Genomic DNA, 288358 nt, shown 5'->3' with positions numbered 1-288358 from the left:
TTTTGTTTTCTCCTCTTATCTTCCCCTTTCTCTTTCTCCTTCAACTGCCTTTTTCTTTCAACTCTCTTCTTTCCTTCCTTCTCTAACTCTCTCCTTCCTCCATTCCCCTTCTCTCCATTTCTTTCCACCCCTTATAGATTTTCAATAAAGAAATCCTGGCCTTCTTGCGGGTGTCAGATGTGATTATCAGCAGCTATAAAGTATTTCCACCTAAATTTATAGAGCTTATTTCAGTATAAGAAAAAAAATGAAGGTTAAAATCAGCCCTGGGTAAGTCCTAATTGTGAACAACCAGAGTAAAACCAAAGTCTTTTTTAGAAAGTAGAACTGCTGATGGATATGGCTTTTAAAGGTTAGGATACTGAAAATCTCCTCTTTTGGTCCTTTAGGCAATGTCCATAATCTTATTTTATGACAACCTCAGCCATGGTATGGGTTGTAGCTACATGACAATAGATATCTGTATGTAAGGCAAAAGCCTCCACATATGGGTTTGGGTAGAATCTCTTCAGATGTTTAGTGTCTATACAAAGCTGATCATATCCATCTAAGTGTCAGATTGCAATGTACTGAAGAGGTCATATAATTTTGAAATTTCTCAATTGTATGAAATTGTGTGTGTGTGAAAAAGAGACAGACAGAAACAGAGAAATAGTCAAAGAGAGACAGAATCAGAGACAGAGACACAGAGAAACAGATATAAAGACAGATACAGAAAGAGAAAGAATGAATGAAGCATATTTTTTCTGTTTAAGATTTTAAAAATTCTTCTCATACTATTTATGCTAAACAGTTTCTTCTCTAGTAAGACATTACAATGAAGTGAAATAACACAGGACTGATTCTGAAGACATTTGCCTCTTACTAATTTGCTAGTCATGTGATGATAAGAGGTCACTCAACATCTATGACTCTTGATTTCTTCATCTCTATATTATGGATAATCAAATATGAATAGGGGTTCTTGATGTATATAAACCATCCTGAGATTTTTTTGGGGGGGTACATTTTTATTTTCACCAACCTCTAACTGAAATTTAGCATATTCTCCAGTTGTTTAAAAATATTATCCTAAGAAAAGGTTTACGGGTTTCAGAATATTGTCAAAGGGTTCTATGACTTCCAAGAAGTCCAAAAATCCTTGAATTAGAAAATCCCAGAATTTAAAGGAAATTGAAAGTCAGTTCACACATAGCTTTCCTTAGTATAGGAATTCACCCTAGACCATTTCTGACACATGATTATCCATCCTCTCCTTAAAGACTTCCAGGGGGTAAGAAACCCACTACTTCCTGAGCATGTCTAATACAGCAATGCTTGAATTATGTGTCCCAAAAGGCTATTGTGAGGAAAGTGCCATATTAGATGAGTTCCTTGTAATTCAACAACTAATAAATTCAACATTTATTGGACACTAGCTATGTACAAGGCATTCTATTTAGTGCTGGATATATAAAGAAGAAATTAAAAAATTTAAAAGCAACTCTGCTCTCAAAGAGCTTATGTTCTTTTGCACATAAATAAATGTAGTTCAGGGAAAATTGAAGCACGATGGAGTGAAGAAGGGTTTTACAGTGGAGGCCATATTCTAGCTGACACCTGAAGAAAGAAAAAAGGTTCTGGGGAAAAATTGATGAGGAGAGATTACATTTGTTACAGAATGCAGCTTGTACAAATCCTTGGAGGTGAGACATGGAGTGTTGAATTCTGGGAACAAGTTAGTAGTTCAGTTTGACTGGAGCACAGAATTAATGAAGGAAGCAATAGGAAATGATACTGAAAATGTAGGTGGTATCTTTGAATACCAAGCTGAGGAGTTTGTGTCTAGGGAGAACCTAAAAGATTCTGAGTGGGGGAATAATGTAAAGCACTAAAGAAATGAGTGAGTATCACTATTATTATCATCCTTTTTATTGGTCTGACTGGTAGAGAACTCATGTACTTAAGCAGGACTGAAATGGCAGCCCTTATTGCCAATGACCATGTGAGTTGCTCATCCGTTGACGAGTCTCACGTGACAGTCTCAATAATACTTAGTGGTAGGGAATTTGACAGGTTAATGTATACTGTATGAGAACATTTTCTACTCAATATATTCCAAAAAGGCAATATCAGCAGTCTCCTAGTTCTTGAGAAAAAGTTGAGAAGAAAAGGAAAATTCCACCTGGAGGACTTTACTACCTAATGTTATTTGATTTGGGCCCAGGGATATGAGTTACTCACTTGCCAAGCACTGACTGTGTTTTTTATTATGCCTTGAAAGGTAGCAAGTTATTATTGGACATAGAGTCAGAAGAACTGTGTTCAAATCCCTTCTCATTCATTAGTTCCTGGTTCACCAAACCCCTTAGAGTCTCAGTTACCTTATCTGCAAAATGGAGATGATTATGTTGTACTATCTGCAGTATTATTATGAGAAAATCCCTTTGCATCCCTTAAAGCATAGGGTTATTCATGCCAGTGATTAGCATCTCGGGCTAACACCAGACTTTGATCAACTTCCTCGGAATCACTTCTTCAATTCTTCAAGTGACTTACTCTTTGTGGATGTTACTTTCATCAACCAGATCAATACCTTTCTAATGTCTTAGTTGCAATCCTCCAAGAATTGTTTTTTCATAAAAATTCATCCTTTCTGGGGTAGCCTATAAAGAAGCATTTCCACAATGAACTGTGCTATGCTAGTCCTTGAAGGAAAGATAAATTCTGTACCCCAAACTTCCTCAGCTTCATAGAACCTTATAAAGTATGTACTCCATCATCATAGTCTTTGAGTACTGTAAGGTTGCTATCTGTAAGGGGCTAAAATTCTAGCTATACTGTCTAAAAATCTATTGAGTGGTCACCATAAATTAGAGGCTTTAGCAAGAGTTCAGACTTTTAAGGATTTATTAAAGAGCAATCAGAAGTAGGTAAGGAGAGAGAGAGAGGTAACAGATCAAACTATTTCTAAGAGACCCCATCATCTGATTTCTTCAGATGAGGTTGGGAACTCCAAAAGCCCCAGTGCTTCCTTCTTCCTCCCAGAAGCCTCCTCTCTAACAGGAAATAGGGCCAACCACACACACACAGCTCCAAGCTAATTGGCTGGTAGCTTTGATCAACAGTACCCATGAGCAAACATCACATCCTATAGCCAAGGCCACATGGCTTGTCCTCTGGCCAGAGCTCCCAAAATGTTCCTCCTAGCAGAGGGCGTCACTGCAACCCTCACAGTACCTATGGTTACCTCCACATCATGCCTGTAAGATAGCATGCAGGCATCCTTTCTACATCACTAGGGTGAGTGATATAGTGCCTCTGTAATCTGGAAAATCTGTGTAATAATTTTTGGCCAGAGAAAATTTGTACCAGAGAAGTCTGAATTACTGTGGTATTAAAAGATAAAATATGTTGGTTTTACACAATAGTATACATATATTTTGTGCATTTCTGAGCTTCTAAAGTTTTTTTTTCTGTGTTGTCTGCAGCTTCTGCAAAACTCCCCCCAAATTTCCATTTAATTTCTTAAGCCAAGGTGTGATATATGGAAACTGAGATGGGGAAAGTCATAATGTGTAAGGGATAACTGTATAAATCCCTTAGTTTGGTATTGAAAGCTCTTCACAATCTGCCTCTAGCCCATGTTTCCAGACATTACATATTATAGCCAGGTCCAGATTAGTCCAAATAATAAATCTCCTGAAGTGATTAATTGCACTGGTTTAAATTTGCACTACTCAAAATAGGGCAAATATAGTAAAATACAATAATTGTTTCCACACCAATGGAAATATACAATACAGATTAAAATAACACTGCCACTTTAGGGGATTCCTTCTTTTAATAAATTGGGATTTAGTCGTGCTCTTTTTCATGTGCATTATTGTCCAAACAAACTACTTCACTTTCTGTTCCTTGTAGATGGCATTGTATCTTCTTCCTTTACTGTTGGGCTCCTATATTTCATGTAGGGATGGCTCTCTATCCTCACCTTGACTTTCTGGAATCAGTCCCAAGCTTCCTTCAGTGCTGATCTGCTACCTCCCATACTGGGCTATTTCTGCTCTGATGCCTTCCTACATACATCCCAAGAAAATGACTTTATATTGAATTATCAGTGCACATATTATGTCTCCACCATCCTATCATGTACCCTTGTACAATGGGCTAGAATGTTAGCTCCTTAAGGGAAAGAGGCTTTTCATTTTTGTTTTTGTGACCTTAATGCCTATCCCAGTGTATTGCATATAGTGGATGCTTAATAAATTGCTTTTCCTCTTCATCTCTTCCCCCTCGCCCCTTATTTTCCAGCTCCCTTTTTTGTTCTGTCTTCCCTCATTAAAATATAATCTCCTTGAGGGTAAGTACTGATTTTTTTTTCTTTTTTTGAATTCATAATTCCAGCACAGTCCCTAGCACATAGTAAGTGCATTAATTTCTCTTCTCTTCTCTTCTCTTCTCTTCTCTTCTCTTCTCTTCTCTTCTCTTCTCTTCTCTTGCTTCTCTTCTCTTCTCTTCTCTTACTTCTCTTCTCTTCTCCTCTCCTCTCTTCTCTTTTCCCCTTCTATTCCCTTTCCTCCTCTCCCTTTCCCTCCCCTCCCCCTTCTGTAAATGCTTATTAAATTGAATAAAACAATAGGTATGGGACAGCTAGATGACACAGTGGATAGAGCACTGACCCTGGATTCAGGAGGACCTGAGTTAAAATCTGACCTCAGCTGTGTGACCCTGGGCAAGTCACTTAATCCCAATTGCCCCGCAAAAAAAAAAAAAAGAAAGGAAGGAAGGAAGGAAGGAAGGAAGGAAGGAAGGAAGGAAGGAAGGAAGGAAGGAAGAAATATTAGGGGCAGCTAGGTGGCACAGTGGATAGAGCACCAGCCCTGGAGTCAGGAGTACCTGAGTTCAATATCCAGCTTCAGACACTTAACACTTACTAGCTGTGTGACCCTGGGCAAGTCACTTAACCCCAATTACCTCACTAAAAATAAAAAAAAAACAACAATAGGTTAAATTTTTTGTGAAATATGATCCCAAACTGCACATATATCTAGGAAGTGACAGACACAGGATTTGAAGCCATTCACAATACAACCAGTTAAGAGTTTCTTATCCTCTACTATGTTCTTTCTATGTTCACTGCCTGGTGGTTCCATTGGATTTCCTTAATTCCCAAAGTCCAGGTGGTCCTTTAGGACCTATACCTTACTTCTCAGAGAATCACAAAATCTCAGATTTGGAAGAAACCTTTAGGGTCATCTGGCTTAATGTCTATGACTGAGCAGCTGTCACTTTGAAAACATCACTGACAAATGGTCATCTGAGCTATTCTGGAAGACCAACAGATATAGAGAACTCACCACCTCACATTCCACTTCTGGATACTTCTCATGACTAGGAAAAGTTTATTTACATTAAATCTAAAGCTGTTTGTTCTGTCCTCTGAAGCACAGCAAAACAAGTCAAAACCTATTTCTATGACAGCCTTTCAGATACATGAAAACAGGTATCACACTTCCCATGCCCACCTTCTCCTTCCCAGTTCCTTCAATCAATCTTCATTTGAGAGGAGGGGTGAAGGCAGTTGTGGACTACAGCCTTAGGGTGGGTTGATGGTAGCTAAAAAATGCAATGTTAGGCTGCACTGAGAGGTTATTATGTCAAGAACAAGGGATGAGATAGTTCTGCTGTACTTTGACCTGGTGTCATTTTATTATTGACCATGGAGAGTCAGTCATTTATCCAGTAAACATTTTCTGTTACTATTTCTTGTTGTTCAGTTGTTCAGTAGTGTCCATCTCTTCATGACCCCATTTGGGATTCTCTTGTCAGAGATACCAGAGAATTTTCTCCTTCCTTCTTCTTCCTTCTCTAGCTCATGTTATTGATGAGGAAACTGAGGCAAATAGGGTTAAGTGACTTTCCCAGGGTCACACAGCTGGGAAATGTCTGAAGTTTGATTTCAACTGAAGTCTTCCTGATTACAGGCCCAGTGGAAAGAGCACTCTATCCACAGTGCCTCTTAGCCGCCCAATAAAGATTTATCAAGTGTTAGTTATGTGCCAGGCACTGTCTTACACACCAAGGATATAAAAAGAGGCAAAAGACAGTCACAACCCTCAAGGAATTTACAATATAATGGGGAGAAATGAGTATGATAATAAGGATCCTTCAGACCACATTTTATAAAAGTGAACTGTCATAGTGGGAGATATTTAGACTAGAGAAGATTAATAGGGGAGTCTGATAGTGGTCATCAAGAATGTGAATGGGCTTGTGATGTGGAAGAGGGATGTTTAGACTTGTTCTGCTTGACCCTGGAGGACAAAAGTATGAGTAGAAGAGGCAGAGAAGCAGATTTTGGGTGGGCATCGTGAAAAACTGCCTAACAACGCAACCTAGTCAAAAGTGGCATAGGTTGCCTTGGAAGATGATTACACTGAAGGTCTATATGAAAAGCAGGATGGTTGAGTTTCATTGGAGATATTGTTGAAGTCAGTCTTAGTAATGTATATGTTAAGCTAGATAGATAGCTTCTTTCTATACATTTGAGATTCTGTGAATTTCCTCAACACCCTGGTAACTTTCTTTTACACTTGCTTCTAATAATTGCACCCATAACTGAACATAGTACTCCAAAGTGGTTGGACTAGAGCAGAACACAGCAAGTTTATCATCTCCCTCATTTAGGGCACTGTGCCTTCCCAAAACTTCTTTTTCCACCATGCCATGGTTTTGACATTTATTAAGTGTGCAGTCCACTAAAACTCCCAAATCTCATGCACAAGAATTATTGTCAAATCTATCCTTTATCCATCCTTTATTTGGACAGCTGATTTTTTTAACTGAAGCATTGGACATTTTTTTTCCTGTTAGAATTCATCTTATCCAGCTCAGTGCATTGTTCTAGCAAGGTAAGATCTGTCAGAAACCCAGTTCTGTCATCTAATGTGTTAGCTACCCCTCCTGGAATTTTTGTTTGTGAATTGGATAAGCATTCCATCTATACTTTCATCCAAGTTGTGATAAAAATATTAAACAGAGCAAGACAAAGAATAGATAACTCATACATTCTACTAAAAATATCTAGTTTGGCAATGATTTATTTAATACTTTTATAAAAGGATTGTGGGACCACAAATTTAAACCTGGACGAGATCTAAGAGGTCAGTACAATTCTATCCTTTCACTTTACTTATGAGGATAATTGAAATCTTGCTGTCCAACTGGCTTGAAACCCACCCAGCTACACTATCATATAACTCATACCTGTCCACATTGTCTGCAAGAACATAATAGGAGACTTTTATCAAATGCCTTGCAGAAATTCTAGTATACTGTGTTTATAGCAATAGACTAATTACTCAGTCACCTAATCCTGTGGGGTTGAGGAGCAAAGGGAAAGAAATATTGTTAGTCTGACAAGATCCATTTCTGATTAAGCTGTTTAGTGGCTCTCTTTCTAAGTGTTAAAAAATTGTCCTTTATTAATGCAGTTGATTTCTTCCAAGAATTGAACTGCTTGTCACTCTAAGGTTAAAGACAATAAGAATTTATTAAACACTTACTATCTTCCAGGCACTATTCTAAATGCTAGGTGTGATAAAATAATGGGATTTGGAAGATACCCACAGGCCCCACCTGAAGATTGATTTGGAATTGATTGAATTGGGTGGGACTGAGAAACTGAGAACCTACTTAAGATTGATAAAATTGAGACCATGCCTGGCCAGCCCTGAGTGTTGTTCTCAGAGGCTGTGGACTATGACCTCAACAGGAGACCACCCTCAACCAATCAGCTTGAAGGACCTCCCCTTTTGGGGAGGGAGACAGGAAGTAGGAAAGTGAGGGTGGCTCGCTGGATCACTCTCTTTTTCATGAGGGACTTCAGTATGGTAGCAGAACTTCATGTGGGCTGCTAGGGAAAGGCAAGGTTTTCTCTCTGGCTATCCCGCATAGATCTAAGCTAGGGTTTTCCATTCTATAAGAGATCTGCTCTCACCCTCTCTCTATTCACTAACTTCTAATATACTTTAATAAATACTTAAAAGCCTAAACTCTTTCTGATTTTATCAGTAAATATTAGCTAGTTTTCCCCAAAAAACTGGGGTGGGGGGAACAGGTAAGGGATAAAAATACAAACAAAAACCTTTCCCCCAAGATGGCTCTGAAGGTGAAGAAGGAAGTGGTTGTTTCACCCAAGATGGAAGTCAGGTCCAAGGCCTTGAAGGCCAAGAAGGCAGTATTGAAGGGTGTCCATAGACACAAAAAGAAGATCCAAACATCCCCCACCTTCCAGTGACCTAAGACTCTAAGACTCCGAAGGCAGCCCAAATACCCTCAGAAAAATGTCCCAAGGAGAAGCAAGCTTTATCACTATGCCATCCTTAAATTTCCCTTGACCACTGAGTTTGCTATGAAGAAGATAGAAAACAACAATACCCTTGTCTTCACTGTGGATGTCAAGGCCAACAAGCATCAGATCAAGCAAGCCATAAAGAAGCTTTATGACATTGCTGTGACCAAGGTCAACACACTGATCCAGCCTGATGGAGAGAAGGCCTATGTCTGACTGGCTCCAGACTATGATGCTTTGTATGTTGCCAATAAAATTGGAATCATCTAAACTGTGTCCAGCATCCTACTTCACTATAATAAAAAAATTTCCAGTATATAAAAAAGAATACAAACAAAAAGAAAGATAGTCCATCCCTTCAGTTAGTTAGTCAACATACATTTATATGTATGTTGACATATACATTTATATGTATTATATGACAGACACAGTGCTAAACACCAAGGATGCAAAGAAAGGTATAAGATAGTCCTTGCTCTGAAGGAGCTCACAATTTAATGGGGGAGATAGCAAGGAAATGACATGTACAACCAAGCTATATATAGGATAAATAGGAAATAATCAACAGAGGAAAGGGATAGGAAAAGAGGGATTGCAAAAAGCTTCCCGTAGAAGGTGGAATTTTATCTGAGGCTTGAAGAAAACCAGGGAAGTCATAAGGTAGAAATGAAGAGGGAGAGCATTCCAGGTCTGGAGGACAGCTACAGAAAATGTCTAGAACCAAGAGACTGAGTGTCCTATTCATAGAACAAGAAGGGGACTAGTGTCAGTGGAAAGAGAAAGGAAGAATGAGCATTTATATAGCATCTAGTATATGGCAGGTGCTGTGCTAAATGCTTTCAAGAATGGGGTAGGGAATAAGGTATGAGACAACTAGAAAGATGGGGGTTATAAAGAGATTTGAATATGGGGGCAGCTAGGTGGCACAATGGATAAAACACTGGCCCTGGATTCAGGAAGACCTAAGTTCAAATCCGGCCTCAAACACTTGACACTTACCAGGTGTGTGACCTTGGGCAAGTCACTTAACCCTCATTGCCCTGCAAAATAAAATAAAATAAAAAAGATCTGAATGCTAAACAGGAATTTTTATTAAATTCAGGATGTGATAGGGAACCACTGGAGTTTATTGAGTAGGAGGTTGACATGATTAGACTTGGGCTTTAGAAAAAGAAATAGGGCAGCTGAATGGACATTGAATTTGTGTTGTTTAAAATCTAAATTGTGGGTTCTAATCTGCCCTCCCCAGATTTTGGGGGGGAAGCTGGTTAAAATCACTGATAAATTCAGCAAGAGTTTAGGCTTTTAAGGATTTATTAAAATATATTATGTTACTGAAGAAAGAGAGAGATTGAGAACAGATTCCTCTTAGCATGGAAAATCCTAGCTTGGATCTATTTGGTATAGCCATAGAGAAAAAGGTGAACTTCCTTTCCTAGCAGCCTGTGTGAAATCCCTCACCACGCCAAAAGTCCTGGACAACCAGGGGGACTCTCCTTTGTCTCCCGTCTGCCGCCATACCAGTTCTTCCACGATATTCCTAAACTGATGAGCATCCTTTCAATTTTCAATTCTTTGCCACCACAGAAAAGCTGTTTTAAATTATCTTGGGGGGCAGCTAGGTGGTGCAGTAGATAAAGCACTTGCTCTGGATTCAGGAGGACGTGAGTTCAAATCCAGCCTCAGACACTTGACGCTTACTAGCTGTGTGACCTTGGGCAAGTCACTTAACCCTCATTGCCCTGCAAATAGATAGATAGATAGATAGATAGATAGATAGATAGATAGATAGATAGATAGATAGATAGATGAATAAATAAATGAAGGAAGGAAGGAATAAATAAATAGATGAGTGAGCAAACAAATAAATATATGAATAAGCAAACGAATGAATAAAAAATGAATGAATGAATAAATTATCTTGTACTTGTTATTGTTCAGTCATTACAGTCATATTTGACCCTTCATGACCCCATGGACCATAGCACACCAAGCCCTTACTTCATCCACTATCTCTTGAAATCTGTACAAATTTATGTTTGTTGTTTCCATAATACTATGTATTCATCTTATCCTCTACTTTTCTATTTTTTTCCTTCATCTTTATCAGTATTAGGGGCTTTTCCAAAGAGTTCCATCTTCCCATTACATAGCCAAAGTTTTTAAGTTTCAGTTCAGGTACTTGGCCTTCTAGTTAATAGCCTGAATTGTTGAACATATACATTCTTTTTCTTTGATCTCTTTGGGGTACAGACCTAGTAGTGACACTGATGGATCAAAAGGTATGGCACAGTTTTGTTGTACTTTCAGCATAGTTCCATATTTCTCATTTCAGATTGAATGGTTGGGCCACTTCACAACTCCATCAATAATTCATTAAAGTAACTATTTTCCTTCATCCCCTCCACCATTTGTCACTTCTGATAGATGTGAGTGAAATGGTAGCTCGGAGTTTTCTTAATTTGCCTTTCTCTAATTTACAGTGATTTAGAGCATTTTATGACCATATATAGCTTTGATTTCTTCTTATGAAAACTGTCTGTTCATATCCTTTGACCATTTCGCAACTGAAGAATAGCTCTTATTTTTTATAAATTTGACTCAGTTCCTTATATATTTAAGAAAAGAATCCCTTATCAGAGAAGTTCCATAATTATTTCTTTGTTTGTTTGTTTTTGCAGGGCAATGAGGGTTAAGTGACTTGCCCAGAGTCACACAGCTAGTAAGTGTCAAGTGTCTGAGGCCAGATCTGAACTCAGGTACTCCTGAATCCAGGGCCGGTACATTACCACTCTGCCATCTAGCTGCCCCCTAATTATTTCTTTTAATTATGACCATTTTGCTTTTGCTTTGTTTAAGATCATGATGCTACCTCAACCTTTTTTATTTCAGCTGAAGCATAATAGATTCTTCCCAGGCCCTTTATTTACATACTCTGTGTGTCTCTCTATTTCAAATATGTCTCTTGAATACAATGTGTTGGATTTTGGTTTCTAATCCATTCTGCTATCCATTTCCATTTTATGAGTTAGCTCATCACATGCACATTCACAGTTATTTTTACTTATTAACTGTGTATTTGCCTCCTGCCTATTTTCCTCTGTCCTTCTCTCTCTCTTTTTATCCTGCCCTTCCTCAGTCTGTTTTGCTTCTGTCCATTGTCTTCCTTAATCTATCTTCCCTTTTATTTTCTCCTCTACTTTTTCTCTTATCCCCTTTGCCTCCCATTTCCCAATTGGGTAAGAGAGATTTTCTATACCCAACTGAGTTTATTTGTGTCCATGCAGTCCCTTTTTTTGCTTTTTTATTTTTTATTAAAGTATTTTATTATTTCCTAGCTACATGTAGAGATAGTTTTCAACATTTGTTTTTATACGACTTCTAGTTTCAAATTTTTCTCCCTCCCTCCCCTCCCTCACCCCTCCCCTGAAGTCCCTTTTTTAATGAATTCTGATGAGAGTGAGGTTCAGGCATTTACCATTAATTCACCCATTTTCCCCTTTACTATAAAAGCTCTTCCTTGCATGCCTCTTTTATGTGAGACATTTTCCCCTGATATACTGTTCCCTTCCCTTTTCTCCCAGTGCATCCCTCTTTCTCAGCCCTTCATTTTTTGAGATCATCCTAACATAATCAACTCACACTCATGCCTTCTGTCTGTGAAGAATGCTTCTTTCTTATGTAGACGTCTATGTACACTGCCCAAATAATGACAAAGTTCTCAGGAATTACATGTATCATATTTCTTACAGAAATATAAATCATTTAATTTTATTGAGTCTTTTATGTTTTCTCTCCCTTGTGTGCCTTTTTATGCTTCTCTAGAGTCTTATGTTTGAATGTCAAACTGCATTTGATCTTCAAAATAACCCTGGAAGGTAAATGCTATTATTTATTCACATTTTACAGCTGAGAAAACTGAGGCAGATGGCAGTTAAGTGACTTGACCAGAAGCAGAAGCCTGATTTGAACTCTAATCTTTCCTGACTCCAGGTTCAACACTCTATCTCAGATTACTAAGATAAACTTTGCCAGTATTAAAGTGCTATGATAAATGGTAGCTATTATCAGAATTATCAAAATGACCTTAAGCATTAGTCCAATCCTTCCCTTTATTTTCCTTATGTTTAGCAGTTCTTGGTATTAATGGCAACTTTCAGTTTGGGGTTTTATGACTCTTGACATTTTTATGAGAACTCTCCATTCTTCTGTATTTCTTCTGTTATTTATTTCCATTTCTATCTTCTGTGTCTTTCATTTTAAAGTTAGTCATTAATTACTTGTTCTTCTATCAATAGTTCCCCCTTTTCCTCCTAAATGGATGAAAAGTTTGTCTGTGTTACCCAGAATTATTATTTTTTTCCTCAAGAGTTTTCCATTAATCTTAAACTTGCTTCTCATTTAGAACATTTGGCTGTGGCCTCTTACTTATCCTTTCTCTGAACCTTGAAATCTTTTCTTCCAATATTTTAGAAGCAGATAAAACTATGTTAAGCTTTCTATTTTGGTATTTCTCTGGACCACGTCCACTAGCTACTGAAGAGCAGCCATAAGTGAAATTGTTAGATAAGAAAATAATCTCTTCCATGGCCCTAGCCTCATCTATCAGCAGTCTTCTCCACCCTGGGTATTCTTTCATGTGTCTTGATGTAGATTCACTTTCTATGACCTACTACTCCATATTTAACCTCTAAACCTCCTTTTAACAAACAAGCTCCTATTAGTCATTTATAACTTAGTGATAATTTAAATTAAAATCATTTAAATAATTTAAACCTTTAATTTTTTGTTTAGATTTTTTTTTCATCACAGTAACTTTTCACAAAGAAACAGATAGGGGGCAGCTTGGTAGTGCAGTGGATAGAACACTGGTCCTGGATTCAGGAGGACCTGAGTTCAAACCTGGACCTAGAGACTTGACACTAGCTGTGTGAACCTGGGCAAGTCACTTAACCCCAATTGCCTCACAAAAAGAAAAAAGAAAGAAAAGAAAAGAAACAGATAGACCAGTAATGCATAAGGTATCATCTTTACTATAGGACATTTAAATAGGAAGCATTAAGCCCAAAATGAAACAATTGAGCTTAGGGAAATGGAAGAACAGAAGCAAAGGGAAAAAAATAGAGGAAAGGGTGGTACTAAATCTTAGTCATTGAATTCACCTAGAAGCTTGAAGCTATTGAAGAAGTCAAAGTGTTAGCTAAGAGCAGCTATTTAACTCCTTATCTCTATAAAAATCATCACCATGAGAGAGGGATGAACTTTCTTTATGTAAAGGTGAAATGAACCCAGATATCCTACAGGTATAGCACAGAAGTGAAGGAAAGCTTGGTGGAAATAGATAAGTTTATTCAAGGGACAATTGTCTTTGCACAAAGAAAGTTTATTCCTCCATCATGGTCATGGTTTTTTTGTTAGTTTGTTTTTTGTTGTTTTGTTGTTTTTTTGTTTTGTTTTGTTTTTGTTTATGTAGTTTAATGAGGGTTAAGTGACTTGCCCAGCTAGTGTCAAGTGTCTGAGGCTGGATTTGAACTCAGGTCCTCCTGAATCCAGGACCAGTGCTCTATCCACTGCACCACCAAGCTGCTCCCTATCTGTTTCTTTGTGAAAAGTTACTGTGATGAAAAAAAAAATCTAAAGAAAAAATTAAAGGTTTAAATTATTTAAATGATCTTTAATTTAACACCACCTAGCCGCAACCCATCATGGTTTTTTAAGAGACAAGAAGTTAAATCTTGGCTCTTAGCTAGCATTCAGATACTGCTTTCAAATATGTAAAGTGCTTCACATAGAAAATTTTATTTTATCCTCACAACATCCCTCTGAGTTAGGTGCTAAAATCTTATCCCCATTTTACAAGATGAGGAAACAGAGGCTGAAAGAGGTCATATTAACTAGTGAAAGTGTCAGAGAAAAATTTTAAACTCACCCTTCATAATTCTAAGCCCTGTACTGTATTCACTACACTGTATTCACTACTAGCTTCCCCTAAAATATTCTTGATACAGATGTTACAAGTAGTAGGAATTAAGAAGCATCCAGTGAGTGTCTGGTCCACTTTCTAATCAGAAAAGAGTTTCCAACAAATTAATACAAATTGCTGATAAAAGTAGCTACAGAAAATGGTGACTTGTGTGATATACACATCTTCTGAGGGCAAAATATTGTGTAGGAGGAGGGGGATTTAGTGAGGAAGCTTCACCTCTGGACACTGTGTTCAACATCCTATCACTAGATGATGTGGATTTCATCATCTTTCTTATTTTAGAATGAAGATCTTGTTCTCTGTTAAGGAATTTCAGTTGTTGGAAGTCAGAGAACAATAGATGGAAGTACTCCAGGGGCACAACCAAAAAAATAAGCATATGTGTGGGGTTTTTTGTTTGGTTTTTTGTTTTTTGTCTTTTCTGTCTCTGTATAACACTGGCCTTATAGGAACTATACACCCCCCAACCCTGTGCTAACATAAATGAATTTTCTTTTTACTGTCCTACTTCTTGGACCTCAGACCATAGTGGTCCTGCCTCCTAATTTGAAAGTGCCATGTGTCCCAAAAATCAGGACAGTGTTAAGCTATTAAAGCTTAAACTAGTAAAGTTGAAAACTGCATGTGCCTCATACTTCATCATTTCATCCACACTGCTTTTCTAGCCTCTCCCTCTATTTTGTTTGTTCAGACCTGTGTCATTTGAAATATTGGGGACTAGAACATTTCTGCCCAAATTATTGGGGAACTTGGCTGGGGTTTCTAAGATATTGCTACTTATAAATTAATGGCTATTGAACCCATTTAGATAAACATTTATTAAATCATATTAAATGTTAGGAGAGCACATTTAACACAAGCCAAAAATCCCCCAGCACCATATTGTCTAAGAGAGAGCACATGTCTCCAAGCGGAGTTCAGAGGCCTTACATTACCTAAAGAGAGAGAGCTTAGCTACCACAACAGCTTTCCTCACCTACCGTGTCCCCCAGAATGGCATTCACCTCTAGATCTCAGTCTCTTTTCCTCTTCTGATAGAGGTGGGTCTTATGCTGATCAAAGCTAATTGGATAGAATCATTCAATTCCACTGGACGACCTGACCAGAGGGTGGTCAATATTAAAATGAGCTGTACCCTGCAGAGGTAAGAGTCTAGTGAAAGACAGACCCCCTGAGGGCAATGGCACTTTCAGATAAGTGTGGTTTTAATCTCTACCAAGTTAGTCTGATTTCATTTCTATTGATCCACCAATGGTCTCCTGGGCTGGTCCCAAAAGAGATTAGCTAAAGTTTCTGACCTAAACCTGAGAGTGGAAGGGTCCCTGTGTCCCCAAAAAGTCCATCATTAATAATTATTTTCTCACAGACCTAACATCAAACAAAATATTGTACTTGTCACACACATAACCCTTGCAGGTGAAGATGAAGCATGGCATGGTGGAAAGAGCGTCGTGTATAGAGCACACATGGTTGAAGAATAGCTCTACTTTTTGCTATGCTTGTACAAGGCACTTTCCTATTTTCAGTCTCTCCTGTGGCCCTCAAACTGACCATCTGTCATCTTCCTGCCTTCGTATTGGCCATTCTCCATGCCTCAGATGCACTCGCTCTTCACCTCCTCTTCATAGAACACTTCACATTCTTCAAGATACAGATCAAGCACCACCTCATTCATGAAGTCTCACATGATTTTTTCATGTGGCCCTTCTTCCTAAACCACCTGATATTTATTGATTCTGCACATATGTGCACATGTGTATACAGTGTATATCTGTTTTCATAACTTAAATGACTGAACAACAACCATAGACAATGAAGTAATGTTGAAAAATTACAGCACATTTCTCAGACAGAGGCCTCATTTCTCAAATATGGAAAGAACTGAATCAAATTTATAAAAATAAGATCCATTCCCCAATTGAAAAATGTTCTTCCCTAATGCCTATCTCCTTGATGCCACCTCTCAAAATTTTTATCTTCTTTCAAATATTAGCTCACTTGCTGCCTACCCCAGGAAGACTTCTCTGATTCCCTGTGCTGTTTGGATTTTCTTATTTGTCAATTTTCCTTGCACTATTGTGATATGTGATTATATCGTATCCTCCCAATAGAACATAAGTTCCTTTGGGGCAGTTTGTTTGCATTTCTCTCTTGATATCTTTGTGCCTATTGCATAGTAGGCATTTAAAAAATATTTTTGAATTGAATTTACTCAATTGTTCTTTAAAACTCCCAAATCCCCCTTCTTCCTAACTTTCCTATTACTTTTAAGCATGCTACTATTCTCCCTATCTTCTAGACCCACAACTATGATGTGATCCCTGACTTCTCATTTGCCTCCAGAATAAAAATCTAAAATGCTCTGTTTGGCATGTAAAGTCCTCCACAAATCTGGCCTCTTCTGACCTTTCACATTTTCTTACACCTTTCTTCCTTCCACATAATCTATGATCTAGGTACATTGGCTTATTTGCTATTCCTCACCCATGACATTACATCTCATGATTTTATGCCTTTTTAGTTTCTCTCCTTCATGCCTGGAGTTTTCTGTCCTCCCACTACTAGTACCTTCCCTCTGAGATTACTTTTTATTTATGCTGCATGTATGTGTGTGTGTGTGTGTGCATAAAACATAGTTATTTGTATGTTGTCTCTCCCATTACATGCTGAGGTCCTTGAGGACAGGGACTATATTTTTACCTTTCTTTGTCACCCTAGAACTTAGAACTGTGCCTAAAGTATTCAATAAATGATTGTTGACTGACTGACTGAGGTTCATGGTAGATACATTGTTATCATTGTCTGACAAATAAGGGAAAAGTTCTATTATGCCATGATCTGAAACTTCCTCTAACAGCCATGCCAGGAAGGTCTGTGAATAATCCCATTGGCCCAAAAGTTAAATTAAGCCAAGAAAAGTAAAGTGACTTACTCAGGATCATACAGTGAATGACAACACTAAGATTTTAACCCAAAAATTTCAATTTTGAGTTCAATGCTCTTTTCACTGCACCTGAGCTAATAAATACCACAGGCATAATTTTCATATATCCCTGTACCAGCTCTTTTCCTTCTACTTGTTCCTTTTATATTCTCTAGAAGAGATGAGGGGCTTATGTCCTGTGATGTAGTAGTTAAAAAGAATCAGTCTTAGGGTGAGAAAAATGGTTCTATCACTAGAACCAATTCTTTGCCAAAGAAGGGAAATCTCAACATTGGAAGAGATCTCAATGTGCTTCTATCTTGCTCTTTACCTAAACAGCAATTCTCTCTATAACACTGCCAAGCAATCATCCAGATTTAAAAAAAAAAATAATTCTACTTAAAAGACACTCTACCTCTCCGTGCAGGCACTGAGACAGCTCTAAATATTAGGAATTTTTCCCTTTTATTGAACTAAAATTTTGCTTTCCCATAACTTCTACCCATTGCTCCTACTTCTGCTCTCTAAGGCCAAGTGGTATGAGTCTGATTAATAACTCTTCTGTTTGACAGACCTTCAAATATTTGATTACAGCTGTTATATTACTCTTATGTCTTATAAGCTGTTTGACCCTAGGTAAATTGCCTATTCTCTCAAAGCTTCAGTTCCCTGACTGACCTGTAAAATGGTAATAATAATATTTGTATTACTTGGCATCTTGGAAAAATAGATTGAGTATTGGACCTGGAGTCAAGGAGACTTGAATTCATGTCCAGTCTTTTTTTTTGTGGGGCAATGGGGGTTAAGTGACTTGCCCAGAGTCACACAGCCAGTAGGTGTCAAGTGTCTGAGGCCAGATTCGAACTCAGGAACTCCTGAATCCAGGGCCAGTGCTTTATCCACTGCGCCACCTAGCCGACCCCCATGTCCAGTCTTAATAAGTGACTTGGGCAAGTCACTTAATCTCTCTGTGACTCAGTTTCCTCATCTACAAAATAATAATGGCACCCACCTTCCAGGGTTGTTCTAAGGTTAAAATGAGATATGTGTAAAGTGCTTTGAAAATACTGTGTTCATTACCTATATAACAAGGTTATTATGGAATGAAGAAGGTATGTTATAAACCTAAAAGTGTTATATTAATGAGAGGTATTTTTATTATGTACTCCCAGGTGTTGTCAATACTTCAGAAGGGATTTCCATCTTTACTCTGATTTCTTCATTAAGAGTTGCTGTTGCCAACTCCCCATTATACACATAGTTAATACTTAGTACTCATGTATCTCCACATTATCTCACAACATATCTGTTCATCTGCCTCCTTCTAAAACACAGATGGGTCTTAAAATAGGTTGGCCCCTTTTCAAGATGTTAATGTGGAGTCGTTTTTGTTCAGAGTTGCTAACCACTTAGACTGTCTGTTAGGAAATCCAATGGAGAAACTGAAGAAAGTCAATGGTAGGGGTGAAGTATAGTATTCAGGTAAAATTCTGCCCATTCACTAAATCCTCAGAATGATTAAATGAGTCAGTGGAAAGTCTGGTTGTCTCCAATTCCCTGTGAATTCATTTAATAATGATAGCTATCCACTAGGCTCTCTCACGCTAGCAAATTTATTAGCCCATTATTTTCCTGAAGTGTTTTTGACAGATCATTTTAATCTATGTTGGGAAGGGTGCAGTTCAAATAAATACAAAGGACTCTTAATTAGTTTTATTTAACCCCGTATTCTTTGGGATTAACTGGGATCTGGGACATAGTGAAACAATCCATTGAAGAATGTATGCCCCTTGAGGACAGGGACTGTTTTTGTTTTTTTACTTTTTTCCCCAGTACCTAGCAGTGTATCTTACATAAATAAATGCCCCAAACATTTTTCTCCCTATCTTTTTCCATTCACACAACTTCTGCTTTGATTCGGCCATTATCTCTTCTCATCTGGACTCCTCAAACAGCCTTCTTTGCCTTTGAATTGACTGTCTCCATCTCCCACTTTTATACCAGGAACACTACCCTTCCTTACTTCTATTGTCTCTTGGAATACCAGCTCTCTTGGAGTCTCAACTCAAAAGTCATCTCCTCCATCAGACCTTTCTTGATTATCCAACTGTATCGGATATCTGCACCCCCTGAATGACTTGGTACTCAGTTTATGAATACATTGCATACTTATCTGTGTATAATTGAGAGTTCTTTTATCCCCTGTATAATAGAAGATAAGTGCCATGAAGGTAAGTACTGTTCCATTTTTATCTTTGTATGCCCCACATATAAAACAGTGGCTTACACATATTAGCCATTTACTAAATACTTGTTGAAAGGAATTGAAATGACATAATTAGTAGGAGCCATGTAATGTGCTTTCATTGCCATGGGCACTATCATCAGTACTTTTAAAGTATCTAGGAATGCATCCAGTGTGGAAGCAACTAAAGAAAATGTTCTATTAAATATTGCATATGTAATAGCTAAACTTCCAATTATGAGTCTCCCTAAACTTACCTAGGCTAGTACTCAGATGTTAGTCATAGTCTTTTAAAAATATTTTATTTTAATTTATTATAAATTAATAACATTAAATCATAGTCTTTTCTTAGCTGATGCTTGAAGTCTTAACTTACTTTTTATCCCTATCTCCCAAGCAAAATTGGGGGGAAAATTTTATATGTCATTTATACTGTGATATGATAAACCTGTATCAACATGGTACTCTGGCAGGTTTTAGTGCATTAAACCCTTTCCTTTGAAGTCTTCTAAAGATGTTCATAGAATCCTAGGATTATATTTGAGAGAGAAAATCATCTATCCTAATTTAATTTCCCAGATGAGGAAACCATGACCTCAAGAAGTTGTGACAAGCTCAGCCAAGGATAAATTGGTAATTAGCTAAGATTTGAACCCAACAATCTTTATGCTTTTTTATAGTCAGTCAGGTTGGTCAGTGGATAGAAATCTAGAGTCAAGAAGACCTGAGTTCAAATTCAGTCTCAAATGCTTTTAATTTGTGTGACCTGAGCAAGTAATTTAACTTCGGTTTTCCTCAGCTTCCTCAGTTGTGAAATGGGAATAATAATAGCTTCCACCTCCCAGAGCTGTCAACATGTACTTGAAGAGAAACACCCTCTACAAAATCCATAACAGTTGGTTGTCCAATCTCTTCCTGGAGAACTCTAGTCTAAGAGATTCATTAAATCTTGATTGCAGCACATTTCTTCTTTTGGAAAGCTTCTTTGGTTAGGTAGATGTTTTCTTTCTTTTTTTTTAAAATCTTAGATTGTTTGTTTTCATTTACTTTCAGCCTATATCTGCCTCTTTGAAATGTATATATTATTCCTAATCTTTCTCTTTGACAAGGACAACTTCATTGTATAGTGGAAAGAGGATCCCTTGTGGAGTGTATCATTTCTCTAGTCTTTATTTTTCCCAATTATAAAGTGAGGGCAATAATTCCTGGCTGTCTATGTGGCAGGATTATTGTAGTAGTAAGGTTCAATTCTGTTAGTGAATGTGGAAATATTTTATAAACTGTGATTTGACTGTAAGGCACCTGCCTAGCAGAGAATTGCATATATAAAGTAATTTAAAGGGATCTATTAAATCGAGTGGTATATATTCTCAAGCAGTAGTTATAATTTATGGTCATACTTTAAAATGAATTTTTACATAAAAAAGAGGTGGATACATGAAGGAATTTTATGCCAAGTACAAGGGTCATTCTTTCTTGATCATGTAGAGCTGGGATTCTTAATCTGGTATAATCTGTGGAGATACCTCAAGGGTGGGTGGCTAGGTTTCAGGGGGTTCATAAACTTAGATGGTAAAATAATTCACTAACCTCTGATTGAAATTTAGCATTTCCTTCAATTATGAATTTCAAAAAAATTGAAAATTCTTTATAAGTTCCAGTAGACTGCCAGAAGCATACATCACAAACATACACACACACACACACACACACACACACTCACACTCACACACACACACACAGAATTCTTGAGCTAAAAGAATTTTGCCTCAGTTCTACAAAACTTTGGGGAGAATGGGGAAACTTATGCCCATGTCTTTTGATACATCTTAATCAGGAGACATCTGGATTGTGTACATTTTCCACAGACCTTGAAGACAGGCCAGAGTTCTTTCTGCCATTCTGGCATCATCAGTTGTATTATTAGTGTGGATAGCATTGTTAACATCATGCTGAACAATCTTGCCTTTTGAAAGGGGCATTACAACTCTTTGGAGCTGGTGCTGCCAGGGCCACCAGTTCTTTCCAGGAGTTGCCATCTGTCAAAGATACTTTTCCCATAAAATGGATCTTGAAATGTATGGCTGGGCACTGTCAACAAAGAATGTGGATGCTGTCAAACACTTCATTGCATTCCAGGTGTGTGTTAGTATCGGGCCAAAGGATTTGTGTCCCTCTGGATTTGGGCTTAACAAAAAAACTAGCAAGTTTTAAGGGAAATGCTTGACTTCCAAATAAAGGGGAAAACTTTCCATTTTCTGGGAATGGAGGAGAAAGGGCCAAATTTATTCCCTCCCCTACTTTGACCAAAGAGAAGGCCCTTTTGCTTCTGCTCATACACCTTATACCCCCAATTCCAAATCCATCAGTCTCCCTTTATAATGTTTTCGTATGGCTCTACTCACCTTTCCTTTGATGCCCCAGGCCACAACTCCCTTCCCTGCCTCTCAATCTTGTTATTGCTGTTGATGATGATGAATAACATTTGAGTCTTCATGACCCTAAATTGGATTTCCTTGTCAAAGACACTTGAGTGGTTTGTCATTTCTTTCTCTGGCTTATTCCACAGATGAGGAAACTTAGGCAAATAGGGTTAAGTGACTTGTCTAGGGTCACATAGCTAGTTGGATTTGAGCTCTGGTCCTCCTGACTCCAGGCCCAGCACTCTATGTACTGGACCATTTAGCCACCCTATATATACGAACACACATGCATATGTATACATATGTATATGTATGTACATGTGCATATTTGTGTGCATATTCATATAATATTAGTATAGTATAGTATAGTAAAAGGTAGTGTACTATAGGAGAGTATCATAGTAGAGTAGAGAAGAGCTGAGTAGAGTAGAATAGAGTAATTAGTTTTTCATTTGCATGTCCAGCACTTTGGACAGTGTCTGACAAATTGTAAATTCTTAACTGCTTTTACTTTCTTTCATTCATTCTCCTGGATTGCATTTTTTTTCTATAATAGTCCCAGATAAATGTTTATTTACTTCTGACTGCAGTTCATTTCCTTGTATTTATGCAAAGTGGAATAAATCTAATGAGGATCTGGCATTTTACAGAGCTATTGAAATTGTTGCCCTCAAGAATCTCCAGGCCCTAAAATCTCCTGGAGAGTCAAATACACAATGTTAGTAAAAGTGTATGTGGGGGGAGGGAGAAGGGGTGGGATTGTATTTAATGTAAATATAGGGAGAGGAGCAAGAGGTAAGGGAAGGAAGCTGATGCTGGAGAGAAGGGACCAAGTATGTGTGCTAGTGGGCTTGAGGAGGCACATGGTGGAAAAAAGTATCTGTGTGGGTGGGATGAGCATCACTCTGACACTTTTAGAAAAAATGCAGGGGGCAGCTAGGTGGCACAGTGGATAAAGCACGGGCCTGGATTCAGGAGGACCTGAGTTCAAAGCCGGCCTCAGACACTTGACACTTACTAGCTGTGTGACCCTGGGCAAGTCACTTAACCCTCATTGCCTACAAAAAAAAAATGCAGTCAGTAAACCTGGCTTCTAATTACAGCTCAAGAAGTAATGAATTGGGGGCAGCTAGGTGGCGCAGTGGATAGAGCACCAGCCCTGGAGTCAGGAGTACCTGAGTTCAAATCCATCCTCAGACACTTAACACTTACCAGCTGTGTGACCCTGGGCAAGTCACTTAACCCCCATTGCCTCACTAAAAAAAAAAAAAAAGTAATGAATTGTCTGACCTTCGGTAAATACTTTCTCTTCTCTAGGGCTCAACAGAATGTGGTTTTGTTTTATATTCCCAATGCCCAAAACAGTCATTTGAACATGGTAGATCCTTAGTAAATATTTGTTCGATTGTATTTTTTCACCTATGTAATGAGGAAGTTGGACTAGATAGTCCCTAGGCCTCTCCAGGTCAAAGACTCTATGAATCTTCCTATTGATTTATTTGACTTAATTGTATCTTTTATCACTAGGATGACTTCTGTCTTCCTGAATTATTTCCTATCTTTGTCTGCCTTTATGTGTGGATGAAAACATTCCCTGTTTTAAAGTATGATGATTCTATTTCTATAATATCTCCTTAATCACTTCCTTACCATCTTTTTTTTCAGGGCAATGGGAGTTACGTGACTTGCCCAGGGTCACACAGCTAATAAGTGTCAAGTGTCTGAGGCCAGATTTGAACTCAGGTTCTCCTGAATCCAGGGCTGGGGCTTTATCCACTGTGCCACCTAGCTGCGCTAATCCCTCACCATGTTAAGGCAATATTTCATTACTGCTATCTTGGACTGTCTCATAATAACCTTCTAAAAAGGCTGTCTCCCTTCCCACCCCAATTCGATTCATTCTCCATACCAGTACCAATTTCTTTATTCAGAAAGTTGAACATGTCAATTTTCTGCTCAAAATCCTTTCGATGGTTCCTGTCACAGAAAACTGAAACTCCTTAATCAGGGATTGAAGTCCCATAACAGCTTCTATATATCTTTCCAATGGTATCTGAAATGCATTCTATGAGATACTCTAGTTAAACTAGAATACTCAATATTCTCTGCTTTTTCTCTACACTTCCCCATTTCCATGCCTTTGGTGACTATAACAATTTGTTTGGATTTAAGGAAGTGAGAAACAACTCATATTCCAATTTATCTTGCATGTACCTTAATTATACATGGTTGTTTGCATAGTCTTTCTTATTAGACTATGAACTCTGAGATCAGGGACTTTATTTTCCATTTCTTTGTATACAAATTGCCGGTGCCTAGTACATAGTAGATATTTAACAAATGCTTATTAACTTGATACAGAGACAACTTACGTGGTCAATCAGTCAAACAAGCATTTATTGTTTATTGTATATGAGACACTGTGCTTAATATAATATATTCATGATAAATAAAAGATGATTGGCTCAAGAACACCTGGTTTCGATTCCTGTTTCTGACACATACTTAGGTAGATCACAATGAACTAGTGACTTTAACTATTGATGCCCCAGGAAACTCTTTAAGAGTGAAAGTTCAAAAACAATAGCATGTCTGCATTCGGAGAGGAACACAACTATAAGAACATATTTCAATCTATAATATTTTCCCCAGGTCCCATTTTTCCCTGATTCAGACATGCTATAAACATATGAAATCTATTCAGGAAATGGTCAGCTCTTCCAGATGTACTGACTGACCTGATTACTTACATTGTGTCTATACTCAGGAGGACGATGGGAATTGGTTGCCTTTAACCTGCACCAATCACAAGCAAGCAGGCAACTCTCACCTTTAAATAATGAGTTTTCTATTCAAGATACACAGAAGGGTTACTAAAATAATAATCACAATATCATTTATTGAGTACCTAATATGTGCTAGGCACTGTGTTCAGCACCTTTATCTTATTTGAGAAATAGTTACTATCATTATCCTAATTTTATAGTTGAAGAAATTGAGGCAAACAGAAGCTAAGTGATTTCCTCAGGATCACATAGTAAGTATCTGAGGCCAGATTTTGAACTCAGGTCTTCCTCAGTCCAGTACCAATATTCTATCCACTGTACCATGAGCTCGGCTGCCTCTCAAGAGACTTCCCCAAGGTCACATAGCTAGAAAATGTCTGAGGCTGAATTTGATACTTTGGTCCCCTTGATTCCATGCCCAGTACTTGAGCTACCACTGTGTTACCTAACCCAGTGATTACATCTGAAATCATTAATCATTAAAGCTGACATATCTATTTGAGTGATTGGAAGGATATCGGGAACCTTCAGAGAAGTGAATGAATTTGGAAAAAGTATGGGTTTAGAGGGAAAGATAATTTTGCTTTAGAAAACTTGAGTTTGAGATGTCTGTGGTTCATCCAACCCAAAAGGGTCAATATGTACACTGAAGTGAATAAAGATGACTGGATAAAGGATAAGGAAGGAAAAGAGAAGAGATCTTTGGCATATATCCAGGGATGTGCTGGAGCCAGCTTGTGCCATCTGAAGAGAAACAATTGATATAATGTCAATGTGAATATTTATATCTTGAAAATCTTCCAAGGCTACAAAGCAGGGATTGATTTATTGTTTTTTTGACTGTCTATACTTAAAGTGATGGAAACAATGTTAATAGTACAGATTAAACTTAAAAGCATGTTATGCATACATTTTAAGATGTTATTAATCATTTACCAACACACCCTAGACACACTTATACTGACAGAGCATGATATGGATGATGATCTAGCAAAATATATTTTAAGAATAGGAAGATCATTTTTCTAAGCTTCAAATCCATCCTCATAAATGACCAAGGACCCTGGAAACAATAACAGCTTAATAAGTGCTTGTTATAATCATAGGGATGGGCAGTGCTTGATCTTCATTAGTAAGGAGGTAGCATGATAAGTATAAAGAGCATTTGTTCTGGAGTCAGAAGACTTGAGTCAAATCTGGCCTGAGACACTTGACACTTACTAGCTATGTGATCCTGGGCAAGTCACTTAACCATCATTGCCCTGACAAAAAAAAAGAAGGAAAGTTGAGTTCAAATTCTGGTTCTCATGTGTAACATACTTATGTGAAGTTGGGTAAGTTAGTTTTCCTACATGGATCTCCGTTTCCTCATTTGAAAAAGAGGGGGATTATACTAATTGGCCTATGAGGTCCTAAATAGGTGGTATATATTAGCTCCTTTGACAATGGTACATGCATCAAATCAAGGCACAGTTGCCATGTGAAAACCCAACACTAACATAATTGGGGCATCAAGCACAGTTTTAGGGCATTTTCCAGATATACTGTGTTTCTTCCTTGGCTCCATATAACATAGGCAGCTGCCAGGCTATGTTTTATATATGTGTTCTACATTAATGAGGATCACCCAATTAAATTATGGCTCAGCCCCCAGCCTGCTGAAATATCTTTCTTTTTTACATCATTAACTGAAACCTTTCCTTTCCCTCCAGAACCCAATCAGTTGCCAAATTTTGCTTCCTCCCCACCCCCAATCCCACATTTGATTCTTTCTCTCTATTCACACAATTCAGGCCCTCAGAAGTAAGAGAATATTTGTAAAGTGCTTTGCATACTTCCTGGAATACAGTAAATACTTAAGATATATGTGTTTCCTTCCTTCCTTCCCCTCCTCACATTCAGCTCAATCTGCCCCTTTAGCCCTCTAGAGGTCTATAAAAAAGCTCCAAGCAATGTGCATATACTGGAAGCTAGAAAGTCACAAATCCACCACCTTGGACAGGGAAACTGCTGTGACTAGGATGCTTTTATTGCCCATTTCTCCTTGGGTCATTTATGTTCATTATTTTTGTCAGTGTATGGTTTTTTGTGTTTGTTTGTTTGTGGTTTTTTGTTTTGTTTTGGCTTGGTTTGGTTTTTTTGGTGAGGCAGTTGGGGTTAAGTGACTTGCCCAGAGTCACACAGCTAGTAAGTGTCAAGTCTCTGAGGTCGTATTTGAACTCAGGTCCTCCTGAATCCAAGGTCAGTGTTCTATCCATTGCGCCACCTAGCTGCCCCAGTGTTTGGTCTTTTGGGGCAAGATGGTTCAGGACCTCAGTAGCATCTGCTGGTCACTTTGGAGGCACTGATTTTTTTCTCCTTGAAAAGCTGCTGGGGCTAGGAATATCTCCAGTACAAGCCCTGCTCACTAGGAGGGGGAGATTCTTTATCATTGCTTTTAAATTCTAAGCTCTGGGGTGGGGGTGGTGGTGGTGGTGAAGACAATGGGGTAATTACCTACTAATTGGTGTTGTCTTCTGAAATGGAGAGGAACATGTTACCAGCACCTAGAAACAAACTCAATCAATACTCATTTACCCAAAATTCAACCGCTACTCCACCACACTGATAATTGATATCAATAATGGTGAATTGATTAGCTTGCAAGACTCTGAAGGAATCATACAGCCAGGCCCTGGAAGTTGTCTCATCTAATTAAGGTCATAGCAACTTTTTTTCTTTCACCAGCAACAGGTAAGATTGGGGATTTTGTTGGGTGAAAGGTAGTATAGAGAATAGTCCTATAGTCCCATATGTTTAGGAGTGAAAAGCATGGATAGTACAAAGGATAGTTTAGCTTATGAATGAGGCAGCTATGTGGTACAATGGTTAGAACCTTGCAGAAAGATCTGAGCCTTTAGGCTGATAATACAGATTACTCAAGGCTTCTCACTCCTTCTCTGTTCCAGCACTTTAAGTCCAGTTAAATCCAGTAGATATTTATTCACAGCAATATTATTTATAAGAAGCAAAATGGTAGTTGCTATAGCCCTTTATTACATGTTCCTATCATGGTCTTTCTCTAATTACTGTCATAATGGGTTGAGGGTGAAGGGTAATGCAGAAATTGAGACTTCTATTGTTTGTCTTAAAAAATTTAATTACCCAAATGAGTTTAGCAAAGGGGAGGGGAATAGACTGATAGAGTAAAACCAAACTGGTCAAAGGTCTGACAAGGTTATTTTTAAACCTTCTATCATTCCCTCTCCTTCAAATCCTCCTTTAATCACTATTGATCAGAGAAATGCAAATTAAAACAACTCTGAGGTATCAAACCTATAAGAGTAGCGAATATAACAAAAATGGAAAATATCGGATATTTGAGGGGCTGTGGGAAGTCTGGGAGGCTAATACACTGTTGGTGGAGTTATAAAAAGATCTAACCATTCTGGGGAGCCAATTGGAATATGCCCAAAGGCCATAGAACTGTGCACACCCTTTGATCCAACACTGCTAGGTGAATATCCCAAAGACATCCCCCAAAAGAGAAAAAGACCTATTTGTGGGGACAGCTAGGCGGCACAGTGGATAAAGCACTGGCCCTGGATTCAAAAGGACCTGAGTTCAAACCCAGCCTCAGACAATTGACACTTACTAGCTGTGTGACCCTGGGCAAGTCACTTAATCCTAATTGCCCTACAAAAGAAAGAAAGAAAGAAAGAAAGAAAGAAAGAAAGAAAGAAAGAAAGAAAGAAAGAAAGAAAGAAAGGAAGGAAGGAAGGAAGGTAGGAAGGAAGGAAGGAAGGAAGGAAGGAAGAAAGAAAGAAAGAAAGAAAGAAAGAAAGAAAGAAAGAAAGAAAGAAAGAAAGAAAGAAAGATCTATTTTTATAGCAGCTCTTTTGTGGTGCCTAAGAATTGGAAATCAAAGGAATGCCCATCAATTGGGGAATGGCTAAACAAGATGTGGTATATGATGGAGATGGAATATTATTGTGCTTTAAGAAATGACAAGCAGGATGATTTCAGAAAAGTCTGGAAAAACTTGTGTGAACCAATGTTTAGTGAAGAAAGCAGAACCAATAAAACGTGCACAGAGAAAGCAATTTTATTTGATGAAGAATTGTAAAAGACTTAAATATTCTCAACAATACAATGATCCAAGACAATCCCAAAAGACTATTGATGAAACATACTATCTACCTCTAAAGACTGATATTGATGGAATACAGACTGAAGCATGTTATTTTTCACTTTCATTTTTTTCTTTTATTCAAGTTTTCATATACAAAAATGACTAATATGGTAGTTTTACATAATCATACATGTATAACCTATATCTGATTGCCTCAGGGAGGGGGAAGGGGAGAGAGGGAAGTAAGGATAAAAATTGGAATCCAAAACTATAACGAAAAATGTTTATTACTTAGAAAAAATCCTCCCTTAGAAATACTTCTTTCCACCCCTCACAACCCCCTCCTCATAATTGCAGATTTTAATTGATGTTCCTATCCATAAAAACAGACTTTTTCATCATTTCTTTAGGGAGATGCCAGAATGGTTGATGGAATGAATCTGCACACATACAACCTTGGCCTCCAAAAACATATTTTCTTTTGGATCTTTTTAAACCTTTAAGTGATAACCATTTGGGTAACAGTCAATTAATACTTAGAATTCTATACATAATTAGAATAGCATTAAATACTGTCAGTACTAAAATTACACTTATTCAGGGAAAGATATAGATATGAATAAATGGTTAGAGATATAGACAGACATACGGAAGTACATAGATACATGCATATAAATGTAAATACACTTCTGAGTCAATGGCTTGCAAAATTTAATTGATGAAACACTAAATATGCCATTGCATCTTGAAGGTGAGGCTTAAAATGTATGCAGTCCAATCCATAACCAATTATTTAAGCCTGTCAATTGTCAAAAAGTGACAACCCAAACTTTACTTATATTCCCTAGTGATGAGAAATTCATCAATTAATGAAAACCTAGCTTATTGTTGAAGAAGTCCAATTGCTCTGAAATTTTGCATTATATCAAGTCAAAATCTTCTTCTGTGTAACTTCCACCCATCGAACCAAGCTCTCCCTTACAGAAATATATATATATATATATATATATATATATATATATATATATATATATATATATATATATATATATATATATATTGCAGGCAATGGGGGTTAAGTGACTTGCCCAGGGTCACACAGCTACTAAGTGTCAAGTGTCTGAGGCCAGATTTGAACTCAGGTACTCCTGAATCCAGGGCTGGTGCTTTAACCACTGCGCCATCTAGCCGCCCCTAGAAATATATCTTTAAAAATAAAGTGTTAAACTGTTTGGTGTCAGTCAGCCTCAGTGTATTCATTTATAAAATAAAGGTGAGGCAGTATGATGATACAATAGTTGGAGCACCTGCTCTGGGGTCGAAGGGCCTAGGTTTAAATTTTGCCCTTGATACTTATTAACTGTGTGATATTAGGTAAAATGACATAAGCTTACCTGGGTCTCAGTTTGCTCATCTGTAAAATGAGGACCTTGAACATGATGGTCTGTCAGGTCCCTTTTAACCTTAGAGCAATGATCATATCCCCCTGGATAAATCAAATTTCACTGTACCTAGAAGTATTAATAGTACTATACTTATAAAAGTACACAATTGCACAGACGAAAACACAGGAATGGTAGGAAAATGCTCTTGATTCCACTGTAGCCAAGTTACTGATGGGTACATCAGTCACCTGTGGAAATAAAAGGAAAAACTGGGATCATTCAAAATAGAAACAAAGTTTGCATTGAGAGTGTAGATGGTAGCCAAACATGGCACCTTTAAGAAACAGTTTCTTTCATGAAAAAGAGATGGTGCTATTATAAAATATATAGAAAAAATAAAAATAAATATATAGGACATAGATGTCTACCTTTTAAAGTAGAGATTCTCCAAATTCATCCAAATTTAATTTCTGGGTTTATATCTTAGTGGAAAATAAACAGGTATCAGAAATACCCAGTGATCAGTTTAATTACATAAATCTAATGTGTGGTCACCTTAAATTAGAAGCTTATAGCACCAGTCTTTGGGCATTAAGCATTTATTAAAGTATATGAAAACTTAGCAAAAGAGAGAGGAAGAACACATTGAGTTCAGAAAGAAAAAGCCTCGCTACCCTGGTCCTTCCACCGCTACCAAGACCTCCAAATGAAAGAAACCTCCCCCATTCTCCTAGAGCAGAAGCTCCCTGAGGGAAGTAAGAGGAGCTTTCTCCTCACACAGCTCCAAGCTAGATAGAGAGCCCCAGCAAAATACTGGTACCCTTGAGAGAAGGGCTTCTGGCTGGTAAAGAATGGACAAGAGTCCCACCAGATGAGATGTTGTGTAAACTACATCAGTGGAGAGAATACATAGATGAAACCACAAATTCCACAAAATTACATATACCATGGAAAATCCAATAATTGAAATTGTCATCAAACTAAGTCTTGCCCCTTAGGCCATAACCATTTCTCTCAAAATCTGAAAAAGAAAGATTTGACCTTTCAAAGGTCTGCTATTCTTTTCCTAAGTGTTTAAACTATATTGTGAGAATCAGGGTGCCAACCCCCCTGCTAAGAAAGACATTGTGAGAACCAGGGCAGTGCCACCCTGAGGAGAAAGCATGTAACTGGCGTCCGGAAGTTACATCTATTCACAGAACTGCTTGTAAGTCATGTCAATCAGTGCTACCAGTCAATTAGCTTGGAGCTGTGTGAGGAGAAAGCTCCTCTTACTTCCCTCAGGGAGCTTCTGCTCTAGGAGAATGGGGGAGGTTTCTTTCGTTTGGAGGTCTTGGTAGCGGTGGCAGGACCAGGGTAGCGAGGCTTTTTCTTTCTGAACTCATTGTGTTCTTCCTATCTCTTTTGCTAAGTTTTCATATACTTTAATAAATGCTTAATGCCCAAAGACTGGTGCTATAAGCTTCTAATTTAAGGGTCCTATTCATAAACCAATTTAATGAGTCTTTCTAACAGTGATCAGACTCACCTGGCACAATTTTCGGTTCTTAGTCCTCAAATATCCATTCCTAATTATTCCATTATCCTCCAGATGACTTATTTTAATATTTATTCAATTACTAGGCTAACAATTGAAATGGAACTTGGTGAAAAAGTTAATTTAATTGTCTTTTTTTCTCTTGCCAGTTCTGAAGATAGGTATATCTTTTGTTTCTTTGTTTTCTTGGCTTCCTTTAGTCTAGACCATGGTGAAGGGTCAATATAAAATGTGCTGCTAGTCACTTCTGTCTCTTCTGTGAACTGCATTGGCTCATATAGGACTTTTCTTTCATCCAAACACAGAAATCTAACAGTTATTGCTGGACTACAACACTTTGACAGTGTGATGGAGTTCCCCTGTTATTGTACTTCCACTTCCCATCTGTGCCTTTTAAAATTTTTAAGGAACCTTCATGACCCACCTCTAATGCCACTTTTCCCATAAACCTTTGTGTATCCATACAAAAGCCAGAGGATTTTGCTTTCCTCTGGGAACTTAACTTGGGCCTTTCAATCATAGTCTGACTTGTACTGATGTTATTTGCCTACTTATTTTATCTTATTTGCTAGATTGTTAGCTTCTTTAAGGCAAGGATTTTGTCTTGTGCATAATTACATCCTCCCAAGTACATAAAAAAGGGCCTTGAAGATAGTAGGTGCTCAATGTTGCTGAACTGATTTCTTTCAAACACTAAAAGAAGGTGTGTTTCTTCTCAATCTATAAGATATATGAGATAAAATACCTAGCACAGAGTCTGGCATATTGTAGATTTTTATTTCTTTATTTTTGCAGGGCAATGAGGGTTAAGTGACTTGCCCAGGGTCAAACAGCAAGTGTCAAGTTTCTGAGGTTGGATTTAAACTCAGGTCCTCCAGAATCCAGGACCAGTGCTTTATCCACTGCACCACCTAGCTGCCCCACATTGTATATTCTTAATGCAAGTTTGTTGATTGAAGGTCTATTATACAAAGCTTACTTATGATCTCTATTTACTTAATGAGGAACCTGAAGCTCAGAGATGTTAAATGATTTGCCCATGGCCATTCAGCTAATAAATCTCCCTAGCAGGATTGGAGTTCAGGATTCTCTTGATTTGGCTAGTACTCTATTAATGTTACAATGTCTCTTACATCTTTCAACACTTTCTATTTCTGAAACCACCCGTTCCTATTAGCTTGTTCTCCTCCTTTTCAACAAATAGCCAGATAATACCTTCATGTTGCTTATGCAGCTGGTTACCCATTCTCTTTTTCCATAGTTGTCTTTCCTACTCATTCTAACATTTCATGTTAGAGATCTTTTCCTCACTCTTTAAAAACTTTTTATGTCCCCTATTTAATAAATAGATAAGTTGACATAAAGGTGGAGATAGATGGAAGTGATAGATGAGAGAGTGAGAATGAGAGAGCAAGAGCAAGATTGAGAGAGATAGCACATTTAGTAAAGCTTACTACATACCAGGCACTGTGCTAAGTGCTGGAGATATAAATAAAAACATGGAGGACAATCTCTACCCTCAAGGATTTACATTCTAATAGTGGAAGACAACATATAAATGGGGGGAGGGGTTGGAAAAGGGGAGGAGGATACCTATAAGGGGGAAAGACAATTGGTGAGAAGGATGAGGAGAAATAGAATTTTAAAAGTCCAAATAGTTGAATCATAAATGAAGGGAAGTATGGCTGATGCCCTTTCTGAAATAGTGGTCCTGGCAGACAATTACCAGCCAAGAGAAGAGGGTCCCGGTTTAAAGGGTTTTCCGGGGTGTGTGGGGGGAGGCAATGGTGATAGTGGTGGTGATGGTGATAGAGAAGATGAAGGAAGAGGAGAAAGAGGAAGAGAAGATCCTGTTTTACTGTAAAGCAATTTAAAGAAACAATCCATTCTCATAGTAATGCCTAGAAAAGGTAGAATGTATTAGACCTCTAGGCATATTTACATTTGAACCGGAAATTACTAGTGGGGCAAAGCTTGACCCTTAAGGAAAGAATTACTCACTATTAATATAGTTTCAGACACTAATTTTTTTTCTTTTTTCTTTCTTTCTTTTTTTTTTTTGGTGAGGCAATTGGGGTTAAGTGACTTACCCAGGGTCATACAGCTAGTAAGTGTTAAGTGTCTGAGGCTGGACTTGAACTCAGGTCCTCCTGACTCCAGGGCTGGTGCTCTATCCACTGCACCACTTAGCTGGCCCCTGTTTTTTTTTTTCAGACACTAATTCTTAATAAACCTTATACATACATATGTAGGACCCTCTAGAATTGCATGCCCAGAGGAGGAGGGAAGAGAAAGCTTTCTGGTCCTCTCAAATTTGATCATGTAGGGAGCCACTTATGATACTTTCTCAGCATGTGACCATGGGCAAGTCACATACTTTATCTGAACCTCACTTTCCACAACTATAAAAATGGAGTAGTACTACTTACAGTGCCCACCTTATAGGTTTGGAAGGGGGAGTTTATATGGAAACCATACCTTTTGTCACATACCTTAAAGTACCATGTAAAGGCAAATTGTCTTGGGTGTTAGTAGGTCACCTACACACCAGCCTAGCCTTGTTTATATCCATATAGGTCTATACATTCTCACATTTCCAGATTAATTCAAAATAATTTAAAAAATTTATTTTAAATAGACATGTGTAGATATACATATATCTACACATATGTATACATATTTACATATATAATTTTCCAACTATTTTCTTTGTCAAATAGATTTTTTAAATGTATGCAGGATATCAACCATTTTTGGAGTCATCATTAATCTCATCTAAAAGAGTGTCTTATCAGCCTCAAACATTCTCTTTCTCTTATTGCACTTAGAAATACTTTTATTTTTATTTTTACAATTCTTTCAGGGCAGATTTGGCTCATTCTTGGCACTCTGAGCTTTGCTCTTTATTAAGCTCAAATCCTCCAGTGTTGAATGTCTCCCTTCAATTTAGGGATGACTTCCTGAAATCTAGAATCTCAGAGCAATAGGGAACCATATAATAGTGTATTGATTAAGATTTTATCTATGTGGTACTAAAAGTTCAGATCAAACCCAGTAAGGGTAGATCAGTAAATTGTCCACTTTCTTTTATTTTAAAATTTTTTATTATACCATATTGCCATGTAGTGCTATAAGAAACAAAATATTAACAGCATGAGAGGAAGCGTGACAACATAATGGATGCAGAGCTGGTCTCAGAGAGATGGGTTCAAGTCCTACCTCTGACACATGGTGGGTATGTGACAGGGGCAAGTCACTTAAACTTTCAGTGTCCCCAGACAACTCTCTAAAAGTATAAATTGTAGGGAAGGTGCTAATGTGCTTTGGTAAAGGGAATTGCTCACTCAGAGCTCCCTTATATCATTAAAATCTTATCTGGCAAAAAAAATGACAAAGAAACAGTTACATGGCAAGAGAGATAAAAAATGAGCAGTCTAAGTATTGCACCATAATCCATGAACTATTAAATAACCAGAAGCAAGCCTGAAGCTTATAGCACTCCTTTTTTTGGAGTATTTATGGAATTTTGTGTTCAAGAATCACTTGGGAAGACATGAAAAGGTTGGAATCTTATCAAGTAGAAAGAGTATCTACATAGATGACATCATGAATTTGATGGAATATATTTAAATTAAATAATAAGTATTTACTTTCACCACCCCCATTAAACAAATTATGTTTTAAAGAAATTAAAACAAAGAAAGAAAAAAAACTCACAACAAATACATATGATCAAGCTATTTTGAATCCATCACCTCTCTGACATGAGGGAATTAGTGTGCTTCATCATTAGTCCTCTGGAATCATGGTGTGTTATTTCACTGATCAGAGTTCTCGAGTCATTAAAAGTGTTTTTTCTACACAATGCTGTTATCTCAGTATAATATATATACAAATGTGTACGTAAATGCATATATAAAAACACAAATATATTCATTTTAAGCAATAAGTAACATCATGATCTTCCATTTGAAATAATGAGCTCCCAACTACTAGGGTTATTTGAGCAGAAGTGAGATCACACCCTATTAGGGTTGTTAAAAAGTATGTTCCTATATTTGGTAACATTTGGCTGGGTGATATTTAAGGTCCTTTCCTAATATTAGCTCTTATTCTGTAAGTCTATGCATGTTTGCTCATGTGGAGAAAGACTCTATGTTCATAATATTGTAGATTTAGACCTGGAAATGTCTTTAGAAATTAACTGGTTCAAGCTCCTTACTTTGCCATTGAAGAAACTGAGGCCTAGAATGGTTATGTGGCATAACAGAAGTCACACAGCTACCAAGAAATAGAAACAGATTTAAACCCAACTTCCAGGACTGCAAAGGTAGCTCTTAGTCTACTGTGCCACAACAGAAGAAGCATGCCTCAAATTTGTTTATTTTTCATCCAGATGTTTTACACCATGTAGACCCCATATTAGAATATACTAGAGGAAAACTGATGAAACATACTTCCCTCCTTAGATAGATATGTGGAGGACAATGAATGAGAAGTCAGTTTCCTAACATGAAATTACTTAACTGCTTAACTGCATCTTTTTCTACGGTTGTTTTTAAGCTGGAATTTTATGCATTATGAGGGTAGATTTGTAGACTAACCCTTCTTATTTTACTCTGATTGGAGCACTAAATTTGAAGCATTGAACTCATGTCACCTCAATTTAAATTTTAACACTTGCCATTTAGTATTTCTGTGACCTTGGGCAAACCATAACTTCCCTGGGCCTCAGTTACCTAATACATGAAATGAAGGGAATTGTACTAGATGACTTTCAAAGTCTCTTCTGGCTCTAGATCTGTTATTAAGTTTACATGCCATCTTTTCAATAACACTTTACAAATGTATTGCCATATATATGTGTGTGTGTGTGTGTGTGTGTGTGTATATATATATATATATACACACATATATATCTATAAAACGCTAGGTAAGTCACTTAACCCCAATTGCCTCACACACACACACACACACACACACACACACACACACAATGTTGCCTCAACTCCATCACACGGATTCCACCCCCCAAATCCTCCAACCTTTAAAATTATCTGAATTCTCCCAGGAGCAAGTCCAGAAGCTCAGTGTTCTTCACTTCGGATTGTGCCTCCAGTGCCCTTATGTGTCATACTTATCTATGTATATGTTAACTCTCCCTGGTCAACTATTATTTCTATGAGGCAGGCATTCTGCCTTAACTAAAATTGATCTCTTCTACTACCTAGCCTAGCACTTTCTCCAGAGTTAGCATATAATGCGTGCTTATTAACTTGAAGACACCTCATTTTAACTGAGTAGAGTCAAAATTCCCGTGGTTAATTCCTCAATTAGAATCAACAAATCATAGATTTTGAGTTGAAAGGGACTTTAGAGGTCTATGAGTCTATTGTTAGCATTAATATTTGAGATAATCAATGATTATAGAAGTAAAGTGACTTGCTGGTGGTCACACATCTAGTACATGTAAGACGTGACACTTGAACCCAGGTCTTTATGACCCCAAGTATAGTATTCTAGACACTGTTACTCCCCTCCCCCACTCATCATTAATAAGGGACATATTTTGGACTACTCGTACTATAGATGGAATTTTATACCAACCCAGGATCTTAGCTAATCCCCTTTATGGCCAAAGGCACACATCTAAGAGATGAATTCAGAGATTTAGTGTATATCAGAACCAAGTGGCTCTTGTGGACATCAAACCCATAACTTTTACTTCCTTGGTAGTGTGGTGGGTGAACAATAAAATGAATGAGGAAAAAAAGGTTCAAGCTTCTGAGTATATCAATTTATTAAGGAATGCATGCTTGATTGCCTAACAGATTGGAACCAGATCTCCTCAGCTTAGGGCTGGCTCTCAAATATAGTGGGAGACAGATTTTTATGCACTAAAATCAATTAATTAAATAAGATCAATTAAATAAAAGAAAACAATTAACCAGAATACAAAATTAGGTAACCTGATTTCTAATTTGAAGAAAGATAAGGTACTTCCCAAGTTGAGGGTCAGGGGTAGAACAAATAGGTACAATTCCCTGAGATCAGAAAAAGAGATGTCCCAATCATCCCAAGTGACTATATTTAATCAAAGGAACCCAGAAACAATAACTGATTGATTACTATGGGGCCAGTTTCAGAAAAGACATATGGATTGCTTGAGATGTAAATTGTGAGAAAACTCCTTGCTTTAAGCTTTTCGTATGACTTGGTTTCTGGTTAGGATAACCTGGGTCCTTACTTAAGGGTCTCTAAGCAACAAGTAGAGGTGGTCCAGCTTCTTAGCCACACAGGGCTACGTTCAGGCAATACAACAAAATTTTCTCATAATTCCCTCAATTGGATAAAGGTTCCTCCCAAGACAGAAATTGGACTAGACTCATAATGGAATAGAAAGCAAATTGAGCTAGCTCCAGAATCGATTCACAAGATGGAGTCAGTGTGGTTCACCCAATTCTCACAATAACTTGCTGTTCTATTCCTCTCAATTCCCTCAGCACTAGACACCAAACAACAACAACAACAAAGCTCTATTTAGGCAAACAATAAGGAAATATTTTCATGTAGATAATGAAACTTCAGTCTAAATTTTTTTTTTTGAGGCAAATGGGGTTAAGTGACTTGCCCAGGGTCATACAGCTAGTAAGTATCAAGGGTTTGAGTCCAGATTTGAACTCAGGTCCTCCTGAATCCAGGGTCAGTACTCTATCCACTGCGCCACCTAGCTGCCCCTAAACTTTTTAAGGCAAAGAAGTTAAACTAAATAAGATCTAAAAAGTCATTAATGTCTAAAACTGAATGTTGGCTGTCAATGTTACTAGACATAGGAGGTTATTGAGCAAATATTAATAAGGGTTGATTAAAAAAACTTGAGATAATTTCATGAAAACCACCGAGGCTTAATAATAATCTAAAATAAAGGCCAAGTTGTTTAGTCCAATTTCATATTTCAGTACATATTCATTCTGGAATGCCAAAGTTATCCACATTCCTCAAGGATTCTGTGATCTGTTAGGGCTAAAAGAAGGGCATTTCTTAGGTGGTGTAAACATACACACACACACACACACACACACACACACACACACACACACACACACACATGAAGTTATTGGGAGAGGTGGCAGTTCCAGACTGTGACATGTGAAAAGTCCCTTTCTCCTGGGGATGCAACAAGTAAACTTTAAAAAAAATTTTTTTAAGTGGGGCAATTGGGGTCAAGTGACTTGCCCAGGGTCACTCAGCTAGTAAGTGTTAAGTGTCTGAGGCCAGATTTGAACTCAGGTCCTCCTGACTCCAGGGCCGGTGCTCTATCCTCTGTGCCACCTAGCTGCCCCCAAGTAAACTTTTAATACTTTAGAAAAGCCTGCACACTTCCCCTCCTCTCTTTACCCTTGCTTTTTTACTCATGCCCAAAATCAATTGGAATAAAGATTTCCTGGCCATAGGATTTCAAAGTGTAATAAGCACCTCTGATCTTCTTCTCCATCATTGCTTGACCTCAAATCATCCCTATTACTGCATCATTAAGAGCTTCTCTCTAAGTTTTTACAGTCTTGTAGGTTTTCTATACAAAATAGAGTAACCAAATTTCAAGTAAACTGCAAGGAAGCAAATAGTAACACAGATCCTTGGACACATTTTGGTATGAGCTATTCAGTAAATCTCACTATTGCCTTTTATCTATCATTTTCTTCATTACTGGAGAGTAGCTGTCAAATTTATTCCTATCTTAGGAAAGGACTATGGAGGAGACATAACCTAACATAGATAAATGTGTATAAGTTCTTTTAAATTAAAAGTGCCCAGGACATCTTGGTAGTTATTCCTTCAATTCAACAAACATGCATTAAACTATTTTTTGTATCTGAGAAGGAGGCATAGAGTAATGGATAGAAAGATGGACTTGGAGCCAGGGGGATCTGTGTTCAAGTCCTGCTTTTGATTCATACTGAATGTATAGCTTTAGTCAAATCACTTAACTTCTTTCTTAATGCTCTATATAATTCTCTAAGACTAAAATCTAGTTAGCACAGTGGATAGAGTTCTGGGCCTGAATCATGAAGACCTGACTTCAAATCTAGCCTCAGACACTAATTAGCTATGTGACTCTTAGTAAGAAACTTTAACCCTGTCAGATTCTCTTTCCTTATCTGAAAAATAGAAATAACAGTGGCACCTACTCCCCAGGGTTGTGGTGACAAAATGAAATATTTGTGAAATAGTTTATAAACCTTTCAATGCTATGTAAATGGTAGCTATTAGCTATTATTAAAAGATGTTAACCTGCATCAGTCAAGGGTGCTTCCTTATCTAGAAGTTCCAGGTACTAATGCACTCAAAGTTCATTTCCAAAACTTGGTAGCTGACAGATTACTTATCAATGTTTTACTAATGTTCAAGCTCTTTAAAGGCAGAGATAGGGGCCTTAATTCATTTTGTTGTTGTTGTGGTTTTTTGGGGTTTTTTGGCGGGGCAATGGGGGTTAAGTGACTTACCCAGGGTCACACAACTAGTCAGTGTCAAGTGTCTGAGGCTGGATTTGAACTCAGGTACTCCTGAATCCAGGGCCAGCGCTTTAACCACTGCACCATCTAGCTGCCCCCTTTAATTCATTTTTAATCTCTCCTATGCCTAGCACTGGGCATAATAATCATGTAAAAACATGTTTACTTTTTGAAGCAAATAAAAAAATAGTATACTTATTTTTTATTTTTATTTTTATTTTTTTAGTGAGGCAATTAGGGTTAAGTGACTTTCCCAGGGTCACACAGCTAGTAAGTGTTAAGTGTCTGAGGCCGGATTTGAACTCAAATACTCCTAACTCCAGGGTCGGTGCTCTATCCACTGTACCATCTAGCTGCCCCAAAAAGTATACTTATAAAAGCATGATACTTTAAGATTTAAATGTAGTCATATATTAAGCACCTGCTGTGTGCAGAACACTATTCTAGGCACTGGTAGAGAAAGAAAGTTTAAAGAGGACACAATATCTGTCTTTATGGAGTTTACAATATGAGATGAAGACCATAGTTTATACATTTTAGAGCTGGAAAAGAAAATAAAGGTTATGCAATCCATTTCCTTCATTTTCCAGATGAATTAGCTGAATTCTAAAGAGATGACATGATTCACCGAAGGTCACATCCCTATGTGAGTAGTAAAATAGGGATCTGCAACCAAGTCATCTGGGTCCAAATGCAGCAGGTTTTTGTTTGTTTCTCCTAAGGTACAGACACAGATAAGTAGAGTACAAAATAATATTCGATTAAAAAGGCTGAAAGCTTGAAAAGGCTTTATGTTTTGCTGGCCACATATGCAAACAAAGGAAGCAATGTGATGGGAAGATATAATTACTCTGATCCTGGAGCTTGGCTCTGTTTCTATGCCTGCCAACTCCCAAACCCTCATAGATACTACTCTCCTGCTTTTGATAGAAAAGTAGAAGGAGTTTTGGAATTGGGAAAATGGGGTACCAATCCCCAGAACCTTGGCAGTTTGTTAGGAGGGCAGCCACAAGGTCTTACAGAGTCCGGTTTGAATAGTCTAGCCATCAGAGACAAATAGGAAAATATAGGGAATGTCCCTTTAAAAGATAAACGTGAATCTTGGCACAATCCTTATCTGTGTTCTAGAAAGCCAGGTGCCCAGAAGAAATAATCTCCTACAGGATATGAAAAACCTATTCTAGTCCAGACTTTGAAAGGAAGATCCTGACTTCTCCTTGAGGAATAAAAAGCTATCAACCTTATTTACTAGTACCTTCCACGCACCCCCACAACCCCCCTCAAATGATTTGATAGAAAATTAAGATAAAGCCAATTAAAAGTGGAATCCTTAGGGTATTGAACTCAAAGAGCATGGCAGAGTCCACTCTCCTAATAAGAAGAGAGCACTCAACTTAATGTCTCCAATTGAAACCAAAAATTGGAAGAAGGAATAAATTGTACAAATATATATTCCATAGCACTAGACCTAGAAACAGCTGCCAATGACCATAGGACTGGTGGGAAAGCTACTGTCAGAGATAATGTATTCAGTAGAGACCACAAATATCAATAGCCTATATAACCTGGTGAAGGTCAAATGAGAAAAGGTCTGACAGGAGAAGCCTGATGACATTCCCAGGAGACCTGCTGCAGTAGAAAAATGAATTTGCCCCTCCATTTATAGGTGCCCCTTATAACAATTGGAATGATGCCACCTGCTGGAGGCTTACTGTAGGAAAACCCTGCCATGAGGAGAAGGCAACTGAGGGCTTACAAGACATGTGGCTTTTCTTTGATGTCAGGAAGTGACTTTTGCTTGTGGGAGGAAGAGGGGGTGAGGTGGTGCTCTCACTCTCATTCATCAGGACTCTGGTTGAGAGTGGAACGAAAAATGCTCTCTCCCTTTAATAGATAGATGAATCTAGGCCTTTCTCTTTCTTTTTACCAAATTCTTATTCTCCTTAATAAATGCTTAAAAGTCTGACTCTTGCTAAAGCTTATAATTTATTGGTGACCACTCATTAGATATTTTGGACAGACTGGCTAGATTTTAGCCCCTTACACCCTCCGTATACATACCTGAGGTACATATGTTCCCTGCTTTTGTAGCTCTCTTACACTTGTTTCCTTTGTATGATCATTATTCCTATTATTAGTGGGCATATTTGTAAGAGTGTTCTCCAGGTTTGTGTGGAAAATATATTATTTTTTATTTTTTCTTACTATATTATTTTGGTAATGACTTTGCCTTGAACTAATTGTATTTCTATCTGACTATTAAAGGTAAAAGGGTAGCTAGGAGGCACAGTAGATAGAGTGCTGGTCTTGGAGTCAGGAAGACTCATCTTCCTAAATTCAAATCTGGCCTCAAACACTTTCCAGCTGTGTAACCCTAGGCAGATCGCTTAACCTGTTTGCCTCAGTTTCTTCATTTTTAAAATGAGCTGGAGAAGTATCTTTGCCAAGAAAATCCCAAATGGCACCAGGAAGAGTCAGGCATGATTGAAAAACAACTGAACACATTAAAGATAAACATTTTGTTGTGGGATCAAGAGCTGTGTTTTTGAGTAGGTATGGCCCTACATAACTCATCAAATCTATAGTAGTCCCTTGTTGGGGGTCTTCCCTGCAAATGGTGAAGGGAAATGTGCTCCTGAATGATATACTAGAAAAATATATGGAAAAAATAGAGGCAAAACTGTGTTTAGTGAGGTAATATGGAGGAAGGTAAGATCAGGTAAGCTTCACAGAGCAGCCATCTTTTGAGTTGGAATTTAAAGGACGGGTGGATCCTTTAAAAGGGAGGGGGATAACATTATAACCCTAGAGAATATCCGAGAACATCAGTTATGAGGCTGAAAAACAAACAGTAGCATAATTTGACTGTAATGTAGACTATGTTTGTAGAGTGAAGGTATAAGACATACGGCTTGAAAAGTATCGTGGAGAACCTTGAATGCCTTGCAAAAGAAAGTGAACTTTACATAGTATACAAAAAGAAGCCACTGGCTATTTTTGACTGGGTATATATTACTAGATCTATGAACAAAGATTAGTCTTCAAACTATATTAGGGACAGATTAAAAGGAGAGGAGAGGTGGGAAGACCTATTTGATGATTAATATAACTGAGCCCTTACTGTGTATAAGGGATTATACTAGATGTGGTGATGGATATGAGGAAGTACAACGCATAATTTCTTCCACTAAGAACTTGTGATAGCACTGAAATGAAAAGATATATATATATATGACTCAAAAGTAAGGAGAATCAGTGGAAATACAAAGAAAGAGGACTGGACTTGGCTGAGCACAAGTAGTGGCCAGGTCACTAATTAACTGCTTTTTCTCTCTTAATTTCACTTATATTATCTCTAAAATGAGGGACTTGGGTTAAACGTAGGTAATACAAGATCTTTTTTATCCATGTTGGGGGAAAGAAGAGAATCAAAGAAGGAAGAAGAGAAGGGAATGACGATGCCAGATAAGAAAGAAAAAAGACAAAAGAGATGATCTTTTATTTCTCTCCTATTTTTTTTTCTGCCTTTCTCTTCAGAATGCAGAGGATGAAATGAAAATGGTTAATGGGAAGTTTAACACCAACGTAAGTGGGCAGAAGGGTGATAAGAGAGATATTAGCTGACCTCAATGAATTCAGGCCACTAGACCCACACAAACTATACTTCCCAAGTTACTGGGTAGATATGATTATTGAGCTGTCTTCAGTGATCTTTGAAAAACTGTGGAGAATATATATTGGAAAAAATGGCCAATTCTTCAGTTTTCAAAAAAGGGAAAGAGTAGAATTTGAACAATTAAATTAAAAAGTTTAAACATCTACTCTGTTCAGAGCATTGTGTTAGGTACTGGGGGAGATGAAAAACTTTTTGTAAGATAGCTGTTTCTGCCACAGCAAGCTCCTGATTTACTGATGGTTGACCAGTTATGACATATACATAAATTACTGTAATACAAAATAACATGGGTCCATATAAAAGGTACAAAGTCTTATGTGATTTGAGGGGTAATGTGCAGGAATTGGGGTAGAGGAGAAGTCATTGTTAAAGAAGTAAATTTGTGAAATTTTCCTGGAGGAAGAAATGTTTGATTTAGGTTAAAATAGATAGGTAGCTATTTAAGGGGATCATGTCAAGGCACAGAGAAGTGTAGACATATAGGGAACAATCAGGAATCAGCAAAGAAAGGGCCACTGACTTGCCCACAATTTTGGATAAACTATATTATTAAACTGATGGCTTGTGAGTGTAGCTCTTACTAAGATTTTTTATAAAATGCTTTTTGGAGGTTTGTTTTCCTTGAATATGTACCTTGGTTTCAAGGATTTTCCTTTTACAGATGGCAGGGGATTGGTGGCAGGGATACAATAAATGCTCATTCACTGAAAAAAAAATAAAAGATAATAAAATATTTTTAAAAGAGAAGCATTGATCTTTTTAACATATGTCTCTGTTTTCTGACCATGCTTGATCATTTTGAGGAAGAGTATAGGATTGAAACTGATGGAAATGCCAGAGAATTGCCATGCTGAACAATGATAACTCCTTAAAAAGACATTTTGGATTGTCGAGAGGTAGCATGCCAGAGTTATATTAGGCCATCATACATGTCCAGACAACTAGGAGACAGAGACCACCACATGGTTGGTCATATTGCCTGGATGAGGACTTCTTGTTTCTCACGCATCTGGGAGTCACGGGCTTCAGCCTCTCAGGATACAGAAATGAGACCTAAAAGATTCTAGACAAAGGAGAAGCTGAGATGTCATGTTGAAACAATATATTTCCACCACTGTATGGGACTGGAGGGAAGTGAATGATAGCTCTCCTCTTCCAACAGCTTCAGAAGTTCCCTTGGGGGGAATAAATGTGTGATCTCAGTCATTAAGGAAGCATGAGTGCTGCTGAACATGAAGATGCCTGATCCTTCTAACTGAGTCTTGAGTAGCCCTTTGGGGAGTCTCAAGACTATGTTTTATTATTATTCTATTGCATGTAGTAAATGTATTTAAAAACCATAATGTGAGTGTGTTTTCTTTTGGGTCACAAAGAGTCAGGTCAGAAGTCTCAGTGGGAATTGAGACACAAACCATACCTAAGCGATATTTGGAATATTTTCTTGAGCAAATTCCAGGTGTAAGCAAAGATTGTAATGTTTATGACATAATACAGTGTGTGTGTGTGTGTGTGTGTGTGTGTGTGTGTGTGTTCTTACCCCTGTTTTAAAGGTGAGAAAACCAAATGTCAGAGAGGTAATATAATTTTGACTCTATAGGAGGAAGCAGGAGGGGGCAAGTCAAACAAAGAAAAATAATATGTAAATGTAATGATCAAGCTTGTCCTTCAACAAGAGAAGACAAAATGACCTTCCCACTCTTCTTTACAGAGTTGAGGAAAAATGCATATAGAACATAGATACATAGATACATACATACATATATGCACATACATACATATATACATATAGAACGTACATACATACATATATATATGTATATACTGATAGACTTAGTTGGTAAGTTGGTTAGTTTTATTGAGCTGCTTCTCTGTCTCTTTGTTTCTGTCTTTAGGGAAGGAAGGAAGGGGAAAAATATATTTCCCCTTCATTCCACTGCCATAGCCAGAACCATAGTTCATGCCCTTATCACCTTTCGCCTGAACAATTGCAATAGCCTGCTGTTCGATCTCCTTGCCTTAAATCTCTCCTCACTCTAATCTGTCCTCTACTCAGCTACCTAAGTGATCTTCACAAAGTGTAGATCTGACAGTATCACTCCCTACTTAATAAACTCCATTGTCTCCCCAGCACCTCTGGAATCAATTAAAAAGACCCTTGGCACTTAAAGTTCATCATAACACAGCTCCTTCCTACTGTTCCATTCTTCTTATAGTGTACTTTCCTCTACACATTCTATGATTGAAGTACAATATTCTACTTACTGTTCCTCACACAGCACACTCCATCCCCTAACTCTGTGTCTTTTCACTGGTTGTTCCTCATTCCTGAAATACTCTCTCTCCTCACCTATTACCATAGTTTCCCTGCCTTTATTTGAGCCTCAGCTCAAATCCTTCCTGCTACAGTAGTCTTCGCCTTTGAGATTTCCTCCCATCTCCTTTGTATAAATCTCCCTTGTACTTAGTAATTTACATGTTGTCTCCTTAATTAGAATGTAAACTTCTGAGAGGCAAAGCCAAGATGGTAAAGTTGAGGAAGCAATACACCCCAGCTCTTCCAACATTCCTCTCCAAACAATTTTAAAATAATACCTCAAATCAAATTCTGGAGTGCCACACCCAATAAAAAGTGGAGTTGAGACATTTTTTCCAGCCAGTGATAACTTGGGAGGTTGGAATGAGAGGTCTATAACATGGGGATAGAGGCTGGCCCTGAATGCAAGTGACAACACCAGCTGTTAGCCTTGGAGGCAGCTGTGATAGCAGTAGCAGAACTTGGAGAGTTCTCAGCCCGATGACAGTAAGGGAATTGGACAACTGATTAGAATGAGGTTAAATAAGAGCCCTATATAGATACTGGGCACAGGACAGGGTACTGTTTGGCAACTCCGTTTCCCACATGCAGTTCCAGGTCATAGTTCTAGGACAAAGAACACTTGCAATTTCAAGGGAGCAGGGACCCTGGAAGCAGTTCTGGGGCAGAAAGAACTAATAGTGGCTGTAGCTGCAAGGTAGCAGGGGTTCTTCCTGGAAAAGAACCAGAGAGCAAATTTGGAGAGCACCCCTCTCTCCAGATCATACAACCTTGAACAAACCAAAAATTTATAGATTCTCAGAACTAGACATGAAAACATATATGTGAAAAAACCTAGAACTTTGAATAGTACCCCGCCAACCCCAGATAAGCAGAACACAAATTTAACATAAAGTTAAAAGTCAAAAAATGGGCTAGAAAAGTGAGCAAAGAACAACAAAAAAGAACCTAACAATAAAAAGCTACTATGGTGACAGGAGAGATCAAGATGCAAATTCAAAAGATAATAATGTCAAAACATCTGTAAGCAAAGCCTCAAAGAGAAATGCAGATTGGATACAAGCCCCAAAAGTATTCCTGGAAGAGCTAAAGAGAAAACAAAAAATGATTTCAAAAACCAAATAAGGGTGGTAGAGGAAAAATTGAAAACAAGAAAATTAGAATGATACAAGAAAATTATGAAAAGAGAATTAATACCTTGATAAAAGAGGCAAAAAGTACTAAAGAAAATAACATTACAAAAAATATGGACCTAATAGCACAAACAATTATTGATGAAAATAACTCCTTAAAAAACAGAATTGGCCAAATGGAAAAAGAGATACAAATTTTCACTGAAAAAAAGTCCCTAAATTAGAATTGGACAAATGGAAGTAAATAACACCCTGAGACTTCAAGAAACAATAAAACAAATTCAAAAGAATGAAAAAATAGAAGAAAATATGAAATATCTCATCAGAAAAGCAACTGACTTAGAAAAAAGATTGAGGAGAGATAATTTTAAATTATTGGGATACCTGAAAGCTACATTAGATATCATATTTCACCTAAAACAGCCTTGAAATACTGTTTCTAATGCCCTGCATTCTTACAAGATTTTAGTTACATATCCAATGCATGCAATAAGCTGGAATGTATTATTCTCTAATGTATATTTTATGTAAGTCCAGGAGAGGTTGTCTTTTAGACTAGGTCCCTCCCTCCCCACCCCCCTTCCTTTCAAATCTCATTTGACCTCCAAATGCCTGACTAGTTGATACTGAAAAAAATGGGTTTCTGTGAAAGACTGAGTACAGACATTGTGAGAATTGGAATGACACCCCTTGCTGGGAGGGATATTGTGAGTTCTGGCCATGAAAAGAAAGCATGTGACTTTAGTGTCCGGAAGTGATGTCTGCCATTCTGTAAGGGCCTAAAACTCTAGCTATGATGTCTAAAATCTAATGAGTGGTCACCTTAAATTAGAAGCTTTACCAAGAGTTTAGACTTTTAAGTATTTATTAAAGTGCATTAGAAGTTAGTGAATAGAGAGGTCAAAAGCAAATGTCATCTATCTCTAATAGAGCCCAGCATCTCTCCTCCTGCCAAGCCCGAGTCAGGAACTGAAAAGGCTGTTCCTCTGCGGCTTCTCCCAGAACCTCTTGTGAAACAGGAAACAGGGCCATACACACACACGCAGCTCTAAGCTAATTGGCTGGTAACTTTGATTGACAGGTCCCATGGGTGGCAGACATCACTTCTGGACGTTAAAGTCACATGCTTTCTTTTCATGGCCAGAACTCACAATGTCCCTCCCAGCAGGGGGTGGCATTGCAATTCTTACAACATTAACAGCCCAGTCATACCACCTCAAAATTTTGGTGAGAATTTCTCACAATGTCTCATTCTCCCTTTTATTCTTCATTTTCCTCATTGTGGGGCAACAGCTGTCTAACTTGTTCCAATTCTGTGGAAAGCCTCTCAAATAATGAGGGAGGGTGTGAAACTAGCCCAATATAGATGCATTCCCATGTATTATTTGGCTTTTAAGTGCATTACATATCCCAGATATTGTCATTTCTCTTTTCACTTCCCTTGTGTCTGAATCTATTTTCTCTCTCCAGCTTTCCCTGTTGTTCCTACCTGTGATTTATATTGGCTCATCAAGCTGACTTAGTCTGAGCTTACAGCCCAACTGTATAGTTGATGATGAAGGACATGAGTGCTAGGAGATGGTTTTCTTTTGAGCTAGCTACCCACTTAGTTTCACAATGTGAGATGTTTGAGATGAACTTGACCCATTTGTGGTGCATTTATTTGTACTTTCATCTGACATTAGTGTGAAACTACAGGCAAATCATGAAACCACTCTGAGGTTCATTTTCCTATAAAAAAGAAAAAAAACCTCTATAGTGCCTTATGATGGGTGAGATGTTATAAAGGAAGGAGGGTTAGCTGGCCTTAAAGTCAAGAAGACCTGGGTTTAAATCCTACCTCTGACATATTGATTATGTGACCATGGACACATCACTTAACCTTTCTGTGTCCAAGGTAACTCGTTTTTTTCTTTTTCTTTTTTTTTCAGGGCAATGAGGGTTAAGTGACTTGCCCAGGGTCACACAGCTAGTCCATGTCAAGTGTCTGAGGCCAGATTTGAACTCAGGTCCTCCTGAATCCAGAGCCAGTGCTTTATCCACTGTGCCACCTAACTGCACTGAGGCAACTCTTTAAGATTAAAAATAACATATGAGATATGAACTACAGTAGTAGGAAGTTCCTTCCCTGGATGAAATCATAGTCTCCTTTCCCTGCTTTCCCCCCAAATATATACCATATAGAATCATTATTATGTTGAAATAAGTTAATTTATGTAAAATATGTTGTAAATTTGAAAACTTTTATGAATATCAATTATTAGTATAACTACTTCCCAATACTAAAAGAAAGAAAGAAAGAGGGAAGGAAGGAAGGAAGAAAGAAAGGAAAGAAGGAAAGGAAAGAAAGAAAGAATACTCCTTCTTTTCTTAAAATCATGAAGATGAGAACCTGCATAGTCTAGTAGAAGAAGCAGTGAGCAGAAAGTCCAGAGTTCTTGAAAATCTAGTCCTGGCTTTGGTTCACACTAGTTATATCACTTTGGACAAGTTAATCCACCTCTTGAAGCTTCAGAATCCTTGTCTGGAGAGAATTTGGAATTCAAAATTTAAAAAGAAAAAGTAATTAAAAAAAGAAAAATGCTTTCTGTAAGTGATAAGTAGGAGAAAGAAAAGAAGCAGGGTAGATATAAGTAGGCAATGAATTAGTCAATGGATCAAAAGGCTTGTATGACATTTACTCTGGGGACATCAGGGGGTAGTTGGCATGGGGACATCTTGTTCTATGGAATTAAAGAGCAAAGAGAGCAACAGATACAAAGTGGAGGGGGCTGTGATTCAATTTCTGTCCTCTATAAAGAAACGTGTTGGAAAGAGTTTGGTACTAAAACCTCTAGCTCTTCACTCAGAGGGGAGAGGAGGTTGATCGTTACCTAGAAAAGAATGTCTTCTATGATATCCCCATCAAGTGATCGTCCAACTCCTGCTGAAACATGTCCCAGATTACCTATTCCAATTTTGAATAATTATGACCATGCCAATTCACAAGAATAAAGACTTTTTAAAAACTTATTGCACTACCAAAAGAAAAATATTCCATAGAGTAATATATGTCTTTCAAAAACACACAGAAAGACTCCCATGTTAGTTAGATAATCTATAGAGGATTTACAGAAAGGTATGAACAAAAGAGGCATGGGATGAGAAGGTATTTTGGGGTCGTGATATGTATCTGTGGAGAAAATAGCCATGGATCATAAGTCCATCTAAGATGAGGAGCACAGGAATTACATTTTAAAAGTGTTTTATTACCTTGTCTTTCATCAGTCATTTCTGGAAGAAGACCCTACCCCACATCCCATTGAAACCTTCCTTGTAACAAAGAAAAAAATTAAACAATATGCAATGCAGTGACTCCATATGACAGAGTATATAGCATTTTATTCTAGCATTCCCCTGGCTTACTGTGAGGAGAGGAGAGGAATGTTTTCTTATTTGTTCTCTGGGGTGATCATTAATGGCTCACAGTTCAGCTTTCATAAATAATATTTTCATTCACATTGTTGTTGTCATCCTGTATACTGTTCATTTGGTTCCTCCTACTGTATTCTGCATCAGTTAAAATAATATCAGTAAGATAGTCAACATACATTTATTATGTGCTTACTACATGCCAAGGAAGATGCTGGGAATATAAATACAAAAGTGAAGACAGCTCTCAATCTTAGGGAGTAATAGGGGGAGATAACATTTGTAGAGGAGTAGTGATCAGGAAGGGGGTGTTTTGATATAGGAAATTGTAGGGTTGGTGAATAGGGAGATAGGGGAATTTCCCATAGGGGAATATATTGGCATACCCTTTTTTATAGCAATAGAAACATTAATTTGATTGCAGTTTGAGAACTAGAAGGGAAGTGGAGGTTGGAGAAAAGGATAGACATTCACCTCAGAAGAGCTGGTGAAATACAATTTCAAAGAACCCATAATGAAAATGCTCTCCACCTCCAGAAAGAGAACTGATAAACTCTGAGAATACAAATTGAAATATATTTTCACTTTCTTTATTTTTCTTGCTCTTTATTACAGTTTTGTAATGTGACTAATAAGAAAATATGCTTTGTATGACTTCACATGTATAATTGATATATTGCTTGCCTTCTCAATGGGTGAGGACCTCCAATTGCGAGAGAAAATCAGTCCTCTTCTCAATAATTCTCAAGAGCTCATCAATGATGTAACAAAGGCTCTTTTAGTTCCTTCTTGTGAGGAGGCACCCTAGTGTGCAGCTAGTGGGTGCAAAGAAAGGGGGCTCACAGACCCTGTTTTATACCCTAGTCCCTAACGCAAATGGACCCTCCCCTTTTTCATCATTGGTCTGATTACTCAAGGGTTACAATCTACATGCAAAACTAGCTAATTGGAACGCAGTATTCCCACCCCTCTTCCTTGTATGGGCATAACTCAGGAGTGGACCTTATACTTCCTTATAGGGACACAACTCCAGAGCAAAACTTATTGAGACCAGGGCTCCTTGAACCATGTGATTTTGTTAGCCTGAGGGGGAGGAAGGGATCTGAGACCTTTGGCCTACAAACAGGTCAGGAGGAGTATAGTCACTGAGAGGAGACAACTATCCATTTTCTCATACTTAGAGTGGGTAAAAGTAGTGCAGATGTTCATGCTCATATCTAAGGAACAATTACCAAAAAATATCTTGCTCCAGATTTCAGATTAAGGCATTTTGCTGTGCCAACTCTGGATGGAGGCAACTTCCTGAGTCTTCTGTGCTGAGCACATTGTCAATCAATCAATAAGCCTTTATGAAGTACCTACCATATAACAGGTCTCATCCTAGGTTCTAGGAATACAAAGTCAGAAGGAAAAAGTCCTTGCTCCAAGGAGATTACCTTCTATTGATGTAAATTCAAAACTTTCCAGAAATTAGGATCTCACTGAGATCCATCATTTGCAGCGACTCACTAGGCCCCTAAATTTTTCCCCTCCCTGAGTTTTAGTTTTCTCATCTGTCAATGAGGATAATGGAACCTGCTCTACATACCCTTAACCAGTTGTGAGAATAATATTGCAAGATTCAAGAAAGTGCTATGAGAATTCTTTTATTCTATACAAAAATTTAACATTAAAAGTAGTTCAAAGTAGAAGTCCTACTGACAATGGATAAGGAGAATCATCTTTGTCAAGCCAGAATAATGTGTTGTGCTCCAGTTCTTACTGTTTGAAACAGCTGGAATCACAGTGGATAGAACACTGGGCTTGGAGTAAGGAAGACAGTTCAAATCCAGCCTTAGGCATTTAATAGTAGTATGGCCCTGAGAAAGTCACTTATACTGCATTTGCCTCAATCTCCTCATCTATAAAATTTGGATAATGATAGAAACTACCTTGAAGGGTTTCAAATAACAAATAAGATAATGAATGGTGCCTAACACATGGTAGGTGCTATATAAATATTTATTCTTTCCTTTCTCACAGTCTCTGTCTTCCTATATCAGATCAGAGAGTAGTTTAGAGAGAGGTAAGAGTATCAGTGGATTTGGAGTGAGGACACTGATTAAAATCTTGATTTTTGCCACTTACTAGCTGCATAACATTGGACTAGTCACTTCTCTTGGTGTTAATATCCACATGTGAAAAATGAGGCAGTTGAACTAGATCAGTGGTTCCCAAACATTTTGTTCTATATGCTTAAAACTTATTGAGAACTCCAAAAATGGGTTTGTATAGGTTATATCCAGGGGAGTACTGTTGAATATTTAACAACTGGATCTCCAGAAAAATAAACAAGTAGGCAGGACACACTTTTAAGATTAATCTACATTAAATATTTTCTCCTTCACTTTCTTAAGTCCAGACAATCAACAAAACAATAAATCAAACCCTGATTTGTAGGCTTTGATAATTTCTGAGATATAAATATGCAGACTCAAAATTTAATGATTGACTAGAGCTGGTACAAGCTGGCTCTAGCACACTTCTGGTTATCCACCATTATTTACCATATTAAAAATGATATGGTGGGAAAATGGGGTATGGGTTGGGGTTCTTAGGAATTCCTCTTTAAAGAATTACACCCTCTTGCACACAAAATGTAGTTAGAATAAGGTGATAGTTTATTGAGGAGCAAGGGAAGGGAAGGGTGGGGGGAGGGAAACCATGAAAGAAATCCTTGGACTTTTCATGGGGAGATTTGGCATAAAGCACATGGCTCAGAGGTACCAAATCTCCTCGAACAGGAGACTGGAAGGTACTTTTATAGAGGACTGATGGGGGTGGACCATCTGCCCCTGAAAAGTTCCTTTAGTGAGAGAGGACCATCCCCCACTGGTGGTAGCTGGGGGAATTGGGTGAGGAGTGGAGGACCATCCCCCACTGGTAGTGACTAAAGGAATTGGGTGAGGGGTGGCTACAGATCCCTCTTCAGAACACAAAGGCCGAAGCCACACCCAAACTTATCTCCCCAGGATAAGGGAGACCAGAATGAAGGGTAGGAATCCCAAGCTAGCTCAGTCCGATTTGGTTCAGCTTATCTCTAGGCGTTATCTGTCCTCTGGTTTAGTTTCTCAAGAAGAAGATTCCTCGGTGTGCCCCAGAGAAGTTCTGGGGTGCTCTGCGCCCCATGACAAAAATGAATAAAATTTAATCTTTACATATTCATTCATTTAGGATAATAACAGTTCTATTACATGTTAACATAAATAATTTATTTTTATGAAAAATAACTGAATTTTCAAAAAACGATACTTAAAAGGACAGTATTGCTTTTATGCATTTTTGCAAATCTCTTTAATATCTGGCTTAGTAGAAGGCAGCCATATCTTCGTTTCTGCTTTTGTTTTGAATCTGTTGGAATATGTTGTTTTGGTTGAAGTATATGAAGAAAATCTGTCCTGATAACCACAAATTTACTGAGAACTGACTGATCCCTCACTTATTCTCCATTCCCAGGCCATTAGATTGCCTAGGGCTAATCAATCTTTGTCAATTCCAGACTCTTGTCTTTTGGATCTCCCCCAAACAAACTATCCCCTCCCAAAGATTCCCCACCTTATTCTCTGGGTTTTGGGTTATTATGTAAAAGGTTCCATTTACATTAAGTAGTTTCTATTTAGGGTTAAGTAGCTTCTATACTTAAGGGTAGTGTCATAGCTCCCTTTATTAAAGATTCATTTACATTAAGTTCTCTTTGTTTTGTTACCCCATATAAACCCTGTCCTCAGTCCCCCATCTTTGGGTATTCCTAGCATCTTGCTTTGGGATACCAGTAGCTATAGTTCTTCTCTGCCCGGATTAAAGACCTTATTTCTCCTATATTGATTGTTTCCTTAATTTTCAGGTTAACAGTTCTTACATAAATATGTATTTAGAAAAAAGAGGAGCACAAATAGGTAAATTATATCTTATTGTTATTATAAAAATAGTTTTGACCTTGTAGACTCCTAAAAGGGTCTCAGGGAATCCCAGGGGCCTAAGGGCCACTGTGAGAAACTGGAGTAGATAATCTCTAAAGCCCTTTTCATCTCTAAATCCTACAACTCCCCTAAGGAATAGATTTGATTGTTTTTGTACCATAAACAGCAATGAAGGCATTGCAACATTCCCTCCTTTAGAATTCTGAATTTACTCTGTGAAGGATAATAGTGCCTGATGCATTTTACAATGCCCCTCCCTTACTGTACAACACACAGCTATATTGCCTATCATTGACTCATTCAGATGTCATTTTCAAGCCAAATGATACTGACTGAATTTGAAACAAACCTTTCTTCCCACATTGCATTACACATTTGGGAGAAATATATACTATCCAGGAGTAGCCTTCTAAAATTGTATTTTCTAATGTTAGTATCTTAAATCCAATTGAGGGAGAATTTCCTTGGTGTGCAGGATCTAATCCCTGTAGAGATGATCTCTCCCAGAAATCCTTGCCCAATTGCTGTAATGCTGTCAGTTTTAAGTGATATTCTATTTCCTGAGGCTTGCAAATGAATTGTGTACAGGGCTGTTTATTGACCTTGCAAAGACATCTGATGGAGCTCCTTCTAGCCCAGGGTAGGGAGAGCCTGACTTCCTCAAAACCAGAACCTGGCATGCTCAATTTATTTATGTTCAAGTAAAAGTTGGTTACAGCAAATCCTGTCTACTGGGGTTTTAAATAAATTGAAAGGGAATGCAATTGTGTCCCCAATCTTTGTTGTTTACTGTGCATATTAAATCCTGCAGAATGAAATCAGAACTTTGATTCTGAGCTCTTTTTTAAGACAATCCAATTCTCTATCAAAACCATAACCTACGGAGCCAGCAAAATCCACTGGCCTTCACTCATCCTAAATGTAACTACATTAATCGTAGCCCAAGACCACATCTGAATACAAAGCTGATGTCATCTCCTAACCAGCCCACCAGTGTACTGTTTTAACAACTTATTCTTCTCAGCTTGACAAATATAAACATTTAGATTCCAAGGTAATTTAAATTTAAAATCCCATGCCAGCAGCTGATAAGGGAAGATGGAATATTGAGTTTCAGCACATAAATAAGCTTTTCCTGAAGAACAAAGAGTATTCTGGTAATGGCTTTCATTTAGATAGCATATTTCACCCATAGGGAATCTGCACTAGTGTGCTGCACAAAGGAAATTTGAAAAATATGTATTCTTTATAAATAAAAAATTATAGATGTGCACTCCTTTGTACCATATACCCTAGTGATTTCACACTGTTCAGCCAGACAGAGACAATTAGTTGACCCACATTCTGAGTTCTTGTTTCAGGAGGTACAGGGCGGGGGATGGGGATTCGTATAAGTAGATTTTGCATATAAGTTTATGGAGCATACAGTAATAGAATGTTAGAGCTGGAAGGCACCATAGCAATCATTTACTCCAACTACCTCATTATGCAGATGAGGAAATTGAAGCCCAAAGAGCTTGTGACTTGCCTAAGGTCATACAAGTAGAAAGTGGCAGAACCAGGGCTAGAACCCAGGTCTCCTGACATGAAATTTAGTGCTCTTTCAATTATACTACTATATCAATACTACACACATACTCCAGTGGTCCAGGAGATCTCTGATCTCATCCATGTTAGTATTCCCTCCAAGGATGAAGGCATATTGCAACCCATCTATGCCTTCCAAACAGGGCAACTTTGGATCATGTCTTCTCCTAAATTCAACATAGTAGGTCTACCCAAGGTACTAGAAAGAATTCCTCAAGTTCTCTTAACGTTGTGTAGATACCTATCATCAGATGATCAAACCTTCTCCCCCCTCTCCCCACCGCCGACACATTTTTTTAAAGGAGATCCTTTATACCACTTCTATCTTCTATCTATGTTTTTAGTGGGTGGGGGTATCTACTCCAAGCATGTGGAAACTTCCCCTGCAAGAATGGGTGGATAAGAACGATTTATTCCAAGGCCATGAGGGTGGCAGAAGCAGTTAGAGTGGAGAACTTAGACCTTGATCAGCTATCAAAGACACCAAGGCCATCCACTGTGTCCTGGGCTATTGCCAGTTATCTTAACTTTGTTCTTGCCACTGGACTTTGATAACTCTGGAAGAGAGAGTGAAACTGATGACTCTGTGCAATGAGTCAAGACCATTCAGGATGTCATTGATCCTCTTCAAAAATGAAGGACAAACAATAACAGCATCTCTCCACTAGTTTGTAACAACTTATTGGATGTTCATAACTAACTTGTCTCTCTCCAGTGCTCTTTGGGTAATACTTGATTTCAATTCTCTAGTGACTGTAGTATCACAGGACTTGCAATCATAAACCACCCTTTCTACATGTGTGCGCATGCACGCACACACACACCATTTATCAAGTACTTGCTCTGTGCAAACACTTGTATTAGGTGCCAGTAGGCTGAGCTCACTAATTCATGGGGCTTATATTCTGATGGAGCAGGGGGAGGAAGAGAAATAGGCATAATAAATAAGATAAATCCATCAGAGGCTTCCAAAACCAAAGCTTTTTGTGACATATGAAGCTTTTACTGACCGAACTACTCAGGAAAGATTTTATGTAGGATGTAATGTATGAAGTAGATTATAACAGACAAATAAGAAAAAGAAGGAATTTCAGGTATAGAGAACAAAGACAAGAGAAGGTACTCTGGAAGGTGCCAAGAGAAGTCTAATTTGGCTACAGCATAGAGTCTGTGGAGGGGAATATAGGAGAGAAGGCTGAAGAGGTGAGGTGACAAAAGATGAAAATCCCTGAGATGCCATTTCATTATATGCCACAGCCCTAGGTTGGCTTCTTCCTTCTTTCAGGGAACCTTTCCTGACCACAGAGGATCGGAATAGTTGAACTTAGCAGGGATATTTTACAAGCATTTTAAGTAGAGAAGTAATATTACCAGACCTGTGTATGAGAAAAATTACTTTGGCTCTGTTATTTCATAACAGAGGAATTAGATAAAGGAGTTGTGGTGCCTCTTTTAGGAGGCCTCTTTTAAGAGGCTGTTCAAAAATCTAAGTAGGTGATAAAGAAGGCCTAGAATAGGTGGGGGCAGTGGACATGAAGTAGAAGGGAGAGTTATTATAGATCATGTGAAGGAGCAGTCAGTAGGATTTAGAAATCAACTGAATATGTGAGGTGAGGAAAAAGAGAAAGGAGAATCACAAATTCCCAAACTTGGAAAGTAGAGAAATAGCCATGTCAAGAATGAGGGGAAAGATAATTATCCTCATATTAGACATGTTCAAGTAGGAAAGCTGGTGCAACATCCAGGTAAAGATCCTAGGCAGCTAGAGATCACAGAATCTCAGATTTAAAGCTGGAAATGACCTCAGAAATCATTTTACTCCAACCTCCTCATTTTATTGATGAGATTCTGAAGCCTAGAAAGATGAAGTGACTGGAGGATAAAAGTGTTTTGCCCAAGGGCACACAGGTAGTAATTACAGGTAGTAAATGACAAAGTCAAGACTTTGACCAGTCTTTGGATTTCAGGCCCATCATTCTTTCTGCTTTACCATACTACTCTATGGCTCTTTAAATTATTCTACTGCATACATACACTGTCAATCAGTCAGTCAGTTAACAATTATTAATTGTGTCAAATGGTTGGGATACAAAAAAGATGCACAAGATAATCCATGTCCTCAAGAAGTTTACAATCTAATGGTTTGTGGTACTTCAGTGCTTTAATAGTTGGTAGAACTATAATCTCATCCATGTGAACTTTCCTTGAAATAATGAAGGTGTATCCTAATCATTCCTGCCTGTTCATTTGTACAAATCTAAACCAGTGATGTCAAACTCAAATAAAGGCTGGGGGCCACTAAACTATATATAAGTATCCCTATAAGCCACATATTGACTAAGAAAATGACATACTAAAATCATCTATGTCCTATTTTATTTTTCTTTATTTTTATCAAATATTTTCCAAATATACTTTAATCTGGTTTGGCTGCAATGTCAGGTAGCCTGCCTCTTAACGATATCTTTTCACAAGTTTGATACAGTGAGTCCACCTAAGGCTGAATTTAGGGTCCAAAGTGAAAAATAGTCTCTTTGAAATTTAGTCAATCAAACCTGTTCAAAAAGAGACACATTATTGGTAGGTAGCTTATTTAAAATGAATGAAAAATCAACTCACTTTGAAAGAAGAGTATTAAGCAACACAAATGGGAAATTACCTGACAAAGCTTCATCTAAGTACTAGAAAATGTTAAGCATCTATGTACAAGGTACTGTATTGGGTATGAGGGCTACAAATCAAAAGTCCTTCCCCTGAAGGAACTTTTGTACTGTTTGGGGAAGCATCAGGGAAAGACAATTGATACACGGGGAAGTGGAACATAACAAAAACTGAAGAGGGAAAAGAGCATTAACAACCAGGCAAGGCTTCATTCACGTAGGTTGTGGCAACTGAACTGATGAAGGAAGTTTGCTCTTCTGAAAGGTTGAGGGGAGAAGGCATGAGGACCAACCTTTGCAAGGAAAAGGAAGAGGGAGATGGAATGCCAAGTTAAAGAAAGGCAAGTAGTCCAGTTTGGCTAACTGTAGAGTGCTTGAAGAAGAAGAAAGTTAAATAAGTGTGGAAACTACATTGGAGCCAGAGTACGGAAGACTTTAAATGCCAAGCTAAAGAATTGGTATGTCATGATGTTTTAAGGAAGAGAGTGATATATATGGCTGCACCTGTGCAAACCAAACAGTTAATAAGGGAACATAGTGATCATCAGGTATATCAACCCATTTTAAAGATGATGAATGAAAGTGTAGGGAGGCTAAGTAACTTTCCACAGTCACAGAGGCTGTGACAAATCCAGGATTTATATAGAAGTGCTAAATCTTAAATCCACCATTCTTCCTACCAATATTTCTATTAACCTTATACCTCTCAGAAAGTGCTTTAAAGAAAGACATGGAGGATTGAAAAAGTTCACTTTGCTTATTTACAAAACCAGGGAAATATTTTCCAATTGGACAGGAGGTGATTTGTCCCATGAAATCAAAGCCAGAACCAGCAATCCCAGTAAAGTTTAGTACCCCCCAAAAATCAGATCCTATGTACATGCTATACAATAAGCATGATATAAATGCTGATGCCACCACAGGAATAGAACAAGAATGCAATTTGACTGGGATGAGGAATTCTGGAATGAAGGAATTTCTTCCCATTGCATTTTTGTAGGTTCTATGCTTTCTTATCATCCCAAGAGTTGCCTGGTGACACTGAGAGGTCCAGGGACATGCTCAGGGTCACATAACCAGTATGTTTCAGAGGAACTTTCACTCATTTTCCTTATTAACCACCCACACAACCACCCATTAACCACCACACAACATTGTACCTCAAAAATACCTGTAATATCAAGCTCGCAAAGTTGTTGTAAGTATCAAATGAGAAAATGCATGCAAAGAGCTCTGTCAAGCTCAAGGCACTGTATAAATATCATGTTATTATTATTAGGTATAAAACCATGAATAATAACTAAGAGTAATGTTTTGCAAAATTCTTTGCATTTGATCTTTTACAACTTTGTGAGAATAGAGGAAGAGAATTAAGCATTTATTAAGTACCTACTATGTGCCAGGTAGCTTGCTAAGTGCTTTACAAATATATCAGCCATTACAGGTATTAATAAGGGCTACTAAGTAGTGCAATGGATAGAGTGGACCTAGAGTCAGGAAGAGTAATCTCTGAGTTCAAATCCAATCTCAGACACTTATTAGCTGTGTAATCCTAGGCAAGTCACTTAACTCTATTTGCCTCAGTTTCCCAATCTATAAAATGAGCTGGAGAAGGAAATGGCAAATCACTCCAGTATCTTTGCCAAGAAAACTGTAAATGGAATCATGAAGAATCAGATATGACTGAAATGACTGAAAAATAACAACACAGGTATCTGCATTCTACAGATAAGAAAACTGAGGTTCAGAGGGATTAAGTGTCTCACAGCTGAGACTCAACCCCATTACTTCCTGACTCCAAGTCTAGTGTTCTATACAATACAATGTATTTCCTCTATCCTGCACAGAAATGATATGATAAATGCTAATTAAGTATTGTGTCATGCCACACAGCTTTTAAGTGGAATATGTTGTCTATGGGATAAATCTTCCTTTCCATTTGTACTCATATATGTATTTAATGACTAAAGCCCAGTCCAGGGCTGATGTCTGTAAACAGAGAACAATTAGTTGTTATTCATTAATGTGCTGCCAGTGATGGATAATCATTCATTGGCTAAACTATCCTCATGGGCAGGATTACAGCTGTCATGTACAGGTGCACCAGAGAAAGGGGCTGGGATGCTGGTTGGAGGAAAAAAGGAAATTGCTGTTCATGGTTCATTCCAGCAGTTATCATTTTTATGATCCTGCAGGATCTTTCTATACTATGCAGGATTTTATTTCATTGTTTGTTTTTGGTTTAGACCTGTGTTTTGATCAATGGAGGGCTTCCAGTATAGAAACTCCCTTCACCAAAGTAGATTGTCAACTCCTCTGTAACTCATGGTTTTGGGGCTACCTTGGGCATTCAGGGGTTAAGTAATTTTCTCAGGAACAGACAACTAAAATATATGAGAATTTCTAGGTTTTCTTTACCCTAAGGCCCAGGCCTCTATCTAATACCTGGAAATAGAGTCAGAGGACCAGAGTTTAAATCCTTTCTGTACCACTTCCTCTATGTCCTTGGACAAACACCTCACTTGGACTAGATCATTTCTAACCAGTTGATTTGTGAAGAGAAAGATGGGCTATGGGTAGGTCCAGTGGATAAAATGAGCAGAAGTTTCATGTTCTTTTGAAACATTCCCCAGAACAAGATAACGACAAGATGCAGCACCTGCTCCATGACATTCCATTAGTCTTGAATGTTCCCCTCTAGGAAGTGGTTTGGATGAAATCTTTCATTATCAACCACATGCTCCCAGAATGGGGTCTCAGGTTTTAAACTATAAATAAATTGTAAGAATGCTTACTTTGAAAATACCCATTATTACCAAGTTACTGTTGACATGGTAATTCATGGAGCAAATTGCCATGCTTAGGTTTGACCATATGTATAATGGGACTCAATGCCTTTGGTGAAGTGGTTGATAGTATTAATAGCTCACATTTCTATAGCACTTTACAATTTTCAAAGCAACAACCTCACAAAAAAAGTCAATCTGATGTCATGAATAGAGAAATGTCCCTAGGGCCAAGAAGACCTGGGTTTAAGTCTTACCTGATGCATACTGTCTGACCTTGTGCAAGTCACATCTCTCAGTTCACTAGGCAACTCTCAAGAATCGGAACTTTCATATAATAAGTTTCATCATCGGGGAGTTTTCTACATTAGTGAAATTTCAGGTTTCGTCCTTAATCCTTATCTTCACATCTCAGTGAGGTAAGTCATGCAAATAATGTCATCCCTATATATAGACGACAAGACTGAGGCCTATAAAGATGTAATGAGGGGCAGCTAGGTGGTGCAGTAGATAGAGCACTGGCTCTGGATTCAGGAGAACCTGAGTTCAAATCCAGCCTCAGACACTTGAAACTTATTAGCTGTGTGAACCTGGACAAGTCACTTAACCCCAATTGCCTCACCAAAAAAAACAAAAAAACAAACAAAAAAAAGATGTAATGAGTTGCCTATCATCACATAGCTAATAGGTAGAAGATATGATAGTCAAATCCAAGCCTCCAGATGCAGGGACAGCAATATTTCTACTATAACACTCTGTTGATGAGTTCACAAATTTATCAGCACAAGAAGTGACCTTGAAAACTACCTACTCCAACACTTTCATTTAAAATGTGAACAAATGGGGGCAGCTAGGTGGTGCAGTGGATAGAGCACCAGCCTTGGAGTCAGGAGGATCTGAGTTCAAATCCAGACTCAGACACTTAACACTTACTAGCTGTGTGACCCTAGGCAAGTCACTTAACTCCAATTGCCTCGCAAAAAGAAAAAAAAATGTGAACTAACCACCTGACAAGCAAAGGGACTTACCCAAGGTGACACAGATAACATGAGGCTCTACTGTAACTAAAAGCCAGGACTTCTGGTTCCTAGAGCTTGGCTCTTTTTTCTTTAACATCCCACTTCTGAGCTGGGTAGTGCACAGGTGAACCCGATCATCAGTGTTATTATCATTACCCAGACATTGACTAATTTTCCTTCTAATTACAGTCAAATCAAATGCAATTTGGGAACAGATAGTCCTTAACCATCGCCATTTTGATTTTATGTGCAAATAGACAATTTTAACATATTTTATTTTTGTTTTGTCCCCCCCACACACACACACATACTCACTGTCATTATCCTGAAATGGATGAAAGTCCTTTTCACCACTGCAGCATAATTTGGGGCTTTATCCTCATAATAACTTCAAAACATTAATCTGTGTTTCTTCCACATTACCCATTCACATGCTTTTTTGTTGTTGGATATAATTGCAGAAAATACAGAAATCAGATGTGCCCTTATTTCCAGGCCCCAACTTTCTCCCTTTCCTGCTGCCTAATCAACTTGGTATAGGTTTCTTTTGTGTGTGTGTGTATTTTAATTGTATTATTCTTTTTTCATTGCTCTCAAATGCTCATGGTCCAGACCAAACAGACAACAGCCAAGACTGAACACTTTTCTCTACCATGCTAATTATGTGTCACTCATCAACAAGGCAGCTAATGTTCATTTCTGGTGCCAACTGGAGCCCAGTCAATGCTAAAAAGAGAGTTTAGTTTGATTCTCTTATCTGATACTTTTATAATTCTCTAGCAAGCTGTTTGGCTGAAAATGGAGACAAACTCTGAGAAAGCTTTATGCGGTCTTTTTTTTTTTTTTTTGGAGTCCCACCTCCCTTTCCCCCAAATGCAGAAAATGAATAAAATCCCTTAACCCTGGAATGCTTCTTTTCCAATCAATTAATCAGTCAACAAACATATATGAAAGAGCTACCACATGTCAAGTCTTAGGTTGTAGGTACTGGAAATTGACAAAGGAGAAATGGTCCCTGCATTAAGAGCTTACATTCTATTGGAAGAGACAGCGTGTATGTATATATTTATGCATACACATATGTATGCACAGATAGAGATTTTTACATTCATATGTGTGTATAAAACATGTAAAATATAAGGTAATTTCATAGGGGATACATTAAGAGCAGGATGAATCAAGAAAGACCTATTGTAAGACATGGTGGTTAAACTGATATTTAAAGGAGGCTAATGTTAAAGCTAAAATTCTAGCTATACTGTCTAAAATATCTAATGAGTGGTCGCCAATAAATTATAAGCTTTATCAAGAGTTAGCCTTTTAAGCATTTATTAAGGAGATTAAGAATTTGGTAAAGAGAGAGAGAAAGGCCTACATTCATCTATCTATTAAAGGGAGAGCGCATTTCTAGCTCTGCTCTCCGTCAGAGTCCACAGGAAAGAGCGTGAGTCAGAGCGCCAGGCTCCCCCTTCTTCCTCCCACCAGCAAACGTCACTTCCTGATGCCAAAGAAAAGACTCATGGTCTGGCCCTCAGAGAGCTTCACCTCATGGCAGAGCTTTTCTACAGTAAATCTCCAGAAGGTGGCGTCATTCCAATCGTTACTGGTTTATGGTTTGTTTTAGTATGAGAGTGGGATCTAAACAGTAGAATAAATTTTTTGTTTGTTTGGTTGTGGGGTTTCTTATTTGTTTTTAGTGATTACAGCTCTTTTTAAAAATACAACTTGGTGGGCGAGTCGGAAAAGTGGACTGAGTGAAAGTGAAGACAATCTGGTGATCAGGGAGCTTACTGGTCAGGGATGCAGAGGAGATAGAGGAGAGGGGAGGATTTTCTGGAAGATGGGATGGATTAGGCTTAAAGGACTTAAGTGGGGCTGATATGAGTGTAACCTCCTGAAAACTTTTTATACTAGGTCGCTGGGTAGAGCTCTTAGACCTGGATGAAAGCTTATGGTGGGAATTTGGAAACCCATAAATATTTTCACCTCATCAAGGCTTAGATAAGTTTGGGGTAGCCTACCACTTCTATGAGAGGTCACCCCATAAATAAAAGAGATTCAGGTAAGGAGATGGGACCACTCTTTAGAGGGATCTATCTCTGTCTTAAGGAACAAGAGTGAGGAGAGAGCTGAAATCCTAGAATGGGGAACAATCTGTATGAAAATACTTGAACATTTGCCACTTTTCCCAGTGGCTAGAGCTTTGAACCTGAAGCCAGGAAGACCTGAGTTCAAATCCAATTTCAGACGCTATCTGGTGAATCTGGATATTTAATTCCCCAAACATTTATCGAATGTACTAACTGCAGTAGGTTAAATTAAGTACCAAGTTACATATATCATTTAGACAAGAAATAGTCACAACCCTCACAGAACTTACATTCTAGGTGAGAAATGTATCATACACACAAATAATCATACTATAAATAATGTCCAATAAATGTATGAGAGGCAGCCAGAGCACTAGTCTTAGAATCAAGAAGACATGACCAAGGGCTACCTTTGACATTAATTAGCTGGATGGCACTGAGCAACTCACTCAACTTCTTTATGATTTAGGGGTTCTCTTTGACTTAACTATTAAGTCATAGAAGGGCTAGAATCTGTGCTTCTCTGAAGAATGACTACACGGAGACTCACTAAAACTGAGGAAGCTATAAACCTTTTAGAGGATTACATTAATCAGATAGGTACCAGCAAAGGTTACTACTGATTATGGGGTGGAGGATGAGGGAGGGTAGTGAATTAAAGAGGCTGAAAACTGGTGAGATTTTAGTTAGGGTTTAAAGAATGAGCAGGAACTGGATAGGCTGAAAGAGGTGGGGAGGGAATTTATAGGCATATGAAATAGCATGTGCCATGGCATTCACATTTGAAGCAAGCTCCCAGTCTTAATATACATTGATTCTTCTAATCACATTATATTTCTCACAAATAACAACTAGAAGTAAAATAATAACAGACATATATGTATATATACACACACATGTGAACTTCTAACTCTGTATATATACACATACATATGTACATATTTACACATATATATACATACATATATATGAGACCTAGATACAAAGGACATACTATCTTTTCTGAAATTCAGTTTTCTCATCTATAAAATGGTAATTAAAAACAGCTATTGTATTTTACTTCACAGGGAGTTTTGAGGATCCAGTGAGATTATATATTATGAATATATCATACATAATTATAATATATTATATATATTAAATCTATTATATATAAATAAACATATTCTTCTTTGTTATATGAGTTAAATATGTATAGTATATATAACATATCTATTATATAATATTCTATATCTATATCTACATATTATATAGCTATGATATACATATTTAACTTATATATTATATATAACACATTGATTTATATAATTATATATGATATGCATATAATATATTATCTCACTGGATCCTCAAAACACTCTGTGAGGTAAAATACAATGGTTGTTTTTAGTTCCCATTTTATCGATGAGAAACTGAATATAAGAAAGGTTGTGACTTGTCCATGGTCACACAGCCAGGAAGTGAAGAGTATATGCTTTGAATCTAGATCTCTCCTGATACCAGGTTCTTTGTTTTCTACATATACATGCTGTACTTCTTCTCAAAGTTCACAGAACTGTAAATTATAGATTCACAGCTAGAAAGAACCTTAGGGGCCAATGAATGCAAACTTTCCACTTTATGAATAAGGAGAGACCTTAAGGACTGAAATAACTTTAAACAGCTAGTAAGAAACAGAGGTGAAATTTAAACCCGTTCTTTCTAACTCCAAGATCAGAATTATTATGTACTATACCCTGCTAGCTCTTGGTCCCTTATATTCCCTTGAATGAAAAATAGGGTTTCAACTTACTCCCTTTCTCTACTTGAAGGAGAAATATGTTCCCCCTCCTCCGAACTCAACTTTTTACTCATTGCTTCCTCTTGCTAACTCATTTTCCCTGAACATCATAATAGAATGAAATGTCTTTCACACCCGTGTCTAGTTTCTTAAACAACACTTAATATCATTGTTAAAGTTAAGTGGGGATTCTTCTTAAATAGGCCTGGAAAATAGTTGGCAGCTTTGAAAAACTATGTGTGCCACCTAATAGAAGGCATCTTGCCATGGTGGGTGTGAAGAATCGTCTGATCCTGGAAGCTTTTGTCCTACAATTTCCTTTCTTTCACCTCAGAAGGATAAAATTTTATTTTGGTGGCAGGTTTGGTGGCCTAGTCATCTGATTCTTCCATTACCTCCTTTATTCCCATCTGGGGGACTTGTAAGTTTCCCCCTTTTCTTCTGTCTTTCTCAAGGCTTACTCAATTCCTCATCAAGCAATCCATTTCTCAAGTATAAATCCCATGATCATTAACCCTTTGACTCCTTTCACACACCCTTTTCTCCACTCCTTAGAAGTGTCTCTCCTGTATTCCCCTTCTTCTTTCTTCATCCTTTCTTCATTATATGTGTGAAACAAAAATATCTTTAATCAAGGCCAAAAAGTTTTAAAAACAGTGCCAGTCATAAAATTGCATCATGGGGGTGGGAAACCCAACATTTGTGTTGAAGTAAACTTTGACATGGTACAGAACCATGAGTCTCTAAAGCTTTGGAAAGTATACACAAGTCCCCTGAAGCATCTCCACAGGGGGCTGCAACTACAACCCCATCGTTCTCCAAGCAAACATTTTTTTCTTAATTATATTTCAAGATAAAAAAATAACAACAAAAAAGAAACAAAAATACCCCACTGCCTATTTCTTATCCTATATTACTATTTCATTGCTAGTGTTACAACAGCACTATTTTAATTGCTGTTGTTCAGTCATTCAGTCATATCTGACTCATCATGACTCTGTGGACCATAGGATGACAATACTGCCCATGGGGTTTTCTTGATAAAGATATTGGACTGGTTTGCCATTTCCTTCTCCAGTGGATTAAGGCAAACAGAGGTTAAGTAACTTGCCCAGCTAGCAAGTATCTGAGGCCAGATTTGTACTCAGGTCTTCCTGACTCTATCCATTCACCTAACTAGTTGTCTCTTGTTTTCAAACACAGCACACATATGTATAAAATATTATATATTTTATAAAGGAAGAGATATATGCATATACATGCACATATACATACGTATATATGTGTGTATATGCATACACATATGTGAATGTATAGTATATATACATACCTGGTTGTGAATATATAAGATTACAGCTCCATTATTATCTACATTTTGTGGGCCAATCTGGAAACCTAACCAATATTTATAATGCCGTTTCCATGGGAAGTTTCATTCTGAGTTCTAAACAACCAACTTACAAACAAACTTCTGGAATAGAAACTGCTCATTGGTTGGGGACTGCTTATGTCCTAGAGGATTAACACATTGATTATAAATGATTAATAACATAAGCAGGGATTAGAATATTAGGTTACTTTCTAGTGGCACAGCTAGCTTAGAGGAAATAGGGCACAGTACAATTTTATTTTGAAGGAGTTCAGGATGAGGGAAGTTTTTGAGAAGACATAAAAAGATCAGAAGTTTTTACAAAGAAAAAAACAAACATTTGTTAAAGGGCTGCTATGTGCCACGTCCTGTGGTAAGTACTTTACAAATATTCTCTCATTAGAGATTCATAAAATCCCTGGGATGTAGGTGTTATTATTATCTTCATTTTAAATTGAGGAAACTGAGGTAGACAGAAGCTAAGTAACTGACTGAGGGTGAGGCAGCTAATGCATGTCTGACATTATATTTTAACTCAAGTCTTGCAGCTAGGTGGTGCAGTGGATAAAGCACTGGCCCTGGGTTCAGGAGCACCTGAGTTAAAATTTCACCTCAGACACAAAACTTACTAGCTGTGTGACTCTGGGCAAGTCATTTAGCCCTCATTGCACCACAAAACAAATAAACAAACATACAAACAAAACCTTAAGTCTTCCTTATTCTGGGGGAAGCTAGGTAGCATAGTGAATAGAATGCTGAGCCTGAAGTCAGAAAGACTCATCTCCCTGGGTTCAAGTCTTGTCTCAGACACTTACTAGCTATGTGACTCTAAGTTAAGTACTTAGTCCTATTTACCTCATTTTTTTCATTTGTAAAAATGAGCTGGAAGAGGAAATAGCGACTACTTCAGTATCTTTTCCAAGAAAACTCTAAATGGGGTCATGAAAGTAACACATTACTGAAATGACTAACACCATAAATATTTTTCCCCTCATCAAAGTTTGGATGAGCTTGGGGTAGCAGACGACTTCTATGAGGTCACCCCAGAAGTGGAAGAGATTCAGGGAGGTAGATGGGACCACTCTTTAGAGGGACCTATCTTTGTCTTAAGGTACAGCTGAACTGGGCTACCTATATAACTTGAAGAGACCTGAGACATCACCTACTCCAAATCCCTGGTTCCATGAAAGTTAATCATGAAAGCACAGATTTAGAGCTGAGAATGTTAATTGTCTTGGACAAATTCATTCTTCTTTCTCAGTAACCTCATCTGATGATTAGAAAGCAAACTCTTTGAGGATAGGGAATGTGTTTTTGCCTCTCTTTGTAATCCCAGTTTAGTGTGTGTGTGTGTGTGTGTGTGTGTGTGTGTGTGTGTGTATCACATGGTAAATCTTTAATAAATGCTCACTAATTCATCGACTAACTGACTGGCTAAATAGGGCTACAGAGTTAAAGACTCTGATAAGCTGGGGAACTTGGAAGACAGAAAAGCTGGGAGAGATACTCCTGAAAATGGAGGCAAAGATAAAATTTACGCAGAGATAACCCTGTATAGAGGAACGTGAAAATTAATGCCAAATGTCACAATAGTTCATTTCCATTATTGGATCATTGGTTATCATCATTATTTTTATTCTTGTTTCTGTGTATAATATTAATATAGTGAATTAAAGTTTTTGGTTTTATACACAATAATCTCATTTTATAAATGGAGAAACTGAGGCTAAGTAAAGTGACTTATTTATCATGCAATTAATCACCAAACAAATGCATTGAATTATAGGATCTGTGTTGGAAGACCATCAAATTTAATCTCTCTCTAAAATATGTGTATAAAGCACTGACCCTGGATTCAGGAGGACCTGAATTTAAATCCAGCCTCAGACACTTGACACACACTAGTTGTGTGACCCTGGGCAAGTCACTTAACCCTCATTCCTCCACAAAAAAGTAAATTAATAAAATAAAAAAAATAAAATATGTCCTACAGTCCCCTCTTCACCCAACCTTAGCTAATAAATGCTTGAGGCAGGATTTGAACTCAGGTCTTCCTGATTCCAACTCCAAAATTCTATCTACTGCATCATGTAGCTCCCTTTCCTAAGCCTTTTATTCTATATTGAGTTTGTATCTCCTTTCCTATATATTTCCACCTGTTAATCCTAGTTGTACACTCAGAATGCATACTGAAAAAGGCTGCACTCTTTTCCATGTGATACTTCAAATATTTTTTTAAAGAGCTTACAATTCTCCCAACCCAATCTCCTCCTCAATGGGTTAATTGTTCTAAATGATACTCAAATGAGGTATTATTTCTTTAACCTAACCTAAAATAGTATCATGCACAATTCAATGCTTAGTAAATGATTTCTTTCCAATGAAGACCATAGTCTAGTTAATCAAGTGCCTTGGGCTTTTGGCAGAAAGCTGCTAATTACCAATTAAAGACAATTTAACAATCTCTCTTCATCTCCAGAGAAAAGGCAGGAAGAATGCTATAAATAAATAAAGATTTGCTTAGGATCCACCAATGACTAGGCTTTCAGTGATGTAAATAGGTTTGGTCAACAGGTAGTTTGTTGTAGCAATTCCTCAGAAGAGTTATCAATAAGAATCAAATGGAACCCAAAAAGGTTTCCTCTTGTGTCATTCTCATCATCAATTTTAATATCATTATTTTAGCTATTATTATTAAAACTAGAAATGTCAGCCGATTGTGAGAGCTGCCTGGTGAAGTAATGAGTTCCTTAGTCACTGGGCATATTGAAGTGGAAACTGATTGACCACTAGAAAGGTACATAAAAAGCAATTCTTGCATAGGTTATAAAGGAAGCTTTCATGATCTCTAAGTAAGGTACTTTCCAATCAATGTCAGTCACAGAGAAAAGATAATGAAACATAGTTAGACACATTGTCAGCTGTAGCCACTCTTTTGAGAGATTTCATTTAATTGGTTTTTTGTTTGTTTGTTTTTTGTGAGGCAAGTGGGGTTGACTTGCCCAGGGTCACACAGCTAGTAAGTGTCAAAGGTCTGAGGGCAGATTTGAACTCAGGTCCTCCTGAATCCAGGGCCAGTGCTCTATCCACTGAGCCATCTAGCTGCCCCAGTTGTTTTTCTTTTTATGGAAAAAAGGGGTTCAACCTAGAAGAGTTTCTTTTTTCCATAAATAGTAGTAACATGAAGACAACTCAATAGGAACTATGTTAAATAAATGAGTGAATGTGCTAATTAATGAGATGATGGATTTGTGAAAAATTCTTTTCAATTCTAAGATTTTATGAATGGATGGCCTTATTAGGTAATGTTTCTATCACCAGAAATGTTCAAACAGAATCTAATCATCTAGTCAGAATGTTACAAATTTCTTTATTTCAAGAGATATGGGAGAATATTATTTTTAAGGTCTCTTTCAGATCTAAGATCCTATAATTCTGAGATTCTAAATGTAGGTACTTGGTCTCTTTCCTCTGGATAGACATGCATAGTAGGTTCAGATAATTCTTATTTTTTCAGGTTTTGTGATTTAACCTTAAACATTTTCCATTTTGTTGATTTTATTTTTGCATCTTATTTTTAATCAGATTGGCTAAATGTTTATTAATTTTATAGTTTGTGGTGTTTTTTTTTTTTGCTTCCAGTTCGTCTATTTCTCCTCTAACATTTGGGGGGGGGGCAATGAGGGTTAAGTGACTTGCTCAGGGTCACACAATTAATAAGTGTCAAGAGTCTGAGGTCACTTTTGAACTCAGGTCCTCCTGAATCCAGGGCCACCACCCTTCTCCTCTGACTTTTAATATTTCCTCTTATTTTCTCATTTTAGGTTTGTTTATTTGTTGACTTTCTAATTTTTTAAATATATATTCAGTTTGTTAACCCTTTATTTTTTCTATTTTATTATAATATTTTATCTTCCCCAATTACATGTAAAAATAATTTTTATCATTCATTTGAAAACAATTCAGTTTTAAATTCCCTCTTTTCCTCCCTTCTCCACCTCATTGAGAAGGTAAGCAATTTTACATAAGTTATACATGTGCAGTCATGCAAAATATATTTTCATATTTGTCATATTGTTAAAGAAAACACAGAAAAAATAATGTAAAGAAAAATATGCTTCAATCTGCATTCAGACTCCATCACTTCTTTCTCTGGAGATATATAACAATTTTCATCATAAGTCTTTCAGAATTATCTTGGATAATACAATTGCTGAGAATAGCTAAGTCATTCACAGTTGAACATCATTCAATATTGTTGTTACTGTAAACATTGTTCTTCCGGTTCTGTTCATTTCACTTTATATCAGTTCATGAAAGTCTTTCCAGGTTTTTCTGGGAGCATCTTGTTCATCATTTATTATAGCAAAATAGTATTCCATCACGATTATGTACACCGTATTCAGCCATTTTCCAACTGATGGACATCTCAATTTCTAATTCTTTGCTACCAGTAAAAGAGTTACTATAAATATTTTTGTACATATGGGTTCTTTCCCTTTTTTATCTCTTCAGGACACAGACCTAGTTGTGGCATTGCTTGGTAAAAGGTTTTTATAGCGCTTTGGGCATAGTTCCAAATTACTTTACAGAATGCTTATATCACTATACTAGTTCACCAACAGTGCATTACTGTCTCAGTTTTCCCACATCGCTTCCACCATTTGTCATTTTCCTTTTCTGTCATATTAGCCAATCTTATAGGTATGCGGTGGTACCTCAGAGTTGTTTTAATTTACATTTCCATAATCAATAGTAATTTAGAGCATTTTTCATATGATTATAGCTGGATTTGATTACTTTGAAAACTGCCTATTCATATCCTTTGACCATTTATCAATTGATCAGTGTCTTATTTCTATAAATTTGACTTAGTTCTTTATATATTTGGGAAAGAGGTCTTTATCAGAGAACTTGCTACATTTTTTTTGTAATTATGATTACTATGTATTTCTCACTATTCCCCCCCATCTCTGTCTCTGTCTCTGTCTCTGTCTCTCTTGTCCATGTCCATTCTCAAAAGTATGTTGTTTCTGACTTTTACCTCCCCCAATCTTCTCTCCCTTTTTTCAGCCCCACCCCCTTTCTTTTATCCCCTTCCCTCCTACTTTCCTGTATGGTGAGATAGATTTCTATACTCAAATGAGTATGTATTTTATTCTCTCTTTGAGCCAATTCTGATGAGAGTAAAGTCCATGTGCTCTCCCCCTTTTTCCATCTGCCCCTCCATTGTAAAAGTTCTTTAGTGCCTCCTTCACATCAGAAAATTTACCCCCATTCTGTCTTTCTACTTTGCCTTCTCCCAGTGCACTCTTCTTTTGTACCTCTTAATTTAATTTTTAGATAATCATCCCATCATATTAAACTCACAATCATGCCCTTTGTCCATGTGTACTCCTTCTGACTGCCTTAATAATGAGGAAGTTTTTAGGAGTTATAAGGATCATTTTCCCATGTACACATGTAAATAGTTTAACCTTATTGGATTCCTTATGATTTCTTTTTCCTGTTTTTCTTTTTATGCTTCTCTTGAGTCTTGTATTTGAAAGTTTCTATTTAGCTCTGGTCATTTCATCAGGAATACTTGAAAGTTCTCTATTTCATTGAAATATCCATTTCCCTGGAATACTATTGTGCTGTAAGAAATGATGAGCAGGAGGAGTTCAGAGAAACCTGGAGGGTCTTACGTGAGCTGATGATGAGTGAGATGAGCAGAACCAGAAGAACATTGTACACAGTATCATCAACATTGAGTGTTGACCTACTGTGATGGACTATATTCTTCTCACCAATGTAAGGGTACAGAAGAGTTCCAGGGAACTCATGATAGAAGAGGAACTCCAAATCCAAGAAAAAAAAAAGAAAGAAAGAACTGTGGAGTATAGATGCTGATTGAACCATACTATTTCTTTTGTTTTGGGTGCTGTTGTTTTTTTTTTTCTATTTTGAGGTTTTGCATTACTGCCCTGATTTTTTCTCTTATAACAGGATTAATGCAGAAATAGGATTAATGTTATTATGGATATATATATGTGTGTGTATATATATGTATATATGTATATGTATATTGATATATAGATATAACCTATATCAGATTACCTGCTGTCTAGGGGAGGGGGGAGGGAGGAGAGGTAGGGAGAAAAATCTGAAATTGTAAAGCTTGTATAAACAAAAGTTGAGAACTATCTTTACATGTAACGAAAAAAATAAAATACCTTATATGTAAAAAAAAAAAAAAAAAGAAAAGAAATATCCATTTCCCCCCTGAAGGATTATACTCAGTGTTTCTGGGTAATTGATTCTTGGTTAGAATCCTAGTCCCTTTTCACTTGAGAATATTATATTCCAAGCTCTCCAACCTTTAAAGTTAGAAACTGATAAACCTTGTGCTTTCCTGTGGCTTCAGGATACTTGAATTGTTTCTTTTTGGCTGCTTGCAATATTTTCACCTTCACCATGAAGCACTGAAATATTCTAGAATATTCTGGCTATAATATTTTTGGGAGTTTTCATTTTGAGATACCTTTTAGGAGGTGACAAGTAGATTCTTTCATTTTCTATTTTACCCTTTGGCTCTAGAGTATCAGGGCAGTTTTTTTTTTTCTTGAAAGATTTTTTTTTTCTTGAAAGATGTCAAGGCTCTTTTTTTCATCATGACTTTCAGGTAGTCCAATAATTCTTTATCTGTTCTGGATTAATTTCCAGGTCAATTGTTTTTCCAATGAAATAGTTCACATTTTTTCTATTTTTCATTATTTTGATTCTGTTTTATTTTTTCTTGATGTTTTATAAAGTTAATAGCTTCCACTTGCCCAAATCTAATTTTTAAGAAATTATTTTCTTCAGTGAGCTTTTGTTACTCCTTTTCAATTTGGCCAATTTACTTTCTAAGGATTTCTTTTCTTCAGGAAATTTTTGTATTCTTCTTTTCTTTTTTGGAGGAGTCATTTGGGGTTAAGTGACTTGCCCAAGGTCACACAGATAGTGTCAAGTGTCTGAGGCTGGATTTGAACTCAGGTCCTCCTGAATCCAGGGCTGGTGCTCTATCCACTGTGCCACCTAGCTGCCCCATTGTATTCTTATTTTCGAAGCAATAGTCTCTTCATGAGATTTTTGTATCTCTTTTACCATCTGGCTTATTCTGCTGCCACAGATTCAGTCGCCTGCAAGGCCTACTGCTGGTTTGCTGAGGTGTGGCCTGCACTGGACTGTGCTTCATTCTCACCCCAGTGCAGCTGACCTTTCCTGTTGACCTTCCAAGTTGTTTTGTGCTAGAAAATTATTTCACCTCATCCTTTTGTGGGTTTGATCCCTCCAGAATTTATTTTGAGTTATTATTTTAAGGTTTTTTGCAGGGATTTCAGAGAAAGTTCAGGCAAGTCTCTGACTTTTCTTCACCATATCGGCTCCCTAGTTTTCTATTTTATTAATGTATATCTCTAGGGATTTGTTTTCACCAAAGAGCTGTCAGCTAGTGGTGCAGTAGATAGAGTACTGAACCTTAAATCACGAAAACCCAAATTCAAATCTAATCTCAGACATTTATTAGTTGTCTGCCTTAATTTCTTCAACTGTAAAATGGAGATAATTACAGCACCTACCTCACAGGTTTGTTGTGAGGATAGGATGAAATAGTATCATAGAGCTCTTAGCACAGTGTTTAGCACAATATAGGAACTTAATGTGTTTATTCCCTCCCCTTCTCCTGCCCCATAGCCACCCAGAAATTTTGCTCTTTTGTCTCATAATTATGTTTTACATATTTATTATTTCTCTCATTTATAATTTGACTCAATTATTCAGAGTCTTATTATTAACCTTAATTTGGGCATGCAACTTTTGTTTGTACTTCCTGAACTGATTAGTATTTTTATTCCATTATAGTCTATAAAGGATGTGTCTGCCATTTCTCTTTTTATATTTTTTTTGCAATAATTCTGTGCCCTAAAACATGGTTAATTTTTGTAAAAGCTCTATGTGATGTTGAGAAATGTGTTTGTATGTGTGTTCTTGATCAGTACTATTAAGAAGAAACCACAAAATTTTTTTATCTAGTAACTCCAATAATTTGTTCAATTTTATATTTTCCCATTTGCTTATCTTTATATCAAATTTATCCAAACTATACAGATAGATATTGAAATTTCCTGCCACTATTTTACCTATATCTTCTGGTAATTCAGTTATTTTTTTTCCTTTTTGAAATTACAATGCTAAAGCACTTGGAATATATAAGTTAAATATTGAAATTGTTTGGTTCCTTTCAACATAATGTGTTTTTCTTGTTTATCTCATGTTATTTCATTGTATGCTGTAATTGTGGGGTTTTTTTTTTACTTTTTCTGATAGCATGATTGCAACTCTGACTTTTTTTTATTCAGCTGAAGCATAGTAAATTTTGTTCTGGCCTCTGATTTTTTTTTCCCTATGTATGTTTTCATTGTTTACATTTATTTCTTATAAGGAAACAATTGTAGAATTTTGTTTTCTTATCCAGTCTGTCACTGTTGTTTATTTTACTGGATTAAAACACCCACATTTAAGCTTTAATAATTCATATTTTAAAGTTTTGAGTTAGATTTTTATTTTTCTCCACTTGTCTCTGGCATTGGAGTTTTTTATTGTGATTTATTTCTCTCTCCCTCTGAAAAGACAGCATTTTTGTCCCTTAATTTATTTTAGCTACTTTAAGGCAAACCTATTCCCACTGGCTTTTTTTCCTAAATCCCTCCCTACTCCTAACCTTTGTTAAGAGGAAGGGGAGAGAACAAACACTTGGTAATGTGGCAGGGACTTTGCTCAGCATTTTACTATCTTAATTCATTTGATCCTGACAACAACCCTGTGAGGTAGATGCTGTTTTACATTTTACAGCTGAAGAAACTGAGGCAGAGAGCTAATAACTGATTGAGACCAGATATGAACTCAGGTTTTCCTGACTCCAGGCCCAGTACTCTATCTGCTGCACCACCAGCTGCCAACTCTTAGGGGAAACAGGTTCAGATATTTCTTCTTACTTTTATAAGAAAAACACTTTTCTCTAATGTTCATTTTCTACACCCATTTCTGAAAAGAATTTGTTCTGTTCTCTTTCTTTACTATCTATTCCAGATATTTTCTTCAATTCACAGTCCATATACTTATTTAATCCTTCTTTAGTTACTCTATTCCTGATGGACTAAAAGTACCTATTTTGGGTTCCCTCTTCTTAAAAAAAAAAAAAGTTTCTATACTATTGCATTGGAAATCTTGTGCCTGGCCCTTTTTTTCTGAGGGATACCCATTCCTGTAGGTTATAGAAAGAATCACTCCATGGCATAAAATTTCCCATGTTCTTGCTTGTACAATCCACTTTCTTTTTCTCTTGACATGATCATTTTTCTCATTTACCATGGCATCATCCCACTGGTTCCATACTCTCCCACACTTGTGTGTGTCAGTTGTCCCCAGCATCTCTGATAGCCCCCTTGTCCAGAGGTGGTATGAATGGTCTAAGAACCAAATCCCTGTAGATTATACCTATTGTAAAGGTCCCATCTCCATTTATAGTATAATTCTCTTCTCCCACAGGAGGATTCCTCAGGTGGACCACCTCCCACCACTGAAACAAGATTTCCCCCTTTCTTTTCTCTTATTTATATCCCTCCTTTTCCCTCTTTTCCTGTAAACCTGCTTCTTTCTGAGAGACTATGGGAGTTTTTTCCCCCCTTTTCATTGTTAATTTTTTATTTGATAATAGTACATCACAAATTTCCCTCTATTATTTTCCTTTCCTCTCCCTGTTTATGCATCTCCCATTCTGCAATTTAGTCCCACAAAAATATTGATTAACTTTTTGGCATGGTGTTTTCAGGTATACTTAATGTTTCTGTTTCTTTGCCATCAATTCTATTTGACTTCTGCTTTCATCTAGCTTCCCTGTCTTTAGAAAGACATTTCTTAATGGTTTCTCTGTTAGTTTTTTATTGTTATTATCTTTGGCTATATTTATTTACTTTCTATGTATTTCTGTTGTCTGGAGTGTTGGAACAGCAAATTGTTTGCTCAGGTCTGCTTTTCTTTGGAGTAATTCTTCAAATTGAATGCTGCTTTTGTATAAAATGCACATCATTTTTCATTAATGGTTAGGTTCAATTTGGCAGAGTATATGACCTCGTGTTGCATCTTGAGCTTCTTCCTTGACTCTTTGGAACACACTATTCTATTCCCTCCTGCAGAACAGTTATGCAGAACAATCTTATGTTATTTGAATTTCCTTTTCATTGTATTTGAAGTTCTTTCCCCTACTCTCTCTCTGTAGTTAAAGGTCTCTCTCACTTATAGAATTTGTTGCTTGTCATTGGAATTGTTCACTCGTATAACTTCTTTTGAATTGCATGAGTTCTTGTGGGTGGGGTTGGAAAGGGAGGGAGAAAGAGATGTTGGAACACAAAGTTTTAAAAAATTGATGTTAAAATTTGTGTTTACATGTATTTTGGAAAATAAAATTCAATTTAAAAAATATTTTGGAGATTGTATTATAGGTTTATTGTTGTTTTGTTTTCCTAGAGTGATTGGATGATTTTTTTCAATTAGTATTTTATTTTCTGTGTTCAGAAATCCTGGGCAGTTTTATTATATTGTTTCTTGCATTATGGAGTTGAGTTTTTTGTTTTTGTTTTTTTTTTTCTCATGTTTTCAAGAAGACCTATTATCCTTAAGCACCTCTATGTACCTCTTTTCTTTAGGATTAATATGTTTTGCTTGTATGGAGTTAATGTTTTCTTTCAATTTTTTTTTTTGTGGGGCAATGAGGGTTAAGTGACTTTGTAACGATTGGAATAACGCCACCTGCTGGATACTTACTGTAGAGGAGTTCTGCCCATGAAGGGAAGGTCTTTGAGGGCAAGACCAGGAGTCAGGAAGTGACGCGGGCTAGTGGGAGGAGGAAGGAAGAGACTGGCGCTCAGTCTCGCTCTCTTTCCTGGGGACGCTGGCGGAGAAGGGAGCTAGAAATGTGCTCTCCCTTTAATAGATAGGAATCTAGGCCTTTCTCTCTCTTTACCAAATTCTTATTCTCCTTAATAAATGCTTAAAAGTCTAACTCTTGCTAAAGCTTATAATTTATTGGCGACCACTCATTAGATATTTTAGACAGACTAGCTAGAATTTTAGCCCTTAACAACTTGCTCAGGGTCATTTAGCTAGTAACTATCAAGTGTCTGAGGTCAAATTTGAACTCAGGTTCTCCTGAATCCAGGACCAGTGTTTTATCCGCTGTGCCATCTAGCTGCCCCCAATAATATTTTCTTTCAATGTCATTACCTTTTACTTCTCTTCTTCCAGCATTCCCAAACAGCTGTTTTCTCTTTTGTATCTTTAGTGAGGTTTCAGGTTTTTCTATTCTGCCATTTATTTCTGATGTTCAGAGCATAATTCTTTCAAAACTCTTTTTTTCTCCTTCTTCTGTTATGAATATCTTCAAAGTTAATTTATTTGTTCATGCTCAAAGTCTTTAAGTCTTCATCTATCTGATATCTTTAGTAGTTTTAGTCTTTTTTCCCTTGAATTTCCCTGCTGCTTACTTTTTGACACCTCTCCCTTTGACTGAGGCTTCCCTGGGGCTAGACCCCAAAGCTGTGTCAGTCAGTCACTTGCTCCACTGGAGAATTTCACTTTCCTTGGCTTCTGTCTCAGAACCAAGTTATTTGTTATTCTTTGGGGTAGGGGTGAAGAAGAAAATTGGCCCCAATCAGATGCAAATTGCCCTAATACTTGATTCTCTTGATCTTCATTTCTCTAGCTGAGTACTGCTGAACCACAAAGGACTGACAAAGTGTAGTCCCAACCAAAGAAGATTCTGTCCTTTGACTTTCTGTGTAATTAGGGTGAGGAGGATGGAGGAAGAGGTTGTGTGTGAATGGCATTTGAATACCCCTTTCCAGATCTGTCCTAGTTCTTCTGACCCATCCATATTGAGCCACTGGGGCTGCTGAATGAGTGAATTAGGATTGAGGGATTAGTTTTCTCTGCTTTCAGTACAGAACGTTTTCGTTTTCATTTTTTGGCATTCTTGGTGTCCTAGAACCAAGGAGATAACTGAAATGTCTCTATTTGTTGTACCTAATTCCTATTTTGGAGCGGTTTGTGAGGATCAAAGAAAATGTCTATTCCTGCATTTTGTTGATCACATAAACAACGGGATCAATTAATCGATATACATTTGTTAAGTGACTACTATGTGCCAGGCACCCGGAGGATAAAATAAGAGGTAAAAGATAGCCAGGGCACTCCAGGAGTTTATCATCTAATGGGGGAGGCAACACATGAAAGGGAAATGGACATGGTGGGATCATGGAGGGGCAAGATGGACAAGTCTGAAAAGTCAGAAGTAGAGCCAGGAAGTAAATGAAAGTTGACCAGCCTGGCCCCCTCTCCAAAGGCCCCAGGAGGAACTCACCCAGGGGAGAAAGGGGCCAGCATGGTGAAGAGGTGTCCTAGAATGTTCTGACCTGCATTGATGGAGGGAGTTTCTTCATTTGGGAACTCTTCATATCAATGAAATCACAGTTCCATTGACAGATCTATAGCTTCAAAGAATTTTACAAATGAAAAAGTGATTTTACAGTTCTTGTCATCAATCTCCTCAGTTTAATGGTTCAGAAACTCAGATGTAGAAAAGGAAAATGATTTAGCGAAATTACAAAAGTAGTTAGCATCAGTTAGGATTAGGAAGACTCAGAGGTTTTGTTTTGGGTTTTTTTGTTGTTTTTGTTTGTTTTTTCTAAACTCATTCTAGCAGAATTAAGTGGAAAGCACTGATTTTAAATTTAAAAATTTGAGTTAAATCCAAGATCTTTTACTAGTTATGTGACTTTGGTCAAGTCATTTAATATCTTTTGGCTTCATCTGATCATCTGTCCAATGAGCGGTTAAGACTATATAACTTGGTAGATCCTTTCTACCTCTCAATCTATTGAACCCCTCATTTTATAGAAGAGGGAACTGTGGTTTACACAAATGACTTAGCAAGGATCACATGGGGAATAAATAGCAGAGGAACCAAATCCACCAATTCCAAATCTAATGCCTTTTCCACTAGCTAAATACACTACTTTTGGCTTTCTGGGGACTCCTCCCAAGTTTTATGAATCCTATCTTATGCTCTTTTCCCAACGTCACAACTCTGATTTTCATCAGGGGTCATACATAAGAGCCATAAGGGATCTTGTAGAACAGAGATATTAAATGCCTCCTGTAACATTCCTTAGTGCTGTCCCAATCAGATTAAATTGGAACATTTAAAAAAAATAAAAATACAATACAACATATATAACATCAATTTGTAGTTTTCTAACTCAATATACAGGCTACAGGTATCGTGATAGAAAGTTTTGTGGTCCAACCAATGTAAATAATTTTGTCCTATTTGTCTTCCTCTATCCCTTTTATCCTCAACCTCTCAAACCAAGGAATAGAGAGGTAAAAGGGCTTGCTCACAGTCACAGAGTTTGCTGGTGGTTCAGTCAGAACTAGAAGTATTCTCTGCTATCCAGTATCCTTTCCACTGTACCAAATTGCCCATCTAAGTTTTATTGTTGGTTTTTTCCCATTAGCATCTATTTGTCTCCTCTACTACAGCATAAGCTTCTTGAGGGCAGAAATCTTATTTTCTGTTCCCTTTGATCTTATCACTAGTATATAGGACACACATATGTTTATAGCTGGAAGGGACCATAGATATTATCTAATCTAGAAGTTCTGCACACAGTGGGTGCCCAACGAATGTTTCTAGCTTGATAATTTCTTTTCTAAAGAAAGAAAAATGGCACCCACATTGTGAGGAGATCAGCTTATGTTCATGTTGTTTGGGGAGCAAGGAAACTTTTAAAATGTTTCACAGAGAAATTGCCACTCTGGGCCATATTCCTTGTTTCTAGAATTGTGAAACCTGTCTGTTTGACAAGCTAGAAGATATATAAGGAATAAAGTCACACAAAGTAATTTTAGGAAGGCAGAGAGAGCTGTTCCTATCAAACCTGTTTCTGGGAGTAGATACAGAGACACACTTTTTTTTTTTACATCCCTTCAAAAGGTTAGAAGGAGGTGGAAAGGATGAGAGAGAAGAGGAAGCTCATTTAAATTGTTTTCCTTTTCAAAAGCTTGTTTGTCAGCAGAATAAGGGCCCCTTATCTACAGCAAACTGACTCACACAACATCTATTTTCATAATTTACAGTTGTTCCAATAATATTTGCATATCACATAGCTAGAGCTTCCTTACAGAGAAGCCAAAAAGTGAGGGGCCAAGGTATATGATCTCCGAAGACTCTGTTCAACTATCACTTTATATTTAAAGTCTTTCCTTAGTTCAATAGATGTTGATGCTTTCCTCCTCTCACAATTACCTTGTATTTATTTAATATGGAGCAGGGTGATACAATCCTCCATATGGAAGAGGCTGGGGAGACTGCTTCTTCTGAAAAAGCATGGTAATATGTAAAAGAAGCACATGACTTCCTTATTTGGAACATGAGCAGATATTTTGTAACTGGTTCTGGTCGTCTAACCAAGTGATGAGAAAATAGACTGTTGATTTGCTGTGTAGCTGGATCTAGAGTCAATTCACGAGGCACTAGTCAGCCAGGGACTCATTTTGCTCATTCATTTTCCTCCATAGCTTCTGTTCAGGAAGGAAAGAAAATTATGTAATGGGAAAGGCCTTGTGTCCTCTCCATTCAAAGCCAACATGGATATGGGCTACTGTTCTTTTCCTCTTCATATTTATTATTTCTGTTTTAGATGACAAAGGTTGGAGGTAACCTTGAACTTGTAAGTGGTGAAAGGTCAGAAGAGGAAGCCACCAGGAGGACCTGAGTTCAAATCTGGCCTCAGATGCTTGACACTAGCTGTGTGACCCTGGGAAATCACTTAACCCTCATTGCTTAGCAAAAAAAAAAAAAATTAACTTGATGAAATGTATGGTACTTACTTTTCTGGGCAATTATGAAGAAAATTCTTTGTCAGGTATAAGGTACTATATAAATGCTAATTATTACTGTTGTTGCAATAATCAACCTCATGGACTTATTGTAAGGAAATCTCACTTTAAAGTACTATATAAATGTAGTTTACTATTAAAAAATGATGAGCAGGATGCTATCAGAAAGACCTGGAAGGACCTGCATGAGCTGATGCAAAGGGGAATGTACTGTATACAAAAGAACAGCAATATTGTGAGATGATTTGCTGTGGATGACTTGGTTATTTTCAGCAATGCAATGATCCAAGACAACTCTGAAGGTCTTATGAAAAATGCAATCCATATACAGAGAGAGAACTGATGGTATCTGAATACAGATTGAAGCATAATTGTTTTTGTTAGATCCTTTATTTGAAGTTTTGTTTTTGTCTGTTTTCTTTCACAACTGGGCTAATGTGGAAATGTTTTGCATAACTACTCATGTATAGCTTATATTGAATTGCTTGAGTTCTTGGGGAGGGGGGAAGGAAGGAGGAAGAAAATTTGGAACACAAAGTTTTTTTAAATTGATGTCAAAATTTGTATTTTATATGTAATTTGGGAAAATAAAATTCTAAATAGAAAATTTAAAATAGAAAGAAAATGAACTTGATGGGGCAAACGATATGTAGAAATTGTGTCAAGTATGAGTACATTCTCCCCTTAGTAGAGGTGGTATAGGATTGAGTTCCCCCCCCCCTCAGATGTTGGGAAGTTTCTATTTCTGTTGTTCCTATATCTGTGAAGTAAATATTGCATTGTAAAAGCTAATCAATATTGGCTGGTTAAATGGAACTTGAACTCTAACTGGAGACTAACAGTAGGGGAAACACACTGGCATTGGGACTGAGCCCAATAACATTAAAGAAACATAAGAGTAACCTATAATGCTGAGGAAGAAGCATATCCAGCCTTGTTCTGAGGGATTGAGGTAATCACTACTTATATTAGGTTGATATATGTGTGTATACTTGTGTATACCTTTATATAACTATATATATACACACACGTACATGTATGTTTGTATGTATGTAAATATTTGTTTTTGGTCCCCCCACCCCAGTAGAATATAAGCTTCATAAGACCAGGGTCTATTTCACTTTTGTTTTTGGATCTCTAAGACATAGCACAGTATCTAGCATAAAATACAGCTGAATTTACTTTAAGTAGCTTCAAGAGCTTTCCTTGTTTAATATCCTTCTGTACTATGACCAAGCTGCACCCCAGTCTTCCCCTACCATGCTCCAGAATACCCTTCATCTTAGAATCTTAGAATCCATCCTGGGATTCACATATTAGAAGTAGCCTCCTCTCCAGAAGGCTCTCCCTTTGATTGAATGACTCCATCATGTACTTCTTTTAGTATGAGAACCAGGTCAACTGTGTCTCATTTTTCACTGGGCTGCACCCTTGACTGTTTCTCTATTATGCCTCCTCAGTGGTACTTCTGGTTCCCTGCCTCCTCCCCTTTAGTTTCCTTTTATGTGCTGCCCCCCCCCAATTAGAATGTAAGCTTCTTGAGAGAGCAGACTGTCTTTCTGCTTATATTTGTACTTCCAGCTCTTAACATGAAGCTTGGCACATATTAAGTGCTTGTTGACTAACAGATTGATTTTTTTTATTGATTCATTTCAGAGGTTCCCATGACTATGAATGACCTCCCAAGCAATGCCTAGGATTCCATAGTTTCATTAAGACTTTGAATGGTTCCATCCATTCATTCAGCAGACATTTCTTGGCACCTGCTATGTGCCAGATAATGTGTTAGACACTGGGGATACAAAGCCAAGAGTGACACATCCTCTTTCCTTAAAGAGGTGTCCTTCCTGGGTAAAGACTAGAGCATATTCTCCTGGAAAAAATACAACAGGTAAACAAATAAGTGAATACAAAATAAATACAAGGTAAATCCAAGGTATTTCAAGATATAGGGACCACTAGAAATACAGCATTGAGTAGCATAGAGAGAGTCAGCATCAGAATGCAGAGGTTCTTGTTCCACCTCTGATTCAGAGGCTACATAACCCACAATTCACTGAATTTTTCAGCAGCCCAGGAAACTCTCCTAGACTGGCAAATGTGGAGAACTACCCCAGCAAAAGAAGTTTCCTCATGGGCAGTTCCTGCATAATGAAAGATAGATAGACAGAGACAGACAGAGACACAGAGACGGAGAGGCAGAAACAGATAAGACAGAGACAGAGAAAAGAGACAGAGAGAGACAGAGAAAGACAAAGAAACAGATTCAGAGAGAGACAGAGTGGCAGAGAAACAGAAACAGAAGAGAGAAACAGAGTAGAGAGACAAGTAGGAGGGGGGGAAGACAAGACAAGAGGAGGGGAAGGGAGGGGAGATGAGGAAAGGGAGGGAAGTGAAGGGAGGGGAGGAGCCTAGAGGAGAGAAAGAGACAGAGACAGACAGGAAGAGAGAGAGAGAGAGAGAGAGAGAGAGAGAGAGAGAGAGAGAGAGAGAGAGAGAGAGAGAAGGGGGGCAGAAGGAGAGAGAAACAGAGACAGAGTCTGAGAAAGAGACAGTGATAGATGACAGAAACGAGAAAAGAGGGGAAGAGAAGACAGGAGGGGAGAGGAGAGGAGAGCAAGAGAACCAGGCATGATGCTTCATGGAGGCAAGGCACACTGCTGCTGGCCCTTGTCATTGCCTTTGCACCCAATCTTATGAATCAGTTTCAACCATGGTGAAAAACTGAGGGAGAGATGAGTACAGCCTAACAGAGTGACTACAACAGAATGGTCACAATGGGAAGAGACTTCAAATGTTCCAGTTCACCTAGAACAACAATGAAAGTGACACATTGTTTGGCAAAATGACAATATAACTTTGTGACATAGATGTCAGAATGACACTGATGAACCTCTTAGCTCTCCATCTCTTACTTTGCTCTGGATCTCTCACTAAGACTATATCCCATTCCTTATTTCTTTTTCTTTTTTTTTAAACCTTCACTTTCTGTATTGGCCATGTATTCTGGAAAGAAACAGACTTCTCTAAGAGGTGGTTCATTGACTATATGTGTTCTGGGGGAGGAGGGGATTTTGAGAAGCAGGGAATTAAGAGGCTATGGCCCCATTGGGAACACAGAGAGAGTTTTTTTTCCCCTAATTGCTGTAGTTTTTACCAACTAGAGGCTCAGGAAAAAAAGAGATTTTTATTGATATCTATTATTATAGCTCTCTCAAAGTAGGGAAAAGATCAAAGGAATCCAGACTTTTATTTAGACCCAAAACGAGCCATTAGTGCTATGGTAGGATGGGGCATGGTGAGTAGAGAACAGGAAATGCCCCTCACTGGGAGTCACTTCAGTCCACTCTCCTTCCAGTTTTTCTCTTTAGAAGCAGGTGAAAGAGCCCCATTGCCTCCTTTCCCCTATACATATCCATCAACTGAGTTGGGAGAAGCAGTGACTAAGGGAAAATTTATGCCCAGGAACAACTTCAATAGAGAACCTGGGAAAGATGGCTCTTCCCACATGGGGTGAGGAACTGGAGACAGGAATGGCTAGTGTTCTTCCTTAGCCAAACAACTCCACTCACCAGCTCTATTTGATATTAAATAAGACCAGAAAAGAGAGGGCCAATCTCCTCAGGAATGGATGGAAGAGGAAAGGAGGACAAAGAGCCGGGGGAAATGAGAAGCAAACCACTGGGGGCCTGGAAGTATTAAGAAAGAGTATCCAAAGAGGGAGAAAGTGTTCTAAGTGAGGATGTTAGAGTCCCAAAGACAGCCACTGCAGATTGTGCATTGGCACAGTGGAAAGAGGGCCTGGCATCAAGAAGACCTGAATTCAAAGGAAAAAAATTTTAATTAATTTTAATTAATTAATTAAATTAATTAATTAATTAAGAAACAACAACATGAAGAAGACCTGAGTTCAAATCTGGCCCTTGACACCAGTTGTATGACCCTGGGTAAGTCACCTGCTTGTTTGCCTCAGTCTCAATTGTAAAATGGGATTAATAATAGCAGCTACCTCCCAAGGTTGTCATGAGAATCAAATGAGGTGTAGAGCTCTTAGTACTATGGCTGCCACATAGTATTTCAATATTTCATGCCATTATTTCAGCACTTTGGAAACTCAGTGCTAGCTGGGGGAGTCACATAGGAAGGTCAAATTTGTATTCATTCTTTCTATATAGGAGAGAAAATCTAATGGGCTCTTGGTTCCTTGAGGAGTCTAAAAATAATTCCACAGCGAGTAAGAAGCATGTGAATCTTAAGAGTCATTCACTGAAGGAGAAGAAGAAAAATGACTTTGGAAAACCAGAACTCTAATTCTGTGGTGCTAATGAGTGCCTACAGCTCTCAATGCCTGGTGCATATTCTTCCTTTTCTTCTACCATCCCACCTCAGGATTTGGTTCTCTGACTCCTCTGATAATCACAGTCTACTATTAATTCTTTTTTTCACTTTTTTTTGCAGGGCAATGGGGGTTAAGTAACTTGACCAGGGTCACACAGCTAGCAAGTGTCAAGCGTCTGAGTCCAGATTTGAACTCAGGTCCTCCTGAATCCAGGGCCAATGCTCTATCCACTGCACCACCTAGCTGCCCCTATTAATTCTTTTTTATGATTATGTAAAGTACTATCATATTTGTCATTTTGCACAAGAAAACTTGATTAAAAGAAAGTGAAAAATAGCATGCTTCATTCTGTTCCATCAATATCAGTTCTTTCTTTGGAGGTGGATAGTATGCTTCATCAATAGTCCTTTGGGGTTGTCTTGGATCATTGTGCTGTTGAGAAAAGTCAAGTCATTCACAGTTCATCAGACAATATTGCTGTCTCTGTGCACAATGTTCTCTTGGTTCTGCTCACTTCACTATACATGATCCCTCTGTCTCAGCAGCCTAGAATATGATTCACTCTACACTCCGGTACTGGTGTAGGGTTTTGGGATGAGCCTTTTTATACATAGACTATCCAGATCAGTCTCTTCTCTCACCCTTAGACTCAATGGCCAGAGGTGTAAAGAATTCTCCCCTTTACCCTTACTTTGTGTCCAGGTGAGGAAAGCCTCCTTAGTCTTCTAAGATCTTTTCTCTACCACCCTGTCCCCAGCCTCAAGCTGTCTATACCTGGAACATGTTAAACATTTAACAAATGTTATTAAGTCATTGATTGATTGATTCTGTGACAGCTACATGTTGGTCAGCCAAGAAGATATGGAATACAACTATAGCATCCCTTCTGGGCTCACTTCCCCCTCCTCCAACTCACACTGGCCCTGGTAGGTTGGATTCCCCAGAAGGCTTTGGGTTACTGAGGTAACCATGTGGGTGGCTAGCCTACTAATAATGGAGCTCATGAGTCTTTGCCAGTATGATTCCCAATAATTAGTCAATAGACTCACTTTTTAGAAAAGGCATTTATTCGAGTGGCATAGTGAGAATAGCAATTACAAAGCATTTTTTTTAAAAGCCTGAGGTGTGCTTTCCCACAAGTATACACAAAGTATGTGGGGAGAAGAGTAGGCACACACACATCACACACCACACACCACACACACACACACACACACACACACACACACAAAGTACAATGTTGGGGAAGTACATTTGTACGGAATATATGTGACCGAAGCAACTCACAGCATTGGAGTGTTCTCATGAAGAGTTCACTAAGGAGTGGGGTGATGGTGTTGTTGAGAGACAATGTATAATGACATACATCACTGAGCTAGCCCCCAGCAGAGCATAAGTTATATGTATCTCTTGGATGAACGGCTCAGCTGAGCTTGTGCCATCTTTGTTGGGTGGATCAGTCCTCTGCTGGGAAGGGTAAGCAGATCACTATGCTGCTGAGCTAGTGGTGTTTTACTGGGCTTGGTTGCAGATGGGCTACACTGGTAAGGGTTTTTCAATCCTTTAGTTGTTGCCTAAACTGGGGCAGATAAATTATTCAGCCCCTGGACTCTCCACAGAGTGAAGTATCTCTGTTGGATTCAGTTTTTAATGGGTAACCACAATCTTCACCACCTCCAGCTTCAAGCTTTATTGGGTATTTCAGTGTTATTTTGAACCAGGGTATCCCAATGCTCTTTTTAGCAAGATCAATAACACTCAGACTAGGCCTGGAAGAAGACTCTCCTCTAGGACCCTTCAGAGCTTTGGCTATGAAGTTCTTTACCTTCAAAGAGGTGAGAATGACCTAGCATCTCCTGTGGCAATCTCAGTATAGAGATCCTAAGGGCAGACACTTTGCTCCTTTTAAAGACCCTGAAGTTTTTTTTTCTTCTATAATAATTTCTGACTCATAGTAAGCACTTAATAAATGTCTTTTGATTGTTTGATTGAAAAGCATTATCCCTTGATCAGAAGTGAGGATCCCAGTTCCATAACTTTAACTGGAGTTGTGGGCTTACCTTCAGAATCCCAGAGAAAGAAATCTATCTCATCTTTCATTTATAAGCTTGGAAAGTCTGTTGTTAATGGAGTGAAATTTCATATTTTTTCTTATCTTAGAAGACAGTCATGCATCTGAAAATTCTGATGTTCACTAATAAAAAAGTACTTCTCTTCTGTATAGAAATCAATTCACTTTTTCTGTCACATTTCTTAATGAATTAAGCAATCCATTAAATACAGATAAATAGTAGAGGCAATTGAGAGCCATTGAAGGACACAAATATTTATATATACATATGTTCAATTATATCATTATATTATATTACATTATGCTGTATTGTATCATGTCATACTATATCATGTGTTATATGCTATTGCATATTATATAGTCAATATATACATATATATACATATAAAAATATACACATAAGAGAGAAATAGCTATAGATAGACAGATAGATAGAAGGATAAATAGATATCCTATAGTATCTTGAATTATCCAGAGATATAAAAGAATTATAGGACAGTCATTGCTGTCAAGTAACAATTGAATATAATTGAGATAATAAGAATAAATTTCAATAATATGTGACAATATACAGAACCATAGATCTGGAGGGTAGCAAAGGAGTATAGAAATTAGCATTAGAAAGGAACTTATAGGCTATCTAGTTCAAATCCCTCACTTTCCAAATGCGGGAAATGCAGGGTGAGAGTGGTTAGATGATTGGCCCATGTCCCACAGATAAGTGGCATAACCAGAAATTGAACCCAGGTCCTCTGACTGCCACTTTAGGACCCTTTCCATATAAGAGTATTAATTATGTAACATAAAGTCCCACTAAGAAGTAGTGAGAAAAGAGTAATGAAAAGAGTGCTAGATTAGGAGCCAGCAGGCCTATCTTCTAATTTTGGGTCTGCTACTAATTAATTTTGTGGCTGCCTTGGGTGATTTCCTTCCCTGTTTTGTGCTTCTATTTCTTCCTCTATAAAACAAATGAGTTGAAGTATATGATCTCTAAGGTTCCTTGCATTTTAAATGTTTTTTTGAATGTCCCTTTCTATTATTAACATCATCTACATTTCTGAATATATTCCTTCCTATACTCAAAGCCATTCCTTGTATCAAAGAATAAAAAAGAAAGGAAAAATGATTCAGTAAAACTATATGTCAACATAGTTTGATGTACCTATAATGCCCTAACTCTGCAAGGAGGGGAGGTAAGTAATTTTTCTCATCACTTCTTCATGTCACCCAGAATCTAAGAATAAAAATGTCTATCACCTAGAACAGTGGCTTGTATATATTGGCAATTTTTTTTAAATGAACCAATAATCAAATGAATGAAAAATATTCTATAGTTTTAATCAGGCATACCCTAAGGATATAAAAGAGAAAATATTTAGTGAAGTCTTCATAGAAGAGCTGAGACTTGTATTAGGTCTTGAAAATTTCATAAGAATTCAATAGGCAGAGAGAAAAGGAGTGGCTTTTTTAGGAGAGATAAACTATGTGAATGAAAGCCAAGAAGCTGAAATAAGCATCTCACCTTCAATACAATTAACAGACATCTATTAATGGCAGCAAGATGATGGAGGTAGATAAAGTGCTGGGCCTGGAATTAGGAAGATCTAATCTCAAATGTGATTTCAAGTACTTTCTAGTTGTGTGACCCTGGGCGAGTCACTTAACTTCTGCCTTCCTCAGTTGTAAAATGAGGATTACAATAGCACCTAATTCCAAAGGTGGTTGTGAGGATCAAATGATATAATATTTCAAAAATGTGACAGTGTCTAGTGTCTAGTAGATTCTTTTCTTTCCTTTCTTTCTTTCTTTCTTTCATTCATTTTTTGTGAGGCAATTGGGATTAAGTGACTTCCCTAGGGTCACACAGCTAGTAAGTGTTAAGTGTCTGAGTTCAGATTTGAACTCAGGTCCTCCTGATTCCAGGGCTGGTGCTCTATCCACTGCGCCACCTAGCTGCCCCTAGTAGATTCTTAATGTGTTTTTCTTTCTTTTCCCCTATGTATCAGGCAAAATGTACAAGAAGTCCCTTGTGAGGCTCTGCCTTCCCCACCCCTTCCCTAACACTTCAGAAAAAATATCCCCTTATCTTTAAAACTAATTTGAGAATAAATATTGAGAGTCTATATTAAGACTCCATCCTTAGAGAAACACCAGAAGGTATGGATCAATTCTTTGCAGATATGATTGGAGAGGTAAACTTGGGAGTATTTTGGCTTAAATTAATTAGCATTCAGATCACTGATGGTAATGTCTATTTGTCAAGTAATGTGTGTAGCTCAGCTTAATAGGCTGTGACAAATCAACTGGAATAGAAGAAATCGTTTAATATTATTTAGATATATTTAGGATAATAACCCACCCACACAAAGATTTGATGGGCTTTCATATGGCCCAGGGTAGATCAGATAACAAGGGGAAAAGCTAATTAGATGAACTTTATTCAAGGAACTTTCCACTGGTTCTGCTTAAAAGATCTCTCCTGTCCTATTTGCTTCCCCAAAACCCAGCAATCCAGAATATTCCTCCATACAATCTCAAACTAGATTCTGAGGCAGCACTGCAATGTCCAGAACTTGTAGGACTTCTGAGGAATCATAGGTTCTAACCTTTTATATGCTGCCCTTGTTAGATCACATTCTCACAGAGTAGAAATCAGTAAATATAACGGTGTTTATTTTTCTTATTGTTGGAATTGTAGGTAGAGAGGTTGCTGATAAAAATGTATATACTTTATTATATAAGAACAGGAGATCAGTGGGAGGCCTCCTTTACTTTTTGGCCAGGAAGGGCCAAATTTGAGACAGAAGTCTGTGACCATAGGCCAAAAAACATAAAATGCTGGACCCCCAGTGCAGATCCCCTCCCCAATCTAGTTCTATCATAACCTTCCAATCTTGTTTTATTCCTCTTCAGAAATATATGTCTTAGCCGATAAGAACTACCACCCTCTCCACTGGCTCATCCTGTCTCCTGGTGTGATAGCATAGGCTATCTTCCATCTTTTGGATACGTTCCCTTATTCTAACTTTCCCCTTACCTCTCTACTCCCTTGACCAGCAGGAGTTTTCTCTTTCCTTCATCTTTTGAACATCTCTTCTATATCTTGTATTATACTTTTTACTCTATATCTTGTATTATAAGTATTCATAGACATATCATATCTCTTCAGTCCAAAAGAGTGTTAAGTCCTTGGTAGTAGGGACTCACTATATCTTAGCTTTGAAATCTCAGAGATTTCACAAGGAAAAGGAATTATTCTGCTCATTCTTGTTCCCAGGAAGAAGCACTAAGAGCAATGAGTACAAATTAGTGAGAGATAAGTATGAATAGTATAAAACAAGAAGAAAAGCAAAACAAAAAAATATTCAACAACACTAGAAGTTTCTAAAAATGGTATGTGTCTCTTCAGGAGGTAGAAGATTCACTGAAGTCTTTGAGCAGAGGTTGAGTGACCACTTATCAGGATATTACACAAAGACTTCCTACTCAGGGATGCCTTGGGCTGTATGATCAAATGGTCCAAGCTAACATTTAAATTTCTTTTGCTTAGGGATATTCCCAGTCAAGAGTCAAGGGAAGGAATAACTTCAACACAAGAAACTTCAAGATAGATGTATATGTTTTGGGCAAAGTTTCAAAGTATCAAAAATGTAGAACATATATATTATGAGAGTATTTCTGTCTCTGTGTATTATACCACTAATGAAACATTGGAACAAGCGAAAGAACAAATAATGACTATGCTCATTACTTATGGTGGATGAGATTATGATAATGGAAAATCAAGACGAGGAAGAGTCGCTTAAGTCTTATTTTTCTTTTATTGTGTCTTCCAAGCAAAATGATCTTCCAAATGAAGATAGAACAAAAATGTTAAATAGAAAGTCTAAATCTAAATTAACTCAGAAAATGTCAAGATTATCTAGATGACATCGATGAGTTTAGGTGTGAATTTGGGATCAGAAGAATTATATCTCACAGTTCTAGAATCTTAGATGTGATTGGTAACCTATTGTCAGTGATCTTTAAAAGAGGGTAAAGAATGGGAGAAGTGATTGTAACGATTGGAATGACGCCACCTGCTGGATACTTACTGTAGAAGAGTTCTGCCCATGAAGGGAAGGTCTTTGAGGGCAAGACCAGGAGTCAGGAAGTGACGTGGGCTACTGAACTGTCACATGAGGGGAGACATGCATGAAGTCAAGGTATGGCCGAGGGAACAGCTTTTGACAAATGTTGAGGTTGGATTCTCTTGGTTTAATATTTTATTCTCTTTTTCCCCACAATATTGTACAGATGGCTGGAAGTATTCATCCCACCCATCTCACTTCTACACCTGGCTTCTATGCTCCCTCCTATATGCCTGATGCCATGGACATCTCAATCCCATGCATCTGATTAAGTCTGACTCAGTTTCTTCCAATATGTTCGGTGGCATGGACATATATTCCATCCACCTATTTTAAGCCTGGCATACTGTATGGGCAGTACATATTGCTCAAGTGTGGGAATGCTCATATCCCATCATTTCTCTGTTCTTTTATGGTAACCCCCATAATTATCTCAGGTGTCATGATAAATAACAGTGTTGAATTTGGCCTTGACACCTGTTACCAATTATATTAGATTTTCTAATTTCTCATAATGGCATGAGGATAATTAGGCAGATGATGCAAAAAGTGATGAAACAAAGATAAAAATTATTTTTAAAAATTAATATCGCAGCAATTGTCTTCTCAAATACCCTCCATAAGGGGGGACTATAGTAATATTATAATTTTAAAGAATGGTTCAATTTTTGTTTTATTATATGTTTCATGTGTAACAACTAAGATTCTGAATTCCCTTAGACATGTTTTTGAGAACTTTCATTGTTTGATTTGATTATTGACAAAGCTATTTTAAAGTTGTGTTAAGCTCAATTTTGTAGGAAATTTCCTGGCTGATTACCAGTATCCACACATCAACCCCTGAAAAGACTTCCATTCCACGACTACACCTAGAGGACATCTGAGAAAAGACTTTCAGAGACTTTAAATGAACAGTTTTGATTTGTTCTTTTTGTTGGTTTTTTTCTCTTTCTGTTATAATATACACCATCTGTAACATGTATTCTCTGCAGAGGCCCTCCCTTTGCAAGACTAATGTCAAAGCGTCGGTTCATGAGGACAAAAAAAATCGCCCCTCTGGACAAAACTTTCCTCTCTTCCTTTTCTATATTGTTGTTCACATATTATTAGTTAGCAATAGTTATTATATTGTTTTTACTGTTCCGTCAAGGAAACATTTTGTTTCTTGAGGAACAACAGGGGAGACTGTAACGATTGGAATGACGCCACCTGCTGGATACTTACTGTAGAAGAGTTCTGCCCATGAAGGGAAGGTCTTTGAGGGCAAGACCAGGAGTCAGGAAGTGACGTGGGCTAGTGGGAGGAGGAAGGAAGAGACTGGCGCTCAGTCTCGCGCTCTCTTTCCTCTGGACTCTGGTGGAGAGCGGAGCTAGAAATGTGCTCTCCCTTTAATAGATAGGAATATAGGCCTTTCTCTCTCTCTTTACCAAATTCTTATTCTCCTTAATAAATGCTTAAAAGTCTAACTCTTGCTAAAGCTTATAATTTATTGGCGACCACTCATTGGCTATTTTAGACAGACTAGCTAGAATTTTACCCCTTAACATGATATAAGAATGTAAGTAAGCAGGTGCTGCCCTACTTTTCAAAAAAGGGAATAGTGTGAAGTTTTCAAAGTATAGGCCGAAGATTTTAACTTCCTAGAAAACTTTTAGAATGTGTTATTTATTTATTTATTTATTTATTTTTAGTGAGGCAATTGGGGTTAAGTGACTTGCCCAGGGTCACACAACTAGTAAGTGTTAAGTGTCTGAGGCTGGATTTGAATTCAGATACTCCTGACTCCAGGGCCAGTGCTCTATCCACTGTACCACCTAGCTGTCCCTAGAATGTGTTATTAAAGAGAGGATTCATGAGCCCTTAGGAAGTAGTGATCGTCTAGAATAGGTCATGTCAGGTTAAACATGTTTCCATATTTGAAAGTTACTACACTGGTAGATAATAGGAATGCCATAGATCATTGTTACTACCATTTCCCCACATGGTTATAGTTGTATTATTAGTATTTAAACAAAATACATAATTGTACATGGGATGTCTTATAAGAATTTCATAACTACCATGTGTCTGCAGTCAATAGTTTGGGATAGCTGTCACCAATATGGAATATCTGGATTTTAACAAAACATTTAATAAAGTCTCTTGTTTTATCTTGGTGGACAAAAAGAATTTAGAAGTTAGGAACTTAGGAAGTCAGTTCCATTGTTGTACATAATGAGCAGTCATTAATGGATAACCTGAATTCCTTCCTGTTGTTCCTTTCTTGTTGAACACGGCAGTATTGGGAACTTGGCTTTGTATCATTTAATCCATGACTTGGGTAGAGACATAGATGGCATGGTTTTTACATTTTCAGATGTAGGAGAGACATACGCATTGGGTGACATAAGATCCAAAAATGTTTTAGTTGCTTAAAATGGTTGACTGAATCTAGTAAGATGAAGTTTAATGGGGATAAACGTAAAAAATCCTAGTAACATAAACTGTGTAAATATAGGGTGAGTGTAACATATCTAGGCAATTCATGGAGACTAAACTGGATAACATCGAATCTCTTCTATTTCAGAATCATAATCCTTACTGTTTTCATGACATACCAATTCCCACCTTTTTGTCGTGTATGCCCTCTTTTACTTTTCATTATATTACCCAAATCCTTGAAAGTGAATTTAAATTTTTGCCTCCTGCATGAAGCCTTCCCTTAGCCTAGTGGATAACATGAGTCAGGAAGAATTTAGTTTGTCTTTCTGTGATACTCACCAGCTGTGTAACCCTGGGAAAGTTATTTAAATTCTCTCAAGCTCAGTCTCTTAATCTGCAAAATGGGGTTAACAATAGCATCTGTGTCAGAGGGCTTGTTATGAGGATCAAGTAAAATAATACCTGTAAAATGATTTGCTTTAGATAATTGAATGCTTTATGTAAATGTTAGCTTTTAGTTTTTAGCTTACGTTGACCTCTCCCTTTTCCTTACCTCTGAAACTCCTGACAGACAATGCCAGATGACAAGGTATTTAATAATTTGCTTTCTTATATTGGCCTCTGTTTCAAATATCAAGCATCATCTTCCCAACACAATTTATCAGTATCTAGCATAGTACATAGTAGGTAATTGATAAATGCTTATTGATTGACCAATAGATGAATAGATTAAAAGCTCCTTTGATGTCAGTCAGTCTCTTCCTTGACACAACTATAGTTCTGGACACAATACTGGGCATAGTAGATGGTTCATAAATTCTCATTTACGTGACAACCCAGTGTTCAAAATGCTCCAAGATCCTTAAACCAAAATGCCTCAGTGTCTGACAAAGGGAAACTACTGAGTTCAGTGCAGAGTTACTTTAGTGCCTGAAAGATGAAGATGGATTGAAGAGTGTCTACAGAACAAGATATAGAAAAATGAGTTAGGGAAGGTAGGCTCTAAATTCTGTGGAATATCAAATGTGTCTTGGGTTAAGTGGTGACTAATGGAGATTGAGAGGGGACTGGGCAGAGGAAAGAAAGAGAGAGTGGAAAAAATGAGACACAGTGAAATACTGGTTAAATGGAAGACAAGTGACTGAAAACATTAAATACATGGATTTCTTCTCCACCTCTCATTCTCCCCATAATCCTCTGATAAACAAATAGACAATCATAGAAAAGCATGTTGATATCAAGGATTTATTTCTTTTATCTCCAGAGGCAAGAATAGCGTCTTCCTCATTTAGGTGGTGGGAAGAAGAAAGGCCCAGAACCAGGATTTTATAGTAATAGGGAACTCTCTGTGTGGAAAATCCCACCACTGTTGCTGATTGGCAACTCATGACTTATACAAGTTGGCTAGAGCTCTGAATGGGTAAGTAATTGGTCTGTAGCCACACAGCTCATTAGTATCAGAGGCAGATCTTGCAGCTAAGTCTCCTGGACTGACTTTACATGCACTTTACCATGCTGTCTCTCTTTTTGCACATGGTAGATGCTCAATAAACACTTGTTGAGTTTAATCGAATAAACCTGACAAAAGCCATACAAGCACTTTCTTGGTTAATGCATACTCAGTATTCTTAGAACATTAAGATCACAAAATACTAGAATTGGTAGGACTCTCAAGTTATCTAGTCTAATCTTAACCGAACAAGATTACAGACTAGAAGAACAAAGGAAAATAGGACCATAGATCCTCTCGAGTCTTGTGTCATCATGATCTCCTCTACATACTCAACACTAACCAAATTCACAACTTTCTTCCTTCTCAAATGCTTTGCATTCTCATACATTGGGAGAAAGAAGGACTGAAGGAAGGAAGGAAGGAAGGAAGGAAGGAAGGAAGGAAGGAAGGAAGGAAGGAAGGAAGGAAGGAAGGAAGGAAGGAAGGAAGGAAGGAAGGAAGGAAGGAAGGAAAGAGGGAGGGAGGGATGGAGAGAAGGAGGAAGGGAGGGATAGAAGTTGAAAGGAAGTATTTATTATTTTCTATGTGCCAGACAATGTGTTAGGCACTGAGGATACAAATGCAGGCAAAAAGAAAAGCTTACACTCTAATTGGATATAATATAACACACAAAATGGGGCTAAAGGGGCATGGGGAGTGAAGGTACCATTTCAAGGGGCATGAGGCATGGGGCATGGTTTTTGAAGTACAGAGGAAGTCAGGCACAGAGCAGGGAAAAGGATGAAGACAGGCCAGCCTGATCCCCCCAGAGAATGGAAGCTTGAGGAGGAACTGACCAACTGGAGAAGGTGGGTGGGGCTTGCTGAGGGATGTTTCATAGTGAGTGGGAGCTTTTGAAGAATACAGTACTAAATGGTAAGAACTACACACAATAGACTCTTTTTTTTTGGCAGGGCAATGAGAGTTAAGTGACCTGTCCAGGGTCACACAGCTAGTAAGCGTCAAGTGTCTGAGGCCTGATTTGAATTCAGGTCCTCCTGAATCCAGGGCTGGTGCTTTATCCACTGCATCACCCAGCTGCCCCCAACAATAGACTTTTTTTTTTTTTTGGTTTTGGTTTTTGTGAGGCAATTGGGGTTAAATATTAAGTATTAAGTGTCTGAGGCCGGATTTGAATTCAGGTCTCCTGACTCCAAGGCCGGTGCTCTATCTGCTGTGCCACCTAGCTGCCCAACAATAGACTCTTTTTTTTTTTTTTACATATAAGGTATTTTATTTTTTCTGTTACATGTAAAGCTAGTTCTCAACTTTTGTTTATACAAGCTTTACAATTTCAGATTTTTCTCTCTCCCTCCCCTCCCTCCCCCCCTCCCCTAGACAGCAGGTAATCTGATATAGGTTATATCTATATATCTATATATCTATATACATATACATACATATATATATATATACCCACATATATATATACACATAATAACATTAATCCTATTTCTGCATTAATCCTGCTACAAGAGAAGAAATCAGAGCAGTAATGCAAAACCTCAAAATAGAAAAAAAAAAAAACAACAGCACCCAAAACAAAAGAAATAGTATGGTTCAATCAGCATCTATACTCCACAGTTCTTTTTTTTTTCTTGGATTTGGAGATTTTCTTCTATCATGAATTCCCCGGAACTCTTCTGTACCATTGCATTGGTGAGAAGAATATAGTCCATCACAGTAGGTCAACACTCAATGTTGATGATACTGTGTACAATGTTCTTCTGGTTCTGCTCATCTCACTCATCATCAGCTCACGTAAGACCCTCCAGGTTTCTCTGAACTCCTCCTGCTCATCATTTCTTACAGAACAATAGTATTCCATTGTATTCATATACCACAACTTGTCCAGCCATTCCCCAATTGATGGGCACCCCCTCAACTTCCAATTCCTTGCTACCACGTAAAGAGCAGCTATAAATATTTTTGTACATGTGGGTCCCTTTCCCCCCTTCCATGATTTCTTTGGGCAAAAGACCTAAAAGTGGAATTGCTGGGTCAAAGGGTATGCACAGCTTTATCGCCCTTTGGGCATAATTCCAAATTGCTCTCCAGAATGGTTGGATCAGTTCACAGCTCCACCAACAATGCATTAGTGTTCCAATTTTCCCACAGCTTCTCCAACATTTATTATCTTCCTTTTTTGTCATTTTAGCCAATCTGATAGGTGTCAGGTGGTACCTCAGAGTTGTTTTAATTTGCATCTCTCTAATCATTAGAGATTTAGAACATTTTTTCATATGGGAATAGATAGCTTTGGTTTCTTCATCAGAAAACTGCCTGTTCATATCCTTTGACCATTTCTCAATTGGGGAATGACAACAATAGACTCTTAATAAATTCTTGTTTGTATAATTCAAACCATAGCTCAGAATGATAATCCTTGGGGGGGGGGATATTCCATTTTAGGAAGTTTTGATTGTGTTTACTAGTCTCTATTTACTAATGCAGAAAAATATATTCCAATTTTGGAGAGATTTTTCATAAAACTGGTTGAAATATAATGATTTTTTTCTTTCCTTTAGATTCTAGCTTCTTAAACTGTGGGTCATGACCCCATATGGAGTCACATAGCTGAATGTGGGGGTCACAAAAATTTTGGCAACAATAAAAGATTATGTATACTTATTTCATATACCTATATACTTGGGGCCTTGTAAAAAATTTATCAGGTGAAAAGGGGTCGCAAGTGGAAGAAGTTTAAGAAGTCCTGCTTTAGATAAACATAAAGTTATTAGTGTAAATTCCCCTTTCCTCCAAGCATTCTTATTTTTTTGTTTGTTTTCTTTTCTTTCTTTCTTTCTTTCTTTCTTTCTTTTTTTTTTTGGTGGGGCAATGAGGGTTAAGTGACTTGCCCTAGGTCACACAGCTAGTAAGTGTCAAGTGTCTGAATCTGGATTTGAATTCAGGTCCCCCTGAATCCAGGGCCAGTGCTTTATCCACTGTGCCACCTAGCTGCCCCCCAAGCATTCTTATTAATCAAGATACACACGCATTCAAGATATGTACAATCATCCATGCTCCCTGTGTGAACTTTGTCAAATCACTTAACCATAATTTCCTCCCCCCTTTGTCTCTCTCTGTCTCTCACTCTCTGTCTCTCTGTCCCTCTCTCTTTCTGTGTCTCTTATTGTTTCTATCTCTATCTGTCTCCATCTCTCCCTCCATATCATACATGCACACACACACACACACATATAGACGTATAAGTGTTGTGTATATATGTATGTATATGTATTTGTGTTTATGTCAATCTTCCCAACACAGCATTTAAAATAACTATGAAATACTCTCCCAAGGAAATCTCTCCATGGGGTACCTTCAGTTTAGAGTAAACACTAAAAGGTGAAAAAGAAAAGACAGTCCAACCCAGAGAAGGTAATAATCTGTTTGACCTATTCAGTCATTTTTATCTCAAGCTCACTTATTCCTCTGATTAGAAATCCCTGGCAAAAGGAAGAATGAAAGATCAGTCTAGGCTGTAATAGTTCATTCTCACAGGCCCCTTAGCATTCTGTCCTTACCTCCTCTCTCTGGTCATTCCAGCCAGCCCTGGCACACTCCATCACAATCAGTTAGTTCTGTTGTAGCCTCAATCCCTTGGAAAGCAGAAGAAAAGAGGAAAATACAGACGGTTGGGCTCAGTGAAAAACAATCCAAGAAAACAGACAAGCAAATAAAAAAAGGAAATAGAGAAAGAGACACATAAAAATAGACATGAAAGAGGGACATCAGTAGCATCTTTTATGGACTGAGGGCTTTATTAGGTTGTAGAGGAGTCATGTAATTGGATAGGTGAACTCTCCACCCCCTAAAGTGGAGACAGTCCCACCTGGTTGAGGAAAAAAGTAGTGGGTGAAATATAGGAAGCTGTCAGAAGCTGGCAAAGACTAAAGGCCCAATGACCCCTTGATGTCTTGCTCACTTCAGTTTCCCCAGTGTGAGGAGTTTTATGTTGCATCCTGACTAGAAGCCCCAAATAAATCAAAGACTCTGGAGCAGCAATTCCAGAAAGTATATTTGCATTTTAATGGGATGGACCCAAGACAGAGGGATAGTCACCATCCTGAGGCTTGGGCAGTCCATGTAAGTTGATTTGTGTGATGGCTCTGGCTGAGCCTGCCTCTCCTGTTATTTTATTAAAACTGGGCATTTCCAAACTGGAATACAATTTTCAAAAATGCAAAAGCTCCCACCTCCCTATCTCCAGGATGTCACACAGACCATTATACAGTGTATGCTATTTGATATCATTATACTATTGTTGACAACCTTGGTCTGGTTGAGTATGGTGGACTGAGGTGGCAGTAGGCATCATTGTAAAAGGAAGAACGGTAGTATAGCATAATACAGTGGTTTCCATAAAAGTGATTTTCAATCCTTTTCCGAGTTTGGGGGTTTGAGAACATTCCAGGAGTCCACACAAAAGTTATTGAATGGCACCCTAAGCAATAAATAATTATAGAATATTATCAGTAGTATATTAAATTAACACATTTACAACACCTTTTTTGTTGTTATTGAAAGGGGTTCATAGAAAAAAGAAAACAGTGAGGACCCCTGGAGAAATGCATCAAGTTATGGTCTCTGATCTAAGAAACCCTAGGTTCAAGTCCTGCCCTTGATAAATAAGAACTATTTTCTCTAAGACCAGAAGTTGCCAAGCAGATGCCAAACTCCATTGACACGAGTTCCCTACATTGATAATCACATACCCAATCTAAAATAAAAGTGAATGAAAGGCACATGCATATAATTTAATAAGAAATTAGGGACATGACTGAGGGAAGCACTCTTCTACTCTACCCCAAAGAGCAGAATGAGAACCAATGGATAGCAAGAGGAAGCTATGAGAGGAACAGAACTGTATTTGAATTTAATATTAGGGGTGGAGTCAAACTGCAAACAACAACAACCCAGTCGAACTCTTCCAATATTTTCCTTCAAAGAACTTCAAAATAATGCCTCAAATCAAACTTTGGAATGACAGAGACCACAAAAGGTCATCGTGAGACATTTTTCCAGCCTAAGAGGAGAAGACAGCAGGAGAAGTCTGTCCACTGTGCCCCCTAACTCTGTAGGTGAATATATGACAATGGAGTACTAAATTGAGTAATATAGATTAAAAGGTATTTATAATAAGGTAGTCCTGCTGTGAGCTGAAGGAAAGGGCACTTGAGTTGGGCCTTAAAAGAGGGTAGAGATGATGGCAAGGAAAATTTTGGGCAGGAAGAACAAAAAAAGAGTAGCATAGCATAGATCTTTAGTGAAAGGCCAGGAAATGGAATACCAGCCTGTCTGCCTCTAAAAAGAGGCAGATACAGGATTTGAATCAAGAGCTCTAGACTCCAAGTCCCATGATCTTTCTCCTGTACTATACTGGATCATTTTAGTGTAAGATGATATCTATCAAAATTCTTATATGTGGGAAATTTTAGTATAAAAATTGGCTTAATTTGACTCCCAAATTCCACACCCCTCCTTTTATCCAGGAATTTACCAATACATGTCAGGATCCAAAGTATTTTCTAGCCAAAAAAAAAAAAGCACCATTGCCCCATATATCTCTTGAGGGAATTATTTGGATATTATGCTAAATACCATTCTGTACAAACTTCAGTAAGGGAATCAAAAATACCCACAAAGAGAATGTCTCATGTCTTCTTACATAATTGGGTCTGTTTTCCTTCAGCCAGGTGTTTAGCTCTCTTTACCATCTAGGCAATTTAAGTAAGTTTTAGAGCAAGCTTAATCGGAGCCACCTGGAAACATTTACTACCTGAGAGAAGTATAATAGGCCCATTAGTGCTCTGGAAAGGCAGCATGGAGGAGTGACAGAGGCTCTCTCTACAACTGAACAACTATATTCAAGTCCAAATTCTATGACCCTGGATAAGTCATTTGTCTCTCTAGGTCTCAGTTTCCATATTGGCACAAAAATAGGAATTGATCTGCACATAACCCCAAAGGTCCTTTTAGTCATAATGTTATGATTCCCTGCCCTGGGCATTCCCCCCCCCGCCCCGAACTATAAAAATAAGAGTTTGGGGAATGGATTTCTTCTAGTATAATGTATCACTTAAGAGAGTCATTAGGATGGGTGTGAATAGGGGCTTCCCCTTTTGCACTTATCATTTTTTTTCTATCATGGACATAATCAGTCTTCCCTGATGTTATCATCAGAATCTCTAATGCCCAATAAACAAGTACCCCAATTTGATATCCACAGTAACATGAAATGGAATTTCTTCTGCAAAATACATTTGTCTTAGGGAAAATCAGGCCTAAATAAGAGACATTCCTCTGACGTCTTTATGTTTATACAGAAATGTCATAAATGATGATAAAACCACATATATTTAATGAGATGAGGAGGAAGGATTCAGGAACTGATGAGTAATAAATGGTAGCAAATGTTTTGTAGAAAACTGTGTCTTCAGTGATCAATGGTTATACAAGTCTAAGAGAGAAGGCAAGGCAGACCAGATGAAGACAGGATAGGATGAGCAGCATAGGGACTGAATTAGAGCAGGGCTTCTTTAAACTTTTTCCAATCAAGACCCCTTCTCATCTGAGAAATTTTACATGACCCTGGGTATATAGATATATAAGATAGGCATCTATAACCTTTTACTGTTGCCAAATTTTTGTGATCCCCACATTCAGTTACATGACCCCATATGGGGTCATCACCCACAATTTAAGAAGCTAGGAATTAAATGACCTCTAATTTGTTGTCCCACTCAGAGGTCTGAAACTCTGTGGTACTGTTTAGACAGATAGGAGAGAAGTGGCAATGACCCTGGGTCCAGCTCCATTCTACAAAGGTAGAATGATGAAGAATGGCATCTGATCCTTGGAAAACAGGACCATAAATTGAGAACTCCAAGGAGGAAGGCAACATTAATCCCCAGTTAGTCTGTACCCAACCACTTTAAGGCTTGACTTTTTTTTAAGGTTTGACTTTTTAAAAGCCTCAGAGATTATCACACTCCTTGATGAGCTCCTTATACAGCCTAGAATACATGACTTCAACATCCAGTATAGATGCTGAACGATCCTGGATGAGAGAGAAACTCTTTTCCTTCCAAAACCAGAGCAGATCTCATAAGAATAAAACAACTGCTACTTAAACTACTATGGCTTCAGAATATCAAAGTTAGACTTCAGAAGCTATGTAGTCTAACCCATGCCTGGACAGAAAAGCCCTTTATGGCATATCCAATGGGCCTTTTAACCCTCCCTTGAAAACTTCCATTGAAGTGATATCAAGCAAGGAAGTCTATTCAACTTTTAGAACCCACTAATTGTGAAGAAGTTATTGCTTAACTCATGATTGAAAATGTTCTCCACATCCAGAAAAAAGAACTGTGGATTCTGAATCTGCCATCCTGTACTAGTATGTTAGTGAAACTTAATTCAGCTCCACAATTATTCAGAATGCATGTATATAGCTGGATTATTTGGACAAGTGGAGATATTTCAAAAAGTAAATTTGTTATATGGATATAATTGCCTTATTGTGGTTAGCTACACCTTCCTACAAAGAGTCAACAATTATTTTACTACCATGTGATCTAAAAATAACCCTTATTTTTAAAAGAGGCTCCTTGAGAGTTATTTTTCATGATTAGTCCAAGGAAAAGAGGCAACATGGAACAGTGGGTAGAACTCTGGATTTGAAGTTAGGAAGACCTGAATTCATGTTTTACCTGACTCATACTGGCTATGTGAACCTGAGCAAATCACTTAACCTCTTGATGCCCTGGGTAATTCTCTAAGACAATAAATTGCAGAGAATATGCCAATCTGCTTTGGCAGGAGCATTTCCCTTACTGGGGAACTCCCTGTAACAATGAACTTTCCTTACTAGTCTATGGAATGGCCTTCCACTACAAATTTAAAAGTATTTTGGGGGCAGCTAGGTGGTGCAGTGGATAGAGCATCAGCCCTGGATTCAGGAGGACCTGAGTTCAAATCTGGTCTCAAACACTTGACACTTACTAGCTGTGTGATCCTGGGCAAGTCACTTAACCCCAATTGCCTCACCAAAAAATAAAAAGAATAAGTTAAAAGTATAATGCTCCAATAATCCCTCACTGTTTTGTGTAAGATGGGATGGTAGAATCATTTTCCTAACTGGAATCCTGACAGCCTTCACACTGGTTTTCCCTTAATTGCTCCAGAACCCAAGATACACTTTTCAGGTACATGAGATGCCTTTGGGCATGATAGGGCAAATTAAATTTTGCACCAATCAGCCTGAGCAATTAGCATTTGATACAAGTGCTGGGAATTTCTAGTGTCAAAGGAGAAATGAGCGTGCCCTTGAGGAAGCCAGCTAAGCTCCAAAGGTGGTGATGTTTGAAGTCTCTTTGCTCAAATGGACCATTCAGGGTATACAGTTTTGCTTGAGCTCTTTTGAACAAATGAAAGAACTAACTCCACTGTAATCAATCAATAAGTAAACTATCAAGTACCTTCTATGCGCTAGACACAGGGGATGCAAAGACAAAAGTGAAGAATGTTGTTTCTTAATGAACTTAAACCTTCTAAGGAGAGATACCATGTCAGTATACAGACAGAAAAAGAATAAATATAAAATAAATACAAGGTATATTGGGAAAGGAGAACAAAACAGTGTAGAGTGGTGGAGACCAGGAAAGGCTTCATGTAGAAGGTGATTCTTAAGCTGGGTCTTGACAGTAGAAAATCAGAGTGAAGACTGAATGGATTCCTGGCATGGGAGAGAGCCAGTGTAAAATCATGGAGATGGAAGCTGGAATTGTCATATTTGTGGAATAGCAAAAACACCAGTTCGGCTAGACCATAGAGAATAGGAAGGAGAGCATTGTATAACAAGGCTAAAAAAGGCAGGTTTGGGCGAGATTGTAAAGGGCTTTAAAAGACAAACAGAGGAGTATATATTTTATCCTAGAGGCAAGAGCAATCCACTGGCATTTATTGAGTAGGGAAATTACATGATCAGACTTTGCCACTTTGTGTGGAGATTGGATTAGAGTAGAGATAGATGAAACATTGGAACTAATTAGAAGGTCATTATAATAGTTCAGGTGAGAAGTGATAAAGATCTAAACTAAAGCAATAGCTTTTTGAGTAATGATAGGGGAATATGTTAATGATACATGGAGGTACAAATGGCAAAATTTGGCAACTGAAGTGATATATGGGGTGAGGGAGAGTAAAATATAGATGATGATAATGAGATTATGAACTTGGGATACCAGAAGGATAATGATGCCCTCACACAGAGAGGGAGTAATCAATAAGTCCAATTATTGGATTGAATGTAAATTCCTAAGGTAGAGGACAAGGTTTCATTTAATCTTTGTATCCTCAATGTCTAGCAGTCACACAATTAGTACATGTTTTGTTTTTTCATTTTATTTATTTTACCTGAATTGATTATCTTTCCTTCCTATTACCCATTGAATAATAAAAAGAGACAAATGAAATTTTTATGAACAAGTATGCCTAGTCAAACAACACCACCCCACTTTGCCCTTGCCCTCAAATGCTTGTCTCATTCTCTCTGCCAGGAGGTAGATGGCATTTTTCAGCCTTGGTCCACTGACATAATAGTTTATTGTTGGGTTGATCAGAATTCAGTAGGCATTTAAACAACATTAGATGCTACTGAAAGTTTCAGGTCCTTATGTCCCATGGAGCAGGAGCAGGAGAATTCACTCAATTAAACAAAATTGAATTTAAATAAATAAGACAATGAGACAAATGAGACAAAAAAATAAAAATGATACAGTCCTCCAAGGATAGGTAGGAGAACAAACATTTGATGCAGTCAGGAGGAGGGATAAAACTGCATCAGTTCAATATGTCAGAATTTACTAAATAGTTACAATGCACATATTAGGTGCTAAACCACACTGAATCAACCTATCTGCCTTTTCTCCTCCAATATTTTAGCTCCTGAACACTGCATGGAGGAAGTCACCCCTCCTCCCTCTAATTATTTGGTCTTCACATTCATTTTATTTAACCTCAAATGAACCTTCAGTGTTACATGATAATCCTTTTATTATTCCCAGGATACCCTGTCCTACTCTTCTTGGTATATCATGTAACTTTCTTTTTTCCTCCACTTTTTTCTTCCCTCCCCTCTACCCCCCCCCTTTGGGATGGCTACCATTAGACAGAAATGTGTGGGTATGTAAAATCATTCTATGCATACTTCTATTTATCTATTCTTTCTCTGAATGAAGATAATATTTTTATTGATATATCCTTTGTATTTAATTTGGGTATTTCTAATAGTCAGCAAAGTTTCTTCTCAAATCTCCACATCTCCTACTCCCTTTTCTCTAAGTAGATTTTCTCACCTCTGACCTTGCTGAAAGAGTGAGAGCTTTGTGCCATAAGGTTCATTATCTCCCCTACTACACATCTAATAATCCTTCAATAGCATCTCCAATCCACTACAACTTAACTTTTATCTTCCAAGAGGAGGTTTTCCTTCTCCTTACTTAGGCCAACACCTATCCTTGAAGCCTTGATCCTATTACTACCCCCTCTTTCCTAGGAGCTTGTCCCATCAAAACATTTCTTCTTTGCTCACCATTGCCAATTCTCACTTGATCTTCATCTTAAGTATTTTCATGTTTGTGTGTGTCTGTGCTTCCTTGCCCTGCTGATTTCTTAGAAAAAAAAATACCTATACTTTCTGCCTCAGTTTTCTCACTGTCTACTCATTTCTCAACCCCTTAAAATAATTCTGAATGGCTTAATTAAGTAGATCAACTAAATGATCATCCATGATTCCAAAGGACTGATAAAGAAAAAATGATTTCTACTCCATGACAGAGAGATGATGGCCTAATAGGCAGAATCAGATTTTGGGACGTGACTGATGTGGGGTTTTGTTTTGTTTAACTATGCTTATATAATATAGGAATTTTGTCTTCCTTGCTTTCTTCCTCCTTTTCTTCCCTACATCATTTCTATTTATTTGTTTCTTTGCTTATTTATTGATTGATTGATCCATCTATTTATTCATTCAATTATTTAGCCATTCATTTGTTTATTTCTTTTTACATGTTTCGTCCTGCCAATAGAAGATCAGCTCTCTAAGGGAGAAATGTTTGTTTGTTTGATCATAAAATCACAGATATACAGCTGACAGGGTCTTTAGAGATCACCTAGCCCATTTATTTCATTTTTTGAGTGTTAAGGTGGGTGGTAGAAAAAAAGCAAATGTTTTTCATTTAAATAAAAAAGTTTTTATTTTAAAAATGACTTATTTTACCATTGCTCAACCAAAACTATTTTTCCATCTATTTTATTTTCAGTTCCAAGTTCTCTCCCTTCAATATCTCCCTTCCTCACCAAATGAGGGGGAAAGGAAAAAATAGTGTTACAAATTCCTGTATTAACCATATCCAAGAAAATGAAAGAAATAAAAGAAAGTATGCATCAATTTGCACTCTGAATCTATCAACTCTCAGTTTAGAGATGGATAACATATTTTATCATTAGTTCTTTGCATTTGTGTTTGGTCATTGTGTTGATCAGAATTCCTCCATTTTCCAAAGTTGTTTATCTTTACAATGTTGTTATTATGTAAATTGTTCTCCTGGTTCTGCTTACTTCACTTTTCATCGGATCACAGAAATCTTCCCATATTTTCTGAAACCATCTGCTGCCTCATCCCTACAGTACAATAGTATTCTATCACATTTATATATCATAAGCTATTCACTGGAAGGCCAAATACTGAAGTTGAAGTTGTAGTATTTTGGGCACATAATGAGAAGACAGGATTCACTGAAAAAGGCTCTGATGTTGGGAACAAATTTAATGCAAAAGAAAAAGGAGATGGCAGAGAATGAGATGCAGAGATAGTGTCATAGAAACAATGAATATGAACTTAAACTGCCTTTGAGAGATAGTGCAAGATAGAAGGGCATGGAGTGCTGTGGGCCATAGGGTCCTGAAGAGTTGGCTATAATTGAAAGATTGAAAAATGAGTTCTTGTTCCAATAGCTCTGATGATTGTTTCTATCAAACACTCGCATTCTCTGTTTGCTTGCTTCTGTATGTTTTTTACACAGTCTGTTCCACTGATCAGACTCTCTATTTCTTACCCAGTACCAAATTATTTTGATGACTACATCTTTGTAGGAAGGTTAAGATTTCATTTTGCCAAAGAAACAAAAAACAAACAAACAAAAAAAGATTTTATTTTTCTAGGCTTTCTTCCCACTTTTTTCATTAATTACCTTGATATTTTTATTCTTTTGTTACTATGAATAAATTTTGCTATACCTCTTTTTAGCTCTATGGAGTAATCTCTTGGTAGTTTGGTATGACAATGAATAAGTAAATAAATTTATGTAATATTGTCATTTTGTTATATTAGCTTGGCCTATCCATAAGGAATTAATATTTCTCTAATCATTTTGATGTGTCTTTTTTTGTATAAAGCATTTTTTGTCATTTTATCTATATAGTTCTTTGTATATCATGGCAAGTAGTTTCCAAGTATTTTGTACTATCTTTAGTTATTTTAAATGGAAGTTTTCTTTCTTCTTTTCTTTTCTTCTTTTTTCTTTCTTTGTTTCTTTGTTTCTTTCTTCCTTCCTTCCTTCCTTCCTTCCTTCCTTCCTTCCTTCCTTTCTTTCTTGCTCTTCTCCAAATAATTTCTTAATTACTAAATTCAGTGACCTCTAATGAGTTCTCATTATCCTTTATTTCTATAACTTTTGATATTGTTGCTCAGTACATTCTGATGGGCATTCTCATATACTGACCTGGCATACATATCTTCTCTTTGAGGCAGCTAAGTGGCACAGTGAGTAGAGCCCCAGGTACTCATTATATGATCCTGTATGATCCTTAATCTCTTCCCCAGTCTCCTCAAATATAAAAGGGGAATAATAATATATCTATTTCATAGAGTTGTTGCAAGAATTAAATGAAATATTTGGAAAGGGATTAGCTCAGTTCTTGGTGCATAGTAGGAATTTAATAAATGCTTATTCCTTTTTCCCTTTCCTTCTTTACAGATAAATAAAAAATCCTTATGTCCTGCCCTAATTTCTATAACAAACTATATAGACCAACACTATCAGCTTCCTGCCAGACATCTCCTTCTTAATTTTCTGGAGGTAGTTTAGACTCAATATTTACAAAACAAAACTATTTTTCCTTCTAACCCCAACCCTTTTTCAGCATCCATTCTGAGTACTACAACCTCCCCAGAAACCCAGGTTTATAACCTCAGAATGATTCTTGATTTGTCCCTCTTCCTCAACATGCATATCCAATCACTTGTCACATCTGTTTATTCATATGGCCACTGCTCTAATTCAAGTAACCATGGCCTTTCATTTACATTGCTGTAATTGCCTCCTAATTATTTCATGTTTCCAATCACTCTCTTCTTATTTATTATCCACACAGTTTCCAAAATAATTTTCCCAAGACACAAACCTGACCATTTCACTCCCTGCTCAAAAACCATCAATAACTATCACCCACTGATTTTAGAATACAATACAAACTCAATAGTACAGTATTTAAGGTCCTCCACAAACTTAATATGCTGAACTTTTCCAGGTTTATCTCACATTGGACTTCTTTGCGAATTCAACATTCCTGCCAAATTGGACTGCTAGCTATACATAGAAGCTAATAAATACTCTATCTCTGTGTTCTCACATAACTCACATTAGATAGCTGTAATGAGCTTCACCAACATCTCAGAACCCTTTGTTTTCTTCAAGACTCACTTCAAGTCTTCTCCAATTCCTTCCCCAGTTGTAACTACTCTTATATTCCTCAGTTTTTTCTTATTTTATACTTATTTGTGTGCCCATTGGATACCCTTGGTAGAATGTACGCTCCTTAAAGACAGGGACTGATTTATTTTATCTTAGTGCATCTATCCCTTAGAACAGTGCCTTGAACATAGCAGGTACTTATCTGAAAGTTTGTTTAACTGAACAACAAACCTGTGGTAGCAATGTAGATGGAACATACGCATATGAAAAACAACTCAAATTGGAATGCAGGAATGATAACTCCTAAATATGTGTAACATTTTAAATTTTATAGGAGTTGAGAAGATGAGGAAATCACTGTCAAAATCTTCTCTATTCTCCCTAAATTTGAGACAAAAAATATGGTGCAAGAAATTCACATAGTTATCTATTAGTGATGCAAATGAGATGCAATGGGTAGAGGGCAAGATGAATGTGAAGTCTGTTCTTTGGAAGGATGATCAACAGATGGAGGCATACATAGTTAATAGATCTGCATCCTGGATCAAAAGTAAAGTATCTTGCCAGAACTTTGGGGATTATTCATTATTCCATTGCTCTAAGAAAAAAAAGAAAAGGATCCCAGGTCTCTAGGTGAAACTGTTCTTTTGGGTTCAGACTCAGCCAAACATCTCTATTTAAATACATGTTGGTATCACCTTGTGGAAAAACAGAATATTCAGGAAGAAGGGTCAAATGAGGGAAAAAGAAAGGGGGATGGATACAAAGAGTGATTAGAAATATTAGATTTTCAAAAACAGAATGGACAAGGGAACACTGAAAAAAAAAGATAATTAGAGTGGATTTACAGATCTATAATCTCAGAAAAATGGCAGAAAGACTAGGGTAGTGGAAAAATAAATGATCTTAGAGTCAGAATATCTTGTTTCTAGGCCTTGCTCTACTATTTTATTGAGGTATGACCTTGGGAAAGTAATTTCACACACTGAATCTAAAATTACAGTAGCCACATAGAATAAATTCACATAGGGTTCATCACAGTTCTAGCATTCTGTGATTGAAAATACTGACAACTCATTAGCACTAAGATGACTCAAATGGTTTACTATGTACCTAAACTGAGAAGTGGTCTCCCTAAAAAAAAAAATGTTCATGTCAGTTTAGGCCCTGCTTTAGAAATATTTCCTAGGTAATCATCTATTGTTATGGGATATTGATGCGTAATGGGCATCACTAGATGTAAAGTATACTAGGCTACTTCCATGAGACTGGATGGGAGAAATGTTCATAGGACTAGGACATTAGGCAGATCATCCAGAGGAAACTACTGTTGCTTCTTTCCAAAATCTTTCTAGAAAAGGGAAATTTACTTCAGAGCACCTGAAAAATGCATTCTTTCTCTTTTGATTATTAAGATACTCAAATTAAGGGGCAGCTAGGTGGCACAGTGGATAGAGCACCAGTCCTGGAGTCAGGAAGACCTGAGTTCAAATCCAGTCTCAGACAGTTAATACTTACTAGCTGTGTGACCCTAGGCAAGTCACTTAACCCCAATTGCCTCACAAAAAAAAAAAAAAAAACCGATACTCAAATTACTCCCAGTAGAAGAACATTCCTATTGACCCCTCTGAGGTCAAATTTGGAAGACTTTCAAAGGGAGGAAGACTCCAACTCTTAAAGTCATCATTTTTATGTGGTAAGTATTGCTACTGCTATTCCCCTAGATGATTCCCTCTATGGGTGAATAGATGTATGTTAGTATGGAGATTTCAGGAAAAGATGGAATAGGAAAGGCTCCAGCCAAAACCATATTCTTTGAAAAGCACCTCAAAAAATCAAAAGAAACTCCATCGCACTAATGTACCATAGGTGAGCCTATGAATCTATTTAACTATTCTGAAAATCAATTTGGAATTATACAAAGGATGTGATAAAACAAAACATACTATTTGACCCAGAAAGCCCACTGCTAGGTATCTATCCAAAGGAGGTTAAAGACAAAATGAAAGGCCCCATATAGTCCAAAATATCTGAAGCATTACATTTTGTAGTAGCAAAGAATTGTAAATAAAATAGATGTCCATGGATTAAAATGGCTAAATAAATTATGATAGATAAATAAGATGGTATATTATGTTAAAATAAATGATAAAGATAAAAATGAAAAAAACTTACATGAACTGATATAAATGAAGTCATAATATGAAACAATATACACAAAAACTAACATAATATAAATGGAAAGAACAACAGAACCATCAAAACTGAAAAATTATAGTAACTAAGTTTGGCCCCAAAGAAGAAATATGAGAAGATACCTTGAGCACTTAGCACAGTGCCTGAACATAGTGGGTACTTAATAAATGTTTATTTTTTAAGTTTCCTATTTATTGACTTTAAACATTCTTTTTTAAATGAGTTCCAAATTATTTTCTCCCCTTCAGCCCCTCCCTCAACCACTGAGAAGGCAAGCAATATGATATCCAAATAAACCTTGATTAATTGATAGTTTCTTCATTGCAGAGGTCAAGAAATATCTATGAGTATGGTACAGTGCATAAAATCCTATGATTTGTTTATATGCTGGTTATTTTTGATGAGCTTCCAACACATACAAAGAGGAGGTTGGTGTGTTAGGAAGTTTAGGTGATGTAAAAACAATAGAGCAACAGAAAGATAAAGAAATGCATGTGTGTGCATATTAATATATAAATTTCCGGTGTCTAAGTCTTTATAGTGACATTATCTATGGACATTTATGTCCACATGTGTCTGAGGTATGTGTACATACATATACACATACATACAGAGACAGAGAGACAGAGAGAGAGAGATGCAAATGCCAGATTTGTAGACTGACCAGACAGCTTCCTATAATAATCTTGACCATATGTATTCTTAATTCACTTTTTGTCCAGTGTGGATGGGATGAGCAAACTCTTTTGAGTTGTTTCCAATATCATCCAAGAGGTTCTGTAATTTTCCAGGGCTTAACAAAACCAACACAATATCAAACACAAACAATGAGATCTCATTATCCATATAAAAAATCTCTTTAATCAAGGACCTTGGAGTCACCATTCATGAAACTCCAAGATCACAGATCCAGATGTATTTATAGAAGAAATAGTCATTGTAGTGAAGAAAAGAAGAGGAAAGAAAAGGAAGCTGGGTTAGATTAAGTATATCTAGAAGAAAATACATAATATAATAAAGGAGAGGGGAATATTCCAGGGATTGAATGTGTAGAGTGAGGTAGAAACTTGCCACTTTTCATAATTGCCAGAAAAGGAAAGTATACAATCATAGAGATATAGGATAGTAGGGGAGGATATCATGAAACTCCTATATTTTTTAAAATAAGCTAGAGACAGAAAACAGAGAGCAAATTGTGGAAATTAAATAAATAGGCAACTGGATTGGGACTGGGTAAGGGAGGAGGGGATATTGACGAGAGTAGAGAGAGTTATTGAAACAATAGAAACTTTAACTAGGTACAGTTAATTCCAAAAGGCAATGAAGCCAAAAAGGTGAGAACCAGTGATCTGGGTCTGGATTGAAGGAGGAACAGAATGGGAGAGGATTGAAATCAAACTGTTCTAATTATAAATAACTACTGTTGATTTCATCCCCTTATTTCCTTTTCTTTTTTTCACTTTAAAGATGTATCTTGAGTAAAAGAAATAAAACACAATAATACAATATGATGAAGGGAATATAAACCTTGTAATCGTAATCATAAATGTGATGGGAATAAACTGACAAGGAAGGTGGCATTATCTATCAGAAGTCAAAATCAAATATGTGTTGTTTACAAGAAGCACACAGAAAACATGAAGATACATACAGTTCTAAAATGAGTTTTTGAAGAATACATTACTCTTGGACTAAATCTCCAAAATTCAGAGAAGGGCAATCATGATCTTAAAGAGAAAAAAAAATAGGAGAAAAATTGATCAAACCAGAGGAAGAACTAGGCAGAAAAATAAAAACTGTTTGGGGATTTAAACATGCTTTTTTCATACTTAGTCAAATCTAACAGAAAAGTAAAGAAGAAACAAGTAAAACTGAACTACATATTAGAAAAATTTACTATTATAATACAGATGTTATGATGACCAAGTGAGAATCAATAAATGTCATTTTTTGGCTTTTCATGGCACCTTAACAAAAATGCTATATGTCCTTAGGAAAAATGAACTTACAAGCATGGACAGAAAGGCAGGAATATCAAACACATCCTTTACAGATGATAATGCAATAACAATGTTATCAATAAGGAACATTTGAAGAAGAAATTCAAACTTAAAATGAAGTTAAATAATATAATCCCAAAGAATGATTGGGTCAAAGAAGAAATCATAGAAATACTTGTAGGGTAAATTGATCAGGGAGTTCTTGGTGAACTCAATGAATTCCTCAATTTGATACTATTAAAGGGCATAGAACTTTGTCTGAAGTCATATGAAGGGCAGCTGCCTTGGAGGTAAGTATGTACATTAGCATTTTGTTGAGAGGACAAACGGGTTCCCAGTGATTGGGAATATGTTCAAGATAATTTACAAATGAAAGTCAAGAACAGACAATCATAATAATAACTAACATTTATATAGCACTGACTACTATCCTGAGAACTTTTCCAGTATCATCCTCACAACCACTGTAAGAAGGAGGTCTTATTATTATCCTCATTTTATGGAAGAACAAACTGACTTGCCTAGGGTCACATGCCTACGGTCTGAGGCTGGATTTGAACTTGTCTGATTCCAATCCTGGTGCCCTGTACCTGGTACCCTGTACCACCTAGTTTTCTTCTGTTAGCAGAAGAGCTGTTCTTCTCTTAAGGTTTTAGAAGTATCTAGTTTCAATTTTCTTTCTCTCCTCTCCATCTGTGTCTATCTCTCTGTCTCTCTCTTACCTTTTATCTACTTCTCCCTTCTCTCTTTTTGTCTCTCTGTCTCTGTATGTCTATCTTTCTATGTATTTCTGTCTCTCTGTCTCCCTGTATCTCTCTGTCTCTGTCTCTCTCTTTCTGTCTTTCTCTCCATTCTAGAGTATAGTGAGGATGAGGGTAGATTTCTCCCTTACCATCATCTCTTTCAGAAGCATGAGACAGCAGTGTACAACAGAAGTACATAGCAGTGTTGTACACGAACTAGGCTAAAGAGAAATGTTCAAGGACATTATTCATGAACTACAACTTCTTTAATCTATATAGTAGAAAGATTATTTTAAACTCCTTGCACAGCATGATAATCCCAGAATTTTATTTTCTTATCTTAGAAGAGAAATTCTACTGAGCAGTGCCATTGAAAGTGATACCAAGTTTGAGAGTTCTCAAATTAAAGAGTTCATGTACTTGACTCCTAGAGGGAAACAATTTTAGGAAACAAAATAGTATCACTAATGGGGCCACTGGAGCTTGAGGACTTTACCAACTCTTCCTATCATTTCTGTAAGTTGTTTAAACAATGAAAGCCAGAGGTGAAGGGAATGTTTATTCATCCTCCTCTAAATTACTTTCATTGGAGTTGTGCTGGGGGTAGGTTGGGCAGAAGACGGAATTGTTTGAATGCATTATGGATTTCGGTGTCTTTTCATGAGCTCCTGTCCTTTGTGTCTTATGCTTTTTATGTATGAGTGAATTAAGTGCTGTTTCATACTTGACATGCATTGAATTCATTGAGTGTCTTTATGGGAGTTGACAACCCAGGTGCTCATATTAAAGGAAAGAAAGTCAAGCACTATGCTGTGATTATCATCAGATGTGTTCCAATAACACTCATGTTAGGAAAATAAGCCAAAGAAAGAAAATATCCTTCTTTGATCAGGTCCCATAATCAGACCCATTCCATAGGCATCCAGATTCATTTGTGGGAGGATCAATGGTCCATGGGCAACATAATAAATAATGTTAAAAATTATAACAGAAGAAATGTCATAATTTATCAAGACCAGCCAAAGCAGTCCTTAGGAAGAAACATATATCTTTAAATACTTAAATCAAAAAAGTGACAGGAGAGTTCAACAAATTATGTATGATAATAAAAAACTAATCAAGAAACAGATGAGAAATATCTCAAACAACACAAAAAAATGAAAATTCTTGAAATTGAAAAGACAAACACAGTTAAAAATACTAGTTGTATGAAGTACTTTAAAAAGAACCAATAAAGGGGCAGTTAGGTGGCACAGTGGATAGAGCATTGGCCCTGGAGTCAGGAGGACCTGAGTTCAAATCCAGCCTCAGACACTTAACACTTACTAGCTGTGTGACCCTAGGCAAGTCACTTAAGCCCAATTGCCTCACCAAAAAAAAAAAAGACTGGCCTCTGACATATACTGATTGTGTGACCTTGGGCAAGTGACCTAACAAGACCAATAAAGCTGACAAATTATTGGGTAATTTGACAAAAAATATAGCAGAAATTTTTTTGACAAAATAAAAAATGAGAAGGGATAATTCAAAATAAGTAGAGGAGAAATAAAATAAATAATTTAAAATTAAAATTCCCAAAAAAGAGAGGCAAAATATCAAAGTGGTTAGCATATGGAACTTGGAATGTGGCAGAAATGAGTTCAAACCCTATGTGTGTAATTTATTGGATAAATGACCAATGGCAAAGCACTTATCCTCTCTGAAGTTTGATATCCTGATCTATAAAGTGGAAATAATAGCAGGAATGCTTGTAGCTTTTGCCTCAGAAGATTGTAATGAGGCTTTAATAGTGTAATATTTATATGCATTACAAATATCAATAATTATTATTATATTTGTTGATAGTAGGGAAAGAGTCAACATATAGGGAAAGATTAAATGTAAGAGAAAAATGGAATTATTTATAGGGTCAACATGCCAAAGAAATATGGGACAGGGTAAAGGGTACAAGTGGGGCACTTAACTTTTATAAGGAAAGAAGGAAGAAAAGAACAAGGGAAAGAAAGAGAAGAAAAGGAAGAAGGGAACTGACAATGGAAAGAAGGAAGGGAGGATGGGAGGGAGGAAGGAAGGAAGGGAGAGAGGAAGGAAGAAAGGAAGGGAGGGAGGAAGGAAGGAAGGAAAGAAGGAAGGAAAGAAGGAAGGAAGGAAGGAAGGAAGGAAGGAAGGAAGGAAGGAAGGAAGGAAGGAAGGAAGGAAGGAAGGAAGGAAGGAAGGAAGGAAGGAAGGAAAGAAGGAAGGAAGGAAGGAAGGAAGGAAGGAAGGAAGGAAGGAAGGAAGGAAGGAAGGAAGGAAGGAAGGAAGGAAGGAAGGAAGGAAGGAAGGAAGGAAGGAAGGAAGGAAGGAAGGAAGGAAAAGAGGGAAGGAAAAAGTAAGGGAAGAAGGGACAGGGGAAGGTAGAAGCCATTGAGAGAAAAGGGCACTTCATCCTCAGATTAGAATATGAGGAGTGACTAAATGAGGATGTATAGTGAGTTATGATGTAGGGTAGGAGAGATGAAGGAGCTAATTATGGATGGCCTCAATTTTAAGTTTACTAGATTAAAGAATAAGCCTTCTATTGTTTACAAGGCAAGACTGATTCTAAAACATATTTGTCCCTTGAGGAAAACATATTTGACCTATGTCCTCTGTGATCTGTCCTAAAGCTTGTAATTCAATTAGCCTCAATAAACATTTCTAAAATTCCCACTATGAATAAGGCACAATTTGAGGTGCTCTGGGAAATAAGGTTAAAAAAAAAAAAGAATCTCAGCCCTCACGGTCCAAGATTAGTGTAATAGTGTCTCTAATGCCCACAGAAGGGCTTGAGTCAGCCTAAAACCCAGCCAGAAGGAGGGTAGAAATGACAGGTAGGAGTGAAGATTTAAGGATATGTTTTTGGGGGGAAAGAAGAGAAAAATTCCTCAAATTGTAAAATTAGCAGTTTCTAGAAAATGTCACACACTTCCCTGATCCTAACAATTTTCCTTCAGTATTTGTGTTTTCTCCCCACAGGCAAATCTCTCAAATCTGTTCTATGTATAAATCAGGTATTTGGGGACAAGACAGAACACATATCACCACCACCACCACCACCATGTTTCTTATAAAACAAACAAACAAAAAAGACAAAAGAAATAATAATCAAAGAATTCAAAAACATTTAAATAGATACCATGGGGTTGGTGCTCTTGGTCTACTTCACTCACTTTTTATTTCAACTGAATAAAAACAAAAGGATATTATTCTGACTTTGCATTTCTACTAGAATTCAAAAAGGCTAACACTTTTGTATTAACTTTTGTCCTTGAGGGTTCTTTCTCAGAAGATACTCATTGTGGGGGGAGGAGGGGAGGAGGACATCACACACTGAATACCCAGTTATTGGACTGTATTTATTCAATGATATTGTTCTTAAAGTCAATAAAACCACTTTCTGAAATTCTCTCGACCCCAACTCTCCAATGGTATCAAACCTGAGGCAAACAGCCTAAGAGCTTCCCTTGAATTCCAAGTAATTAGAGAATTCTCCTTTAAAGCCCTAACAGGGATTACAGAAGTGGTATCTGAAGGGAAAGAGAACACAGAGAGACCACTCACTCTAAAAGAGAAAGATGAAGCTCCCAGGGAATCAGTGATTCAACTAATAAAGGGAGAGGGGATTTGTATGTGTGTGTCTTGTTTTGTCTTTTAGCCCTTAGTGACAGAAGAATTTAGAGACAGCCTAACATTCCCAATAGTCCAACATAACTTTAATGGGGCATATAAATTAGGAGCTTCTTTTAAGAATTGAGAACTGATGAGAAATTTAAAGGGTATGCAAGACCCAATTCATATCACAGATAACACCAACTACTAACATAGTCTAGATAATAATATCTAATCATAACAGCTAGTATTTACATAGTGATTCAATATTTACAAGTGCTTTAAAAATGTTAACTCATTTTATCCTCAAAAATTACCTTGGAGGGTAAATACTATTATTGCCCCCATTTTACAGATGAGAAAACTGAGGCCAACAGAGGTTAAGTGCCTCGTTCAGGATAACACAGTAAGGTTTTGAGTCTGGATGTGAATTCAAGTCTTCCTTACTCTATGTCTAGTGCTCTACACTGTGGTACCTCAGGTTAGAAGATATTGCATTAATTTGGGAGCATCTGCGGGCCCTTAGTTCAGTTCATTATCAAGTGTAGGTCTGTTTCTATCCCTGTTTTGGTGGACTAGGTTCAGTCTTCCTGTTTTCCACATGGTATTATTTCATCTAACTCTAATTTCTCCCACCCAAAGACAAGGAGAAGGAGAGGTGAAAGCGAAGAAAGCTCAGCATTTGGGAAAATAACTCGCAGGATATACTTGGCACTGCAAGCCTCAGGATATCACTTCCTTATTCAATTGAATTCAGCAAATATTTATAGAGCACTTATTATGTGTGAGGCACTGTGCTTGGTCCTGAGAATGATAAAAGATAAATAAAGCAGAACTCCTATTCTCAGAGAGCTAACAATTTGGGAAGAAAGATAAGACCATCTGGTTTATATTCCCACAACTCTATGAAGTCAAAAATGCCCTATTAATTGCAAAAAGCCAATGGTCTTTTCTCAACCCAAATCCTTGACCTTTCTGCAGATTTCAATACTGTTGATCATATGCTTCTGGATACTCTTTTTCTGTTTTCTGTTCCCCTTTCACTCTTCTGGTTCTCCTCTCTGTCTTCAGGAAGTCTCATTCTCCACATCTTTCCCTGTTTCTTCTTCATCTCACCTTCTGTATGGGAATTAACTGCTTAGTTTACCACATAATGACAAATCTAAATATGGTGTGGGGTTGTTTAGGGGCAAAATGAGAAAGAAAACAAGAGTAGGCATGGGGACAATACAATTATTAGATTATTTTCTGAGTATCTTCAGCAATCATTTTTAATAAGGGAGGATGCAATTATGCATAAAATATCCATGGCATCAACTGGCAAACATTCTGGAGTGGAATATTTCTCCAACAGTTAAGTCCTTGATCAAGAGTGTGTGAAATGAGCTGCACAAATACTATATGGAAGGGATGAGGCTAGTGTGTTTAGAAGACTAAAAGCTTCATATGTGTCAACAATATTGCATGTCATATGATGGACTAATGCTACGTAAGAATGAATTAAAAGGGATATTGTATCAAAAAGGAGGAAATTAAATGTTCCTCTCTACTTTGTCCTGGTCAGACCGCATCTTGAGTGCTCTGTTCAATTCTGAATGATGACTTTAAGAATAGCCCTGAAAACTCCACTGTTTGGGTTTTAAAGCCACTTAAAATTTGACCTCAACCTGAATCCTCCCAGGCTTATTGGACCATACTCTACCTCTGGCCCTCTGAGATCTAGTCAACCTGACCTCTCTGCTTCACACCCAACACTCCATCAATGGTCTCCTTGACTACGTCAGAGAGTTAATCTCTTCCTTTATTACATGGTTCAAGCACCACCTTGCACATCAAATCTTTTATGATTCTCCTTAGGAGCTACTTCCCTTCTTCCTAAACCATCTTGCCTTTAACTACTTTGTATATGTTTATTTTATATTTGGATTGTATGTTTTTATGTACACATATATGTATGATTTATAATATACATTGATACACATATGTATGTATATATATATATATACAGATACATACACACGTGCATATATACATATGCTTGGTTTCTATCTCCATGAGAATGAAAGCATCATGAGTATAGAGATAAATTCATTCTTGGTATTTGTATTTACTGTACCTAGCAGAGTGACTGGCACATAGTAGATACTTAATAAATACTTGGTGATTGATTGATATATTGAGTCCAGAAAAGGGCAACCCACAAGGTGAAGTTCCTTTAAACTCTGTTTTAGAAGAACAGATTGACAAAACTGGGAAAGTTTAGCCTCGAGCAGAGAAAAAATGGAAGGAGCACATGATAGCTATCTTCTAGTATTTGAAAGGCTGTGAAGTAGAACAAGGATTTGGTTACTTTACTTGGTGCCTAGAGGAGCTAAGAAGTAGGTGTAATGGATTAAAAGTCTAGAAGTATATTTAGGCTCAGTAGAAGGAAGTTTGCTAACAATTTTGTTTTTATTTAGGTTTTTTTAGCTGTGTCAAACTTTTTGTGACCCCATTGGGGTTCTCTTGGCAAACCACTCCTTCAACTCATTTTACAGATGAGGAAACTGAGGCAAAAAGGGTTAAGTGACTTACCCAGGGTCCCGCAGCTAGTAAGTGTCTGAGGCTAGATTAGTCTAGGCCTAGAGTTCTATCCACTGCACAACCTACTTGACCTCTTACTAAGAATTAGACTGGACCAAAAAGGAAATGTAATCTCAGGAGGTTTGAAATTATCCATCCCTGGAGGTCTTCATTTGAAAACTGGACATCATTTCTTCTAAAAGAGATTCTTTTTCAAGTAGAGTGGAACTAGATGTTCCTTCCAACTCTGACAATCTGTGGCTCTGAGAAATGTATTACTATTACTAACACCTCAATCTTCTCCTGTTTTTTGATGATTTCAAACAGAAAAGGTAATAGGACAAGTCGTTGTCATACTATTATTTTTTAAAACTCATGTTTCGATAGATAATATAATGGTCACATCGTTTATTTATGATTTTTTAATTCTTATTCATATTATTGAATCTTTCAATATATTTTAAGGTTGGGATTGGTGAGATTTTTATGTGTTGAAAGATAGTGTGGCACAATGAATGGAACTGATCTCAAAACAAGAAAGACTCTGGTTCAAGTCGAGTATCTGATACATCTTGACTATGTGACCCTGGACAAATGACTTAGCTTCTAGGAAGTTCTCTAGCTGTGGGGATTATTCAGAGTTGCATTAGCAAAGTCCATCTCAGAGTTCCCTATGTCAATAAAATCATAGGCCCAAGTCCTATCTTATTATTTTTACCTATCTTGTATTATTCTTCAAATTAGATCATTTTGTGATTCTGTATTGTCTTTAATCTTCCTGTAGCTTGTCTTTATTTCTTTTTTTGTCTTTATTTCTAATCTTTCTTCTCTCCAATTAATTTTCCACATAGCTGTCAAAAGAATCTTGCCAAGGTATAGATCTAGGCACTTTATTCCTTCCCTCCTTTAACATCCAGCCCAAATGTCACTTCCTCCAAGAAGTCTTCCCTGATTTCTGAGCTGATTCCTGATTCCTAAAGCATTTTGTCGTAATCTCTCCTGTGTGTGAATCACTGCCTACTTCATACAGTAATTATTTGTACATTTGTATTCCCAACCTCTATTAAATCCTTAGTGGTTCTTAAGGGCAGGGAATATGCAACTGTTTGTTTTTCAATTCCCAAAACCTAAAGTAAGCTCCAGATATGAAACTTAATTACTCTCTGATGTATTTCTTTAAATGGATAGATTCTTAAGTGAAGTACCCAACAAACTATATTTGATAAGCCAGGATTGAGTCATAGGTGGAGTGCAAGATGGCATGTGAGTTCAAAGGAGGGAGAGACCACTTTGTGTAAAGTTTACTTGCGAAAGCCAGCATTTGAGGAGATGACAGCAGAAATGGATGAGAGAAAGATTATAAAGGAGATAAGCACATTTATGTTTGGGGGCTGCTTTTATAAGTGTTTTAGAGATGCCTCCCTCCCTGCCATACCCTGCTCCAACCCAATAAGGTTAGGTGAGAGAGGGCTGACCACACCTCTACAACAGCACTACCAGAATCAGGAATCTGGGGGAACCATGAGAAAGATGCTCCTACATATATGCAAGAAGGACAGAGGGAATCTTGACTTATTTCTCCTACAAACAATAAACTCGCTGCTCTGCTCCAGAAAGGAAAGAAAAAAAAAATCAGCGTTCTCTTTTTCTGGTCTAGTCAACTTATTACTAGAATTCACCCCCTCCTTCACTTCAATTTCAAAGCTCAGCTGAAGCACTACCTTCTATGTGAGGTCTTTCCAGATTCTCCTAGCTGAGAGTGATTCCTCATCTCAGTTCCTTTCCATTAAAACTGTACTTATTTACTTTGTATGTAATATTCATTCAGGCAAAGCCTAAGCTTGTTTGTGTGTATCTGTGTGTGTATGTATGTATGTATGTGTGTGTGTTAAATCACTAAAAACCTTGAGAGTTTTATTTCTTCCCAGTTCAGACAGGATAGTAGAATTGAACTTGGAGGGTAGAGTTTTCTTCTACAGCAGCAGTTTTTTAAATGTCTTCAGGGAATTTGTATTCAATTTGTATTCAAATTAGGGGATAGAACACATAAAGTGGTATTGGAAATCAAGAATAGGGTTCATAAGGAAGAGGGGTGAAAAGGCTACCTGCTTAGGAGGTTGGTGAGAACACAGCCAGGCAAGTGGCATGGGGGCTTGGGCCCTGACAATCTAAGGCTAACAATCAAATCGCAGAATTATGGGATCCATGAGTATGATCCACATTTTTGGCAAAGTGTACATGGTCAGAGAATAGGGCCATAATGTGCTGACCATAAACAGCATAGAGGTTTGAAACCTTGTCCTTAGATAAGGACAAATTTCACTTTTTTGTAGAGAAAGGAAGATAGTAGAAGTAGCATCATTCATAAGCCAATCACATTATCTCCAAGAAGACAGGTTTCTGCCGCAGTATAATTTAAGTATTCTTCACCCCCAGAAGTCCCAGATGTTGAGATAAGATCATAACCTGAACCAGCCACTGGAGGGTAAAGTTAGACATGGGAAAGTTGAATCAATTCTTCCCAATCTTCTGGAGAGAGGGAAATGAAAAATGCTCCCCTCCAAACTGTCCTCTGCGGTAACATCTATAAAACATCTTGCATACTATACATACATATACATACATATATATGTATATATGTATACACACAGATAGATAAACAGACACACACACATTTCTTCCTTTGGTCAAATGTAAGCTCTGTGAGGACAGAAGTTTGCTTTTGCTTTATTTTTGTCTTAGCATCTATAGTGCTCAGGATATAGTAGATGTTAACAAATTTTTGTTGATTGATTCACATGTTCTATATTCGAAGTGACCTGCTGTATCATAAAATTAATTTAGAACCAAAAGGAACCTCAGAAGACATCTCTTCCCACTTTCTCATTTTACAAATGAAGAAATTGAAGAGTAGGAAGCTTAGTGGTGTGATAAAATAATGAGATTTAGCAGATACTCAAAGACCCACCTGGAGATTAATCTAAACTGATTGTATCAAGTGAGAGTGATTGACTGCTGATTAGTCTACTTCAAAGTTAACTAGATTGTAATCATACCTGGCTAGCCCTTAAGTAGGTATGGTTCTCAGAAGTTAGACTGTGAACTTAACTTGAGAACACCTTCAAGCTCAGTGAACCAATGGATTTGGAAGACACCAACCAATCAGCTTGAAGCAGTGTGTAAGGACTGCCTCTGTTCAAGACCTATAAAAAGCTTCCACAATCAGTTTGTGAGAGAGTTCCTGATTAAAGCAGGCTTATGGAGGAGGACTTGAGGAAGAACCCAACCAGGCTGGAACTCTAGGCTAGATAGACCTTTTCTTAACTTTCTGAACTCCATGTTAATACCTGTATGCTTTAATAAATGTTTAATGCCCAAAGACTGGTGCTGAAGCTTCTAATTTAAGGTGATCACACAATATAGATTTTAACCACCACAGTGGCTTGCTGAAGATCACATGGACTGTATCATTAGAATTTGAAATTAGGTTCTCCAACTTGAGAGCCAGCAGAATTTACATATCACAATTCTGCTACTATAAGGTCTTAGATCATTTCACTTTAGATGAAAATAGTGTAAATGTTACTGTCTTCATTTTACAGATGATGATATTGAGGTTCAGGGAAGATACATGACTTATATGTTCAAATGTATTTTAATAAATGTATTATAATATACTATATATATACATATACTAAATGTACTATAATAAATACTATAAATGACTTACATGGTCAAATGTCCTATAAGTACTATGAGTACATAGTTGGTACCTGGTATTAAATGATTAGAACTTGTATTCAGACTCAGGTCTCCTGAATTTATACTGTTTTTCCTAAAAGGAACCATGGGAACCTAAGGGCTGGTGCCAGATGAAGATAGAGAATGAGATACAGAGAGTTGATGAAAGAAAAATGATCTATAGCTTCACTGAGAGACGGTTGGAAAAAGTCATGTCTAGTATCATTTGGATGTAGAGAAAGACCCACAGACTGCAAAATCAAAATAAACATTGGTATAGCAGAGGAGATGTGCAAGATGAAGCACCCTAGACCTATTAGTTCATTATTGTTTTGAAGCAATATGTATTGTATGTGTACAAAAGAAAGATGTAATTCAACAGAGGGAAGGATTGCTTCATACCCTGTATAAGATGACATGAGATTTGTCTTAACTATTGACTCAGTTATATTAGTTGCCAGTATGCCCTTTTTCAGGTTAAATAAGACCTTTTCTATAACTGATATCCTGATATCCTTCAGACTTGCATGAAAGCTGAGAGCTTTATAAGAAAAATCTCTTTACAAGACAAAAAGTGGTATAAAAATATGAGCTAACCTTATCTACCTTGTGAGTCCCAGTTTCATCACTTATAAATTGGCGATACATATTATATACTTCAATTCATTTCAGCTAAACAAATATTCATTTAATTTTCAATGTATATGAAGTATTGAAATAGATGATAGGGATACAAAACCAAATGAACAATTCCTACCCTCTAGGAACTTGTAAACTACTTTTTAGTATTGTATAGATTAAATGAGATGATGCATGTAAAGAAATTTTTTAAAATATCTTAAAACATTCTATAAGTTAGCTCTTATTATTATTGATTCTCCAAAGTATAAAAGTAATTCTGACACCAGATAAGCCCAACCCAAACTATTACTAAGACATCTGGGCCAATATGAGATGTCATATGTCACAGATTACAGGGAACCAATAAAATTTCTATTAGGTTTCTATTTCTTTATAGTAATTTATCTGTTAACCTGTGTGGAAATTTGACCCTTATATGAATTGGATTTAAATTGATGAAGTAAATAGCATGTAAACCAAAGAAATTAACATAAATAGCTCATTTGGTATGTGGGTATAGGTATTTGAAGATTTTATGCTATAATTTTATTTACTCATTGTCTAGAGTTCATAGGACACAATGACTTTTTCTCCCCTGCACTTCATTAACACTGGGACTTTTCTGAAATGAATTGATTTAAATGAGCTCTTGTTGTTGTGCATTTTCAATTGTGTCCAAATCTTTCTGATTCAATTTGGGACTTTCTTGGCAGAGATTCTGCACTCATTTGTGATTTCCTTCTCCAGCTCATTTTACAGATGAGGAGTAACCAATTCAAAGGGTTTAAAAAAACTAGATAATTTAAAAATCAAATAATTTCCCACATTATTTAAATTTTTGTATATTCCTTGATTTGATTATATAATTAGCTGCTATATTTATAGTGACAGAATGTCCATACTGAATTGTTTTAGACTAGAGTCTGATAGGAAATTATAAGGAAAGAGAGTGACAACCTGCTTGTAGTCCTGAAATATTCAGGCAAGGAAACCATTGTCCATATTTGGAATATTGGTATTCAAAGTTGTTCAACCATTGAGTTCCAGCATATTAAATGGAATACTATGGCCCTGCCCATCAATTAATGGCCCCATGGTAGCAAGTATAGTAGAAGGGTTAAAGTTAAACTTGGAATCAGGAAAGCTATGTTTCAAATCCTGCCTTTAAAACTTAGTAGTGGTGAGCAACTCATTTAGCATTTCTAAACCTTTTCCCCCTTTCCCCCCATAAAACAGAGATATCTCTAGCACCCACCTGACTGCATTGTTATGAGGCTCAAGGGAGACAATGTTTGTGGAGTGATTTATAAATTTTATAAAAATGTCAATTATTACTAGAGATCTCAAATCTTAGAGTATCATGCACTGACCACTTAATCATTGAAATTATTTTATCAGAGTATTGAATTTCTGGAAAAAAAGTAGGTCTCCAAGGATTCATACTTCAGAGAAGCACTATATCTCTATTATCTTCTGACTTCTTTTCTACTTGTCTCTTCTCCCTTTAGTGAGTTATTTTCCCCACAGAACCTCCATTTGGGAGAAGGGCTCAGATCAATAACACCCCATTTTCTGGTCTTTACTTCTATAACTTAGTTACCTCCTCCCTCTTCCCTTAAAGGCCCATTCTCCTGGGGCAGCTAGGTGGCTCAGTGGATAGAGCACTCACCCTGGAGTCAGGAGGACCTGAGTTCAAATCTGGCCTCAGACACTTGATACTTACTAGCTGTGTGACCATAGGCAAGTCACTTAACCCCAGTGACCTCAAAAAAATAAAAGGTCCATTGTCCCAGTGGTGAGTTCTTCCCTGATTTTCCACTTTGGGGATGCATCAAGGCAAGCCATTCCCCACTCTCCAGACTAAGTCTATGGGGTGACCCTTTTTCTTCCTCCCTACTTTTAAGTATCCCTTGTATGTGTTGTCTTCTCTCCCCCATTAGAATTAGATACTTGAGGGTAGGGACTGTCTTTCTTTATGCTTATATTTGAAGCCCAAGCACTTAGAACATCACCTGGATTACAGTGCTTTACAAATGTTCATTGAATAACTCCTGAAGAATCATGACTCTGTTCCATTGTAAAGAAATTGCCTTCTTGCTTAAGATGCCATTATTTGTATTCTGTTCCCTTGTGTCCTGGACAAGGTACAAATGCTCTGACCAAAGAGAATTCACATCTTTTCTTGTTTTATTCATATAGCAGCAGGGAGGATCACTAAATTGGCACCACATTAATAATTGGGTTCTCACATGCTTAGCCTTTAAAAAGAGACTGGTGAGAGAGAGAGAGAGAGAGAGAGAGAGAGAGAGAGAGAGAGAGAGAGAGAGAGAGAGAGAGAGACTGAGACTGGTACACATCAGACACATAGACCCAGAAGGCAAATATAGACACACATTTACCCAAGAGATAGTCATAGAAGACACAGATACATAAACTAAGAAATGCACCTTAAGATAGGAACAGCAGCACACATGGGGATCCAGAGAGAGACTTGGATGTCCATGGAACCTTGATGAGAAAAAGGAAAGGAATGCAGAGCTTCGATGAAAGTAAGCAGAAAAGGAAAAAAAAAAAAAATATATATATATATATATATATAAAGATTACTGTAAAGGTTAATAGAGGCTTATAGGGTATACTTTGAGGTTCTGTGTGACCCCAAAGTAGAAAGATTAGCACAGCAGGGAGTCATATGCAATGGAAAAACAACTGAAGTTATCACTTCACTTCATCATTATTGTGAATAATGTACATTGTATCCATCTAGAGGGAACGAAAGAACCACTAGAGGTGAGGACTGCTTAAATGTCCCCCAGAAAATTAGAGAATAACTTTTCCAACTGTTGAGGGCATCACTTGCAAGTACATTCTAAATTTTTTGTCAAGTTAAAAATAACAGGGGCCATGAAACTTGTGCAAAGCTTCTCTGCCCAGAAGTCAAGTACATAGTTTCTTTGGACATAATGAAGGAATCTGCTTATTGGCTACTGAACTGGAAGAGCCTCTGGCTCATTGTGGTTCAAAAGAAAATAACAGACTAAGCTTTAGTTTTTCTCTTATCTTCCTAGTCCTCCATCTGATACTCTATTCTCTTCCTGTCTTCAGAATGTACCAGGAGTATTCTAGTTTATTCCTGAAGGGATGAGGAGGAGAGAACTGGAGCTCTTTCCTCCACTCTAATAGAAATACTGAAATTGGAGCCCCACTGAAGTACATGGGTGGGATTAGGTGAGGCTAAACCTAGGCTCTGAATCTCTGCCTAATGCTTTATTTCTTTCCTGAGTATATATAATCAGACAATGATCCTGAGATGGATGTTGAGCTCTGGACATAACCTTATGAATTCAAGAGTTGTAGAAATCCTGAGTCTGTCAGAGCTAACTGGTGGCAAAGGGAATTTCTGCTTTTGGAAGACTTAACAACTGGGTAGAGGATAAACTCAATTCCAGGCCTGGACTGCAAGAAGACATCTTCCTTAATGGGGACAGTTCAAAGCAAGATGAAATGTAAAATGTTTATTCAGCAATCCTGCAAACCATTTCATGTTCTAAAGTCTCAGCCTCAAGGGACAATATAAGAGTAAGTTTTACTGTCAACAAGCACTAGTGATAGCCTTTTGTGTTAAGCATTTCTTTTGTATAAAGGAAATAAATAATTGTCTAAACATTGATTTACATTGTACATTAAGTATTTTTTTCTCCTACCTTTAGGGAGACCATAGACATGAACCAAGGCTAAGCTCTAACAATTTTCCTACGGTTTCAAGCCTAGCCATTTTTAAGGTGGTCAGGCTTTCCCAGGATGGGTCACCAATTTTATGGATTCAATGAGAGGCAACCCCTTAGGGGAAATTAAAAGAGAAATACTGAAGTTTCCTGGGCCCAGGAGTGGTTCAACTTTTGAAATAAATAAAATTTTATTTTAGATATTCTATAAATCTGAAACTTGCATGAGAGTTAAAGGTTGTTTAGAGAGGAAAAAGTCAAAATCAAATGTTCTTATGTAAAATAATGAATGGGAAGCAAGATGATCCCAGATTATTAGTGAGTTTGGTCCACTATGTCAAGGTCTGGGCCCCAAATGACACATGGATTACACTAAATCCCTACAGCAACAAAGAACAATGAACAAATTTATAGCTTACTTTTGTTTACATATCTATTATCAATGCTATTTATTGGTTTCTTCCAATTAAAGTCCTTTACCTTGATCAGAGAGAGATTAGGATATGAAACATACCTGATAACCCTTTCTTACTACAAAGAAATGCAAACTTTGTGAATTTAAAATATATTTACAGAAATGAAAACACTTTGATTTGTAATCTTAATCACAGCAGAACTCTTTTTCTTATAAGCAATTAGTTTTGGAATAGACCTCTAAATGAAACCACAATTTATTAAATCATCAATTGTTCCTCCTTGCTATAAATAAGCTGCCTCACATTCAGTCTTTAGCCATAGCTTATCCACAAAAAAAAAAAAATGGGACAAGATTCTGTTAGAAACTCTTAGGTGATTCACTATTACAAATAGGAGGAAGCATTGATGAGACAAATGGGGGATAGAGAATCAAAGAAACTCTTTTCTCTTTCACAGAATCTCAGAGTTGTAAGGAACTTCAATGGTCGTTTTATCCAACCAATAATTCCCAAGAGAATTCTCTCTACAGTACTCTCCATCCAACCTCTTCCTTGGAAATTTACAGTGAGAGAGACCACGCCCCCACATACACCTCTGTAATAATACACTCCACTTTGAGATGCCTCTAATTATTAGGACATTTTCTTTCTGAAATCTGCCTCTCTATAATTTCCTCCCCTCCCCCTCCCATTGCTCTTGCTTGTACCTTCTGGTTCCAAGTCTAATGCCTCCACAACATAACAGCTTTTAGGCAATTTAAGATATTTATCATGTCTTTCATAATTTGTCTATTTTTGAGACGGAATTCACCCCTAGCATCTCTGATTGTTTATCTCATTGCATGATTTCGATTCCACTCATAACCTTAGTCACTTTCCTCTGGATATTCAACAGCTGGTCAACCTACTTTCTCAAATGCTATAATGAGAAGCTGAGCCTCAAATTTCTTGAACAAGAAGAGGAAAATTAAGCTTAATTATTCCTAGGAAACAAAGCCAAGTCATAAGCCTTAAATTTTAATTAAAAGATGGCTGGCTTTTCATCCAATTTAAGGTGGGACAAGATGCATCATTCATGAAACAATATCCAGATTCCTATTTGTAAAATGGGAATGAAATTGTGGGTTCCACCTATATACTTCAATGATCAATTCTCAAACCCTTATGATATGCAAAATACTATACTAAGGAATCAAGATATAATATAATGTTAGAATAAAACATAGTCTCTGCCCTCATGGACATCATAATCAACTGAAGTGCATGCTATAATCACAAATAAATGCAATTTGAAATCTTACCTGATAAGTACATAAGAGGTAGGGGAGCATGGTGTAGTAGGTATATGATAGTCCTTGAAGTCAGGAAGTCAATTGTGTTGAAGTCCTTCCTCTGCGGCACATTGGCTATATGATGAGGGACAAATTTCTTAACTTTTCAATGCTCCAGGTATCTGAATATTACAATTGCAGTTGATATGCATTAATAAAGAGATTTACCAAACAGTAATATTCTTCGCTAATGAAATCACAGTTCTGAAACAAAGAACAAAGAGGGAGGGATTTGCATCAGAGAGATGCAAGGTACAAGCCAAGCGGAATATTAAATCCAAACAAGGAATAGTGAACGCCAAATTTGGAAAGAAAGGAGTCAAACAGTGCTCAATCATTCATCATTTTTGAGTGGCTTTTATGTGCCAGGTCATGAACTGATTGCTAGGAATATAAAAACAAAAATAAGTTCCTGCCCTCAAAGAGTTTACACTCTACTTTGCATACAACATATTCACCAAAAAAAGGCTATAAGTTATGTACAAAATACATATAACATTGGGGAAATTGAAGGACAAGATGAATGAGGAGAGATCTCCTAAAGGTGCATTTAAACTGATGCTTAAAGGGAGTGAGGTATTCTGAAAACCAGAGAATTTCAGGTACGGGAGAGCCTGTGTAAAGGTACACATATGGAGGGTGGAGTGCTATGTACAGGGAGTGGCAAGTAGTCCAATTGGCTAGAATTAAGTGTATATGTGGGGCAGGGGATGGGAAATCAGTCTGCAAAGACAGACTGGAGTTGGATCTTGAAGGTTTTTTAATTACAGGCAAAAAAGATTGTGCTTTCTACTGGAGCAAGAGGGGGGAGGGGACCATTGAAGCTGCTTGAGAATGAAAGTGAAGTGATACAAATTGTTTGATCAGTGTCAGGAAGGAGTTGGAGGAGGAGAGTACAGGAGGAAATGGGTATTTTTTAGTGAAAGGAGCTGGCACTGGACAATCTGCCTACCCTCTCTGTTCAGGATTCCTGATTCCTTCCTGTAGGCCAATTGATAAAAATGATAGGGAGGAAAGGCAGTGAGCTCTTGAACTCATGACACGATATCTCCAAAAAACATCCAAATAATGCCATAGGACAATGCCTGGAGCAGTAAAACCCACAGAAGAATGTGCTGAAATCATTTTCTAACCAAAAACAGCTTGAAAGGTCAGAAGGAGGGAGCTGTTGTGCTGAGACAGGAGTGTAGCCCAACCCCACAGTCACCCTGACAGAGATCCAGAGGAAGGCCTTGCCAGAGAAGGAGACCCCCAGAGCCTCTGAATCAGCTGAAGCACCAGTGTCATCTGGAACTAAGCTCACAGTCTGGTGAGAGGGCTGAGCCTTTGGCAGAGGGGAGACTACAGGGGTCTATGCTGGTGCTGAGGCAGAACTTGGGTTTTTCACCCCTGGGAACCAGGAGGTAGGCTTGAGTAGCAGTGGCCCAGGTTGGGGAGGGGCACAGGCTGGTTCGAGCTGACAATCACAACACACAAAACTGGTTGATTAGCAAGTTGGTCTGGGGTCATCCACAGACCAGGGAACAGGCCAGGTGAGTGAAGAACCTGATCCTCCTTAAATCATACCACCTGGGACTTCTGATAAAAATGATAAAAGACAAGGCAACCCCCCAAACCCTATGAAATGTTCCAGTCTCTAAAATCTGCTTTCCTCACTGCTAAGCCTTCATGGACCCCAAACCTTCATTTAGACAGCTGCCCACAGTCTCCAGATCACTTAGATAAATCAGCCAGGCTGGGAGCTTCTGCATACCCATATCCATCCACATGGGGCTAAACTGGTTACTCCTTATAGTACTTAAATGAATTGCACCATTGAGAATCAATGTCATATAGTGAAAAGAATCTTGGTTTAAAGTCAAAGAATGGTATTGGACTATCAGATCAACCACTTATTAGCCACGTGAGCTTGGACAAATCCATTAAACCTTTTGAAGCCCAGTTTCCTCATTGGTAAAATGGAAATTGGGATATTTGCTTGACTCACAAAGTGTTGTGAAGAAACAGTTTTGTAAAATGCTATGCAGAGAAGCAAATAAGATATTTGTAAAGTGGTTAGCACAGTGCCTGGCATATAATAAGAGTCTAATAAATGTTTCTTTCATTTCCTCCATATAAGCATAAGTTATTATTGTCATTATTATATTTCTTCCTTTCAGCTGCATCTTTAAAATTCTAACTTTGAAGGAATGAATAGTAATTGGTGAAGATTAAAAAGTGCTAAGCAAGTAGTTACATAGAAATGTAAAAGTGGAACCTTGTATGAATTTAATTTAATGTTTTTTTAAATAATTCTTTTTATTTTCATGTTGTTCCAGCAATATTTTAAAATAGAAAACATATGAAGACAAATTAGATAACTTATGTGCAACATTTTGAGGCCCTATGAGGGAATGTGCCCTATAAATTCAAGGTATTATTATGTTATTATTATAATCACCTATTTATAATTGAAAATTAGATGCACACCAAATATATTCTATCAATTTTTTATGCTGCTGGCTGCCATATTACCAAGGTACCTGGATAAAGACATGCTGAGTTAAGAGCAGAAGTATAGAAAAAGGCTCATCCTTTGTCTCTCTTCCCTGGGAGAGTGTATTACATTACAATTTCCCTGGTGTGTTAGAATGATTTAATTTATGAATTTCTATGAAAGTATCATCTTTCCTCCACTGATTTTAATATGCATTTCATACTGTCATTCAAAAGTCGGTGACCTGGAGTTGGGTGATCAGGTTTTTTTTTTTTTATTATTATTAAGGCACTTGCTGATCTGGCAACCTTGGAAAGTCAGTTACTGGAAACCACTCTTTCTAGAGGGCTAAAGTCTCAGGGGCAGTGACAATGGCATCATAAAACTAGTGCCTTAGTTTAGGGGTGGGAGAGCAGAGAATGTTGAAACTGTACAAGTTCCACTACAATGATTATTTCCCATTGGAAAATGTAGGATAATGATTTTACCTAGAGAGTGACAAAAAGGAGAACATGAATTATGGGAACATTGAATCATAGCACTGGGAGGTACTTGTGTCTTTCAGATAAACCCAGCAAGCCAGATATTCCCTAGGGTCCAAGTCACTTCTAGGTAGTAAGTTAGGTATTTCAGGAGGGACACTAACTCTTCCAGTCCACCAAGATGATGCATTTACTACTGTAGGGCACTAACAGGCCTCTATAATTGCCTGAAAGTACCTAATTTATTACCAGGACCAACTCCTTCCCAGGAATAATAGGATCCCATGAGAGAAATCACCTCCACTCCTCTAACATTCTCCTAATTTAGACATAGAGGGGGACTAATACAGTTATCTTCCTATGCACATATTCTTTATGACCTATTCTAGGGCCTCTGCCATATTCTTTGACCCTTCTAGGTCCATACCTTGGAGCAGGTCTTATTAAGCATGCTGGATTAGAGGGAATAATGTTACGCAATGCAAAAGTCTTCTTTTGCAATAATTGTGACCAGTCTACTACAGATGAATATTAGCATCTCTAATAGATAAATCAAGTTTAACCAGAGAAAAACTTTGCATGGCATCATGGAAAGGGATCTGGACCAGGAGTCAGTAAGTGGGGTTCCAGGATTAGCTCTATTACTAAATAAACTTAAATAAACTTGTAATATTTGACAAATCACTTTAGTTCTCTGAATTCTTAATTTATTCATCTGCAAAAGGGGTATAATGTTAATAACATTATAATTTGCCATTTATGTGATAATTTGTGGTTTTAAAGGCAATTTTATTTTTCAATTATTCTGTATAACCCTTGGAAGTAGAAAAAGGTATTATTATACCATATATTCATTTACATATATGTAGACAAATAATTGTACACACACATTTGTGCATGTGTGTATAACCATTTTGTGGGAGACGAACAGACCAGATATTATTCCAATGAGGAAACTAAGCCTAAATTTCCTTATTCATTAAATATAAAAATATTACTGTTATTTTTTATCTCTATTTCTCCCCCTCCCAGAAAATTTAGTGATTTCTGGTATGTGTGCATGTATATATACACATAAACACATGTATACATACATACATACATACATCTATATGTATATGTATTGTGTATACAGGAATCAGATTGGATATATATCCCATTTTTTAAGGATAAAGAGAACAGAGTCTACAAACTATAAAGCAGTGGGCTTCATTTTGAATACTGCAATAATTATAGAATAAATCATTAAAGAGAGGAATGTTGAACATCTTGCAAGGAAAGCGGTGACTACAAAGAAGTAGCATGGCTTCACTAAGAACAAGGTGTTCCAGTACTCTCCTTTCTCTCTTCTTCTGTGGGCTTATTAAACTAGTAAATGAGAAGAATTCTGTGCATGTGGTTTATGTAGAGTTTTGTCCAAGCTTTTGACAAATAATCTCATATAATTCTTATGGAGAAGGTAGAGCAATACGGACCAGATAATAATAGAACCAGATGGATTCTGTGACAGTTGGATGTCTAAACTCAAAGAGTAGTTATTAATGGTTCGATCGCAACACAGTGAGAGGTTTCCAGGGGGTCAGTATTTGATGCTGTGCTCTCTTATAATTTTTATCATCGACTTAGATAAAGGCAGAGAGAAGGCTTTGAGTAGGGCAATCATAAGGCTTTGAGTCTATGCCAGAGGAGTCGCAGTTGAAGCAATGAGAACAATGCAGAGGTGTGCTAGTAAATGTTTAATCACCAGGTCAAGAGGGTGAGGATGGGTAGTGCAGGAAAATGTATTAACACACACTTCGAATGTTAATCTGCACTATTTATACTTCTTCAGTCTAGACAATCAACAAAGTAATAAATCAAGCCCAGGTCTGTAGTGATTGCCCATGTGTGAGGTATAAATGTTCCTACTATCTCTGCTTATTATGGCAATCCTAGTTATTCTGCTAGTTACTTTGATTTGGCTAATCTTACCTGTAGCAGAGCAGCCCAATCACCTACCTATCTTCTTGCCTGAAATGGGCACTGAGGCACCAAAACCAATACAATGGCTACTTGGGAAGTCTGGTTGATTAAACTGTTACCATTTACTAACACCTTAGCTGGAATTAATTTGTACAATTAAACAAGTAACAGAAATGTCAGTGTGTTTTCAGATAGTTAAATAAACACCAACCCTGGAAAATTTTGTATCCTAAACTACTATCTCTTTTCAACTCAACATGGTTTTCTTCTCAACTTAAGTGACATTTTTATAGCTAATATTTATAGAGCACTTTAGGGAGGATCTTAGGTTGAGGAATTTCCCAAAAACATAAATGATCTCACTTAAGCCTCACAACAACCCAGATAGGGAGGTACAACAGGTATTATTATCCCATTTTACAGTTGAGGAAACTGAAGCCCAGAGAGGTTAAGTGACAAAGTCACATAGTTACCAAGAGTCAGAGGTGGGATTTGAATTAAGGACTTTTGGAATCAAAGCAAAGAACTTGCTGACTCAAAGCTGTATTTATTATGCATTCTAAATCAGTTTTAATATTAGCCAAACACTACAAAGAGGATAAGGCTTTTCAGAAAAATAGTCATCATACACACTACAAAGTAAAGACATACAATTTTTCTTTTGAATGTTGACTTCCCCAATTGTATAATAAACAATTTGAGAGCAGGGACTATCTGTTTTTATTTGTATTTGTATCCCCAGTGCTTGCATAGCTCGTAGTAGGAACTTAATTGTTGTTGTTTGTCCTTCATTCTTGAAAAGGACCATGACTTGGAACGATTTAGATTTAAATGAGCTTAATAAATATTTATTAACTGACTATTGGCATAATCTCTCTGACATATTCCTTTTAAAATTAGAACCAGAAATAAAAAATGGATATAGTATTGAACTTGAAGTCTGGAAAAGACAATCTCAATTTCCACTTCAGTCATGAGGTTAGTCACTGGATATATTTCTATGGCAGTTTACAAAGTGGTTTCCTTAAAACAGTTTCTATCATAGCTAGTGCTATTGTTATAGAGTCATAGATGGAGAATAGAAGTAGGCCTTATTACAGGTCATTTAGGCCAATCTTCTCATTTTACAGATGAGAAAACTGAGATCCAGAGATGTAACTTGACTTGCCAAAAGCTAGTTTGCAAATGAGAAATCTGAAGCTCAGGGACATCAAAAGACTTTCTCCAAATCACCCAGCTAGTGATGGAGGATGGAATGATGGCACTGGAACTCCAACCCAGGTCTTTGGACTTTAAGTCCAGTGAACTCTTCCACTGTACTCTACTGCTGACATTCATTTTTAAGATAAGAAAATTGAAGAGCATCGAGGAAAAGAGGTTTGCCCAAAGTCACACAACAATACTCTTTGAAAAATAATAATAAAAGTAATGATAATAATTTCATAAATGGCCTGCAATTATTTCTAGGGCTCATTTGACTTCAATGTTATAAAATGGCTAGCATAATCAAGGATAATAATAGGTCACTTAGTCCCTAACTAATAGGAAGCTATTTTCTCAGAGAAAGAGAATGAGCAAAGTCATTTACCATGACGATTCTGTTAAGTACTGTGGAGCTATCATTGAAGGGCCTAAGAACTCTGGTCATTAAATATATGGAAACTCCATCTTGTCTAGACTGCTCTCTCTCTCTCTCTCTCTCTCTCTCTCTCTCTCTCTCTCTCTCTCTCTCTCTCTGTCTGTCTTTGTCTCTGTCTCTGTCTCTGTCTTTGTACTTTCTGTCTATCTCTCTCTGTTTCTCTGCCTCTGTCTCTCTGTGTCTTTGGACTTTCTGTCTCTCTCTGTCTCTGTCTCTTTCTCTCTCTCTCGTTCCGGAGTAAAAAAATAATCTCTTGTGAAGTATATATTTCCTTCAAACTAATCTAGCTAAAATACCAGAGATTGTTGTTATTGATTTCAAAAGAATCCAATTTTTTTCATTATGTTTAGAACTAATTTTGTTTCATTTCAATACTCTCCACCACCCCAGGATTTCAGCAGTAGGTTCATAAGAGATTAGAGACATAAGCCATTTGAATAATATCCTGGGTCTTACTGTATCTGTCAATTGCACTAAACATGTATATCCACTTTTAAATGTATATTCCCTCTATTTTCCCCCAGAAAACTGTACCCTGGGACAACTTTGAGCTATATTACACAGCTGCCCTCTTGAATTGTGCTCTTAGTTGTTTAAAATCTATTTAGATGGCATTCTTTTATGTAAATGAAACTTTCCAATTAGATTCAGTCAGATACAGGTTCTTTGTTCTGCCAGAGAAACATAGCAAAGGCCTGGCCATCTTGAGTTTCAATCTCAAATTTACCACTGATTTATATTAAATACTGATGGTTAGCCAATGCTGTGATGTTTGGAAATTAATGCTCAGATGTTTGGAATTCTTAGCAGAGATGCCAGGAAGTCCAGAGATTTCTAGTCATACTACTTGGCAAATTTGTCAAGAAACTGGAAGGCTTGAGTATCCCCACTATCATAATGAGCTGTCTGGTATCCTTGATGTCCATGGGATGATAGAATCACAGAGTAAGAAGGAACGTGAGATGACATCCAGTCAACCCACATCTGTGCAGAAAGCCTCTTGATAGTTTCATAAAGTGGCTATCCAAACTCTATAGAAAGAATTCCAGTGAGGGAAAACTCACTTCCTCCTGAAGTAGCCCATTCCACTAAAGCATATCTCTGATTATTGGAAATGATTGTTTAGGTATTTTGTAAAAATAGCAGAAAGAGATGGTTGACTTGCAAACCCTAATTCCTAATACCTAGCTCTCAGTCCCCAAATAACAAAACTTCTATTACTGGCTTTATAATTTAATCCTCTCTTTCTTTGCATGTAAGACTTAACTAAAAATGCAAATGAAGTAAAGTTAATAAGCATTTATTAAGTAGCTATATTCATTGTGGTGAGCACTGAGGATAAAAAGAAAGGCAAAAACAGTCCTTGCCCTCAAGTAGTTCACAATCCAATGGAGGAGACAACATACAAATAACCACATACAATAAAGGTGTCCTACAGTATAAATTAAAGATAATCACATTGTAAGTCACTAGCAGTAAGGAGGAGTTGATAAAGACTTCTTGGAGAAGATGAGATTTTTAGCTAGTACTTTAAGGAAGTCTGGAAAGACAGGAGGCAGAGATGAGAAGGGAGAACATTCCAGGCATGAGCAGCAGCCAGATAAAATGCCCAGTCAGAAATTTTAATGTCTAGTTTGAGGAATAGCAAGGAGGTCAGTGTCAGTGAATCACTGAGTATGTGGGGTGACTAAGGTATAAGGAGACCAGAAATGTAGGAGTGGTTCAGGTTATGAAGAAGTTTAAAAACCAAACCAAAGACTGTATATTTGATCCTGGAGGTAATGGGGATACATTGGAGATTATTCAGTAAAGGAGGTTGTATGATCACCCTAAATTTTGGTACTTTGGTAGCTGAGTGTAGGATGGATTGGAGTGGTGAGAGATTCGAGGCAGAGAGACCAATCAGAAAGTTATTATAATAGTCTACGAATGAGGTTATGAGTAGGGACTCATAACCAGGGTGATGGCAGTGTCAGAGGAGAGAGGGAATTTATAAGAAATATGTTACAAAGATAAAAGCAATGGGAATTGGTAATCACTTGTGTATGGTGGGGGGGGGAGGCAGGGAGGTAGGTTGAGAGAGAATGAGTTAATGTTGACTGCATAGTTCTGAACCTCAATGACTAGGAGGATAATAATTACTCCAACAGTAATCAAAAGGAACTAATAAATTGGCCATTACTTTTTACCTTATTCTATATCTATAGAATACTATCTTTCCCTGTCTGCTGAAAAGGATGAGTCATGCTTCAGTGTCAATCATCTGGAGTCAAGATTGGTCACTCCAGTGATCAGAAGTCTAAAGTAATTCAGTGTTGTTCTACTTCCATTGTTGTAGTAATTGTATAGATTGTTTTCCTAGCTCTGCTTACTTTAATATGGATCAGTTCATAGTAGTCTTTTCATGTTTCTCTGAATTTTTCATTTCATTGTTTTTTTAGGTTTAAAAGTTTTAAATCCTTCCTGCCAATGATCCTTTCAGCAAGATATTTGCACTTCACAGTGAGACCTGCATGTGTGAAGAGACTCTGACTTTTGCTATCTAGATCAACATCTTAATTCTGTCAAATGAGGGAGTTAAAACTATTAAGATTCACATTAGCAAACACTTCAAAAACACTGGCTGTTTTGCTGTGTTTGTAGCATGCTTTTGTCCAATAGTAACCCAAAAACCATTTCTAAGGGAAAGAAAAGGTTGTGAAGATGGATGTGCTTCTGCAATGAAAATGTTTTTAAATAGTTTTTTCCCACTGAACTCTGAGAAAACCATAGTCTCTTGCAGCAGCCAAGAACACCACTGGCTAATCCCTAAGTGCTCAGGCTAATTGTTCTTGAATCCTCAATGACCTTTGCACAGTTGTCCTCATTCCACCCACTGTACCTACATGGGGTCTGTCTCCACTGCCCACCATTTCAGGTCACTGGAAAACCAAGTTGTTGTTGCTTGTCCTTCATTCTCAAAGAGGACCATGAAAGATGTCATGACTTGCAATGAATTGGATTTAAGTGAGAAAGGGCTATACAAAGTCACCAGCCTCACCCTTTCCTCCAAAGCCATCTGGGTCCAGTGGCAAGATATACATCAGGATGATCAGGATTTTTGAGGCAGTTGGAGTTAGGTGACTTGCCCAAGGTCACACAGCTAGTAAGTGTGAACTGTTTGAGACTGGATTTGAATTCATATTCTCCTGACTCCTGGGCCAGTGCTCTATGCACTGAGCCACCTCACTGCCCTAGAGAACCAAGTAATGAACACCAAAGCCTGGACTGGGATGACCAGTGCAGGGAGGAGAGAAGGAGTCAAAGCACATTGACTTAATTAACATAAAAGATTAAAAATCCTAGCAGAAATTTTGACCAAAGCAATGATGTTGGGGTTTTTTTGGTATGGGGAACTCCCAAAGAAGAAATATTCTCTATCATGGAGGTCATCACTTGCTCTTCAACACATAGTCCTAAAGAGTTGCTTGTGACATTGAGTGGTTGAGTGACTTAACCAGAATCACACAGCAATTATGTATTCAGAATTGCACCTTAATCAGCAGTATCTACATCTTTTTTTCAGTTTATTTGAAATTAGATTCAACATTTTTGTGCCTTTCATATGAGGTAGGTGACAGAGTACTAGACTTGCAATCAAGAGAGAAATGACTTTGAATCCTGTGAATGTTGGAAAGTTATTTATCCTCTTAGAGCTAATTTTCTTCACCTGTAAAATGGGGATAATAACATTTGTTGTACCTATTGGGTTGTTGTGAGGATCAAAAGCAAAGTGCTTTGTAGACCTAAATGGGATCACCCTGTCTAGTCAATTATCCCTGCTATTTAGAGTTTGGATTTTACATTTGCATGTTATACAAATTTAATAGAAAGTTAACAAGTGAATGATCCCATGTTAGATCTTTCATTGTGCTTTTAAGAGGGATAGTCAATTGCTAACACCTCTACTATAATCATTATCTTCATCATATCCTCATCACAATCCAAAGTAGCAGCACCACAAATCATCATCACAAGAAACAACACAATCAACTGTAATTTTTCCAGTGTCTGGTTATGTAAGACACTGTGCTGGATTTCATACAAAGTAAAATAAATAAATATATTTCACTGGCTACATCATAATTTAGCATAAGCATGTAGAAGGATAAAGAAACATATGAGGGCCTGTTCAATCAACAAGCAACTCAGTATTATGAGCAAAGAAAAACAAATCTGTTTTCTTAAAACCATAAGCAGGGGCGGCTAGGTGGCGCAGTGGATAAAGCACCGGCCCTGGATTCAGGAGTACCTGAGTTCAAATCCGGCCTCAGACACTTGACACTTACTAGCTGTGTGACCCTGGGCAAGTCACTTAACCCCCATTGCCCCGCAAAAAACAAAAACAAAAACAAAAAAAAAATGAAAAAAAACCATAAGCAGCATTTATAGTTAAATGTAGAAATTTTCTAAATCAGTTTTGATTAGAGAAATGCAAATTAAAACAACTCTGAGGTACCACCTCATACCTATCAGGTTTGCTAACATGATAGAAAAAGAAAATTATAAATGTTGGAAAGGATGTGGGAAAATTGGGATACTAAGGCATTGTTGGTGGAGTCATGAACTGATGCAACCATTGTGGAGAACAGTTTGGAACTATGCCCAAAGGACGATCAAAATGTCCATACCCTTTGATCTAGCAATACCTCTGCTAGGTCTATATCTTAAAGAGATTTTTTAAAGGGGAGAAGGACTCATTTTTACAAAAAATATTCATAACAGCTCTTTGTGGTGGCAAAAATTTGGAAATTGAGATGTCCATCAATGGGGGAATGGCTGAACAAGTTCTCATATATTAATATAATAGAATATTATTGTGCTATACAATATGATATGCAGGGGCAGCTAGGTGGTACAGTGGATAGAGCACTGGCCCTGGAGTCAGGAGTACCTGAGTTCAAATCCGGCTTCTGACGCTTAACACTTACTAGCTGTGTGACCCTGGGAAAGTCACTTAATCCCAATTGCCTCATTTTTAAAAAATGATATGCAGGCAGATTTCAGAAAAACCTGGAAAGAATTACATGAACTGATGCAAAGTGAAATGAGCAGAACCAGAAGAACATTCTACACAGTAACAGCAACATTTTGTGATGATCAACTATAAATGATTTAACTCCTCTGAGCAATACAATCATCCAAAACAATTCCAAAGGACTCATGATGGAAAATTCTATCCATATCCAGAAAAATAATTGATGGATTCTGAACGCAGATTGAAGTATACTATTTTCACTTTCTTTTATTTCTGTGGATTTCTTTTTTTGGTCTATTTCTTCTTTTACAACATGACTAATATGGAAATGTGTTTTACATGATTGCAAACATATAAGCTTTATCAAATTGCTTACCATTTTAGGAAGAGGGGAGGAAGACAGAAAAATATGCAACTCAAAATTTTTCAAAAATGAGTGTTAAAATTGTTTTTACATATAATTGCAAAAATAAAATACCATAAAAGATGTAAGCATCATTTTAAAGAGATTTATAAGGTTGTAAGGATCAACCTCTTGAAGAAAGTAGGGAAGATTTTATCATCCCCTTTTCTAAAAAATGAAGAACATTATGTAAATGTTTGTTTTATTTCTTAAGTTCAGAATAAAATAAAGATTTTTTTTAAATGAACAACATAAGACTTAGGGGTAGATGACTTTGTTCAAATTTACACAGGAATTAAGTTGCCAAATTAAGTTGTTCAAATACTTATCTCCTGATTCCAAATCTGAGGTAGATTCCAGGTTGGAAGTGTTTTTTCCACTGCACTAAACTACGTTTCTCTATTTAAAGATAGATATTTCTAAAGTTCATTTGAAAATCAGTCATTTAGAACTAGAAACTCATTTTTACATTCAAAATATACATGGAAGTTAGGTTCTCAGGATAGCTCACCTGAAGTGAGTCATGTCATAGTCTATATTCCTGATAAGATCAATAGAAAACAATACTGTCAGTAATGGTAATGAAGCAAAACAGGAAAAAAATAATTAAAACTAGTGTGGCTTTTATCTTGAATTTTGTTGCTTACAGAAGAATTTATTTAGAAGAGGAAGTTGGTGGAAATATTCTTGGCAATTGAGAATAGGATTTATGAGTCCTTTCAAGAGATTAGATTCTTAAATTATATCTAATTTTACTTAAGTGATTTGCCCAGGGTCACACAGCTTTTAAGTGTCAAGTGTCTGAGGCTGCATTTGAACTCAGGTCTTCCTGAATCCAGGGCCGGCACTTTATCCACTGCGCCCTAATTGACCACTCTTTCCAGTAACAATGGCAATATTGATTTGGTGGAATTTTCAGAGATGGAAAGTGTATGTAATATATTTATGAGAAAGAAATTGATGAAGATATAAATATTTGAACTGTGAGCACCAAGGGATAGAGAAACATGGCATATACTACATGGTTTACCATCATGGGATGCAATGAAGTGATTGGGAAGAAATATTATGCTAGACACTTCCATATGCAGGCCAGCAGGAGGCATCACTGGTGTGGTAAGATTATTGGAAATTGGCTGACTGATTGGGATGAGCCACATCTGTCCTGTCCTGAGTGATGTATGCTGCTGATGTCAGCAGGAGAAACCACTCTCCATGGGCAGTTTTTGTTTGTTTGTTTGATTGATTCAGGGCATTTATTTTAACACACAGTTGACTCCTCAAGATGAACTAGATGCTGCAACAGCTGCTCTCTTGGGTTTAGGTGTTGTTCCTTCACGGAATCCATTCCTGAATCGGTGGTAGACAATTTTTAGGTGCCTCATTCGACCAGTACCATTAGTGTTGCATCGCTTAGCCTTTGCACTCCAATTATACTTTCTCTTGCGTTTGGTAGGATACCCACATTTACTGCAGGTTGACTTCTGAAGATGGTACGCATTAGAGCCACAGTGACGGCACAAAGTGTGCATCTTATTCCGGCGCTTACCAAATGAAGACGTTACCTTCATCATCTTCCTCCTGCCACCGGGACCAAAGAGCCACAGGCAGTTTTGAAGGACCTCCCCTTTTGGGGGAAGGAGAGTAAACACTTGCTGAGGGGAGCTCAGTCTCTTCTGGAGTGACTTTCCTTCCGTTGGTGCGAACAGCAGGAACAGATGAGTCCTGTGGGCCCTGGCTGAAAAGCTGGTTTTCCATTGAAGCTACAGCCCCAAGGTGGTGAGTTAACATATGAGCCCTGCTCTTTTGAATTAGCTGAACTGGAAGCGAGTTTGGGGATTGTATAGATTTAGGTTAGAGTTAGGAGGATTATCCATATTTCTTTTTCCCTATTCCCTTGTCTTTGATTTTATTAATTTCACCTTTGCTGTTTATTTCATTCCCATTAACAAAACCTGATTTGTTTGTGGAAAAGAGGCTGTTAGGCTCCTTTCTTATTGGCCTGGGAGTAATATCTAAAAAGGCAATTCGGAGGGGAGGGAGCTTTGGACCTAGAGCTCCCTCATTATTTCCAGGACCCCAATATTACGGTGAGCCACTCAATTAACTTTCCATATATTAAATTTGGCCCTCGCACTGGCAAAAGACAGCTTGGTTCTTTGCTCAATGAAATATAGCATGTTTAAACTTCCAGCAATTGGTAATTTGGCCAAAATTCAGAAGCCGTGTGCTGGTAACTTTGGAATTGATTTTTTAACAAAATGTTTATGGATATGTAGTTTAAAAACAAAGGAATGAGTTTCTAAAATTGGCAATTTCAGGAAGGGTAACAGACAAATGGAGAGATGATTTTAAGTAAGAATCTTATTAAATACTCTTTAAATCAACCACTTAAGCAGCTATCTGCTATTCTGCATCTAATAATGGACCTTAACTTCATCATATATGGTCCTGTTGCAAAATAAAGACAAAGGACGCTTTTATCTCCTAATGGATCTCTGATGAATTATCTTGATGCAACCAAGCTTAAGAAAAGGGGCCATTTTCCCATCATGGTCTTTGCCCTGAATGTAGCTCTTTCCCCATAGGGCTTTCCCCCCCTGGTGTTGCTCCCTTTCTCCCCTGCTGTCAAATACTGTTCAGTGAACACAACTACTTCTAGTATAGGCCTAAACCCTATTCCAAATGTGAGGTCTTTTTCAGGCTACGATCTCTATATAAATGAAGGATGTAATGCCTCTCATGTTACTCACTTCTCTGGCTCACTCTTAAAAATCTAAAAATCCTTTTAAGGCACTTCTATTATCATTCTCTTTTTAGTACAAAAACTCTTCCCATTGGTGGTTCAGTATTGCCATAGAGTTTGACCTACTGTTATAATCCAATCTTTGGTAGAGTCCCTCTTTGGGTCTCTAGTGTAAATACCAATAATGATAATAACAGCTGGCATTTATAAAGCATTTTATAGCTCTAAAGTAAACCTGATCCTGTGAGGTTGTTAATGAAAGTATCAACATTCTCCATTTTATATCTGAAGAAACTACGGCTCAAGAAAGCTAAACAATTTACTCAAAGATATCAGCTTTATCAGACTCAGGGCCCTCATCTTCTGGACCATTTTCATTCTTATTCAGGCACTAGGCTCATACTTATTAGCACTGATTTTGTGGCCACCTCCCCTACTAATGTTGCTGGAGTTTTTCTGGTACTCACTAAAGAGCTGACATTTGCAAGGTTTATACAGAAACCATTAGTTGGGGGTCAGCTCCCATTTCACCTTCGTTTTGAGGGGAATTAAGGAAAGGTTATAACTGAATAATATATTTTCACTCAGTTTATGGAAATTTCAGGGAGGAGAAATGCAGAGACAAGTCATCCATAGCATTCTCCTCTTGTTATTTTACAGAGAGATTAGAGGTTCAAAATTGATTTCTCAGTATACATAGGCAGCTTGCCTACTTAAAGAAAAGAACAACTCATCTAGTTTGACTACAGAGGATTCAAATATATTAATGGATTGGAGAGAGGAGGAGGAGGATGGAAGATTGATATAGCCCTTTGTATTCTATTACCCAAGATTCTTCAGAATATCACTGACCCAGGGCATGTGAGAGTAGCACCTCAGGCCAGAAGGCCAAATGGGAGGCCCTATTCTGTTAGTACACCTGGTTCTTGGCAGCCAGTTTCATTTTGAAACAGGAGGATTCACAACAAAACAAAGACTCAGCAACACAGCTGCAGTCAGAGTCTATGCTTGTCTGTGGGGCAGCTTCCAAGTTAGGACTGATCAATGGATTTCAGGAGAGAGAAGGCAAAACCACACCAACTGCTCTCCTCCTCCCCAGTTAGCATTACTCAAGCCTTGTATATGTCTCAAACACCATTTGTACTGTTTATAAATAGCTCCAGACCCAATAATGCCAAACAAACCTTTTGCACCTGCCAGGGCTTAAACGCCTCTTTAGATGAGGCAGGTTTCTAGGTAACCAAATCCTGTTCAAACCAAGGCCTGGGTTGGGGCAACAAGCTATTTCTCTGGCACTTTTCCCTGGGAATTCTTTTGAATGGTGGCATCAGAGTCATCGATAGGATATTCTCATCAAATCCTTGGAAAATCCAAAGTAAAAACATTTGACAGCAACCTATCCTGGCTTATATGGACAGAAGAATATCACTCAGCTGGGTAAGGGAGATGAACATAAGGTAGAGTGCCAGCCTATGGGACAATTAGAAAATAGTATACTCATTATAAGGTCATGAATGGGGGCAGCTCGGTGGTGCAGTGGATAGAGCACCGGCCCTGGATTCAGGAGGACCTGAGTTCAAATCCGACCTCAGACACATAATACTTACCAGCTGTGTGACCCTGGGCAAGTCACTTAACCCCAATTGCCTCACTAAAAAAAAAAAAGTCATGAATGTCAGAGCTAAAGAGGTCATCTAATTCCCCTCCCCCTTTTCTTTTAGAGATGAAGCACCTGAGACTTAGAGTGGAGAAGTATCTTGGCCCAGTTCACAAAAATACTGAAGGATCTGTGATCTTTGTCAGCATCAGGAACCCCAACTGTGGGCACTCCCTGCACCAAATATAGATCCTATTCACTGGAGGTAGTATAGTAGAAAGAGTAAGTATTGATATGGTCCTTTAAGTTCTATAAATTTCCTGCTGTGTGTTAGGTCATTTGATCTTTAAAATAGCCTCCTGAGTAAGGCAAATATCAAATTCAGTTCAATTCCACCCAAGGAATATTTATTATATATTATATATCTAGTATGTATAAGAGAATGTGAGAAACCTTGGAAATACAAAGAAGGAAGGAAGGAAGGAAGGAAGGAAGGAAGGAAGGAAGGAAGGAAGGAAGGAAGGAAGGAAGGAAGGAAGGAAGGAAGGAAGAAAGAAAGAAAGAAAGAAAGAAAGAAAGAAAGAAAGAAAGAAAGAAAGAAAGAAAGAAAGAAAGAAAGAAAGAAAGAAAGAAAGAAAAACTCCTGCCATAAAGAAGCTTACATTGAATAGGAGATATAACTTGTATGCACAAATAAAAGCAATATTTATAGAAACTAATACAAAGAAATTTGAGGAGGGAGAGATGGGGGTGGGGTAGGTAGGAGAAAAGACTTCTGGTAGGAGGTGTAATATTTGAAAGAAACAAGGGATTCTATAAGAGGTGAGGAGGGATTATATCCCAGGCAACAGCAACTATTTTTGCAAAAGTGGAAAGAGGTGAGATGGAATCCCAGGCATTTAAGAAACCTGAAGACCAATTTGACTGAAATGAAGTATATAAAGTGACACAATTTCATAAAAGCCTAGAAAGTTTGGTGGGAGCGAGATAGTAGAAAGCTTTAAAGACTTAAGACTTTGTTTTATCATAGAAATAATAGAGAGCCATTTCATGTTTTAGGGTGGCGGGAGCAGAAGGCAATATGGGAGATGATCCATCATTTTAAGAATATCAGTCTGACTGTTGTGCAGAAGATGCACTGGATGCACTGGAGAGATTAGTGGTAGAAGAGTATTTAGGAAGTTACTGTAATAGCCCTGGTAAGAGGCAGTGAAGGCCTAAGTAGAAGATGTATAAGTGGAAAAAAGATAATAGCAATATTGTAGAGATGACATCACCTCCCTGATGGCATGGTCCTTTTACAGAAGGAAGGACAAACAACAGAGGCAAGATAGACAAGACTTGGCAGTTGGTTGGATATGGAAAGTGAGGCAGGGTAAGGAGTCAAGAATGACTCAAATATTGAGAACATTGGTGACAGGAAAGATGGCAACATCTATTTTACTGAAGAGGAAACTGAATTCCAGAGAATTTCAGTGACTTATCCAAGGTTATGCCACTTCTAAATGGCCCTGGAACTAAAACGTAGGACTACAGACTTCAAATGCACTTCTCCTGCCACCAGACTATGTCATCTTTCTAAGTACTGGTTTGTTATTGAATGAATGATGACTTTGACAGTTTGAAACAAAAATACTGTTATTCTCCTAAAAAAGAAAACAAAAAATGGAGCATACCTATAAATAAACACACTGAAAATTCAGAGAGCAAGTGAATATACACTTACTCACCCTATTGATGTCTTTTCAAGGTTTACTGCAGTGGCTTGTCCTGAGGCATATCTGGCTGCTCCCCAAGCCAGGAGATGTTCATTACATTCAAGCCACTGATGTAGAAACGGAGATATTATCCAATCCCTGGAGCCTGCATGCAGTGGTTAAGAACTATCTATGAATGGCAGGTGGAGAAACTGCATTATTTAAATTCTGCAAATGAGACTTTTCCCCATCAGAGTTTAGATTATCCAGGAATGGTTTCTTCAATAAACACATTTCCTTATCATGGTTTTCAGCCTACCACAGCTCAATAAATTTTGCAGGCTTAGACCCATCAACTAATGACATCATCAGCTCATCTGCCCCCTCAGACTATTCAAGTTGGGCCTTTGTATTTCCAGAAAAGGTGTGGTTACTGAGTTGGAAGAGGTGGGATGGAAAATGTAGAGGTCTGTCACCGGACTAACCAATCACCAATCACAATGACACTTCCAGAGCTCCCACTGTGCACTGAGCCTGGGAAATACAAAGATATAGAACCACAGGATCTTAGAGTTGGAAGGAACATCAGAGTCCCTTCTAATTCAATCTATAAATGATAAATCACCATTTAGTTTTTGCTTGAAGATCCCAAGTGAGAATTAATTCTCAGTGATTCTCAAGGCATTCCCTTCTACTTTGACACAATTATGTCTATTAGGAAGGATATTCCTCTTATGAAACTAAAATTTCCCTCTGCATCTTTTGCCTTTGCTCCTAGTTCTTCTCTTTAGGGCTAAGTAGAACAAATTTATTTCCTCTTCTACTTGAAAGTCCTTCAAATGCTGTGATTCTATACTGGGGATGGAAACACAGCTGGCAGAATCAAGTTACTTATATCCTGGGGATCAAAAAAAGACCCCAAAGAACAAAAATAATTATCTGCCCTCAAGGTATTTACTTTCCATGGGAGGAAGGGTTACACAACATTGACAAAAATAAGGAAATACAATATAAATTGAGGAAGCTTAGTGCTTAGCATGGTGTCCAGCCCATAGTGTGTGCTTAATAAATGCTAGATTCTTTGACTTGAGGAAGAAGACACTGACCCCTATGGGAACCAGGAAAAAACTTCCAGTAGGAAGTAACACCTAAAATGAGCTTGGGATTGGACTTCCTATGGTTGGCCCAGAAGTAAGAATTAGAGGCAAAGGATAAAAATCTCATGTAATGCAAAGCCTCACATAATGGAAAGAGTGCTGGGTTTGGAGTCAAATTTGGGTCTGAATCATAATTCTCCTACTTAAAACCTGTGTAACCTTGGGAAAATAATTTTGCCTTTCTGCCTTAATTTCCTCGTCTACAAAATCAAAGTCCCTCACCTTTGAGGTACTTTCCAACTCTATGTCTGTTAAAATCATCCATCCATCCATGCATCAATACTAGCTGTGTGACCCTGGGCAAGTCACTTAAATCTCATTGCCCCACAAAAAAAAAGAAAGAAAGAAAGGTCATGGAGAACAGGAGAGATACTGTCATACAGGTGAAGGGTAAATGTCCCAATTTTTTTAATGGAAAAGAAATAGAGTCAAGAAACTATAGTCCAGTCATATTTGATTTCATTCTTAAGCATCCTAGAGTGGATAATTAAAAAGATGGCAAATTAGAATTAAAAAAAAGTAGGATTGCAAAAATCCAGGAAGGCCTAAACAAAAAGAAGTTATGCCAGAGTAATGTTATCCCTTTTTTGTTTGTTTGTTTTTTAGTGAGGCAATTGGGGTTAAGTGACTTGCCCAGGGTCACACAGCTAATAAGTGTTAAGTGTCTGAGGCCAGATTTGAACTCAGGTCCTCCTGACTCCAGGGCCGGTGCTCTATCCACTGCGCCATCTAGCTGCCCCATGTTATCCCTTTTTTTTGACAGGGTTGCTAAAATAGAAGGGGATAAAAATGATGTGGACATAGTTTACTGAGATGTTAATAAAGTATTTAATACAGTTTCTCAGACTAGACTTGTAGAAAAGGTGGAGAGATATGGGCTAAATTGGAGGTGTCAAACATAGCAGCAAAAATGGTTTAAAATGTAATTGGGAAATATTTCTCAAAATAAATAAAAATACAATGGAACATAGATACTGTTGATATGTGGTTTTCTGAATCAATATATAGCCTGTAGGGATCTTTGACCTTGGTGTATATTTGATTTTGACACCACTGGACTAAGTGATAGTATAGTTAGGTGAATTCAGAACTGGTTGAATGGCCATACTCAAAGAATAGTTGCTAAATGGTTCCAATCTCTATTGAAATTCCCTAGGAATTTATGTTTTCCCAATTTTGTATAACATTTTTACTAGTTATTTGGATATAGAAATACATGGCATCCTTGTCATATTTGCAGATGACAGAAAGATAGAAGGGATAGTTCACATTCTATAAGATTAAGTATCACAAAAGATCTTTAAATGGGTTGTAAGGGTTGCCCTTCTATGAGCAGGCATAGTCAAGTAGGCTGCCAGGACAGCAGCAGGAGGGAGGGAGGGAGGGAGGGAGGGAGGGAGGGAGGGGCCAAAGAAGATGCACAGACCAGTTTAAATACTCTTTTGCCGGATAGGTGATTCTTGGTTGTAATCCCAATTCCTTTGCCCTCTGTAATATATTCCATGACTTCTCATACTTTAATGTAGAAACTGCTAGATCTTGTTTTATCTTTACTATAGCTCCACAGTATTTTAATTCCTTTTTTCTATCTGCTTGCAATATTTTCTACTTGACCTGGGATCTCTGGAATTTGGCTATAATATTCCTGGAGGTTTTCCTTTTGGAATTTCTTTCAGGAGGTGATCAGTAGATTCTTTCAATTTCTATTTTACCTTTTGCTTCTACAATATCAAAGCAATTTTCCCTGACAATTTCCTGGAAGATGATGTCTAAGTTCTTTCCTTGATCATGGTTTTCAGGTAGCAAAATAATTTTCAAATTATCTCTCCTGAATCTATTCTCCAGGTCAGCTATTTTCCAAGGAGATATTTCACAATGCCCTTTTTTTTATTCATTTGGATTTGCTTTATTGTGTCTTGGTTTCTCATAAAGTCACTAGCTTCCATTTGTTGAATTCTAATTCTTAGGCAATTATTTTCATAAAAGAGCTTTTGTATCTCCTTTTCCACTTGACTTTTCAAGCTGCTGACTTTTTTTTCTTGTGACTTTCCTGCATCACTCTCATTTCTCTTTCCATTTTTTCCTCTACCTCTCTTACTTTGTCTTCAAAGTCCTTTTGGAGTGCCTCTATGGCCTGACCTTTAGAGGGTCCCAGGTGTTTTGGTTTAAGGAAGGGTGGATTCTTCACTCTCCTGGCCTGTTGCCTGGTCTGTAGATAACTCCAGACCAACTTGCTAATTAACGAGACAGCAAAACTTTGTGTTCTGTGGTTGTTAGCTCCAGTGAGGCTGTGCCCCTCCCCAACCTGAACCACTGCTACTCAAGCCTACTTCCTGGTTCCCAGCAGGGTGAAACACTCAAATTTTGCCTCAGCAGCAGCAGAGACCTCTGTAATCGCCCATCTGCCAACCACTCAGCCCTCACCAGACCATGAGCTTAGTTCCAGATGACACTGGCTCTGCAACTAATTCAGAGGCTCTGAGGGGTCTCTTCTCCTGGCTCAGCCTGCCTGGGACTGGATCTGTGTCAGCATGACTGTGGGGTTGGGATCCACTCCTGCCCTGGCACAGCAGCCCCCTCCTTCCTACTTTCTAAGCTGTCTTTGGCTGGAAAATGATCTCAGTTCATTCTTTTGTGGGTTTTGCTGCTCCAGGCATTGTCCTATGGCATTATTTGGAGGTTTTTTGGAGTGATGATGTCATGAGTTCTATGAACTTGAGGCACAGACCCAAAGATCCCTTCTCGAGACCCCCTAGGGAATGCCTCTTTACATGAACCCTCTTTTTTGCCTGTTCTACCAGCCCCTCACAGGGCATGGCCTGAGAAAAGCCTGGCTCCCCATTTCCCAGAACTCCAGGAGGGAAATGAATAGAAAGCATAGCTTCCAGGGCAGCAGCAACACCCACTAATACCCCTTGGAGTGTGTCATTTATGGAATGGACTTGGCATCTGGCAAGAGAAGGACCAGAGGAGGAAATCACAACCCCTGGGCCATAGGCACAGCCCAGTCATCTTCTCAACTAGAAATTCACAATTGATGGTATTGACATTTGCCCATACAGAACAATGGCTACTGCCCAGCTAGATACTGAGCTATTTGTGGACATCCCCATGATGTCTGCTTCAAAGCACATAATGCTAAACTATTTCTCACTATCCTCTAACCCTGGGAACCTGAAGTGACTGTTGGTATCCAGGAGATGTGTGCCAGACCCAACCTAGGCTGACTTTCTTGACTGAACCCTGATAAATTCCAAGAAAAGAGACTTTGACCAGGGCCTTTCCTGACTAGCCCTCCCAGATGCGGTCTTCAGGATGGCTGTTTGAACCACCACTACCACTAGCACCAGGTGAAGACAGAAGAAGCTCTGCCTCATACATCCCATTCTTTGGTTAATATCAGATAAAGACTTTTTGACTAGATCCAATCTTGGTTGCCAGGGTAGCTGATGGATAGAGCAATGGGCCTGGAGTCAGGAAGATTCATTTTACCGAGTTCAAAACTGAACTCAGACACTTACTACTATGTGACACTGGACATGTCACCTAACTCTATTTGCCTCAGTGCCTTATATGTAAATTGAGCTGGAGAAGGAAATGGCAAACCACTCCATTATCTTTATCAAGAAAACTCCAAATGGGGTCACAAAGAATCAAACATGACTGAAATGACTAGATGACAGCCTTGGTTGCCACTCTCAGATTACATTCATCCCCAGGCTTTCTCCTTTCAAGAAGGAAATGTGTGAAAGGTGGTAAAGTCAATAACTTCTTAGATCCCTGCCTGTTATGAGAACAACACATAGAGGAGAACTTAGGACCACCCTTTGTGGCTCTTATTCTGTATTCCTGCCTTGCCCTTGATAACTGCTTTACCCTACCTGCTCTTTGGTTCGATGTTCACTGCCTCCCTAGACCTACCCCGAATTGTTGGTTCTGAATTAGGATGGAGAGAGCCTGACTTACTGAACATTTTCTCTTGTTGAAAAGGGGAGGCCCAGCGCCTGCTGAAATGCCTTGAGAAGCCTCTTTGAGGTGGGGTACTGCCACCACAAGAACTGACCTAGAGATAGGCGTCAAGGCCCTCCCTTCCTACTCAACAGGCATATTTACCCTGGGCTCTATTGATGATCAAAGAGGTGGCAAGCTCCCAGTAGAGAGAAGAGGAATTGTGATGATGGGCATAATTAAAGGCCCTGGTTTTGACAAGGAAAGCAGCCGCTATTTCCTCTGAATCTGGTGCAAAGAAGAAATGATGATGTTCAAGTAGCAAAATTGTAGAATTGGGGACAACAGAGAGCTAATGAAAAATGGACTTAAGTTTCCTTCTTTTTGTTTTTTTAAAGTGATTCAATGTAGTCTGTTGGGAGTACCTCCCAATCCTTTACAATCTGTTTTCTTTCCCTACCCCTTTACCAAAAATGCTCTCAATGCTATCAACATTTTCTTTCTTTTTTTTTAAAGGTGTTTGGGCTTTTTTCCACCTCTAATTAGCAAACATTTGTTTTTTCTCTATCCCATCACCTTCCCATTGGGACAAAAGTAAGGAAAACAAAACTCATATAACAAATATTCACAGTCAAATAAAACATTCACACATACACAAGGTGTGGTAGGAGGGATTGTGCTTTCCATCTGGAGAAAAATGGAACCTTGATAAGATCACAGTGCTTTAATTAGGTCAGCAGTTTTATGTGGGCCCACATAGATTTCCAAGACATGCTTTATAACTTCCGATAAAAGTAGATAGCACTATTATCTGTTAAAGTCTGGGGAACTCCTTGATAGTCAGGTAACACTGCCCTAAATACTCCCAGAAAGTTCCTCTCCTCCATGTGACTACTCTGTCAAGAATCCATGCCTGAACTCCACACCAGATCATTCACCTGGGAGTAGATCCTCACAATGGTCTAATTCTAGCCTCTACAACAAAAGACTAGAGGCAATGTGCTACAATGACAGCTAGGTAGTTAGAGCTGGGTCTAGAGTCAGGAAGACAAGTTCAAATCCAACCTCAGACACTAAGTAACTGTGTGACCCTGAGCATGTCACAACCTCTGTTTCCTCAACTGTAAAATAAGGTTAACAATAGCATTTACCTCCCAGGATTATTGTGAGGATCAAATGAAATATTATTTGTAGAGTGTTTGGCACATAGTAGGTGCTATATAAATGCTTATTCCCTGCTCTTCCTTCCTCCTTTATTTATTGTTGTTTGTTCTTTGTCCTTCTTTCTTGGAGAGGGCCAAAGACATCAGGAGGGTAATGTCATGACTTGCAAGTAAATTGGATTTAAGTAAGGCAGAGCTGTGCAAAGTAATCAGTCTTACTTGCTCCTCTGAAGCTATCAGAATCCAGTGGCAATACATAGATCAGGACAACTGGCTGATGGATCCACATGTAGTGGGAGACCCTCCCATTTATCTCTAACCAAAAGAATGCTTAACTTAACCCCCATTGCCCTACAAAGAAAAATAGAATGAAAGAAATAGGGTTGCTTATGGAGAAGATAAGGCTGAGACATGGAGATCCTGGAGAAAATCACTCAACAGAATTGATATAGTCTAGAGAAGAAAAGATTCACTTACTGTTGATATGCTAGCTGTCTTCAAGTATTTGAAATCCTGTCACATGGAAGAAAGAACAGATTTCTTCTTTTTGGCCCCCAAGGAGAAGACCAGGAGCTACTTGTTGAAGTTGCAAAGAGACAAATTTAAACTTGATGTTGTGGGAGGGAACTGGAGGGAAGCTAGAACAAACCTTCCTTACAATTGAGCTATGTATAAATGGAATAAGCTGCCGCAAGGGATGCTGAGTTCCCCCTCATTGAAGGTATTCAAGCAGAGGATAGATGAACAGTTTTCTAGTGGGGATTCCTTTTGGGAATAGGTTGGATTAGATTTCTTCTGTTGTCACTTCCAACTCCAAAATTCTGTGATGTGAGAACAAAGTGAGAGGGGAAAAAATGAATTTACAATTAGAGAGGCTCAAGACTGCTTTTGTAGTTAATTTCAGGAAGGGAAACATAGCTGCAAAAATATCCCCTTCTCCAATTCACCAATGCATGAAATTATTTCCTTAGACTTTCTTTCCTCTGGAATGAGGTAAATAGAGTGTTGGCCCAATGTAAACACTCCCGCAAAAAGTCATACCTTGCTTTACTAGTTGTTGAAGTTTAATCATGAATTAATTTTAGGTTTTTTTTACAGTCAGAGAATCTCATGATTGGAAGGAATCTCAAAGGCTAGACTGTTAATACCCTAACCAATGCAGAAATCATGAGCACAACATCTTTATCACCCAGCCTCTGCATAGACACTTCCATAGGTGTAAATCAGGACCTTAAAAATGTTTCCACCCACTGTGTTTGCAAACTCTAGTTCTTAAGTGATTCTTTATTTTAAGTAATTCTATCTTAATTCTATCCTCTGAAGCCAAGTAGAACAAGTCTAATTACTTTTACACACAGAAAACCTTCCAATACTTAAAGACAATGATAATGTCCCCCATTAAGTCATCTCTTCTTCAGGTAAAATATTCCAATTCTATCAAGTGATCCTCACACAGCATTGTTTACAATCCTCTCACCCTCATTTGGACCTGATCTGTTGTTATGTTTTGTTTTGTTTTTCTAATTCTCTTACCAAGCAATCATGCCTAACTGCAATGGAAAGCAAGGCTTCAGCTATTTTCTGAATAGGGCAGCATACAATGGAAGTATCAACTTCCTAATATTAAATATGTGTCTCTATTTTTTGAAAATTATTTTATTTTTAATTTATGGATTAAAACAATCATTTCCATAATATAGCATAATAAAAATGTGGTGGCATATGAAACTGCAAATCTATTATACCTATTTGTATCTAGTATGTGTCTCTAATAAAGCAGTCAGACTCTACTAAGCTCTTTTGGCTACCACTTCATATGATTTACTCATGTTAAATTTATAGTGCACTATAACCATTGTTGTTTAAGTTCTTCATAAGGAGTGGGTTTTCATAAGATGATGGTATTAAGAACTTGGCAAGTTGAGTTGGGAATTGTGGTGATGGGAGGGGATAGAGAAAGTACACCACTGAGGAGGAAGAAAGTTCAGAAAAAGAAATTTGAGGAATAATGGGTAGCAAATGGTGATGATAGGTAGACAGGAGGCATTTGAAATGTCAATTCGATTAAATTGACTTCACCATTTTATAATAGGCTAACTTTCTGAACTACTAACTACTGGTAAATGTGGGGCAAGCCATTCAAATTCAGAAGGGAGTAGAATTTTGGCATCTTAATGAAGTAGGAACAAATATTTAACATGCTGATTCCAATTGTTCCTAGCCTCTTTTAGAATTATGGAATGTCAGAGCTGGAAAGGATCTCATAGATGATGTATTCCTGGGGTTTTAACCTTTTGGGATCATGGATACAACCTTTGGCAGTCTGGTACACCATCAGAATGATGTTTTAAAATGTATAAAATGAAATATAGAGTAGTACAAAGAAACCAATTTTGTTTAAATATGATTAATAAAATATCTTTTATAAAATAAAAACAAGTTCATGGACCCTAGGTTAAGAACCCCTCATCTAGTTCAACTTATATCTGAATGAGAATCCCCTATGCTACCCCCTGGCAAGTCTCTGCTTAAAGACCTATGGTAATAGACAACTAATATTAAATCAATTTGGTCAATTTTTGTTCCTGGGGAATAGCCTTTTCACCTGTATAAAATCCTAATTATTCAAAGGTGGTTGGCCTTTCTGAATCTCATACCCAAGGTTTTCATTTGTCTTGGGATACTAATTAGAACCTGTTCTTGCCATTGTAGAGATAGTTATGGATATAAATTCCCTGGAGATGTTCAGATTATACAGTTTAAATATATCAGCTAACAGAGGCCAGTCTTCCATCCATACTTACTGACTTTTAGCTGGAAATTGAGTGGCAAGTTACTAAATTTTGTCACTATCATTATGACAATAATAACTCCCATTTATATAGCATTTGATAGTAGCAAAATGCTTAATGTGTATTATCTCATTAGATCCTACAATAATCCACTTAGGAAAATAATTAAAGTTGAACTATAATATTTTAAAGATGAGGAAACTGAGGAGACTCAGGGAAACTATATATATATATATGTATATATATATATATGTGTGTGTGTGTGTGTGTGTGTGTGTGTATATGTATATACATATACATATATGTGTGTGTGTATCTATAGTCACATGATTAATAACTGGCAGAGTCAAGACCTAAAGTCATAGGATGATTGGATCTTGTACTTTAGAGCTGCAAGCCCAATGCTCTTTAAGCTACACTATCAAGTAACCCTTTTAGTTTTGTAATCCATTCTCCTGTCTCCAGCATGATTATTGTTGCTATTCAATTGTTTAGTCATGTCTGATTCTTTGTGACCTCATAGACCATAGCTTGCTAGCCCCTTTTATCTCCAACTGTCTCTCAAAGTCTGTTCAAATTTGTGTTCATTGTTTCCATGATAGTATCTATCTTTTTGCCTAATATCTTTCCCAACATCATAGTCTTTTCCAATTAGTCCCATCTTCTCATTATGTGGCCAAAGTATTTAAGCTTCAGCTTTAGTATTTGACCTGGCAGTGGCTATCCTGAATTTATTTCTTTAAGTATTGACTGATTTGATCTCCTTGCTAAATCTCCAAATAAATGAGAATATGCTCTATTTTAATAGTATTCCAAGAGAGGCATGACCAACTTCTTTGGAATTTTTTTCCAACGTTTGCCAACTAATTCTGATGGCCAGTGTTTCTGCAAAGTCCTAATCACTTATTACTATTTTCAGAGTGAAGATGAAAAACAGCTAGTTAATAATCTCCTTGTTGTTTACATATTTAGACCTTTTAAAGGCATTCATTACCTGACAAAGAATTGGAAATTGGGGGTTGCCCATCAGTTGGGGAATGGCTGAACAAGTTATGGCATATGAATGTAATGGAATACTATTGTGCTATAAGAAATGATGAGCAGGCAGATTTCAGAAAAAAAAAGTGGACTTACATGAATTGATGCTGAGTGAAGTGAGTATAACCAAGAGAACATTGGTGTGATGATCAACTTCGATCGACTTAGCTCTTCTCAGCAGTAAAATGATCTAAGACAATTCCAAAAGACTCATGATGGAAAACACTCTCCACCTTCAGAAAAAGAATTATGGGGTTTTAATGAGATTGAAGCATACTAATTTCATTTTTTGTTGTTTTTTTGTTTTTTCTTGTGTTTTTCCCCTTTGTTCTGTTTCTTCTCTCACAACATGACTAATGTAGAAATATGCTGAAAGTGATTGTGCTATATAACCTAAATCAGATTGCTTGCTGTCTTGGGGAGGGGGTAGGGAAGGGAGGGAAAGAGAAAAATTTGGAACTCAAAATCTTACAAAAATAAATGTTGAAAATTATCTTTACATGTAATTGGAAAAAACACTATTTAACAAAAAATAGAAATAAAAGCATTATTATCCAGATAATTTGTGTTCATTTTAATCTAATTCAATTCAATAAACATTTATTAAACAAGGTGCTATGCCTTGCCTCAAAAGGAAATATAACATATCCTCTCATCTAGTTGCCTATAATCTATAGGGAAAGAAAAATTACCTATAACACACATACTTATAAACATATACATACATGTTTATATATGTTGTGTGAGTATATATTTGTGTATATATCAATAAATGTATGTATGTGTGTATGTACATGGGTGTTTATATGTGTGTGTGTGTGTGTGTGTGTGTTTATCAGCAACTGTACTACAAAGTGTAAAATTCTATGCAGGTAGAACAGTGTCTTGGAAAGTACACTGAGCTTTGATAAAATAGTAAGTTTAGAGTTGAAAGAAACTTCAATAGTCCCTTCCCTGGTCCCCTCCTTTCCTCCCCATTTAAGGAAGATAAAAGTGAGCCTCTGAGTGGTTAAAGAGATGTGTCCATGGCCATAGTAAATAACACAACCAGGATATGCAAAGTCCTACAACTCCAAAATAGCCCATGTTCTTTTCACTGTCATACCTCTCTTAGCTAGAAAACCTAAGTTTTTGCTCCCCCTCTTATGAGCTTTAGAATTTGAGTCAAATAGCTTTATCTCTCAGACTCAGTTTCCTTAACTCTAAACTGGGAGATTTAAAGACTTGTACTGTCTATCTAATAATGCTACTGAGATCCAAATGAAATGCTGTATTGGACAAACCATAGATTACCCCCTGAATATAAGCTGGATTCCTTAATTAAGAACTTCCTGAAAGGGAAATACACAAGTTAAGAATATAAAATTACCTCATTAATAAAAACATATTTAGTCTAAAAGTGCTTTTATAATCTCTAATTCAAGTAAAGATATTTTATTCATTTTTATTAACACTTCTGTCTTTGCCTCTATCACCTTCATTGTTGTTTTCTTCTTTCCACTATATTTATTCCACCTTTACTATCATCCATCATGTCTGAAAGATGGCACTTATTTATTCTAAGCCATGGACAATAGTGTCAGAAAATATTCTTTCCCACTCAGTTAAAATCCAGTCATACAGCAGATCTACTTATGACTTCTTAATTTTTTCACTCATTGTGCAGAAATTAACCTGACAAAAGGCAATCGGGATGTATGATTAATTAGAAGCAATAACCCAGGTAATATAAAAGGAAGATTTAAGGAGAAAGGGTGCCCTATATTTGAAGCAAAATATTAATGCTTGTGAAAGTCCTCTCTAGTCATAAAGTGCTCTGTAAGTATGTTTTTTTATTAAGAAAGGTAAAACTATGATGAGTGTTCAAAGGTTAGAAAGATGCTTTTGTCTGTGAGAATCATGAGATCATAGGTCAAAAGAAAGTCAGAGATTGAAGGGACCTCATGTGCTCTGCAGTTCAACCCTTTACTAACATACATAAATATGCAACATAACATCATCAACCAGTGACCCCCAACCTCAACCCTCCACGTGAAGACAATAGTGAGGGAGTACATGGTGTGTTCATTGAAAGTCTATCCCATTTTTGTGGGGTAGCTAGGTGGCACAGTGTATAGAGGGAGAGACTTGGAAATAGGAAGACCTGAGTTTAGATCCAGGCTCAGAAGTTTACTAGCTGTGTGATCTTGGCCAAGTCACCTAACCCTGTTTGCCTCAGTTCCTAATCTGTAAAATGAGCTGGAGAAGGAAAAGGCAAACGACTCTAGTATCAATGCCAAGGAAACCCCCAAATAGAGTCACAAAGAGTCACAACCATCACAACAACAATATATTTTTTGAATGGCTCGATTTTCAAAATATATATTTTAATTGAGTAAAACTTTACCTCCTTGTAGCATCTATCTATTGGTCTTAGTTCTGTCTTCAATTCCAGTAAATCAATCAACATTTATTAAGCAGTAATGATGTGCCAGGTATAATGATAAGCACTTAGGATACAAAAAGGAAGAGGCAATATAAAAATATATGTATATAGATATTATTTCCCCACTAAAATGTAAGTTCCTTGAGAGCAGGTATTGTGCCAACTTTTGTACTTGTGTACTCAGCACCTAGCACAGTGCTTGGTGCATAGTAGGTACTTGATAAATGTTTGATGGTTGGTTGAATCAGTTGGCAACAGTGATGAAAACGATGATTAATTTCTTTAATTTAACATTTCATTTCTTCTCACTAATAAACCAAAGAGTAGTGAAGTATTCCTCTAGGACTTTCAACTTCTCCTTAATAAGGTAACTAATACATATCAGATCTAGGGCAGCCATTATTTTATTCAACAGAAAATGCAGAACATGCAAAGGACTTTCAGGAGAATAACAAAGAAGGAACACATGTAAAGCACCCACTCTAATTCTCAAAGAAAAATTTTAACTCAGGGATACTATTGGGGCAATATAACCATTCCAGTGAATCCCTTAGTTCTTCCAGAAGAGAATACCAACCCTCCCAAACTCATAATGTTTCCTGTGGTTTGGACCCCTCAAGAAGGCAATGCCTTTTGGAGTTTTAACATAGACAACTCCTTTCCATTCAGACCTATTGTAATAGCAGGAAATACTCCTATCTCTTATCTACATCCTTACCTTACATATATCCACATCTCTCACCCTGTTGTGTCATGGCTTTGCTTTCTGTCTGCACAAGTCATTCCTTCCTTGAAGAGAAATATTACTCAGGAAAATCTTCTGCCTCTAGAAGTCTGATTTCTCAAAATTTGAGGTATTCTTGAGGGAGTTCCCCCAAAATGGCACTGCATGAGAAATAAGAAAATGAATGAATAAATAAATGAATGAAAAAAGTATTTACAATGTTCAAAGTCCTGGGATTACAAATAAAAAAGTGAGAGACTCCGTGCTCTCAAAGAGTTCACATTCTAAAGGGATTTAAGACAGATAGCTGCCAAAATGCAGTTGGAAAAGGGCAGCTAGGTGGCGCAGTGGATAGAGCACTGGTCCTGGAGTCAGGAGTACCTGAGTTCAAATCCGGCCTCAGACACATAACACTTACTAGCTGTGTGACCCTGGGCAAGTCACTTAACCCCAATTGCCTCACTAAAAAAAAAAATGCAGTTGGAAATCCCAGTATTCCAGATATCAAGTAATCTAGTTTGGCTAGAATGTAGAGAAAAGATAAGGATGAAATACAAACATATTCTTTCATGTTATTTTGATTAATACAACCATATCTGTTTCTGAAATTGAACCACTTGAGAATACCAAGGAATTTGGTGGTGAGAATTTTCTTTTCTGGGTTTGTAGCAACCATGACTGCTGAAAAGGTAGAGAATATAGCAGCTGCATAGACAGTGATCAACCTAATTCATAACTGCTATTCTTTGGACTCAGGCTAGCCTTGTAGGTTTGTCTGAGACAGTTTTCCTTCTCTACAGTGTTGGTCCTTCAGTTCTTGACATTGTTGTTGGTATGGTTTTGGTGGTAATGGTAACAGTGGTGATGGTAATGATGATGACAGGGCCCTGGCTCCACTTGGATTGCTTTCCTGAACAAAAGTGGAAGAAGCCAGGTTGCAGGCAGGGCTAGTGTCCTTGAAGGTTCTCCTACCTCCTGCGTAGGACCACCTTCAGTAGGGCATGAGAGGAAGTCATGGTCGTTGTGGTGGCTTCATGTACCTAGAAAATACTGCCTACTACTGTTGATCAAATTAATTAATTGAATAATACTAAAGATTGTTAGGAAGCTAGTGAGTAGCTCAGTGGATAGAGCACTGGGCCTAAAGTCAGGAAGACCTAGGTTCAAATTTAGCTTTAGACACTTACTAGCTGTGTGACCCTGTGTAAGTCACTTAATCTCTGCCTGCTTTAACCCCCTGAAGCAAATAGCAAACTATTCCAGTATCTTTGCCAAGAAAACCCCATTGGCAGTATTGGCCACAGGGTCATGAAGAGTTGGCTATGTCAGGATGACTGAAAAAATATTGTTCATTTCTGAAATTTAGAAAGGTACTATGTTACAGTTGGAATTTAAAGTAAGAAAAGTAGGCCTCAGGACAGTCTTCCAGGGGTGAACAAGGTAGTTGGTGGGAAGGTGTTGAAATCCCAGGAGTTACATGAGCTGTGAGATTAAGTAGTAAATAACAACACTACAATTCCAAACTATGTTCTCTGGCTCAAAATTCAAAGTTCTTTCCATTAAAAAAAAAATTCCCTAATTTTACTATGAGAAAATTAAGGTTCAGTAAGAAGTGACTTTTCCAAGGTCAAAGTGAAATGGTAATAGAATGGCACTGGAATCCAGGTGGCCTGACTCATTGTTAAGTATTCTATCCAGTATACCATGGTGTTTCCTGTTACCTCAAAGCATGACTCCTTGTGTATCTGCATTGGCCTGTCTATATTCACATAATTCCCCCTTTGCAAAGGAATCTTTGTATAAGTTAGGCTGTTTAGGTGGTGGAGATGTAAAAGGGTACTGACAAAGTCAAGCTGCCTTTCTGAGATAAGGGATTACTGTTTACAGGGAAAATCTTTGGCAGAAAATTTGTTATTTTTCAATTTAAATATTTGCTGTAAATAAATTTATCACCCTGTCTGGTGTGTATATGTATATGAAGGACTAGCTGGCTATGCATATGGCTATTGTCAGCTTTCTCATACAGTCCAGAATGTCGATGGAGGACATGATGATAAATATCCAAAATTGTGGGACCTTACATTCAGTAGGCATTCACAAAATAGTTGACAAAAGAATGAATGAATGAATGAATGAATGAATGAATGAATGAATGAATGAACGAATGATTAAATGAATGAGAACTGAGAGGACACATTTAATTCACTTGTTAATTTTGGTGGTCCAGTTATTGTGGTGCTGAGAGAAAGAATGTTCCAATGGCAATAAGATGAGTAAGAATTTCCTTTCTCTTCAATATTGCATATAGCTACAAAATGACAAACTTTGAAAGCTAGAAGCAACCTTATTGGTCATCCATAGCTGAAAACAAATCTCCTTTATAATATACCTGACAAGTGATCATTTTTCCTTTGCTTAAAGAGCTTCACAAAGGAAGAATACACTGTTTACCTAGACAGTCCAATTCACTTTTGAATATCTGTAATTATGTAACAGGCTTTTTTCTTCTTCTTATATCCAGGTCAAATTTGACTCTTTGTTACTTTACCTGTTGCTCCCAATTGTGCCCTTAGCAACCAAAGAGAAAAGCCTAATCACTCTCCCATGTGAAAAACCTTCAGAGAGGGGCAGCTAGATGGCACAGTGGATAGAGCACTGGCCCTGGATTCAGGAGTACCTGAGTTTCAGGTCCTGCCTCAGACACTTAACACTTACTAGCTGTGTGAGCTTGGGCAAGTCACTTAACCCCAATTGCCTCACCAAAAAAAAAAAAAAACCTTCAGAGACTTAAAGACAACTATCATGTCTCCCCTAAGGCTTCTCTTCTCTAGGATAAATGTTTCCAGTTGTAGGCAGAGAAGGAGGAAGGTAAGGAAGGAAGACAAAAAGGGAGGGAGGGAGGGAGGAAAGGAGGAAGGAAGGGAAGAAGGAAGGGAGGGAGGAAGGGAAGAAGGAAGGCAAGGAGGAAAGGAGGGAGGGAAAAGAGGGAAAGAGGAAAGGAGGGAGGAAGAAAAGGAGGGAGGAAGGGAGAGAAAGAGAGAGGGAGAAAGGGAAAATGGAAGGAGGGAGAGAGGAAAAGAAAGAAGGGGAAGGAAAAAAGAAAATATTAATTAAACACTTATCATATGCAAAGCACTGGGTGCTAGGGGATACAAACAGAAAAGCAGAGAAAACCTGATCTCAAAGATCTTCCATAGAAATGGGAAGAAACACCATATAGAAGAGGCTTCATTTAAAGTCAGACAAAGAGCTTCATGGTACAACCCCAAAGCAAAAGCAGGTGCCAGGAACCAAATAAGACAGACCCAGAATGTGATGTTAAGAGACAGAAATTAATAATAGCTAAAAGAATAAGGCTAGGGATTGGATCTGTGATCCAGTTGTTGTATTCATTGTTACAGGGAACTTCCAAATGAGGAAATTGCTTTGGCCAATTCAGTTTGGTGCCTTTTCCGCAACTTCTGGATTGAAAACATTGCCTAGAACAGTTAATGGTTAGGTCCAAGATCATGAATTCAGTATGTGTCAAAGGCAGGATCTGAACTTAGGTATTCCTAGCTCCATCATAAATATAACTTGTACTTGTCTTAGAAGCTGAGAACACTAGTGTTATAAAGAACCTAAGAGGCTATCAAGTCCAAGTCATGGCTGCAATGGGAGCATCCTTCACATCTATAAGTGCTCATTCAGTCTTTGCTCAGAGACCTCCAGTGATGGTGAATCCATTATTCACTGCCTCCCACATCAGCCTATAACATTTTTGGACAGTACTAATGACTAGAAAGTTTGGAAGGGAGGGTTCACTATATATCCAGCCAAAATCTGCTTCTCTATAAATTGCTAATAAGATTGGGATGTTTCCCAAATTGCAACCAGTGGCCCAGAGAATTTTCTAAAATCTCTCAGGAAAACTACAATGTAAAATGTTTTATAAGCTAATTGCACATATGATAACTCATAATGCCAGAAAGTATAACCAACCTTGTCCATTAAATAGAGACAGTAACATTTGCACTCTCTACCTCATCAGGTTGTTGTGAAGAAGGTGCTTTGCAAACCTTAAAGTGATGTATACATTGGAAATCAGGAGAGAAAGAGGTTCAAATCCCACCTTTAATATTAACTAGCTGAATGAGAGGAGCAAATATTTCATTTCAGAGTCTCAGTTTCCTCATATGTAAAGTAGTATAATAATAGTACCTTCCTCATGTGATTATTGGGAGGTCAAATGAATTCTTGTCTGCAAAATGCACTATGAACTTTAAAGCATTCTATCAATGTCAGGCATTATTATTATAAAGAAAATCAAGTTCCATTCCTTCTGATTCTATACTCACTAATTTTTTGTAAGGTGATCTACTCATCGAATGCCCACCAGGAAGGAGTGTCTTGGGCTGATGATAAGAACCATTCTTCAGACCATTATAGATTGATAAGCCAGTGTGCTCTTCTATTAATCAGTCTCTTCCAAGTTTGGTTAGCTATGTTCTTGGTAATTTCATTAGCTCTCAATATTTCAGCTTCCATTTCTATGCATCTCACTAGCAAATCTATGTGTCCAGTGGTAATATATCACCTGGGTTCTAATCCTGTGTTACTAGTTGCCTACTAGACATCTCTACATGGACTTTCCATAAACATCTCAAATTCAACATGTCCAAAATAGAATTCATTCTCTCCCTCTCCCCAAACCTTCCTCTGTTGCTAACATACCTATTTCTGTTCATGGTCTTATTATCCTCCATTCATAGTTAGCATCTTAGCTCAGACCATGATCTCTTTTCATAATCTGGACTACTAAAATAGCTTCCTCATAGGTTCCCTTTATTCCATTCTCTGTCTTCTTCAATCCATTCAGACACAGCTATATATTCATACAATAAATTGATATTCCTGAATTATTACTCCCATTCAGTGGCTCCCTATTGCCTCTAGGACAAAATATAAATTTTATTATTTGGTATTTAAAGCTCTTCACAATCTGCCTCTAGCCTATCTTGCCACACTGCTCTTCCATTACTCCCCCTCACACATTCTACTTGGTTTCCCCCCAGTCACAATATTTTAGTACAGGCTGTCTCTTGTCCCTGAAATTTTCCCTTTTCTCATCTTCCCCTCTGAGATTGTCTAGTTCCTCAAGTGTTAACTACTTTAAGAGGTCTTTCATGATCCTTGCTGTTGTTAGAGTTCCATGCTAATCGTTACAGTGGATAGAGCACAGGACTTGGAGTTAGGGGTTCAATTCTGGTCACCTATCTTTATGGAGTTACCTTGGACAAGTCACTTAACCTCTGTCTGCCACAGTTTTCTCAACTGTAAAGTGGCATCTACCTCATAAGGTGGTTAAGAGGATCACATGTGATAGTATTTGTAAAGTACTTAGAATAGTGCCTGGCACATAGTAGGCATTGAATAAATGTTTATTCCCTTCCATTTTTCCTTAAGAATCACTTTTTATTTATGTTGTGTATATGGGTCCTCAGTCTTAATACTTCCTCCCACAGAAAGCTATAGAAACTCATTATAAATTTAAAAGAAAATAGAATCTTGGGAAAGAATTAAAGTTGAATCTTCTGGAGAGAAAGACTACATTAGATACATAGAACAGACTAAGAAAAACTTCTTTCCTGAGAAAGTTAACTATCATCTTTGAGAGAAACTAAGAGATAATTTGTATGAGAACTGAGTTTAACTCTTATGCTATAGAGAATGAATCCTAAAAAAGATTCTTGAGAGACTCTGCCATCCTGAGAGAACTAAATGATGGAACCATGTTTCCAAAGTTGAGAAGTCAATAGTTACAATTGATGATCATTGATGGCTCTACCTATAATCTTTCTCAACACAATACAGTGTTTAAATATTTAAATGTATTTGTGTCATTTGTTGCCCTGTTAGCAAATTTCATATCTAGCAACACAGATCATTATGTAAGTCTATGAGAAAGAAAAAGAGAGGAGAGAAAGCTTATGAGGAAAGAGGTTTGGGTTTTTTTCTGACTTTATTTTATAAACTGGGGTGGGGCCTAATTAAAAATATTGCCCATTTTTATTAATTCATGAGAAAATATCCAAATACACCCCTTAATTGCATAAGAATCCAGAATAAATAAGAATAAATCATTAATAAGTAGGAGGATGAAGTTTGTGGCTTTGTTAACGTTGTCAACTAGTATAGTGTACTACATGGTCCACTTGACCCAACCTAGGCTACATCAATTTTGTATTTACTTATTTGAGAACATGGTGTTAGTCTCCAGTAGAATATAAGCTATTTGATGGCAAGTTTTAATTCCAATTTTAACTCAACATTGCTTAGCATAGTGTCTGGCTATTAAGGAGATGCTTAATAAATGTCCATTGATTTGATTTAAATTCAACTCACTGTTTGGTCCCCAGAACCTGATCAGATATTTTAACTAGTTTTATAATATGTTTACAATGAGTCTTATGATATGTAAATCTAAGTATTAAGACTCTAGACCTTTGGTTACCCTACCAATATTCAGATACCCTGTGAGTCCTTATTTGAAACAGTCACTTAATCTTTCTCCTAACCATCTTGACCTTAACATCATTGTAAGATATCATGTAAGATGCAATAACTTCTTATAATACTCAATGTCAAACAATTTCTATTCTGTCCTCCAGCACAGTTTAGGATCAGAATACTATAATGGGCATTAATTTTCAAATATATACTCAATATTACAATAAGAGAATGGATAAGGCACATCCTATGTGGTCAACCTATAAAATTCAATAGCAATGAAATTCAGTAATGACTTCCCTAATTGGTATTGAGTTTGGAGTAAGCTCCTTTCCACCCACATGCTGTCCCTTTAAAGGAACATTTTAACACTTTGCAAAATTCTGAATATTTTATGAAATGTGAAATATGCAAAATTCTGAAGCAGATGTCTCAAAATGTTTGTAGACTAATACAAGTAAAAAGTCATCTCTTCTCAGCAGTGGAACAAGATAGAGAATCAGGTAAAGATGTGATACTAGCTGATGTGTAAAGGTGAAAAGAATAGTTGGCAAATTAATTAAAATCAGTCCCTGCTTGACACCTTTATGTTTAAGGGTATTTTTTCTTTGATTTAAGTAAGATGTTCTCCCAAAGTGAAACCCACCTATTTATTCCAAATATATAGCACAGTGGCCTGCATATAGTATATAAAGGTGATTGATTAAGTCTTGTTGGTTGTTGATAATGATGAAAATGTATTTTAGTCTCAACTAGTATGTTTGTATTCAAATCTTGAAGTTTGCATAGGAACTCAAGCTCATTCAACACTTTTATTTTCTAAAATATAAAAATGATGATTCTCACAATAGAAATATAACCAGAACACAGATTTGTCATTTTACACATTATTGTTTTTGATTGAACAAAGAATTTTGGGGGTGGGGGCGGGTAGGAAGAAAGCTGCTATAGTAAATAGCCTCAAGGAACTTATGCTTAAGATAAGTAATGAACTAGTTAAAGAGTGAGTACCTGACTTCTCTTGATGAGTTCAAGTTACCAGGGTCGGATAAGCTATATCCCAGAGTATTGAAAGAATTAGTTATGTAATTTTTCAATCATTTTTAATGATCCTTTAAAAAATTATGGAGATTTTAAAAATTATCCATAGTAAGGAAAAAACCCACAGGATTAGAAAAGGGTAATGCTGACTTAATTTAAAAAAAAAGGAAAGAAAAGAAATAGAGTCACTTCTGGGGCTAGAGCCAAGAGGGTGGGGTAAAGGAAGAAGCCAAGCTCTCCAAAACAATTTAAAAATAATATTTCATATCAAATTCTGTAGCAGCAGAGCCAACAAATAGTTAGGATGGAGCATTTTTCTAGCCCAAGACAACTTAGGAGGTCAGAAGGAGAGGTCTATGACACTGGAATAGGAGCTGGCACAGAGCTTATCAGGCAGCAGTAGCAGCTGTGGCCCTTACAGGCAGAGACGACAGCAGCAGTGGCTTTGGGAGCTCTCAAGCCAGAGATAGTAAGGGAATTTGACAGCTAGTAAGAAAGAGACTATAGGGTATCGCAGTGCTAGCACTGAATACAAGACAAGGCACTATTTGGCAATTCCATTTCCTATACACAATTCTGGGTCACAGTTGCAGGGTGAAGAGGAGTGCTTGCTGTCCCAAGGGAGCAGGGGCCTTGAGGAGCAGCACTACTTTCTGCCCCAAAGGTTTAGGGGCCTTCAGGAGTAGTATCACTTTTGTTCACAAGGGAGTAGGGGTTGTATGGCACAGTAGCACTTTCAATCTGAAGGGAACAGGGGTCCTGAGGAGCAGTATCAATTGTAGCTGCAAGGGAGGAGGGGCCCTTCCTGAGTAAGGATCAGAGTATAGACCAGCAAAACAATGACCATACCTCTCCCTGCGATCACACCACCTTAGAAGCACCTAAAACTTCTAAACCCCTAGAACTAACTCTGAAAACATCAGTGGGGGGGTAGGGGGAGGGACAGGCGGGGGAGGGCAGGGACCAACAACTTAAAGCTCTGGAACTTAAACATTAATAACAGAACCCAACTTTAATATATAATTCAAAGTCAAGAAATAGACTGGAAAAATTAGCAAATAACAAAAGAAGAACTTGGTGATAGAAAGTTATTATGGTGACAGAGAAAATGAAAATACAGGCTAGAAGACAATGATGTCAAAAATAGCTAGAAGCAAAGTCTCAAAGGAAATTTAAAAAAGAGTTGAGCACATGTCCAAAGATAATTCCTGAAAGATCTAAAAAATGATTTTAAAAATCAAATAAAAGTGGTAGAGGAAATACTGGGGAAAGAAATTAGAATGATGAAAGAAAATTATGAAAACACAATTAACAGCTTGGCAAAACACACACACACACCACACACCACACACACACACACACACCTGAAGAAAATAACCCTTTAAAAAACCAGAATTGGCCAAATTGAAAAATAGGTACAAAACCTCAGTGCTGAAAATAACTCCTTAAAAAGAATAATTGGCCAAATGGGGGGAAAAGTGCAAAAGCTTAGTGAAGAAAATAATACATTAAAAAATTTAAATTGGCCAAATGAAAGTTAACAATTCTATGAGACATCAAGAAATAATAAAATAAAGTAAAAATAATGAAAAGAGAGAAGAAAATGCAATATATCTCATTGGAAAAATGACCAACTTAGAAAAAAGATTGAGAAGAAATAAATTAAGGATTATTGGATGCCTGAAAACCATGATCAAAGAAGCCTAGAAAACATATTTTAAGAAAGTATAAAAGAAAACTATCCAGATAACCTAGAACTAGAGAAAAACATAGAAATGGAAAGAATCCACTGATCACCTCCTCAAAGAGATACCAAAATAAAATTACTAGGAATATTATAACCAAATTTTAGAGTTCCAAAATCAAAGTGAAAATACTTTACGCAACCAGAAAGAAACCATCCAAATATCACAGAGCCATAATCAGGAACACACAAGTTAGCAGCTATCACCTTAAAGACATGGAGGACTAGGAATATAATATTCTGGAAGGTAAAGGAATTAGAAATACAACCAAGAATAACCTATCCATCAAAAGTGGTGTAATTCTTCAAGAAAAAAATGGATATTTAATGAAATAGAGCACTTTGAATCATTCATGATGAAAATACTAGACACAAATAGAAAATTTGACTTTCAGGCATAAGACTTAAGAGAAGGTAATCATGAAAGGGAAATCATAAGGAATTAAAGAAGTTTAAACTGTTTATATTCCTTTATAGAAAGCTGAATCATGTAATTCCTAGAACGTTATCATTAATAGGGTAGTAGAAAGACTCTACACAGAAAACATGGGAATAAGTTAGTAATTTTGGGATGATCTCAAAAAAATAATAGATGAGAAAGAAAGATGCACTGGGAGAAAGGAGAGGGGAGAAAAAGAATGGGGGGAAATTACATCAAACACAGAAATTTTTTAAAAATTGCTTTTATAGTTCAGAGGACAATGGGAGGGGCAGGCAATGCTTAAACATCACTTTCATCTGAATTGGTTAAAAAAGAGAATAATATATATATATATATATATATATACATATATATATACACACACACACACACACACTCAATTGGGTATAGAAAACTGTCTTCTTCCAACAGAGAAGTATGAGAAGGGGATAAAAGAAAGGAAAGGAATTATAAAAAAGGGAGAGCAGATTTAGGGAGGCAGTGGTCAGAAGCAAAACATACTTTGGGAGAGGGATAGGTGGAAAAGAAAAAGAAATAAAAATAGAAGAAAATAGTATGGAAGGAAATATATAGTCAGTGTTTATGATTGTGAGGTACCATGGATAATTCTTTTTAAAAAATGTATTTATTTTTTGGTGGGGCAATGAGGGTTAAGTGACTTGCCCAAGGTCACACAACTAGTAAATATCAAGTGTCTGAACCTGGGTTTGAACTCAGGTCCTCTTGAATCTAGGGCCAGTGCTCTATCTACTGTGCCACCTAGCTCCCCCCCCCCACCCCGCCATGGATAATTTAAGTAATAACAATGCTGAACATATAGGCATCAAATAGTATAGCATTCAAATTCTTGAAGGAAAAGTTAAATGAAGGAACATAGGAGAAAAATAAACAGTATAACTATACTAGTAGGAGACTCAAATGTCCTCTCTTCGAGTTAGATAAATCTAACCACAAAATAAACAAGAAAGAAATTAAGGAGATGAAAACAATAGCAGTTTTTGAATTGACCAAACATTAAATGAACTTCCTAAGGAAAAGAAATCTCCAGGACCAGATGGATTTACAAACAAATTCTACCAAACATTTAAGGAACAATTAATTCTAATACTATATAAATTACTTGAAAGAATAGGTATAAAAGGAGTCCTACCAAATTCTTCTTATGACACAAATATTGTTTTGATATAGAAACCAGGGAGAACAAAAATGGAATAAGTATAAGCCAATTTCCCTAAAGAATATTGTTGCAAAAATATTAACTAAAATGCTAGAGATTACAGCAATATATCATAAAGATCATATACTATGACTGTTGAGATTTACACTAGGAATACAAGGCTGGTTCAATATTAGGAAAACTATGAGCATCATTGACCACATCAATAACAAAAATAATAAAAATCATATAATGATTTTAATAGATATAGAAAAAAAGGCTTTTGACAAAATACAACACCCATTCCTATTTTTAAAAAAACACACATTAGAAAGCATAGTAATTAATGGAATCTTTCTTAAAATGATAATCAGTAGTTATGTAAAAACATCAGGAAGCATTATCTATAATGGGGATAAGCTAGAAGTCTTTCCAATAAGATCAGAAGTGAAGCAAGGATGTCCATTATTACCACTATTATTCAATGTTGTACTGGAAATGCTACCTATAACAATAAGGTAAGAAAAAGAAATTGAAGGAATAAAAATAGACAAAGAGGAAGCAAAACTAGGACTCTTTACAGATGATATAACAGTATACTTAGAGAACCCCAGAGAATCAACTAAAAAACTAATTGAAATAATTAACAACTTTATCAAAGTTGCAGAATAGAAAATAAACCCACATAAATCATCAGCATTTCTATATATCACCAACAAAACCAAACAGGAAGAGATAGAAAGAGAAATTCCATTTATCATGACTGCAGACATAATAAAATCCTTAGGAGTCTTCCTACCAAGACAAATCCAGGGACTATATGAACACAATTACAAAACACTTTTCACACAAAGACAGATTTAAACATTGGAGAAATGTTAATTGCTCATGGGTAGGCCAAGCCAATATAATAAAAATGACAATTCTGCCTAAATTAATTTACCTATTCAATGCCATACAAATCAAACTACCAAAGAGTTATTTTATACAGCTAAAAAAAATTGCAAAATTTATCTGGAAGAACAAATTGTCAAGAATATCAAGAGAATCAAAAATGTGAAGGAAGGTAGATTAGCAGTACTAGATTCCAAACCATATTACAAAGTGGTAATCATCAATCTGGTCTTGGTGAAGAAATAGAGTGGTGTATCAATGGACTAGATTGGGTATGCCATACTCCAAAGTAAATCACCATAATAAAATAAAAGGAAGCAATAATCACAAAGAGTAAACACGATATTATCTACAACAGTTCATGGCAAACTAATCTTTTTTTCTTCTGTGTTTCTTTTCCTTTCTTTCTTTCTTTTTTTGACATGTTTACTAGAATAAGACAGTCATTTTGTTATGGATAGAGATCCAGAAGACCTGGATTCAATCCCTGACTGTTACATCCTGACTGTTTTGCTCTACACAAGAAATTTAAACTCAAAGTGTTTTAGACAGTTCCCTAAGACTATAAGTTATGGAGAAGACAATGCCATGAATTAATAGGAAATGTTTTCAAAACTTAAAGTTCTCTAATCCATTTAAATCACAAGTCAGTCAGTTAATAAGCATTTATTACATGTTTACAATATGCCAGGCATTGTGCTTACTGATGGGTATACAGATAGAAGCAAGAAAAAAGACAGTTCTTGCTCTCAAAGAGCTTATATTCTAAAGGGGAAAGACAGCATATAAAAGGGAGCTGCAGAGTATGTGAAGGGAAGGGGGGAGGTATCAGCACTGAGACATAGTAGCTAAAGTCCCGTGATGATGTTTGTAGTGTGACCTAGAATATGATGAAAATGTCTTTGACCTGGACTTTCTCCTTAAATTGGAGGTTCTGTTCATAGGTCCAGTTTCTGTCCTCATCTCTCCTAGACCAGTTGATTAAGAGAATGTTATCAAAAGAGTTTGCCTGGATTTTAGTGGAATTTAACAAATACTGGCATGCTATTATGGCATTTGCATGTGTGTGGAAAAGATGAAGAGATATGAAATAGATGATAGTACAATTAGAAAGATTCAGAACTGTTCAAATGGCCAGATCCAAATAATAGTCATTAATAGTTCAATGTCAACTTAGAAGGAAGACTCTTATATTAGAGTGGTCCAGGGATCTCTTTTTGTCTCTGCGCTGTTTAACATTTTTATCAATGAGTTGAATAAAGGTATAAATATTCAATATACAAGGTAGATCAAGTACAGAATAATTATATAGTTCCTCCACACAAAACAAATGTTTAAAACACATGCTATTGATAAAAACGTAAAACATGATATAATTACATATAAAATCTAATTAGACTCTCCATGGAAGTTGATATTTAAATATTAAAAGTTTTGTGGGACTTTTGAACAACTGGCATTTTATCTTCACCTTGGCTCTTTGTCATCTGAACAACTTCCTCAAGATCCATTGATTGATCTTCTGGCAAGCCGAGCCATGACTCATCATTCATTTGGTAGTCTGTCCTCTCCTTTGAGAAGCACTGTGATAATTGCAGGAAGTATCTCACACTGCCAGTCTCCCAGACCCATTGATGACTCTGAACATCTAGCTTCCAAGAGGTTGTCACCAATTAGGATAGCTGTTTGGTCACCTGTGTTCCAGGGGAAAAATGCAAGTCAGGAGAGAAATTCAGTGCCTGAAGATGAAGTCTCAGGATCACCAAGTTATATATATAATTGTACTGTTACATGCGAGCAGTCACCACATTGAGGGAGGTTTCCTCCCTCTCCTCCTCTGCCCAAAGTTTTAAGAAGCTAGTATGAGTTCTAAGATATACATTTGGAAGACAGTGAGAGCAGAAATTTACTCTTTTTTAAATAAAATCTACTTAATGGGTAGGTGTTGATGGTCAGTGGCCAATTCTCTTTGGTTCAATGTCCTCCCTCAAAATGTAAGGAGAACTAAAGGACAAATAAAGAAATTGCTTAATCAATCCAAAAGTGCAAATTCTTCAGGAATGAACCATGTGTGTCACAGCAATTAATCAGGAGAGATTAGCTTAACTCCATGCATGTTCCATGGACCCAAACCATGCATGCTCCATAAAGATGAGCTGTAGAAGATTTGAAGGGGTTTCCCACCACTTCCAATTTTCCAAATCACAAAAGTACTAGCTGAATTACATTGCCACTGAGGTCTTTTCCAATTCTGAGATTAGGTAATTCTAAGTAATCCAGCCTCTTTCCATTTCTGGGGTTACCTATAGTCAGAACATATAAACAGAGAAAATTTGGGCTTCTGTTGTTGGTATTTTGATAGCAGCCCTTACCACATGCCTCTGTAGATTCTTACAGTGCTTGGAGGAAAACAAGGGTAGAAAAAAAGTTGATTGTTCTCATGTAATCACAGCATGTCAACAGGGGTCAGGTGTTCCTTGGTGTCTTTCCCCTTGTAACTATGAATGGCTCTTCCTGTGATGTGCATGCTTTGGGGATAGGAGAAAGTGGTGTTTTGGGAAGAAGTATCCTGCCTGGGCTCTTGAGGTCTTGCACACAGAAAAACACTGGAAAGATCTGGCAATGATTGGTTTGCTTCATAAAGTCACTAAAAGTTCCATCCTTGAAAATACATTTACACTCTTGCTGCTTCCTATGTCAAAGGTCAAGAGACCCTGCCAATCTGGCAGAATTAAGCTAATGTTTAGTACTTAGCCAAGACAGCTGTACAGACATAGATGAGTAGGACTTACAGGCAGATGGAATACAATGGGGTGAGATGAAATGATGTGAGGAAAGGGAAGGGAGGAACTAGGAAGGGAAAGAAAAGAAAAGGGAATAGAGAAAGGCAAGGGGAAAAAATGAAAAGAAGAAGAGGAAAGGGAAAAGAAAAGGGGAAGGGGGTGGAGAAAGGGAAAGAGAAAGGGAAGATGCTAATAATAAACATGGCCCCTACATTTCAATATATCAACATGAACATGACTGAAAATCAAATCCCTAAAATTACGTTTTCCCCCTCAGTAATGTTTTTACTTAAAAATAAAATGATTTTCAGAAACATACCCTAAGTATGTTTAAAGATTGTTGGTATGCTCTCTCTTGCTCTTATTCCTTCTCTCAGTCTTCTCCATGTCCAGGAACATAGAGCATCCGATAAATAACATGCCTCATTTAATGACTGGTTCTACATGGGTAGAACTAACATTATGAGGATGCACCTTGCTTGCCATCAGAGTTTGGTTCAGTCTCAATAATTAATAATAATAATAATAATAATAATAATAATAATAGCTTAAATTTCTGTAACACTTTAAGGTTTGATAAAGTGAATACCCACAATAACATTATGAGGTAGGAAGTATTCTTACTAGTATCGCCATTTTACAGATGAAGCAACTGACAAGGAAATTATTTCCTCATGATTATGTAAATCATATAGAGTATGCCATTTAATCTTAGGTTTCCTACTGATCCTCTGACTCCAAGCCCACTGTACTCTGTAGACTTTCTGGATACCCAGAAGTCCTTAGTGGTAGGAGGGTTCACACTTACTATGATTTCTAAGAAAACATTTAGCTCAAAGCTTCTTAACAAGAGGAAATAAGTGGGGAGTATAAGTGCTAGCACCCTCTTCACTTTTTCATTAATATAAAAACAATGAGCACCCATGAAATAGTGCATGTGTATTATTTATAGAAAATGCAAATTCTTCTGCATCCTCTATTGAAGGAACTGCCTCTCCCATGATTTCTCACTGTGCTGGCAAGCTGGGGGATGTGAATTAGGAAAATAAAATTTAGAGCAAAATAATGATCCTTTCTCTAAAAGCATGAAAAATTCCACAGTGTCCCCATTTTTCATCGGCATCTCTCATCTTATGACGTATCCTATAATTTTTCTCTGTATAAATAGGAAACAGTCCTAAGAAAAGAAGTTCATTCAAATACCAAGCATGGTCACTCAGCACTCACTAACATAATAAGAACTCACATTTCTTTAGGGCTTAAAGTCCTGAAGTGTTTGCAGAACACTTTTCACGTTCATTTTAGGTAAACTGAGTGTCATCACACCTGTTTTTCAGATTAGGAAACTGTGGCTCAGATAAATTGAGGGATTTGCACACAGTCATGTGGCTAATAAGTACTGGAGATGAGATGAACTAAGGTTTCCGTATTAGGAGGCCAGCAATTTTTTCACTATGACTACCCACCACCCCCTCAAGTCCCTAAAATGAAGAACAATAGAAGTACAATAAAAACTCTGTAAGGGGTCAGAGGAGGCCGATTTTATGTCTGAGATGAATAGATAACAATAATAATATCAGAAGCAGCTAGAGTGCTGGACCTTGAATCAGACAAACCTGAGAACAATTCTGACCTCAGACTACTATTTGCCTTAGTTTCCTCAGTTATAAAATGAGAATAATAATAGCACTTACCTCTCAGGGTTGTTGTGAGGATCAAATGAAATAATATTGTAAACTACTTTACAAACCTTAAAGTGTTATATAAATGTCAGCTTTTATCCTTTAATTTTGATTATTATGTACTCATATAGTGCTTTGTTGTCTGCAGAGCACTGAGGAAATAATAGAATTTGGGGGACCTATTGATTTTCCTGACACTCCCAAGGCATAGTAAATATACAAAGTAAATACACTATATAGTTTTCATATTTGCTACAGTTTATTATTATTGTTATTATTAAGAAAAAACTGGGGTTCAGAAAAATTAAGTGACTTGTACATGAGGACATAGCAACACATTTCCTCTGAAAGATGAATAAAAATGGTGATATTTAACTTGAATTTTGGAAGATAATAAATAAATATTCAGATGTTGCTTTGAATTTTCTAAAGTGCTTTCCTCCTATAAATCTATAAACCAAGAAATGAACATATTATTGCCCCATTTTACAGATGAAGCAATTGAGGAACAGTTTAAGTGAATAACCCAGGATAACAAAGTGACTAAACAATTATTACTGAGGCCAAAACTTGAAATCTTCAAACACAAAGACTTTCCCTTGCAGCGTGCTCTTTTCCTAGTCCTTTTGAGACAGCCAGACCTTGAGAGGTTATTTCAAGCAGCAAAATTAGGATAAATAAAGGATAAGAAAAGATAAAATAAAATGCAGGATATTTTTGGATAATGGTGAGTAATACAACTTGAATTATAACAATAATAGCTAGCATTTATATAGAGCTTTATGCTTTGCAAAGTACTTTACATATGTATTGGGGGAAGGGAGATCTGACACATGATGTACAGACATCATCAGTTTGCTAAGATGATATATCATCCCCATGGAAGACACTAGAGTCCTGCTTCTGGGAGACAGTAGGACTGGCATATGCATAGGCATTCTACATGGTTGGGAGGAGCTTTTTTTTCCATTGCCTATGGATTATTTATATTTATTCATTCAATCAATGAATGTGCCAGACACTGTGCTAAGTCCTGGGGAAACAAAAAGAGGCAAAAGATAGTCCCTACCCTCAAGGAGCTTAGAATCTAATAGGAGAGACTGCATACAAATAAATTCATACAAGGCAAGCTATATAAAGGATAAATAGGAAAAAAAACTGAAAGAGGAAAAGCAATGGAATTAAGAGAGTCTAGAGAAGGCTACCTGTAGAAAGTGGGATTTTGTTTGAGACTTATAGGAAGCCAGGGAAGACAGTAGTTGAAGCAGAGGAGGGAGAGATTCCAAGACCCAGGGGACAGCTAGAGAAAATGCCCAGAGTTGAGAGATGGAGTGTTTTGTTCATGGAAAAGCCAGGAAGCCAGTGTCGTTGGATCAAAGAGTATGTGTTAGGTAATAAAATCTAAGAAGACTGGAAAGGTAGGAGGGGGCTAGGTTATGAAGGGCTTTGCCAAACTGCATTTTATATTTGTTCCTGGAGGCAATAGGAAGCCACTAGAGTTTATCAAGTATTGGGGTGACATGTTTAGACCTGCATTTTAGAAAAAAAAATCACTTTAGAGGCTGAATGGAGAATGAATAACAACAGATTTATTGCCTCTCTCCCTGCTCACTGAATTGAATTGAAACAAATTGAATCAAATTGAATTGAATTGTTGCTACACAGAAAAGCACCCAACTCTAGAATCAAAGGACCTGGTCAAATCCTGCCTTTGATCCTTGCTACCTGTATGTGACCTTGAGCAGCAAATTGAACTTCCTTGATCCTCAATTCCCTCATCTTTAAAATTAGACAGAACAAACTGTCTCTCAGATCCCTTCAGACTCTAGATTTAGTTTTCCTCTTGCTCGTAGAGAGGGAGATATTTTTGAACAAGCACATATTCTTTGTTTCCCTGAAATCCTACTATGTCAGATACTGCTTATGCTTATGGCCAGGATTGGTTATAATAAAGAAAGAGGAGACCTTATCCCTGCCCTCAAACAATTTGCAGATTACTTTGTGAGATGCTTCAGGTGTCCATAACAAAGCCATTTCAGATGGTTTTCCCAAATTGTGCCATGGTAAACTGAGAATTTTCATCTAGCAGAAGGCTAATAGTGAGGACCCAGAGGAAGGAGTTTCTTGACAGTCAAAAAAACAGAAAAACAAAAAAGCCCTTAACAAATTAAGGGACTCCCTTTGTGTAGGGATGGGCCTAGGTAAAGAGGACAACTATTTGGGGCAAGATGTATGTTCCCCACTTAGACCCACCCTCCATTCCCTGAACATATGAACTCATCTTCCCCTCCTCTCATGTCCCCTTCTCTCTCAAATATATATATATATATATATATATATATATATATGTATATATATATATACACACCATTGTTTTCATCAGAGTATATCAGAGTCCTAATACTGAACCTCTTCTTACACATTCACTATACCATTTCACACTGAACTTGACACAGTCCACCATCGCACTAGTACTTTGTGTCTACACCTTGTATCTCTCACACCATTGACCCACTTCATACTTTATCTGATGGATAACTCATTACTTTGGGTCTGAGCACTGGATTTTGAACCAGAGGACTTGTATTTGAACTTCAACACTGAGACTAATGAGCCTAAGTTCCTCTTCCTTAAAATAAGGGGAATAGAAGGTGACCTCTAAGGACTCTTCCAATCCTTAATCTACAATTCTATCATTTTGTAAAATACCATATGGACACGGGGCTTAGGATAAATCAGAAGTTTCTCCTGTGAGAAGCAAAACCAAAGATGACCAGATAACAGGACATACATATCAAGGAATCAGGGGACTAATAAAGTTAGATTGCCCAAATAGATATCAGGACAGACATACCTAAGAAGGGGAGAGAAAATTCTATAGCAGGAAAGTCAATTAGGCATGGCTACTACCTGAACAGAACTAGCAGGCACCAGAGATAACACCAGAGATAACACCAAAGCAGAGATAGCACCAAAGGTCAGGACCATCATTTCAAAAAAAAAAATCCCCCTTGACTCTCAGGAATATGATAAGCATCCAAGCTTTCCCCACCCCACCCCAAAAATGGAACTTTCCCGTTTTCAAGTGGACACCCCATCTATCCTCTATAAAAGCTGTTGTCTTTCTTCTGTTCAAGGAAGGGGATGTTGCTCAGCCCTCCTCTCCAGGGGTGAAGTCTTTAACTTACACTGTGGTCACTTTCTATATTGCCAAATAAAAGACCACTTTAATTCTAATTGGACTGCATATGAGACTGTATTCTTTTTGCTGAGGAATACCTAAGGATCCCCACCTTTTTCCCTGGTGACAATATCACTTCAAAGTGTTTCCCATCATCTGCATTGTTCCCCTTCACTTCAGGCTTTTTCCATATCCTTAGACTCACCTGATCAGCATTCATGAATTGTGTCAATTTGCTTTAACAAGTGATATAAGAATTATCTATTTGACAAGAATCACTAGGAAAACTGGTGTGCCTTCTGGTATAAATTAAGTTTAAATCCACATTTTATGCCGTATATCATAATAAACTATAATAGAGACTTACCTAAATATAAAAGGTCATACCATATAACACAGAAAAGGTAATTTCCTTCAAGTCTCATGTTATTTTCTGAATAAATCAGTTTGGAAAACTCTGAATGAAGAATTATTACAAAACAACCCCATCCTCAGATGTTCCCTGTGTGATGAAATTGACCTACAGTTCTGTGCATAGGGTACAAATCCTGTGAATGTGAACTCAATAGCAGAGTGTATGTCTGTCCTCTCATTGGCTATATAGTTAACCTCAAAGAGATTCACTCCATTGTTAGCCATGGGATTATGTTGTTTCCAACCACAGCAAGTCTTGAAGATCATCTTCCTAGGTGCAGAAGGGTTATGATATGAATTTGTAGAAGGATTCTCCACATAAACAAAACCATAGGTTGTTCAAATATTGCAATAGAGAGTAACATATCAAAGTTATACTATACAGTAGAAGTACCTCCTTGCTAAGGGCATGCCATATTAAGTTAGCATCTGGCTAGAGTGATTTAATGTGTATCTTCATGCACCCTCTGCTGTGGGATTTCAGGAGAGCCATAAAATTTCAGAAAGGATTTCCCTCTCTATATATCCATTCTTCTGTATTTTTCCATCCTTACTTTTGTTTGGAGAGGTAACTTGGTATAATCGTTAGAGGACTAATCTTAGTCATGAATAGCTGGATTCAAGTTCTGCTTCTGACCTATACTAACTTTATCACCCAGGACAAGTCTTTTTTATCTTTCAGTACCCATAGTCAGCTCTCTAAGACTTGAAGTTGTATATGTGTATTGGTAGAGGAAGTTCCCCCCCCCCCCTTGCCCATGGATCATAGGTCTAGACCAAACTTAGCTTGCCCTAATATCTGGGGCCTTCCCAGCCCTTGTGCCAACAGAGATTTCCATCATCTTTGTACAGCATGCTCAGAGCACGCATATGCCTTACTTTCTGAAACCTCAGCTCAGCTTACCTGTTTAAGTTTTAGAGTTTCAAACAACTTATTCCCAGTTCCACTCACCTTTTTATGGTTTCAAAGCTGAATTCAGCTTTGCATTTAAAGGGGTAGTGCCAGATGTACAAGTAGAATAATCAAAATGAATGTATCACACTGAATTAGTGGCTAAGATACATTCAAACAGCTTAATTCCATTATCAGCATTCACTTGATGCCAATGAATGCAATTGTGTATTCTCATTGGACTCTGTTATTTAAGAGAGGAGGCATTTGAAATTAAGTTTTACAATAGCTATATATAGGGCAAAGCATCTCAAGCTCTTTGGGAGAAAAGTGCTGTGTAGATACAGAAGAGTCTTTGGATATCTACTCTGACAGGAACTCCAAATAATGAATGTTATGGTAATTCTTTGATTGTTGCATTATTGATTTATATGACATAATTTCCAGTCAAAAGCAATTTCTATGCAGTACCAGTCTTCTTCAAATTATAAAATCCAATGACTCAAATCTAAGTGGAACTATTAACTCATATAGGAAGAAGCTCAAATAACTAGTATGTTTGTTGCTGAATATTATTTATTTTGGGACAGATAGTCAAGGTTAAGCGACTTGCTCAGGATCACACAGCTAGTAAGTTTGAATTCAGGTCCTCCAGACTCCAGACCCCTGCTCTATCTATTTTGTCACCTAGCTGTCCCTATTGCTGGATATATTTAAAGTTAAAGGGAAGCCTTCATAACAATGAGTTGAATCAGAACAAGAAAAGTGGTTCAATCTAGCTCTTTTAGACTTCTCTAATATCACCTGTTCCTTTCCATGGCAAACACAGAGGATCTTGAGAGTTGGAAAAAACCAAAATTCCTCAGACTCGCATAACTCTTGTTGTTGTTCTTGTTATTGTTGTTGTTTAGAATGAAGCCCTCAAAAATGATTTTCAAAGGAATTTATGCTTTTAGGAACTCACTGGAGTAAAATGGGATTCTCTAACCCTAGATAAAATTGACTCTTGGGAAGGAAGAAGCAATTTTGATAGCAAAAGTAAGTGGGTTTGGGGCAGCTAGGTGGTGCAGTGGATAGAGTCAGGAGTACCTGAGTTCAAATCTGGCCTCAGACACTTAACACTTACTAGCTGTGTGACCCTGGGCAAGTCACTTAACCCCAATTGCCTCACTAAAAAAAAAAAAAGTAAGTGGGTTAAAATGCATACTGCAGGCTGTAATTAGTTTACTAGCTGGTGGTTCAGTGGTCCATAAGGGGTTAGTATTTAGTAGGGAGGTCTTTAGGAGCTTGCAGACTTTTCTCTTTATGGAGAAAAACCCCTGCTTTTCCCTACTTCAGAAGTTGGCTATGTGATATGTAGTTTTTCTGGGCTATGAGGTTAAAGGAGAAAGAGTGGGAGAAGAGGAGAGGAGAGGAGAGGAGAGGAGAGGAGAGGAGAGGAGAGGAGAGGAGAGGAGAGGAGAGGAGAGGAGAGGAGAGGAGAGGAGAGGAGAGGAGAGGAGAGGAGAGGAGAGGAGAGGAGAGGAGAGGAGAAGAGAAGAGAAGAGAAGAGAAGAGAAGAGAAGAGAAGAGAAGAGAAGAGAAGAGAAGAGAAGAGAAGAGAAGAGAAGAGAAGAGAAGAGAAGAGAAGAGAAGAGAAGAGAAGAGAAGAGAAAGAAAAGAATGAGAAAAAGAAGAAAAAGAAAAGAATGAATGAATGAATTCCCCTTATAGGGAAAATATAGTACCTCAGATTATTAAGGCTATAGTTGAGGCCAGTAGGTAGGAGAAATAAGAACAATTTAGGAGAAAATCTAAAAGAAAAAAAAAGTTCCTGGGAATAGCACACATAACATCCAGCAATGAGAAGCAAAGGAGTAATATCCAGCACAAAGTCTAGCAGAGCAGTGCAATGACATCATTGGAAGATAGTAGAAGATCATTAGTGACAGAGGCATAAGTTGCCCTTTAATACTGGTCCCCAGCTATGTATATTCTCTAAATGTGAGCTCCCAACATATGATCTCTATGTATGCCCGTTCTTCCTATTCTTATGGTATACATTTCTTAGAAATTACACCCCAGTTTTTGTTTTGTTTTGTTTTTTTAGTGAGGCAATTGGGGTTAAGTGACTTGCCCAGGGTCACACAGCTAGTAAGTGTTAAGTGTCTGAGGGCAGATTTGAATTCAGGTACTCCTGACTCCAGGGCCAATGCTCTATCCACTGCGCCACCTAGCTGCCCCACACCCCAGTTTTAACATGAGGATTTTCTATTGTTACTTTTGTTACTATGCTATTTTATGAAATGTATTTTCTTTGAACAAATCATATCTTCTCTCTGATTATTTAAAGGTAACACATCATGTTCTATGGTTTCAAATAGAGCTAGACCTAAAAATGACCTTGATCTTGGGTTATTTGCTAGGAAGAAGAGTCCTAAATGCTACATATAAAAATGCAATAAAAACTTTTGCTAAACAGAAAACTTAGGGAAATTGTTATTCTAGATAGCTGGATTTTCCAGGTGGCTGACTATTTATTTCTTTAAGCAACAAAGCATCTTTAAAAGAATTTAAACCATTTGAATGATTCCTTGTGTTGTGGAACAGAATATAGTGAAAGGGCTAAGCTTTCCCTCCATGATCTCTCATTCCTTTCTGCATGGCTTCACCTGGGCATTTGCTTGATTTTCCTTTTAGTTGGTTAATTCAACTCACAAGAATTCAGAGAGCTCTTATTAAGTGCCTTCTGTGCTCAAAGTCACTATAATAGAGAATATCTAATATAGGTTAAAAAAAAATCAGATTTCCTATTGACCTTCAAGATGCTCATCGTAACATAATATTTTGCTGAGTCCATCATATCCTGAAATATTGAAAAGACATGTATGAGTCAAAATACCCCAGGAGAGGGGCAGCTAGGTGGTTCATTGGATAGAGCACTAGCCCTGGAGTCAGGAGGACCTGAGTTCAAATCCAGCATCAATCACTTGACGCTTACTAGGTGTGTGATGCTGGGCAAGTCACTTAGACCAAATTGCCTTACCCCAAAAATAAATAAATAACTCAGGAGAGTTCAGCCTAAGTATTCATAGCTTGGGGGAGATGGGGGAACAAGCAAAGAAAATAACAATGGAATGAATTAACAATTTCATTGTCTAGACAATGCTATGCAGTTGGATAAGAAAGTTACAATGTTGTTGCATAAGCACATACAAATTGGATAGACACTGTAGATGAACAGCTATCTGAACCCAGTATTGAATGAGAAGAGGGGAAGGATAAGGGAATAAGCATTTATATAGTACTTACTATGTTCCAAACACTGTGCTAAATATATTATAAATATTTCATTTGATCCTCACAACAGTTTTATGAAGTAGGTGTTATTATCTCCATTTTACAGTTGAGAAAACTGAAGCAATAGAATTAAAATGACTTACCTATCACATAGTAAGTATGTAACTGAAGCTGAATTTGAACTCAGTTCTTTCAGGCCCAATGCTTTATGCACTGTACTATCTAGCTACCACAAGGAATAAAAAGGAATAGATTATGTATGGAAATTTGCACAGTACTCCCAGAAACAAAGACATAACTTTTAAACACAAATATTCTTATCTTTATCATATCTATCTATTGATCAAGGAACACCAGAATCTGCAAAGAAGCTAAATCATTGATGACCCAAAAGACATGGTGAGAACAAATAGACTTTTGCATATCACCAATGAAAACTTTAATTCAAAAGGTGGCATTAAAGACTTCATCTGCAAGATGGAAGAGGAAAGGCAGTGACTTGCCTGAGCTCTACCCAAGACTCTTACAAATACCTTCAAATAATGCCATATAAAACAATTCCTGGAGTACCAGAACCCACAAAAAGACAGTATGAAATAATTTTTCAGCCAAAGACAACTTAGAAGGTCAGCAGAAAAGGTCTGTTGTACCAGGTTGAGAGTAGAGTGCAGCCCAGCACAGGCCACACCAGTACAGAGCCAACTCCAGTGCATTCCCAGCCCTAGAAAACCAGGAGTAGGGCTTGGGAGCCTCTGAATCAGCAGCAGCAGCAACTGCTTCTGGAACTCAGCCCACAATTGGTAAGGGGGGCAGGGCAAACAATTGGCCAGAAAGAGATTACAGGGATCTCTTTGCTAGCACTGAGGCAGGACTCTGTTATTTTGCTCATACTCAGATCCAGGTCACAGTCTTGGGGGATGGTCCCAGGAGGAGGAGGAGCACAAGCACAATGGAGCTTGCAGCCACAGTGGAGTTCATAGTTCCAGGGTGGAAAAGCAGGCCTGTAATTGTTTGCAGATCAGAACACAGGCCAGGAGAGTTGTAAACATACCTCTCTTTAAATCATACCACCTGGGAAGAACTAAAAACTTAAAATACCTAGAAGTATCTCTGAAAACAGCTGCACAAAGCACCTGAAGCTTGGGACAGTGCACCCTGGAAGCAGTGCCCCACTTTTAAAAGGAGTTAAAAGTCAAGAAATAGACTGGGAAAATGAGAAAACAGAAAACAATGCTGACCTTAGAAAGTTTCTGTGGTGGCCAGGAAAAAAAAATACACCCTCAGAAGAAGGTAAAAAAGTCAAAGCTCCTACATCCAAAGCTTCCAAGAAAAATATGAATTAGTCTCAGGTCATAGAAGGGTTCAAAAAGGACTGAAAATAAAGTAAGAGAGGTAGAGGAAAAAATAGAAAGAGAAATGACAGTGATGCAAGAAAATCATGGAAAAAAGTCAACAGCTTGTGGGGCAGCTAGGTGGCACAGTGGATAGAACACTGGCCCTGGAGTCAGGAGGACCTGAGTTCAAATCCGGCCTCAGACACTTAACACTTACTAGCTGTGTGACCCTAGGCAAGTCACTTAACCCCAATTGCTTCACCAAAAAAAAAAGTCAACTGCTTGATAAAAAATTCTGAAGAAAATAACACCTTAAAAAACAGGCTAGGGGGGCAGCTACATGGCGCAGTGGATAGAGCACCGGCCCTGGAGTCAGGAGTACCTGAGTTCAAATCCGGCCTCGGACACTTAACACTTACTAGCTGTGTGACCCTGGGCAAGTCACTTAACCCCAATTGCCTCACTAAAAAAAAAAAAAAAAAAAAAAAAAAAAAAAAAAAAAAAAAAAAAAAAAAAAAAAACAGGCTAGGCCAAATGGTAAAAGAAGTACAAAAAGCCAGTGAGGAAAAGAATGCCTTGAAAAACTTAATTGGCCAAGTGAAAAAGGAGACAAAAAAGCTCTCTGAAGAAAATAGCTCCTTAAAAATTAGGATTGGGGGCAGCTAGATGGCGCAGTGGTTAAAGTGCTGGCCCTGGATTCAGGAGTACCTGAGTTCAAATCCAGCCTCAGACACTTAACACTTACTAGCTGTGTGGCCCTGGGCAAGTCACTTAACCCCCATTGCCCCGCAAAAAAAAAAAAAATTAGGATTGAGCAAAGGGAAACTGATGACTTTAAAAATAAAACAAAAACAAAAGAAGGAAACAATAGTAGGCAATGTGAAATATATCACTGGAAAAACAAATGACTTGTAAAATAGATCCAGGAGAGATAATTTGAAAATTATTGGACTACCTGAAAGCCATGATCAAAGAGAGAGAGAGAGAGAGAGAGAGAGAGAGAGAGAGAGAGAGAGAGAGAGAGTTTAGATATCATCTTCCAAGAAATTGTCAGGGAAAATTGCCCTGATATTCAAGAAACAGAAGGTAAAATAGAAATTGAAAGAATCCACCAATCACCTCCAGAAAGAGATCCTAAAAGGAAAACTTCCAGGAATATTATAGCCAAATTCCATAGATCCCAGGTCAAGGAGAAAATATTGAAAGCATCTAGAAAGAAGGAATTAAAATACTGTGGGGCCACATTCAGGATAACACAAGATCTAGCAGCTTCTACATCAAAGTACTGGAGGGCATGAAATATGATATTCCAGAGGGCAAAGGAACTGGGACTACAACCTAAAATCACCTACCCAGCAAAACTTGTATAATCTTTCAGGGGAATAAATGGGACTTCAAGGAAAAGGAAGACTTCCAGGCATTTATGATGAAAAGACCTGAACTGAATGGAAAATTTGACTTTCAAATACAAGACCCTAGAGAAGCATAAAAAGGTAAACAGGAAAAAGAAATCATGAGGGACATTAAAAGGATAAACTGTTCACATTCCTACATGAGAAGATAATACTTCTAACTCATAAGAACTTTCTCAGTATTAGGGAAGCTGAAAGGAATATACTTAGACAGAGGGCACATGAGTGAAATGAATATGAAGGGATGATATCTGTAAAGTATTTATCCTTGATTTTTCTGGGGCAGGAAGGGTGGGGTGGCTTATGTCTGGGGCCAGATTTTGGCTCAGCACCTCCTGCGTCCAGGGCTGGTGCTTTGTCCACTGTGTCGCCTAGCTGACCCATGATGACATCTTTAAAATAAAATTAAGGGGTAAGAGGAATGCACTGGAAGAAATGGAAAGGGAGAGGTGGAAGGGAATAAAGTAGCTCACATAAAAGAAACAAGAAAAAGCTAATGGAGTGGAGTGGGAAATGGGGAAGGAGAGGGTGAGTGAGCCTTACTTTCAACAGAATTGGTTCAAAGAGGAAATAACATACACACTCAGTTGAGTATAGTAATCTATCTTACCCTGCAGGAAACTAGGAGGGGAAGTGGATAAGGGTCCTAAAATGAAAACTCCCAGAAATATTATGGTAAAATTTCAGAGCTCCCAGGTCAAGGAGAAAGTATTGCAAGCATCCAGAAAGAAACAATTCAAGTATTGTGGAGCCACAGTAAGTCTAACACAAGATTTAGCAGCTTTTACATTAAAGGATTGGATGGTTTGGAATACGATATTCTGGAGGGCAAGGGAACTGGAATTACAACCAAGAATCACCTACCCAGCAAAACTGAGTATAATCCTTCAGGAGAAAAATGAGAATTCAATGAAAGAGAAGACTTTCAGGCATTCTTGATGAAAAGACATGATCTGAATAGAAAATTTGACTTTCAAATACAAGACTCTAGAGAAAAATAAAAAGGTAAACATGAAAAAGAAACCATAAGGGATATTAAAAGCTTAAACTGTTTACATTCCTACATGGAAAGATGATACTTGTAATTCATAAGAACTTTCTTATTATTAGGGCAGGTGGATGGAGTATATTTAGACAGAGGGCACAGTTGTGAGTTAAATATGAAGGGATGATATCTTTAAAAAAAAATAAAATTAAGGGGTGAGAGAGAAATGCACGGGGAGAAAGGGAAAGGGAGAGGTGGAATAGGGTAAAGTATCTCACATAAAAGAAGCAATAAAAAGCTTATTCAGTGGAGGGGAAGATGGAGAAAGTGCTGGGAGTGAGTGAAACTTATTCTCATCAGAATTGGTTCAAAGAGGGAATAACATACACACTCAGTTTGGTATAGTAATCTATCTTACCCTGCAGGAAAGTAGGAGGGGAAGTGGATAAGGGGGAGAGGTGATAGAAGGGTGGGCAGATAGGAGGAGGGGACATTCAGAAGCAAAACACCTTTGAGGAGGGAAAGGGTAAAAGGAGATAGAAAATACAGTAAATGACATGGGAAGGAGTAGGATGGAGGGAAATTCAGTTAGCAATAATAACTGTGAAATGATAAGCAGAATGCTCTCAGAAAAACCTGGAAAGACTTAGATGAACTGATACAAAGTGAGATATGTACTGTATACAAAGTAACAGCAATATTGTAAGGTGATCAACTGTAAATGACTTGGCTATTCTCAGCAATGCAATGATCAAGACAACTCTGAAGGACTTATTTTAAAAAATGTGAACCATCTCCAGAGAAAGAACTGATGGTGTCTGAATACAATTGAAGCATATGTTTTTTAGTTTCTTTTTCTTAAGTTTTTTGTCTGTTTTCTTTTACAACCTGAATAATGTGGAAATGTTTTGCATATGTATAACTTACATTAAATTGCTTGTGCCCTTGAGGGGTGTGGGAAGGAAGAGAATTGGGAACACAAAGTTTTAAAAATTATCATTAAAATTGGTTTTACATGTAATTGAGGGGAAAAATAAAATTCTAAATAAATGGGAAAAAGAAAAAAAGAGACTTAATCTACAGACTTTCTTAACATGTATGTGGAAGATTACTTTTCCAGTCTGGTAAAACTCTTCTCAGAATAACATTTTTATTGTATAAAGTAAAATATATAGGATTGCAAAAGAAAAAATATATATATATGTATATATATGCATATATATATGTGTGTGTGTGTGTGTGTGTGTGTGTATGTATCCCCTGCCCTCAAGTAGGTTGTTTTTAATTTAAGAATGTACACAATGAGGTATAATCATAGAATCCTAGATTTGGAGCTAGAAGAGACCTTAACGATCATCTAGTTCCAATCACTGAATTTATAAACTAGGAAATAGTGACCCAGAGAGATTAAGTAATTTGCCCAAGATCATATAGTTGGTGGCTATTTGAGAAGAGAACACTAATAATACCTGGAGAAACAGGGAAGACTTCAAAGAACAGGTGTCAACTGAACTAAATCTTGAAGGAAAATAAGCATTCTGAGACAAAACCTCAGTAAAGCTAGGACCCAGCTGGTACAAATAATGCATCCCTTGAAGTGGTCCATGTATTACAACCTGCACTATTTGAAGTTATAGTTATATAAAATATGGTCATTGGTTTTAGCTCAATGGAAATATTTAGTGCAAATTTGAGTGATGTGACCACTTCAGGGGGATTGGCTATTTGCAGTAATGGAGATTTATTTAAGCATTCCTAATTTTGAATATGGCATATACAAAAGCATAGATTGTTGCCGTTGTTTGTCCTCTATTTTCAAAGAGGACCAATGACATCACAAGGTGATGTCTTAACTTTTACCTGTATTGGATTTTGGATTTAAGTGAGGCAGAGTTGCACAACATCATCAGCTTCACTATCTCTTCCAGAATCATTGAAGTCCAGTGTCAAGACAAATGCCAGAATGACTGGTGATGTCCTGGAACACAGTGGATGACCTTGGCATCTTTGATGTCTGACCAAGCTCCAAGTACGCCATGGCGCCTGCTTTGGCCACCTTCAAAGCCATTAGAACAAATGATTTTCATCTTCCCATTCCACCAAAGGAAATCTTCACATTTGGGGTAGGTAACCCCCTCACTCACTGATAAGCTTGAGACCTTTCATTTCTCCTCAACCTGATTTAGCCTGTCTGTGGAAATAGTTTTCCACTGGGGTAGGGCTGCTACTCATGCTTCTTAGAATCACAGGTGAGAACTGGAAGAGAAGTGGACACCAAAGGTGAATAAGCAGCTGAAAAGGGCTCAATAAATCCTCAAACTAGAGGTGCTAGTCCTCCTTGAATACCCCATATACCCCAGAGGCATAGATCTTCTAAATAGGATGTGGAACTCCGAAATAGATGCTATTATGGCTTGACTGGAACTCAAGTGCATTGAGGGAAGTAATGTGAACAAAGTTTGGAAAGGCAAGTTGGAGCAAGACTGTGGAGGACTTTAGATGCAGACTCAGAATTCTGTAGGACATCCTTTGGGCAATAGGGAACCCCTGAAAGCTTTTGAGCAGAGGAGTTACATGCTGATTGATGTACCTTATCCAGAGGATTTAGGCAGTTGTATGGAAGACAGGTTACAGATGAAAGAATCTGGAATGACTCTTCCAATTAGAAGACTATTACTTATAAAAACAAATGTTGAAAACATTCTTTACATATATTACATATATATTTACATATATTCTTTACATATAACCAGAAAAAATAAAATATTAAGATTAAAAAAAGACTATTACACTAGTCCTGATGAAAGGCAAAATTTTTGTAAATTAGAGTGATAGCAGTATGGGTATAGAGAAGGAGGAAGATGTTAGAGATGGTGTAGAAATAGAACTGGAAAAAACTAAATGATTTTTCAGATACAGGAGGAGAGGGAGAAATATCTAAAAAGGGCAGTTCAGAGGGGAGGGTGAACCTAAAAGGTCCCTCATATTTCAGTGACCCCAATATTAAGGTGAGTCACCCAAATAATGCTCCATATATCAAATTTTGGCCCTCACACTTAGCACCCAGAAGTGACCTTTCTGGGGTTTCAAAGGTCAGATTGGCATCAGGAAGTGATGTCTGCCATCTGTGGGTCGTGTCAATCAGAGCTACCAGTCAATTGGAACTGTGCATGTGGATGGCCCTGTTTCACAGGAGGCTTCTGGGAGAAGTGGTGGAGAAGCGGGGGTCCTTTCAGTTCAGGACTTGGGACTTGGCAGGAGAATGGATGCTGGCTCTTAGATAGCTAGACGAAAGCTGTTTTGCCTCTCTCTCTCTCTCTCTCTCTCTCTCTCTTTCTCTCTCTCTCTCTCTCTCTCTCTCTCTCTCTCTCTCTCCACTAACTTCTAATATACTTTAATAAATACTTAAAAGGCTAAACTCTTGCTAAAGTTTCTAATTTAAGGTGACCACTCATTAGATTTTAGACATCATAGCTAGAATTTTAGACCTTATACCTGGCACATAGTAGGAGATTAAAATTAACAAGCATTTATCGGGCAGCAACAATGAACAGGGCAATGCACCAGGAATTGGGGATATGAAAACCCCTTTTCCTTACTGTCCTCAAACTACTTTCATTCTACTGAGGTGTTTGCTAGGCTGAATTCTAATATTGCTTTATGTCATTTTCCCCCTACTTCTTTCCCCACTGTCTAGTTATTGCTTTCGATGCTCTTGATTTGCTTTCCTCTATAAACCTCTCCCTTCCCTTTTCTAATTTTCTGTATCTAATGTGCTTTGGGCTGGAAAAGCAGGTCACTAAGGTTATTAGAACTCTGTGTATGTAAGAGGACATGGTCTCTGAAGGAGGACCTGAAGCGCTCCCCAAAGGCCACAGTATGTGAGCTATATTGCATAGTTTAATGATATCTATTTGGGCTTCTCAGAATCCTTTGTTTTACTGCCCTCCTCATTGAGAGGGGGGCCCCAAATCACTGAGGCTGCTGAGCTGCAGCAGGAGAGCTAGGTGAGGTGTTTCGGCATCTGGATAATTGACTTATGTCTGGCACCATACAGAGGTAGCCCAAGGCTGTTTTGACAGAGGCAGAGTGAAGTGAAGGATTTTCGAAAATGTTGCTGGAGAAAATGTCTTTTTAGCAGCCACAGTGGAACTTTATAGGCTGCCCTGAAGTCTTAGCAGCCGGGTGCCCACAGTACAATGCCCAAAGTATCATCTAATAAACACATCAAAAGATGCATGATTTTATTAGTGAGAATACTCCCTCCAAAAAGAAAAAAAGACACATGGACCTTCCCTTACTCATCTTGACCTTTAGTAGACAGACTTCGAAAGTTTCTGTTGTCAAAAATTCTGTCATTTCCTAGTGGTCAGTATACTGATGATAAGTGTCTACAAACTTATCTAGGTTGGTCACCATTCAGCATGGTTCATCACTGGAATAATTTTGCAGCTTGGTAGGACTCACTTTTCTGATAACAGCCTTAGAGAGATCAGAGGGTCACCTTGCTAACACGATGAATTATTGGAAAGGGAATTTAGTGGAGTCAAATGATAAATACACCTTCAAGAAAGCCCTACCAGGTTAATGTTAGGATTCCATCTCCTTTATGGCACCCTGGTAAACTTGTGGGTATTTTTAGCATATTTGTGGAACCCTGTTCAGTTATAAATCAGCTGGCCTATCAGCAAATGGCAGAGGATCTTTGTTCAAGTTGTCGTGGCAAGAAAACAAACTATTTAGAATTTGGGGTACAAGTCAATAACAGGCCTTATTTCATTCATTGATAGAAGACCAGGCAGGGAGAAGTACCCGTTGACATGAAGAGAAAGGAAGCCTCTATGAGGCATGTGGTCTTCTGAATACAAGCCATTTTTCACAGGTACTCATGGAATATTGGAAATACACAGTCATGATGTATTTACTACAGGTTAGCCACTGACCTTGAGGACAGCTTGTTGTAGTCTAGAGGAAGGAGAAGAGTCTTCTGAATCTGCCGGTCTCAATATCAACTGGCCTCAGATATTTAAGATACAGTGAACTTTGTCTCCTGATAGTCTCTGCATAATAGCTGAAGATAAAGGAAGGCAAAAGATAAGGGTTATATATGACTGCATATATACACTTATTCCCAAAGGACATGATTGTCCTAGCACAATACCTGGGGGTAAGGGAAAGGTTATATGTAACTGCATATTTACATTTATTCTAAAATGACATGACATGACATGTCAAGCAAGGGAAAATAAATACAGTTGCCCTTCTTTTTCAAACACCACAGTGAACTGAGCCCTTGACCTGGAATTAGGAAGATAAATTCAAATTCAGCCTCAGATACTTTCTAGCTGTGTGATCTAGTCACTTAACCTCTGCCTATCTAAATTTCCTCAACTATAAAGTAGGATAATAGCATCACCTATTTCCCAGGGTTGTTTTGGGAATCAGTTGAAATATTTGTAGAGTACTTAAAACAGTGCATGGCACATAGTAGGAATTTAATAAATGCTTGTTCCCTCTCCTTCCTTGAAGAGAAGCTTAACAGTGCTTAATGCAGATAAATGAATAAAACCAACGCTTTATATTAAGTTCAGCAACCATTAAATTATGTTTAAAAATCACTTCTATTAGCATTGTGAGTTAAATTGCAATGAAGTTCATTAAAACGCTTTAATTGAGTTAAACAATAAAGCTGTTTTATTAATAATTATTTAACTGGAACAGGAGTGTAAGGGTGATGTTTTTCCAGTTATTAATATTTATAAAATACAATATGCAATATTTATCTAGAGGCCACTTATCCAGCAACCTCAACTATGCAGAACTCAGCTAAGACCCAAAAGGGAAACAGACAAGGTCTTGGAGCAGTAGTAAATAGACATCACAAAGTTCTTGAATTAAAACTCATTTGTACCCTTCCTTCTGTTGTGGCTGCCACTGAGGCTACAATCGCACCACAGCCATGTCCATCTGCCCCATGGCCATGGCCCTCAACCACAAAGTTACCAAAAATGTTTCGAAGCCTCAACACTGCCGCCACTGTGGGCACCTAACCAAACACACAAAGTTTGTGAGAGATATGAACCGGGAGATGGGTGGGTTTGCCCCTTATGAGAGGCAGGCCATGGAATTGTTAGTCTCCAAGGATAAGCAAGCCCTAAAGTTCGTTTAAAAAAAAGGGTGGGGGCAGCTAGGTGGCAAAGTGGATAGAGCATCGGCCCTGGAACCAGGAGTACCTGAGTTGGAATCCAGCCTCAGACACTTAACACTTACTAGCTGTGTGACCCTGGGCAAGTCACTTAACCCCAATTGCCTCACTTTAAAAAAAAAAAAAAAGCATGGAAACTCACATCTGAGCCAAGAGGAAGAGAGAGGAGCTCAGCAACATCCTGGCTGCCATGAGGAAGGCTGCTGTTGAGAAGTGCTAAACTGGACCCTGCCTACCTTTCCCCAATTACCCAATAGGGATTTGACAAAAAACACACACACACACAACCCTCATTTGTATTGCTCACTGATAAGATCCTGGGGCTCTGATTCTTTTTATTTTGCACACTATTCTAAAATGATTGGGTCCTTTGTTTTGTTTTGTTTTGTTCTAGCTTCTTAAACTGGGGCATATTAGGTATGCACCTGGGTAGGAGAAGAAAAAAGGAGCTGCTAGAGGCAGGCACCCTGACAGCAACAAGCAGTAAGAGCTGACAGCCTCTTCTTGATAAAGTAAGAGGCAGAACTAAACTACAAACAAACAGACATAGAAATACAAAAAGAAAACCAATCTTGGAATTTCCCATATAAACTGAAACTGATCAATAAAGATCAATAGACCCTGAAGGCGGCCCAGTGAAATGATTTTTTTTTTCATAATAGTGAACTGAGCAATCGAGGGGGGGAAAAAAAAGTTTTTCCAAAGAGCTTCAGACCTGAAAGGGTGATCCTTGAATTCTATTTCTTCATTTACAAATGAGGAAACTGAGTCTCAGAGAGGCAAAGTGACTTAGTGACTTGCCACACAGCTAATTGTGAGAAAGAATGTCAGGAGTAAAACATGGGATTCATTTTTTATATTAGGATATCTCTGCCACAACACACAGCTAAAAAGGTAGAGAGATGTTGAAAGATGTATATCAAGTGTGATTAAAATTATAATTAAAAACAAGTTTTGAGGGGGCAGCTAGGTGCGCAGTGGTTAAAGCACCAGCCCTGGATTCAGAAGGACCTGAGTTCAAATCCAACCTCAGACACTTGACACTTACTAGCTGTGTGACCCTGGGCAAGTCACTTAACCCTCATTGCCCTGCAAAAATTTAAAAAAAAAATTAAAAAAAAAATTAAAAAAAAAATTAAAAAAAAAAAACAAAAACCCGTTTTGACATCCAAAGAACTGCTTGGTGCTCAGTGGACCTGGAGTCATGAAGAGCTGAGTTCAAATCTGTCCTCATACACTTGCTAGCCCTGTAACCCTGGGCAAATCACTTAACTGCTAATTAACTTAGTTTCCTCATCTGTAAAAAATCAGAATAATATTGTCCTCAAGGGCTGTTCTTAAGCTTAAATGAGATATTTGTTAAGTACTTTTAAAATCTTAAAGTGTGATATAGATGCAAGTTATTATTAAAGGCCTAAGTTATAAATATCTGGATTTCACTAAGGATGCTAGATAACTAAACTATTACTATAATAATAACAACTTACATTAGCCCTGGTTTTTCCTGCTTCCAGGCTCCCTGATTCGTTTTCCTAGAAATTCCCTCCATTCTTTTCCTCATACATCTTATCCATCCTTCAAAGTTCAGTTTAAAGGTCATAACCTTCATGAAGCCTTCCCTAATTACTATAACTGAAACAGAGCCTTTATAGGAACTGACTTCCTATGAATTCTTATATTATCTTATTTGTAGGAAAGAAGAAAATAAGCATTTGTTAAATGCTTACTAGGTGAAAGTATACAGTGGATAGAGCACTAGCCCTGGAGTCAGGAGGACCTGAGTTCAAATCTGGCCTCAGACACTTAGTAGCTATATGACTCACTTAACCCTGCTTGTCTCAGTTTTCTCATCTAGAAAATGAGCTGGAGAAGGATACAGCAAACCACTCTAGTATCTTAGCCAAGAAAACCCCAAATAGGATCATAAAGAGTCAGACAAAACTGATCAACTAAACAACAATGACAGATATTTACCATGTGCCAGGCACTGTGCAAAGTGCTTTACAAATATCTCATTTGATCCCTCACAAAATGACTACATTCTATTTTATTTTAAATTTGTTTATACTTTGTGTCCTATATCTCTTACTAGATGATAAGATCCTTGAGGGCAGGGACTATATCTTATTTATGGTTGTAACTCTCCCAGTACCCAACAAAATATATACTTAATAAATCTTATTGAATGAATAAATGGATGGATGAATAGAGTCATTGTGGTATAGTGCTAAGAGAATTGGTCTACCAAAAAGAGAGAGAGAGAGAGAGAGAGAGAGAGAGAGAGAGAGAGAGAGAGAGAGAGAGAAAGAGAGAGAGAGAGAATTGGTCTTGAAGTCAGGAAACCTGAATTCAAATCCCATTTCTGACATTTACTAACTGTAATGACTAAGACAAAGCAGTTTGTCTGAATGATTTCTAAGGTCTCTTCAAATTGTAGCTTGTAAGACTACAGAACTTTAAACTTTTCCAAAGAATTTCACTTTTATTATCTAATTTTGCATCTTAAATCAAACTTTCCTTTGCACTTGGTTAGGTCCTATGTCTGAATGCAATGAGTTCTTCATGTGGCCCGTAACAATGGCAATGAAATTCCTCAAGACATATTCATATGAACTTCAGTGCCCTCTTTTCATTAGCCACCTGCAAGACTGAAAGCTACTTGGAGAATGTAGGTGGTGACCAAATGAGTCCATGGGAATGTACAGTAAAGTTCTTTTTTGGTATAATTTTTTTTTGCATTAACAACCATGACTTTTGTCTCCTGGAACCCAGATGAAGACAAATTATTGGAAACCAGGGATTAACTTTTTTAACCTCTCTTCAGGTAGGCATCCTTGCCAACTAGCTAAAGAGATCAACACAAAAGCAGGAAGAACAAGGGGGGAAGGGTGAAGGACATGGAAGAGGACTTGAAAGACATGAAAATGGAAACCAATGAGGGACTAAGTTGACTGGAGTGAGATACTGAGGAGCAAAGATCAAGCCTAGTAGGAGAGATGAATGAAGACAACCAGACTGGAAAAAATCATATATAAAGCCACAGAAAAATCCTGAGAGAAAGGCACAAAGTTGGGTTACTAGAAGACCAGTTATTAAGGAATAAGTCGTATTCATGTACAGCCTCCTTTGGACAGGACACTATAAAGTGGTGGGTCACATCCAATTCCAGCTTAAAGGAACTACAAGGAAAAGTGAAGACCTAACCTGAACTTTTCAAAACTTAAAAATTATTATTTTTCTAGGGATATATGGAATCTCTCTTAGTTCACCTATGCCAACATGCCACCATAAAAATCTCAGATGACTATTCGCCAATGATTGACTTGATCCATTGGCCAGCATTCCTGCTACATTTCAGTCTCTAAATATAATAAAGATGGATTGCTTCAGTTTCTATTGTATATTCCCACAATTGTTTCAAAAGATGCTGCCTCATTCAAAAGCCCAGTTAGTTATATGTTGAGGAATTTCTCATTTTTGTGCTACATTGCTTCCACTTTTTTTTAACTGGAAAACTTTGTATCTGAGAACTGATCCCTCTGTTGCAAGTGCACAGGTTCATGACAGGATAGAAATTCTGAGAGACAAAATTCTGAGCACAATCAATTTATTAATTAAGCTAGCAGTAACCAATAAACTGGGTCAATAGCCTCTCCTGATGACCAAAGACCTCAAGTGAAGACTGACAGGGTCTTTTATAATAATTAGCAAGATGACAGAGAAAAATCCCAAGCAACATAGGTGTTTCTTCTTATTATTGGCTTTTGATGACATAGTCAGAATTGAGATATCATTTATACCTCCCCTTCTGAAACCCCCTTAACCACAGCCAAGACACATAATTTCAGTCACAAGACAAAGGTTCTCGGGTGATGAGAGTTGCTATAGTAGTTTAAATTGATGAGGTTTGACCTTTTAAGTTAATCAAATTTCTGTGGAAAGTGAGTTTGGGCTATAAAGGTGGAGGTAATTACAAGACAAAAGCTTGACCTTTAGGCAAGTTTCTCACAGATGTGAGTGGTGGGTGAAGTTTACAAAGGGAAGGAGCTTCTACAAGGAATATTGAATCTAGCTTTATCTTAATCAAAATTTAACTTTAAAAAAAGAATTTAAATCAACTTTCAATTTTATACTCACAAAGCTCAAAATATGTACAGTTTAATTTGCAAGAGAAAAGATTCTCATTCATGTTCCTAGAAAGTCATTGTTTCTGGTTTTTGTCCTTTATTTTCAAAAGAGGACCAATGACATCATAGGGTGATATCTTGAATTGTACATGAATTGGATTTAAGAGAGGCAGAGTTGGGGGCAGCTAGGTGGCACAGTTCATAAAGCACTGGCCCTGGATTCAGGAGGACCTGAGATCAAATCCATCCTCAGACACTTGACACTTACTAGCTGTGTGACCCTGGGCAAGTCACTTATTAAAGAGACAGAGAGAGAGAGAGAGGCAGAGTTGCACAACAAGAGAGCCCCCTCTCTCTTCCAGAGTCATCAAATTTCAGTGGCAGGACAAAAAAGACTGCTGGCCATTGTTCCAGGATATAGTGTATGACCTTGGTGTCTTTGATGTCTCACCAAGCTCTAAGTGCTCCACAGTGCTTGCTTCAGTTGCATTCATGGCCATTGGAACAAATTGTTCTCATCTGCTTATTCCACAGGGTGAACTCTTCACATGCTTTGACCTAGACATCTCCCTAACTCACTGAGGCCCATTGGTTACACTTAACCTCATTTAGCTTGTCTGCAGAGAGGGTTTTACTGGTGTGTGGCCACTGCACAAGCTAAAACTTCTTGGAACCACAGGTGAGAGTTCAGTGCCAGATAGATGCCAAAGGTGGATGAGCAGCCCTGAAAAAGACTTGGCAAGCCCTCACACCAGAGGTGCCAGTTTTCCTTGAACAACCTATACACCCCACCAGGTGGCAACCCTCCCCCAGAGGCCTGCACCAGCTTAGTGACTCACAGAATTGCTCTGGATAGAATCTGCAAGAAGTACTTAAGGTCCTCTCCATATCAGTGTTTTCTCCACAATGCAGTTTCACCTCCAGCTGTTCTCACCTGGCAATGCCAATCATTGTTTCTTGCTGTTGATGTCCATTACTGTCCTCCAAAGATTCACTTTCTGCCACTCTGTCAGTTTCCACCAACTGGTTGTTTTACTGTAGGTTACGTTCATTGTCTTCCCACAAGTCGGCCATTGCTCTAGGATTCATTCTCTTTTCTACAGGCCCTTTTTTCTAATATTTGACTCCTATTTGGCACATTGTAAGTGTATTTACAGTTCACTAACATGCCTCTAGCTCAGAATGCCTACAATATTCCTTTAAAATCTCATTTTAATGTAGCCTTTTGTTTTATATCACCTTCACTTCTAAATATACTCCCCCTGCCACAAACATAGTGCTCTCTTCACACTGAAATCACTCACTTCTGGAAGGAAGGCAGAAGGGTTCATTTTCTCACCTTTTATGAGGTCAAGTTTCATTATTATGAATACTTTGCTTTTAGTTTTGGTGTTTGGTATAATTGTGGTATGTATCATCTGTCTGGTTCTACTTATTTCATGTCATATCATTCCATAGACATATTGCCAACACTTCTCCAAACTCTTGATATTTTTCATTTCTTAAGATTCTATAATATTCTATTACGTTCATGTATCACAGTTTGTTTAGCCATTCCCCAACCCATGTGCATATATTTTGTTTCTAGTTCTTTGCTACTACAACAAAAATGCTGCTATAAATATTTTGGTGTAGATGGAGTTTTTCTGTCTTAGATCTAATTGGGGTATATGACTAGCAGCAAAATTTCTGTTTCAAAGGAGTGCACACTTTAATCATTTTTCCCCTTAGCATAGAATAATCATACTATAGTAGATTTAGGACCAGAAGAGCCCTTGATGATCTCTAGATTACTAGTCTAGCTCCTCATTCTATGGATGCAGGAACTCAGGCTCAGATGAGTTAAGTGACTTGCCTAGGCTCACACAATAAGTACCTGGGGCAGGATTCAAGCTAAGAGCTTCTTGATGCTGTCCATGATTTTTTTTGGTGAGGCAATTGGGGTTAAGTGACTTGCCCAGGGTCACACAGCTAGTAAGTGTCAAGGGTCTGAGGCCAGATTTGAACTCAGGTCCTCCTGAATCCAGGGCCGGTGCTCTATCCACTGTACCACCTAGCTGCCCCAGTCCATGAAAATTTATATCATGTCATTTTTCAAAAATGCTTTGCTTGGGGCAGCTAGATGGCACAGTGGTTAAAGCGCTGGCCCTGGATTCAGGAGTACCTGAGTTCAAATCCAGCCTCAGACACTTAACACTTACTAGCTGTGTGACCCTGGGCAAGTCACTTAACCCCCATTGCCCCGCAAAAAAAAAAAATGCTTTGCTTAATGTTTGGAAGAATTCACAATTTTACCAACTTTGTATTAGAATGTCAATCTTTTTCATCGGCCCCCTAACATTGAATATTCCCATCTTTGTCATCTTTCTAATGTTCTGGGTGGAAAGTCCAGAGGTGGAAATCCAAAGCTGTTTTAATCTGCATTTCTCTTTTATTAAATATTTCAGGGAAGCTTTCATATGGTTGACAGTAGTTTGTAATTTCTCCTTTGAGAACTGTTTGTTCATATCCTTTGACCACATATCCATTTGGAGAATGCCTCTTGTTTGGTTATGAGTCATCCTCTTAGCCATAGCTATGGAATGTATCTCATCTCATCCTCTCCTACATTTTTTATGGTGTAACTTTTTACAACTAAGCTATTCTTAAGCCTTATATTGAACACTATTCCCCATAGCACTAGAGCTCACGTATAAGGGATATTCCAGAGAGTGATAGAAATTCTCTTTGTACTTTACTAATGGGTCTCTCTTCAATTCCATGTAGACTCATGGTGGCTTATTACCATTTGAATCCTTTCTTTCCTGGTTCTTAGTTAGTGTTTCTCCTGTACATTTCATCATCTCCCACTGAGTCTAAATGGTCAGAGGAATTACCTCCCTCTCACTGTTCCTCTCTTCCTCAGTTTTAATTTGGGCCATTGAATGAGGTTTTTCAAATTACCTATTGTTGGTTCCCAAAAAAGGAAAGAAAAATGGATAGAGCCAACTATTCTTCTTGCCAGAAGACATCTAACACGATTTTATCTCCCTGATTTGCCTTCTAAAATTCTGAGCACCAGAGCTTGTTTGGAGGAAGGGAAAGGCAGATGTGGAAGGCATTTGGAGAGGATGCCAGACTCAAAATCGACACAGGTTTTTCAAGGTGAAGAGATGAAATGAAAGTGTGTCAAACAAACCAGTTTCTCTTTCCACTGGGTTCCCGGGGGTACTAGTCCTAAAAACCCTTAAGTATTCATCATTTCCATGGATGTTGGGGGATCAAAGACACATAGGCTCTCAGTCTGAGAAGGCAAATATCTCTTAATGACCACAACAAGACTGAGAAAAAAGCTTTTATTTCCAGGTACAGATGAACCCTTATAAGAGGGAAAGAGAGTTGAAGTATAGATTCAAACTTTCATACCTTTCACGAGAATGTATTGAGGTGGATCACAGTATTGAACATGGAACTGGGCCACACACACAATATAACGTGAGTGTTATATTCTATAATAGATGCGTATTTTGGTTTGCTTTCTGATCATACTTTTACTAAATCTGATTAAATTGGCATTTAACCTCCATGACCTGGAGTACCATTACTGAAATATCAGTGAGTCTTGGGGAAAGAAAGAATGATATCCAATAGGTGGGAGCTAAGCCAGAATTGAAATATAGCTGGATTTTGATTATATTGCTAAGATTATTTGTTACTATAAAGATTCAGTTTATAGTACTTAGGGAGTAAAGTTGATAGAGCACTGGACCTGGAGTCAGGAAGAACTAAATTTAAATTTGACCTCAGACATTCACTGGATAAGCCTGGATAAGATTTTCAACTTCTATCAGCTTCAGTTTCCCCATTTATAAAATAGTGATAAAATCAATACTTATCTATCAGGATTGTTGTGAGAACAAAAGGAGAAATCATTTATACTATTAATTTATAACATGATATGATATTATATGGTGTGATCATAACATAATATTGTTGTTGCTGTTCAGTCATTTCTTTTTTCGGTTGTGTCCATCTCTTTATGACCACTTTGGGGGTTTTCTTGACAGAAATATTGAAGTGGTTTGCCATTTCCTTCTCCAGCTCATTTTACAGATGAGGAAACTGAGGTAGTTAGGGTTTAGCAACTTGCTCAAGTAAGTGTCTGAGGCTGGATTTGGACTCAGCTCTTTGACTCCAGGCCACCTTGCTGCCATATTACATGATGATATGATGTGATTGATATGATATGTGATATGTGGTATATGATATATTCTATAACATAATATAGTATATGCCATATCATAGTATTTTGCAAACCTTAAGGTGCTAAATAACTGCTAGCTATCATCATTACTAGTGTTCTAAGGCTTATGAAGTACTTTTTCTCATATCAGCCCTGAAATGTACCTCTATCTATTTGTAATAGATATTTTTATCCCAATTTTATCTTCTTCTTCTTCTTCTTCTTCTTCTTCTTCTTCTTCTTCTTCTTCTTCTTCTTCTTCTTCTTCTTCTTCTTCTTCGGTGAGGCAATTGGGGTTAAGTGACTTGCCCAGGGTCACACAGCTAGTAAGTCTTAAGTGTCTGAGGCCAGATTTAAACTCAGGTCCTCTTGACTACAGGGCTAGTGTTCTATCCACTGCACCACCTAGCTACCCCACTTCCACCCATAACTGAAAGTTCAAGAGATCAAGTAACTGTTCCAAGATGACACAGATAATAAACAGCAGGACATACATTTTCCGACTCGAAATTCTGTGTACTCTGCACTCTAACATTCTTCCTCCCTACAACAGTGAGTCTCAGGCAGAATAGTTACCACCAGCTTGCTCCATTTTTTTTAGAAACCCAACAGCTCCAGACAATCAGCTGTAGAAACTGTTATATAGTCCTTCTTGTGCCACTGCAGCTGCTACTTTATCGCTCCCTAAAATGGCATCTGTTTGAGCTAAGTAGAATTAGTGTCATTTTTGTGCCATCCAGGGACCAAAGAGCAGATGACAAAATATAAACGGGGAAACCAAAAGCTCCCAGTGAACTGAGATAGATGGAGGTACCATTAGACATTCAGAATCAGAATTTGGGGCTGGTTCCCTAACAATATTCCCAAAGACAAAGCCTTTTGCATGTTCAGTGCTTCTGCACATGGATGGCACATCACCCACACTGATGAAAAGATAATGATGCCTTGTAGCTCTGGAAATTGACTGGAAATTAATTACATTGGAGAACATGTGCTGCCCTAGGGTATCCTTTCCTCAATACTTATCATAAGGTACCTATACTGTTTATATCAGGGAAGCTCCACCTTTTAGTGTTTTGGCTGCTATGAAAATGATTCCCTAATATTTGAGCCTCAAATTTAGGGAAAGTCTGTAGAATTTCTGCAGGAAGGGAACAATTCACCTCATGGGCCTTCATTGAATGACTAAGTGAGGTTGCTATAAACCCATGAGACAGGAACAATGTGGATCGATGGCAGACAGAGGTCTAGACTGGAGGCAACAGCAGTTTATTTACTAGATACTAATAATTCAAGGTCTTTTTGGCTTCCAGAGCTCTCATATTACCGGACTATGAGTGTCCCTCTACCCCTGAGGGAGGAAGGCAACTCTTTCTCCCTTCCCACTCATTCCTTTACCTCTGTCTATAAACACATTCAAGTCTTACCAATCCTCAAATAATCTTCCCTTAATCTTTATCCCCAACTAGCTACTGCCTCATTTTTTCCCCTTCATAGCCAAACGTCTTTTTTAAAGTTATCTATATTTATTGCCTCCACTTCTCCATAATCCATTCTCTACTCTGCCCCTTAGAGTCTGGTTTCCATCCTTCCCCTTCTACTTGGATGTATTTTCTCAAGTCTCAGCCCCTTTGACTTTTACACTGTGTGTAATACTGGTGTCATCTCTCTCCCTTGGTTTTTGAGATACCATATATCTAGGTTTTCCTGAACCTCTCTAAATATTCCTTCTCTGTGTCTACTAGTTTTGATTCTTTTTACCAAACTCTTTAAGATAGGTATTTACAAGTTTATATTTTCAATCTCTTTCTCTTTATACTATCTTGATTGGCAAGGTAATTATTTCATGTGGTTTGCAATGCCACCTCTAGAGAAACGACTCCCAAATCAAAATCTCCAACTGGAATCCTACTTCCAAACTGCAGACCTTTAAGGACATATCTACCTGAATGTCCCTTGGTTGTCCCAAACTCAATGTGGCCCAAACCAAGACTTCCCAACAGTTCCCCAAACCTTCTCCTGACTTCACTATTTCTATTATACCAGGTATACTCACCCAATTTAAACACACACACACAGAGTAATGTCTAATGGATAGAAAGTTGGACTTGGATTCATCAACCTGGGTTAAAACATAAATAGATAAATTATATATGTGTGTGTGTATGCATGCACATGTATATACACATGTTTGTATTCACATGTCTACACATGTGTGTCTGTGTGTGTTTATATATACACACATGTATCTATGTCCACATAGTCTAATGTGTGTGTATCAGTTAGATGGAATCAAACCTAGAGTCAGGAAAACCCTAGTTAAATCCTGTCTCAAATACTCAACAGCTGTATAATCCTGGGCAAGTCACTTAGACTCAGTTTGCCTCAGTTTCCTCATCTGTAAAATAGGATAATAATACCACTTATTGCACAGATCTACTGTACAGATTAAATGAGTTGACATATTTAAAGTTCCTTGAAAACCTTAAAGAGCTATTTAAATGTAATCTATGGGTGTATTCATGTGGTATGTATATAGAAAGGTGAAATGCTATCCCTGCATTTGCCCGGCTTGTCCATTACAGAAATGGGATTTATAACCAGGTCTTCCAACTTCAAGTCCAGGGTTATTTCTACAACGCTATTATTACTCAATATGTATGCTTCACACAACCATCAGGTAAACCTGCCTTTTGAATAGAATTACAGAATTCAGATCTAAAACACAGCTTAGAGGCCATCTAGTCCAACCCTTTAATTTTACAAGTGAAGAGATTGAAATCCAGAGACATTAACTTGACTAAAGTTACAAAAGTAGTAACTAAGATGTAATCAGAGATTAGGCTTTCTGATTTCAAGCCCAGTTGTGAGATTTAAAATTGGATATTAGATCATAAATCTCCCCTACTTAACCCTTCCCTTAATTTATCTCCCAGACTAGTAAATGGAAGAAGCTTCTGGTTTTCTAGATAGAGCCTTTATTGTATATAAGGTGTTGTTGATTAGAAGGATAGGAAAATAGAAATACAGTACAAATCGTCTTAAATCTAGGCTTAGTCTATATTCCTTATAAAAACTCACCAAACCGATTTAGGCCACCTTTGGAGTGAGTCAGACCGTCTGTCCCGCGCCGCCAGGAGTCCCGCCAAACCGGCAAAAAAAAAGGCTACTCCCCTTCTCTCCACCCCGGAAGTCAAAAAAACCCCGGCAGGCAGTCTGACATGCGCAGCAGGCGGACTGTACCCAGCAGGCAGTCTGACATGCGCAGCAGGCGGACTGTACCCAGCAGGCAGTCTGACATGCGCAGCAGGCGGACTGTACCCGGCAGGCAGTCTGACATGCGCAGCAGGCGGACTGTTCATCTCCTCCCCAAAAGGGTGGTCCTTGAAAAACTGGCGTCTTTCAGTTATCCTAACCGACTGTTAAAAACTTTCATATTTTACCACACAGTGTTTTTCCATGCATGCATGAATGTGGTCATATAATTTCTCTCCTCTAAAGCTTTCATTAACTATATATTAAATATTGAGTAAATTTCAAAATACTCAGCTTGGCACTCAAGGCTCTTCACAATATGATGTCATCAGACTTTCATAGCTTTATTTCACTCTCCTCTCTTCCATATAGTCCAGTTTGGTTACTATATATCTAGCAAGGTTTTAGAGCCACCAGCACGCATTCATAGCCTACTAAAGATGGTCAGCCCTCAGCTTGCTATTTGATTGGTGTTTGCAGCTAGATAGCATGGTAGATAGAGCATTGGCCTTGGAGTCAAACAGACATGAGTTCAAATCTCACCTCAGACACTTACTAACTGCCTGACCCTGGGAAAGTCACTTTACCCCAGTTGCCTTAAACATCTGGGGCCATCTCCAGTCATCTTGATATGTATCTTTGGCTCTGGAGGAGAGAATGAGGTTGGTGATCTTGCATAGCCCTCCCTCACTTAAATCCAATTCAGTGCAAGTCATGACATCACCCTGATGTCATTGGTCCTCTTTGAGAATGAAGGACAAACAACAACATTCTTACCCTTCTATTCCATGTCATTCCTCTGTACTTTTGCTTACAATGTTTCCTATATTTCAAATATCTAACCCCATCTCTGAATTCCTACTCATCTTTTAAATCTCAGTTCAAATGTTGCACCCACTGAACCTCTCAGTTGTTAATGACTTTTTTATACTCAAAACCCACCCAGAATTTGTTTATGGTCCCTTTGGGCCCCTGGCTATGTTTCTAACTTTCTGGACTTTGCCGCCTTGTCTCAGTGCCTGGGGCCTCCTCACACTGACACATCCTTTTGCCATGCTGGCCCCTTTCACCCAGTGATAAGTTCTCCCACGACTTCCAGTTTGGGAACCTTAATTCTCCTCTCAACTTTGCTTCTGACTTTTTTGACTTCAGCTTCATACCCCAGTGGATACCTGTTCTCATCTGATTCCTCTTCCATTTTCTCTCCTTTTTATGTGTTGTCTTTTCCATTAGAATATAAACTCCTTGAGAGTAAGGACTATTCTTTCCTTTTGCTTGAATTTGTAGCTTCAGAGCTTTGCACAAGTGCTTAATAAATGTTCATTGACTAATCTACTAAAGAGGCCTGGGAAGGTTGTTGTCAGGCATACTTGTATATGTAAGGCTAAACTTTACAATGAAGGATTTAAAGCACAGAATAACAATCTCATAGTGACCCCACTTGACCTTTTGGTTTTATTTTTGCCCTGCCTCTGCCTATTCATTTGTAGGGCAAGACCCAACTCTGGGGGATGGGAGCAAGGGAGGGTGAATGTTGATGAAAACCATGGTACAATGATGGGGACTGTGTTACTAAGAGAAAGTGGACTTCCAAAAGCAGACTAGATACCTGTGGGTGCTAGGTTGCTATCTGAATGGCCTGAGTTCCATTAGGATTTTGACCCCTGGAGAATGAGGCTCTGGGAGATAAGAGACTATTCTTTCAATATGGAAATAAAAGATCTATTCCCTAGTCCAGCAACTGAGTATGTGAAGCCTCTGCTTTTTTAACAGAGTTGAAACTTAGTCAGTGAAAATGTTGGATCAATTGCTAGGAAATTATTGGATCAAAGAACTGCTGGGGGAGCTGTGCATGTGTGTTTTCTAAATCATTTTGGGCTAGGCTGGGTTTTCTAAAATATTGCTACTTATACATTAATAGCTATTTATATAATAATGGCTATTGCACCCATTTTGGCAGTAATCATTTATTATTAATTAATATTAAATATTAGAAAAGTATTGACCACTTGGCATTTAACACAAGCAGAAAAACCCCAGTGCCATGTCTCTAACAGAGAGAGCATGTGGCCTACAAACAGGGTTCAGAATCCCTACATTACCTGCTCTGTTCTAAGAGAAGAGTGCTCACCAACCAACAGCCTTCCAGAGCCAAGCGTGCAATCTAAGATGGCAACAACCAGGAGCCTTGAGTGGTCTTGGATTTTATCTTCTTTTGATAGAGGTGCATCACTATACACTGATCAAAGCTAATTGGCTAGCATCATTCAATTCCATTGGTTTACTTGATTTGAGGGTGGTCCATTTTAAAATGAGCTCTACCAGATGACATCATTCCTAATGGGAGAGAGCCCCCTGAGGGGCAAAGGCAAAGTCCAGATAGAGGGTGGTATAATCCCATCACTGATCTAGACAAAAAGAGTTTATCTCCATTCCTTTTGTTCCTTTGGGTTCACCCTGAAAGAGATTAGAACCTTACCAAGAACTGAGCTTTCTGAAGTTGGAGGTGAGGGAGAAAGAGCCTATTAAAACTGGGTCCCTGGATTCCCAAGAAATTTGCTATTAATGATTATTTTCTCACACATGGATCCAGCCATTATGAAAAGGATTTTGGAACTATTGCCCCAAAGTTACTAAACTGTGCCCACCCTTTGACCCAGAGATGCCACTACTAGGCCTATATCCCAAACATATCAAAGAAAAATGGGGAAAATCCATATGTACTTTTTGTGGTCTCAAACAATTAGAACCTAAGGGAGTGTCCATAAACTGGAGAATGCTAAATATATATATGTGTGTGTGTGTGTGTGTGTGTATGTATGCGTGTGTTATATATATACACATATGTATATGTATATATGTGGGTATGTAAACACATGTATGTATATATGTTTGTAGTGTATATGTGTGTTTATATGAATACAATTAAATACTATTGTGCTATAAGAATTGAAGACAACAAGCATTTACCAAGTACCTACTGTGTGCCAAGGACTGTTGTAAGCAACTGGGATACAAAGGAAGGCCAAAAAACAAAACCTCAAAAAACATTGTCCTTGTTCTCATAGATCTCATGGTTTAATAAGAAAAACAACATGTAAATAACTTTGTACAAACAAGATCTAGACAGGATAAATTGGAGATAATCTCACAGGGAAAGCATTAAGATTAAGGAGGATTGTGAAAGGCTTCTTTTAGAAGGTAGGACTTTAGCTGAATCTTGAAGGAAATTGGGGAAGCCAAGAGGTTGAGATGAAGGGGGAGTTTCAGAGGAACTTGAGAACACTTGTATGAAACGATGCAGAGTAAAGTGGGTGAAAGGAGGACAATTCATACAATAACAAGAACATTGTAAAGAAAAACAACTTTGAAAATGCAATGCAATGACTAACTATGCTTCCAGAGGACTGATGATATAACCTGCTAACCAGCCCCTGAAAGAAAGATGATAGTCTCAGCATGCAGATTGAGACATATTTTTGGACATGGTAAATGTAGGAATTGGTTTTGCTTGAGTATGCATGTTTGTTACATAGGCTTTGTTTCTTTTTTTTTTCCTTTTCCAGGGTGACAGGGGAAGAAGAAGGCAAGAAGGAAACAGAATGGATTTTTGTTCACTGAAAAAAATAATTAACAAATAAAGATGTGGAGTAAAGAGTAGGGAAAGGGAGAGAGGGAAGAGGGACAGAAAGACAGAGACAGAGAGAGGCAGGATCAGGGTAGAGTCTTTGGGATCAGGAAAATATGTTCAAGATCCCCTCTGATACATACTGGTGATGTAAAGCCTTTTAACCTCTCAGAGGTTTGGGCAATTCTCTAAGACTACAAATTGTAGAACAGTTGCTAGTCTATTAGTAGAGGGAATTTTCTTTCTGAGAGCTCCCTACACTAGTAAAATCAAAGGTTCAGATCCATCCTGCCTACCACACCCTCCAAAGAAGAGTAAAGGAAAGCTTAAGTGAGTTTAATTTGATAAAATATCATTCAATACATAAATTATATATTTATTATTTTCACCTTTGCCTACTAGGTTTGATTTTTGTTTTTTAGGTCAGATATGTATGATTCTTTTACGGTAAGTTTAGATGGGTTTCCCATGACCACAGAATGTTAACTCTTTGGCGGGGGGAACAACGGGGTTTAAGTGACTTGCCTAGGGTCACATAGCTAGTAAGTGTGTCAAGTGTCTGAGTCTGGATTTGAACTCAAGTTCTCCTGAATCCAGGGCCAGTGCTTTATCCACTGCACCACCTAGCTGCCCTAGAATATTAACTCTTAAAAGATGACATGGTACTCTTTTTCAAAACTTTAGAAGACCAGAACTTCATCATTGTGGGCACTGCCTCCCCCAATGCAAATTGTAACCTCTTCATGCTTGCTTAAATTGATAACCTTCCTAGATGGTGGCCAAAGTTGTTGCCAGGTGGCCAACCTTGTGATCATGAATTGATCTACACTTAGTTAATGCTGATCTTCAGAAGATAGATGCTGAGTTCTTTCTTGAGCCCACACTCAAAGCCTTCCCAGCTCAGCAAGATCTATCAGACCTTGTGCTGTACTGCTCTAGATTTCAATAATTCTAGGTCCTTTCTATGCCATAAGGAAGTACTGGAGGGTCTTTGGTAGATACCCAACAGTTTTTAAGTTTAAATCTTGAAACTGTAGGTTCATTCACAGCGGTAGTTTCCTACTATTTTAATTAGCTAGACTATTAAAGTGTTACTAGAAATTAACAATTGAAATATGTCTTTTTCAGGCATAAGGACAAGTTAACAATTCTATAAAAAAGCAGAAGCTTATTTATTCAAACATCTTAAGGCTTCTCTAGGAAATTTTTTTTCCTAAAGAGCAAATAAGAACTCTGAGTGGTAGAGTAAGCAGTCATGGTAAATTTACCTTTCCCCTGACAGGTACTAAAGTGTTTGCATTGTCTCTAACTTAATCAACACAGAAAAAAGATAACACTATTGCCAATTCACAGAGACTGTTAGTAAGTAGTGGGATTGCTCAATAGGTTTTGTGTGTTTCAGATGCCTGAGTCTTCACTTGATAAGGGAGGTCAGTGTGCAAACTTGGTCCCTACATGAATTTCCAAAGAAAGCTAAAAATATTTGAATATTAAGTGAGCAAGGCAATGATGTTGACAATGATAATAGTGATGTTGGTGGTCATGATACTCCTGCTATGAATTGGTGTAGGAAGTATGTGATTACTGTGTTGTCCCCATAGAGGTTTTGTGTGACCACGTGGGTCTGTCTAGATATAGCTAGAAGGGAGGCAAGAATAGATGCAGTTCTAGAGTCTCTTTCTCCTTACATTTCTCCAAAGGAGAATTTGATTCTGGCCAGAAGGGGAAGCAGGGTGTTGAGGTTAATACTCAGAGGCTAGTCACTCTACTCTCTTTAGAGAAGAGTGCCAAAGTAGAATATATGTATCTGCTCCTTTAAATATGATTAGTCTAATTTTTTTTAATTAATTACAGGGAGCAGCTAGGTGGTGTAGTAGATAAGGCACCAGCCCTGGATTCAGGAGGACTTGAGTTCAAATCCATCCTCAGACCCTTGACACTTACTAGCTGTGTGACCCTGGGCAAGTCACTTAACACCCATTGCCCCACCCCCACCCCCAAAAAAAAGAAAAAGAAAAAGAATCTCAGATCTCACAGAAGAGGTGATACCACAAAGTCTGTAGTGCTGTAGACTAGGAATAGACATGATCAAGACTGCCATTTTCCATGCATGTAGATTTCTTCCTGAGGTCTTTCTTCCTCCAGGGACCTGAAGAGATCCTGGAATGGTACATCACTCTCAAAGCTAGAAGCCAGAAGAGAAAGACATCTTTTTTTCTTCTCTCATTAACTACAGTCAATCTCCATAAATAGCAAGAAAGTCCTGTGCCAAAGGACTTTGAGGCTTGGGTTAAAGTTGGATGTATAATCCATAGAGCTAGTCCTTCAACACTTCATATTATAACAATGAACTGGATGCAGAATTGAATAGGAAAAAGAAAGAGATATGGATTGTCTTTGGGAAATTTCACAGTGATTTTAATGGTCCCAAACTTCTCCCTTAAGTAAAAGGCTATCCTGTTTAATATCAACATTCTTATGGTGGTGCCATATGTCTGAGAGATACAAAATACTATATTTTTCAAAGAATTAAAAGTCATAGATCATGAAAAAAGATGGTGGAGTGGAGTATACTGGGTGTAAATAAGCTGCAACATCTTACCAATGAAAGAAGAGGCAGATGACCATATAGAAAGAGTAATAGACTAGTTATGAACACACGGTATCCTCCATAGGCATTTACACAATTTTCTCTGTCAAGAGATCTAAAAAAAGGAATTTGAATATTTCAGGGACCTCCTTTGGAGAAAATGGACAAAATTCAAACTTGGAAAGAAAGTATGGATGTATCTCAAACATTAGGCTTGACAAGTGGAAGTCATAAGCAACAATGCTAATCATGACCAATTCATGATGCTCAGACATAAACTGGGCATGATCAGGATTGTTGGATGAAATATCTATGTCAGTGAAATAAGAGATCCATTGTGGAACTAGAGAATGAAAAGGAGATAGATAGATGGTCATTCAGCTCTCACTTGTAAAATGCTAATATGTACCAGGACTGTGCTAAGGATAAGAAAGTAGATTATGATTTGCATGGTTGAGAGAGTACTCATATCAGTGATCACAGATGCATTAGAATTTAATAACAATCACAATAGTTTCTGCTAGTAATACTTTTTGTAATCATGACACAATTCAAAAGTGTGACCCTAGAATCATATAATTATAGAGATAGGAGATACCCCAGAGATCATTTGGTCCAACCTGAAGGATGAGTTTCCTCTAAAACAAATCGTTGCCCAGCCTCCATTTAAAAACTTTTGATGCACTGAAGTTAAAACTCAACAAAGGAGCTTATCCCATTTTTGAACAATTATAATTATTATTTAGTTCCTTGTATTTAGTTGAAATCTACCTTCTCATAAACTTAAACTAGTTGGTTCTTGTTTTGCCTTCTGAGGCCAAGCAGAAAAAGTCTAATCCTTCTTTGACATGACAATCATTCAAGTATTTAGAGATGAATATCACAACTCTCTGGATCATCTTATATCCCAAATAAATTCTCATTTATTTTGGCAATTTCATATTCCTGTCTCCATTCTCCCACCAATGTAAATCCCTTCCACTAGACAGACTATAGCTTTCAGCATCCTTTCTAAAATATGGTGCCCTGAAATGAACACAGTACTCCAACCAGAGTAGACCACAGAACCATAGGAGAGGTGTCAAATTCCCAAGTATGTTTAACTGTGTGTATATACACATATACATGCATATATACATATACACACATATACGCATATATATGTATATGTTACAATACAGCATAGTTAATGTTAATTTGTGGTTTTCTAATTCAATATATGGCCCAAAGGGATCCATTTATATTTTAGTTTATTTTAGTTTGGCACCACTAGAATAGAGTAACACTACCCCAACTCTTATTTTTAGATGCTATACCTGAAGCCTGAGGGTCTTCCACTGAGCACATTAGAGCTTCAGAATCGCACAAGGTTTGATGGGTTTCTAGGTGAAACAGCTGTTCCCAGTAAAGAGGGGACTCAGGCCAGGATTGCGAGTTCCCCAGTTTTCACTCATCACCATTTCTTCATCCCCTCCTCTTTTGTATTCATGAGCAGAACTCTATAGATTAACTCTGTACAAAATATCTGAAAGTATTCAAGGTTTGACCTTGAAAACTCCTTGTGCAGTGCTGGCATTTGATTAAGGCATGGGGTGTGCCTTTCTTTGTTCAGTCTGTGCTATTCTCTGCTAGAGGGCAGCAGCAATACAGAAAGAAGACCACTGAGATTTCTCATCACACGCATGGCTCAAAAAAACACACTCACTTCACTGTATAGTCAATACTGAAGTAATAAAACTTCTGTCTTTATCAAACACATCTCATCTTTCATCCTGCAGGTGCAGTCCACTCCTAACCTCCTGATCATATGACCTCCAGGTCTCCAATTTCACTTTCCCAGCCCTCATGGAAAAATCCTTTCAATCCTTGCAACAAAGCCCTACGACCTGACCTGTTTTCATCTCCTCTCCCACAGAAGGCAGGCAGGATGAGGGGGGCAAGATTGTCCTTATACTTTTATATTTCAAGAATCTCTGATTTCAAAAGTGTATACACTCCCTCCCTTGACACAGATTATAATCCCTCTGTGCCTTAGTAGATGGTATCGTGAATGCTGCTGTAGATAAAATTTAATCGTACATCACAGCGTAGAACTGGAAGAGATATGAAGATCATTCATTCCAACCCCCTCCCTTTACAGATGAAGAAACTGAGGCTCTTATTCAAAGTCACACCATTAGTTAGTATTAGGTAGTTAGGTAATACAGTGGGTCAAGTGCCAGGACTGGAGTCAAGAAGATCTGGGTTCAAATCTGGCTTCAGATACTGACTAGCTATCTGACCCTGAGCAAGTCACTTCCCTTCTGTTTGTTTCAGTTTCCTCATCTGTAAAATGGAGATAATGATATCCCCCCCCCCTCCCCAGGATTGTTATGATGACCAAATGAGATAATTATTGTAAAGTACTTAGCACAGTGGCTGGTACATAGTAAACTATATATCAATTTTAGGTATATATTATTGTTATTTCCAGCCTATATCTCCTGACACCCAAGCCACTACTCAGGGCTATATGATTTCTATAGACTTAGAGTTGGAAGGGGCCTCTGAGACCACCAGTGCTTACCCAAATCCTGTAATCTGTCCCAGAGAACTCCAAGAAAGTGTCATTCAGAACTCCAGTGTCAGGGAACTCAGTACTCTCTATGGTAATAACCAGTCTGGATGACTATCCATACATCCATCTAGTTCTCATAACTGGGAACATCTAACCTTTGCCTTCATCTTTACTCCTAACTTAGGTTTTGAGACCAATCTAGATCATAAAAAAAGAAAATATAAGCATCCATGTGAACTCATAGCTAAGACAGCCTCTCCTCCAGTCTTGAAATCCAAGTACAGTTACTGGTAACCTTCCTTTTTACTGAGCCTCCCTCCTTATGCCCTAACTATAGGAAAATAAAACAAAATTATTTCTGTAATGTTCCCCTTTTCTTGTCTGAATACCTGCTCAGGAACTCTCTGTCTGGGACTAGGGCCCTGCCTTTGCTGACCACTTCCCCTTTGGGGTTCCCCTCCCTATTTTTTTCAATTAATGTTTCTCACTTCTTGGACATATCCTCATCATGCTATCTACAATCCCTTGACCATCTTCATCTCTTCCTCCTTCACCATAAACATGAACTCTACCACTGATTCCCCTGCCTCTAATGGGGGAGTTTTCATTTTACCTTGCTGGGAACCAGTCTCTCGAGCATGGTAACTTTCCCTCAGTTTTAGCTCCTCTCTATGTGGTCTCCCCTTAGAATATAAGATCCTTGAGGGCAGGAATTACCTTCGTTGCTTGCATTTGTATCCCCAGCACTCAGTACAGAGCTTGGAATATAATAAGAACTTAATAAATGCTTATCTCCTTAGTTGACCAGTTCTCTCCCCCTGGAATAATGTCCTAGACTAGATCTCTGTCCTCTCTAAAAATTTACTTGCCCTATGTTCCATGTCCTAGATCTCTCAAAGTGTTGTAAAGAAAAAGATACGGACTGGATCTGAGATTTCACTGGAAGGTAGGGAACTCCCAAGGAGGGAATACCTTCTTCCAGAAGAGGTCAGCACCTTCTCTGAGACTGATAGCCTTAAAGAATTGCCTACAACACAGAAAGATGAAGAGAATTGCTCAAGGCCGCACAGACAGTATGGGTCAGAAGCACCACATGATGCCAGGTCTTCCTAACCAAGACCAGCTGTCTATCTGCTAGTCCATTCTGAAGAAATAATAATAATAAATATTGCTAATAATGATTGCTAACATTCATATAGCACTATTTTGTGCCAACACAAAAATTTACAATTGTTATTTCATATTATCCTCACAATAACCCTAGGAGGTGGGTGCTGTAATTAGCCTTATAGATGAGGAAACTAAGGAAAATGAAGCTTAAGTGACTTGTCCAGGGTCACACAGTTAGTAAGTGCCTGAGACTGGATTGGAACTCAAGTTTTCCTGATCCCAAGGCCAACACACTATCCAGTGGGCCACCTATCTGCTTTGGTAAATCTTAACAAGAACTATAGGCCTTTGTGGTTTACAAGACACTTTCTACCATACTTATTTTACCAATTTAATGCTAGCAACCATTAGAAAGTGCAAATATTATTGGCCTCAGTTCTTAAATATGAAAAATGAAGCTCAGACAGGTCAAATGACTTGCCTAGAGCCAAAATTCAAGCAGTAATAAAGTCAGGATTCAAACTTCAGTCTATTTATGTTAAATAATGATAGCTAATATTTATATGGGGCTCTAAGGTTTGCAAAGCACTTAATACATTATCTAATTTAATCCTCACAATAACCCTATGAAGTAAGGGCTATTATTATCCCTGGTTTACAGATGAAGAAACTAAATCTGGCAATGGTTAAATGACTTGCCCAGAGTCATATAGTTAGTAAGTGCATGGGGTAGGATTTGAACTCAGATCTTCCTACTGATTAAATGTCTATCCACTGCACTAAATTCAGAAATTTTTCCTCTATATTTTAAACTCCCAGAAACAAATTTTAATACCAATATTCTGTTGGTTTTATATTGTTAGAAATAACAGAATGCCATCGTTTTTGAAAAATTGAAGAGGAATATCATTTCAAGGATGATCAAGGGGCACATGATATGTATGATAAGTAAACTGTACCATATAACCAAGCAAAGAGGAACTTCTAAAAAAAGAAAGAAAAAAAAACACAAAGTAAAAATCTTGTAGCTTTTAAACCCCTTCACAACATGGCCTCTTTGTGTCTTTCCAGTCATTTTACACTTTACTGTCTTCCGTGTAATTAATCTCCAATATATTGAGACCAGCCTTCTTGCTGTACCTCATATATAACACTCTATCACTCCAGGCATTTTCACTACTTATGACCCATGTCTGGAATTGCCTCACTCCTCATCTCTACCTCTTGACTGCCTTGGCTGTCTTCAAGACTCAGCTCAAAAGTTACCTTGAATATATTCACTCCCCACCTCCTTCTGAGATGACAATCCCTACTTGAAAAGAGTTTACATTCTATTGGAGGCATCAACAAGTATACATGTGTGTGCATATGTGTATATGCATATATATACATATGTGTATAATATATGTGTACATACACATATTATATACACATATGTTATATACAAAAGCACACATAATAAAATTCAAAAGGTAGAAATTATCTATGTTATAAAGAACCTTTAAATTCCAAACAGACAAATATGCCAAGTATATTTGATTCAGAAGCTTACAGGGAGCCATTGGGTTTTATTGAGTTGGGGATTGGAATGTTAAGAGCAGAGTTGCCCTTTAAGAAAATCACTCTGATAACCTAGTGGAGGATGACTCGGAGTAGGGAGAGACTTCAGGTTAATTTTACAAATGAAGTAGGCAGCATGGAAAGAACTCCCGTCAACTCATATGGATTCAATTATTATCTCTATACAGATGAATCATAGGTCTATTGATCTAGCTCTAACCTTTCTCCTGAGCTCCAGTCTAATACCTCCAACTGCTTATTGGATATATCAGACTTGATGTCCATTAAGCTTTTGAGCCTTAAAACTCAACTGAGGGGCAGCTAGGTGGTGCAGTGCATAGAGCACTGGCCCTGGATTCAGGAGGACCTGAGTTCAAATCCGGCCTCAGACACTTAACAATTACTAGCTGTGTGACCCTGGGCAAGTCACTTAACCCCAATTGCCTCACTAAAAACAAAAAACAAAAAAACTCAACTGAGTCTTAAACTCAATATTTTCAAAATTGAACTCGTTATCATGCCCCCCCCTCCAAAAAATCCTCTCTTCCTAACATCCCTCTTATTTTTGAAGGCACCACTTTCTACAACCTAGGTGTCATACTCAACTTGTCACAGTCTCTTTATCCTCCTTCCCCCATATTCAATCTGTTATCAAGTTCTATTGCCAAATTCTACCTTCCTAACATCTCTCATAAACACTCCTCTCTCTCCCCTGACATTGCCACCTCCTGGTACTCATCACCTCATGCCTAGACTGTTACAATGGCCTTCAGATTGGTATCCCTGACTCAAGTCTCTCCCCATTCAAATTCATCCTCCACTCAATTATTAAAGTGATCTTCCTGAAGCCCATATCTGACTGACTCTCTCTCTCTCTCTCTCTCTCTCTCTCTCTCTCACACACACACACACACACACACACACCCTCCATTTAATTAACTCCAATTCCATTAACTCTGTATTTACTTTCCGGATTATGTATAAAATCCTCTGTTAGACATTAAAGCCCTCTATAACCTGGCTCCTTCCCACCTTTCCAGTATTCTTATATCTTCCTTTCTTTCATGTACTCTGAGACTCAGCAGCAAAAACCTTCTTGCTATTCTTCAACTAGACATTCCATCTCCTGACCACTTTCATTTTCATGGACTGGCTATTCATCATGCCTGAAATTCATTCTCATCTCTACCTCCTAATTTCCCTTGCCTCCTTTAATTCTCAGGTAAAATTCTACCTTCTATGAGAAGCCTTTCCTGGTCCCGCTTAATGATAGTTCCTTTCCTCTGTTGATTATCTACAGGTGATGTCTTCTTTGTACATAGTCATTTGTATTCGGTCTCCCCCATTAGACTGTGAGCTCTTTGAGGGCAGGCCCTGTGTTTGCCTTTTTTTGTATCATCAATACTTAACTGTCTGAAACTTAGTAAATACTAAGCACTTAAATACTTGGTGACTTGAAAAATGAGATAATATATGTAAAGTGCTTTACAAACCTGAAGGCTATATGATACCAATAATGTCATTGTTGTTCAGTCTTTTCAATTTTGCCCAACTCTTTGTGACCCCATTTAGCAAAGATACTGGAGTGGTTTGCCATTTCCTTCTCCAGTTTGTTTTACAGATAAGGAAACTGAAACAAACAGGGTTAAGCAACTTGCCCAGGGTCATACAGCTAGTAAGTGTCTGAGACCAGGTTTGAACTCAGAAAGATGAGTCTTCCTGACTCCAGACCTAGCACTCTATCCACTAGGACACCTAGCTGCCCCTAATACAAATGATACCTATTATTGTAGCAGATAAGCAAGATGTTACTTGAGAATTCCATGAAAACAGTTTCTATCCATTTTTTTAGTTGTTTTTTGTTTCCCAGTCACATAAGTAGGCTCTTAAAAGGGGAAAGAATGTTAACTCCAGACTTAAAGGAACTAGATTCAAAATCCTACCTCAGAGCTCATCTGTGTAAACTTGAACAAGTCACTTAACTTTTCTCAGGCTTAGGTTCCTCCTTTTAATAATTGGAGAAGGGAGTTGGACTTGATGGCTTCTGAAGTCCCTTCAAACCCTAGATGTCTCTTCTAATTTTTTTATATTCCTATAATAGACCTTATTTGCAAATCTGAGATAGATTCTCAGGTAGCCTGGTATAAAGACAGAGTGTATATGAAAGCACTTTGAAAAAATTAAAACCTCCAAATTATTGTAATTCCACTATTTTGTGATTATCATTTTCTTGTGTGGGCAGTGTTTTCACATCCTACACATAACAGTAGTATCAATGCTCAAGGTTTTACTTAAAAGTCAATGGATTTTCAATATATGAAATTAAGTAGAATTAAATTGGAATATTTCTTAATTTGAAAAATAAAAGACGTGAAAAGGATTCAGGAATTCCAGACTTATATGAAAAAACTCCACAACTCCTCAGCATTAGAGGGTAGCAATACCTATATTTACAGATACCAATTTTATATACCTAGGCATCAGTTGAATGATGATGATTCCTGTTGAAGAAACTGGAATTTTTACCCTCATGAAGAGAAAACCCAGGGTCAGACAATAGCTATCCTCAAAATTCTGAAAAAGTTGTCATGTTGAAGGATTATATTTGTTGTATTTTGAGCAGAGGGTGGAAGTAGGGGAAATGGGTAGAAGTTATAGGAAAATGGATTTTGACTCAACAGAACAAAAAAGTTTCATAAGAATTGAAGCTGTCCAAAAGCAGAATAGGTCACCTTGAGAGGTATTAGGTCTCCTATTAATGGAGGAAGGGCAAAAGGAGGATGGATGTACACTTTCTGGGGAATTTATGGAAGATCCCTTATCAAGTAAGTTTAACTAAGTGAACTCTGATCTTTCCAATTCTGAGATTCTGTTAGTGTAGATGGATTTTTAACCACCAAGGAGCACTGCTGACCAGTTGCCTGATCAGTAATCAGGAGGAAGGTATGTCTGTCCTGGGTTCACAGTTGTTGTTTGCTCCACCCAACACCAAAAGATGTTCCAGGTCATGGCAACTTCTCTGTCTCTCCAATACCTGATTAACTCTCTTATTTAGCTACTCTTCTTTTATGAATGTCACTGTTTATTTCCTTAGTCTAGGGGTTTATTGTATGTATGAATTTAGACCCTTTGTTCAGTTTCTGCCTGGGTGGGGGGGGGTGCGGGAAATCTAAGCTTCTTTTCCCATTCCTACTGTGTTTTGAGAGAATTTTCTCATGAAAAAATGGTTATGTACATTTCTTTAATTAATCAATCAATCAATAAGAACAAATATATTTAAGTACTCTATGGAGGTCGAGTGCCCATAGTTCCTTCCCAGACAGAGCAAACTCAAAGTCCCCCCAAAAGCACAGTTCGGGGGCTCAGATTCAAACCTCCCTTTTATCTGAAGGCAAGTCCAAACCTAGAGACCAGTTATACCCCTGGTTTTTCTAGCAGACAGAAAACAGGGTCTTCTCCAGGATTGTTCCCCTTACAGTTAAGAGTCTTGGCTGTTTAACGTCTAAGTAGGGGTTACTCATGATGCTGAACAACCCTGACTCATCTCTGATTCCTCTTCAAGTGCAGCTTGGACCCTCCATTCCACAAACAAACTGGTTTAGATGCTGGTGCCTCTTCAGAAGGATCCCATCTATATTTACTGTCAGTTTCTGGTCACTCTCTTCTGGTTCCCCTCATGTTCCTTTATGTGACATACATTCACTATTTACTCTAGTATCTGTTCATGCTCAGTGGCCACAGCCTTGCTTTTAAAGTCTTATTATTGGAAAGAGGCCTCAAGTCTTGAGACAGGATGCATACCAACCTATCATGGGCAATTTGCTGAGTCAGAGCTTCCTCTAAGAAAGGAAGTCAGGTGGTACAGTGAATAGTTCACCAGGCCTGGAATCAGGAAGATCTGGTTTCAAATCCAGCCTCAGATGCTGCCAGGCTGTATGAGCCTGGATAAGTCACTTCAGCTCTGCTTGCCTCCATTTCTTCATTTATAAAAACAAATGTAAAAAAAGTGACTAAAAAATAGCATTCACCTCCCAGGGTGGTTTTGAAGATCAAATCAGATCATTGCAAAGTTTCTGACACAGAGTAGGCACTATACAAATGTCAGCTATCATAAATGATGACTCAGAGTGATTCCTCTAATTTATTTGAACATATCATTCTGTCTGTAGAGTGTGGACATGGCAGAGATGGGAGGATATTTCAACTCACTAAGCAATGTAATACTAGAATCTAGTCTTCTAGCCAGAGAAGGGTGATTCCCAAAAGTCCAATTGTTACTAAACCAAAGGATTGCCTTGTGGTGACAGCTAAGTACTCAGTGGTTAGAGTGATTGGCCTGGAGTCAGGAAACTTAAGTTCAAATTCAGCCTTAGACAATAGCTGTGTGAACTTGGGCAAGTCACTTAACCTCTGTTTGCCTCAGTTTCCTCATCTATAAAATGGGGATAATAACAACACCTATTTCCCAGGATTGTTGTGAGGATCAAACAAAATATTTGTAAAGCACTCAGCACAGTGTCTGGCATAATGTAGGAACTATATAAATATTTTTTCTCTTCCTCTTCTACCCCAGCCAATTTTGGAAGTTGAGTGCTGAGCCATCAAGCTTTCTAAAGAATGATCTCTCACAGAGTTCCTGAACAATGCCCTTCTTGTGGAAAGAAAAAGGTAACCGACAATACTCCTACAGCTAAAGGATTAAAGTCACATTTGGGGGTCTTGGAGGCAGAAAGAGATATGGATTTTTTTTCCTGTCTCTCCTGCACCCAGGCTATTATGGTGAATCATGGCTGTTTAGTATCTTCCCTGGAGAGTTCAATCCCTCACAGTGTCTCAGTGGGATTAGAGATAGATGCACTGGAATGTTGGGATTGTTTTGAGTGTTTTATGTGTGTCTTTATCTGTTTATGGGCTCTTGTGAGTCCTTATGTGTTTTCTTTATCTGTTTTATGGGCTCCTGTGAGTCCTTTGCATCTTCCACAATTTCTTAGGGGTAAAATAAAGGTTGTCCTATACAATATGCATTTATTGCATTGTGTGCTTGCAACAAAGCTTCAGACCAAATTACCCACATCTGGGGAAACCTAGATACAAACTGTTTATGAGCTTTATTTTGGACATTTCCTAGGAATAAACTCCAGGGTGAGGATATAACAAACCAAAGAGGGAAACTGACATCCCCCAAGGTAGGTCATGTAAGTAGGAAATTTTGGGGGGACCTTGAGTCTTGGGTCACATAAAAATGGTGATAATACCTAAAGGAGCTAACTCACCAGACTAGTTTAAGGATCAAATGAAATGAATGTAAGCAATGTAAAAATAAAAGATATTGATAAAAATCTATTTTTTAAAAAAATAAATAAGTGAGATAATGAATTAAAGCATTTTGCAAATCTTAGAGTATTTTATTAATATCCACTAAGTAAAGTGCAAAGTGTTATGAAATCAGAAAAGAGATCACTTTTAGTTGGGAAGGGGAGTTAATAAGTGTAGGGTGCATGTAGGAGGTGACTTTTAAGTTAGATCTTGAAAATCACTAAATGATTAGGCTCCCATGGTGGTTAAACAACAACAAAACAAAACAAAAAACCCATTTGACTGAAACATAACAATGTGTAATTAATTAAGACATAAATGGCCCTGCATAAAAATATTTGCAATGGAACCGTATGCTCATAGTTGCAGTTTAAGATTTTAAAACATCTTCCCCTCCTTCAATGTTTACAGCAGTCTTCCCCCTTCCATTTTACAGATGAAGCAACTGAGAGGTTAAATGATTTACCCATGATTTATACAAGTAGTTAAGTCTCAGAGTCAATATTTGAACTCAGGTCTTCCTGGTTCCAAAATTAACATTCTATTCACTATGCTATACTTCCTCCATTTATATTTATTATTATTTTTGCTATTGTTATTACAAGAGTCAGTTGGTCCTATAGTGGGGAGAGGCTCTGAATGAAAAGTGGGCCAACACTTGTATTATGAATGAGATATTCACAAATCCAATTTGAATAAACCAGGATGCCTTGTGCAACAAAATAATCAAAAGGGCCAGAACTTCCCTGATCATGATATAAAAGGACACTGGATTGTGCTGGCACTTTGGGAATGCTGGCATTTAAGGTCCTCCACATACTGGCACTACCCTACAGAGAGAGAAGGGAGAGAAGGAAGGAAGGAAGGAAGGAAGGAAGGAAGGAAGGAAGGAAGGAAGGAAGGAAGGAAGGAAGGAAGGAAGGAAGGAAGGAAGGAAGGAAGGAAGGAAGGAAGGAAGGAAGAAAGGAAGGAAGGAAAGAAGGAAGTTAAGCACTCACTATGTGACAAGCACTGTGCTAAGTGCTGGGGATAGAAATGGAGGAAGAAACAATAGTCTCTACCCTCAAGGAGTTTACATTCTAAGATCATCTTTCCAGAATTATCTCAAATTACTCTCCTTCCTACACTTTGTTGTTGTTGATCATTCCTTTTAGTCCTGCCCTGTTCTTTATGACCCAGTTGGGGGTTTTCTTGGCAAAGATACTAGCAGTGGTCTGCCATTTCCTTCTCCAGTTCATTTTACAGATGAAGAACTGAGGCAAACAGGGTTAAGTGACTTGCCCAGGGTCACACAGCTAGTAAGTGTCTAAGGCCAGATTTGAATTTAGGAAGAGGAGTCTTCCTGATTCCACATCCAGGGCTCTGTCCACTTCACCACTTAGCTGCCCTTCCTATACTTTATTGTCCATCAAAACTAAGCATTACTCTAATGTTGAATATGCCCTAAGTCCTCCTGCCTTTGCCTTTGACACTTTTGTCTACTTGAATGTACTCCCCACCCCTTCTGTGCTGTTGAATTTCTTCTCACATTAGATTGTAAGTTCCTCAAAGGCAAGAACTATCATTCTTTTTATTGTATCCCTAGTGCTTAGTATAGTGCCTGGCACATAGTATGCACTTAATAACTTTATTGGATTGGATTGGATTGGATTGATTTATTGTATTCTTGCCATTGTTCACAGTCCAAGTAAAATGCAGTCTCCTCCAGGAAACTTTTCTTGATTTAGTTGGCTATGATCTTACCCCTTGACCTCAAATAGCACTGACAAACATCTACACTGCACTTAACTCTTCTCCTTTATGCCTCTCGCCAAGGGGAAAAAAAGTGTCTTTTATCCCTGATGAGGAAAGTGTTCTCCCCATGCCTCTAACCTCTAGTCTCCCCCAGGAAGCTGCTCCACTGATCATTTGACTTTTCTCTCTTATCTATTAGCTTCTTCCCTGCCAAAATTCAAAACCGCTGGGATCTACCCCATCCTTAAACAAAACAAAACAAAAACAAACAAACAAAAAACTTCTCCTTTATGCTCCACCTTTGTCTTTCTCTTTTTTTCTTTTTTCTTGGGGAGGGGGGGGAGGCAGGGCAATGAGGGTTAAGTGACTTGCCCAGGGTCACACAGCTAGTAAGTGTCAAGTGTCTGAGGTCGGATTTGAACTCAGGTCCTCCTGAATCCAGGACCAATGCTTTATCCACTGTGCCACCTAGCTGCCCCTTGTCTTTCTCTCTTTTACTGATGAACTCTTGGTATAAGCTACTCTTTATGCTACTTCCACTTCCTCACTTTCTTCTTAGCCCCCTGAGATCTGGCTTTTGACTCTGCTACTCAAATTACTTTCTTTAAAGCTACCAATGATCCTTTAACCAATAATCTAATGAGAAACACAGATCAAGCCACTATCTGTTCCCCAAACTCAACATTCCATCTCTTACTTCCATGTATTCACTCAAGTTCTTTCCTGTGGCTAAGATATACTCCTTCTTTATCTCCACCCTTCAGAACCCTTACTTTCCCCTAGAGCCTAGCAACAGTGCTATACACACAATACGCTGCCAGTCAATTTTTGTTGAATCATCTCAGAGCAGAGATAATTTTACTTTGTGGGTACTGACAATCCATGATCTGATGTATTAAACTTAGACACACTGTACAGGAAGGCTCCCAGAATTTTCTAGTGAGATGTGACTAATTTGGATGGGATTTGGGATGAGAAGGGAAGGGAAGCAGTAATATGATTAATTGTACTATTACATAAAAGATACAGCAAAGGAGTTTAAAAATAGGAGAGCAAAAGAATAAGAGGTAGTGAATAAGAGATATTCTTATAAAGAATATGGGTGTTTCCAACACTGTCCAGAAGAGGTAGCCTGGTCAGGCATGGAAGTGAGTTTCTTCCTTTTTTATGCCTTCATGAAAGGAAATCAAATTAATTTCTTGGAAAGTGAAAGCCTTGCCTCTACAGAAGGAGAATTAATAGGAAGCTCCAGGCTCAGCGGGTTATTGAGATCCAAGTATGACCTGCTACCCAATACTGTAGGATATAGAAGGATCCTTCAGCAAGCAACCTAGATTTTCAAGAATATTCTTTAAGAGCATCTGACTTCCTTTGTCACAATTTAATATTCAATAAGAAACTTTCTCATCCCTAATCTCCTGAGTGGACCTAGCCCCTTGACTCCCACTACCACAACAAGGAAGAGGAGTCCAGAATAGACCACACTTCCAATGTAAATAACCTAATCAGTATTCTGGTTTATTAGTCAACCTCCTTTTTGGTTTGCTGAATAGCAACATCCTTTTCTAGACTCTAGAGTCTAGTACCAAATCTACTTTACTTAGTTTAGACTGACCAATGGAGCTCTTGAATCTGTGGCTCCAAAGACCAAGCATTGACTTCAGTCAGTTTCCACAAGATGTAGCCATAAGGAATGGCTCTGGAGGAGCAGACAGCTGGCTCTTTGTTGCTGACCACCTTTTAACTGCCAGAACCATAGGTAACATCATTGGAAATGCAAAGTCAGCCACAGGTAATGGCAGCATGAATGCGATATGAGCCTTAAAAGCAGGGCACGAAAGGAAGCAGATAGCATGAAATAAAGCTGATTAGGTTTTTGCTGACTGGTATTAAGTAGAATTGATGGCAGCCAACTGTAAGCACAGAGTATAAATGCATCTGAGTTAGTCAAAAAAGGATTGTTATAGAAAATCCCTGAGTAGTTATAAAATATGGTCATAAGGAATCCCAAGTTAATGCACAACTGCATTTATGATTTTAGAGTGGCATTTATTAATTTAACTTGAAAGAAGACCATTGGGAAAGGGAAGGATTGATTTTACATTTTAGGACATCATATATCATAGCTTCTTGCCTCATGAAGCAATCTTTGACCATCCTTTTCCACAGTGCTTTTTAATTGAGTTTATAATCTAAACCAGGGCCATCTGTGGCTATTGTGTTTCTCCTCCTGGCAAGGAGATCAAAGGTTTCCCTGATAAGGTAGTTTCTCAGCTCCTTTGGCCTTCTCGTTCTGGTGATTGTTTTACATCCTTAATCTTCACTAAAAATGGTGATAATGGTTGTTAATATCTTTATTTTGTATCAATTTTTCATTTTAGAAAGACAAAAGATCAGTTAAATATATTGGACTAGGAGTGTTTTAATGTATACTCATCTTCGTCCATCCAATTTGATATCAGATTTGATTTTTGCACTAACTAGTTGTTAACCAGTTGTTTCTCATTCATTTTGATATTAGTTTGTTCTTGTAAAGTCATTCAATGCTCATCATGTGATTATCTTTTTGAAGAAAGCATTCATTAATTGCATTGTTTAGGTTTTCTTCATAGTCTATAGGCCTTCGGATCCTTTTATTTCTTTATCCCAAATCACATTTTCCAATGTATCTTTCATTTTCCTCCCTTTTGACTTATTTCACATTAAAATCATATATTTATTTGACCTTGAGATAATTACCAAGTTCTTAGCAGAATTTTTCTATTGCTTTATCTTGTGCAACAGATATTGTTAAGTTGTAATTTTCTTCATTGTCTTTTTATTTATGCTTATAATAAGCACTACCAAGTGAGGTAGCCAAGTTTCCCATGGAATGATGTTTCTTATTGACCTTGTGAGTCTCTGTATGAGCCAGTTCCTTCAACTCCCAAGAATCCAATTGCTACATTGCATACATAGTATAACTCTGCTGACTTTTATTCATACTGATAAGGAGAATCTAATAACTCTCCCTCTGTTTAGCTGTAACTTCCTCATGTATTTTGATTTCATTTGTAAAGAGAATATCAATTTTAATATGGTTTTCTTCCTGCTGTGGCATATCAATTCATTTATCACTGTTTTATCTTAATGATTTATTCAATTAATAAAAAAGCATTTATTTAGTACTTGGTGGTTGTACTTTATGCTCAAAGAAGATCAAAATGACATTATGATCTTGGGTTCAAGGACTGTGGCTGATCAGACCAATATGAGCTCAGAAAGCTCTACCACAGGTTAGGCACAAATAGTTCATAGGAACATTTAGAGAGGAGATGTCTCTAAATTTGCTCATCTCACAGTTTTTTGAACTTCTGCAATTCTGCTTTGCTCACAGAGCACAACACCTTTTTTGATATAGGCACACCATTCTGGGCAGTCCCGTGCCAGTGTCTCCCATGCCTCATAATTGATACCAAAATTCTTCAGAGAGATCTTGAGAATGTCCTTATATTGCCTCTTTTACCTCCATGTTAACACTTGCCTTTTGTGAGTTCTCTGTAAAATAGTGTTTTCGACACACACACATTTGCCATTTGAACAACTTGGCCAACCCATTGGAGTTGCTAGAGTTTGAATGTTGAGAGGACCTTAATGCTCAAGAAAGGACCTAAGTCTTTGGTACCTTAATTAAGATTTTCAGAATCTTCTTAAGACAATTAAAATGGAAATGATATAGTTTCCTGGCATAGGGTTGGTAGACTGTCTGGGTTTCACAGGCAAACAACAATGAGATTAGCACAACAGCTCTGCAGACCTTCAGTTTGTAGGCAGCCTAATAGCTCTTCTCTTCCACACCTTCTTTTGGAGCCTTCCAAAGGTTTTAGCAATGTATGCATCAAACTCATCATCTATGTAAACATCCCTGGAAATTATACTGCTGAGGTAAGTGAACTTATGCACAGCATTCAACATTTCTCTATTTGCTGTAACTAAGGGTTCCTTGTATAGATGGTGTGATGCTGACTGGTGGAGAACCTCTGTTTTCTTGATGTTAATTATCAGGCCAAAAGACAGAAAATTGGTCTATACTCTGTTGCATCTAACCCTCAGAGGCTGCACTGAGTGTACAATCATCTGGGAACAAAAAGTCACACACCATCTCTCCCTCCACTTTAGTGTTAGATTTTAAAGTTAAATAATTTACCATCAGTGCAGTAGCTGACCTTGATGCCATTTTCATCCTTCTCAAAACAATCTGACATCACTGAAGCCATCATACTAAAAAACATGGGAGTAAGCACATAGCCCTACTTCACTCCATTGATGATTGGGAAGTCATAAGGGCATGATCCCTTATCTAGAACCTTTGCAAGCATGTCATCATGGAACTGGCATACAGTACTGATGAACTTTTCTGGGAAACCAAATTCTGTCATGGTCTTCCATAAATCCTCAGAACTGACAGTAGCAGAGGCCTAGGTCAGATCAGTAGATGTTGTATACAGACCACTGTTCTGCTCCTGACATTCCTTCTGTAGTTGTCAGGCAACAAACACCATATCAACCATTCCTCATCTCTTTCTGAAGCTACACTGGCTTTCCGGTAGATGACCATATTCCAGATGAAGGATCAGACTATTAAGGAGGACTTTGGCAAGGATCTTGCCATCAATGACTAAGAGAGATATTCTTGTGAATGTCACAAGTCAACCAGTTTCCTTTTCCTTTATAGAGACGGATGATAGAAGTATCCTTGAACTCCTAGGGATAACCTTCTCTTGCCATATAACCCATAAAATATCAGTCAGCTTTTGTATGAGCAGTAGACCCCCTGCCTTGTAAATCTCAGCTGGAATAGAATCAGCACCAGGTGATTTGCCACAAGAATGGAGCCTAATGGTATTTAAAATCTCTTCTTCAGTTGGAAGTTCAGCTAGAGAGAGATTGACTTCAACCTGAGGTAAATGGTCAATGGCTTAAGCATTGGTTCATGATGATATATTGAGAATTCCATGGAAGCATTCATCCCAGCTTTCCAATCATGTCTTTATCATTAATCAGTATAGCTCCATCAGCACTGAGTAATTGAGATGCCCCATAGGTCTTTGGTCAAAAAATAGTCTTCAAGACATTATAAAAACACTTTGGATTGTTACTATCAGCATAAAACTGAATTTTATCTGCCTTATTACTGAGCCAAGAATCCTGCATCTCTCTAAGCTTTACTTGCACTTTACTTCTGATAGATTTAAAGGCTACCTTCTTAGAGATGGACAAACTATCCTGCTGATAAACTCTATGGAGTTCTCATTTTTTTATTTAGCAGCTTCTGAATTTCCCCATCATTTTCATCAAACCAATCTTGACTTTGCAAGTGTTCTGGCCCAGACAAGTAAATGTGGTGCTCTACACTGTATCTCTGAAAGCTGTCTACACCTCTTCCACTACACTGTTGGCAGCTGTTTGTTGATTCAGCTCTCTCTCCAAGTTAGTAATAAACTGTTTCCTCTTAGGGAAGTGCACTAATCTGTTGACATTAAGTCTTCTGGTACTTGTCTTGCCTTGGGGCTGCTGCATTTGTTTAATGCTAATATTTAGCTTGGAGGATAAGTATATGATCAGTCCAGCTCTCTGCACTATACATCACCTTCATCACTCTTACACCCTGTCTATCTCTTCTCTTTATAATGACATAGTCTGTTAAATGCCAGTCTTTGCTACAAGGGGCATCTATGAAGTTTCATTGCATTTAAGTTAAGTGTTGGTGATGAGAAAGTCATAAGACACACAAGTCTTTAGTAGTAATTAACTGTTGCTGTTGCTGTTTCTGACTCCATTCTTCCCAAGGACTTCCAGGCATGTCTGCACCTACTCTGGTGTTAAGATCACCCAGAATTATAAATTTGTCCTTTTTAGGAACATTGATGATAAGGGTCTCCAGGTCTTTATAAATTTTTTCTTTGACATCAGCAGAGTTCATCATGATGGGAGCACAGGCACTGATGAAGATGGTGTGGTACTTTCCTATGAGTGGCAATCATATTTTCATGAGCTTGTCATTTTCTTCTTTCGGAAGGCATACAAGCTTATTGATTAGATTAGTTTTGATTGCAAAATCTTTGCTAATTTCACAGTGCTCCCCATCACTATGGCCATTCCAGAAAAAAAAAAAAAACAACGGTGTACCAGTGAAGACTTTAGTAAGCTGGCATTCATTTGCCAGACTTGTTTCATTCAGGACTGATATTTGGATGTCATATCTGCCAAGTTCTCCCACAAAAAAAGTCTCCTGAAAATTTGTGTTGTCCATAAGTGTGTGCACATTCCATGTACTGACGGCAAGTGGATAACCTTGGCATCTTTGCTATCTAACCCAACTCCAAGCCTTCACAGTTCTTACTTCCATCACATTCATGGCCTATTGGAACAAATTGTTCACATCTAACTATTCCACTGGTGTAACGATTGGAATGACGCCACCTGCTGGATACTTACTGTAGAAGAGTTCTGCCCATGAAGCGAAGGTCTTTGAGGGCAAGACCAGGAGTCTTTTCTTTGGCGGGAGGAAGTGACGCGGACTAGTGGGAGGAGGAAGGAAGAGACTGGCGCTGACTCTGGGGCTCTTTCCTCTGGACTCTGGCGGAGAAGGGAGCTAGAAATGTGCTCTCCCTTTAATAGATAGGAATCTAGGCCTTTTTCTCTCTCTTTACCAAATTCTTATTCTCCTTAATAAATGCTTAAAAGTCTAACTCTTGCTAAAGCTTATAATTTATTGGCGACCACTCATTAGATATTTTAGACAGTTTAGCTAGAATTTTAGCCCTTAACACTGGGAAAGTCTTCACATGCTTAGGGTAGACTCTGCCCCTAACTCACCAACAGGTTCGAGGCTTGTTGGCTACCTTCAACCTGGTTTATCCTGTCTGCTGAAATGGTTCACCAGGGTGTGGCCACTGAACATGCTATAGCTTCTTGGAGCCATAGGTGAGAGTTTGGGTAAACAGAAAGGGTGGATAAACAACACTTAAAAGGGCTCAGCATCCCTCATACCAGATGTACTAATCTCCCCTGACTGTCCATATACCCCAGAATTTATTAGCTGCCAAACCACATGCTAGTGTTGGGGATACAATGACAAAAATGAAATGCCCCCTACCCTCAAAGAGTTTCTATTCTATCAGGGAAGACAACACATACAGATATAAGAACAGATATAAGATATATGTGATAAAGAAAAAATAAATACAAATCAAATACAACGTATATGGGAGAAGGAGGGGAGTAGCAACAAGAAGGATTACAAAAAGGCCTTTTGATGCAGGAGGAGACATTTGAGCTGAGCAAAAATCATGCCATTTAGAGTAACATCATTTAAAGTACTGTTTACAGGTCGTCTCAAAACGACATGATTTTTAGCACCCTGTCCCCTTGTCACCACTCTGCAACCATCACTGCAAAAGAGGAAAGAGGACCATAAGATGGAGGGCAGATTTAAAGCTTTCATTATTTCAGGGCTCCCCAAAGCCAAAGCATTTATCACCTATTGGCCAACCTGATGATAATGAGCTTCTCTTTGCTGAATTAAGCTTCACCTCAGACAGCAAGCATGGTCTCTTGCTGGGATTTTAGCTTGGTAGAACCTGCAAGAGCTTGGCTTTTATTATAATAGTCTCTTGGAATCAAGGATCATCTATCTCTCTGTCCTGATGAGTTTTAGAGTCAGACTTTTGTGGTTTGTTTGTTTTCATTTTCCCCTATAAGTCGAAATAGATAAAAAGTATACAGATTTGTGGTTTTATCTACAAAGTGGCATCATCGTCATTATACTTAACATTTATATAGCACTTACTATGTCCCAGGCACTGTACCAAGTGTTTCACAAATATTATCATATTTGATCTTCACAACAGCTCTGGGGAGTAGGTTCTATTGCTATCCCCATTTTACAGTTGAGGAAACTGAGGCTGAACAATGTTAAGTGATTTGCCCTGGTTCACACTGATGATGATGCTGCTGGTGGTGATTATAATGATGTTAGCTAACATTTATCTAGGACTTGCTATGTATCAGGTGCTGTGCTAAGTGTTTTACAAATATTTTTGCATTTGATCCTCAAAACAACCCTGGGAGTGAGTTACTATTATTATGATCACCACTTAAAATTGAGGAAACTGAGGGTGAACAAGGTTAGTTGATTTGCCTAGGTTCACATAGCTTATTATTATTTTTTATTATTAATAATAATAATACCTAAATTTGCATAACACTGCCAGCTACTGTGGTAAGAGCTTTATGATAATCTAATTTGAGCCTTATAACAGCTCTGGTATATAGATATTATTATTATTATTATTATTATTATTATTATTATTATTCCCATTTTACAGATGAGGAGACTCAGGCGAACAGAGGTTAAGAGACTTGTCCAGGATAACACAGTAAGTGTCTGAGGATAGAGCTGAACTCAAGTCTTCCTGACTCAGGTTATATTCACTATGCCAACTAGCTGTGGGAAATAAATAAATAAATAAAAGTCAGTGTGCTGTGTTGCAGAGTACTGGACTGAAATTTAATAAAGTAAGTTATCATCCTGGAAGTCATTTAGTTACCTGATTAAGCAAGTCACCGCTTCTGAAGACCCAGAAAAAAAAAAATTGTTCTTGGCCCCAAAGTCTTTGGCACCATATCAAATGGTTGAATATCAGAAACCAATATGACTTGATCAGTGGAAATAACACTGAAGAAGAGGCATTAGCATCTGCTTTGATACTAGACTCTAAGAACCATGGGACCTTTCCTTCTGACTTGCAGCTGAAACCTATATGTGCTATTCCCCCCCCCCATTAGAATCTAAGCTCCCTGAAAGCAGGAACTCTCTCCACTTTATTGTTTGTCTATCAAGAGCTTAGTATAGTATTTTGTACATAATTATCTCTTTGTCACTCTTTTTTTTTCTTTTCTGGAGCAATGATGGTTAAGTGACTTGCCCAGTGTCACGCAGCTAGTAAGTGTCAAGTGTCTGAGTCTAGATTTTAACTCAGGTCCTTCTGAATTCAGGGCCAGTGCTTTATCCACTGCGCCACCTAGCTGCCCCTTCCATAATTTTCTCTTAATAAATGCTCATTCATTCCTTCATCATGGATGCAGAATAAAGGTTCTTAGCCTGGGGACTATGAAATTTTAAAAATGTATTGTGATAATTGTGTTTCATTACAATTGGTCCCTTTGTAATCCAAGTACTTAATTTTATAATTAAAAACATATGGTTTTACCATACTGCCAAGGTATCCATGACATCAAAGAGATTAATAACCCTTGTTTTAGAATTTAAAGGGAGTTTAAATGTCATCCAGTACAACTGTTTTATGACCATTACAGATGAAGAAACTTAGGTCCCTAGAAGTTAAGGGAATTGTCCAATATCATACCATGGAAAAACTAGGATCTGAAACCAGATTCTAAACCCAGCATGCTTTCTACCATATTCTGACTTTCTCCTAACTAGTCTTCATTAGTTAGGTTTTACTGGGGGCAGCTAGGTGGTGCAGTGGATAAAGCACCAGCCCTGGATTCAGGAGGACCTGAGTTCAAATCCGGCCTCAGATACATGACACTAGCTATGTGACTCTGGGCAAGTCACTTAACCCTCATTGCCCTACCCCAAAAAATAGGTTTTACTGTAAGTAATGTCTAATTTATAGGGATAAATGACTCATGCATCACTGTTTCTATTTTACAGATGTACAGATCAAGATACAAAATTAAGTAGTGCTTCACATCTAATTCATTGGCAAGGTCATAAGAAAGTTAAAATTATGGGGGCAGCTAAGTGGCACAGTGGATAAAGCCCTGGCCCAGGATTCAGGAGTACCAGGAAAAAAAAAAACAACAACAACAAAACAATGGTGTACCAGTGAAGTCTCTTGCTCTTAGCCCCATTCATTTCTAAGCCTTAATTGAAGCTATTTGATAATTGATAACTCTGCCCAATAATATTATAATGGGAAAAACTGCTGACCAAACATCAGGAAACCTGGCTTCTTTCTACTCACCACTTTGCCACTGACTATACCTGAAACCGTGGACTTATCATTTAAACTCCCTTAGTTTTGTCTTGTCCCAAAATACCTCTCCTAACTTTAAAATCCCAAAATGATTTGATGTATCAGTTTATTTTTCTACTTATTTGTTTAAGAAAGAAGAATTCGGGGGGAATCTAGGTGGTGCAGTGAATAAAGCACTGGTCCTGAATTCAGGGGGACCTGAGTTCAAATCCAGCCTCAGACACTTGACACTTACTAGTTGTATGACCCTGGGCAAGTCACTTAAGCCTCATTGCCCTGAAAAAAAGAAGATGAAAAGTTCAGCATGGTATAGGGAAAACAACACTGATTCTAGAGTCGGAAGATCTGAGTTCGAATACCACCTCGACATTTTCTACAATTCCCCTCCCCTTCATCACTCTGATTTTCTTCATCTGTAAAATGAAGAGGTGATCCTTTCCATCTCTAACCTATGACCCTCTGATCCAATGGCCTGTCTTGTTCCTTCTATCCCTAGCTCTATGACCTTTCTATTCCTAAATCCTGAGGTAGAATGGAAAAACCAGTAGGTTAAGAATTAAAGAGCTTTTGACATTATTGCCAGGGATTAATGAACAATTCACCACTCTCCAAACCTCCCCTTCCTCCTCTGTTAAAATGGACAGCTTTTCTAGATTATTACAAAGATTTTATATAGCACTTTAAAGTGTGCAGCACTCCAAATATCTCCCCCAGCTCTAGGAGAGCCCTCTAGGATCTCATGAATGTGTTCAAGAAGAAACTTTCCTGCCAAAGTAATAAAACTTCCCATTTCTTCAGAGTCTTCCTCACTTTTCTACTTAGTCCCCACAAAGATTTTTCCCTTGGTAGAGGAAGACACTGATAAATTGTGGGCAAAGTATCAATCTTTTATTTCAAAAGCCAAAAATTGATTACAGCAATTCATTCATACATTCCAGAGGAAGGATAAAGAAGCTTCAGAGAAGACTGGGTTCAGCACAAAGTCCAAATGATAAGTTTTCTGGAACATTTTACACTTCCTTCCTGGTTTCTCCTCCCTTCTCAATTCATTCTGCATGCCAGGAGGATTAAGGAAAACAGGAGGGCAAGCCTGTGGAAGAAATTTCGTTTCTGGCAGGATCTGAAGGATTCCTCAAGGAAAGAGGTTTTCAAAGTGGGAAATCCTTATTTGTGCTCCACGTCAATTTGCATAATAGAAGTGACTAATGTCTGTGAAGATCTGTGAATCAAAAAAAAAGAGAGAGAAAAGAAAAAGAAAAATATATCCCCCAAGCCCTAAATATATTTTTTATTCCTTGCCCACTAGCCGATAAGCAGCTTTGTTTCTTTGAAGGAAAGGAGAGGGGAAAGAAGGGAGATTAACTAGGGAGCTCAAGTAGCTGCCTTAATTATTAAGATTCATAGGCGATAGAAAGAGTGACCTTAAGAAATCTTTCCTTTCTTCAGTGCAGATGGCTTATGTTAACTCTAGTAAGTGTTCTGCCTGTATATAATGGCTTATTCGATGTTTATAGCCCTTTTCATCCAAAGAATTAAAATGGTTTTTTTAAACTAGAATGCAGAGGTGCCCCATTTTAGGGGGGAGGATATTAAATGAATTGTATGGCATGGGGAAGCAGATGACCAGGATATTAAAGAGACCAGAGACTGTATTGAAGGAATCAAGGATCAAATGAAGAATTTTCTCAGCAACCAGTGAATCCAAGCTTTTCCTGAATCAAAGGGATGTTTAAACACCGATATTCTTCTGGTGATGTGGTAAGGCTGTATAAAGAAAACGGGAGACTCCCTGACCCACTAAATGAAGAAGTCTCAGAGAAGTTAAATGTCTGAGTTCTCCTTTCAGAGTAAGACCAGCAGTAACTTCCCACAGTAGGGAGTTTGGATAACAACTAGCTGCCACTCTTTACCCCCTACTAGCACCAGACCTCAGGTCCAGATTCCTCCTCATTCCCTTCCTCCAATGCATGGTATACCCAGATAAGAACCCTATAAAAACCTACGGGACTTTAGTAGTTTGGGAGTAGGTGCCCCATTGCCTCTGGTCCCCACAGTTCTACCCAGGGCTCACGCCTGACATGTTTTTATCATTGACCCTCTCTGCCCTTCATTTGGTTTCTTTCCTAAATAAAACAGGCTTTCTTGTCTGTCTTGTTATATCATGTTTTCGTGTACTAGACCTTTGCTACTCAGAAGCTTCTGAGGTATATGTTAAGGCAGGCTGAAAAGTCTGGAGTACTTCAGATGCCAAATAATAATTGACACCAGGGAATTAAACTTGTAGGTCACCTAAAGCATAATATATAAGAGAATGATGTAGCTGTAGGTCTGGAAGGAACTTCAGGTTCCCAAGGTGAGTCTAATCATTTCATCTTACAGTTAAGGAAACTGAGGCCCAAGGAGGTTAAATAGCTTGCTTAAGGTCACACAGATAGTAAAAGCCAGGGATAGTATCTGAAACCAGGGACCAACTCCAGAACCAGTGCCCTATCACCTTTATTAGGCTTGTGGCATATAATCAGAAAATGGCAAGTGACATTATGAAAAGAGAGATGAGCTGGTCATATAGAGAAAGAAAGGAATAGAGGTGCCACCCCTTTCTTCCATTGGTGCCAACAGAATGTGAAGAGATTTAGAGGAAGATTCACAGTAACTTGGGTGAATTCCACATTGGGGTTTATGGAAAGACACACAGAAATGTCACCCCGGGGTAAGAAGTTATGAATGGGTTTCACTTGACACCATTAAAAGGCAAGGCCCACATCAATTAAACATGTATCCTTCAAATATGGATGCCTGAACAAACCAGAGGCTGTCCAGAGGAAAGTGAACATTAGTAATGAGGGACCTAGCAGCTAGATGACTCAGTGGACAGAGTGCTTTGCTTGGATTCAGGAAGAACTGAGTTTAAATCCTGCTCAGATACTTGCTAGCTATGCCATCTTGTACAATCTTACCCTCTCATCTAATGCCCTTGACCTTAGATTCCTCATCAGTAAAAATGGGGGTAATAATAGTACTTTCTTCATAAGGTTATTGGGAGGATCAAATGAGATGCTAAGGTGTTTTGCAAACCTTGGAGCTCTTTATAAAGGTCAAATATTATTATTTGCTCCCCCCAAAATTTGGGTTGTTTAAACTGCTGAAGAGAATACTTAGGGCACATATAGGAGCTGTTTTCTAGCATTTAAAAGACATTAGAGTTAGGCGGTAAAGAAATTAGATTTATTCTGCTTCAACCAGATATGTGCTGCTAAAAATTTAACAACAAGCTCTCTAGGGGAAGAAAGCAGATTCATGGCACACTTTTTTAAGTTTAATCTGCATTGTTAACATTTTCTCCATCACTTTCTTAAGTCCAGATGATCAACAAAACAATAAATCAAGCTTTGATTTGTAGCATTTACCATTTTCCAAGGTGTAAATGCTTACCCCCAAAATTGAACAATCAGCTTTCAAGAACCAATGTGAGCAGTAATTCAATAAACATTTATTCAGCACCCATTCTGTGCCAAGCATTGTGTTAAGCACTAAGGATACAAAGAAAGGTAAATGACAGTGTTTGCTCTCAAGGAATTAACAATCTAATGGGGAAGACAACAGACAAACAATGATGTACAAACAAGATCTATATAAGAAAAAGTTGAAATAGTCAGCTGAGAGAAGGCATTAGAATTAGTGGGGAACAGGAGACTCCATCACAGCCCTGGCCTTTTGCCAAGGGGCAAAACTAAGAACAATGGGTAGAAGATGACAAGAAGATTTCAGAAAAGATACATTTTTAACAGGTAAAGCTATTCCAAGGCAGAATGGGTAGACTCAGGAGGCAATTTATTTCCCAACATTGGAGTTCTTCAAGAAAAATTAGATTATCTGTGATCTTGTAGAAGGGATTCATATTAAATGGGAAGGTCAACTAGAGATGACTTCTGAGATAACTTTCAGTCCTGTGATCTTTCAAGAATTTGCCCACATCAGAAATAAGGAAATCTTTGTCATTGAATCTGAGACCTCTCCCAACAAGAATGGAAAGAGTTCCAATGAACCCAGGTGGTCCTACAATATCTATGATCATAGACTAGATTTAGATATTCATCTCTTAGAGTTTTATTCATAACTATTTTCTGGCTTTTCTTTCTATGAAATGGAATAGGAGTAACTCAATACCTTAAAAAAAATAATTTCTGCAGTACACTGATATAGATTGTATGTTAAGCCCTTTGACTTCTCTGACAGTCCCTCAGGTACTTCATCTGAGGGCATTGGGCAAGATAGCTTTCAAGGCATAGTTTTATAACCCTATTATCTGTGATCTCTTGAATCTAGAGAGTTCAAGCTGGAAAGGAATTTGGAAGTCATCTACTCAATCCTTCCATTCTATAAGTGAAAAACCCGAGGTCCAAAGAGTAGAAATGGATTATTCAAGTACACCAGATAGTAATTAGCCAAGCTGGGATTCAAACTCTAGTCTTCTGATTAAAAATCTGGGGCTCTTTCTATTTTAGGTTAGCTGCCAGATACATATAAGGTTTGGAAACATTTTTAATATTCCCCAGAGTCCAGATGACTCAGATTTTTTCTGATCTTCAATGCCCTAGTTATAAACATGGCTTGGTCTTTGAATCCAAATTTTTCCCCAAAAATTATTAAGTTATCAATAATAATCCAGATTTCAAATGTAGAGAAGTTGAGCCTCAAAAATCTTAAGATCCAAGATCAATTCTAGAAATGTGTTGCTCAAACTTGGACTTTTGGCACAGTCAGGCTGTGCCAGGCTCCTCTCCTGAAATCTTGGACTTCACTTTCTGGCTTTGGTTAGGAAATTGTCAAGAAGAGAATGAAAAATAGTGTTATGTATTCATTCCTTTAGTCCATAGTCATTTAAGATTAAAAGCATGGTTTCAACTGTTGGTTTTTTTCTAAGTAGAAGCAGAGTAAAAAACTGGCAAACTGTGAGGGACAGGAGCTTAAGGAAGTCAAGAAACCACTGGGAAGCTACAAGGGCTTAGCCACAAATTGTAAACTACTTGAGGGCCACAGAAATAGACTGACACAGGATGTTGTGGTTCTTCACACCTCTGGTACTAACTGCAAAATATGACTCAAAATGGATAATGTGTGGAAAACAGCAAATCAAAGAGCAAATAGGGATTGGAGAGTCCAATATAGATGAACGGAAGACAATGACAGGGCAAGGGAAGTGGTAATAAGTGGTAGAAGTGAGATTTAAACCCAGCCCCTATGATGCCAACCCAGGGTTTATTGAGCTGCTTTACACTGTCTCCACTGTGTTGTTAAGTAGTTCAGGTGTGGGTAAGGAATCCTGGGTTCAGGATCCCAGGATAATGTTATTATCAAGGACAAAGAATGCCAGTAAAGACACAGTACCAGGCACAAATATAAAGAATACCCAAGAGACATAGTAACTTGGAATGGATATTGAGGACACCAAAGCCAGGTCAAAGGGGTGGGCAAGATAGAAATATGGATGAGACGAAAAACCAGTGGAAAGAACTCTGCACTTAGAATTAGAGGACTACCGAGAGTTCAAAACCCAGTTGTACTATTTATTACTTGAATGACCTTGAGAAAATCTCTTCACCTCTTTAGGGCTATTTCCTCATTTGTAGCATGAAGGAATTGCACAAAATGTCTGATCTCTAAGGTACCTTTCAGCTCTAAATTCTATGAGCTGAGACCTAGGCACAAATTATGGTCAGATGCCAGAGAAGTGGGACCAGGCATGAACTGAATTTAAGAAGATATGGGCATAAAGAAAGATTTCTACCCCTCTGTATATCAAACAGGCTCAAGGCAGCTACATTCTCTCTGGTTTCTTAAAAGGAAACAGCTTGCTGGCATGCAGGAAGTAGATACCTATCCAGCTGATTTGTAGCATGCATCTGGTCACTGGGGGTTAGGTAGGAGGTAGATAGCTCAATCAAAATGGGGCTCATGCCCCGCTGATGGATGGCCTACACATATGGTCTTTTAACAAATGGACAGATGGTTGAAAAGCCTTTGTTAAGTACTTCCAGGGGGAGGTAGGTGGCAAAGAGGATAGAGCGCCAGGCATGGAGTCGGGAAGATTCATCTTCATGAGTTCAAATCTGGCTTCAGACACTTACTACCTGGGAAAGCTACTTAACATTGTTTGCCTCATCTGTAAAATAAGCTGGAGGAAAAAATGGCAAATTACTCCAGGAACTTTGTAAAAAGCAAACAAACAAACAAAATAAATTGGGTCATGAAGAGTTGGACATGACTGAAATGACTGAATAACAAAAAAGCAATTACCATGTGCCTGTTCTAGAGTAGTAGGAATACAAATACAAAATGCAAAACAGTCTCTGTCCTCAAGGAGCTTACATTCTATTGAGAGAAGAAAACACATATTGAAGAATAGTGACCAGGGAGGCAACGTTTTTTTGTTGGAGATGTCAAAGGGATGCTGTATGGAGTCATAGGATGATTTATTATGTCATCTTTTCCAGGAATATTAGCATCAATGAGATTACTATTCCCAGAGCCAGATGATAAGGCAAAAGCATTGCCTTTACCTACATGAAGGACACCACAGTTATGCGAAGAAGAAGTGAAGCGAAATCAAGGAACCATTGTGCCAGAAGAGAAAGAGTAGGACTGGGAGTCAGCAAACCTGCATTCTAGGACTATATTTACCACCAAGAAGTTGTGTGACTTTGGAAAAAGTCACTTTACCTTTCTGTGCCTCAGTTCCTTCATCTGTAAAAAGAGGATATATTTAAATGATCTCTCAGTACTTTTCCAGATCTAATATTTCCCCCATTTAAAGATGAAATTGAGACTCAAAGAATTTTATCAACTTACCAGTTCAATCACCTAGTAACTGCTTGAATTGAAACTTCAACTCCCATTTTCTGATTCTTTGTCCTGTACCTTTGCTATTATCTCATGGTTGAAAATTGGAACAGAATCCATTTGAATTGTGTTTACCAATTTGCACATTCATTCACTTATTCTTCCATTTAATAAATATTTATTAAGCATTTACTCTGTAAGAGGAAATGTATTAGGCATGCTTCATATCCTATCCAGGTACCTATCTACACCATATCAACATTCGTCCTCCTATTGTTGACCTATTTCTCTTGACTTGAACAATTACCCTCAGACCTGGACCTCTAGAATCCATGACCCAGGTCCCTGGAGAAAGTAAACTACTAAGTTCTGAAATTCTCATTTTGAAGTAGAGACATATTGTATAAACTTGCCTGGATCACTATATCTAATTGGTCCCAGATAACTGGACAATGTCCCACTTCTCATCTATCAACCCACCCAAGAAATCTTGCAATACCCTGCCACTGCACATACTCCCCTTCTCCAACCTGATTCATCCCTACATACTTTGTACCTCTTCCTCTATGTATGGGAATCCATAGCACTGCCATTGTTTCTGGGAAAGGAAGCACCAATTGACTTCCCCATTAGTCAATCTCTTCCTATCTCCTGGACTATTCACAGTTACCTTTAACTCTCGCATCTTAAAAAACAAAACAAACAAAAAACCTTACTTGATTCAACCATACCTGCTAGCTCTAGTCCTCTATATCTCTGAACAGCTATAGTCCTATATCTCTGAACTGCTTGAGGAATCTGTCTTCAGAAGGTGCCTCTACTTCCCCTCCTCTTAATTGTTTCTATTCCCTTTGCAGTCTGGCTTCCAACTTCAGCATTCTGCTGAAACTGCTCTCTCCAAAGCCACCAGTGAATCTAAATGGACAAACTAATGGTATTTTCTCAGTCCTCATTTTCTTGACTTCTCTACAGTCTTTGACACTGTCAATTGCTCTCTTTTCCCCTACCCTCTCTCCTCTCTACATATTTGTGAATTTGTTCTCTCTTGGTTCTCCTACTGTCTATTCAACAACTTCTTTAAGGTCTACCTCTTGTCATTGTCATTATTAGCATTGTCATCATCATTGTTGCCATTATATTCTGTTATGGTCTTTGTCCTCTTTGTCTTCTTTGTTCTTCTCTTTGTCCTCCCCACCTCACCCTGCCTTGGAGTACAAGGATTACTCACCTCCTGATCCTGCTACTGATTGAATGGAAATTTTAACCTGTCAGTTTCTGATCTGGGCTGTTCCACTCCTCCTTGCACTCTCTGATGAATCCCCCATTCCCAAGAATTCAATATAGTAATGTCAAATTTAATGTGGACACCCATTCAGCATAGTCCACTTCAATTCCATTTGCAAGGCTGAGATCTTCCAGGCTCAGTCTCCTCAGGGTCTAGAATTACAAATGTGTGACATCATACTTCAAACAACTGGTACTTCTCAATCTCCTTTGTCAGGTCTTTATCCAGGTTGCATCCACAAGCCTTAGTTTTCTCCTTAAGGTCCTGCACCTTTTTTTAAAACCTCTATTCCATTTTGTTTTGTGATCTCATCAGCTCCCATGGGTTCAATGATCATGATTGGCCCTCTGTTATTCTCTGAGAATCTTCATGATTTAGAGACCATCCAGCCCTAGTCTCTCTTCTGAGATTCAGGCTTATGTTATGTGGGGACCAATTTTTAATTAGGGAGCGTTAGCTAATCAGCTCACCACAATATTGGGGCAAGGAAGGAGACTGGCAGACTCCCTCAAAACAGAACAGGATTTATTTTAACAAGAACAAACAAAAAAAAACCACAAACAGGATCAGTAGGATCAAGGGAAAGGAAATAAAATGGGGAAAGGGAAATTATACAACCTGTAAAGATACCACTGCCCAGGAATCAGCTGAGAATACACAGCAGAACTCCTGTCGTTCCAGTGTCCAGCTAGAATGCCCAATTCTCCTCCCCCCAATCCCAGAAAACCCCATACCACCCCAGCCAATGGGATGGCCGCTCTGACAGTCACATGACTGCCCTCACTAGGCTTCCAATCATTATAATTTTGCCAAGCCCATGTAGGCGTTGGTGAATGGTGATGACATGAGGTGCCAGCGTCATGGCAATGGCTACAACCAGTGGGTGGAGCACCATGCAGTTTGCGGAGCCCCAGGCCAGTGCACACGAGGCATAAAAACCTCAATTAACAATTCTTTACAGTTACCAATTGCCTTTTCAGTGTCTCATTTGGACATCCTATAGGCATCTCAAACTCAGTATATCCAAAAGATCATCTTTCCCCCAAAATCATCTCCTCTCACCAACTTTCCCACTAAGTACAACACTAACCTTTTGGTCACCCAGACTCCTTAACCTTACTGTCATCCTCAACTCCCGATTCTCATTACCACATATATCCAAATTGTGTCCATTCCTTTTCATTTTTACCTTTACACTATTTCTCATCCTCGCATAAGTCTTTTTCACCTCTTACCTGGACTATTGCAGCAACCTTCTAATTGGAATCCTTTTCTCAAGTCTCCTCAGTCAGCTGCCAAAATGACTTTCTAAAGCACAGTGTGACCATGTAACACACCCCAACTAAATAAACTCTAGGTGGGTCCTTCTTACCTCTAGGATCACATATGAACTGTTCTGGCATTTGTATTTCTTTGCAACTGATTCCCTCCTTTCTTTCAAGTCTTCCTAATCATTCCTACCCTCCTTATATTATATAGTCCAACTATACTGCTTCTTTCTCTCCCTTACACACAATGATTTGTAGCTTGTCTCTGTGCATTTGTACTGTCTGTCCTCCATGCCTGGACATCTCTTCTCCTGCTTCGTGGCATCCCTGGCATTCCTGGCATTCTTCAAGGCTCACCTCAAACAACACATGAAGTGTTCCCTATTTCCTCAGTTGCTGATACCTTTCCCTCTAAGCTCACCTTGTATCTATTCTATATGTGTCTTGCCCATGAATATATAAAAAGTCGTATATCATTTGAATGTAAGCTTCTTGAGGGAAAGATTTCTGTTTTTGTCACATTCCCAACATTTAGCAAAGTATCTAGTACAAAATAAGTGAATAATAAATGTTTGCTCAAAGTCAGGTGGTATAGTCAGTAAGAACCTGGAATCAGGAAGACTTGAGTTCAAATCTAACCTCAAATAACTTACTAACTGTGCAACCTTAGGCAAGTCACTTAAACCTCTGTTTGCCTCAGTTTCCTCATCTGTAAAATGAGGCTAAGAGCACCCTTATGGGGTCATCATGAGGACCAACTGAAATAATTATAAAGTACTTAGCACAGTGCCTGGCACATAGTAAGTACTATTAAAAATGTTAGCTATTGTTATTATTGTTAATGGACTTTTCATTTATTCATTCATTTGTTTGTTTATCTGTTCATTCATTTTAAGGGAAGCAAAGAATAGTAGGGCATGCACAGTTTCCAAGTGGAGCTTGGTAAAATGAGACAAGTATACAGTTAACTAATTAACAAAACAGTAATGATGTTTTTAATCTAAGTCTCACATCCTAGAATTTAAGATTATCTTCCCTGGTGTTCCCCACCACCTCATAGTATGAAGATTCTCTTTCCTCTTCTCTTCTCTTCTCTTCTCTTCTCTTCTCTCTCTCTCTCTCTCTCTCTCTCTCTCTCTCTATATATATATATATATATATATACATATATATACATATATATGTATGTATACATATGTGTGTATACATATACATTTACATATAAAATGTATGTCTATACATATGTCTTCATATATGTGTGTATACACACATCACTCACCTAAGCTGGCTTTTTGTCAAGATGATTGCTGTTTGACTGAAACAAGGAGGCAGTTAGACAGCAAACAAGCCCAGTGTATTTTCAGAACAGACATGCCTCAACAGCAATCCACTTAGAGCCAAAAATAAAGAAGAGAAAGAAAGCTTGTCCACACCTGCCCATTCTTCCTCATAGCTTTAAGTGTCAACTGCTTGACTCCATTTCCTCTTTTTCTCCCCAGAGAGTGTTCTGAGCTGACCCAAAACAAAGTCAGCTCAGGTTTTGTCCCACTCAGGAACTCAGAAACACAGCCTGCTGATAAGAAAGCAACAGTGGAATAAATAGAGGATTATTTCTGTGCTGAGAGATTAATAACAGGCAGGTTTCACAATGACTTTATTAAGTAGATATTCTTCTTAAAGTGCCTGTTGGAGAAAATATCATTAGCATTCATGAAATGCTTATAAAAACCTTAGCACAGGGCTTACATGGTGCTATGTAAATATTTGGCAATCAAATATGTAGGGGCCACAGAAGAAAAGGAATGACCTTCCTAACTTCCAGGCCTCCAGACTACACTTTATGTGGATTGGGATTGAGAAATTACCTTTAAGGCAAGTGAATTTAGCCACAGATCAGACAAAGGGAACTTGCTTATCCACCCAGCTGAAAGTATCTACCATTTACTTGCCAGAGGTACAACTCCCTTCTCTTGCCTGACTCATTTGCAGATCATAACAAAGGCATTTCCTAATCATTCCTTCCAAGATCTCCACTTCCATATGTCTCCCACTTTCTGCACAATCTTCTAAGGAGAGAATGGGTTAGCTAGATATCTTTCTTAATAGGAGATAAAATGAGCTCATATTTGTAAAGTATTTAGCATAGTGCCTGGCATGTATTGGGCACCATATAAATATTTATATAGCACCCTTTCCCTTTCCTTTTTCCTTCCTCTTCTAGGGGCTTTTACACAGATTCAGAGAATGCATTTACAGCAAGAAGCATTTAACCTATGAACCCTTAAGAACATAGAAGTCCTATGTCACAAAAGACTAGCCCTTGGGCTTCTTTAGCCAATTCTGCCTCCAGAACTTTCCTCATCAATTCAGCACCTACCTCCATTTGCACATATGCTGTGAGAAATGATTCATTTGGACCCATACTTTATTCCAATCAGTATTAATCAGTTTGATATTTTAAATAAATCATATGGGTATAATTAGATAAGATAGGTTCTTATAGTAGACCTTTATAATGGGTCTCAAACTTAAATGTAATGCCCACTACTCATTTTCCAGTTATGAAATTCACTAAAACATCCCCAAGAATGCTGACAAAGGTATCTCCATCCTGTTTACTCAAATTCTGTGTCCAAACCCAGCATGGGTGGGATGATGCCTTGATGCTTCGGAAAGTTCTTCAATTTATTTTTGTACCTCCAGACAATTTTCTCTTGTCCAACATGAGCAGGTAACCATTTTATGGCCGCTTAGTCAGTGGAGATGCTTTGTGCTTCATTCATTCTGTGACCCCCTTGCCGATTCATCATTTTTGGCCCTCAAGAGCAAGGTCTATCAACCAATGAGAGTCTGTATTTTATCATTCCTCTTTTGTATATTTCAGTATCAAACCCTATAAAAATAAGGTCCACTTCTTTTTTTTGCAGGGCAACAAGGGTTAAATAACTTGCCCAGGGTCACACAGCTAGTAAGTGTCAAGTGTCTGAGGATGGATTTGAACTCAGGTCCTCTTAAGTCCAGGGCCAGTGCTTTATCCACTGTGCCACCTAGCTGCCTCTAGGATCCCCTTCTTTAGAGAGCACCATGGACCCTTTAATAGCATACTAATGGCTCACAGCTCTGCCTCAGTAGTTTTTCTTATAATTCAGGCAATTATAATCCCCACAATGCCCTCTCATAAATGAGTTTAATCTAAGGTACTAATGGGTTAACACTCAAATACGTGTTCCATTAGAGAGAGACAAAGAATCAGTCATGGAGAATAGAGGGCCAAGATTAAAGTCAACATTATCCATGAAAAGAATACTAGTCACAAAATCAGATACCTCTGTTTTAATCTAAGCTCTCCTACCTGTGTGGCCTTGGCCAAATCACTTCTTTCTGGATCTTGTTTCCTCATCTATAAAATGAGAAGCCTGGTCTCTTTGATTTATGTGGTTCCTTTCAGTTCTCATTCTACCATCTCACATAATAGGGGAGGAGAAACAGAGAGGAGGTGGGGATTAGGATCAGAGAAGGAATGTGTTAAGAAAAAGGAAGAGAGCAATCTGAGGTACCACAACAGCTAAGGAAGGGAGTTTAGAAGGATCATAAAACCTGGGCTAGAAACAACTCTAGAAGTTGTTTAGCCTGGACTTCTCAAGTTATAGATAAAGAAACCAAGGCCCCAAAAGGGAATACAACTTTCTCAGTGACACAGAGGTAGAATTTTAGCCTCAGGTCTCTGATTCCACATGTTATACTATGCGAGTAGATCTAAGGTATGGAATCCTTCAGGGAAAATATAGACTGAGAAAGGGTAGAAATAATGTAGAGAGAAAAGAAAAGAGGTCTCAAGACAGAACTTTAAGATACACACATAATGAAGAAGTGCAATGTAGATGATTATTCAGCAAAGTAGACTGAGGAGGACAACTATGAGGACCATCACACAAAAATCAAAGTCAAAAGAGTATTCATGAGAAGAGGGCTTGTCAACTGCGCAGATTGGTTAAGAAGGATGAAAACTAAGGAAAGACAATTGGATTTAGCAATTAAGAGAGCAGGGATAATTTTGAAGAGATCAGTTACAGTTGAGCATTTAGGTCAGGGGCTGGACTAAGGGGGGATGAGAAGTGAGGAAGAAGAAAGGAAGTAGGCAAAATCGATACAAAAACTTGTTTCTAAGAATTTTACTCTGAAGAGAGGAGAGATATGGCAAAAACATAGAGTCCTCAGATACTCTACATGAAGCCATCTGAGGTTTAATTGCTGTTTGTCCTTCATGCTTAAAGAAGACCAAAATGATATTATTGTGCCGGGAGTCAATGTATAGGTCAGACTGTGGATGATCACATAAATATGAGCTCAGAAGGCTCTACCATAGGTTGGGTATAAATAGTCCATATGACCATTTAAGAAGGAGATGACTCTAATTGCACTTCTCACATTTCTTTTGAACTACCACAATTCTGCTTAAATCATAAAGTACAGTGCCTCCCTTCTTTGATGTAGGAATACCATGTTGGATGATCCTATTTCATGTCTCCCATGTCACACAACTGATATTGAAGTTCTTCAGAGAGACCTTAAGAATGTCCTTGTAATGCTTCTTCAGATTCCTGTGTAAGCACTTGTCTTTTTTGAGTTCTCTGTAAAATAGTCTTTTAAGCAAACATAAATTTAGTATTCAAACCTAGCCAGCCCATCAGAGCTGCACTTTCTACAGTAGAGTTTGCATGTTTGACAGTTCAGCTCAAGAAAGGACTTTGGTGTCCAGTAACTTATCTTTTCAGGTGATCTTCAGAATCTTCTTAAGACAATTCAAATGGAAGTAGTTCAATTTGCTGGCTTAGCTCTAGTAGACTGTCCAGGTTTCACAGGCATACATACCATAATGGCTCTGTTTGGTAAGAATCCTAATATTTCTTCTCTCCTACACAATGTTTTGGAGCCTCCTAAAGGCCGAAGTAGCTCTGGCAATGAAGGCATTAACATCATCATCTATGTATATCTCTCCAGAAAGTATACTGCTTAAGTAAGAAGAAGAAAAATGAAAAAGCAGATGGACTAGTCATGTAGTAAGAGTGAGAGATACTAAATGGACAGCCCATAATTTCACTGGTGTGTTCATGATATAAAGAGAATACAAAAGCCCCCAGATGTTAATGATATTATCAGAAGACATCAGTGAGACTCACATGAGATGAGTAGTCATGGATGGGTTATAAACTCCATTATTTGAAGTAGTACTCACATCACTGACCCATTGGAAAATGAATGTATGAAAAAAAGGTTCTAAGTGACCTCTAATCACAGGTGTAATATATATTAATTGAGCGCATCATTAGCAAATTAGCTGAACACCTGAGGCTCCAGTTCCAGACTTGCCATTGGCTGGAACCTGGGATGGAATGGGGGCATGTAGTCCAATAATAATAAACTGTAAAACTGAAACCCAGAAATGTAAAGTGAATTGCTTAAGGTCATACAAATAGAAAGTAGGAGAAATCATATTTAAACCCAAATTCTCTTACTTCAGATCAAATCTTCTTTCTATTGCACTTACCACCTGCATGACCCTGAGCAAGCCATTTCCCTTCTCTAGACCTCAGCATCCTTTTCTTGAAAATGGGAATATGGGAGTACATAACCATGAAGATCATTTTTAGCTCCAGCCCCTAAGAATATCTCATAATAATATATCATATCCAGATTGTCAGTATCAAGAAATTCATATTTTTGTGAGGGAAGTGATTATAAGTCAGGCAGTGAGTAGATGTGTATATGGAGACCGATCTGTTTCTGTGCTAGAGAAAGAGATAGGCAAAGATGGGGTGACGATGACGCACACACATCTATACAGAGAAAAGACAGAGAGACACAAAAAGCCAGCTGAAGAATGTCTTTGCTCCTTTTGTTGTCCTGTGTGGCAGAACTCCTCTTAGGAGAGGGAGTTAGGCTGGGGCCCCATGCAGATGCTACATGCACTAATGATGCCACCAGCCAGAGAACATGTTGCAATGCAAACTCTGCTCCCAAAGGAGTAACAGATTGGCAACAGAGAAGTGCTGAAAACATTGTCTGGCTTTCCCCTCTCTTAAGAGATTTATCTCTTTTTAAGACCAGAGCGACAGGAATCTGGGCTCAGAGACAACAGTGGAAGAAGGTGGAAAAAAAAAGAAAACTCCCAGAGCTCCAACAAAGAAAATGTCATCTTAAACAGGAGTCAAACGTCCCCTCCAGCTACAAAGTGGCCTTAATCACAGGACAATGCCTGAGTGACAGCTAGTGACATTTCTTGGGGAAGAATGGCAGGCAGACACAGACAGGCGTACACCTGAGGTTCTCAAAGAAGTAGACAAGAGAAAAAAGCAATTTCCCCACAAACAATAAGTAAAACCCCCAAACTGAGTGCAAAAGGAATGAATGAATGGGTTAACGAACGTTCCTCTCTGCCATGCTACCTGGTGGTTGTCAGATTGGCCCCCTGATACTAGCAGTGGCTAGCATGCATACAGTGCTGTTTGCAAAGTGCTTTACAATTGCCTCATTTTATCCTCATGACAATTCTGAGAAATAGGTGCTGTTATTATCCCCATTTTACAGATAAAGAAACTGAAGTAAATAGAAGTTGTGCTACACTCAGGGTCCAACAGCCAATAAATACAAAAGGCAGGACATGGACTCACATCTTCTCGACTGTTAATCAAGAACTCTTTCCACCACACTACCAAGCTGCCTACTATACTGCAAGAATAATAAGTCATATTTGTAAAGTACGAGATAAAACATTTTTTCTCACAACTGTGTAAGAAAGGTGGTACAATTTTAATAATAATAATTCACATGTCCATAGTGCCTACAAAATGTGTTTCTTTGGGGTAGGTATTGCAAGTATTATCTCCATTTTATAGTTATGGAAATTAAGATACTTGACGTAGGACTCTAACTTACATTTTCTTTTCTTTCTTTTTTTTTTTTTTTTTGTGAAACAATTGGTGTTAAGTGACTTGCCCGGGGTCACAGAGCTAGTAAGTGTCAAGTGTCTGAGGCTGGATTTGAACTCAGGTCCTCTTGAATCTAGGGCTTTATCCGCTTCACCACCTAGCTGCCCACCTAACTCAGATTTTCTGACTCTAAGTCTAGAGGATACCAAGTTGCCTCCCTTGCCAAGAGAACTGGTTACTGGACTTCACACCTGGACTACTCCAATCAATAGCCTCTTGGTCACATTGCCTCCAATCATGGCTCCCTTCAATGCAGCCTGTATGAGGTTGCCAAATTAACCTTTTGAGGATACCATTTTTACCAGGTCCCTTCCCTCCTCAGGAATGTTTGACGGTTTCTCATTTCCAAAAGAGGAAAATCCTTTATCTCGGCATTCAAGGCATTCTAAAAACTGGTTCTAAACTGCCTTTCCAACATTATCTTTTAGCATAAGACAATGTGATCTGACTAGATTGGCCCACTTGTGTAGTCACGTCATGGGTAATTCTCCCATACAGGAGGTAGATCACAGGTGCTAAGCCTCTGCTGAAACTGGGGAGTTTCCTTAACAGGCTAAAAACAGAGTGCAAAAGAGTTTCCTAAACAAGCTGATACAAAAATTAAATATGGGCCATTATGTCACTAATTAAACCTTAATAATTTTCTCAATTCTCATTCTTCTTGTCCTTTCTTAAACCTTTGACCTACTATTGATCACCTTCTTCTTCCAGTTATACTCTCTCCTAGTTCTCCTCCAACCTGATGGCTCTTTCCAAGTCTCCCTTGATGAACTTTCATCCATGTTTCTCCCACTAGTCATGGGTATCCCAGAGGCCTGTGTCCTCTTCTCTTCTCCCTCTATGCTATTGTGCTTGGTGATCTCATCAGTTCCCATGAATTCAGTGATCAACTCTGCAGATTATTCACAAATCTATCCAGTCCTAATTTCTCTGTTAACCCCTAGTCTCCCATTTCCAACTGTCTATTGAACATCCCAAACTGGTTGTCCAATAGATATCTTAAACTCAACTCAACTTGCCCCAAACTGAACTTATCTTTCCCCTCTAACTTTTCCCTTTTCCTGATTTCTCTATTAATGTCAGTTACCACCATCCTCCTAGTCTTCCAGGCTAATAACCTAGGTGTCATCCTTGTCATCCTCAACTCCTCTCTCTCTCTCTCTCTCTCTCTCTCTCTCTCTCTCTCTCACACACACACACACACACACACACACACACAGTCAAATAAGCAATCAGTTGCTAGGTCCTATCAATTATACCTTTTTAAACACTTGTGTGTGTGTGTGTGTGTGTGTGTGTGTGTGTGTGTAAAAGCAGCTTGGTGGCCCAATGGATAGAGCTCTGGTCCTGGAACCAGGAATACCTGAGTTAAAATCCAGTTTCAAACACTTACTAGCTGTATGACCCTAGGCAAGTCATTTAACCTCTGTCTGCCTTAATCTACCAAAGAGAAATGGCAAACCACTCCAGTATCTTTGCCAAGAAAACCCCACTGATAGCATTGATATGCTGTGGTCAAAAAGGTCACAAAGAGTCTCAAATGACTGAATGACTGAATGACTGAACCACATATACGCATACAAATGCACAAATATACACATGTGTGTACACACATTTTAGACCGCTATGTTATGTATGTATACCATATGTATGTATATATGCACATGTACACATGTACATGACTCCTTATTGTTCTTCATACATAACACTACATTTCTGGACTGCAATTTTACTGGTTGTTCTCCATGTCTGGAACCCTCTTTATCCTCATTTTTACCTCCTGAATTTCTTCTGGTCTTTCTTCATCCCCCTTATTTCTCTTCTCTCTGTTGATTATTTTCTATTTATCCTGAATGTGGCTCATTCATCCACAATTGCTTACATGTTGTCTCTCCCATTAGATTATGTGCTCCAAGAGACCAGGGGCTGTTTTTTGCCTTTCTTTGTATCCCCAGAACTTTGCTCAGGGCCTGGCACTTAATAAATGCTTGGTGACTTGACAATTAACTTCATAGTATTATAAGCCACTGGCAATTGGATAAAGGGAACTGATGGAGCATAAAGAACTTCTAATAACTGGCTGAGAAGATTAATCACACTTCTGGTGGCTCAGATAAAAAGCAAACTGGCCCCACTCCAAGGGAACTGAGAAGAGAATTGAGACTGTTAGTTCTCAAGAACTCTTCTATCAGAGTAAAGTAAGGGATGGGGGGGGGTCCTCCTCCCCCCTTATCCTCCCATTAACAATTGCATCTTCCACCAGAAAGTTGTAGCAATGGGAGACATGCTTATACACAGCCTGAGAAGGGAAATCAAAGACATGTCTTCCAGAGTCTGAATCTTCTGGAAAGAGAAGCTTGGAAAGAGAAATTGAGAGGGAGAGAGAGAGAAAGAGAGAGAGACAGAGAGACAGAGAGACAGAAACAGAGACAGACAGAGAGACAGAGACAGGAAAGAACTCAACACCTGGAGCTCTCAAGCTGATTCTAAGACTTCAAGGGAGTAGAACTGGGGAACTTTCCTGCCAGTCCCAGGATAAAGTTTCCAGTTCTTCCTAAAAGAGCCTGGCACTGACTTGGCCCTGGATTTCAGGGGTGGACAGTACAGCCAATCAAGCAATAAATCAATAAACATTTATCAGCCACCTACTATGTGCCAGGCATTATGCTAAGCAGCAGTATAAAGTAGAAAGACACCATACCTGGCAGAGAGCAAACCTAGGGAAATAATAAAAATATACTCTCATTCATCCTCCCCACCATCATCTTATCTTTTACCCAGTGAGTAGTAATGCAATACAAGATGATAACATAACAGAGGCCCTGTAGCATTGGAAATGCAACCTATCCATCCACTTGTATTCCCTATGTGGAGGGCCCTCATATGCACATACTTGCTAACTCCATCCATTAAGGGTGTATGTATTTGTGGGAGAATGTACCCGTGATTTTAAGAGGAATACTCTAATATAAATAATTTTATTATGCCACTCAAGTAAATGTTTTTACACTAAGCTAATGATGTCTACTGGCCAGCAGCATGCTAGTAAATATTTAACAATTGGCTGTCTGGGAGAAAATTTATACACGACATACTTTTAAGTTAAATGTACATTATTAACATCTTCTCCGTCACTTTCTTAAGCCTAGACAATCAAGAAAACAAAATAAAATGTCTTAATTTGTAGCATCTGCCTGTTTCTGAGTTGTAAATGCTCACACTAAAAAAGGAACAATCAACCTCCACAAATTATTTAAAGCTGGTTCCAGCGCACCTTTGCCTCTATTAAATGGTAAACTCATTGAAAAGTTACATGGTTTATGGAATTAGGAACAATTGTTCCTATTGCATTTTATATTAGTTATATTATATTAATTATATGTTATGTTATATGTTGTTTTGTGACATGATGTGATGGTATGACATGATATGATATGGCATGATATTTGGTATGATATGGCATGGTATGGTATTGTATGATATGATATGATATGGTATGGTATGATATGATATGATATGATATGGTATGGTATGATATGATATGATCACCAATATTATATAGTACACTAAACCTGGGGCAACAATCCTTCAGAGACTCTACCCTGTGATTGGAGTGGTGCAATAGTCCAAGGAAACATTATACTGTATTTGAGCCTCTACTGCTTCTCCCTTGAGGATAGTCAGAGAACAACAAGATTTATGAGAAGACTGGAAGGTATGCCATATGAGAAAAAGTTGAAAGAACTAATGATATGTAGCCTGTAAAAGAGAGAACATAGCAGTCACATGAAAATTACCTTTAAATATTTGAAGAGCTATCGTGACTTAAAAGGGGAAATCAGTCTAAGAGATCTGGGAAGCTCCTAAGACTGAAATTCTAATATTCCAACAAGTAATAGTTCCTAAGAGTAAAAGGGAGAAAGGGGAAGGGTCTTGTCCAGAGACTAATGTGGCTGGAGAAGAAATTCATCAACCGTCTTAGTGTAACACTCGGAGGCATATCCCATCCCCCTGCCCCAACTCACTTAGTCAGTCCCCCAATCAAGAATCATACAGGTTAAAGATTCTCTGTGTGCATATTCAACATGGATCTCCACTAGTGTACTTAGCCAGAGGACATGACTAATTCAAAGCAAGGACATTTAATGAAATATCATAGTAAAAAAAGTAGCAATGGAACATTCCCTCAAAAAACCTTAGGGACATTCTCCCACAAACACACTATTAGTGGTAAGAGTAGATACATATATGGAACATCTTTTACATTTATGCACACACATATGCATAGACATGCATATTCACATACACATACACATACACATACACATACACATATCTCCCAGGGGGATGGCATTGGGCCAGAGAAAGGCATATATTATCCCAGTGAAGAAACAGAGAGGAAAGTAGAGCCTGATAAACCATAGGCGAGTGAGCTTGACTTTAATTCCTAGAAAAATCTAGAGTGTATTAGTAAGACAAATTAAATCTAGTAAGGAATCAGTGATCACAGAGAATCTGCAAGGAATCATCAAAAAATAGGAAATTCAAGACTAATTTTATTAACTTCTTATAGAATTATTAAACTGATAGACAAGAAGAATTATGAATGCATAATTAACCTAGTTGTTAGCCCCACATTTGTCAATACGTATGTTTTTCTCGTTGACAAGATGGAGAGAGGTGTGCTGGCTAGTGGTCTGGTTAAGTAGATTCTGATCCAAAGCATAGTTGTTATTCCTTTGAGGTCAGTTTGTAAGATCTCTAGGGGCAGCTAGGTGGCACAGTGAATAGAGCACCAACCTTGGATTCAGGAGGACCTGAGTTCAAATCCGGCCTCAGACACTTGACACTTACTAGCTGTGTGACCCTGGGCAAGCCACTTAACCCCAATTGCCTCACCAAAAAAAAAAAAATCTCTAGTTGGGTGCCCCAAATGTTGAGTTCACTGATATTTAACATATTTCTCTATGACTTGGACTAAGGAATGCTTATCATTTTTCAGATTACACAAATCTAGGAGAGAGAGCTAAAGCACTGTATGATGAAATCCAAAAGATCTGGAATACCAAATCAAATTATAATTATAGTATTGTGCCAAATCTAACAAGGTAAAAATGTAATAGGAATAATAATAGTATTATCATTTTAATCATTTTTCATTTTAATGTAATTCCTAGACCAAAGCAACAATTATCATTGTAATTATTATTATTTGGTAACATTTATATAGTGATGTGCCAGGTATTGTGCTAAGTGCTTTTACAATTATTATCTTATAAATGAAAATCTTTAGGTTCAACAAATCAGCTTCATAATGGGGAAGGCATGATTGATGCTTACTCCCTGTGTGACCCTCCTAAGTTTTCACATCTGTCAAAGGAAGAATTTAGAGTAGATGGCCTTTGAGGTCCCTTTCAACTCTTGACTGATTCATCCCTATGATCCTTGACTTTCAGTTCACCTAAGAAAAATCTGGGTGTGAGAGAAGGAAGGTCAAAAGCAAAAAGGGATAAGGTCGCTAAAAAGAAAAGGCCGTTGAGGTATCTTTTTCTAAAGGAAGAAAGGGAAGGGAATGTGAATGTTAGTTAAACCAAAAATAGTTATATTTGGTTGCATTAAAAGACACATAGTATCCATGACTGAAGTGATGCTGTACTTTGCTCTTGACAAAATCTGGAATATTTTGTTTGCGTCTGTTCACATCATGTCTTAGAAATAACATTAATGGAATAGTTCTGAAACTTGCTAGCTTGTTTAACTCAGAACAAATCATTTTAGCCTCAGCTTCCTGATCTGAGAAATGGCAATAAACATACTTGAACCTCAGGGGGTTGTTGGGAAAGTGCTTTTGTAAAGTGCCAAATGAATGAGAGCTCTTTTGATCTAAGAAATATTTCCTTGTTTATAAAGAGATTCACATCATGTTTTGAGCCATTACTATTGTGGTAGGTTCATATCTATTTTCTCTTCTCACAAATGCAGTCAACCTTGCACGGAGCCCTCTGTTCTGGTACTCGATAAAGACTTCATGGAAGCTACCAACTTCCTTGTTAACATTTTTGGCTATCTACTAAATACATAGCATCTAGAAAAAGATGTTATCATTGGATCAGAAACTTTCCTAGATCATAAGTAGTCACCTGACACTCACCACAGGAGAGACAGAACAGATGCTTAACATCAACAGGGACATGCAAAGCAGCCATCCAGCATGCCCTTGTGTGGCTTGATATTGTCAAGTCACACAAAAATTCTGTAAACGTGTCCAGAAGTTGTGCCTGAATACTCCTCCCTGGACTTGCTTTATGTTATTCCTAGGAAAACCCTGATTTTAAACCTCCGCTGCCTTGCAGCTATACCCATATTTGGGAAAGGCTTCGGGAGTTAACCCCGAGGAAAAATCAGGAGTCGGAGTGCCTTAGGTAGTTGGATGTTGGACATTATATCCCTCTGGCCACTCCTGTGGCAGCACTTGTGTCAAACTGTACTGGCTCTGCCTCTCCTTTGGTTCCACCAATGTCTCAGGGAGGGAAAACCTGCTGCATGGGCAACAGCTTGTTTTCCATATTGATCCGCCCAGGCCAGAGCCCTGGAGAGGACATCCCAGCTACTCCTCATGGGGTAGATACAACTCGGGATGTGGCAGTTACCAGTCATAAGTCACTCAGGAGCTGCAGCTCCCGTATCGGACTACACAGCCACACTGTGGCCTGTGACTCTTCAAGGTGCTGATCCATGGTCATCCGAGACTGGTGGAGGCCTACTACTACTACTAACTACTACTACTACTACTACTACTACTACTACTACTACTACTACTACTACTACTACTACTACTACTACTACTACTACTATTCCTAGACCAAAGCAAAAAGAAAAACCCAAACAAAATGTATTAAGTGCTTACAATATAAAGTGTAAGCATCCAGATTTTCTATAGCATTTTGGTTACTTTGTAAACTCACTCCCACTCAGCATCACATTCTACTTTGCATTGTACTTTTTTGGTATATTCTTCCAATTCCACCTAATAGATTGTAAACTCCTTGATGTTAGGGACTGTGTGGTCTTTCATCTTATTATCAGTAACAAATAGTGAGTGCTTAATAAGTGTTTCTTGGTCATCAAGTGGATTGAGTTGTAATGGAAACATTGTTGTTCAGTTGTTTCATTCAAGTCCATCTCTTTCTTTTTTTTTTTTTTTTTAGTGAGGCAATTGGGGTTAAGTGACTTGCCCAGGGTCACACAGCTAGTAAGTGTTAAGTGTCTGAGGCCGGATTTGAACTCAGGTACTCCTGACTCCAGGGCCGGTGCTCTATCCACTGCGCCACCTAGCTGCCCCAAGTCCATCTCTTTCATGACCCCTTTTGGGGGTTTTCTTGGCAAAGATACTGGAGTGATTTGCATTTTCTTGTCCAGCTCATTTTACAGATAAGAAACTGAGGCAAACAGGGTTAAATGATTTGCCCATTGCTGCTAGCGTCTGAGGCCAGATTTGAACTCAGGAAGATGGGTCTTCCTGACTCCAGGTCTGGCACTCTGTCTACTGCACCACCTAGCAGTCGAATAGAAACATGATTAAGTAAAAAACACAGTTCGGGTCCTTGAAGAACTTAACAGTATAGTTGAGAAAATCAAGAATAACGAATACGAATGGTTAAATTATAATGCAAGATGATTGCTCATGTATCTATTATCTATATCAAATTGTTTACCATGTCAAGGAGGGGGAAGCGAGGGATGGAGAGAATATGAATGCTAAATGAATGTTAAAAATTGTTTTTGGGGGCAGCTAGGTGGTGCAGTGGATAAAGCACTGGCCCTGTATTCAGGAGGACCTGAGTTCAAATCCAGATTCAGACACTTGAAACTTACTAGCTATGTGACTCTGGGCAAGTCACTTAACCCTCATTGCCCTGCAAAAAAAAAAAAGGAAAAAATTGTTTTCACATATAATTAGGAAAAAATAAAATATTTTAAAATCATAATGCAAGAGTTGTCACAAGGAAGTAAATTAAGTTCCAAATATGTGGTTCAAACTAGAGTTTTCAAACACGTGGTCCACAAGTCATAGTGCAGCCCACAATACTCTGACTGCCCAACCAAATTAAAATGCTATCAGACTTGACTCATTATGGGCTCAGAACATCCTGGTCACTCCCACCACCACCACCATCACTACCATTGTCAATGGAGGATCTCCATTATCCCAGTTAACTCATAGCAGAAGCATATTGTTCAAGAATAAAGCAAACTATTATATAAGTTATCCAAACCTCCATCTTCATGACTCCCATGGGCATCATTTCACCCAGGGCATCCATCTTTCAACCACCCTCAGGTCTTTTGTTAACATCATAAATAACAATAAGTATCATTTATATAGGACTTTAAAGTATACAAAGCACTTCACATGTTTTCTCATTTGACACAACAAACCTGTGAGATAGGTCTTATGATTATCACCATTTTACAGATTAGAAAGGCTGTGTGGCTTACCACTCATCACACAGGATGATTAGCATGTATGGTGGGATTTGAACTCAGATTTTCGTGACTCTAAGTCATTGTGCCACCTAGCTGCCTGATTCTAGATTTCCTCCAGCCCAAACCCAAACAGGTAACCCTAAACACATCCCCTCCCTTTATAGATAGATGTACTTATATACTACAACAGGCTTAGAGATTACTATTATACATTAGTGGTCAACCTTCTCCCTTCAAAGCTGTTTCCTTTGTCTTTGGATGAAAGACTCAGGATTAACCACAAACCTTTCCTTTATTTTCCCCACAAGGTTCACTTCCCTACTAGTTGCTTAGCAATGGTCAAACACTATCTAGTTGTCTTTGCTTTTATGCTTCTCCTAATCCACCACTAAGGGTTGTTGGAAGGAGAGAGCTCTGTAAAACTTCATGTTAATAAAATGGGAACTATTGTTATTCCAACTATTAGCCTTGGCAGCATACTCTGTTCCCAGACAGAACTAATGGATATGCTAAGGGTGGGATTTGCTTATCTCCACTTGACATCCACCATTAATGGAAAGCACACTTCCTCCCCAAACAGCCTATTTCACTCTGGGTGTGATTCTAATTTTTAAGAAGTTTCTTCCTTATGCAAAGCTAAAATCTGTCTCCCTTTAAATACTATTGCTTACTGTGAAATTTTGTGACTTATTCCTGAGCTCTTTCTGCCATACCACATTGCATATTGAAGGGAAATTCCAAATTAAGGATTTCATATATATATAAAACCACATATATATACTTATATATGTATGTATGTGTATGTGTGTGTGTGTGTGTATACATATCTTCTTTTGAATAAGAGTGTGTGTGGTAGGGAGAGCAATTTCATATGCACTTGAATACAGGGGTTTCTGACTCTGCCCCTACAGTAGGAGCAGTCTAAAATAAATATATAAACAGGAAGTGGGGGACCAAAAGAATGAAGACTAGCAACTTTTATCTATTTACTCATGACCCATGATCCAGTGATAATAGGAAGTCTTGGGTGAAGAGTCTTCCCTATATTTTAGTAAGGCTATTAACACCAGAAATAACATGAATTTCTATTTGGCATTTAAAGCCTTTCAAAACATCTCTCTGGACTATCTTCCCAGGTTTATTACTGATTCCTCCAGCTCATACACTTGGCTCTTTAGCCACACTGGCCTACTTAACTGTTCTCTATTTACAACGTTCTAATACTCACCTGTATGCTTTTATACAGGCCAGTTCCCATACCTGCAGTTCTCTCCTTCCTCATTTCCACCTCTTGGAACTCCTGATTCCCTTTAAGGCTGAGCTCAGGTGCCACTTCCTTCAAGAGGCCTTGACTTATTCACCCAGTTATTAGTAATCCAATTCCCCAAATTACTATGCATTTATTTTGTATATTCCTCAGATGTTCTTTTCTAGAAAGATGGATTTGTACTGAATCTATACATATGTTGTATTCCCTGAAGAGAAGAGAGGGCAGGGACTATTTGATCTTTTTTATCTCCAGTGACTAGCACAATGACTAGAATACAGTAAGCACTTAATAAATACTTGCTGATTGATTGTTTTGAGTTCTGAGGAAGATCAGGGATTGCTTCCAGGTGAAATGTCATTTAAGTTGGTCATCAGAGGATGAATAAGAACACAAAAGGTAAAGACAGGGAAGGAAAATATGCTAGGCTTGGGGAAGGGAATAAATAAAGAAACTGAGGTAGATCTTTCTACAGTGAATTGGGGACAAAAAGTAGACCAACTGGATATATGACAGCATTAGGGAAAATACCAGGAGAGTCCTGAGTGAAAGAGTTTGGGTGAAGTGCATGGAGAACAATAATATGAAAAAACTAGGTGCCATAGTGGCTTGAAATCAGAAAGACCTGAGTACAAATCCTTTCTCGGTCATTTACTAACATCACTTTGCTCATCTGTAAAATGGGGATAATAGCATCTATCTCACAAGTTTGTTGTGGTAGTCAAATGTGATAACATATATAAAGTAATTGGCAAACCTTAAAATTGTTTATAAATTCTACCTAATATGAAATGAGGCTAGAAGGGTGGGTTGGCATCATATTGTGAAGGATCATCGCAGCTCCTAACTTTCCTTGACTTTTTTTTTTTTTGCAGGGCTATGAGGGTTAAGTGACTTGCCCAGTGTCACACAGCTACTAAGTGTCAAGTGTCTCAGGCTGGATTTGAACTCAGGTTCTCCTAAATCCAGGGCCAGTGCTCTATACACTGCACCACCTAGCTGCCCCCTTTTCCCTACTTCTAAAAATCACCATATCTCACTATGAAGTCTCCCGTATCTCATGAGTGCTCAGTATCTTTCACCCAGGACTCTCCTAGCATTGTTACAGATTCTGTCACTTATTTCTAGAGCATCCTGGGGAGGCAGTTGGGCTTATGCTTCATAGCTAGTTACATCTGTATGCTCCCAGGTTGCATTCTTCTTAAAGAAGAGATATTGCCATTCCCTTCCTAAAGGCATTCCCATCCCTACCCTGCAAAATGTAGATGAAGCCAGGATACAAAGCAGGAAGGAGTTGTTATTTTTAAATATAGATAGATAGATAATGTATAGATATAATGTTATTTTCTCCAATTACTTGTTAAAACATTTTTAAACTTTTTTTTGTTTTGAGTTCCAAATCCTATCCTTTCCTCCCTCCTTCCCTTCCCCACTCCCTGAGATGGCAAGCAATCTGGGTCCTACATGTGCAATCATGTAAAACATTTCTATATTAGTTATTTTGTACAAGAAGATTCAAATAAAAAAAGAATGAAAGAAAGAAATTTTAAAATAGTATGATTCAGTCTGTATTTAGACAGTATCAGTTCTGCCTCTGGAGGTGGACAGTGTGCTCCATCATTAGTGCTTTGGGGTTGTCTTGGATGATTGTATTGCTGAGAACAGCTAAATCAGAAGAGAGTTCTAATTCATGAGGCGCATGGAGCAGATGAGATATGACTACAGCCACAGCTGAACTCAAAGCACTTCTCCCAAGGCTCAGAATCTGTCTCTACCTTGAGAGGCAGCTAGAGACAGTGGAATGAGCATTGGATTTAGAGTTAGGGAGATAGGGGACAGAGTTTAAATCTTACACCTTTCATTTACTGGCTGAATGACCTGGAGCAAGTCACTTAATTTCTTCCAGCCTCAACTTTCTCATCTATAAAGTGGACATCGTCATCACCACCACCACTATCATCATCATAACAATAATAGCATCTACTTCATAGATTTGTCACAAGGATCAAATGAGATAAGGCATGTACCTAAAATTGTGATAGGGTTGTCAGCTAGGATTATCCCCTTGCTATGTGACCTTGATAGACTAACTCTGTTTCCTCACCTGAAATAGGAGAGGGATGAACAGGAGGATCTCCAAGTTCCCTTTCAACTCTAACATTCTGTGATATCCTGTCACCTCTATTTCTTTGAACCAAATGAACCTGTGGCTGATGCCATGGGTCATAAATCACAGGACAGTAACCACTCTCGTGAGACTGTCTACCCTTTTTACTGCCAACAAAACTTGGAAATGCTCCTGGAACAAGATTCTTGTATTTCATTCTAAGTTCAAATCCAGCCTCAGACACGTGACACTTACTAGCTGTGTGACCCTGGGCAAGTCACTTAACCCTCATTGCCCTGCTCCCCCCCCCCAAAAAAAGATAACACTTCAATCAACCCTTGAAGGAAACCCAGGATTTCAAGATATAGAGATGAGGAGAGAGAACATTTCAGACATGGAGACAGCCAATTTAAAGTACAAAGAAGGGGCAGCTAGGTGGGACAGTGGATAAAGCACTGGCCCTGGACTCAGGAGGACCTGAGGTCAAATCCAGCCTCAGATACTTGCCCTTACTAACTGTGTGACCTTGCTCAGGTTACTTAACCCTCATTGCCCCACCAAAAAAAAAAGTACAAAGAACATCAAATTGGCTGGTATTGCTGGATTGTACAGTGTAGGAAGGGAAATAATCTGTAAGAAGACTGAGGGGTAGGCACTACCATGCTTCTAGTCTTGGAATTCTTTTTGCACCTGCCCCATTTTCTACTTCTTGACCTTTAATCTTTCTTTTAAGGTCCACTTGGAATCCCATTTCCTCCATGATCCCCAGGGAACAGAGGGAGAAGTTCCTTCCAATTTTGAGATTCTAGACAGTAGTCCCCCTTCCCAGCCCAGATGAAGTCATCTCTCCCTCCTCTGAATCACCATATAGCCTTCTTTTACTTCTTTTTATTGACATATTCATCCTACCTTGTATTATAATTATTCTTTTATATAGTTTATTTCCCCTACAAGATTTTAAGCTCCAAGTCAGAATCAATACAGTAGAAAGAAAATGAAACTTGGAATCAGCAGGTCCAGAGTTTAATTCCAAACTCCACTACTTTTCAGTTATGTTACTTCTGGTAAGTCTCTTAACCTCCCTAGACCTCAGTTAACTCTCCTATAAAATGGGGATAATAATACACTACCTTCTTTAGGAGGTTGTTGTAAGGGTGGTTCTTTGGTCAACTTAAAGTAAAAATACAGACATGAGTCATTATTATTGATTTATGTATCTCCCCATGCCACTAAGCACTCTGCCTTGCACATAGTAGGTTCTCAATCAATGTTTGTGGAATCAGTGTTTAAATAAATTTTTAAATGCCATATTCTATAAAAAAGGGATAGAATCCCTCCAAAAGATTAAAGTCTTTCAGGTGACAGGCTATATTCAGGCAGACTAATCCTTTGGCTTAGAATAAGATGATAAGGATATTGAGCTATTGATCAGAGAGGCAGAGGAACTTCTCAAAAAAATTTTTTTTAATGGGAAGACTTAAAAACTAGCTGTCAAAGGGACTAGAGACTGGGAAAATAGAATCACAAAATGAAAAGGGTCTTTGAAATTATATAATTTCCCACCTTCATTTTATATCAGAGGAAGGTGAGGTATAGAAATGTGAAATGAATTGCCCTAGGTTATCCATATATTTAACCACATACTCTAGCCTGAAATCCAGGTCTTCAAAAATAGTTAAGATGTCTCATGAAAACCAGAAGCATAATGTGTTGGCTATGTTTTCTTTCTCTTTGTAAAACAGATAAGTCCTATCAAGTTCCAGATACAATAGAGAGTTTAAGCTGAGGTTTTTAAAAAAGAGCTTTATCCATGTATTAAAGGATTACCTAAAAAGAAAGAAGCTGAAGATTAGCAAGAAAGGTAAATAACGTATCTAGGAGTTTAAGAAAAAATTATCTTAAATGGTATGCCCTATTTAAGTGTGACACTTATGCTAATATTATTAATGTTTTGCCAGATATTTAATAAAGGTTCTTTTATTTTAAAAATCATAATTTACTGCAAATATGTTATAATATTTGATTTAGCTCAACACACCTATGGGAAGTCCAGCTAAACCAAAAGGTTATAATCAGGTTTCATGTGTCAAGTAGTGTCACCTTAACCTAATCATAGACATTGTATTTTAATACTTATATAGATCTTCAATCTCATAGTGTGGGAAATCCTAATGTTGTAGATTGCAACCCATCTATGGTCCTCACATCTTGTATGACATGTCCATGATCTCTCAAATATCTTGCACACAGGATCCACACTTCCCAGTGCCCACCTCTGTGTTAAAGTAATCAAACTGTAAAATGTATGCTAATTTAACTCTTATTGAGTTATTCATAAATTTCTCACCTCATCTTGTTCAGCAGATAATGGTGCATAAGCTGTCATTATTTCATGGTGGTCTTTTGCAAATAAATACTTCTCAGGAGTACCTCAATAATAGATGATGAAATATTTTCAAGGACTACTGTTTCTTTTCGTCAATGGACATGATAGAAGCAATTCTGCCAAATCCTTTGTTTGCCTTTCCAGGGAGAATCTGTCAGTTATCTTTACATTTAGTCACATACTCACTTTATCTTAGGCAGATAGAAAGCCCAGTGGACTTGGAGTCAAGCAGACCTGAGTTCAAATGCAGTTTCAAATACTTACTAGCTGTATGACTCTAGGTAAGTCTCTTAACCAGTCTATGCTTCAGTTTCTTCATTTAAGTATAAGAGAGAGGATGAAATGACTCTACCATTTTTTATTCTTCATGCATTAATTAGATGAAATCTTGGGCTTTTAGACCAAGAGTTAAAAGCCCTTTGAAATAGAGGGACTTTGAATGGGAATCATGGTCAGAAAGGTCAAGGAAACTTAACTACTGCTCAGAGTTCATCTATCAGGCTAGTTAGGACTGTATTCTATCAAAAGTTTGGAGCAACATGACATTAAGCTAACCCCACTGAGGAGGAATTATCTGGGGGGTTGGAAGGTCTTAGCTCTGTCTTTGGCTGAGGTCTCCTCCCTACCTTACTTTGACTAGAGGAAGATCTTTCTAATTTCACAGGACCTAAAGGATGTTGGATCCTCCCATCTTCCCACTGATGCTCTGGCTGACTCCCTCAATCACTGCTGATAGTGTGTTTGAATCAGTAACAAAGAGTAGGTGAAAGTAGATTCACTTAAGGAGAAAATCCTTGAGTACCCCATGAGCCAGGAAAAGAGGACTTCCAGGAAGCAAGAACTGTGAATTACCTTTCTGCACATGTGATCTCTAGCTCAAGCCTACTTTGTGTGTATTTATGGCAGAATGTGTCACAGACCGTTGGTTGTTTTTTTTTTTTTTTTTGAGGGGGGAGATTGTATTGTGCCAAATAGTCTTAGTTTAATCGCCTTAATAAATACTTCTTCCTAAAAACTACCTAAGGCTGGCTTACCAAATGGTTCTCAACTGATAATTTGGTGGAGGGAAGAACCTAAGAGAATGGGAGATCAAGCTAATTGCATTGGAGAATCAACCCTGAATAGAAGAGCAATCCCGTTGGGGGAGAAATGTGGCCAGGCTCTGAGGACTCAACTCACCAATAGGAATCAGTGCCAGGCATTGTGCTAAGCAATGGGGATACAAAGAGAGGCAAACAACGACAAACAACAACAACAACAACAAAATGTAGCCTCTGCCCACAAGGAGCTTACGTTCTAAATGCAAATAATTACATATATGTATGGAGTGCAAATGGGAGATAAGCCTAGGGTGAGTGGGAGTAGAGATAAGAATCTTCATATGTAAAATAGGGGTAAAATATTTTCAGTACTTAATTCACAAAGTTGTTATGGAAATCAAATGAGACAGAATTTTTAAAGGACTTTACCAATCTCAAAGCCCCATATAAATGCCAACTACCATTAGTGGGAAATGGCCCTTTTTCAGGCTACGAGACTGGGATGGATCCAGAAAATCTTTCTTAACTTTCCAAAGAGAAGCTTCACTGGAAATGGAATCAAGCCTCCCAACTTTGCCCTGTGCCATTTGCCATGTGATTATAAATCTGAAAAGGCTAAGGGGAGAGAAAGATAAAATGCCCTTTGGACACCAATATTATACTAGAACAGAAGCCACCTGGGAGTATTTTGTTTTTGCAGCAAGTATGTTCTGTCAGCAGAAATCATATTGTTTCAAATTAATGGGAAGCTGTGAATGAAATGTTCTTGCTTTAGGGGGAGCCAGTTTTTATCTATTGTCCTCCATTTCCTTGGTTGGGAGGGGGGGGCGGCTTTCCTCAGTCTCTTCTTTATCCATGGGGCAGACTGGCCTCATCACCCTCACTCTAATGTCACTATAGTTTTCTCACATAAACACTCCATCAATCAACCCAGCAGCTCTCCATGCTAGCTAGCTCACCCCTTCATGTGTCAGTGGAACCAAGACTATGGATTGAAAGGATTTCAGTAACAAGGACAGGCAGGTGGTAAGGAATAGAATTGGTTTGACTGACATTTTCCTTTGTTGATAAAGTTATTGAATAATCATAATAGAATTATTACAAGCACAGACCTTATATTACCCAAAAGAAAAAAAAAGAGGTGTTACTCCTAAGGAGAAGGGACTGACCCAGAATTTATCTCCCAGCAAAATGATTAATAATCAAATACCCACCCCCCAAAAATGGCATTTGTTTGCCAATTGCCGGGACCTACTTGGAAAGAAAAATTTACTTTTAGAGTCACAGTGGCTTTTGAAAATCCCAAGAGGGGGGCAGCTAGGTGGCACAGTGGATAGAGCACCGGCCCTAGATTCAGGAGGACCTGAGTTCAAATCCAGTCTCAGACACTTAACACTTACTAGCTGTGTGACCTTGGGCAAGTCACTTAACCCCAATTGCCTCACCAAAAAAAAAAAAATCCCAAGAAAGATTGGTACAAATTGGCTAAGTTATGAGGGAGATGAATAGATTAATGGATTTCATGCTCCCTTCCACCACCTCCCTGACATGACATCTGGACTCTCAGTAGGATATAAGGGCAGAAGGAGGAGAAGTTTCTTTGCCTCACTCCCTTCCAGTATGAAATTCTCCCTCCTGCCACAATATCGTTTAAGGCTGTCACTTTCTGTACATTCATATAGCAGCCACCACCTATTTCATATCATCATCACCTATACATGGACATCGGAAAAAACTCTAAGGGGAAGCTAGGTGGCGCAGTGGATAGAGCACCGGCCCTGGAGTCAGGAGTACCTGAGTTCAAATCCGGCCTCAGACACTTAACACTTACTAGCTGTGTGACCCTGGGCAAGTCACTTAACCCTTATTGCTCTGAAAAAAAAAAAAAGATAATAACCTCCATTTAGTGTTTCAAGTCTTTCAGCATTTGATTTCAGTCTGCCTTTAAAGACTCATTATATATTGTTCATTTTCATGCACACAAGTATCCAATACAACTGGCTTTCTGTTCCTCACATACACAGTCCATCTCATTTCTTAGTGCCTTTGCTCAGCCATCCCCCCAAACTGTTAATGCACTCCTTTTTTACTTTAGTCTTCTAGAATTCCTTGTCTCTTTCTTCCTACATTAATTCCTTCATGACACCTTGTCTATCTTGCCCCCAAATTCTTTTTTTATCTACTTTGTATATAGTTTGCTTACACTTATATGTGTACATGCTATTCCCTCTGATAAACATATTCATGGAGGGTAGGGACTTTCTTTTTTTGTTTCTGAATCACCAATGCCTTCCACAGCACCTGGCACATAGTAGGTACTTAATAATTACTTGTTGATTGACCAAATGATCATAGATACAGAGTTGGAAAGGACCTCAGAGATGATTGAGTCTAAGTTCTTCATTTTACAGATGAGGAAACTAAGGGTCATGGAAGTTAAATGAGCTGCCCAAGGTCATACAGGGATCAAATATCAGAGATGAGATTTGAACCCAGGTCCCCTGCCTCTGAATCCAGCACTTTTCCCTCTATGGCACACTACTTGATTCTTAAAGCAATTAGTAATATGAACTATGTGTGATAATATATTATCAGTAATAGCAACAATACATGTTATTGTCTTCAAGCTTTGTTCAAGTTGTGTCCAGCTCTTCGTGACTCCATTTGGGAGAGATACTAGAGGACTCTCATTTTTGTCTTTATCCCCAAGTGCCTAGCATAGTGCTATTAGTCCAGTAACTTACTGGAAAGTGGATAATACTTTTCCAATACCATTCTAGGACAATATACTATTTAGAGAAGAACTAGGCAACACTTTGTGTAAGGTGGGGTAGTATAAAAAGTACTGGGAAGCTGGGGTCTAGTCTTGCTCACTCTAACTGTAACACTGTGGTCCCCAAGCTTTTTTTTAAACAATGCACATATATCAGCAAATAATTTTGAGAATATAACCCAATATTTGTGTGTGTGCATATATATATATATAGGTGTGTGTGCATGTGCATATGTGTATGTATATGTATTACATATGTATATACCATTCCACTAATATATATGTTGTAGAAACATACATAAAATAAATATGTAAAGGAATAAAATAAGGATGAAATAAATATTTTGGTGGATACTTTTTATTTGACAATGGTAGAAAAAAATTGCCCTTCCTAAAGCCACAAGATGATTTGAGGGAATGGTGCCTGGGTATGCTGGGGAGGGGGAAATTTCCCCAGTGACACCTATTTCAGCTGCTGATCTGGGTTGCCAGAATATAATTGCAATGAGGCAGCTCAGAAGTGGGGAGGATAGGTATTTGCATAGCCAAGGAAGAGGATGGAGTAAGAATGTTAGAGGATAATGGATGGAGAGGAGGTATGGTTATGTTGGAGAAGCTCCATGACTAGCCCTTGCAAGAAAGGCTGGATGTGACCTCTCTTCCGATGCTCCTCCTTCCCCTTGGGATCATGCCACAGCTTCCACTGAGGATATCAATGCCCTAACAAGACCAACAAGGAGCTCCTTTAGTGAAGAGTGCTAGGCTGGGAGATATCAGACCTGCGTTCAAAGTTGATATTTAGTAGCTGTATAGCTTTAGACAAGTCCCCACCACCACAGCTACCTCATTCATATTCCTCACAAAACCCTTCACATAATCTCCTCATTTGTAAGATGAAATAGATGATCGGTATGGTCTGTCCAACTCTATGGCTCAATGATATTCACAGTAGGAATCTCAGTCAATACTTTTGTGTGTGGATAGCTGTAAGTAAAATAAACAAATCAAGGCAACAGCCATTTGCTAAGGATCTACTAGGCATGACACTGTGTTAACCCATGAGGAGGGGCTATAAAGGAGATCCATCCTGACCTTAAAGAGACAAGGAACTGGATGTATAATCTTGATGGGTAAATAGAACACATGCCTATGGAAAGTTAGCTATTAATAAAAGGTGATGTATGTATAAGCAGGTGTGTCTGATTGGTACAGGCAGTAGGCCTGGTGATAGCTCAGGAAGGTTGTTAGTTCACTTCCATCAGAGAAAGTTTCATAAAGGTAAGATTTTGATAGTTGAAAAGGAGAGCAGAGGACATTCTGGGTGGTTTGTATAAGGGGGAAAAAAGGCAAAGTGAGGAAACCCAAGGAATTCCTATTGTCCAGCTGAAGCAGAGGGGAATTGAACTCACAGGACCATAGGATAATAGATTTAGAATGGAAAATACCCCAGAGACCATTGGTCCAACCCCACCATTTTCCAGATGAGAAAACTAAGTCCCATGGAGGTTGTGACTTACCCAGCCAGTAGGTAGCAGAAGACATTTAAACCCCTTAAAACTTCACAGTCAGTGTCTTTTTGACTGTACCAAACTCATAGACAAAGAAGGGACCTCAAAGGCCATCTAATCCATCTCTCTTATTGTCCATATTGTGAAATTGAGGCATAAGGAAGTATACTGTAAGCAGAAGAGAAAGAACTTACCCCAATGTCTTCTGATCTCACAGCCATTGCTTTTTGGACCATACAAGATTCATAAAGCTATAAGGGACTCTAGATATCATTTAATCCACATCCTTCATTTGAAAAAGGGCAAAGAATATTGGCCTCAGGATCACCTGGATGTGAATGCTGCCTGATACTTAATAATTTTGTGATCATGGGCAAAGTTACTTAAGCACTACATCTTTCTATTTCCTCAGCTGAAAAATTGGGGTAACTTTAGTTCTTGCTTTCTCAATGGATAGGGATAGGGCAAAAGGAGGGGGAGAATATAGAACTGAAAAATAAATGTAAATTTAAAAAGAAATTGGGATAATATCTACATTGCATTATAAGGCTGTGGTGAGAATCAACAGAAATATATATCTAAAGTGTTTTTCCAAACTCAAAGTGATATATGAATGTTACCTATAGTTATCTTTTTAAATGTGATCTTGTCCTTTGATTTCATCATTGAGCATAATTCTTTGTGTGGATAATCCTCCACTAATGCAGATCATGAACTCCTTTGGGGCACAGAGAAGTTTAATAATTTATTCATGGTCATTGAGAGGCAGCTAATAGTACAGTAGATAAAGAACTGGGCCTGGAGTCAGGAAAATTAGAGTTCAAATCTGGCCTCAAACCCTTACTAGTGTGTGACCCTGTGAAAGTCATTTAACCTTAGTTTCCTCAACTGTAAAGTGGAATAACAATATACCTCATACCTCACTGGGTTTTTGTGAGGGCCAAAGAGATAATATTTGTAAAAAGCACTTGGCACATAGTAGGTGCTATATCATTCCTTCCCTGTGGTCACATAGCTCCAATAGGTCAGAGGCAAGACTTGAAATAAATGCTCCTCACTCTAAAGCTGCCCCTCTATATTTTTTCCCTCACTAAAACTACCTTCCATCTATATCCATTTCTATATCCATGTATGGATGCATCTCCACTATTAGAATGTAAGTTCCTTGAGAAGAGTGACTACGTTTGGTTTTCTTTGTATCTCCAGAACTTAGCACAGAACTTGGTATACAGTAAGCCCTAAATAAATACTTGTTGAATGCTTACACCCCACTGCCTATCACTATTGTTACTGTCATTATTTTGGAAATGAGAAAAGTGAGGCTTGTGGGGAAGTGACTTGTTCAAGATTACCCATCAAAGGTTAGCAATGGAGCTGAGACTAGAACTCACACCTTCAGGAAGTAGGAGAGACAAACATAAAAAGGTACTTAAAGGCAAAATTGTGAAGGACTTTGAATGTCTTGCAATTCAACATATAGAACACCATGTAAATTCTGTGTAAATAAAGCCTTTTCATTCATGAATTTCCTAACTCTTCTCTCTCACTACTGATAAAGGTTAGTTAAGTGCTTGGTTTCTGCCAAATAGATGATACCCCTATATTAGAAATACATTGAGCTAAACCTTTGACTACTTGTATTCATCCTGTTACTTGAACTCCAATGAAAATCTCTTCACTAAAGTTTGGCAATAAGCCAAATCTCACTCAAGAAATTCATTTCATCATCACATATTTTAGCTGTTCGTTCTGCTCGATTAATTGTGTCCCACATAGCCATCTTCATCAGGCAAAAATAAATCCTAGAGGTAAAGGCAGCCCTAGACAAAGTATATTCTGTGTACATATGAGACAGGCTACAAATGGGCCTACCAGAAGGTACTTAAGTTGCCCCATTGTACAGACTTGAAATGCTCATCCAAGGTAGGTGAGAGCCCATGGAGAATTAATTGAAAATACAAACAACTACTTTTCAGAGACTTTTCCTCATTTGAAGTTGTACGCATGGAGCTGAATTCTAAGCACAAAACATTGCTTGCAAGTCTCAGGCAAATTGGAATCTTGACTGAAAAGAATGAGGATAGTTAATATAATTTGAAGACTGCTTGCATGCAAATAAATACATGTGTGCTTCCTGCAAACCTCCTGCTATTATCAAATGCCAGAGAAAGAACTAAATAGTGTCCTTCCCTGCATGACTCACGATGACTCCAAAAAAGGCCAAGACCTAGCGTGCCTCAAAACCACTTGACATAAATAAGAAGTAGAAATCAACAACCATATGTTCATTGAAACCTATTTTGCAAAGAATTGGGTAATTGGACAGCCTTTTCAACTGCTACAGTGACATAATAAACCAAGTGGTTTATTAAGCAACTCCTGGGACATCAGTTGCAGAAAATATCCCTGATAGGGAAAGAAAAGCTCAAGGGAGGGTGACCTAAAACTCTGGCATCATGTAGCATCACCAAGTAGGATAAAAAGGCATTTGATTTAGAGTCAGTCAGTGAGGCAATAAGCAATTATTAAGTACCTACTATGTGCCAAGCACTCTACAAAGTACTGGGGTGCCCTGCCCTGAAGGAACTTACAATCTAGTGAGGAAGATGACAAGTAAAAAAATATTTACAAACTACATTCGGAACCTTCTTCTTTCTAGTGCCTTCTCCAATGGCTTCTACTAAAATATTGAATCCAGGCTTAAAGAATCTAGAAAGTAAACATCTTTCCATCCATCCATTGTACACTTGGAGATTTGCACTCAACCTCAAATACATTATTATACAATTTAATAGACATAAGAATACAATTCTCAGAGGTTGCACTTTTTCTTATTGATTTTGAAAGTCTGATCCAAACCAAAGAAAATAACAAAAAGAAAAAAGGGGGGAAAGTCAAGTTCCCTCATTCCAGGAGGAAACCTGTTCCTAGGAGTACTTACTTTAACTTTAATTGAAAAATCACATTCTCCTGTGGGAAAATTCTTCTGGGGAGCTGAAATACATATTGAAGGACATTTGAAACTACTTCGGGGATCCCTATAACACATAGGATATTCCAAATGGAGACCTAGGCTAGGCAGACAAGCTTAAATAAATCATACTCAGGAAAGTCTCCAAAGAGATGTGGGGCTCCCCAAAAAGGATTAATTTCTTGATTAAGTGGGGGATTTTGTCTATCAGACAAACCTTATATTATTGACTCATAGTCCATAAGGATCTCAGACAAATTGTTTGAATTCATACAAAAGATTAATATAGATGAGCTCTCAAAATTGGCTAAAGGCACATTGTTAGGCATGAGTTTTTAAAGATATAACATCTATAATACTCATATCAGCTTCCATACTCATGATGGATACAGTAATACAATATGTAGTAGTAGCTAAGCTTTCAATCATGTGAAAATTATATCAAAAAATGGGTCTGGCTTATAAAACAAATTCAGCAGATCACTGGTCAATCACAGTCTGAAACGAAAGTACAAAATACATAACTTTTTCTCCTTTGGATCCCTGCCATACCAGGGCATCCAAAGAACAAAGTCCCACTTGGAGAATCTCTTCACTGAGTCCTTGAAAATGAATATGGCTGGGACAGCTAGGTGGTACAATGGATAGAGCACTTGCCCTGGATTCAGGAGGACCTGAGTTCAAATCCAGTCTCAGACATTTGAAACTTACTAGCTGTGTGACCCTGGGCAAGTCACTTAACCCTCATTGCCCCACAAAAAAAGAAAAGAAAAAGAAAATTAATATGGCACCACAATATATTATAAACAAAGCTGCTGCGTTGTATCACAACTTGTTGGACTACCTTCTTAACCTGAAATTCACATTTTAAAGCATGAGTCCCTCTAGGAGAAGGCAGTATGGCAGATAGTGGCTAGAGCCCAGTACTTGAAATCAGGGGAAACTTGGTTCAAATCCCACCTCAGACACCAAATAACTGTATAGTCCTGCCCAAGTTTACTGGCCATTTACTTTTCTCTAACTCAGGGTCCTTACCTGTGAAATGGGAATAATAGCATCTATCTCACAAGTTTGCGGGAAGGCTCAGATGATATAATATATGTAATGTACTTTGCCAACCTTAATCACTATATAAATGTTAATTATTATTAATTACCTTTTATCTAAGGTACTCTTTGGTTCTGCACTCCTAAAATTATAGCTCACAAGCTCCAAGTAGTGTGCTTAAATTTAAAAGTCAGTCAGGAGACACAAGTAATTCATAGGAAATACATTTATTGAAATGGCATAGTAAAGAGATTAACTATAAATTGTTCCTTCCCCTTCCTTTGCCCAGAATAAAATAAAACAAAATAAAAACAACACGTACAGCAACAGTGAAGAAAGTGAAACATACACAGAGTGAACACATTTGACCAAAGAAACTCACATCTCTGGTGCTGAAGAACCTGAATTGTCTTTTTCTTCTCATGATGTTCTCCTGCTGCTCCCCCTTGGGCACCTCTTCTGGACAGGTCAATCAGATGAGTTCTCTGGGCCTAAACCTGTTTGTGGCTCAGCAACTACCAGGGATAACTTTCTTATTTTTTGATGGTTCTCTCAAATTCCTTAGAGCTACCTTTACTGATCTCTCTGTCTCTGTCTTTCTCGGACTCTCTCTGTTTCTGTGTCTATCTCTCTATCCCTCTCTCTCATGCTCTGACTAGAGATGGATGTGGGTATTTCTTACTAGGTGAGTAGTTAAACTGCAGAGATACCCTGGCTGATGGGGTAGGGAGTAAAAAAAAAGCTCTTCTCTCTCACTTGTTACCCTCTGATAGAGGTGCTGGGATCTTCCTCTACAAAGTTGTTTCCTTCTAGGACTGTCTTGCAGGGCTAGCCAACCTGGTTTCTTTGTGTAAGAGTGTGTGTGTGTGTCTGTGTGTGTGTGTGTGTGTGTGCGCGCGCGCGCATGTACATGCATGCAAGGGTATTTTAAGGGCCACCAGGTACATGACCAATTTTAGGCCCCTCTAATTCAATTTGGGGGAACTTCATATTTAGAAAGGGCTAAAAGACAACAGATTCTTCTGTGTACTTTGTCTAACATTCACACCTGTCAGTTCTGTTATCTGCCCCTTACTTTCTGTGGTTATGACAACTGGACTGAGGAAAATCACCCCCTCCCTCTATATGGGTTATTTCTTTTGGAGAGATCAGGGAAGAACTCATGTAGAAGATGGCACTTAAGGTGAATTTTAATGGAAAGTAAGAATTTGAAGAGGCAGAGTTGAAGAAGAAGAACACTCTAGTCATGGAGTGTTATGTACATGAGCTAGTAAGAAAAGCCAGGATTGTTGGATCCTAAAGGGCATAAAAGAGGAGTGATATGTAAAAAGACTGGAAAGGCAGGATCAGACAAGCTTGTAACAAGCTTTGGATGCCAAAGAGAAAGAGTTTATGTTTAATCCCAGGGGTATTATGACATAATGAAAGGAGCTCTTGATTTGGAAGAGGAGGACATGGTTTCAAATCCTGGCTCTGCTATTGATTACCTGTGGGCCTTTCCATTAGTTATTGAACCTTTGGGGGTCTTTCCCCCTTATCTGTCAAATAAGGGAGTTGGACAAGATGGTCTTTAAGGTTTGGGCCTTCTAGCTCTAAATCTATAGTCCTCTGCTACAGTGGATAGATCGTTGGACCTGGAGGTAGGGTGACAAGTTCAAATCAAACCTTAGATACTTACTAGCTGTGTGATGCTGGACAACTCACTTAACTCTGTTTACCTCAGTTTCCTCATCTGTAAAATGAGCTGGATAAGGAACTAGTAAACCGCTCCAGTATCTTTGCCAAGAAAACTGCAGATGGAATCACAGAGTTGGACATGACTGAACTGAATGAATAACAACAAAATCTGTGTGACCCTGGGCAAGTCACTTAGCTTTTGTTTGCCTCAGTTTCCTCATCTGTAAAGTGGTGACAATAATAGTACGTACCTCCCAAGGTTGTTGTGAGGATGAAATGAGATAATCATTGTTGATTGTTTACTTAGTACAATGCCTGGCATGTAGTAAATATTATATAAATGCAAGCCATTAGCTAGTAAATATGGTAGCCACAATTCAGGGAGATCGCTGGTAGCAGTGTGGAAGATGACTTGAACTTGGGAGAGACTTGAGGTAGTGATAAAAATCAAAAGGCTATTATAATAATAGTCCAAACAAGAACTGGTGAAGGCCTGAAAAAAAAGGTGATGGCTATGTGAAAAAAGAAGCTTTTAGAGTGAAAGAACATTGGAATATAGCATGCCAGTTTTATTAAGGAAAGAAAAAAAATGAAAGGTATGGATGGACACAGGGCAGTCTGTTGTGTCCTAGATGGAGTGCCCTACCAGGGCCCCAGAGGGAATGAGGTATTCTATCCATCACCTAGGAAATCTGGGTTGGGGATTATAGGGTTCTTCTCTGCATCTAGCAGGATTCAGCATTGGGAGAAAGGAGTAAGGAACCTGCTGGACCTGGGGGCTGGTGCTGGCTCATAATCATTAGGGTGAGAAAAGATTTCTAGGGAATTGGTGGATAGTTGATCTTTAAGCTTCCTGCTTATGGGAAAAGGATCTTTGGGCTAATTCTGCTGTTCTTTGTGGCTCAGTTTCCCTGTCAAGAGTTTCTGAACTTCTCTGGGCTCCTATATTTAGGAAGAAGGGAAGGTTTCTACTGAGGTCATTACAAAAGCAAAGTTATGAAATTGCCTTTCATTTCTCTCACCAATGGTAATAACCTTTGTCCCCTTCGACTTCACAAAAAGAGTCTGTTTATAGATGTGTCTTTATCATGCATCTAGCTTTGTAGTTATTTGGGTATATGTCATATCTTTATGCTATAAGTTTCAAAGGGACATAGTCCATGCCTTATCTAAATTTTGCATGTCACTGAGAATTTCTCAGTGCTCTGTAGATAGTAGGTACTTAATAAATGTTTGGTATTATTGGATTGAACACAGGTTTCCTCTTCCTCAGTTTTCTCCTCTGTATGCTGTGGCTTTATGTACTCAGCACAGGCATGTCTACAAAAACAAACAGGATATTTGGGTCTCATCCAAATCTTCTATTAGGAGATTTGGGAAACCACAAATTCAATATAAGTCAACACCATGATATGGTAGCCAAAAAAACTAATGTTACCTTAGCCTACATAGAGAGTCATAGTATACAGAACTGGGGAAGTACCCTGCCCTGGTCTAACCCACCTCTGGAATATTCTATATAGGATTATTCACAACATTAAAGGAGGACAGTTTTAAGTCAGGTCAGTGCTCAGAGGGGGAGGAGGACTAAGATGGTGAAGGCCTTTTAGATCATATCTATAGGAATACAGGGATGGCTCTATATGGATATATACATCTATTTATTTATCTATAATTCTGAACTTAAATGCTCCCCCCAAAAAGAATTTTCATACATATAGTAAAATGCAAAAAATAAATTCCACATGAAATCACAAATCTCCATTTCTTTTCACCTGATTTTTAAAAAGTATACATTACTTTCAAAACTGATCTGCTTATGTGTGCTTCCTTCTAAACTTCTGTTCTCTTCCATGCATTTAAAAAAAGTTTCACTAGCATTTTTATAATAAACATTTTATTTAAACTTTTGAGTTCCAAATTCTATTTTTCCTTCCCTCCCTCCCCTCCCTGCTTCATAAGGCAGTAAGCAATCAAATATAGGTTATACATGTACAATTTTGCAAAACATTACCATATTAGTCATTTTGTATAAGAAAACTTAAATAAAAGAAAAAATGAAAGAAAGAAAGTGAAAAACAGCATGCTTCAGTCTGTATTCAATAAAGATCAGTTTTTTCTTAGGAGGCAGATAGTATGCTTCATCATTAGTCCTTTGAGATTGTGTTGGATCATTGTATTACTGAGAATAGTTAAATCATTCACAGTTCTTTATTGAACAATATTGCTGTCACTATGCACAACATTCTCCTGGTTCTACACACTTCATTATATATCAGTTCATATAAGTCTTTCCAGGCCTTTGTGAAATCATCATGCTTGTTCACTAGGCTTTTCAAAAAATTTTCATCACTATTGTTCAACACCCCCACATCATCCCAATTAAAAACTGAAAGGAAAAAGATTATAAAAATTAAGCATAGTCAAATAAAATGAATAAGCACAGTGGCAAGGTCTAAAAATATGTCTTTTGCTATACCTGGAGTCCATTAATATTGTCGGGTCTTAGGTAATATGATTCATCATAGGACACAGTTGTCATTGCATTGATCAAATTAAGTCTTGTAAAGTTGTTTTTCAAATATAATTCAATAAATATTGAGTATTGAGTACCTACTATGTGTCAGACACTGTCTTACACACTGTGGTTACAAATAATAAAGAGAAAAAACATCCCTACCCTCAAGGAGCTTACAATCTAAGGGGAGAAGGGGGAACACATACAAAAAGGCAGGGAATCAGTGTTTCTGGGTTTGGGATGGGACACCAGTGGGCATCTTGTTCCATGAAATTGAAAAGAGACATGGCAGCAGATGCAAAGTACAAAGTTGAGTTCAGTTTCTGCTCTCTATAAAGGAAGGCATTGGGAAGAATTTGGTACTCCATCTACCCTCCATTCAGAGGAGATAGGAGGATGAGGAAGGTGGTGTCAATCAAAACATGAGTTAGCAGCATAGTGGTCAGTTTAAAAGTGATAAACTTGGGGCAGCTAGGTGGCACAGTGGATAGAGCACCTGCCCTGGAGTCAGGAGGACCTGAGTTCAAATTTGGCCTCAGACACTTGACACTTACTAGCTGTGTGGCCCTGGGCAAGTCATTTAATCCCAATTGCCTCACCAAAAAACAAACAAACAAACAAAAGTGATAAGCTTATCCTGAGAGGGGCATCTCATTCCCTGGAGTTGAAACCAGTCAGGGCAGCAGATACAAAATAGTGTTTTTCTTTATAATGTTGTTCTCCTCATATAAATTGTTCTAAGTAGTACAGTGGGTAATAATGCTAGATTTGAAATCTAGAAGACAAGTAAAAATCTCATCTCAGACTCTTACTAGTGTTTTGACCATGGGAAATTTTCTCTTAACCTTGATTAAGTCTCTCTGAAGCTCTCAGCCTCACCTTCTTATGAGGACCAAATGATATAACACATGTAAGGCATTTTGCAAACCTTAAAACCTATATAAATGCTAGCAATGATGATGATGTTTGTATGTATGTGTATGTATGTATGTGTGTACACACATACACACACACACACACACACTATATATATATATATATATATATATATATATTCATATGATCCAGGATTCTCTGAAATTACCTTTTCTGCCATTTTTAATGGTACAATAATATTGCATTACATTCCCAAATTATCTAAGAGACAGATCAAAGTAACTCTTTAAATCCTAGTTCTTTTATCTTCCTCTCCCTGACCCCACCCTTTTGAATTCACCTTTCAGAATCAGGAAGTTTTATGCCTATTTCTTCACTAGTATTATCCTATACCATATCATTCCCTACCTTCCAATATTCTCTTGTTTTCCTGTTGAGTTTGATTCACCAATCTGTTAGTTGTGTGTGCCCAACCATTCTTTCAGATAGGAGTGAGGTTCATCTTATGTTTTCTATCCTCTTCCACCATGTTTATATATTCTCTTAATGAATCCACATTATTTGAGATAGTAAATTCCGCCTCCTTCCTCCCTTCTACTCTAATAGCTATTTCTTTTATCTTCCCTTCTCTTTATACTCTTCAAAACCTTAAAAGATAACCAATCCACCCTTAGGACTTCTGTTTTGTTAATTCCCTCAATACTCTTTGAAACTGTTAAGGTTAGAAAGGGACACATATTTCTTCTCCTCATTAAAATGTTAGCATTAAATCATCATACAGCTCCTTCCTGTTCAAATAAATTTACTTTTTGAACATCCTCCTTGCTTCTTCTGTTTGTAATTCAAAGTTTCTCCTTAGCTGTGGTCTTTTCATTGTGAGGTTCTTGGAAGTCCTCTATTCCATTAGAGATCCATTTTTCCTCTACAGGATTATTTTTTTTTCTTTTGGAATATTCTTTTCTAAGATCTCTTCTCAATGATATTAGAAACTTCCAGGTCTCATGGGATCTTGACTGTGGTACCTTGGCATTTGAATGCCTTTATTCTGGGTGCTTGCAGAAATTTTTATTTGAGCTGAGAACTCTGGATTTTGGCCACGGTGCCATCAGACAAAGAGCCTTGTAGACTACACGTGTCTTCAACCCATCTCCAGTGAAGCCAGAAAGTTATCCTTTCTTAGTGCTGGCTTTGTCTATGAGTCCCTTTCTAATTATCCTTGAATTTCTGTTTGGCCTATTACACCGTCCTGGGGTAGAAGAATTCATTGACTATGGTTTTTCATTAGTTTCTTGATCATTATTTGGTCAGGTGAGAACATTTATTCATGTAGCTAGCATTCATATAGTGCTATAAGGTTTGCAAAGTGCTTTACAAATATTATCTCATTGCATTCCCATGTCAATCCTGTGAGGTAGGTGTTATTGCTATCTTCATTTTACAGATGAGGAAACTGAGACAGGCTAATGTCAAGTGACATTACTAGGGTTATATACCTAATTAAGTGTCTGAGGTTAGATTGAAACTCAGGTCTTCCTGACTCTAATCCAGTCCTCTATTGAATATGTAACCCAGGTGCCTACTTCAAGGTTTTTCTAGAATAGATATATAGGTTCTGGACTCTATCCCTTCTACTGAGACAGCCACTTGAGCTGAAAATCAATATTTCTGATTTAGATTCAGACCATGTGGATTATTATACTCATTTCTAAGAATTATTATCTGGGTGAGCTTGAATAAGTTTCTTGTTTTTTTGTTTTGCTTTGTTTGTGGGGCAATGAGGGTTAAGTGACTTGCCCAGGGTCACACACCTAGCAAGTGTCAAGTGTCTAAGGCTGAATTTGAACTCAAGTATTCCTGAATCCAGAGCCAGTGCTTTATCCACTGTACCACCTAGCTGCCCTACTTGAATAAGTTTCTTAACCCATTTGGACCCAAGCTTATTTTTTTTATAATCTAAAAAAAGTAAACAATGTTACCTCTTGAGTCCCTTTCAGCTTTAAATCTATGATCATTTTGTATCCCCAACACTTAGAACAGTACCTGGCATTCAACAGACACTTCATAAATGTTTATTGATTAATTAAATGATAAATCTTTAATCCTAATCTAAGAGAGACAATCAGGATCTACAAGAAGCTAAATACCTAACCAACCAATTCATGAAAGATAAGGCCAGGTATTTCTTATTAATTGTGTATCTTGGAGGCTCCATTGGATCTTTCTACATTTCCAACATCTAAATAAGTTTGCTTAGCTCCAGAGTTGAAAGCCATTCCTTGCTGAGAAGGTATATATGGGATGTACTGAGCTGGAGCTGATTTATCTACAGTTCTAACTAAAATAGCTGCAGCAACCTTATGAGACACACATTTCTCTAGGGCTACCTGCGTCCTTTCTATAATCTCTTAAATGGGACATTTTAATGGTTTCTTCAGCCTCTGAGCTTCAGGTGTGTCTCCATCTGTATAGGTAGTCCACTTACAAAATGAACAACCTCATTGTGCTATAGTAAAGCAGAACAGTTATCAATCCTTTGCTCTTCAGCTTACTGGTGAAATAAATGTTCTGTTTAAAATGATTCCTGTTCCATCTGCCTTAAATATCATCCCTTTCTCTTTCTAGCTACTAAATTCCTTTTGTTGTTGTTCAGTCATGTCTGACTTTTCATGACACTGTATGGGATTTTCTTGGCAAAGATACTGCTATTTCCTTGGCAAAGACTTGCTATTTCTTTCTCTAGCTCATTTTACAGATGAAGAAACTGAGACATTCTGTGTTAAGTGACTGGCCTAGGTTCACATAGCTAGAAATGTCTGAAGCCAGATTTGAATTCAGGAAGATAAAACTTCCTGACTCCAGGCCAGGCACTGCACCACTTAGCTGCCCTGAGATAACCTATGTAGAGCCACAAAGATAGAGAATAGAATATCATGTAAAGAGAATAACAAATGGTCCAGTTGAATGAAACCTAGCATGTTCGTGGGGAAATTAGGTAAAAATCAATCTAGAAAGATAGGCTAGGGCTAAATTGGGAATGAATTTAAACAACAAAGAGAAAAGTTTATATTTTATTCTAGCAATAATAGGGAGCATCAGAGGAGTACGTGTAGGCTGGAACCATTTTCCTAGTCTGAATATATCACCCAGGCATGAGAACATACTATGTACTTGAATCCATGGTGGATAAAACACTCTGTGTAGGAACTACCACTTGGAGTGGGTTAAACTCTAGCCATAGTCCCCTATACACATGATCCTTGGTCTAGAATCCTTATTTAACCACAAACAAACTTTCTACAACAAAAGTAAAGCTTCCTCAGCTCTAACAGAAGTTCTGGTCTGTGTGAAACAAATTTCCAGGAATATTTTCCAAATCTGTGGGTTTCAAGAAATTTGAGGATCCAATAGAGCTACACATGGAAGTTACTACTGCTGCTCTGTACCATCTAAAGATTGTTCTTCTTTCTGTATCCTTCAAAAAAGTCCATGTAAATAGAGAAGCAATGAGTCTCATGTCAGATAGCAGTAATCTTTTCAAAAGGTAGTGGATACCAAAAGAAGGAACCACTTCCTGAACATGAGATTAACATTATTAGACCTATTCTTTAGGAATATCAATTTGGCAGCTGTGTGGAATGAGAAGAAGCAGGAAGATCGATGATGAGATTATTGTGATAATCAACACTAGAAGTGATAATGGCTTGACTCTGAGTTGGAAGCCAAAGGATGTGAGATGTCATGGGTGTAGAATGATGAAATGACAGCTGATTAGATATGGTGAGTGAGAGAGAGTGAAAAGTTGAAGATGACTCTAAGGTTGTGAAATTGGGTGAATGGAAGGATAATGCTAAATAATCTCTGTGGTCCTCATGGTGTCATGAGTCTATGATATTACTCTCCAAAAAAAAAGACACTTCCTCTGAAATGTAAGGCTGGCAATGACCAGAACCTGGTTGAAATAACCCAATGCAACGTTCTAAGCAATTATTAAAAATTTGAGTTGGTAGAGGAGTTTCTGGTAGAAATCTGGTTGGTAGAAATTGCTTTCCACCTGCTATGTCTTAGGTCTGGTGTGGTTTCTTTTTAATGGCAGACAGGGAAAAGGTTAGTGAACTAGCATTAAGCAATAGAATTAAGAGGGGTTGGTAAAAACTTTGAAGAAGCTGGGTGGCACAGTAGATAGAGTGTTGTGCTTGGAGTCTGGAACACTCATGTTTGTGAGTTCACATTCAGCCTCAGAGACTTACCAGCTATGTGACCCTGGGTAATCATTAGACACTATTTCCTTCAGTTTCCTCATCTGTAAAACAAGCTGGAGAAAGAAATGGCCAACCACTCCAGTATCTTTGCCAAAAAAAAAAAAAAATGGGGTTACAAAAAGTCAGACACAATGGAAAAATGACTGAATAGGGGGCAGCTAGGTGGCGCAGTGGATAAAGCACTGGCCCTGGATTCAGGAGGACCTGAGTTCAAATCTGGTTCAGACACTTGACACTAGCTGTGTGACCCTGGGGAAAAGAAAGAAAGAAAGTAAGAAAGAAAGAAAGAAGGAAGGAAGGAAGGAAGGAAGGAAGGAAGGAAGGAAGGAAGGAAGGAAGGAAGGAAGGAAGGAAGGAAGGAAGGAAGGAAGGAAGGAAGAAAAAGAAAAATGACTGAACAATGAAAGGGAAAGGCTTCCTGTAGAAAATCAGGTTGTAGTTGGGATTTTAAGGAATCCAGGGAAGTCAATAGGTGGAGCTGAAGAGAAAGAACATTCCAAGCATGGGAGACAGCCAAAGGTTGCAAAGGTGAAATTGACATACCATGGCAACAAATTTAATATGGGAAGGGGGCGGGGCAGTTTGAGATGTCAAACTTACAAGCTTGAGTGATTAGGAGGATGGTGTTATCTTTGACAGTCACTGGGAAGTTTGAAAGAGAAGAGGATTTAGGTAGAATGATATCATGTTCAGCTGCAGAAATGTTTGGACATCTAGTTCCAGATATCTGAAAAGCGGTTGGAAATGTGATACTGGAGATCAGCAGAGAGGTTAGGTCTGGATAATTAGATTTAAGAATCATCATCTTAGAGGCGATAATTGAATCCATAGGAGCTGATGAAATCATAGCTGACTAGTATAGCAAAAGAAGAGAAGAGGACCCAGGACAGAGCCTTGTGGGACACCCAAATGTAGTGGGCATGACCTAGATGAGGATCTAGCAAAGGAAGAGGAGAAGGAGAAACAGGAGAACAGCAACCTGAAAACCTAAAGAAAAGCAAGTATCAAGGCAAAAGTTATCGAAAGTGCCAAAAGCAACAGAAAGATCAAGAAGAATAAGGATTGAGAAAAGGTCATTTGAGGGGGAAGAGTCAATTTGGCAGAGAACAGGCAGCAAGCCAGTTGAACTCTCCCAACATTATCCTGTAGACATCTTTAAAATAATAGACATCTTTAAAATAGACATCTTCAAATCAAATTTTAGAACCGGAGAACCAACAAAAGATCCATGACACATTTTTTCCAGCCTATGACAATTTAGGACATTGGCAAAAGAGATCTATAACACCTGTGTGGTAACAACACCAGTGACATGAGTTAGAGGTCACAGCAAAAGTAGGACCAGCAGCGGCTTCAGAATATCATAGGCCAGAGATAGTGTGTTGGACATAGGGGCAAAGCCAAACTGGCAGAGTAAGGGCAAGGGATTCAACTGAGTTCTTTCCAATTTCTCTCCAAACAACTTTAAAATAATGACTCAAAATGAATTCTGACATGGCAAAACCAATGAAAAGATGGGGCAAAACAATTT

General features: G+C 37.9%; 1 protein-coding gene and 1 pseudogene across 1 annotated transcript; one reads left to right on the top strand and one right to left on the bottom strand.

Moving 5' to 3' along the window:
* The first annotated feature begins 8140 nt into the window (after positions 1–8140).
* On the top strand, positions 8141–8605 carry LOC122735725 (annotated as a pseudogene).
* A 136834-nt stretch (positions 8606–145439) lies between these two features.
* Positions 145440–145738, bottom strand: LOC122739878 (60S ribosomal protein L37-like). The gene has a single exon (XM_043981593.1). It carries the CDS (start codon positions 145736–145738, stop codon positions 145445–145447), a length of 294 nt encoding a protein of 97 aa, XP_043837528.1. The 3' UTR covers positions 145440–145444.
* Between the last annotated feature and the right edge of the window lie 142620 nt (positions 145739–288358).

The sequence above is a fragment of the Dromiciops gliroides genome, chromosome 1 (genome assembly GCF_019393635.1).
Source record: "Dromiciops gliroides isolate mDroGli1 chromosome 1, mDroGli1.pri, whole genome shotgun sequence".
Taxonomy (NCBI): Eukaryota; Metazoa; Chordata; class Mammalia; order Microbiotheria; family Microbiotheriidae; genus Dromiciops; species Dromiciops gliroides.
Note: the sequence above shows the minus strand (reverse complement) of the source record. Positions and strands in the feature narration are given on the sequence as shown.

Excerpts from the sequence above, each read along its gene's own strand:
- LOC122739878 (XM_043981593.1), bottom strand. The coding sequence starts at position 145,738 with ATGATGAAGGTAACGTCTTCATTTGGTAAGCGCCGGAATAAGATGCAC.